The 224,412-nt window shown below is 46.6% G+C and overlaps 1 protein-coding gene across 1 annotated transcript; it reads right to left on the bottom strand.

Annotated features, from left to right (window-relative positions):
• Positions 1 to 56,152: 56,152 nt before the first annotated feature.
• LOC119169294 (uncharacterized) lies at positions 56,153 to 191,951 on the bottom strand. Its single transcript, XM_075879211.1, has 4 exons — positions 191,832 to 191,951; positions 179,413 to 179,458; positions 144,824 to 144,872; positions 56,153 to 64,813 (listed from the first exon to the last, which is right to left on the bottom strand). The coding sequence occupies exons 2-4, from the start codon at positions 179,419 to 179,421 to the stop codon at positions 63,339 to 63,341; spliced, it is 1,533 nt and encodes a 510-aa protein (XP_075735326.1). The 5' UTR covers positions 179,422 to 179,458; positions 191,832 to 191,951; the 3' UTR covers positions 56,153 to 63,338.
• Between the last annotated feature and the right edge of the window lie 32,461 nt (positions 191,952 to 224,412).

Below are 224,412 nucleotides of genomic sequence, written 5' to 3'. Positions count from 1 at the left end.
GAGTCAGAGGAGTGACTAAGCCAGTCGTAGTAGTAGTAGTACTAGTAGTGGTGGTGGTGGTGGTGGTGGTGGTGGTGGTAGAAGAAGAAGAAGAAGAAGAAGAAGAAGAAGAAGAAGAAGAAGAAGAAGAAGAAGAAGAAGAAGAAGAAGAAGAAGAAGAAGAAGAAGAAGAAGAAGAAGAAGAAGAAGAAGAAGAAGAAGAAGAAGAAGAAGAAGGAGAAGGAGAAGAAGAAGAAGAAGAAGAAGAAGAAGAAGAAGAAGAAGAAGAAGAAGAAGAAGAAGAAGAAGAAGAAGAAGAAGAAGAAGAAGAAGAAGAAGAAGAAGAAGAAGAAGAAGAAGAAGAAGAAGAAGAAGAAGAAGAAGAAGAAGAAGAAGAAGAACCTGGAAACTACACACCCACGCAGGGGGGCTAGCCAAGAATCAGGTGAAATATTTTGTTAGCTTACGTCTTCTGAAATGGTGGGAGGAATCAGGGAAAAAATTAAGTATTAGAAATATATAAATAGAAAATACGGATTTAGGAAATTGGGCATATAAATTCAACAACATAAATAAATAAAAATGAATAAGGTTATCAGGAAACCAGAAATATAGGGATAATGAATAATCTTTTTGAACCTTTATTAAACTTTTGCAAGATGTAATAATCAGAAGACAGAACGACGCTGCCTTCTCCTTAATCTCCCTCATCGCCACCTTAGCTATTCAAAACATTTTGCTTTTGTTGCCTCGTCCTCGCGTCTCGTTCAAACTAAAGTTACTGTATATGCTATCTTTATAGAGTAGTAACATTAGTTGAAACCACCTCCCAGCGCGCAAGACGCTTCGCCATGTTTCCTTATCTGGGTTACATAAATTAGCGCCTCTCCTGACGACGACTTACAAATACTATCACTCGAAAGAAAAGGAAAAGAAACCGTGAGTCTTTTGCTATTCTTACTAAAAGAAAGCGATCGGAGAAAGAACCGGGCACCCACCGGTTTTTCTAATGGCGAAAGTTCCAGATAGGGCACTCGGTGGGGCGGGTAGGGAGAAAATTTTTTTTGTGAAAAATGATAGCGGCACTGCTTTCTAACATAAATTGCATCGTAAATAGCGCAACGGCGTAGCAAAAAGGAAGACTAACGCAAGTGCTTCTGTTCCCTTCCCCTCCCCCTTTCGGTTGTCCCGTTTCGTTGACCTTAATCAAAGCACCAACTCTCCCAACAAGAAGGACATAGGGTCATGTCTAGAGAAATAGCGTATTTTCTGCACCTCAACTTCAATTCACCTCCTCCTCCAAAACATTTAGCATGTGCAGTAAGAAACGTTATTGGCAAGCAAGAACGGCACGGTGGGCGCGTTGCCCTGCTGAGTATTCGAGGATCTACTATAGCTCAAACAAAAACGTTCAGGACAAGTTCTCTCTCTCTCTCTTCTTTTTTTTCTTATCAAACGAAGCTACATCATGTCCTCTTGCTCGAAAAATAGCTGGGTGTCTTGTCTGACATCGTACCACTCTCGCCCTTCTCCTTTTCAAGAAACACGTCATCAATTGTCCCGTGCTTGCTGTGCTCTCTCTTTCTGTTCATGTCGCGGTGTTGCGCCTGTACAACTGATGTTAAATGCGGAGCATTTTATAGTCGCACCTACTCGCAAATGTGGTGTCGGTGGTGTCTTTGATACCCCCATTGCGCATTCTCGCAGGATTTGGTGTTGTGGCAGCGGCCCGTATGTTTCTTTGTTCGATAACTTCGTTTTTGTTTACTCTCGCGTTTTTTTTTTTATCAGGGTGATGCGTGTGACCTTTTCATGATATCAATGTGATGTTGTCCACATAAATCTCACTCATAGAAAGATTTCCGGGCTATTATTTCGAGTAATTTATTGGTACTTGAAAAACAGTTATCCCCACTCTTCATATCGCTACTTCCTTATACCACAGGAGTTTCATGCAATGAATCAAGTTTTTTTTATTTATTATACTTATTTAGCACAGCGGTGCCTCTAGCAGGAGCAATGATAACTATAGGGTATACGTCGCCGACAACGGACAAGGCGCGAGCATAGAGAGAGATAGAGATAGATAAAGATGCAAGGAAAGGCTGGGAGGTTAACCAGACGCACATCCGGTTTGCTACCCTGCACCGGGGAAGGGATAAAGGGGTGAAAAGAGGTTGCAGAGAGATGAGAAGGTAAACACAATCACGAGCACACTCGGGGAGCACACACAGTCTACAGGTGGTCGCTCAGGTTTGTTGACTTTAGGTAAAGTAGCAGTGCTTTAGTTGCTTTCTGCGCAACTGAGGCAGATGCCCAAGGTCCTAGTATCTTCTGCACACAAAATGGTCCGGGGTCAAGTTGATGCGAGCATAAGAAGCTTGACAAGCAAGCTCCTAAAAATGTTGTAACGTTTCTTATGCTAACCCGTCAAGGTAATTTTGTTTTTTGTTTTTTCGTAACGTCAGCTGCAGTCCCCTCGTGCGTAACCGTTAGAGGTACTTCGTTTCTGCTCATTGGAACTCTTAGAAGTGCTTCGGGTGTCAGAGATGTTCGCAAAGGTGGATCAATGGCTACGGCGCTCAGCCTGGGGCGTAGCCAGAATATTTTTTTTTTGGGGGGGGGGGGGGGAGGGGGTGCACCTTTTTGATTTCGGGAGAGCCACTACCTTGGAATGGTCATCATTTTTCGCTCTCTATTCCATGGCGAAAAGAAAAGGGGGGGTGCCACTCTTTGGCTACGCCGCTGTGCTCGGCTGCTGACTTGAAGGTCGCGTGTTCGATCCCGGTCGTGGCGGTCGCCTTTCGATTGAGGTGACATGATATAAGCCCGTGTACTGTGCGACGTCGAAGTTTCCGGAGCCCTCCACTACGGCGTCTCATAATTAAACCATAATTTTGGGACGTGAGACCCTATATGAGATGTCAGTGTTGGTTTTACGGAGTGCACATTGTCTTTTACTGCCTGGATATACGAGTTATACTTGATCTCAACGGGGGACACCTGTGAGTATTAGCCTCCATCAAGAACACAAGGGGGCCTGGACCGCGCCATGATATGCGCCACCGGTGTGAGGAATCATCCATTACGCCATAGATTGACATTCTGTGGAGAAGCGTGGTACCCGCTACGCACCTGTGTAAAGCGTTATATATGAGCACTTTGGCCTGTGGCTGATAGCGATGAAGGACGGGGCTGAGCACTTTGTATAATGGCTTGGGATCATTCAACGAATCACTCGTCGCGTATTTCGCATTATGTGACTTCTGGTCGTTTGTTTATTCTTTTTCCACGCTATATACATGAATACGTTAACGCGATTCCTTGCCAGACATGACGTCGGGAACAGTACGCGCTCTGAAACTGAGCGCAATGTGGCGTTGCGGTGAGTCGGGCTGGGTGCCATTTTTGACGTTGTGACGCAGCAAACAACCCATGCTTACCACTGCGTTTGCTGTGTTCATGTGACGGGTGTTCTGGGGTGTTCTCTGGCCTTGCGTGCCCTCGTGTGTTACATCCACAATACTGTGTCGTTGGAAGTTTCCTCTTCTACCGCGTGCTTCATGCAGTTGTAAAGGTGTACAAGCAGCAGAACGTCGTTGCTCTACGTGTTGATAATGTAACCGATTCTGTCGCACTGCCCTGTTACAGTGAAAGATGATATATCGCAGATTATCTTGTGCGCACGCAGGAGAGCGTGCCGATAACACGTGCGTACACTGCTCGCCATCGCGGATGTTCCGGCTGCCTCGGACAACAGTATCTTCAATAAACATTCGTTCCTGTTCCAGTCATGGAGCCTTGTTATCACTTACTTAAGACATTACAATGGTGACGAAGATGAGATACAGTTAATCGCACTTTGACACTGAGAGCAGAAGATTGGGATCTCGACACCCTGCCTTCGACGACGCTGTAGGTAGCTGGATCACATATCGTGCCCGGTTGGAATATCGGCCCCACTTGTTTCATCGTTTGGGCGACATATTCGTCCGGCTATTGCAAGGGCTCTATAGCCAGCAATTCCCATGAGCTCTCTGACGTACCACAACGCTGGGAAATGCCCGAAAGAATGTTTCAATCCTCAGGGAAAATAAATAGCATCAAGCTATTCTTTCTTCATGCAGAGGGTATGAAGAGCCTCGCGCGCTAAACTTTCTGGTACCCAGAGCTAGACAATAATAATAAGGTGCTTGTGCAACGGTCAGTATTTGCCCATAGCGCAGGTGTCGGCAAATTGGTAAAAGTTTATCGCAAACGTTGGTACCACACATGAATTTCGCCGGTTCCCTGGAAAGTCATATGATCTTCGTCGACACCTAGACTATTTGGATCGAGGCAGTGCCCTTCAGGACAGTGACGGCAGTGGCTACAGCTTACTTAGGGACATCTTCACAAAATTTGGCCCGCGAGGGGCTATCACATCGGACTGTCCGCAGTTCACCAGTGCATAAACAGCACAGTTCTTCAGAGAAAATGATGTCTGCCTCGTAACGACTGCTCCATACTATACCCGCAATCCAACGCTACCGTGGAAGGGGTTGTACCCACCATAAAGGAGGGCCTGAAGAAAAATCGGGGGGGGGGGGGGGGGGGGGACTCTGCAAGGTCAACTTGCCAAGTTTTTGTTGCGTTACAGGACCACGCCGTTCCTATGGGAGCAGTCGCCTGCTGAAAGTATTTTTAGATTCCAGCCACGGACCCGCTTGAGCACCTACTTTATTGTGGACGACGGGACGTGGAGAGGGGCGCTTCCGTCAACGCATGCACTTCACAGCTCCACAAAGAAAGAGTCCACGCCAGGAGTGTGGTCTTGGAGTCTACCATACGGTCAGCTAAGTCAAAGGTATCGCTAACCGGAACAGTAACGACAGTCGGATGCAGGCGATTAATTGTTAAACCGTCAATATGCCAAAGAGGTTGCAGCGCAGGCATGTCGATCAAGTACGACAACTCTATATACTCGTCGGCGCTGGTTAAGAAAGATGACCGCGAAACGCCATTTGCCATGCACCATCCGTGCACTCCTGAAAGGCCATTCGCATCCAGTGGCATCTAATAAATTGCTCTGTGGTGTCCTCACCTCAGAAACAGTTACTGCGTCACTCAATCCTGTTCTTCACATTCTGCCATACCAAGAATCTTTATCCAGTGATAGCAGCGAAGCCCTGCAAGAGCCGGTCAGTCCGTGCCTGGAGAAGAAGCGTGTGCAGATGTCATCGTTCCGGCAAGTCTAAGGTCCACCGTAGAGCCAATCTTGGTCAGATGCTCAACACGTGCTCGTAAACCTCTGAATAGGTTCTATAGCTCAAAGGGGAGGAACTAATGCATCGTGGATTGTCAGGTACACGTGCAGAACACGCCTACAACACGTGCCAGCACCCGTGGCCACGGCGCATGCTCCGGACCTCTAGGCCTGGTATAAAAGACAAGGCGACAGTCTATTCAATAAACATTCGTTCTTCTTCTTACGGTGAAGTGTCTTGTTTTTAGCGCTTACTTAAGATAATGAAGATGCAGCTCAGTGACTACGCGAATTCTCTGACTCCGAGTGTAACTTCATCGAAGTCACCAAATGCAGTGGCATTGACCTATTTGCGTTATCTGAGCCTGGAGACGTCAACTGCTATCTGGAGGCGTCAACTGCTGGAGACAGCCTGGAGACAGCCTGGAGACAGGCACGGTCTTCAGGCTGTCTCCAGGCTGTCCATTTGACGTCTCCAGGCTGGAGACAGCCTGGAGACGTCAACTGCTATCTGATTCATGGGACAAACTTCATGACGCAGGAACAAGTAAAGAGTTACAGATCTTTGGAGGCTCATTATTACGTCACCAGTGGTCTCATGGAGCAACAAAAGGTGAAGTTCGTCATCGCCATCGTTGGAAAGCTATAGGCTGCACATAATGTACTATGTTTCAGTGACTTGGTGGCTTTTTCTATAGACCTTTTCACTCACGGCGTTCTGGGTGCCGCCATAGTCCTCTCTGGTCTGTTAGCGCACGTGGCCCCGCCGCGGTGTTCTAGTGGCTAAGGTACTCGGCTGCTGACCCGCAGGTCGTGGGTTCAAATCCCGGCTGCGGCGGCTGCATTTCCGATGGAGGCGGAAATGTTGTAGGCCCGTGTACTGAGATTTGGGTGCACGTTAAAGAACCCCAGGGGGTCAAAATTTCCGGAGCCCTCCACTACGGCGTCTCTCATAATCATATGGTGGTTTTGGGACGTTAAACCCCACAAATTCATGTTAGCGCACGTGACAGCCCCAACATGCTCTGCCGAGGCTGTGACGTCAGCTTTTGCACTCTCGTGCAACAGCCCAGAAAAAAGGAAACCCTTCTCTCTGTAAAAAAAAAAAAGTCAATACACCCGTAAAGTAAGTGATGGGGCTAGTAATCAATCACCAATGTGTCGCCCTGCCCGTCGCACTGTCTTGCCGCTGTTCACGGTAGATTTATAGCCAATTACATGTTCCTCGTGTTTATCGTGCCCGAAGTCGTGCTCGTATATCTAATCGCGTAAGCAAAACGCCAATTTATCTTACCGTCACTGTGCAGGACCGCCACTCATAGGTATTCAATGAAAAGCCGCTGCTGCCAGGACTACACAATAAGGCTAACGGAGTGTATAGTTTGTGTTCGTTGCATGCGCATAGCTGGCAGCCTTATAAGGCATGCTCACGTGTATATGGAAGCAGTGTGACACGCAATCTTGTCATTGCGCCGCGCCGATTCGTCCAGCTTATCGCGACAAATGCTGCTCAGCCATGGAGTTATGTGCCTTGACGACAGCTGCGATGTCTTCGCACTCTGTCATATGTTTCTGTTTTGGTGCGACATACGAAATTCTACTGTGAACCACTTTGCAACGTTATGGGGCTGTCGAGCCCGCGAAACACCCTTTTGTCTAGCAAAATATGCGAAGATAAAGGTGTAAAGTTGTTTTCCTTCAACAAATATATTATTTGAAGGGAGTCGTTCTAGCTGAAACACCCTTTAGTAGTTCAGAGGGTTTCGGGTCATAGAAACACCTATAGCCCATTAAACACCATGCCAGATGATAAGTGGGACCACGGTTGAAGAAGTGGGACTCACTGAATAAAAAGTGGTTCGACCTTGGGTGAGCTTAGATTAAAAGATATGCCTCTTTTAGGGCTATCTATCATATCATGAATTTACGTGTATACCTTTAATGTTTAGTGCTCATTTATACGAAACAGGAATATACCCAGTGGATTTGAACGGTGGTTTAAGACACTATACATGTCTATGTATACCGCGTGGTCACTGTGCAGTGCGAGCGCTCCGTCCTTGGGCTCCTTTACAGTATACACTTTGTTGTGTGTGCGGCATGACACGTGATGTCATCTCTAAATGGATGTTCCCTAGCTGGTATGTTTTGTTTTCCCGCTTTTTATTAATAAGGGTGTTTAGGTCATTAAAAATACCCAATGATAAGGGCGCTGGCCAGCGGGAACACCCATTGGTATGGGTATTTTGATGTATACGTGAAAACACTTTTCTAGTGTGTAAGAGTTACACTTCGAAACACCCTTAAGAGTACGAACTCCTTTACTGTTGCAAAGTGTAAGCATTTCTAGAAACACCAAGTGTGCAAATTCTTGAGAATAAGAAAAAGGCAACAGGGAAACATACATACTTTGAATAGCGCAAAAATCGGGCGGGGGGGGGGGGTGAATCAAGAAAAGCAGACCGAAGGATGATACGAACAAGTATTGCGGCTTCTGTATACCTCTCGTTTGTGTTCGTTTTTCATGGTGTTTTTTATTGGCACTATACCTCAAATATGCGAGACCAACTAGCCGAACCGTGTTTTCTCTTCCTGAAAACAAAAGCTGCAAAAAGGTAATCGTTATTGTGAAGTCAATTGTGAAGAAGCGTATGGTAGTCTAATAACGGATCAAAATAAAGTCTGAACAAAGAACAAATGCCAGAAACACAAATGAAAGAACGAGACTGAGAGCACCGCGGTCTTTATTATCACCTCGTAAAAATATTTATTTCCCCACGAAACACACATGACGAATAGCTGCAAACACTGAAAAAAAAAACCGACAACACTCGGCTTGGTCTGATCTCCGTGCCATCAATGCCGAACAGCACAGAAGTCTCACACACGGCCTCGTGTTGCCAAGAGCTGAAACGAAAGTCGTCAGTCAAAATTAAATGGCAACAGGCATTGCGCGGCCTTTGCTCCGATGGCCGCAAACATTGTGGTACACAACAGGTAGTACAACATTGGCACTATCATCTAGCAGCGGACACATCGATACTGTGCGGATGTGTGGCAACGTTTTCATATATATATATATATGGGCTTTGCGACGGGCGACACCTCTTTCTGGCGCAGCCTCTGGTTGAAACAGTGGTGCTGTTGAAGCCGGCCGTATGCAATGACTAACGCGAATGAAAATCTCCGTGTCACGATGGGGTCACCGCGTGTTGTCTATCCAACAGTTGCAAGTTGCACCTGCTTCGTTATCCCATGCATGCACTGCTCCGCCACCAGCCTGAGCACTGTGGACCACCACTCGGTAAAGCCCCTCCACTCGGTAGAGGCAGACGTGACGTATAATGGCCGAATTGGCATATGCTACTTCGGTCTGTTTGAAGCCGGCGTGTGGCGACGGTATAAGCGGTGCCAGACGCAGAGACCGAAGAAGGTTCGCTCTGTCGCCGAGGAATTTGCTTGATTCGCTTGATTTGCTTGAATTTGCTTGAATTTGATTGACGCGTGGCCACGCGAGGCTGCTGAACTCGACTCGTTTGAAGGGGCCTTGCAACACTTTTTCAAGTAGCCACGGAATGAATGCACTGAAGGAGCTTATTGCCTTATGAATTCATCACCGCGAAAGAATTCTTAGAATACACAAGTCTATCAGATGGTCGCGCGTACATGTTTCACAAACGAGAATCAAGTTTTTGATGGGGCGGTGTTGTTGCGGTCGTCTGCGGGGACTTCGTTCTCATCGCATTTCAGGGGTATAGTTGGCAAGGCGTCTTATATGTCTGCGTTTCTTTTTCTTTTTTTTTTTTCGTAGATGTGAAGATCAGTGTGTGGCTACCTTTCCTGAAAACGCGAGCTGTTTTGAATGCACTCCAACGTGGCTTAACCTATCGTTTATATATTGTGTTGTTTTGAAACATACTTCCTGTGGATCATAGAGTTTACGGATGGCAAATAATATACATTCGAAAATACGAAATACTCTACCTCAGAAACTCTGTTCAGAGCTGCTAAAGCTGCGTTTCAGGATAGATAAGCTTTAGTGCTGCTTGTTTCATTGCTGGCTGCTACTTTGAACTTGTAGCGCCGGCTGCTTGAATTAATAGTGAAATGATTATAGGCACATATAGGCGAGCTTCGATACTTGTTTTATAAAAGAAAACCAATTTTTCCTCCTCAGATTTTCTTTTCGCTGCTATTCACAAAAGTAAATCTGTCTGAGATGTGTTTGACACTTGATTGCGTTAACCCAGAGCTCTAAATGTTTCTTCCCTCGAATGCAAAGTGATCATTCACAAGAGATTCAACGCAAACATTTCACAACACGCAATCAATGCCCGTGCCGCTTTGATTATGAAAAACAAGGCTTGATGGCGGGGTTGACATTTCACGGTTTGAAAAAAACCACATTCGCCCACCTGCACGATACACATACTCGCACATGACAAACACTTAGAGCACACAGATGACGCACCACATTACGGCATATGCACATCCATGATGAAAGATTTAACATGAGGCCAGCGTTGCTGTGCCGCTAAACAGAACATTATTACTTCCCTGAGTTTGCGGACGCCTTTTTGAAGGCGCGTACGTCGTTACAAGCAAGAGATATACAGTGAGCTATACACACAGAGTGCTTTCTCGTAATTCGTGTGGCAGGAAAATATAGATCACTTTGTTCGAGTCGGACACGTATCTTCTACGTATTGCGGTTCGCGGAGAACAGAAACGCTGTAGAACATATACGCATCAGTATACCTGTGCACCAAATAGAAGAGTCTATACTTGCACTTAAACAGTTCGGTGTCGCGTGACTTAAGAATAAACGTCACCGATGACGTCATACTACTAACGTGTACTTAAATCAAAGGCAAAGTTGTATACCTGGCGTAGTATCGCTATTTTACACGTGTAACCGTAACCGCCATGTTGTCCTTTTAACCTTTGTGTTTTTTTACATCTTTAACAAATAAAGGAACCGTGTTGCAGTAGACGCATACACACGAAAATGGTTGAGTTGGTGCGTACAATTTTTCGTGGCGTATATAATTGGTTCACATCGCAATATACAAAAACAAGAAAACATCGACTTAATAGCCCAATATAAAGGTGCCCATATGTGTCATGGGTAAAATAGTCTATACTACTAGAGCAAAAGCGACGGATGACTGTACCAGTGACGTGACAAGTGACGCTTTGGCTTGGGTCACGTGACCATGAAGTGCAGAAGTAGAAACACTGTTCCGCTTCATATGTATGTTAACCTTACCAGAATGGCAACAATTCTTTTTTTTATTCTATTTTCAGTTCACGGGAACTATATACATAGTTAATCGTTATTACGTTGCTACCATTGAGTTCTCGCCAACAGATATGGGTATTAGGTTAGGTTAGTTTAGGTTGCGTGCTACAATTTTTTCCGCATTTGCGGTAGTATTCAGCACCACGAGATGGCGCCACTTGTGTTGGCGCTTGCGTTTGAGTCGCAAGCATTGGTAGTATTCGAACATAAATGATAATACGTACATACGAATGCACTGCACCCCAATGCATATTGTATTAGTCAGCTCAAAGTGGACAGAACAAAGTAAACCTAAAGGATAGCGCACTGGGAATGGCTATTGTATGTAATTTTAACGCAGTGATTCTGAAACAAATCTCACATTTGAAACAGACTCAGTGACGCCGTTAACCATATTTACACTGCAGGTAACAAATTGCCAACATACATTTTTGAGGTTGCGAAACATTTTTTTCTTTAGAATGCAAAATGCAGGATTACGACACCTTACAAGACAAATTTAAAAAGTTGTGACGTCTGTTCTCACATCTCGTGTAGCCAAAAGATGTACAGTGGTACGGATTTTTTTTTTAATAAATATAATCTAAGCGCTACCTCTTTTTCCGATTGCTGCATTTCTCAGTGGGGAAATATAATGTATCTCGTGATGTCATGACCCAGTCAGCTATTATTGGCTTATGCTTCGCTTCTCACAGCATGATGTTCAGGTTTCAATGGTGTTCATCAGTATTCTTTCTTGACGGTTTAGAAAATTTAGTCATTTACTTAATCAACAGAGGTAATTACAAGTCGAAAGTGTCATGTCAGTATTCCTTCAACGTTTTCTGGATCGCAGAAATTTTTCAGATACACCGTGACATCTCCTTCCAAAGAGAAAAGAAAAAAAAAAACTATGTCTGAAATTTTCCGCCGGAACTATACGACTCTTGGGGGTATGCACTTGACGTCATCCACGAGGATCGCATAGAGTCGGGGCCGCTATTTCGGTGGTCCGTGTGCTCGCCACACGTGCGAAAACCTTTCTGCACGTGCTGTGTCCGAGATCCGTACGACAACTTGGATGTTTAGTGACCTCTGGAATACCTCTTGAACGCCGAAGCATGGACAGCTGGACGGGCGTAGGAACGGACCTTCAAAATGGCGGGCAATACTATTGCCGCCTTGCGGACCAAGGCTGAGTGCATTCCCCTTATACGGACTCTTTTGAATTCCATATTCAGTGTAGAAGGAGAGACAAAATTGAGGCTTTCTTTCTTTCTTTCTTTCTTTCTTTCTTTCTTTCTTTCTTTCTTTCTTTCTTTCTTTCTTTCTTTCTTTCTTTCTTTCTTTCTTTCTTTCTTTCTTTCCTTCTTTCTTTCTTTCTTTCTTTCTTTCCTTCGTTCTTTCTTTCTTTATTTATTTCTTTCTTTCTTTTCATAAACTGTGAGCTCAAAAAAAAAAAAAAACAACCTTCGCGATCACTTCGGTCTCACAAATGCAAGAAAGAAGCAAGAACAATGCCAAAGAATATATTTCCATATTTTAATCTCTAAACGCGTGACTTTGAAGGGGAAAGCTCGTATTTTTTCCTGCATTTTTTTAGCAGAATATCAAGGAATGAGCAAAAAAAAAGAAGATTGCTCCTTTTTTTCATTGAAGTCGTCTTTTTTTTTTTTTTTTGTAACGGGCTCTATAAGAGAATTGTCTGCGCTCCATGACACACGGGACTATAATATACGCTGAAAATCGTGTGGCACATTTGAAGAGGAAAAAGACGTATGCGATACAATAGACGTATACACAGGCAGCACACGGCCAGCAAAGCACGCGAAGCACCACCGAACTTCGTTTCATATCGCAAAATAACAACAAACGAAACGAGCAAAATGGACACATCATTAAAAGTGAGTAACTGAAATCTCATTGCGACGCTTTCTAACGAAGCAGCAGCCGTTCCTTCTTATGCATGAATTTCCCCCTCTCGCGTTCATTGCAAGCGAAGAACTGTACATCGATAGCCGGTATTTTATGCTAAAGACTCTGATTGATTGATATGTGGGGTTTAACGTCCCAAAACCACCATATGATTATGAGAGACGCCGTAGTGGATGGCTCCAGAAATTTCGACCACCTGAGGTATTTTAACGTGTGTCCAAATCTGAGCACATGGGCCTACAGCATTTCCGCCTTCATCGGAAATGCAGCCACCACAGCCGGGATTCGATCCCGCGACCTGCGGGTCAGCGGCCGACTGCCTTAGCCAATGGACCACCGCGGCGGGCCTTATGCTAATCTAAAACGCGGTTCTGCGCTCACCGTTGCTTGGTTTCTCAATGAAAGTTTCTTGTCGAGACTAAACATTTCCACACTAAACGTTCAACGAAACACTGCATCTATGTTCATGTGGCTTAGTTTTTGCAGACAGACAAAGCAGCAGCCCGCATCACTGTATACTCCAGTCAGGTCCCCGCTAACCTGCTCGTTATAGTCGAGAAACTAAACGAAAAAAGGTCTGATGCCCAGGCTATATCGAGCACTTCACGCAGGACATGATTAACAGCGTATAGCGGCTCACTTCACTGACTTCGATTTTCAACGCTCGGCTGAGTGTTTTCTATTCGTACAAAATAAAGGCAAACTTTTCAAGTGCTTTGTTTAACGGTACACTCTAAGGCGAATTAAAAAAAATGCGTGCTTGTTGCGTAATAGTCACGTATCTAACGTGTACTTTTTCTTGCGTTTCGCCACGTGCCCGTGATATCTCGCAAGCTACGAACGTCATGTTTGCAATCAGCGTAACATAGCATTAGTTGGGGGAAAGAGGTGATTTTGATAATAATAATAATAATAATAATAATAATAATAATAATAATAATAATAATAATAATAATAATAATAATAATAATAATAATAATAATAATAATAATAATAATAATAATAATAATAATAGTTCGTATTTTACGTCCCTAAATCATGATATGATTTTGAAAGATTGATTGATTGATTTGTGGGGTTTAACGTCCCAAAACCACCATATGATTATGAGAGACGCCGTAGTGGAGGGCTCCGGAAATTTTGACCACCTGGGGTTCTTTAACGTGCACCCAAATCTGAGCACACGGGCCTCGACATTTCCGCCTCCATCGGAAATGTAGCCGCCGCAGTTGATTTTGAAAGAGAAACTTAAGCAAGCTAGATGACGATTATTGTCGTGGTGCAAAAAAGGCTTCTGAGGAGTTCGAAGGGGTCTTCAATCATGTGAATCAAAGTGAATGCTGTGCCATTACGTTACACTGGCGGAGAAAATTTTGCTCGAAAGCAAAATGCGAGCAGCCAACATTTTTATGCAACAGAGATTGACAGGTGGAAGCGGATACAGGAAGATGACGTAATGACGCGCCATATACAGATATATAGAAACAACCGGAAATGCGCGTATATACAAAATAATGAGCGCGCCGCCAAGGGAAGGCAAACTAAACTAGGGGCGGTGGAAAGTTAGATGGATGCAGCGTGGACGGTTCGGAAAATTTCAAGGACTTTCTTTCTTGGCTCGTGTCACGGAGGTCAGGGTGAACTGTGCGCCTCTGCCGGGGGCCTTTGACCTGCAGATGATGATTGATTAATGCTATGGTGTAACGCGTGCCCAAAACACCAGCGATACCGAACCAATCAGTCAAGAAATATCTTGCTTTAAATATATGCGCGTTGTTGTGCGCGTGTTCGTTGGTTGACTGCATGCCAGCCTGTTATCTTCGTGAAATGGAACGCATACAGCGTTCGTGAGGCTCCGGGGATGCAGATGCTTGGGATTCAAGATCTTATAGCGATCGACCTAAAGTATACGTTGATTTTAATCAAAATATATTTTAAAAAGTTCCGATTTTTTCATAGGTGGTAACGCGTAATAAAATAGGGCAGACTGATTTATAGACCAACCTGCATTGGCGAACTATAATGGTGCTTACGGCGGATATCTGTATCACGAGTTCACTAAAGTGTGTGGGCTGTAACGTGTTTGATTTAGATAGTATAGTCGTGAGATAATTAGCGAAAATTGATACGCCTGAAACATGCACGTGAGTGAAAAACAGACCTTCGGGTTACGTTTGTAAATTTGAGAAAATTAATGTGCCTAGCTAAATCTGATCAAGTGGACGTCTTTGATTTCCTTCATCAGATATAGGTGCACGCTGCTGCGAACGTGTAAATCTGGTTGCGGAATCGAATCGTATAGTAGTCACTGTCGCTCGTGGCCATCATGGCTTGCAAAGTAACAGCAGTGCAGGCTGATATCTTCTTCAACAGCTCAAAGGCACACATTACATAAGAAAGATGATAATATACTATGACACGATTTGAGGGACGCCTTACGGTCGAAGGCCCCTGAAGTTTCGACCATGCAGTGTTCTTTAACGAGTGTTAGACATTGCGCTGAACATGGGCCTCCAGCGCTTCTTTTCAATTCTGCAGCCTGCCACAGAATAGAAAAGAAGCGCGAAATGTGGGCGCTGATGGTTCTGCACGCAAGATGGAACAAAAAGGAGCACGTTCTGTTCGTATTAAGTCTTGCCGGTCAGACAGAAAAGGAGGGAGTTGAGTAAGGCATCGTTCAAAGCGTGGGAACGCAAGTGACCACGCCCTTCAAGCGCAAGAACAGGGCCGTCAACGTGCAGCCCATCTCGCAGGCGAAATCGGGCAAGCCTCTGACCCGCTGAAGTATACCTCCGAGACGTGTGATCCACCAACGGGATAAGCGTTTTGTATAAGCAGCTCGCCCTTTGTACTCCGAGGGATGTATTCTGAGGGGAAGAACGATTTAACTTTACCGCGCCCAGAGGCGGATGGTCGCAGGTTCGAATCTCTAGTTGCCCACTTCGCGAAATTTTCTATTAAAATATTTTGTGTGTGTGTGTTTGAATATGTGTAACCCACCAAGAGTGCTCATAAAATTGGATTGTCTTCTCTTCCAACTGGTTCTTTCGGTAACGTGACGGGCGTCGTCAGAGATAGATTTTCGTGCACTCCGAAAGAAATGCATATCTTATTTGGAGTCGTACAATCTCCTTACATGCCTTAAAGAAAAGTAAGTGGTGCAGTCGCTCGACTGCGCTTTAGGGACTCGAGCTTTACTCATAGACGACCCCTGCGCCACTAGAAAAGGATGACCTCGCCACGTGATTCATTTTTTCATGAACTCATAAGCAGGCTCAAGCGGAGACGTCTGCACAAACTATTATCTCGTTATCACGTGAGGGGGAGATTACGTTAGGATTTCAATGTACAGGATGTTTTTCAAGGCAAAAATTTATAATATCAGCATTCCAAGATGTCAATACCGGATACACAAACTGGATATGCACAAACTGGATATGATACAAAACGTGGACAATTAAAGGTATGTCGCTCGGCTTTCGATGCCATTGTCAGTTTTTGTAGCATCTTAGCGTATACCTCGTGTAAAACTTTAAGCCTTTAGAATTGCCCGTGCATGGCAAAGTAGGAATGTTTCATTGAGCTTTCACGCATTCATGCCTAAATGGCGCCTTTTTAAATATATTTATCGGCCACAAGAAAAAAAAAGAAAAATGGTGCCTATACTAAGTTAGTTTGGATGTAATGCAGTGTGAATTACAAATATGTTGTCGACAAAACAATAGTGATAATACATACGTGTGTATTAAACGCGTTGAGTCTCGTATACTCTGAATTTCCACACGCATCTTTATGCCATTTCCGCCGTCAGGGGAGTGATTCGAGTGTACAAGCAGTACACAGGAACTACGTTCAAGGGGAAAGTATTGGTACAGCCACACTCAGCGGCGACGTGCTATACCACGCTGATGTCGTAAACAGTGAGATAGCCGTAACACGCTCATTTGAAGTGTTACGTGCGAAGGCGACAACGGACAAATAGACTTCAAGTATATGCTAAATCAACACGCCCAATCTGCCTTTTACCACGCGCACCATTGTCGACAAACCACACCCGTATAGACCGAAACTGTAGTGGATACGCAACCGGAAGTTATCGAAACAGACGGTGTTCCTCTTGCAACCAAAACCACGCGTCCAACTACAAGCCAGAAGCCGTATAGAGTTAAGTGACCCACTCGTTTTGTTGCTATACATCCATCGATCGTCCTGATCGCGGCTGTTGTTGCGGTAAGGGACTAAATCCCGAGCCAGCTTCCCGTTTTTTCCCGTATCCGCTTAGCGGTGCTCGACTCCCAAATGAGCCCAGTTAAGAGTTGTTGTCGAAGCCAACGGTGACCACTGGACCGTGGCTTACTCCGGACGCGCGGGGGCACGAGCCAACGGCCGAACGCTGGCTCGCCGCTACGGAGTCCCCGTACACGGCGCGCCTTTGCACCCCCTCCCACCATCCGCACCCAACGCGCGATTCCCGAAAAAAAAAAAAAACGTCAACCACGCGTTTCACCCCGTTCTTTCTTTCCCTCTTATCCTTTATTTCCTCCCGGTCAGCGTGCATGCAAATGGCCTTCTACCGCCATCACTAAAGTGTCTCTCCTCCGGAAGTGGCAGCTCGTGGTTGTCCACGTGCGCCCTGTGTTTGTGGGCAACCGCAGCATTTCCGCAACCGCCCTGCGGCCGTGGCGCAACAGCCTTTCCATTCATCGTTGACTCGCGCGGCGAAAGGGGTGAAGGACGGGTGATTTATGGCATATTCAGTGTCGCCGTCGACGAATCCCCTTCTGACCGACACGCATCTGGACGCACTGCCATCGTCATCAGCGACGAGGGGTAGAAAGAAGGCCAACCCAGCGCGAACACCACCGCAGAAATTCGGCCGGTGACAGCCTCTTTTCTTTCTTACCCTTTCATATTTCTTTGTCGACGCCACGACATGAAAGAAGAGTAAGTAAGGGTACCCCCTTCCCTCCTACCATACCATACCTTCTATTTTTTTTCCATATTTGCCGGCCGTATCCTCATTTTTTTCCCTACTCTTCGGAAAGGGTCGCAGAGAAAGAAAAAAGAGCTAGTTGTGGATGGCGGGGGTGGAATACCTTATTGTACTCAGCTTTCATTTTGTTGTTTTTGTTATTTCTTTTGGTAACTCCCCAAACTACGTTTTTCTGTGCTTTCGGTATCCCGGTGTGGAGGCGAAACAGAAGGGAAAAAATGGAGAGAATGGGGAAAAAAGGTCATGCGTTACGTAGGGAGGAAAAAAAAAAGTCCACCCCCGCAATGAGCGAAGCGGCAACCCGTCGCTAGCCACCAAGCCGTCGTTTCCACTACGCCTTGCTGTGCCATCGCTTATTTCCCCAGTCTCCGTCCGTGACGGAACTGCCTGCGCAACACCGCGCGAGGGCTTCACCCACGTACACGTCTGTCCAGTAAAAAAGCGCGCGACCCAGGAAGCGTTTCTTTTCCCGCGCGACTCCGCGACCATTCTTTTCCGCCCACGCCCGAGGCCGTGTATTTATTTTCCCGCGCTTTTACCTGTTTTTGTTCTCGCTCTTTTAGTCTATTCTTCGTTTCCTCTTTGCATCGATGATGAATCGCGTAGCGTAAGGAAAAAAAAGGGAGCGGGGGAATGGGGGCGATGTGACGAAAGAGAAGAAGCCTTTCGCGCGCGTGTGTACAACACACGCACACACAACATGCGATGAGCGACGCAACAACTTACCAGCTCTTCTGCCCGATTTACGCATGCGCGAGGGATGCGACGCGGTTAGGCAACGGACGTTTCATGCATCCTGCTTGCTTGCTTCGGGGACGTTGCTCATTGTTGTGTCGAGACCGCACGCGAGGACAGGGAAGAGCATCGTCCCTGCACTATCCGGTGACAGCAGGAAGCGAAGCCGCTTCGCTGCGCCTATTTGGCAGGAATTTCGGGACCGCGCAGGAGTGGTTGCTTAAACACGTAATCGAGTCGTCGTGTACAAGGGTTGCCGAACGATTCACGGGTCTTCAGAACGCAATGAAGACACCTGCTGTCGCTTTTCATGGTCGACTAAGATCGAATGGGATGCTTCGGACCATGTTTTTTAAAAAGGACGTTATATTACGAATGTCTGTGGGAATTCCACCCGCGGTAAGTTTTTACTGTCGGTGATAGGTGGCTGTACATAATGCGAGGCTATGTGGGTAAGGTAATAGGACGCGCAATTATTCAAGCGCACCTTCACGCGTAACCAATGCATTATATGCAATTAATTTGCCTAGTTGAGCAATTGATGTTTCAACAGCGGGTAAATGTTTTAAATCAAACACGATGATCATCTGCACAAACTTTTTACCAGTTTTGTTTCTCAAGCTGAGTGGTATAAAATGAACGAATGAACGAACGAATGAATGAATGAATCAATGAATGAATGAATGAATGAATGAATGAATGAATGAATGAATGAATGAATCAATGAATGAATGAATGAATGAATGATAGTACTTTTTCTTATTTTTAGAAAAAAATGCCTAGTGAACTTTAAGCTGATTACGTATCATTCAGGTGACACTGTACTTTGATGTCAAGTTGAATATGTGGGCACACTGCTAAAAACGATAGTTTGATTTTGCTTACGGTTCGATGTGCCCCACTTATATGATATTCAAACGAAATAATTGTAAGCTTTCTGATAACGAATGCGTATGAATCAGCGCGTGTCAATCAGATGCATCCCACGCAACTCATTGATTTGATTGATATGTGGGGTTTAACGTCCCAAAACCACCAAAGTATTATGAAAGACGCTGTGAGCTCCCCCCCCCCCCCCACGCAACTGATACAGTGTGATGAAGTTGCACCCTCTGCCATTTATTTACACTTCTGACAATATTCAGTGTACCCGTGGGCATCATTGGTGACTGAAGTAATTTGTTGCACTGTCGAAGTAACACTGGCAGACTAATGAAAGTAATTCTATATTTGCCTCAAAAGACTCAACTACAACATTAAAGGAGGTGTCCCTTTAGCTTTTATCGATGTTTCGTTATAGAAAACCTCATCTCCTTCGACCCTCTCTTTTTTTTCTGAAGATATACCATCGAAGAAACTAAAACTTTATCGTAATTAGTATACTGCTGCCACGAGTTAGTTATCGCAGTATACGTGGGGCACTTGGCCTGTATGATAGGCACGACTTCCGACAGCCGCTAGTATCTCGTCTTCAAACCTAGCCGACTTCCCGCCGTCATTCTCGGCATATGGACTCTGCATATGGGATGCTTGATGAACCACATTCGCGCCCCCGTAACTATAACAAACAAAAACAATGTAGACCACAAAAAGAACTAACCAAGCGAACGTGCATTTCAAACAACAATCTACGCAAGATATCTAGGCGCCCCTTACAGCAGTTTCAACGCCTGAAACTACATACACGCAAGAGGTGCCTTGCTCCCGAAGCAGTATAGAGGTTATAGTAGCAGCGTAGTAGGAAGCAGATGAAGCGGGGGGGGGGGGGGAAGGGGGGGTATATGTGAGCCTACAACTTCGATGGCGAGTTTATCGTCGCTCTGGGTGCAGATCAAGTATAAAATAAGCGTTTTTTTCCCGACTGCTACGTTGACAGCTCTCATGGCGACTGAGGCGAGGATATCAATCAAACACCGTACGTCGCTATAGTCCACACATATACTCGCGTCGCAGAAACAAAACGAGTTTATTATTATTATTATTATTTCTCCTCCACAGCATTTGCGACTTCAGTCGACGAAACTTCCGCCTCCGTCGCTTCCTGAAATTCGAGTGCAGTGCACGCTATTTCCCGTACCACCAAAAACGAAAAAAAAGAGATTGAAATAATAAAGTCTTTCTTTAGAGAGAGACTGCTGCGAAGGGCGATGAGGAGGACGTTGGCATTGGTCGTATATGACGCGCAGGAGAAATGCGGGCCATCTGCCAAAATTAGAAGGAGGAAGGAAGAGACTCGGCTGTACCGTTGCTCGAATCGCGCGCTCACTTCCGCGGCCGGCGTCTTTTCTTTTCACTTCGTTTTGATTTGTCAGTGAGACCGTTTAGGTGTTCATCTTTGTACGACTGCTTTCTCGCAACACGACTGTTATGGGGAAAAGAGCGCCTGACGACGCTACTTTGGTGTTGCGTAAAAAGAAGGCGGTCTTTCTTTCTCGCGAGGGGAAGAGAGCCAGCTAGAATGAAGGAAGGTACTGCGAGGCATACTAGAGTGGAGGTATGTTTACGGAGATCCGAGTGGCGTATGAGGTAACGCGATTTTAGTAGAATAAAAAAAAAAACTTGGGATATTTTATGATTTCAAGTTGAATTGCCAACTAAGATGTTTAACGCGTAGGTTCATTTCATTCATAAAACCATTTCTTCATTCATTTTTTTCATGTAATAAATAATTGCTTCATAATTTCCTTTTTTGTTGTTGTTTATGTTTAGTGGATCTGCGGTGAGTAGTGGTATTTCGCCAATGTTCATGGCACATATGTGCAAAGATTTTCTGTTCAGTGTGTAATTTTTGGATAAGCAACCAACTGTTTGAGAAGTTGCGATATTGAACGCGCACTCAATATGGTACAAATAATGGCTGCGCAAACATTTTTTTTTCTCATTAACCGGATCTGCTACGTCTCTCTGTTCTTTGTTCTTCGGACAGCGGCTGACAACGGACAGCGAAGGCTTAATGAGCATATTTGTACTTATATGTACAATAACGTAGCAGCAAATATAATAAATTCGCAAGCATTTATGTGCCGTTTCAAGAAAAAAAAAGCCAGCCGTCTTTTTATCGCGTAAAACGGATCGCTGTAAACAAACGTTTAAAACTAAACGCATTTTCTTGACTATTCTCGCTTTCCAAAAACACAAGAGTCCCACGTTCAGATTGAGAGCACTTTACCGAGTGAGCCATACACCCTTAATAACAGAAAAAATATTACTGTACTGCGCACACACACAGGTTTAGTATGGGAATACATCCGAACCACTAAATGATTTACCATGGCGTTACAAAAGAAAAATTATAACGAGAGACAAAAACAAAAAACAAAAAAATTATAACAAAAAAAGAGGAGGCTTTCTGGTAGTCGCTGATGAAATATTTCGTGATTGTGGAATAGAAGCTCTTTGGGACGGCAAGTGAACTAGCGTATGCTGCCTCTCCGCTCACTTAAAGTGCGCAGCACCGCCAAGTGCCGACCGTTCGGGACCTTCGGAAGTGCGTCGGTTCGCCGCATGTGCGGGAAAGCCAACGACTCGTCGACGCAGACGATGGGAAAAAGGAGAGGTACGCGGAGCAGCGCCGCCGACTGCATAACCGTGGCGCAACAAACTGTCACCGTCGCATCTCGGCGCACTCCTTGCGCAGCCTTTCGTCTCCCTCCCTTCTTTCGTATTCCTCCTTCTTCGTCCCGAAGGCAGCAGTGGTCGTTAAGCGAGGGAAAGAAAGGAGGCCCGACGGTGAGATGGCCGCCAGGGCGACGGGTCGTGGGAAAAAACCCCTTGCCGGAAGCGGCTCCCATTTCGGAATGCCACCAGGAAATGCACTTTCGTGGCCCTGCGACCTTCCGTCCGTCGGAGCACCCTCTGGACCCACGGCTGGTGTTTCGGGCCACTGTATTTCGGGTGACGGGGCATGCTCGCAAGGCCAGTTGACACTGCCCGCGATGGACTATTCCCCTTTCCCACCCCCTTTTTCTTTTCGTTATCGTTCGGCCTTCTGCGGGCACACATGGCGCACACAGCAGCCCAACTAGCCGCGAAAGGGTACAAGAAAGTCGTTATAGAACCGAAACTGCCCCAATGCAAGTTCTTCAACAGGACTTTTTTTTTTTTTTTGTCACTCAGGACGCGGTGGTTGCTTGGGAGGGCGTGCAGATAATGAAACTAAACAGTTAACTTTCGGTGAAGTTTGCTGCGGCTCTACCAACAAAAGCTACAAAAAAATGCCGCGCAACTGTTTACAGGAGTCGTTTGAACAAAAAAATGGAACACATAATTAGTAATCACACTGAAACTGCTAGATTCTACCTATAAGATTTGTAGACGCTAGAAGGCTTTTAGAGTTAACATGCCACTCAGATCTTTAGAGTAAACGCTTATGCTACTTAGGAAAGTGCCACGTGTTAGCTTTTACTGAACTGTCAAACAAAACAAGAATCTCGAGCGCTGAAACGCGAAACGTACGTTCTGGCTCATATTTGTCAACATCGTAAACACGTCAGGCATGCTCACGTGCTGATGCGCGTTTTCAACAATCTTCATGTCATGCGTTTCACGTACCACGTTTCATGTGGAAGTTCACGCAATTTTCTTATTCGCACGCCATTTTTCTTTTCAACGTACGCTGGCAAGGCAGCGCAAATTGAAAGGCTTCGATCTACCGATCACCTTCCTATAACCATAGTCATTTTGCCTTCGTACACTCTAAACAACAAAAAAAAAGTCATTTGACTTTATTTTGTGAGTCCTGACTTGCAAGTGGCCACGTATGACTCTTCCTAAAGATTAACTAAACTCTCGTTGTAGACTATCATATACTCTCTTTGGAGAGTATAATGTTCTACAACGATAGTATAATAATTATTTAAATATATTCTGTGTACTGATATTTTTGTTTGAAGAGTATCAGTACCCAGAAGAGAGTTAATGCGTCTCTTTAAAGAGAGTCATATGCGCGGCAAGTCAGGAAAAAAGTATACCACATGCTGTTTTTTTTTTTTTTAATCTTAAAGTGTATGCGTCTAAACCTGCTTGCATTAAACTTGCGATCGGCTGTGATCTCTCTGGAATTATGTCGAGTCTTGTTTCCACACTCTGCCAGACAATGGCCAGTGGAGTGATTGAACAAAAAAAGTTGTAAGAAGAAACAACGACAAGAAAGACACAGTAGCGGCGCCGTATAGGAAAAAAAAAAAGGCAGGTAAACGGAATAAACTCAGCAAGACGATGCGCGTTACGCTCGACTAAATTCCCTGCCGCTCAATTTTTCATCATTGATCCCGACGCACGTACGGCACGCCTACAGAAGTTTGCGGACGTGCTAAGGCAAATCGGAAGTGGATTCGGCCGAGGACCGTATAGGACAACGATCGATTATAAGAAGGCTCTAAACGCCGAGTACCGCACGTCTTTGCAGCTACATGTATACGGTTTTTTTTTTTTTTTTTGTCGCAGACACGCACGTTTTCTTCACGATACAGGAGCTGGTGCGCAAGCTTGCGGATCTCTTGCAACGCGAAGAACGCGGCTCACGAAAGGCGCGATCCGGGGTTTATATAGCCGCTTCCAACACACACAAACACGCCAAGCGAGAAAGATCAACGGGAGAGTTGGAAGAGCGTGATTTTTTTTTTTTACACTTCTCGGTATTCGAAGGGACGAGAAAGAGTATATAGCTGTTGCGTAGAGTTATAGCTTCATTGCGGGAGCACCTTTTTTATCGCCTTCCCTCTTCTTGGGCGCGCACGGCCAATTAGCGGCTTGAACGGTTAATGCATTCCGAGAATAATGCAAGGATTTGGCTGGGCCCACCACGAACCGTTGCGTGCCTCCATTAAAAGCTCATCAGGTGCCTAAGAGGCGATCCGTGTTTCGGCAGGAGCCCCCGGATTCCCTCCGTACTCGAGCCCTTCCTGGCCGCCTGGGACGAAGGACGCGAACCGTTACCTGCTTCGGCGAGCAGCTCGTATTTTGTTTTTTCTTTCTTTCGTTTGGCCTGTTATTGTTATCTCTTTTTCACTCTAATTTCTTGCTCGCCGCAGTACGCTAATCTGTGCGTACCTATAGGATAAGGCTGGCGGCGGATTCACGGGTTACAAGCGCCATTTGGCCAGGTTCAAACGATAGCATAATGCGCGAAAGGATTTGAGGGATATATCAACTGTGGCGGTCTATACGGTATGTGTGGTTGTGTAATCTCGCGACACAGATTCGATGAGCCCCCGTGTGCGTTATCGTCTCCTAGCCTTATTTTTGAAGGAAGTTGAAAAAGAAATTAGGGTGGAGCAGGGAGGGGGGGGGGGTCAAGGTATTTCGGAGACTAAGGAGAACGGTGGGGACAAGTCCTTCGACACATTCGAGCGTTTTGGTTATCTTGTCTTGAATAAAATGCATTTTGATGTTACATTTTTTTAGTTGCGAAGCTGTGTTTCGTGCAATCGAAAGGCAAATGCATCGCGCAAAATCGTGCCTCTTGTATTTTTTTTTACTTTACACTTTGAAGGTGTTGGACTGGACCTCAGGAAGGGATATATTTTTTTCTGACAAGGAAAAAAGAACAACAAAAAAAAGAAACACGAACGTGTTAAAAAAGCACGTGCAGGAACGATCAGGAAGCCGTGTTAATAATTTTCGACTTTTTTACCACGTAAGGATTGCGTGTTCGGTATGTAACGAAAATTCCACGAAGAATAAAAACCTTTCGATGATAATCACCCGCATGAGAAAGATGTTTGTCGAGGAACAAGCGAGCAAGTGTTGCCTGTTTTCGTTTCCATCAGTGATGAGGCTATGACAAATCCATGCGCTAGATAATCTCGCAATCCCATGATTAATTGCTTACATATTGTTGCGTGAAGGCACAAGGGAAACTAGGCGTTTTAAAATATATTTACACAGCGCCAACGCGCAAGCCAAGATGGCGAACAAGAGAGAGCGCGCGCACACACAAAATCACCTCGTCTTCCTCAGCGCCTATCTCACTGTTTAAGTGGGGCATTGTCTCGTAACATAACCCCCGGGTGCTGAAGCACCGTCTCGGTGCTTTCTATTGTGTTGCCGAGTGGTAAAGCTTAAGGCGGGATACGTGGACAATGTCTGTAGACAGCGAAGCGGAGGCGGAGGAAGACTCGAGCGGGGCTATCTCGTATGTCACATCTGTCACCTGGCGCAATACGCGGTAGGGTCCCGAGTACCGGGAAAGCAGTTTTTCAGAAAGTCCGACGCGTCTAGTCGGAGTCCACAATAGCACAAGAGAACCTGGTGTAAAGGAAATTTGGCGGTGATGTGAGTCGTAACGATGCCGCTGGTGATCTTGCGATACTAAAAGGCGCTGACGAGCAACTTCTCGTGCTTTGCGAGCCCTGGTGATAGCATCACGGGTGTATTCAGTCGTGAAGTCGACGGCTGTCGGAAAGATGGTGTCGAAAGGTAAAGTTGGATGACGGCCAAACACCAGATAGAAAGGTGAAAAACCAGCTGCATCATGGCGTGAAGAATTATAGGCAAACGTAACGAAGGGCAATGCAACGTCCCAGTCCTGGTGGTCGGACGATACGTACATAGCGAGCATATCAGTTAAAGTCCGGTTGAATCGTTCAGTGAGTCCGTTAGTTTGCGGGTGGTAAGCTGTCGTAAATTTATGTTTCGTCTCGCAGGAGCGAAGCAGGTCGTCGATAACTCGGGAAAGGAAATAGCGCCCACGATCTGTTAGGAGTTGGCGTGGGGCGCCATGGTGAAGTATGACGTCGTGCAGGAGAAAATCGGCAACGTCTGTGGCGCAGCTGGTTGGCAAAGCCCGCGTGATAGCGTACCGGGTTGTATGATCCGTCGCGACAGCTATCCACTTATTCCCCAAAGTGGATGCAGGGAAAGGGCCTAGGAGGTCAAGACCAAGTCGGAAGAAGGGATCAAAGGGAACGTCAAGTGGTTGAAGGAACCCGGCAGGACTCATAGAAGGTTTTTTGCGGCGTTGACACTGATCGCATGAGGCGACGTAGCTGCGGACCGAGCGATAAAGACTGGGCCAGTAAAATCGACGCTGTACGCGGTCATACGTCCGAGACAGTCCGAGGTGACCGGCAGTGGGAGCGTCATGAAGCTGGCCGATCACGCTCGCACGTAAGTGGGAAGGTACTACAAGGAGCAGTTCGTGTCCATCAGGGCGGACGTTGCAACGGTACAATGTGTCATCCTTAAGCACGAACAATCGAGTAGAAGGATCGGGTGCCGCAGAATGAAGCTTCTCGATGATGTTACGCAAGGTAGGATCTCGGCGCTGTTCCTCACGGATGTTGCTTAAAGCGGAGAGAGACAGCACACATGGCGATTCATCGAACGCTTCAGGTGGGTCCACTGGATTCCGAGATAAGCAGTCAGCGTCATGGTGTAAACGGCCAGATTTGTAGGACACCGAGTAGTTATACTCTTGAAGCCGTAGTGCCCATCGACCAAGGCGCCCAGTGGGGTCCTTCAAGGACGAGAGCCAGCAAAGTGCGTGGTGATCGGTTATGACAGTGAAATGTCGACCATGTAAATAAGGCCGAAATTTTGCTACTGCCCAAACGAGAGCAAGGCATTCCCTTTCGGTGATGGAGTAGTTCCTTTCCGCCTGCGAGAGGAGACGGCTGGCATAGGCGATAACGCGGGCGCAGCCGCTTTGATGCTGAACCAAAACAGCACCGATTCCGTAACCGCTGGCATCTGTGTGTACTTCTGTAGGGGCAGAAACGTCGAAATGGGCCAGAACAGGTGGTTTTGTTAGCGATTCAATAAGTGTAGAGAACGCCGTAGCCTGCGCAGCGCCCCATGTGAATGAGACATCTTTTCTCAATAAGTCTGTGAGAGGACGGGCGACTTCCGCAAAGTTGTTCACAAAACGTCGAAAGTACGAGCACAGACCGAGAAAGCTGCGTACTTCTTTAGTGCAGGTCGGAACAGGGAAGTTACGCACGGCTCGCACTTTATCGGGATCAGGACGTACACCAGAGGAGTCGACAAGGTGGCCCAACATTGTTAGTTGCTGGCGTCCGAAGTGACACTTTGACGAGTTCAGTTGGAGACCGGCATTGCGAAATACGGCCAGTATTGAGGAAACGCGGTCGAGGTGGGTTTCAAAGGTCGGGGAAAAGACGATAACGTCGTCAAGGTAGCATAGACAAATTGACCATTTGAACCCACGCAAAAGAGAGTCCATCATCCGCTCGAAGGTGGCTGGAGCGTTGCATAATCCGAAGGGCATGACCTTAAATTGGTAAAGACCATCGGGGGTGACAAAAGCGGTCTTCTCGCGGTCCATGTCATCGACAGCAATTTGCCAGTAACCTGCTCTTAGATCAATAGAAGAAAAATACTTAGCGCCGTGAAGACAATCTAGGGCGTCGTCTATGCGCGGTAGCGGGTAGACGTCTTTTTTAGTGATCTTGTTCAGATGTCGGTAGTCAACACAGAATCGCCAAGTGTTGTCCTTCTTTTTGACAAGAACAACAGGGGAAGCCCATGGACTACATGATGGTTCAATTATGTCTTTGGCGAGCATGTTGTCGACTTCTGCTTGAATTATGTGACGCTCGGTCGAAGATACGCGGTATGGCCGTCGATGGACAGGGGAGGCATCGCCGGTGTCAATGCGGTGCTTTACCGCACTGGTTTGACCTAGTGGACGATCACAAAAGTCAAATACGTCCCAGTATGACTCAAGAACGCGAAGGAGTTCGTCAGCTTGATGCGGCAAAAGGTCTGACGCGATCATTTTTTTAACATCAGGAGACGGGCTTCCTTGCGAAGATCGAGCATGTGTGAAGTTGGAGTGTCGAGCCTCGTTCGAAGACAGAGCTGATATGACGCATTCTTCAGAAGGAGTCAGCATGGCGAGGGCGATTCCGCGCGGAAGCACTTGCGGACACAGAGCAAAGTTGAGCACAGGAATGCAGGCGCGGTTTGCACGTAACTGAATAACAGTGTGTGGTAAGGTAACACTGTGGGTCAAGAGAAGGGATGTGATGGGCGCGAGCACATAGTCACCATCGGATACAGGTGGCGAGGGCGTAACGGTGATGCAGGTCACAGTTTGCGGTAACAAACGGACATGTTCAGCAGAGCACATACGGGCTTGCGGTCGACTGGGCGGATCAATCGGACACGGTAGGTCAAGTTGCACAGTACCGGCTGAACAGTCGATGAGAGCGGAATGAGTGGACAAAAAGTCAAGGCCGAGGATCACGTCATTGGTGCAATGAGAAAGAACAGTGAAGAGAACTGAAGTTTGACGGCCGGCAATAGTAACGCGTGCAGTACAGACGCCAATAACAGCAGCCGTACTACCATCAGCAACGCGAACGCTGCGTGAAGGGGCTGGAGTAAGTACTTTCTTTAAGCGGTCTCGAATGTGCAGGCTCATCACAGAAATATGGGCGCCAGTGTCTACTAAGGCTTTAACAGATAAACCGTCCACTTCAACGTCGATCAAGTTCTGATTGGTCGGGAGCGTCAACAGAGGAATTGGAGAGCAAGTCGTATCAGCAGCGTCACCTCCAGGAGCTGCAGCCGTTAGTTTTCCGAAGAAAACCGCCGGGCAGAGGACGGGGACGGGGAACGAGGTGGTGGTGGAGATCGGGAAAATCTACGTCGAGGTGAAGGTGAGCGACTGTACTGGGCAGTGGTCGTAGTGGTCGGGTCGTAATTAGCTGAGCCATCACGCCGTGGTGGTTCCTGGTCATAGAGGTGGGCCGGTGAATGGGGGTTGGAGAAGTTTGGGTTTGCCCGATACGGTGAGGTCCACGTGCTTCGGCAATGACGGGAAATGTGTCCCACTCGTTCACATCGGAAGCAAATCGGCCTGTCATCAGGCGTTCTCCACGCATTTGGGTCACGATTACGTGGAGCAGGGCGGCGATACTGCTGTGGGTGGCTCGGGGTAGACGAACTGACAGCGCCGGGACGGTGCACAGAACAGACTGTGTGAACACCCGCGTTGGCTAGTTCCTGGCGAACAACGGTCTGTATTAGCGATATGGTCGGCTGAGGATCACTCGGTGCCAGTGCTCTCAAGGGGGCGGGTGAGATGGCTTCGATTTCACGGCGTACAATTCTCGTGATGTCACTGGAGTGTGAATTGGGCAGGGTCGGTACACAGAGATCCGCACATGTTGACGTCGCAGCAGTGTTGGGAAGGCGCGTAAAGTGGTAAGCAATGCGACGGCTTTTAGCCTCTTGAAACTGTTGGCACTCCAAGATAACATCTTGCACGGTGGAACAGCCTTTGCACACAATGAGGTTAAATGCATCGTCTGCGATGCCCTTGAGCACGTGCGCTACCTTGTCGGCTTCAGCCATGGTTCGGTCAACTTTACGGCAAAGGGTCAGCACATCTTGAATATACGCCAGGTAGGACTCCGTGGACGTCTGAACACGTGTGCCAAGTTCTTTCCTAGCGGCCTGCTTGCAGCCGGCAGATTGACCAAACAACTCGCGTAATTTGGTCTTGCATACGTCCCAGCTTGTGATACCGTCCACATTGTTATTAAACCACGCCTTGGCCGTTCCTTGTAAATAAAAGATGATGTTTGCCAGCATTAAGGTTGGGTCCCACCTGTGATTTGTGCTGAAGAGTTCGTAGAGTTTAAGCCACTCATCCACGTCCTCGCCGTCCGTTCCCGAAAAGTTGCCGGGATCGCGGGGTGGAGCGGCCACGAGATAAACAGGAGAGGTCGGCGCCATTGATGCATTGGGCGTAGCAGTTGAGGAAGCGTCGCTGCCGGTGGACATGTTGGGAGCAGAGACTAGGCGTCCGCTGCGTAACTCCGTCGTGCGTTGTAACCCAGCACCTTCCACCAAAATGTTGCGTGAAGGCACAAGGGAAACTAGGCGTTTTAAAATATATTTACACAGCGCCAACGCGCAAGCCAAGATGGCGAACAAGAGAGAGCGCGCGCACACACAAAATCACCTCGTCTTCCTCAGCGCCTATCTCACTGTTTAAGTGGGGCATTGTCTCGTAACAATATGATAAGATTCTTATAAGAAATCGTGTTCCCCTTTGTCCTGATAAAGCCTTCCCCCCCATTTTTCTTTTTTGCGAAAGCAGTTCAATCCATGATTTAAATGGATCGCGTACTGCCTGAAACTTAAGGCGGTACTTTGTTAAAACGGAATGTTCTGCTTACTTAAATGAATGTTCATTCAAAACTGATTCAGGGTACTTTTTTTTTCTAGGCTAGAATATTGAATTTTTGTGTGGGGGCGATTATCCGCCTATTTCATTACCGATATTTTAATATATTTATGTGTTCATAACATCAATCACCCATATATTTATAGTCGGTTGAGTGCTTCGGCCTTGCCGCAATACTAATCGGATGCAACTCAGGCCCTGAAAGCAGGCTCTATGTTTTGTGTATGACACTAAGTTTACCAGAGAAGCTACCTTGCCGTACTTTCTAGTGAATCAATTTCTGATGAACTGAATTCGTGTAATGTATTATATTGACATTATTAGTGCATCATAATGTGTTCGGGACTGTTGGACGTCTCATTCGCTACATTTGTTTTCTCACGATATAGATAGTAAAACTTTCAAGGATTTAATTCTTCAGCATTCTTCGGCAGACAAGGAAGAACTCAACGTGGGCTCGAGTATGAATCTTAACTGCTTCTTTTTTTTTCTCACTTCCAGGAAACATCTTTTCAGAGCAAATTAAAACTGCCTCCTACACGTCTCTTTCAAAGAAAAAGTGTGTTATAAGAGGCACTAATTAGGAAATTGGTACGAGAGCATCACACACCCACGGACACCAGTCAATGTAGGATTAACCGTATCAAATATTACATCTACGTTGCGTATGCTTCAGGAACCGAATTCGTACGATGTAACAATATTGGTTGCTTGTTGAAAGGTCGTGGAACCACGGCCTGCTTCAACTGTGCTCATGCACACCTTACTCGTTATAGTTTTATTTTGATCGTAACCTGCATAATAGTATTGCTCGCTCTATGGACAGATTATTCAAGAACATTAGTGTTTTACAAACGACTAAGCTGCGAATGCGCATACTTGTAAAACTAATGTACTTAAATCGACCACCACCAATGCCATTGTTCCCGCATTTTTAAATTATAAAAATGAGGCCCATATGTCTGTTTTTACTGGTAATCAGTTTTGTGATGTCGGGAAAAAAAAAGCAGGTTTGTCGATGAATCCCGAATCATAAGAGAGGACAAGCATGTTTACAATCTTCTCCTAGCCACAGTGATTAGCGATATGATCAATATTTTTCCTTGCAACACAATGAATGACGAATGAGAAGTGCATGTTTTGAAGAACAACACAAAGTAGCTTTGGAAATTAAAAGAAAGAAAAAACGAGTGCAGAAACGAGCTGCGGGAGATGTGTTTTGCATGCGATGCTTGCGGGTGCCACAAATTCTACGAACTGCTTTAGGCACAGGATGCCTCGTAAAGCCACAATACAGGGTAACGTAGCGTTCGTTCTTATTATTCGAGAAACTTGTCGAACAAGGGAGAGCTAGCGGTTTCCGCTCGAAGACGGGACGGGGCGGTGCCCCTCTGGTCTATACACGCGTCACGAGCATAGAAATCGTCGACGCTGGATGCAAATTTACAAGTCCTTTGCCAACTGCCGCAAAGACCGTACGGCGAAACCCCTGGCAGACAGTATACGCGTGTCAGCCAATATTTCTAAGTCCGTGCTTCCTGCTCGAACGAGAAAAATAAAGGAGATAACTACGAGAGAGAGAGAGAGATCGGAGAAACTAAAAAAAAATATGATTCAAAGACGAAGTTTATAGCCTGTGGTGTTTGCTCAACAGGCCGAGAGGCGAGGATGCGATGGGAGAGAGGGAAAGAAGGAGGGAGGTCGCATTCCCGAAAACGTGGTTTACGCGCGGCGGCCTTCTGCGCGGGGTCGAAAACTTTTCAACTATGTTCACTAGCGGCGGCTGCGGGGTAAAGCCGAATATCCGCGGGAGGCCAAGTAAAAAAAAAAAAAAAGAGGACGAGAGAGAGAGGGGGGAGCGTTAGGCTTTCCGAGGTCGACTGTGGGAGAGAGGGATGGCAAGGGAGGACAGGAATCACGTAACTGCGACGCAAGTAGTAGAGAGGTAGCGTAGAATTTAAAAAAAAAAATGTAAGATGTAGCTTAACAAGATGGCGCCGCGCGGCAACCAGGGAGTGGATCGGTGGAGAGTGGGAGACGATGCTGCGTTAGTTGAGGTGAACAGGAGGGGGGGGGGGTGGCAGAGTGGAAGTTGAGTATTTCCACCGACACACGCGCATAGAGAAAGGGAGGTACCACCGGAGTTCGGATGCTTGCGTCATGAGGTCGTTGGCCCTTGCTGCCCTACGATGATGATTTCTGTTCGCGCATGAGTGTATGTATGTATGCGTCTCGTTTTTCCTTTGCGTTTATCTATCAGTTTACCTCCCCTGTTTCTTTGAAGCGGTGGATTTTTGTTGAACACAGCGTCCTTGTTTTGTTTCCCAAATGGGCAGCGCGCTCGGCAGCCCTTGAGGCTTAAAAACAGGAAAGGGACGCCGAGGGGATAGCGGACAGCTGAAGAGGAAGGTTGTTCGGCCGAGATGGGGGGCGGGGGAGATTGGTGGGACCAGGGCGCTGTTACGTACGTATCTACGGCGCTCGGTGCGACGCCGCATTGTGGTATAGTATATGTGTGCATGCGTGCTTGCGTGTGTTACGTTGTTTCGCGACGGTTGCAACTGGCTTGCTTTTCTTATACGCGTAAGGAAAAGAAGGATGTTTCGTTGTAGGCGAGGGAAAGCGGCCATTGCGGCCCTTTCCCTCCTACCTCTTGCTCCCCTCGTCCTGCTGTAAATGCGTTCGGCTCAGAGGCACGGCACGTATCACCGGTTGCGGTAGAGGAGTTTTGGTCGTTCTCGTGCGGGACAAATAATAGCAATAAAAAGAAGCGGGACTTAAAAAAGAGAGGACGGCTCGAAAGCTGTCCCGTCGAGTAGCACCACATAGCGGATCGGCGCGCGTTAAAGGAAGACAGATAAGGGGTCAGGCTATTATCTCTCTCTCAATTTTCCTAGCCGTGGCGCGACCTGGGACGATCGAAGCCCGGTATAGGCGCGTGACGTAGCAACAAGTTGGCTGCGTCTGGGGCTCCCAGGTATGCGGGGAATACAAACTTGCTGCTTATACTTCGGGGTCTGACATACCTCAGAAGCGACGTGGCTTACGCACCGTATAAGGTAACCGACTGTCTGTGACAGAATGTACTGTTCCGTGCACGAACCACCGCTCCGGTACAGCGTCGCGAGAAGTTTAGCCACTAAGAAACGTAAGCGCTATAACTTCGCAAGCCTGATCTGGTTATATGGTATGCGCAGCGGTTTCTGAACATTCTGAACTAACGCCAGGGCGCCACAAGAGTGTGTTGAAAGCCCACTACGGCATCTCTCATTGCTTGAGTGCACTTTTTTTTAACCTCACGAATGTACTTTATTATACAAAAGTACAGTACACAAATTACAGTAGACAGAAGTAAGGGGCAGGGTTGGCAAAAAGGCAAATTAATGCCTGACAAGGTGCCATTACCCGTCCCAGACTATAAAGCGCAAAAAAGCAGTAGTGTACACATAATTTAAATGCTTTAACAAAGAAGCAGCCGCATTTGCAAATTTTTATAAGAACTTATAGAAAAAACGTTACATGAACATTCTATTAAGTGCAGACCTGTCTGGAACGTTAAGCCGCATAAATCGACAACCTATGTGTGGGAAAAGTGTCGCATAACGCCCTCGATACCAACACTTCCCTTTTTGCGCACTCAATATCATCTGTACGCAACAAACTGCATTCTTGCAAGCGTGCGAGCACCAAGTCTAACAACATGTCGCTCCTACTGCGTTTTCGACTAACGGAATCTCGCTGCAGAACCCCAGCCTGCCGCCGTTGCACCCAGGAAATGAACCAACGATGCATTCCCACCTCCCTTAGCGCGCCATCATTTACGCCCACCACCTATACTGGAGGGTGCGAGCTCTACTCCGCCGAACTCAGAAGGGGCTAACGAAAACGCGAAAGCAAAGCACGGCTGAACACCGTAGGGCGAAACCCGTGGAGCACACTCCTTCTGGTGCTACCAACCTTCCCATGTGTTTTGCGCGCACTGGCTAGCGCTAAAAGAAAGAAGAACTATAGCAGCAACAGGAGGGGGGATGAGCACCCATTACACGGGAAGGCGTCCCCGTGGGGCCGCGGTGCATATGTGCGGTCAGGGTGACCACGGTCGGCCCGAAGCGAGTCGGCATGCACCGGCAGGGCCAGCGGCTTCCGTTAAGGGGCCGCGCAGAGGCCGTTCACCGCGCGGCGGTGAAAAATACGGAGCAGCAGGAAGCCCTTCCTCCGGGAGTCGATGCCAGTTTCCCGGAACGGGATCTGGGCTCCGGGTTCACCGCATCCGCTTTCGACGGCGATGCGCGGGCGCGCCATAGATTTACAAACGTCACGTTCGTCGATGCTTTTACGCTCGTCGAAATGTGAAATGTAACAGCGCACGAAGATGCCAGATGGTGTTCCGTCTCCCAACGTAACATTTACACGCGCTGCGGTGGTCATGCACGTATGCATTCAAGACTGCCCAGCACCCTACCTTTTGGGTGTGATTATCGGCCACGGAATGCAGCCTAATTTTGACGGCGTGGTCTGTAGAAAGCGCTTTTTTAGTTGGACTGAGTGATGCAAAATTGTAGAGCTGGATTACGCTCATGGTTCAACAGCGCAAAAGGACACGAAGAAAATAGACAAGATGAACTGTGTGTTGGACCATATAACCTGCGCTAAAAGTTTACCCGGAATTCTCTACGGCGCACGACACTCTTATAACGCTCACTGCACTGCTTTGAAACAATAACCACCATATAAGCTAGGTAAGTAACACTAAACATGATACAAGAAACGTCCACAATGCTTGCTCAGGCTCTAGTCTTATATAAATCAGCGAATGCTATAACAACACGTTTAGATTTGATAAATTATAGTTCTTAATGTACAAGTCGAGCCCAGCATCTGAAAGGTGTCTGCGGGTCTTCCCGCCACTGTCTTTTTGGGTACTCTGTTTCCCACAGCGAATTGAGAAACGCTATCCTCGTTTATTAAAGACGCCACGCTATGGTGGCCTATAGTAGTTATGGCACTCGACTGCCGACCCAAAGGTCACGGGGTCGGATCTCGGCCGCAGCGGCTGCATTTTTGATGGCAGAGGAAATGCTTGGCGCCCGTGTACTCAGATTTGGCTGCACGTTAAAGAACACCAGGGGGTCGAAATTTCTTGAGCCCTCCAGTCCGGCGTCTCTCATAATCATACGGTGGTTTTGAGACTTTGAACCTCACATATTAGACTATTAGTTTATTAAACACACACGTGCACGCGCAGAGTAGTGGCACCTCACACGTATCTTGCGATGTTTTGAGATTTATTAACTTGTGTACCCATGTAACTATTGAACGTGAGGACAGCGTGTCTGGTTATATAAGCTCGCCTCGCAGAACGCAGGAGTTTAGGAATCGTACGCTTTCCTTTCCGAAGCTTGTACCGAGAACGAGCAGCCCGGCCAAACGCTGAGTCACCAGCGGCGATTTTGCAAAACGGTCGATCTAGTATATACAGTGCATCCGACACTAACGAATGACACACAACTCCGAGGGCGATCTCCCTCCCCGATCACACGGTTGGTCCAGTGAAAAATGCGCCTAGACTGGAGAACGTTTTGGAATCAGAGGCAAATAAAAAAAAAACGGTGGCCAGGAAAACGTGACGAAGTGAGGCATCAAAGAGAACCACTGATCGACGCCGCAGTCTTGGAAAAGCGAGGGCTTCTGCGCGCATTTAAGTTTCGGCCATAACGACAGGATGAAGAGAAGAAAGCAAACACACGCAAGCGTGTACAGGGAAAGAAAAGAAAAAAACGCATAAGGACAACGCGAGTGCAGTGTAGGACGTTGGGCGAGGAGGGTTGGCGCATCGGGTGCTCTCGGATTCAGTGGGCGATGCTTTTCCTCGAAATCGCGGAGGCTGCAGCAGGCACAGAGAGGACCGGCAGATTGCCTGATTTATCCCTGTTTCGCCCTGCTATACATTGCTCTTTCTCCATTTTTCGAGCATTTCTTTATCGGGCGCCTGTTTGTGCGTCGTCATCGCCGGTGCAGTTCAGCGCTGCCACGCCAGAGTTGAATCGAAACAGCGGCGGCATGGCGCGCAGTACCGAAGTTGTAAGCGCGGGGCGGTGGCAGGAGTTCAGTGAGAGGGTGAGGGGGAGGGGGAGGCATAGGCGCGGCATGCAACGCGAGACTCTCACCGCCTCTTCTTCGTAACTTCTTTTTTTTTTTCGAACCCGCGGTTCACAAAGTCCCGCGAGGGGTATGACGCGGCACAAAGCCTTAAAAAATAAGGCGGAAACATTTATTTTTCCTTACCCCACAAAAGGAACGAACGAGCGAGCGATTTGAGAGAGAAAGGAGGGCGAAAAGGGGGGGAGGGACTTCGGTTGTACGAATACTGGAAATGGGGAGGGCGAAATCGGTGGTTATGGCAAACAACGCCCGGCACACGATCGGCACGAGCCCAGGGTGGGGCGCCTCGGGGGCTCTTCTTTTGGGGCAAAAAATAAAATGCCGGCATCCACTACCAAAGTAGGGTGCGTTGAAGCAGCGCGGCAAAAACGCCGGCGGCCTTGCACAATGCCTCGCGCTATGCGGCGCAGATGGGCGAGCGAATCGAGGAAGAACCGCGGCCGTCTTGCGCGTGAAACCTTTCCTTCTTTTTTTACGAAGGTTACGAGACGACGACGTAAGCGTTGCTATACGGGAAAAAGGAGTTCGTTCATCCCTGTGTGCCGTAATGCACCCGAAGGGGGAGCGATATATCCTTTAGGCATACACACGGCAGTGTTCCCGGACGAACACGCTGTCTCACTGACGGTGGAATGCAGCATATAAGCTAACTTCATTGTTCTCACCTTCTCTACGCCTAGTCATTCAGGGTGGATCATATTTGCAAATGAGTGCTGACGATCAGCTTTTTTATGATGTGAACAAGAATAAATCACCGACACCCTTCCAACTCGACGGCGAACAATATATCATTCTCTGTGAATATCTTAATAGCGCTGTGGAACTATTACCTCATGGAGATCTGGAAATATTACTATGTGTAGCGATTACTGCCCACCTCAATATCAGATTGAAGGTGCACTTGGACTACGGAAAAAGTGTGAATACACAAAACAAAATGGTATAGGGTCTGCGAACCAATAGGAACAGACACGAGAATTACACGAGTTGTCGGCTGCCTCATTCCTTACATGAGTAATTCTGCCGTCTATACTATTAGTCAGACGTCTGGGCGCCTCCACCTTGGGCTTTGAGGCGATGTTTTCTTGTTTTTGTTTTTGTATATCGCGGCCATGAAACATCGCATGCACCGACCCAACCATTTCAATGCGTAAGCGCCTACGGTAACACTGTTCGTTTAGCTGTTAAAGACTAAACACACAAAGGTCCACACATGGCCTAATATGACGGCACTCAAACCCATTCGTGAAGTAGTTTAGTTCATTTGTTGCAGCGTATACGTACGCTGCAACAACATACGCTGCAACATTTGTATACGCTGCAACATTTGTTCCAGCGTATACGTACGAATACCGAGGTCACCTTTAATCGCTGGGAAGATAATCAGAAACCCGAAGACAAGGGTCACACGCAAGTCGTCCTGGACGTGCGTGGAACGAGAGCGCATTCCTTCGTCGCGCTTGGCGGGACACCCAGTCTGATTATCGTCGGAACACGCGTCGTCCGGCCCTGCCTGTCTTTGCATTATTGGGAAGCCTATAGGCAGATATAGAGACGAAGCACGTGAGGCGCTGGCATTCCGTTATTCGGGAGATGCCTGACCATGCCGCCGACACCTCGCTTGAGCGCCATGCAATCCTGTTCCTCTGGATTCCTTCACGGTGAAGAAGCGGGGCGCGTAAGACGGGAGAAAGAGGAGACAGTCCCGCCGAATTTTGAGCCACTCCATGTCCTCCCTCTCTCTCTCTCTCGCAAGCACTCTTTCCACGAGGTGAATGTGCCTCCCCCTTTTCTCCTCCCCGAGGAGAGAGCCCGACCGCTTGGTCTCGGCGTGTCTTGCCCCGGGTGGGCATGCAGACGAGATGCGATAATCGCGTTTTTTTTTTTTCTTTTTCGGAGCGGGCAAATTCATTCTGTCGCACCCGCAGCACCTTTGACGTTACCTTTTCCTCACGAAGAAAAGTAGTTAGTCCCGTTAGGCCCGTTTCTCTTTTCAAGCTCATTTGTTTTTACTCTCATCAGAGCCCGCATTCCTTCAGGAGTGTGGGTACAGGACGCGATCATGAACTTGAGCACTTCGAATAGGTCCCAAGAAAACAGGCGGAAATGAACCCGATATGAACAAAACTGTAGCTAACTTTGAAAATGCCTATCCCAGGGTGACCACTGAAAGACAGGCCGTTATGTGGTGCATTGCATGATTTCAGGCTGAAGCTTTCCTTGTTCTTCCTGTAAAATATCAAGTTGCTCGGACATTTATCACATCCCATCAAACGACCCTGTGGGCTTCTCCTGTTGGTGCGTGCTTCGGTTAACGGAACGAGAGTTAAACCCTCAAAACAGGCTACATGAACCATTAATCTTACTTCATGCCGAGATCTTTCCTATATCGCATTCCTGACAGCCAGCGGTTGGAACTTGCATCATACGAACGTGGATGTGAATGTGTCGCTCTGCATTCCCTTCGGGGATTACGCAGCGTGGTAACTTCTCGGCAGTGTCAAGAATTTCATTTGCACTCTTATATCTTTATCGGATCCAGGAACAAACTTGTCTCCTAATGATAGGAAAATGACCGGGATGCTATGACCTTGACTCACTTGATAATCTAACGAAAGTTTTTTTAACGACCAGAAAACAGCACAAGCTCAGTTAAACTAACATTTTGACTGCTGACCCAATGGTTACGTGATCGAATCCCGCCGCCGCATTTCCATGGAGGCGAAATTCCAGAGGTACGCGCACTTACGTATAAGTGCACGTTAAAGAACCCCATGTAGCCGAAACTTCCGGAGCCCTTACTAACGGCATCTCGCATAATCATATCGTGATTTTGGGATGTAAAACTCCGACAGCTGCAATCTGTTTAACTAAAGTTCGCGTTTGCTAACTAAAGTACAAATGTGTAACGATGTCAACAGTAAAGAACGAATGTTTCGAAAACGGCGAGGAGTTTTGTGACGTCACAGGGGCCGCGCCGCACTGACCCACGCAACTTGCACTGGGAGGGCAGCTGCGATGTGGACAGCGGTGCTACCGTCGCAGGCCGGGGCGGTCAGGTAAGTACGTGGGGACGCAGATGTTGCGTCGCTTGACCCTGTTTGTTCCACAGGTGAGGCAGCTATAAATCAGGATGGCGAAGACCTGACCCACGGTCAGCATCACCAGGCACCGAAGAGGAGGCAAAAAAAGGGGGGGGGGGGGGGAGGCGGCTGGCAGGAGTGAATCAGCGGGAGCCTTATACACATGGCCGCACTTGGCTTCGCACACTGGCGATTGCAGAACGGGCCTGTTCCCATTCGGGACACAAAGAATCGGGAGGCTCGGTGAGAGGGAAGGGGTTGCTTGACGGGGCTGACCCCTAACCCTTCTTGTATAGGAAGTCGTGAACTGGTTACAGCATCGCGGGGTCAAAGAGTTGCAGCCATTGTGCAAGGCTCGGTCAACTTCTGCGCGGTGACCTCTCGCCTTTGTTGTCGCGGCCCGCATTATACTCGACCTGCGGCTGTTCGTCTCCCGGCCCGGGCTTTTATGCGCGCAGTCTTGTAAAGGGTGCAGCTCTGGCGTCCTCGCCGGTATTGTGGTGAAACCCTTGTTGCGCATATACCGCGGTCAAGGATGAACTTGCAAGACGCTCAAGTCGCCAAACTAAACAGAAGAAATAGACAAGTGAAGCGGGAATGGGTTGAAGCGAGTACTTGGCTTTTGAAGGCCATTTCAGTGGGCGCATGCGTAAAACGGCCGTTCTTTTCTACACTCGAAAACCGGTACTGACGTCGCGGAAGCTACCGCAGCTATATTGTGGACACGTCATGAGGAGTCATGCAGACGCAGCGAAAGTGTCTTTATTTAAAAGTAACAATATCCACTATTCAGAAAATGGTGGACTTAAGTAGAAAAATAAGAAAACTTAAGTAAGAAAATGTTATCAGTGGCACAACTACAACGCCTAGCTCCTCTTCTTAGAATGCGTCGAATGAAAGTGCTACAACAACTTGCATTGCTTGCAGCCGTATCTAAAGTTCGAATGTTCCGCAATTTCGACCAGCATGATGCCGCCATGCTGCAGTTCAGTGGCACAGCATAGGAAAATATACACTTATTCGAACATATATCAACCGCTTCGCAAGTTTGTGTCTTCACAAGGCTAAAACTCCTTCCGTAAAAAAAAAAAAATCGGTATCGCGGTTGTCGGTAACAGGATGTCGGCTTACCCGCACGGAAAGTTTGTAAGCACAACCACCCTATAGAGTTAGAGTTGGTGGCGTTCGGGAAAACCTGGCTGTGGTGTCTTGTCGATCGTCTAATAAAATTTCTGATGCCGATTGACATTGGGATAAATGAAAATTTGAAACACGAAATGAAACACGAAACTGAGCATTACTGTCCTCGTTGTCACGAATATTTCACAGCAAATGTTCAGTAATACTACTAAACCTACTAAACTGAAGATATTGTGTAACGAAAATGTTCCAGCGGAGCAGCTTGTTGACCATAGTTATATATATGTAATTACATATATATGTAATGTCATGTGTGGCCTGAGTCATACAATGTAATACGTGTTACGACTATCCACGCCCAACAAGCCTACGAAAGTATGGTTGCTGTAATATATGGTGCTTTGAAATGTCTTAAACTGAGAACTGAGTGTGTGCGTACAGCTTCTGCTCTCTGCTATAGTATATATATATATATATATATATATATATATATATATATATATATATATATATATATATATATATATATATATATATATATATATATATATATATGTGTGGGTTCATTTTATTGCTACGTCAATTTCTTTTCGAATACGCATAATACCGTTGACTGACCGAGAGAAGAAAGTGTAAACATTGGTGATCAGTGGCACAACAAAAGCTCAATGTGTGCAAGACGCAATTTTGAAATAACCTATCAGACAAAACAGTCATGAGCATTTAAAAAAAAAGAAATTGAGGAAGCCTTGGGGCGTTGCGGCTGTAAAGCTACGTATAATATATGATCATACATAAACATGAAAACAGCTGAAGTTTCGAAATGGTTAAACATGAGCTCGTTTAAGACGATCGCCGCACGTTGCGGAAGTAACTGCCTAAACATGACAGGCAATTTGCTCAGGGTTTATCCGGTTATTTGCGAGGATGCTTATAAGCGGCGTCAAGCTGTTATCCAGCCGCACAGCAGCTGCTCTGGTGTCGTAAAAGGGAACCTCGCAATCTGGTTTCGAGCACGTTAGAGGCGGTGCAGAAGGAAGGCGGGATCGTCTTGTCGTCTCGTTTCTGATACCTATTTCATTTTTTTTTTTGTCGGCACTGGCTAACACTGTAGCTTGACCTGCAAACAGAAAAGAAAGTGGGAGGCGTGGTGTAGCGAGTTGGCGTTGTTACAACGAATGAACTGCACACACGGAATTGTGGGGAGGTCACCGCAACATGTTGCGGTGACCGCGTCTCGTTAAGGCAAACAGTTCTGTTTCCCCGCTGGGTCCGGCGATCTCTCCTGGCAAATGCCATCAAAGTGCCGCGCGCCAACAGCGTGTTTACGGCTAGTTGGCTGCGGCAAGGGACAGTGCAGGGCAAACGACAAGCGAAACGATATGAAAGTCTCCTCACTGCGACTGCGGAAACCACCCGTACGCTTCAGCTTTAGAAGATACGCGAAAGCAGTCGTAAACAGCGAGATGGAGTGCATGCATGTGGCTCGACCTGGAGTCGTTGGCCGTGGAGGCGCGTCGCCTGCGAACGGGCCATCGCGAGCACGCGGAAGGCGGGCGACGGCCCAGCAGGGCGCTTCGGGACCCGCAATCATGTCCCCATCTCGACCGGACCTCTCCCCTCGAGAGAGAACCTGCTGGAGTTCCCGCTTATGCATTGGCGAGGGCACCTGTCTGCCCAGAATCCGCGCCAGGTCAGTCCACGCACCGGAGAGATCCCTGCACCGGTGGCGACGTTAGCTCGTAGAGTCACAAAAGTTGAACGACGACTGCGGCAAACATCGGAAGGTGCCAGGAATCGATTTCGACGATGGCGGACCGCAAACTGCCGACGTTAGGCGCAGCGGGAAAAACAGACAATGGCGTAATGTTTAACCGACGGGTATTTCCGGAAGACTGTGGGATAGTAACTGCGATAGGTTAGGCTCGCTTGGCCAAACTTCCCATCGCGTAGAGGATAGTGTTAGTACGTTTAGCCCTACTGCACTTAACTGTTGGCCGCCACGTACAGTGGTGCGACCGACCTCTGAGTGCAGACCGAGAAAGGCAGAGACAAGGGGAACGTAGAAAAGGACAGCAGCTCGAGAAGCGACCGAGCGGCGCAAATACTCGCCTCGGGCGGATGTGTTCCTTACACGGAGGACGTGACGGCGGCCATGGGGAAAAGATGTTTACGCGGCGGCTGGTGCTCAGGGGGCAAGGAGGTTGTTACATGGCGGCCGGAAAGGCATCCCGCGCTCTGGGTGGATGACCGGGGCAGCCGTGGCTGCATCTATTACGTCCTCGCCCTTGGCCTCCAGCGGCGGCTGTTTTGTCTTGCGACGAAGGGAGAGGTTGGTTACGAAGAAAAAACCGGTCCGGTTAGGGGTGGTTTCGTCTGGGCCGAGACGGGAGAAGAAACAGCCCAGGCACGTGCAAGTGTACGAAGGGCAAGGCGCTGCCTTTTTCCGCCATAGGGAAAGGGAGGAAGTGAAAGGGCCCCCCTGTTTTGTTTTCAACGGCTGGTTCAACGGCTCACCAGAGATGCGTTGTTGCGCAGCACTCGCTAAAGAGAAGCTTGGTCTGCGCACTCACGTCTTTGACGCTTCGCGAGGCAATCGGCTTATCTTTCTGCCCGGAATCAGTAGTATCACCGGAGGGGCTCAGAGTGCAGTTGACACGGCAAGGGTCATGCCCTCGCTGAGAACGCAGTTGTGATGTAACACTGAGGGAGCAAATAGGCGCAGCTGGACAGGAATGGCTGGGAAACGTGCGAACCAAAGCGAACTGAGTCGAAAAATACCGTCGACTTCCATGCGCGCCTTTTACGGTTGATGAAGAACGATGCACAACTTTTCACTGTGTTCTGAACGCATTCCCAATGGGAGAAAAGAAAAAAAAAAGATCACTGAGGTGGAAACAATGTTGAATGACAGTCTAGGAGTGTGCACAGTCGTGGTTTTTCATCGAATGACGTCACACCTTTCCGCCGATTGTTGAGAGGGGCGGCTGCCGATACGCATCCCACGGCTACGCATACATCTGGGCATGACATGAAGCATACACACATTAACGCTGCCTTTCTTTAACGTTATTCTTGAAAGGTATGAACAAGTGAAGAGTATACTGGATGCTTGCCTGATATTCCATGCGCTTCGAAAGATTTTGGACAACGAGTGAGCTATGTCTGGGATAGGGGAGTACTGAAAAAACCACGCGTTCTGGAGGTGTACGAATCCTTCCTCACGCGGAGGCCTCACACGCACTAGCTGATGATGATACCTGTCTTATGCAGTCGGGACACGCACATGCAGGTCACGCACACGGGCTTTCAGTTTGGGTAGTATACACGCTATAGTTTGACCGAGTGGCATAGCCCATATACATTCTGCGAACTGCTGGTGGAAATACTGGCAAAGAAATTTTCGTAAAAAAAAAAACACATGTGTACCTCAGCGCAGCATATTATTTTTGTTTGAATGGTAGCATCTGTTCGCGAAGGACAAGATATATGAAACCGAATCAACGATGTGTCTGATCACGAGGTATGCGCATGGTTAAGAAGACGTTAGTATACATGCTACTCCGTGGTATTGGCCACGAATATCTACGACTCGTAAGGGTGCCTTTTCCGTACAGCTGCTCCTAATTTATGTGGTTGTCGAAGCCTTATTTGTATATTTGTATATAGCTTTTGCCATAGTAAACAAACAAGCAGTATCGAAACAAATGCCCCGCCGTGGTGGACTAGTGGCTAAGGTACTCGGCTGCTGACCCGCAGGTCGCGGGATGGAATCCCGGCTGCGACGGTTGCATTTTCGATGGAGGCGTAAACGCTGTAGTCCCGTGTGCTTAGATTTGGGTGCACGTTAAAGAACCCCGTGTGGTCGAAACTTCCGGGGACCTCCACTACGGCGTCTCTTATAATCGGTCGATACAAATGTGACAAAATAGTTAACTCATTATGGTTTGGGTAAGCTAAGCTCTGGATCATGAGGTCAATCGCATGGTGTACTATTCAGTGAAATGTAACAGAGGGGACTTTCATACACAAGCCCTTCACATATAACGTATAGACTGCAGCCTCGTTTGTTTCGAATATGGCTGCTTGCATGCTTACTGCGGTGAACCACGTTTCCAAAAGCGATGCTCACCGCATACCTTATGCCGCGTCTTTAGTGCAATCTCATTGTGTGTGTGTGCGTGTGTGTGTGTATGTGTGTGTGTGAGTGCGTGTGTGCGTGCGTGCGTGCGTGTGTGTGTGTGTGTGTGTGTGTGTGTGTGTGTGTGTGTTTAAAGTGACGTAGAAGAAATCAGAATACCTAAAGAAGCACAACTCCAAATCACAGCTACAGCGAGAATAATAACGAGAACGAAGACGGAATCGACCTTCTGTTCCTGTCAAACGAATGTCGGAACTCAAACGTGGAGACCGATTGCAAAGGCGGTGGCCTTCAGCAATTCCACAAAGTGCCCTTCTAAACAAGAGAATGAATGTCTTTCCTTCGAATATTACACGAAAAAAAAAAGGACCAATATGAATAACTAAGAGAATAAAACGAAAATTAAAGAAACAAAGTTTCATTAATCAGCGTATTATTAAGCAAAACACGAGTGGACATCTCATAAAGCCTGTTTTCAGCCACGTTACGACTTCATTCGCGCAACTCCTCAAACTTGAGGATGAGGGGGTATTTAATAACGGCAAAAAGAACTAACGACATGAGCGAGATTATGTTTTGGAACCCAGTAATTTCGAGCGCCGGGTGCGCGCTCCAAGAGCATTTCAATTGCGCGGTACAAATGCGAGATTACAGAGTATCATTGATTTCGACAAGCCCTCCACTTCTCCTTGCACGTTCAGCGAAGGATAAAAAAGGGGACTTCTGTACACGTCCTCAAAGTACCCGTGCCAGGGCAAATGCACTAAGCCTTATTACTGGTTTCTCGGCAAACCCCTTCCTCCTTAATAAAAAAAAAGAAGAAATAAGATGAAGAGGAACGGGCGGCTGTGCTGATCGACTCTCTAATTACTCCTTCGTTCGCCTCTTCCCTCTTTTTCCCCTCGTTTCACCCTTTCCTTATTACTCCAAATTTCTTTCATGTTTTGCCTTATACGTTCCCTGCTCTTAACGAATTCTGTCCCGTGTTTGCTGCCACTTAATTTTGCGTAATTTTTTTTGTGCTTGTCTTCATCAGTTCAGCCTAAAATGAGAGACGATTTTTTCATTCGTTTTTTTTTCTTTTTTTTCGTTCTTTTTCATGCTCTACTTTCTGTACGTTGTGCCTTCTTCGCAACGACTTGATGCTCGACATTAAGAAGCATGGCCTCACAGAACCATGGACACGAGTAAAAAAAAAACAAAAAACTTCGAGACGTGTGCATAAAATCAACCTTACTCAACGCCATCCACATAACGGGTATTGCACAGCAAAGTACAGTGTCACATTTATATATACAACGCTAAATGAAAAAAAAAGCTTTCAACTTAAGCTGCCGCACACTGCCTGCAGCGCCTGCCTGCATTAACTTCTTTGGTTTTATTATTTGCGCGTCCGCCTCGCCTTTGTAATTAGCCCCGAGACGGAAAGAGTCCCCGACGCTCGAGGGACATGTCAAGCTGGCGTTGTCATTATCCGGTTTACGCATTTGTGTGCGTGCTTTCGTTGTCACATTAAAAAAGAGTTCCCGCCGTCTCTATAAAGTGATGAGACAGACAGCCTCGTCGTATTATACGCACGTTGATGTAGTACAAAGAACGACGACGTTATAATAGAGACTTCATATTCCGGCCCAAACGAAACCATGTATGTATGTATACACACACACACACACACACACACACACACACACGTATATATATATATATATATATATATATATATATATATATATATATATATATATATATATATGGTGCTTGCCTCTCGCTTCCACTAACCAACTCCTCCCTCTAGATGTGTATTTGTGTGTGTATGTGTGTTCGTATATATACATGTTTTTTTTTCAATTGGGGCGTGTAGAGGGGATGAGACAAATAAATGTAAAAGCATTCGCAGGTAGGAAATAAAAAGCTAGAGCTAAGTAAGACACTGATGTAAATTAAATGAGAAGAATGAAAACGCACAAGGGAACAGAGGTGTGTATATATAAAGAAATACTCGGGTAAGACATCGGGGGGGGGGGGGGGGAGAGAACAAAAAAAAAGTAGATTACGAGGGAGTCGGGGCGAAAATACGCCGAAGCGAAGCACAAACAAGAAGCGTATAGATATATACATACGCCGGGACGTAAAGAGGCCCCCTCACGGCAAAAATCGATAGTCAAGCGCTGTGCAATTTGTATGTTTTGCGTGGCCCACTGTTTTAATGAGTGAACTATGGAAGCGGAAGGAATCGCGCGTTTGAAGCACCGACGGGGAGAGGGCGTTCGAGCAGTGCACTGGGAGGCTGGATCGACGCAGCAAGTGTGCGAGGACTTCCGAAGGAGCTCGCTTGTGCGCGCGTGCGCATATTGAAGGAGGGGGGGGGGGGACTGTAAAGGTAGCCAAGGATGATATAAGTGAAATGGGCTTACGTAACGGGCAGGAAGTGGCCCGCGCGTATACACACACGTTTCAGAAAGTGTACACGACGCTCTATAGAAGGGACAGGTGAAATAGAGAGTTATAAAAGAACGCGTAGTACAAAGCCAGGCGTCCTGTTCGGAACTTGAACCATGCATCATTCAGGCTTTCGGCGGGTTGCCATGTAAGGCACGTCGTATACTCTAGGTTACGCTACAACGCGGACATACATGTCTATGGGTGTTGTGCAGAATATATATATAGAAACATGTTGATGTAGAAGACGGCACAAGAGCGCTTAGCCTGACGGTGAGTGCAAGTATATTCTATTCCTGGCAGTGCGTGTACCGAACTCCTCGTAATAGTGCTGCGAGATTCTGCTTCATGCTATACTCTAATTTGTTTCAAAACAGCCGGTCATGTATGCGGACTGTTTAGAAGGAGAGATCGAAGTCATGTAAATGTTTTATATGCACGGTCACGACATGTGTTGTAGCCGCCAATGGTTTCTGCTATAGAGTATGGGGAGTGTACAAGTTTGCCGTGTGAATACATGTACTCTGCGTTTGTTAGGTCTTTTGAGAAACTTGAGTCATTACCTCGGAAAAGATTGACACCTCGATAAGGGACATGTGATGACCGATTGCACCATCTCACCGTCAACGCGCATTACCTGTTCACTGATTCACTAGTGAAAGTTTGCTATATACTTGAGAGATATCCGTCAAACATCCACGACTCGTGTTCTTCAAGCGGACAGGAAAGCAATGCTTAACTTCGACTCTGAGCGGTGCGTATACTGTGGTTTCATCTCGATGACAACGATGGTGGTTGTAGCAGATGGCGTGGATGGTGTTGTCTTAGTTGTGCTTTTGTGTGTTACATTAACAGATGAGCTGTATGCGATCAACTGTACACTGGTTGTTTGAGCCCGTATACGCTAAAACCAGGATGTCAGCAAGCGTGTACACGTCACGTATATTGACACCATACACCGATACACACTACACGCGGAAAAGGAACGAGGAATCGCACGCGAGGGAGCTATCACTGTACATATACATAACACCTTCTTCACACAATGATTGATACAGCCCTTATTTTGCGGAAAAAACAGTGCAATGGCAGACAATTGCGTGTGTCAGAACGAGTTATACTACTATTTCGAAAGCTATATAGGGCTCATGGCCTTTTCGCTGCACGAAACACCTGTTGCACTCTGCGAGCTTTACGAGTGATCACACACCTATTGACAAAAACATGATACGTTATTGGAATGGCGGCTGCGTCAGCGCAATAAGGAACCAAATCAGAACACTTTTTTTTCCCTGAGCCAGCCTTGCACTTCTCCCATTTCTCCTCCATTCACTTCATCTTCGCTCAGTGTCATCCTCACATTATGTGCACACCTGTACAAAGGTATATATGCGACGACAGACTCGCCCATAAGTGTCTATCTCGATGATTCTCATATAGTTACATCGAGACAACAAGCTATGTATGCTCTATTGAGAGGTGTCCCACAACTTCCTCTCTATGGACTTCTGCTATACAAATACTGGCAAATAGTGAATATATTGTCTATTGTACAGGCTCGCCCTTATTATTAGTATTTTTGCTGTTAGTGTCATCAGCCACAGGTATTCTTGTAGAAATATATAGAGATTACCAGCTCTGAATGCTCTACACAGTGATGCCCCCCAACTTTCTGTGTATGTAATCCTATTTCAAGCATATATACTGGCAAATAGTGACTGTTGTCTAAAAGCTGCACAAACTCGTCACTACAGCCATTGTTTATGTGGTCAGTGCAATAAATCTGGAGGATTCTTGTAGATTTGTATTCAGACAACACGCTCTGCATGCTTTGTTGGGTGATGTCTCCGATATGTATACTCCTATTTCAAGTACTGGCAAATAGTGAACGGTGTGAAGCTGCATAAATTTGTTTCTATATAGATGAGCGTTTATACGGCTGACGGGATCAGTATTAAGACTTCTTATAGAACTATATTCAGACAATAACTCTCCAAGCTCTAATGAGGGATAACTTCCACTATATATTAAAACAAAACGTTGGGCGAGGTGCTATTGCACTGTGAATGGCTTATGCGAAAGAAAAAAAAAACAGGAATACGAAGGGGCTACACCTATTCGAGTTGTTGGGTAATAGTTATTATTCCAAGAAACTGTAGCACCTGATGCTTGTTTCTACAGAACGTCACTTTAATTATGTACGGAGGTTAGAGTAAGTTTATCATACGAGTGGTTTAATCGCTGAATTGTCTCTCCAATTATCTTCACGCATTGCAATTGCCGTGAGAGTATTATACGGGCTGGCAGAAATTACGTCTCATTTCGTTGTTATTTTACGACACGAGCCTGAATCGCCAGCACACAGATACCCCAACGGTGGTATCGCTTTTCAGCAACATATCATTCAACCTCTAGTCCGATCAACCTATAGGTTCTTTTAAGACCTTGGCTTCGCCTTCGTCGCCCGTGAGATCATCTTGTGAAAGCTCACTAGAAATTCCTCCTATGAGTGGCCAATATATATGCAGGATGCGAGCTTCACTCTCCTGTCCGAATAGATTTCCCTGTTCATGTTGGTCCAAATCACCATGTGCTTCATACTTCATCATCAACTGACTTTTGCTCTCTCTTCGAACCCGGAATCCTCCTTCTTTATTCTGTGCGATAGATATCCAGTCATAGATATTTCTCTACACTTTAAGAAAAAAAATAATATCTGTAACCCTTACTTTAAGAAGCTATATTTGTCACGTATGTGATCTTTTTTTTTTTTTTTAGAGAGACATGAGATAGCTCTGTTTTGGGTTCCGCCACTCTCCGACTGCCGTATATAATGATCTTCAATGAGAGCGCGTGTGTCTCTTTAAAGATATGGTCATATATGTGGCAAAAGGTGACTCTAAAAAAAATTGTGTCAAAGTACTTGCTATTTCTTAAAGCATACACGACGGCTGTGAGCCGGCTGAGTTACATCTTAGATCAAATGGTTATAAACTTGGTTGTCAACGGAAATGTTGCGCACTGTCATCCCGGTACCTTGTCTCATTCGTTTCTTCCTATTTGTTTATTATTATTCTCTCTCTCTCTCTCTTTCTCTCTCTCTTTGCATGACTATAGTTTCCGGCGGCCCATTAGAGGTACACATTCCCGCACTATGCATCATGTCGGCGCACTGAGACGTCCGTTCCCATCGCGGCTATGCTTCAAAAAAAAGAAAGGGGGAACGCCATTTTTCATGGCATGCTAGTGAAACTGCAACAGACGCGTATCTCGTTTCTTATTATGTTCCTCTCAGTTCACGTAGGTCGCCGTTGAGTGAGAGTCAGACGAAAACTATATACGTGTACACTGTCCACGCTGGCTGGCCGGTGTTGCGTGAGTCTCTAAGCTGCCGTGGCGACCAAAGAGGAAAGCCGTGTTCGCGTCCGCGCGCATTTCAACTGGCACACACGCCGACAACACAGGCACACCTATACAAAGCGACAGCCTGCGTATGTACGCGAGCTCGCGAGAAAGGAGCCTGCAAGAAGTTGCCGAGAGCAACGTGAACGAGGCTGTAGTATCGGAAGCAGCAGGAGCCAAGACGGGGGTGGAAGGGATGCGGAGACGGGCGTTTTCAGGGCACTACGGCTGGCGGCGCGGCAAACGACAAGAAAATGCGCGCCGGGCTCGCTTCTGGCCGGCTGTGGGCGGCCGGTTTCAGTGGCGAGGGTGGGAGGGCGGAAGGGTCGGCTGGCCATGGGGAAAAAAAATGTTCAAGAAAACGCAAACGCTCCGCGCGGGGTTCGCACACGGGCAGAGATCTGGCACTGACTGGGCATCGGGATGCGTCTTCAGCGCGCCCTCGGCAGTCCCTGTCCTTTTTACTCGGCCACGCACCAACAAAGCAAAAAAAAAAAGAGAAGAAAAAAATAGACGCAAATGAAAAACAGCAAACATGAAAAAAAAAAAAGAATCCCTACAGTTGTCTCGTGAGCTAAACAAGGGGGGGGGGGGGGGAATCGGCCGTCTGAGAGGAGTGGAGTAGGAAAAAAAAATCATAACGTGTGTTAGGAAAGCCTACACACCGGCAGTGAGCTTCAGCAAGGATGAAGGGGGACGGATGTCTCGAGGATCGGACTCGCGCCGGCAGAAATGCCCAAAGCCCGTTCTCCTTCTCGCCATTTGCAGGAAATAGTGGTGGTGGCAGTGGTGGTGGTGGTAGTAGCTGAGCCAGTGCTACGGTACTATATGCTATACGTTTTTTTTTTCTTTGCGTCCGTTTTAGCCATTGCGATGCTTTGGCCCCCTTTTATCACTTTCTTTTATAACTCACCCATCGCCCTCTCCCACACTCTCTCTCTCTCTCTCCAGCCATGCCCATCAAGCGTCCACAAGGGTTGCATTCCCGAACCCCAACAACAGTCTGGTCAGGGATGAAGACGAGGATGGAGAGAGAGAGAGCGCGCTACGCGGGAGAAGAGGAAGGAAGAACAAGCAAACGCCCAGAAACGCGAAAGCGAGAAGATGCAAGAGCGCAGCGTCGGGGACCGTCTCAAAAAAACCGGCGGGAGTGCTTCGCCCGATTTTTTTAGCCGCCGAAGGAGGGAAGGAGGCGAACGCAGCCACCATCCTGCTTTCGGAAAGGGGAATCCGCGCGGCACTCTCTGGCAAGCCGAACGGGGCAGAGAAAGAAAATAGGCTCAATGACAAGGGGACGAGGGTTAGTGGGAGAAGGGGAGCATGGAAAAAACGCGCAGGACGGGATGCGTCTGCAGTTCCCTTGGAGATTTTTTTTTGTGTGTCCCCCTCGATGTGCGTTAGTGCGTGCGTGCATACTTAGAGGGGAGATGCTGGAAGCGTCCTACTTTGTTCTTATTCTGCGTTCTTTACGTGTTTCTGTTCCGGGATTGTTTCTACTATGTCCCTCTGTCGGGGAGGAAACGCTCGCCAGACGAAAGGGAGGAAGTTCATCCACTGGGCGAAGCGGCGCGTCGAAGGAGAGCGTGTGAGGCTATCGCGTACATAGACCAAGTGTGCGTATATATTCTCTGAACCATTCACTTGGCGAGTGGACGACGATCTGCGTGTGTTTGAGCACCGCCAGAGATCGCTTTGCGGCCCACCGAGCGAATTGTTCGACACAATCGTAATGAAAGTGACATCTACAAAGCCATTCTCTGTGAGAAAGAACACAAATAAACAAAACATAAAAAAAGTGGTTGAGATTTAAAAAGAAGTGTGCTGGTATACAGATGAACCCAAATAATACCGGCTCCTTTCATTTCTTACGCGTATTCTGGCAACCGTTAATGTGCCACCCTTGCTTTCAGCCACACGAAGGTGCGTGAGTGGTGATACCGTACGCTAGTTCAGTCGAAAAAGAAACACTGAACTCTGCGAAAGCAACCTGCTCAAGAGCATAATGTATTGTTGGGGAGAAGCTTATACGGTAGCATTGCACGCGTTTCAGTTCAGGTTTGCTTCACGGATTCTTCGTGAATGTTTCCGCATGCGGAACCAGTACAACAAAAGTGTCATACTGGTACTGTCACTGGGCTTAACCAGTGTTTCCTTTTCGACAGAAATGACTTCGAGACACAAGTTCAAAAGGCAATCGTTCAAGACAAGAAATACTTCAATTTATTTTTTTACGGAGTACGCGACAAAAGTGAAACAGGCGCATGTGCTTAGAGATTGTGTGCCAAGTACTTAAGAGTGCTTACAGCCGATACTCTCAGTGGTCATGAAGAGTGATTTGAAAACGTTACGCGAGCATTCATTGGTGAGCTTTTATTTATCAATAGTGGGTGTTTCTAAGGTCGTGAATGGGCGTGATGAATACAGGTGAAGTTGAAGTTGTTAGTTGAGACACCCAAACTTGACGAAGTATAATTGCCTCGAAAAGCAAAATAGAACGAGAGAGAAAGTATACAATACGCGTCGTTTTTTTTTTTTTTTGTGGCTCTTTGAAACCCGAGACAATGTATAGATTGTTTTTAAAACGCGCAACATGAATGCATGCATGACCGTGGTTGGGATACTGAATAGGTCCTTGTTAGTATTTCAATACTAAAAAAAAACATGACCTCAATATAAATTTTCTCTGCCTTCTAATAAATTCTCTCTTGTTTTCTCTCTCTGCGAAATCATCATGTGACCCGTGTGGGTAACACTAACTTGCAAACCAGTCGAACACATGTAACACCATGCATGCTGTACATATATAGAGAGTATGTGCAGCAGGGCCATAAGCAGAATTTTTTTAGGGGGTTGCGGAAGGCACCCCCTTGAATTGGCTATCTTTTGCTTCGCATGCCATGGTGAAAAAAATTTTGGAAGGGGGGGGGGGGGCACGGAGCCGGTGTGCCCACGCAGGGGTCCGTGCTATTCATGTACAGTATTCATGTACAGGATCAGGGTGAAAGAGTACCATGTCGCTCAGTGCCGGCGAGAAACTTCTCAGATACCGCATTCTGTAAACAGGAGTGAACGCGTACTATCAATATAATCGCAAGATCCGGGCCTTATCGGATCCATGGGACCGCTCTTTAGAGCAATAGCAGTTGCCTTCCTTTTTTTTTTATCATATGAGCATGTGAGGCCCAAGTGCTGTGACATGTTGATTTTTGTATTCCGAGTGTAAAGGATTAAAATTTCGAAAGAAAACCGAGATCTGCAAGGGGTTTGTGCGCGTGCATAATGAAGAACAGAGCTCACTTCGGGCATGATCACGAATAAGCATTAACGAAGGGAGACAAAAAAATAAAAAAATAAAGAAAAGCAACGAAGCCGCACAAGACACGCTAGCCCCGTCGTTCCAAGTATTGACTCTGCAATAACGGCCTACATTACAGGGTTCTCGTTCGGGCTACGAGGGAAGAACGGCAAGGCGGCGAGCAAGAGTTGTTCGCTGGAGCAAGAGAAAATGGCGCTCGAACCGAAATGCTAATGGCGTGGCTAATCCATCCGGAGGCCTTGCGGGAGGGAAAGCTGAATAAAAAGAACAATAATGAAATAGGAGAAAAAAAAACACGGGTGGAAGAGGAAAAAAACGCTGAGAGCAGCACACTTTGGTACCATATTAGCGTAATGAGCTGGGGATCAAATTAAGCTTTCACAGCCTTAATTAGCTGTTTATATTGGAAGCCCCGGGTTATAAGCATGAATTTTGAAAGCACACGCGTTTCTCTGCTTGTTAATTTTTTTCTGTTCAATGTACATGCATGTATACAGAAAAGTATGTTCATGAGAGAGTTCAGGAAATATTGCAGAAAAAAAAAAGAAGACTCCAATTTCACATCGACATCAATTCATGCATAGTCGCATGATTCCCTGCGACGTTGTATTTGTATTTGTACAGCAACTGAACCTAATATTTTTTTTTGTCCTCATTGCAATCTCCATCAGCCGCTGTTATCGTAACACCACTTCTCTCGCGATTGGTAATTTAATATTCTTGGCGTCGCAGGAACTGCACGACAGAAGCAGGAACCCGTGCTGCCAAGTGACGTGTACCGTACTGCGAAAAAAAAGATAAATAAAAATGCAGTAATATGCGTACGTATCATATTCGGGTAAGCAAAGTCACTGCGCATGCGCCTTACGTGAGGCGTTGTCCGACTTTCACCTTTTTAGTTTCGTATGGATTGATTCACTGAAAACGGAAAGCGGCTATAGAATAGCTATGAAAAAACATGGTTCTGAGATCGAAGGGCACATGCGCGTATTTAGATGTGACCGTATTGCAAAATCGCAGCACAACAATATGGAGTGCACAACGCGAAAGTGTTAAAATTAGGCAGTGAAATGTAAATAGAAAATTAATTTTCCAAGACACGCACGTGAGAATAGAAGTACCGAAGTGACTCGCGCAGCTTCGAAAGCATGTTTAAGAAGAGCAAAACTGAAGAACCAGAAGACCCGTGTAGATAAGGTCCGCATTTATCTGCGAGCCCAAGCACACAAGCACAAAACATTCGCCAGATATATAGTTGGAGTAATAACCAACAGTACCGAACACTGTGACATGCCGATCACTTAAGCATTCGGGCTTCAGCGTATACCCCTATTTTTTGCGGGCAAGTGTAGGCAAAGTTGAGGTTTCTGTGGTGCTGTCAAAGTGAGAAATTTCCTTCAAAACGTTCGTGAAAGTTCGATTTGGTGTCACACCATATTGTAATTTCGACTCGTTAGTACGCTCAATCGATAACACATGGACTGGAAACCCGCCCGGGTGGTTGTGGCGTTCTGCGGCTGAAAACGATGTCGCCGGTTCGATTCCCAACAGCGGCAGCAACATTATACTGCGGTGGTGGTATATGTATACGAACACAGGTGTCCTGTGCGCAGGCACAGGGCGCGTGATAAGTTTTAGGCTAAATTCACCTAAAAACCTTCATTATCACAACCATACTTTTATAATATAAATAAGTTGCTGGGGAGCAAATGAAACAGTGTATACACGTACTAATTTCGTTTTTCTCTCTGCTATTTAGATAAAAAGAAACAAAAGAAAACAAAACACACAACAGAAAGGCTACATTGCTACGACCACTCAACAGCAGAGCCTGAATATATTCTGCCCGCACAAGAACATCAATGAGCATGTTCGACGCTTTTCAAAAAAAAAAAATTGCAGTGCTTGAACTGCAATCTTAAGAAAAAAAGCAAGCAAACAAAAATCGATGACTAGAAAATAATAAACACTTGTTATGATCGGCGCACTGAAAGCAGTGACAGTGTGGGCTCGTCCAACAGACATGTCTGTTGGACGAGGCTCGTCCAACTATACGGAGGTGCCTTTAGTATATACCTGCATTAAAATATGTGTCTGAAACATGCAATCGAAAAAAAATGAAGAAAACACAAAGCCATGAGTAGAAAATATTACTCGGTCTTTATTTCCGATAAGAAGAAAAGAGGGAAAGACGGGGGAGAAAATAAGAGGTAAAAACAACGGTCACAGACAAACTCAGTCCAGGCGCGTCTCTTATTCACTGGTTTATTGAAAACAACCAACCAACCAAACAATGAAATCTAGGAACCCAAAGAAAAAGGACACAATACCTTTAGATCAATAAAATCAAAAGAAATAAAGATGACAGCGCTGTGGCTGAAAGAAAAAAAAAAGAGAACAGAATCTTGCCCTCTTACACCAAAACAGGATAATCACACCGGCATACAAAAAAATATAACCAATACCACGTCTAAAGGCGATTAAGTACATAAAACTTTAAATTCGTATATTAATCCTCCCCTTTCTAATGTACAAGCAATGCGAATAAATTATTTCTTGTATTTTATGGTTATTTATTTATTTTCTTCCACTTTATTCCCGCGTGTATGTCACGGTGGGGTTGCATGGCGCCTCGTGTTGGCGACGGCTACTGACAAGATTGGCTCGAAAAACTGGAAAACCGCGCATGAGCACAAGTGAAAAGAAAATGACTATGCGCGTAATGCATATGCACCAAACTAACATGACAAAATAATAATAAAGAACACGTAGCCAACAGTGCCCTTTAGAACTTCGTTTTAGCTTTGGCAATGACTTCGTGAAGGACGCACAGTCCTCGTCAAAAGTTCCCAGACCACGCTTCCATAAAAATATATGGGATGATGGTCTGGGAAACTTTGACACCCCCTCCCCCCCCCCCTCTGTAAATTGTGGTACACGTGCTTTGCGGAGGAGTTGATTACTAATCTTTTGAAACAACGCCGTGGTGGCTTACTTACTTTGTAATGGTCAAGAGTTCGACTGAAACCTCCCAGCCAGCCCTCTGTGGACGTTCATTACATTAATAGCAACCTAATATTAATCGTTCAATACGCTTCAGTGCCAACTTGTTTGCTAAAAACCATGTGTTAGTTAAATTAATATATATCCTGGCTGGAAACAGTGAATTTATATTTGATTTGATTTATATGTGGGGTTTGACATCCCTAAACCACCATATGATTACGAGAGACGCCGTAGTGGAGGGCTCCGCAAATTTCGACCACCTGGGGTTCCTTAAAGTGCACCCAAATCTGAGGCCACGGGCCTACAGCATATGCGCCTCCATCGGAAATGCGGCCGCCGCAGCCGGGATTGGATCCCGTGACCTGCGGGTCAGCAGCCGAGTATCTTAGCCACTAGGCCACCACGGCGGGAGGTATTACAATTTGACGTGGGTTTAAAGGCATAGTTACCGGATATTTTGTTAATATTGCGTGACCGGGTTATGGTAATGTGTTCTGCTCACGTTTCTCACACTACCGTGCAAACTTTGCCACAGATTGCTCACAGGTTTCTCCCTCTTTAAGCCGTAACAAGGCGTACGGACTCTTCACGACAGGCGTCCAAAGGGCACTGAAAATTGGCTGCATGCTGTTTGGCTCGGCGAGTTGTACTTCTCCCCAAGCCATGTATGACACCGTATTGCAAATAGCCGGCGCCTTCACCGCTCAACACAAAAGAATTGCGGCGCAGCACGTAAAAGTCACGTTCACGCTTGTTCATGTTGCGAGGGGTATGCCTGCTGAATAACAAATACGGCGCTACATAGACGAACTTGAAGTTTGTTAAACGTATTTAGCAAACAGCCTGATGATCCCATGCGAGGCATTACTTTACAGTTATATCACGAACGAATCTAGGGGATTGACAGAGTTATAATTTGGAACGAGTGAGTTCCTACGTCGATAGAGTGTATCGCTCAGCCTTGCATTTGCGATGGCGCCAAGTACTTGCGAATATTCGCAATGTTCGACGACACAGTTTTGCCCTGGAAACGAGCTGTTAACGTCAGTATTGCTTTTCACGTCTTTACCAAGCGTCGAAAGCCGGCAGATCGATGCGAGCAGACTTATTCTAGCAGTTACATCGGGTGCTAGATCGCTCAAACATTTCTAATCGTTTCGCCCGGCAATACGTTCGCCGTCATTAGGGACGAAATGACGACCCTACAAGGCAGGTTAAGCTTGCTCGATAGCGCTATGGATCGAACTCTCATGACTTCGAAACAGCTTGCGCGAGAGATTTGGCGTGTGGGTGGTCGTGATCGACCACGACAATCGCAGACCATTACTACCACGTGTTGACGATGCAATGCTATGTTATACAGGGAAACTGGCTTAGAGACACACGTTTGAAAAGTAGAGCCTGCGACCCGCTCGGAGCCGCTATCATTCGCGACCGATGTTAATATCTGGGGCGGCGAGTGATTTAGGGGATATGCGCAACTGATATAAGGAAAAAAATAGTAATAGCAGAGCTCATGAAGCTAGCCCGATATTGACAACTTGTTTTTTTTTTTCTTCATGTCTCGTATCTCCCCCTCCACCTGGCTTGTACTCGGGGCAGGGAAGTATATCGCTAAAAAAAGAAAAACGGCATATCAGGCTCATTATGCTCCGATGAAGAACCTATACGCTACCACATTGGCAACCTGACTGGCTGGTGCAACGTTGAACGCACAAATGGGAATTCGCGAGTGTGTTCGCGAATCCCGTTAGAACTTCCGCGTCGTGAATCGTTGTCGCTGCGTTTCGGTTCATCTCGTTCAGCTTTCCGCGACTCCTCGCCACTGCAAGTCTAAGCGACACACTCCCGACAGCTCGTTTATGTGGGACGTGGCCTACAATAGCTGCATCGAATTCGTGGCTTCTACTGCGACGCCGCAATATACGTAGTCGTTTTGTTTTCTAGCGGACACGCTGGGAGGCGCGGCGCACCCGCAACCTTTCCAGCCGCAAAGAACTGTGTGCGGATTTCTAGGCGCCGGCTGTGTACTACAGGCGCCGCACGTGGCGGTCGCGTTTGGCAATGAGCAACAAAGATTTGGCGGGAGACGGAGAGAGAGAGAACGGGCAAAGAAAGGGCGAGGGGAGACGCTCTTACACGCATGCGTGCCGACGAGACCCGATTAAACATAAGAAAAAAAAGTAAAGTCATTGCAATGCAACATAACGACAAAGACGCGGGAGCAAAACAAACAACAACAAGCACACGCACAGAGGAAAAAGGGTGGTGCGGCTTCAGAGGGTCGCTGCAGGTACGCATGGCGGGCTGCTCGCCGGCTACGCACCTCCCCGTCGCCCCTAGGAACTGGGCCCCACGGTGGGGCCAGGTGCGCTGTCTACCGCCACCTGTGCGCTTCGCCGCCGCCGAACGGCGCTGGCTGCAGTCGCGGCGGTGCGACCGCTCACTGGAGCGGCACTGCGCCCCTCACCCTCGAGATCTCCGTCGCGTCGACGGTTCCGCCGTGTAGACCAACCACGCCACGCACAAAACAACTGCGCTGCGCCAGCACCGAACCCGGCCGCAACAAACGCGCGCAGCAGTAATAGTTAGCAGTGAAGCTATACCCGTATCATAAACGCGACTGCAGTGGCAACACGGCGGCCATTTAACACGACAGAAAACGGAGAGGGTGGGGGGAGTTGCGCGAAACGGAGTGGCTGTGCCTAAGGTGATCACTTATGAGAGACTTACACAAGCTTTACTTGGGATAATGCGGTTTTTATCTGTAACGATTGCGAATCGAATGTCACGTGTCGTGAGCTTTACACCAAAACAAGCGATTACGGTAACTCACGTGTTTCAGTTACGGACGCCATCGCTGGCTTGCTCAGAATTACAATGCGTTGCTCGTGTATCTTGTTTTCTCACCAATGGCTGCAACAAGTGCTTCGAAGCGTCCGTCAACTCGCCCAACCGGGTGAGCTATTCACTAACACACATGTGGCCACAACTACTATAGAGAACAGGAAGACTAGGATGAATGATGTCAACGGTTAACTATAAGTGAATGCATAAGCTTAGAGCTTTGGTTGAAAGAAAATGTGTAGTCTTACTGCGCGCTCTTCAAGAGAACCGGTACTTTCTTTTGAACGATTGAAAAAAAAGTGAAATTTATTCTCTGCGTCGCGTCAACAGTTAAACGGGAGAGATAATGTTTAAGAATAACTGTAAGAACGTGTTAAGTTCTTACCCGACGAGAAAACAAGGGACTAGAGAATGAAAACACCCAGCTGGCGTGTGTACACTCTGCAGGAGATCAGAGCAGCAATAAGTGTACGAGGAAACTACCCATTAATCTTTGCATTGCTCTCTATTTGCCGTTATAAAATGGCGCGTTTGAAACTGAACGCTTAGTACGAGAACTGTGCAATGATCACCTTGGGGGCAGCCACTCACGTGAGCACGTGAGCAGCAGCAGTCGTTGGCACGCCGTCACATTGCATGCGCAGGGCTGCTGCTCCGCAGAAGCTGCTGAGGATGTACGTAAGCTGTTACGAAAATGGGCGGCAACTAAGCACCATGGGGAAACACACACTCTCTCTCTCTCCTCTCCACGCGCTGAGATCACTGACGTTTACAACGGCCTCATGAACACACTTGGACTCGCTGGCCGCGCGGTTGAGCAATGTTGCCAGACTTTATCGAGTGTAGGCGGCAACCGAGAGAAGCGTTTGGCCATGTAGAACATGATATCTGGCGTCTCTCTTCTTTAGCAAAGTCGCCTGAATGACGGTCGACTGTAGTTACAGGAAACAATTCAATATATGCGTGCTCCGTCCCATCAACTTCGTGCAGTGCGGTGAAAGCCACAGCGGTCACGTGAGGCAGCTACTCGTCGACCTTTAACCATTAATTTTCCCATGTTCAACGCGATGTTAGTAAATGAATCGCCAGTTGATTAGTGCCAAGAGAAATGCAAAGCCGACATTTAGCGAAATGCAAAGCCGACTGTTCCTGTTTAGTGGCTGATCACACTCGTAGCGATCTTCGCTGCACTGCACGCAGTTGTTGTGCCGAAGTCTACAAAATCAATTCCTACGACACTTGGCAGGAGTGTCGGTGCAATGAAATACTGGTCGCTTACACCTCTGTCTGACACGCAGACAGAAAAAAAAAAAAAGACGACCGTCGTAAGCCTCTTTCGGCATGTTAAACGACATGAATTAACCGTTGGCTGCTGCTTCGCCCTTTCAAACTCGTATATCCCGTATAGACACCAGATCGGTGCGGGCTTGAGAGTGTCGAAAAAAATAAAATATAATAATGGCATGTAATCTCGGAGGGCTAAAAAATGACTAAGTTGTTTCTCTACTGACTTCTCCTAGGTCACAAAGCGATGCCTTCGTGCAACAACAAACAAGGCGACCTATATTTCTACGAGAAAATGGCACTTCCAAAGTTTCAATGATTTAGTTTCGTAACCACCCGAACGAGGATCTTAAATAAACATTTGGCTTATTCAGGTAAAAAGTGCCATAGGCTCCATTTTTTTCTCACACTAGCACGTTACAACACGAGAGGCATGAAATATGGCATAATGGTATTTTTAAAGTCACACAGAAAAGTTCTGAGAGACGAATGACTACACGGGTCGCTTTTCCGCATTTAGTTTTGGCAGCTCTTTTTTTATTGCTCATTGGCTCAGCCAGCTATAGGCAGTGTACTCTTTCTCTGACGGACGTAAGTTCATTAACGTTATCCAAAACCAACAAACGCAATTCGCCAAGCGTCGCAATTCAAACCCTTCTCGTCATCTTCGTTTCCAATCCGCACAGCGGCTTTCGACTACACATTTGGCTGCCACGGTGGCCGCCTTACAGGCAACTTGGCACGGGTTCTCACGCAGCGAATTCGGAAATCTACACTCAAACTCACTGAGCTAAGGAACCATACAGCACATAACCAGACGCATGCAACCACAGCGTGTATTCACGACTGTTCAAACTGCCCACAGTTTCTTTCAACAGGAAAAAAAAAAAAACGACATACCGAGCAGCTACGCTAAACACTGCAAAGCCATACCAACGAAAGAGAAGGAGAAACTGCGCAAGAAACGGCTGCCGACCTGTTTGTATACATATATCGTGGGGGAGAGTGTATTTCACTCCCTATATAATAGAGCCGGGAGCGCGCCATAACGCTGTTGCCAAACGGAGAGATCATACGGAGCTGAAAGCGGCTAGCAAAGTGCGCCGCACTTCATTGCACGGGGCCGCCTCTCATCTTGAACACGCTCCCACACGACATGGCGAACGTGCAAACGCCGAGCGCCAACCGAACACACCCATGCCACACACGCGTCGCCCGCATCCTGCACACACAGAGGAAACGCATTCAAAACATCACGTCAACGATGTCACGCCGCCGCGCCACCAAAACGTATAAATACACTTAGTATAAAGGTGGCAACGAGCGTCGTGGTTATGTATACCCGTATTACCGTGAACAACGCGCCTTGGTGTGGTATGCAGTCGCGCGTCTTATTACCGTTTTTTTTCCCTTCAGGTTTTGATATTTCGCAAAAAAAAAAAAAAAGCCTTTGATTTCTGGATCCTTTGGAACGTGAAGCGAACGCTTTGCAGAACAGAATGGGGGTTTAGCGGTTTTGATGTATCGCAGAAAGGGACATATACACTACACAGACGTGAAAGTTTTCCGATAACGTAAAGGGAAGAACAGGAGAATCATTCGATTCGCGCGCAGAGCTCGAGGAGCGGAAAGTGCAGTTCTGAACAGCGACAGAAGCCTTTCCCTTTTGATGGGGCACCCGCATAATGGACACGCAAAGGGCGTGGAGCCTTGCCGCCGCGTGCTGCCTCGCATGTATACGTCGCCTAACTCTCTCCATCTTTCTTTACAATATGCACACTGTCAATATCTCTGTCTATGTATATATATTTATATAATATATTTATGTACGCGTAATATCCTATACGTTCACAAACACCTTCGCAAAATACATACAAGGAAAATAAAGAGCGCGTCACTTCCTTTCTTTTTGATATTCAACCGTCAAAAAACGTTTGATTTCCTCTGTTTTTTTTTTAAACCTGGCTCGATACCCGTTGGCAGGCACACTCACACAATCGTCGAGTGCCAAAATGGAGTCCGCACAAGTCCGCTACAACACAGGCGGGGGTGTTAGCCCTCGCTTATACTACAGCACAGTCCCCACACTGGACTGCACCTCGGGGAACAACGGGGGGAGGGGGTTTAACAACGGGTGACGCCGACATGGGAGTCCGTGCGAGGAAGTGCAAAGATACTTCCTCTGCTCCGCTAGGACGAGGCGGCCAGCGCGAAGGAACCGTTGCTCGTGCTGTCGCCGTCGTGGTCCGGTGACAGCCCTCGCGCCAGGCCGGGCGGCAGCACGTGCGGCAGTGCCAAGCCGTGAGCGAGGCCCCGGCGCCGCACCAGGTCTAGCTGGAAGCCAGCTGCCAGCCGGTCCTCGAGCCGCTCTCCGAGCCGGTGATGGTCGACGCTGAGCCGGTGGTCGATGCCGAGCCGGTGGTCGACCGCCGTCAGCCGGTGGTCCACGGCCGAGAGTCGGTGGTGGTCGACGACGACGCCCTGCAGCCGCTCGGCGAGCAGCTCCTTGCGGCGATGGTCGTTGTTGATGCGCAGGTCTTGCTCTTCTTCCTCGGGTTCCTCCATGATGTCGTCCTCGCCGTCGTCCATGTCCTCCTCTTCGGGAGCCTCGGAGTCGGACCGCGAGCTGGACAGGTCGAGCACGCCGGGAGTCGGGTAGCGGTACGGCGTCGACGGCAGCAGCAGCGGCGTCGGCGACATGGACATGTCCAGCGGCTCGGTCTGCTCCGTCTCGAGGAACAGGTCGCGCTGCTGAGGCGTCAGGATGCGTATCGTGTGGCGCGGCTTGCGCCGGCTCTTGGGCGGCTCCCCCAGGGGTCCGCCGGTGGCCGAGTGGGCCACGGGCGGGATTCCGGCGCCCACCACGGCGGTGGGTGAAAGGGCGGCGGCCAGGCTGTTGTTGACCACGACGGGCACCCCGGTGGTCGTGGCGGCCAGGGAGGACGGCGACGAGGCCTCGTAGGCGCGAGGCCTCCGGCCGCGGCGCGGCTTGCCAGCGTTCGCCTCGTCCTTGGGGCACTTGTGGTGCATGAGGTGGTGGCGGCGCCTGAAGCGGCCCATGCAGAGCTGGCACTCGAACGGCTTCTCGCCCTTGTGGATGAGCATGTGCGCCTTGAGCTGGTTCGAGTCGGAGAACTTGGAGTCGCACAGCTCGCAGGCGTACGGCCGCTCGCCGGTGTGCACCCGCAGGTGTCGGCGCAGGTTGGCCACCTGCACGAACTGGCGGTCGCAGTGCGTGCAGTGGTACGGCTTCTCGCCCGTGTGCAGCCGCATGTGCGTCTTGAGGTGGTGGTCGCGCGTGAAGCGCTTGTGGCACTCGCGGCACTCGAAGGGCTTCTCTCCCGTGTGCGTGCGCTCGTGGTTCTGCAGCACATGCTTGTAGCCGAAGCATCGCCTACAGACAGTGCACGTGAAGACCTTGTCGCGCGGCGCCTCGCGTCGTCCCAGCAGGTTCGAGAGGAAGGCCAGCTCGCCCGTCGTCGAAGACGCGGCGCCCGAGAGCGGCGGACTACGCGAGCCGCCGGCGCCTCCCGCGCTCGACGGCGCCGAAGAAGAGCCCGCTGCGCCGTTGCCGCCGCTCGTGGTGCTCGCCGCGCTGCCGGGGCTGCCGCCGTTGCTGCGACATTCCTCGGCCTCACTGGCCTCTTTCATCGCACTCCGGTGACCTGCGCGGCAACACACTGAAATTAGGTATCCGATTGGCTGGGCGCCGAAGCATGGGTTAGTTTGCCGTCCTTATAGTCACCAAACAATGAAAAATAAGGGAGAAGGGGGGACACGAAGTCCATCCCAAACATTGACCCTATAGAAACGTATACGGGGCGCTGCCAAAACCCTCCCCCCCCCCCCCCCCGAACTTTGAAGGGGAACCCTGCACGCGCTTATGACCCCAACAGCGCTATATATAATGCGAAACATACTCACATTCAAAGAGGCAAGGGCCGACCGAGAAATAATTGTAGTCGTATACAGTGCACTTTACTGCCTAACATATATGTGACGCACCGCATGAACTAAAAGAAACAATAAAACATAGTTTTTTTTAACTACAGTTTGCTATGTACGATACGCAGGAATCGGATATTCGTGGACCCAAACTGGCTTCTGACAGCAGCTTTCAGCCATGGTGGAAGTTTAGGGTTTGTACATAAAATAACAGAGCTGAAGTACAGCTTGATGGTCGCGATTTGCTGCATACACTACAAGACTCTTTCAAAACGCAGCAAAGGCAAAAAAAAAATCAATATAAACGTGGGCCGCTTACATAGTGGTGCAATGCTGAACTGACAGCCGAGTCTTTCACAAATCTACATTATTAGTAATGTAATAATTAACAATGTCACAATTAGTGCAGCATTATATAGCAAGTCCTCGCTTTCTCTGCTATCATCTGTTGTTTCCCCTCCCTGTCTCTTTCTCTTCAGATCTGTGTTTAGAACAAATGTTCTACGACTTCGAGTACGACGTATACTATACTATATGAGAATGCCTTGAGCTGTCCCAGTCTACACAACGACTCTTTGCAAAATTGCGACTGTTCTGTGTGTTTAGAAAAAGTGCCTAATGATTTAGAGGACTTGGTGCTGAAAGCTGTCCCAGGGGCTTCACATTTCATGAGGCTGCATAAAAAAAAAAAAAAACGCCGTTTAAGCAGCATGGCATACGGAGCTTTTTGCGGCGTACTGCGGACATGATATGCTATATAACGGGTATGTTTATAAAGAAAGTTGTAAGCGATTTAGAGTACTTGGTACTCCATTATGGGGGAACATAAAGCCGTGTGTTTAGAGCAAACGTTCGACGATTTAGAGTACGATGTATGCTCTACTATGGGATAGATTTGAACAGTCTCGTTGTTAAGCAAATCTAAAGGGCAATAGTACGTCTTATCATATTTCGAATTTTGCTACACTTTCCTCAGAGGGCACACGCGCCGATCAAAAGCCGACATTGCATATTCCTCGTGTAGACAGACCTCAGTGGAGGTGCTGGCCACTGATCTTACCCGCCATCGATAACAGAAAAATGCACTATAAATATCCTGATTAATCGAATGTACATCGACAAGAGAAAGCTACCTTCATTTATAATCAATCCTAAGATGAAGAGGATTGATGAAGAAAACACACGCTAGTCGAGTCTTTGCGTTGCACACGCAGTAGCGCAATATACATATTATATATATATATATATATATATATATATATATATATATATATATATATATATATATATATATATATATATATATATATATATATATATATATATATATATATATATATATATATATATATATATATATATATATATATATATATTCTGGTAACGCGAAACGGCTGAACGATAAGCTTGAACAGCTCCACCGTTGAAAGAAAAACGAGCACACGCAATTATTATCTGCTTAATCGGCACGAAAAGACTCAAACTTAAAGGAACAATGAATCTTGTCACATATACCATCGCGTAAATAAGAGAGGCACGCGAAGACAAGACTTGGGAATACGCTATACACTGATGGAATAACCTAAATCAACGCTACACATTGGCCTCTGGACATTGACCACTAGACGTGAGTAATCGCTTGACGAGTTTGAATTTTTACGCCCCTCAGACGCTATTTACCAAGCGTCTTGCACTCACTGAGACACATTTGCGTGGATACATTGTGAACGGTCACGTCTGGGTTCGTTGGAACGAAAAGCCCGACAGACCACGCGCTATTGAACCACAAGGTCACATAGCCGAATTAAGAGAACATGCCCGCATTTCACCTTGTTGACATTCAAGTTTCATGCTAAGAAACTAAGCAAGTTATAATCTATGATATAATACATTTCCCGCCCATAAATATGCGACTGCCATTAATAGCAGTGGAGCTTATGTCCTCGAGCTTAGCAGCGCACGCACCTCAGATACTATACCACAACATATCCTTCCAGCTTATCAATTCTTATTTATGCGAGTATTCTAAGGGTACCACATAGAAGATGGAGGTAATGCACATGTGAGTGCAAAGAGAGGGTGGGGTGAACAGGTAAGAATCAACACAGAAACCAAAAAAAAAAAAAAAAAAGCCAGGTCTGCGCAGTCGCGCAGCACAGTCACAGCGAAAGCTGAAAAAGCGGACATTCAGAGCCTTTCAAAACACTCATTGGGTAACTATTGCAAGCACACTTGCTAGCTTGGTACCAACCAGGGCATTAATAATACATTTTTGTGTAGTACTAGGCCGGCATTCGCTATGCTATTTTTCGTCATACTTCTGAGAAGCGTGATATCTAAACACTTGCCACAGGAAATTTTTGCCAATTGTCCATGCAGTGGCTGACAACGATGAGGAATTATGGCTGAAGTGGGTATGCGGCACAGTTAATAGGGGAACAAGTACAAGCTTTTGTGATGATTTGGAGCATTGGACGTCCTACTCGTTACGCTATTCCCATTGTGCGACGACTGCTTGTTCTTTCGCTATGTTGTAAAACACTTTATAAGTCGTATTAACGCGATTGCTTTCCCGACATTACGCCTGCCTAAGACAAGTTTGACAACAACTTACAAGCACCGGTGTAAACTCAGTGGTAGACTATTGGGCTGGAGAGCAGCGGACCCGGGTTCAAGCCCCACTGTGTCATTGATGCAAGTTTTTTTTTTTTTTTAAGTTTCGCATGATGTAGTTGCGGACACCGGCGGACAACTGCGCGTGACCCGAAAAGCGATCTCATAACAGCTTTCGCTGTAAAATAATATATAGTATCTTTATAGAGTTACACAATTCCTATTATCATCGTACTCGTGAAGTAATTAACACAATGACACATAAGGAGTTCTTTCAAGGGATGAAGCAATCCAGAGGAGGCAATGAAAATGCCCGAAAAGGTACAGGAGGCAAAAAACCACTGTAATGATGATGAGGCCTTGCACTACAATGTTAGGTTGGAAGATTGGTTTCGATAAAGTACTCATATTCTGCTATGCATGGAATGTTTCCTTCCAAAAGAGCGTTGTTATTCGAGCATCTCGAGACTCACGTGGTTGCATGAGGCACACGAATCTTCCAAGTATCCGACAAAAACGCGTCCACCAGAAGAGCGTACGTGAAGCGACGCGAATCCATCCAAGTGAGCGGCATCCCAGAAGAGCGGTCACCGAGTGCATACCCCATGGAAGCCCTTCTCGGAGCAGCTGTCGGCCCTCGCCGCAGGAGGAGTACGCAGTAGAAGGGGTGGCAAGGCGGCGGCACGGAAGCGAAGTGCGGCGACTGCGTAACCGCCGGACGATGGTGTACGCCGCCACCACACACACAAGACGGTCGACCTTGAAGCCAGCCTCCCTCAGCGGGAAGTGACGCGAAAGGAGGCCTGCAATGCCGCGCAATACCCCCCGCCCTCTTACCACCGCGCTCCTTTTATTCCATGTAGAGAGAGGAGCGAGCGCGAAAAAAGAAGACATGTCAGAAAGCCACAGCCCGGGTCAGACTGTGGAGCGAAATAAAGAAACGCGGAGACGTCATTGTAGCCGAGGCGCCTCGCTCTCGGAAAGGAAAGAGAGCGGTAGAAGAAATATGGTCGTGGCTCGAGGCGGAAGGGGTGCACTATAGCGAGGGAGAGAGTGGTGCGAAATAAAAATAGACACTACCCGCCCGCGCAACCTCTGTCATCCAGGCTAACCGGGAGACGCCAACAAGCGAACGAACAAACAACCAACCAACCAAACAAACAAACAAACAAACAAACAAACAAACAAACGATGGAACTGCTCCCCTCCATGCAACGGGTCAGAGTTGCCGGCCAATTCAGCTTGCGCCTACACCAACCGAACCAAGCCCATTTCACCTTTTACATGAAAGTACACAGATAGATAAATAGAAAAAAAGAGATATATAAGGAAAGGATCGCCAGCATGCACACGAAAGGGTCAAGTTGTGAAAGAGAGTTTAAAATAATTCAGAAAGAAATAAAAAGCTAGAGCTAGCGAAAGCTATACACAGGAGTTGGGCCTCTCCCCTTTTGCCTCCTCGTCGGGAGAGAAGGGATGCGGTGGTTCCTTCTTTTAGGGGCCATTTAATTAGAGGTGCCAAGCAAACGGAACTCGGAGAGAACGAGAAAAAAAAAAAAAAGAGGCCACTTGTCGTGCTTGCTTCCATTGTGCGGTCCAGCATGTCGCTCGCTATGAACACTCGAGAGAGGCGCGAGGGGCTCAAAGAAGCGGCATGGGTGTTCTTCGCCATGTAACTCGCTAGTTTTTTTTAGGCGCGCGATGGGCGCCTTTCGGTTTTTTGTTCGGAGGAAAAAAAAAAACTGAAAAAAAAAAACGGCAGTGCTAGCGGGCTCGGCTTGACTTGACTACAACGAGCCCTTCTTCTCCTGCCGAATAAAGGGTTCTCTTCCAATTGGGGAGAGAAAAAAAAAACAGCAGTCGGCACAGATACGCCAGAATAGGATAGATGTGGGGGGGGCAGCTCGCTGTTAAGAGCGCGCCGAGAAGTGCTTCAGAAGGGAGGTTTGTTCCGTCTCGTTGTTCCCTTTCGGCTTGGCCCCCAGGAAGTACAATTAGCCGCGTTAGTTGGCACACTGCCCTAACACCGCCTTTCAGACGTTGGTCTGGGTCTCGTTGACGCCCGTGCAGCCGCAGGGGAATGCACGGCGCGTGGCACGTCTCGTCAAACAGAAGACGGAAAAGGAACGCGAGCGCCTCGAGTGTTGGTTGTCGGCGGTTCGTCTTTCAACTTCTCCTTGTCTTCGCTACGCGTTGCATCTCACTCTGCGGCCTCCCTATACTCTCGCCGTGACCTTGTCTACTTGTCCCCGATCTGTGGCGCCTTCCTTTCCCCGCGAGCCGTTCTTCTTTTGTGTCGAGCTGACCTTTTTCTTTCCTCCGCTTTCGTTTGTCTTCGAGTCGCTTTTGATCTTCTCCTCTAAGCCGATCTTCCCTCGGGCGTCGAGAGATAAGAAAGAAAAGCGAAAGAAGTGTACCGGAGACGTGGCTGATTCTTCCCCGCACTTAAGCCATTTGTATACGTGTCAACAGACAAAGCGTATACGTCAGTGCAAACGTCGAAGTACGTGTCGGGAGCTGCGAAGCAGCGCTTGTACATAAACGCTGCTCCGGAAGACGCAACCGAATGACCCAGACAGCTTGACAACTATGCATCATCGCACAACTTATTAGGAAACGAAAGTGAAGAAAGAAAAAAAAAGAAGCTGGCTATACTAGCAAACTACACCACTGCGACACCAAGTAAAAGCGCAATAAGCGAGCAGTGAGAGTATATGAACGAGAGATGGAATCGACGATGTTGCCTTGAAGGTATACTATTATGCCGCGACGTCATTATTTTTGTTGTTAAGTTATGCAATTTCGGCATGCCTGTTCCGGCCTGGTAAAGCATGCGCTCCGCAGCTGGCAGTTAATAATAATAATAATAATAATAATAATAATAATAATAATAATAATAATAATAATAATAATAATAATAATAATAATAATAATAATAATAATAATATAATAATATAATAATTTACCTCAATAAGTTTTAACTGTTAGTAAATCCCAAAGGAACTCAGTTTAGGAGCAATACTATAAAAAATAAATATAAATGCATAAGTAAAGCGCTATCACGTGAATGTGTTCAGCATGGCATGCCTGTATATATTACTGCTGCTTGTAGATCTTTATACGTAACAACAAGCCTTGTTCGTTATAGTGGGTGTTCATATACATCCTGCAATAATATCATATTTTTTATTTTAACAACTGAGTTTGCTTCTAACTATGCCAGTAGGTGGCTTAAATTCTTTTGCAAATTATGTAACGATGTTACTAATACTTTGTCTCATGTGTTCACCGAAAGGCGTTCATTTTTTTTTTTTTGTATATGTCCGATTTATTGTATAATGTGCGCGTGTCAAAAAAGTTTTCTGTAATGGCTTTCACGAAAAAGTTGAATTTCCGTTTAATTTAACCTCGGAAGCAATAACACACTGCGGCTTTCGTTTTCGCGTGCATTATGCTGCGTTATATACAAGCTGAAAACTATGACAAGTTTTAAGATTTGCTTCCCATCATTCATGGCTGAGCTGCGCTTTGTCTAACTATTTGCTCGTTTGTTTTTCGTGATTGAAAACGGGCGTCGAACATTGCGAACAATAACTCAATATGTTCCACATATCCGGTCCATGATTTATTTCGTTTTTTACAGATGAACACATTTCATGTAAACGACCTTGATGCCATGACACGCGTGTGCAAAAAGAAAGCAGTGCTAGGTTTATAGCTGAATCGACTTCTTAACTGATTCATGTTACGACGTTGCACGTATACGTATACTGGTTTCCGTGCATCGACCAAAGCGCCCAGAAAACCTCAATTTTAGGCGAAATATTTCCGAAGTGGCTACCCTGCCTTTGTATTCTTATGTTGCTAACTAATATCAAATGAAGGAAAGTGCACATTTAAAAGCTAGTTTTCTTTGTTAGACACAATATTTATGAGAACTAACCGACAATAATGCCAAGGAAAGTATAGGGGATGTTTTTAGAAGTAACTGAAATGTACACGTAAAGAAAAAAAAAGTGGACGAAAAGTTAGCTTGCCACCGGCCGGATCCGAACCGGTGACCTTCGAATAACGCGTCCGATGTTCTCTGTTTGGCGTCTCGTACTATACGCGACGCCAAACAAGGAATAAAAAAAGAGTGTCCCTACACTCGCCGTAATGGCAACAGGTGGCGCTGGCTTGGCCGCCACCGTAGAGTTACTGTATATGCTATTTTTTTAGCTACCTAAAGGTTGCATATAAAGTAACTCTATGCCACCGTAGCCCAGAGGTATAGAGCAACGGGCGCGTTATTCGGGGGTCGCACGTTCGGATCCTGTCGGTTCAAAGTTATCTTTGCGTTCGCTTTTCATTTCTTCACATTTACATTACAATTACTTCTAATGACGTCGCTTATACCATCCTTGGCATTAATGTCTGTCAGTTTACATTCTAATGAAGTTGCGTATACCTTCTTTGGCATTAATGTCTGTCAGTTCACATTAACTAGTAGAGGCTATTATGAAAGTGGTTGGTCAGCAAGACTTACAGCCATTGAGGGTTTGCCTTTGAGGCAGGATAACTGCGGACAAGGTCTGACGCAACCCCAATATGCCACACACAGCGATTCTGTGGCCATTACGACGCTCTACAAAGCGATGACAGAAAGACATGCGAGTGAATGGACTATAAATACGAAGAAGTAGAAGAGAGATTACCCGGCTGCATGATGTTATAAGAGAACACGAAGACAAGGTCTGCGGATATTGTCAGCACTTGGCCAACAAACGTGGAATATGTGAGGGTTCATACATTAAAATTGTCACTCAGTGGCGCCATGCGTAGCTCTAGCGGCAGGTATTTATGCAACGTAACTGCAACTTTACGTTGGCAGGTCCTATAAGACCAGCGTGAGGCAACGATATATAGAGATATCGTACTTGCAGTGGACGAGGGGCGAAAAAACCGGTATGCGGCGGAAATCGCCCGGAATCGAAGCAACCTAGCACGGCAACTTCAGAGCGGACGTCTATAGGCTACGCGCTCGCGATGCAAGGAGGGTCAAATGCTTCGGGATAAAGACAAAACAAAAGCGACCGAACATGCATGCAACTGCAGGTTAATGCCTCTCCACTCTTTTACCGTGCTCATCTTGGCGAAACGCCACAGGGCCGGCTGGCGTGCACCCTTGCATGCGTCGTCGATCCTGTACACACACTCCCAGAGTCGGAAACCCCGAGACGGCGGGTCGCTGCGGCGCGAAGTCTGATTTGTTAACGAGGACGCAGCGAGCTAGCGTATATACACTGCGACCTCACTGTCACCGAGATAGCAAACAGTCGAGCGGAGAAACAAAGAAAGAAAGGAAGGAAGAGAGGATTGTAGAGAGAGAGAGAGAGGGGGGGATGAGAGGAAGGAACGAAACGGAGAGAGCGCAGCGCCAGATGGTTTGTAACACAAGAGTCGTCCAAAGATGGCGCCTCGGTGTTTTTTGCGGGTAAAGTCTTTGCGGGGGTGGGTTGAATGAAACGCTGTTCCAGCCTTTGTTCGAGAGCGCATAGTCTACTATCTCTTTGGCGATTCTTTGTACTGAACACTGCCCTCGAAAGCTCAACACTCAGATTAATACAGAGGGGAAAAGGGGGGATAGACGGAGGGGGGGACAAACAGCAGCCGTCCAATGCGAGCGGCCGTGCGCGGCGTTCCAGCTCCACAAGTGCGACCTGACGCACGGCGGCTCCGCCCCTCGCGTCGTGCTGGAGGGTGGAGCAACCCTTTCATTGGGAGCCGAGCGTCGACAGCAATCGTGGAAGGGGGGAGCGAGCTGTTTCCCGCGCTCGGCAACCCCATCAGGCCAACCGGGCGGCCAACCCTCTCGCTACAAGAGCGCAGCAATCTCCCGGACCCAGCCCCGCCGCTCAGCCAGCCCCAGCGGGGAGCGTCGCGACCCCTTTCCTACCAGCGACGCTGTAGATACGTGCAGGGCAACGGCGGCGACGTATAGGAAGCGGGTTGCGGAGTGGACAGGATCGGGGAGGGAATAGAACGGGGGAGAAGGGCCCAGATATCCGGCGAATGCGAGACCCCGTTTATCACGCGAGAGCTGTAATATCGGCGGGGCTGCGCCATTAGAGAAAGGGTGAAGGATGCCTCGCCGCGCCCGAAAGCGGCCTTGGCGATGCGGAAGGGTTTTTTTTACGCGAGGCAAAGGAGACCGGCCGGTTGAGCAGGAAGGAGGGGGTTGATGCGCCCAGGCGACCTGTTGCGCCTTGCCGCGACTTCCGCATTCGTGGCGATCTCTTCGCCGCCCGCATTGCCCAATCGGCAAGAACCAACGGGGGGAGTATTATACATACATATATATATAAATGAGCAAAACTCGCCAGCAGATGGTGCCGCGCAATTACTGGTAATAACTCGAGGGCCCTAGAGCGGTGTGCGTATAATACCATACACGTAGGCTCGCCGGTCTGCAACGGGCTGCGTGTATAATCCGTTGGTGTATAACGAAGCGTGTCGAAGACCGCAAAAAGTCGACGTCCTCCTATAAGTGCCGCAGCAGCGCTACGGGCGCTAGGCGGCATGGCCTCTCCCGTTTCGCATGCCGAAATGTGCGCATCCACGGCATTGCACACAGAGACTCGCTCTGCGTGCGATTTGTTCTACCAATCGAGGAACCGCGTTTGACATTGAATCAGAATCCACGCAAACGTTAGGGCCCCTTTCCATCGGGCTAGGGCGATTCCGGAAGCCATATAGTTCCGAAAGTCCGAACAATGGTTTTGAATGAGAAATGCTCCGTAGACGGGCAGATGCGGTTAAACAAGCGTAACACACTGGTTTCGCGACTACCACCTTCGATCCTATCAATATACCCTTTTCATGCAAAGCTAGCGCATCTTACCTGTACTGTATCCGATGCAGGTTAACGAACTATATATGGGCGGTTGCAGTCACTCCTGCAAACAGCCTATTCGAGCACACTTCGAGTGCTCTCTCTCTCTCTCTCTGTCTCTCTCTCTCTCTCTCTCTCTCTCTCTCTATATATATATATATATATATATATATATATATATATATATATATATATATATATATATATATATATATATATATATATGTGTGTGTGTGTGTGTGTGTGTGTGTGTGTGTGTGTGTGTGTGTGTGTGTGTGTGTGTGCGTGTGTGTGTGTGTGTGTGCGCAATATAGGTGTCGCTTTTAGCTGGACGAATCTGCATGGCAGGGAAGCAAACTTGCAGATTATAAAAATAAGAACCCATTGAACCGTTTAGACTCGAGAAAAAGAAAACGTGAATCGAATTTCTACCTTTCTTGCGGAATTGTATGTAGTCCACTTATAACATCACGATTGAAGCAGGCTACTTCTTTCAATAACAGTCTATTGTTCCTCTTTCGCAGCCCTCTTCGACTAGCAAGGATGCATCCTTCAAGCTTCGACGATGGCGACGCCCTCAGCGGATAAGCGCGGAAACACGTGACGGCTGCACAGAGCCGCGTGCCGTTCCTTGGGCATTCTCTGCCCGCCGACAAGGTCTCTTTTACCGCCGCCTCTAAAAATACTTGAGCCGTCCACCGCCCACCCACAAGTGTCGTTTAACCCGAGGCTCTGCCTCCACGGCAAACACGACTCGGTCACGTGGAGTGTCATTCAGACCTTTGAGTCTCGGGTAAACAGCGTTCCGCAAAGCCCTTCTGCGGCGACGCTGATACGGCGAAGCGCCCGATTTTGCTACAAGGTGACGCGGAAACAAGAGCCCCCCCCCCCCCCTCCTCCCCCTTTTCCTCGAAGCGACAGACACACATACAAACATGCTTGCGCACAAACGCGTCCTACTTTCCGCGTCCGATACCGACGGGAATGGTTACGAGGACTGTGTGACATATGCCACGCGTGCATGCATGCACTGCTGTGGGCCCCGTCAATGCAGGATGCTGAATATAAAACTCCCATATTGCGCCGTTTTTATTTTTTTGTCAACTAAACACTCGAGGACGTGTATAAGCGTGTCAAGCCCCGAATAGGTGATACCAACATGTACCATTCATTTGTAATGATATATATACATATAAATGCACAACTAACAGACTAACTAATGCATATACTTAAGCATGGGAAAAGTGTCACGCCTGCCATGCGTCAAGATGGCGTCGCTGAACACTCCTATTGGGCGTGATCGGTAAGCGTGCACGGATAAGCATCACGCATACCTTAAGCGTGTAAAAATACTAGATTGCATACTTAGGTAAGCGTGGGATCTTTTGGAGTGATATACGCATGCTATTTTTATTCTCACACCGTTTCCGTACGTGGTAGTGAGTATATACTTCGAACATACTTAATATACTTCAATATATATATATATATATATATATATATATATATATATATATATATATATATATATATATATATATATATATATATATATATATATATATATATAGTGTTCACCTGACTGAAGTTCATTGACAGTAAGCAGAATGATCGACGCTCTGAGTATCCGCTTTAAGACACTACCTTTTTACAATTTTTTTATTCGGAAGCACGAAAGAAAAAGACCTATATAGACTTCCGCAAACTCCTCGGTCACCTTCAGTATTGATCATTGATTGATTGATTTGTGGGGTTTAACGTCCCAAAACCACCATATGATTATGGGAGACGCCGTAGTGGATGACTCCGGAAATTTCGACCACCTGGGGTTCTTTAACGTGCGCCCAAATCTGAGCACACGGGCCTACAACATTTCCGCCTCCACCGGAAATGCAGCCGCCGCAGCCGGGAATTGAACCCGCGACCTGCGGGTCAGCAGCCGAGTACCTTAGCCACTAGACCACCGCGGCGGGGCCACTTCAGTATAAGGACACATTGCGGGAAATGGAATTTTCCGATGCCACCAATCGCGACCGGAATGCACGCACAACAGCCCCGTCGGGTCGCAAGCGTATATCGTAAACAAGCTGTTACCATGCGCAGCACACAGGAACGCGGGCTTTATTTGCGCGTGCTCCGGAAACCAATCGAGAGGGAGGTGAATCGGTGCGTGGACAATGAACCGTCCTTCCAACTCGGTGCCGCCCAACGGTAGATAGGCGGTATCTCAAGGCAAACCTGACTCACCGCTGTCACCGCGAAGTCGCCATCGCACTATATACGCGCGTCATTCCTCGGTTCCCATAGACCTATCACCGTATTCTAGAACCTCCCTTCACAAAACGCTTCGCCTTCACTTGAGAAAGCCGATGGGAGCGCCATCTCTAGGTACAGCAAGTCACTGCATATCATCAATAGTCTGGTGCAGTTTTTGAGTAGCGCAGCTTCATTTTCAGCCGAGCGGTGGCGCAGTGCTCAACTCAGTCAAGTGAAGGGTGAAATTCGAGTCGAGGAGTGTTTGCGAATACGGGGGCTATATATGGACTGATTGCGGGGCACACTGCTCGGCGACGTTCCCTGTCGTTTCGGGATGCTTCGCCACATAGCATGGCGTCACTGCCGCCAATTATGAAACAATATGGTAAAGAAATATTTATCACTGGAACAATACAGAGCTATTTCGAACAAAGAGAAACATCGTATTATAGTGCAGAAAGGGGAGAGAGTATACGACTGTGTTTGCTCGCTCCTCTATTCCACCCACGGGAGGAACTGGAGTAGAGTGCACCCATGTCCATGATCTACAAGTGACGCATATATGGCCCTGCATCACATGCCCATATATGGCCCTGTGATAGTCGTCGCCTCGTAATAGCACTGATCATTGATATATATATATATATATATATATATATATATATATATATATATATATATATATATATATATATATATATATATATATATGATCAGTGCTACAACGAGGCGCCTATTAGGACACGCGGCGACGCACAGCAAAGGATATGTGCATATACCTCTCACCGAAGACAAATATCTCGCGAGAACACAGAATGTCTATAGTTTATAAGTCTACTTATTAGAATGACTCACGTATAGACAAAGAACATCGGATACATCCATGCAAACAAATAAACTATAAGGACTATCTTGGTGTGAGTATATATACGTATTTTTAAGAAGCGTATACACTCCAGGTGCATTGAAAATATATTCACTGCATAGTTTTGCGATGAAGCACTGAAGCCAGAATATTTTTTTCGAGAAGAAGGGGGGGGTAATTATGCTTTATGTATGTTCGTGCGCGCGTTCATATGTGTACGTGTATATAAAATACGCAACCAAAACTGCCAAAAAATTGGGAAAGTTTGCGCCCCCCCCCACCCCCTCCCCCCCCCCGCCTTGGCTATGCTACTACGGCTTGGTATTACGACGTAAAGATGTTCAGAGCAGCGCGCGGGGCCGAGTGACCAGTGGTTTTTGCAGTGAGCGAGGTCGTCGCATGTTTGTCGGGAGAGAGATGGGGATGGCCGGTCCTGCGATACACACACGCTCACAGGCCAACAAGCGATAACGACTCTCACAGCGCAACCAATCATCACTCAGCAAGTGCGATGCTCGCTCATCTGCAGATTTACTCCCCCCTCTCCCCTGCCACTGACGATACATTATCTGTCGCTAAAGTTCCCCGTGCGTGCATATAAGACAGATTGGACACAAGTTCGCCATTGCGAGCCGTTGTCGTCGATGCAGTGCTCCTTCCAGAGTCTATGAGAAATCAATACACGAATATTCTAACGTCCTTCCGGCCTTCTGTCCGTCCATCATGCATGTATTTTGCCGTCAACATGTGTTGTGCCGTCATTAAATCAATTGATGTACACGCACAAAGTCACTTTTTTCCATACATGTTCTATAGTTTTTCGTTGTGTGGTTGTTCAATTTCGGTTTCGGTTTTATAGAGCGTGACGGACGCGGACAACAAGGCTTAAGTGACACGAGGGGCTTACTCGTGGCAATTAGCAGTGGATTCGCATGCGCAGAAACAAATGTAATTGCATTTCTGCATAATAATACATAATTGTTGGGGTCTAACATTCCGAAACCACCATGTGATCATATATGAGAAACGTACGCCGTATAGAGGAGGGCTGCGGAAATTTCGACATATTGGGGTTCTTTAACGTGCACCCAAATCTGAGCACATGGGCCTGAAGCCTTTTCTTCTTCATCGAAGGTGCGGCCACCGCGGAAGGAATTCGATCTCGCGGCCTGCGGGTCTGCAACTATCTATCTATCTATCTATCTATCTATCTATCTATCTATCTATCTATCTATCTATCTATCTATCTATCTATCTATCTATCTATCTATCTATCTATCTGTCTATCTATCTATCTATCTATCTATCTATCTATCTATCTATCTATCTGTCTATCTGTCTATCTGTCTATCTATCTGTCTATCTATCTGTCTATCTATCTGTCTATCTATCTGTCTATCTATCTGTCTATCTGTCTGTCTGTCTGTCTGTCTGTCTGTCTGTCTGTCTGTCTGTCTGTCTGTCTGTCTGTCTGTCTGTCTGTCTGTCTGTCTGTCTGTCTGTCTGTCTGTCTGTCTGTCTGTCTGTCTGTCTGTCTGTCTGTCTGTCTGTCTGTCTGTCTGTCTGTCTGTCTGTCTGTCTGTCTGTCTATCTATCTATCTATCTATCTATCTATCTATCTATCTATCTATCTATCTATCTATCTATCTATCTATCTATCTATCTATCTATCTATCTATCTATCTATCTATCTATGTCTTTGTCTATGCTTAATTATTTAATTATATCATACATATAAATAAAGTACCATCCCAATAACCCCCTGCAGAACTCTATATATATAGACCACTTAATCGATAACTTATCTTGAACAGCGTTTTCAGAAGTATAGACGTATGCATTGATGCGGAGTCAAGTATAGCCCAAATACGGGACATCGTCTCCTTTGCACATTGTTCACCATGCGCTTATGGAGGTATACGCCTGCGATCATTAATCGGGATATCCATGGCCTGGTTTGCAGGCTTGCCGAAACCGGCTGTTCCCGAGAATCAGGTGTTTTATACGGTGCCGCGTACAAGCAGGTCATCGACGAGCACATGCGCCATCTCGCATATACAGCAGCCCTCTTCCGCTCCGATTGCATATAGGCGGTCGTGCGCGGCTGCATTCCCGGCGATCGGAAACCCGATGACGCCACACGCAACACATAATCGACGCGCCCGGCCGGGATCATGCGGCCGACTATTGCGCGTAATAACGAACGATTCGGAGAAAGGAACACCGGGCGTGTTAAAATCTAGTTACGGGAGTAGCTAGATTTTAATATACATGTATCTTCGCGTCAATGGGTGCCCACTGCCGGCGAAAAGGTCCGAACGATGATAATTGATATTTAGATTAGTACGCCTAACAATGAACCACAACTATATAGACGAAAGAAGTATTCACTTATCCCTTAAATCAGAAAACAAAAAAAAATGAGTCATTACATTTGTACCCTTAAGCAGATCATTTCTTGCAAGCAATGGCGTGTAATAATAAATAAATAAATAAATAAATAAACAAATAAAGAAAGAAATAAAGAAAGAAAGAAAGAAAGAAAGAAAGAAAGATCGGGTTTAAAGAAGAAAATATGACATATGCCACGACTATGTTTGAGTGTTTTGTCGCTAAGTCACGTGGCTTCTTCATATACGCTTCTTTGTCAGAACTCGGTTCTCACTTTCCACTTCACTTCCACTTCACTACGGGGCAGTTAACTCGAGATCTTCTTTCAAGGCGCAGAGCCGTGTTGCCAGCAAGGGTGAAAGAAGATATATCGCCACGTACGTGTCCCTCCAAGAACAACTTCATCTTCATTGACCCACTCTTTTGAATGGCATCTCGCCATTGAAGCGATCGAAACACGTGAGCGTGGATACGTGTAGGAAAATGTGCGGCATAAAAGGCTCACCTGAACGTATACTCTCCACTGACCGCAGCTATCACAGAGTATACCATTTAAATGCTATAATTACATAACTATATGGCGTTACGATTGTTAGCGGTATACAAGGAAAACGATCGACACACGCGCACGGGCGCACCTGGTCAACATACATTACAATAAATATTTTTTACTGCAAACGCTTCATTCACCTTTGAATCTGCGTCCAGATGACTTCGACTTCAATGCCACAATATTGATTACCTAAATTCGTTTTCTTTTTTTTTAATTTACTTTCATAAACTTTTTTTTTGTTATAACTACTGCAAATATAACTTGTTTCACGCGCTGGATAAAAAACTTAAGGTTGTATAACGGATGTGACAAGGTAGGTGATCAATAAAGATTGAAACGAAAAATGAAAGAAAAAAAGCAAACCGGGTAGTTCACCCTCATAACCCTCTGCCGCGTTGCCCTCCGTTTCAACTTCAAACACCTGCGCATTAGCCGGAGACGTTTGACAAGCGTCTCTGTGCTACGTGTATACATTATACCACAGAGGGGCCAGCATTCGTTTGCTCCGGGTGTGCGGTGGGCGCCGCTGCGGAACCAACTGAATGAAACCGCACATCAGAGGAAGCTGAGAGAAATGTGGAGTATAAGCCAGCAAAAAAAAAAAAAAACGACACACTCTTTGCCGCTCAAAATAAGGCTGGCGACAGTACTCCGTACCAGAGTTGCATAGAGAAGTATTTTTCGGGGCGGAGTGCAGTTAGTCACCTTTTTCATCTAAACTGGGGACTGGACAGGCAAATGGTGATTTAACGCTATGTATGCATGTCGAAAAAAAAAAATGTCAGTGAGGGGGGAAGGGGGGAGGGCACGGGCCCGGAGTGCTAGCCTCTGGAAGTTCTCAGGAAAGGCTGCCATTGCACATGAGATAGTGGCTTGGGAACTTGAGACCCCCCCCGAGTACATATCATCATCAGCGTGGGCCAACTCGAGCTCGACTTGAATAAATTGGTTCCTCACAAGTGGTGGAGGCGCTGAGTAAATAAAGGATACAGTATACTATAATACGTGCACTGAAGCAAAAACAAATACGCCAGACACCAAAAAACGAAAGCACAGGTCAGTGTGTATGGCTTTCCGCTCCAGTACACCCAGTATAAGGAACATGTACTGAGATTGCGCACCAGTGTGATTATATAGCTCGCGATCCATACAGCAGGAAGCGTGGCTTATAAGGGGTATGCCCTTGACGTGCATCTGCGAAGAGCGCTATTTACATACAGCGGCTGGGTCGCCATTCTTTACGCAAAGGCAAAGAGCTCGCTGTACGCGCTGTGTATACATTAGATCCTTAAAACGACTTGGATTGCTTGGATGACTATAGAGTCCGGAACGCTTTCCAATCACACCGACACACGGACAGCAGCCTCAGGACGGAGCTGTGTACGAACAGACTTTCAAAATGGCGAGGGGATGGTGTTGTCGCCTTGCGTATCAAGGCTCAATGCACATAAAAAGGCTATAGCCGTGATGCGAGCCGATTGAGTCGAGCGGCTGCAATCCGTTCATGGCTGCAGCGCATGCAGCTGCCACAGCTGTGCGACTTGCCACGCGCTGCACGACGCCTGAGGCGAGGCCAACACCAACACATTGATGACACATTCGCAGCCGAGTATATCACATACATACTAGACATAGCTGTGGCGCTGCGATCGTTAGCGATACGAGAAAAACTATCAATTTGTCTTATATTTTCCTGTATTAAAGAACCCCAGGTGGTTGAAATGTGAAATCTCATAATCATGGTGGTTTTGGGACGTTAAAACCCACAAATCAATCATAATATGTTCCTGTAGTACGCCTGTGTGGGTGGAGAGCACCGGAGACCTTGCAGTGGTTTTTTTTTTGTTTATATACCACTTCTATGTTAGTTAAAATTTCGAAGCAGTTGTGCTTATAAAACAACGCAGGAGGCAAAAAAAAAAAAAGGACTGCGTACGTGAACAGACCTGCTTGTATGTAGGCGGAATCCGCGGTTTATTTTGGAGCGATATATATTGCTGTCGAAAAACGATACAATGACAAACACACTATAAAGCCGTTTGAACAAATTTTGAAGCAGTAGAGAGCGGATATATGGGCGTATTCGCGTACTGTATGTACAATTGTCATGCTGATTTAATCTCCACTCATGCTGGCTGCAGCTGCCGTATACGCCATACATCAGCATCCGTATGCATGTACGTCGTGGTGTGGGCGTGTGCTGTTATTGCGCGTGGACATGCACACACAGACGTCACGCGTGCTCTGAAATTGGGCCAAAGGTGAAAACGCCTGTACGGCGCATGTGTGTACAACAAAGTGGGTCGCTTAAGATAAGCTGAAAGCGCTACTGTGCAAAAAAGAAAAAAAAGAAGAACAGAGAAATGCGTCCGATAGGAGCTCGTGTGCCTTTCATGTGTCCTTATGTCCTCCTTTTGCGCGCCATGGAAAGTGAGGACACGAACAGAAACGGTATGCGTACACAACGCAGCGTATAACTGTTTCACCTGAGGCTGACACCACGAACCATAATCGCGTGCCAGAAACGTGTGGCTCTGTCAACGACCTCCGTTGGTGGTCTCTCGTGCACTTCGAGAAGTGAAAGACGGTGCTCGCAGGTTCGTGCGTTTACCCGACGAGGACCACAAAATCTGGCCACCACGCAAAGCACGACAAACGAGTTTCAGCCATATGCAGGACAACACACTCCTACACATGTTGTGACCCTTACTGCAAGCTCCTCATCTGATTGATTGATTGTTATGTGAGGTTTAACGTCCCAAAACCACAATATGATTATGAGAGACGCCGTAGTGGAGGGCTCCGGAAATTTAGACCACCTGGGGTTCTTTAACGAAGCTCCTCATCTATGTAATATGACACCGCGTATACCAAAAAGAAAGGCGCATCAGAGCGGAAAACAGAAAACGAGCAGAACGGTGGGAAGAGAGAGGAGGAGAGAATTGTGGAAGAGGGGAGACGGCGGTGGTCGATGGAGAAAGTGGAGTCGCCCGTGCTGCTTTCGCGAGCCAGCAGGCATGTCGGGCGCGCAACAAGATGGCGGCTGCCATGCAGGCACGCGATGGAAGAGGCAGCCATGCAGAGCGCACTGCAACTGGTCCGCGCTGGCGCCGGCCGGCGTCGGCTGCCTGCGCTTAGCTGCATGCATGGTGGTGGGGCCCTGCGGTCTCTGTGGCGCGCACTCGAACTTTGGCCGACATTCTCACGTAAGGGGAGAGCGCTGCCAAAATGCGCGATAAGCATGGTGTCCAGGACCCGGAAGATAAGGGATACTGTCCTTATCGGTGGCCCCGCAGCCTTCCAGGGCTTCGGGGAGTGAGGGGGGGTGGAAGCGTCGTCCGAGGGTGCAACGAACCCGGGCGCCGATCCGCTTGGCGCGCTCCACTCTTTCGCGATGTCGCATACGCGTCCTGTTCAAGTGCGCATGCGCCGCCGAGCCTCGTGTGGCGCATGATTCGAGACCTCGCTTATATATATACCTTCTGTGCTTTGACCGCTTATTGGGACAAAGCGCAAAAACAGCTGCGGCAGGATGACAGACATTGATCCGCAAAATAAAGGATTCGCTGTACACCAGCTGTCCATGTATAAACGAAAAAAGTTGTTCAACGAGTTCGCTGTTTGTTCCCATGACGCAGCACAGACCGTGCGATTTCGTGGTTAGATGTAATTTTACCACCCGCTTTTACCGCGCTATGTGAGCTATTCCTCAACCGAGAAAGGACCTCGTTTCCAGTGTCCACGTATACACATGCATGACTTTGTGGAAGGAAACAGTTTATATTTACCCACGCAAAAGAAATACACGTATCGACTTTCACATCTGAAGAACGAAAGATTACACCCTTGATCAAGTCATGGTTAAATGCTGGCTATATTCAGGAAACTCGACGAAAAATGTCCGTTTTTATGGCCTCTTTAAGCGGTATCCGCTTAACGGTGTAAGCTCATGGTGCGGGGAGAAAGTCAGAAGATAGGCAAAATCTCGTTGCCCAAAGAGGCCGCGCGGTTTCATGGCGAACAAATTATCAGCTTGAAATTGAGGGACAGCATTTTATTTCATTGCATGCATACATAATTAGCCTACGTTTTTGACAATTAGCAAAACTGGTAGTCGCTTTGTTATTACGAAGAGAGAGAGAGAGAAACGCAGGGGACACGTGCACGTGGGGTGGGAGGAAGGGCGAATAATAGACAATAAGGAAGAAGAGAGGCAGGAAGAAGAAATGAACGGTCCATGATAACACACACAACACGAAATCGTGGTGGTATGGTTCACCGATGCTCGCGAAGTCCGGTCGCCTTATTTCAGGTAGCTCAGCGGCCTTGCACGAAACCGCGGGCCAAGGTCTCATGATCTTCTTTTCTGACAGCCATCTTACATCCAGACGACCTATAATTGGCTCATATAGAGCGCGTCATCGAGTCTGGTACGACGGGCATGCCATGACATACTGAATGCGCTCAGTTGTCTTCTCACAGCAACAGCTCTTGCAAAACATCTATGCGGCCTTATACTGATACATTTCGTCATCATATTGACCTAATTTAACCTATTAGGAAAACAAGGCATCGCAAAACTTGTTTGTCTTCAGCGGGCCTATAGCCTTACGAAAGCGGTGAGTGCCGTTCAGCCGCATGTCAGCTAATAAAAGTATGTTAAAAAGAAAAAGTCATGCTACAATAACAACAAAATACACGTCAAAATAATTGCGCACACTTATAAAGGTAGTAGTAATCGCAGTCCCTATAGAAGACACTACAGAAGCAGAACAGTGTATATAAAATCGGCAGTATATAGAAAGCAGTGAGCCGTATATACGTGTTTCACTTGTTCCACATTTCTATGCTGCAGACGTGATACGCAAGTAACGACCTAGAAAGCAAGGCGATTAACTGTAAACATTAAGCTTCGCAAATGGAGACGTATCGGAAAACAGAAAAAAAAAGAACATTTCAGCTGGTGACGTCAGCTGTATACGCATGAACGCTGCTTATCTGCTGTATGCACGAAGGCTATAGGTGAGCAAGGCAAATGAGAGCATCGCGAAGGATTTCTGCTTTTAGCCTTCGCGAGCTCCCAGAGCGACAGATAAGTCCATGGACCGGTGTGAACGTTGAAAGGGCCGCGAGAAAGCGAGCGGTCATTGGCTGCACGACGCGAAAAGCGATACAAAAGAAAGTCATATGTTTGCGCACAGCACCGTAGAAAAGAGAGTCATATGTTTGCGCACAGCACCGTGCAAAGGAGAGTCATGTGCGTGCAGCACCGTACAAAAGAGAGTCATGTTCGCGCACAGCACCATGCAAAAGAGAGTCATGTGCGTGCAGCACCGTACAAAAGAGAGTCATGTTTGCGCACAGCACCGTGCAAAAGAGAGTCATGTGCGTGCAGCACCGTACATAAGAGAGTCATGTTTGCGCACAGCACCGTGCAAAAGAGAGTCATGTGCGTGCAGCACCGTACAAAAGAGAGTCATGTTTGCGCACAGCACCGTGCAAAGGAGAGTCATGTGCGTGCAGCACCGTACATAAGAGAGTCATGTTTGCGCACAGCACCGTGCAAAAGAGAGTCATGTGCGTGCAGCACCGTACAAAAGAGAGTCATGTTTGCGCACAGCACCGTGCAAAAGAGAGTCATGTGCGTGCAGCACCGTACAAAAGAGAGTCATGTTTGCGCACAGCACCGTGCAAAAGAGAGTCATGTGCGTGCAGCACCGTACAAAAAAGAGTCATGTGCGCGTGGCACCGTCACGCGCTTCTGGAAAGACGAGAGATTTCTGTGAGAGACAAAGGACGGAAACAACGTGGTCGACAGCCAGTACGAGGGCACACTGATTATGTACAAACGGCGGCCAGTAAGATAATTTGTTCATGTTGCGCATGTGGCAGCCTGAATGTGTACAGCGATGACCTGGGGTCGGCACGGGACTCGCCTATCGGCTCCCAGCGTAAGCGCATGCAGGTCGCTCTCAAACCGTATCGTGCAAAGACACCAAGGCAGGCAAACATGGTCTAAAAGCACACGTCACCTGTGTGCCCGTTCCTGGCTGTCCAATAGAGTGACTAAATTTCGATGAAGACGAAATGGTTGAGGAGTAAATTTCGATGAAGACGAATTGGTTGAGGCCGGTGCGATGTAAGTCCATGTCAAAGAACACCAGGTGGTAAAAATTTCCAGAGCCCTCCACTACGGCGTCTCTCCTAACCATGTTGTGGTGTTGGGAAGCAAAAACTCCAATATTATTATTATTAGTATTAGAAAGAGTAAAGCAGTTCGTTAAAACTAGCAGACAACGAAGCCAAGAAAAACATAGAGGATGTTATTTGTTTTTTTTTTTTTTTACTGTGTGTGTAATAACTATAAGCTGAATTTGCAGTTTGTGGATTCGGATCCCATCGACAGAAAGGGTGCCTTTTCATACCCTTTAATCCCTTTCGATTTAGGTCATATCCACCGTACTACACTAAAACATACAACAAATAGTGCGTTCTATTTCATTGACCGCGTATGACAAAGAAACGAGCCACTCGAACGATTCCCGTCTTTCAATAGCTGTTCATAGATGTCAACATAGATTATGGTCTATTCAATCCTTCGCCACGCAGCTCAACCCATTGGGAATAGTTTCACGCAATGTCACTGTCTAGCAACACTGTCTTGACGCTATGTGACACGTCTCAATAATACGAGCGTTAGCAGATTACATTGCAAGATAAATCCTATGGGAACCAATGAGATGAACACGTTTGCAGCAGCACTCACTCGTGTTGCGTTGCACACGCTCTAGCAGTGGAGCTAAGAGAGTTCTTCATGCAACCGGAACCTCACTCGGCGGCAATGGCTTGCCAAGCCCGCTGTGAGCTCGAGAGACAAGGGGCACTCCTTTTCATTTCTTTTACTTCTTTTTTTTTCTCCACATAACAAGAACCCCAAGGTATATTCCCTTTTGTGAAGCTCGCGTTCCATCTTATTCTCCTGTTCTCCAGGAGTACAGATAACACCGTCCCTACTGCTATCTGCACGACTAGGCCCGCTCTCTCCAAGGGAAAAAAAAAAGAAGAAAAAAAGGAAAAGAAAAGAAAGCATCCGCCTATGTGCTGCCCACCCCTTTTGCCCGTGACACAAATACCCTTTCTGGCTTCCTTCACGCGTGCCACTTAAGAGTGCGCTCGCAAGTGTTGAGTAACCTGTCGCCGAGTGCTCGACGCGCCCTGTGCAGCACCTCCATAAATCCTCGCCGCCATTGTGTCGCTGACATCTTTGAGACGGGCCTGAAAGAAAAAGAGAGACGCCACGGCCGCCATCCGCGTGTCAGGGAAGCCGCGGGAGAGGAGATGAATGAAACCCCGACGAAGAAAAGAGATCCGCGGGGATGAAGACGAAGGAAGGCGGCGAGGAGTTTGTTGGCGCGCGTGGCGGCCGCCTCGCGTCATGAGCGCACAAACAGCAGCCGTGACAGAGCGGTCCGCCGACTCGGCCCAGGAGTGAGTCAAGGTCGGGGGAAGCCCCCCCGGCGGCCCCAACGCCGCCGACGCAGACGCCCGCCTCGCTCGGCGACGCCGATCGATGGCGGGTGCACGTCGTTCTAGTCGAAACCCCCCCACTTCCCCATCCCGCTAGTCGTGTGCGCATCGGCTGGCTCTCGGCCATCGATGGGCTGCAAGGCAGCGCCACGACGAGAGGAGACCACCACCGACGAGCGAACGAGCCGCTCTCGTGCGCCACATCCACCGCGTATTGTGTGTGTGTGTTCGGCACGCACGAAGCTCCTTCCTGCTGTTACCGGTGTATCTCCATCTCAAACCCGCGGGCCGCTCTCCCGAATCTCAAGACATGCAGGGCGGGCAATGTGCCTTCTTTGTGCTGGCTAGTAAGACGAGCGCACCTTGAGCACGTGCAGTGATCGATATGTTTATGCATAGGCCATGACCGCGGCTCAAAGTATATATGTATGCATGATTATTGCTCTTCGCACACTTTCACTAGTCAAAAATTTTCTAAGTGGAGGGGGTGGTGGGTATAGCTATATTTCATAAAATGTCATGTATGCGCTCGCACGTGGGCATGTTTTGAAAATGATCAGCATTAAAAATTATTGGGGGGGGGGGGGGGTGAACAACCATCCCTGGCTGCGCTATATAGTGCACACGGGTATTACTACAAAACTGTGACAAGAAATTCTGTCGTGCTTCAAATCTTACACGCACTGCTGCGTGAACAGCCAACACACTCCCGGCGCGACTTTAATGCGATGCAGTTATGACAAAGCGACGATGTTAGCACCATGAATAAGTCGTAACAGAACGAGAACACACCAAGCAGGCAGCGCGTTTCCAATAATTTGCTTGTCGAAGAGTATTGTTCAAAGACGCGCCCGGCGAATAAATGAAAGAAGAATTAACGATGCGTTGCTGAATGAATGCACTTTTGACCTCTTTGCCGTCTTCGCACGTTGCATATATAAGCAGTATACCTTGGACGAAGATAAGCTCACCTATAGCAACGTCGGCCGTCACGTCCGAGTCACTCGTTCCCGTTAAGACAATCTGTATATCAGACGCATTTGTTCACAAACACATGCGCTTTTAGACAGGTCAGTGCAGATATGTATAAGACGCGAGCTTTGCGTATGCTGTTGTGCAGAAGCTCGGTGGGTATTGTATTACGTATATGCTGTCGTATAAAATCAACAAGGAAAAGATTACATGCGAGGTTCCACCACTCTTGCTCTGTATGAAGTGCACAGCACTTCGTGCGCAGCCGGTGTTTTGATGAGAAGAAAGAAGTTTAATAAAAATGACGTGAAGAAGACTGACAGCGTATTGCATGTATGCTTTCTCGAGAACTGCTTCTTTGAACATTATAGATATTTAATTCGAGGAAGTTAAGGTGTAATCTCGCATCGAGCTATACGTTGTGTTTTGAAATTGGCAGGCATCGTGTGGTGCGCTACGAATAGTGTGCAATATATCGTTGGATATATATAAACGACAATGAGTATATACCGTATTGCATTGCTTGAATGCGTATACCACATAGATTTTGCAGCAAATAAATGAATAAGCAGAGCCCCTTGGTTATTTTGAACAACATGGCTGTATAATTCTTGGCAAGACTCAACCAACATGAAATATGCATCACAGTGAGAATGCATTAGTGGTTTGGAACATTCATTGCAGGCGTTATTTCTGAAAAATCTGGATGTCTGTGAAAAACACCTCGTGGGATATAGAGGCCACGTATACATATTATTAATGAGGAAAGCAAAGTTCAATTATTTGAATGTATTTATAAAAAATAAGTTAGTTTAATGTGCATTCTTTTCATAGACCAGTACTTCGTAAAACATTGCAACTGCTTGTTAATATGCAGCCTACCACAAAATGTTGCTGAAACGTTGTATTAGAAAAATATGAAGCTTCCGGGCACTCAGGGAATGAGAATAATTCTACATAAACAGCCCATGTCACCCTCGGAATCGCCACCATGCATGCATACCTCCCACTTATGTAACTGACATTAGACATGACGCATTCAATCTTGTGTTCGTGTTATATAATGCATGACTTTGGCAGCCAATGGTTCAACCGTGTCCATGACAACCACCGTTTCAGTGCAAAACATTAATGAAAGAAGGAAGCATAAAAGCCCCAAGTGAGAAAATGATAATTTGACACGCAACTTCCAAGTGGAATTATAAACCGTTGTAACGGACGCAATAATTAGAAAACAATCCCTTCTTCTTTCTTTTTCTTGATGAGAATACACACAGCAACCTGTAGCTAACCGTGTACCATGCCTATTTAGGTGCATAAACGTTTAGATGCTATAGACAGGGGCTTTATTTAAAGAAAGTCATTCCACTGACACGACTACACGCACATAAGCACGACACTGCGACTGTATGTATGCACACGGTTAACGGCGGAAAATAGGGCATACATGTAGCAAACAGAGGCACGAGACGGGACCTGAAGTGAATCAGCTGGACCAATCGGAAGAGCATTACGCCACACGTGGTATGACCAGTGGAAATACTCAATAACACGTCTCGCCACACTGTTATATTATCGGATGTTACATTATGTTCTGGGATTATTACGCTGTTATAATATTCAATAATGAAGAGTCACAAGGGCTCCGCCCAGCCAGTGAACGGCCGAGAGTGAGGCGCGAGCGGACGGGAGCGAAGGGCGGAGAAAGAGCGAACGGCAAGAGAAGGAACGGCGTAGAACTGCACGTACGCGTTAAGCATTCACTGCAGCATGCGGCAGTCGTAGCTGTGCACAGGCTTACCGACCGACGGGGCGACGGTGGCTCGCGACGAGGCGGAAACACGAATGGGTTACGCGGCGCGAAATGTGCAACGATATCTCGACTCCTTATCACGTGTTTATATTGCGCACTTGATATCAGGCTCGGCACGCTTTCCTGGCGGAAGCCCCCGGCATCGCTGCCAAAACAGGGCGCTATAGCTCCTTTTGATGATACCGTTATCTCAGACGGACAAGCACGCACACACATTAATACGCTGAAAATAAACGAACGAGTCACTCAACCTCGAAAGGATTGAGAGAACGTATAAGTGGTCGACTTGCGATCAGCGGGAACTATATAGTTATGCATATATATCTGATATTAACCTTTTATTTGCAGGTCTTTTGACCACGAAGCAGGCACCTTCAATATTGATAGAATATTGTACTTCTTAGGCATTATGTCAAATACGCTCCGAGAAGTGGCATGCCGTTCAAGCAGTGCACAGTGTATGGTGATAATAGACAAGTGTAAGCCAGAGGGGCTGCAAACCATGTGCTCTAATAATTGCGTATAGCGAATGCCTATCAAATCATGACAATAGTGCGAGAAATGTCAAATGACTAAAAACAACTGCTACGAAAAAGCATTGAGGCTAGTTCACGTACTCTATTTAAAAGCTATGAACGGACAAATGCCCCCACATCTCCGATGGGAATCGTGAGGAAATGCGAAGGCATTTCTTGCATCGAGAGAGGGTACCGTTGCCGTCAGACATTCGCCTTCATCAACTTCTGCGATCGCCTTGAAAGGCGCCCAGCCAGCGAACGGTCGAGAGTGAAGAGAGAGCGGACGGGAGAGTGGGGCGCCAGCATTCTGGGCGTTGGCGTTTCACAGCGGCGTCTCGAGCCCACATTTCCGGATGTTCTTGAGTGGCGCCCAGCCAGCGAACGGTCGAGAGTGAGGCGCGAGCGGACGGGAGAGGGGGCCGAAAAGAGGAAAAAGAGCGAACGGCAAGAGAAGGAACGCGGAGAACTGCACATATCTCTCCACACACACACACACACACACACACACACACACACACACACACACACACACACACACACGCACACACACACACACACACACGCACACACACGCACACACACACACACACACACACACGCACACACACACACACACACACACACACACACTAAAGGCCGCGTATTCGCGTGCTTTGCTGCAAGTGTCGTCGAACGACAGTGGTCTTCTGCCAGAGCTTGTGCAGAAAAAATGCATGTTGTTGGGATAGTTCACTAATAAATTTTGAAGACATATTTTAAACTGCGCAAGGAAGAAAACATGTTAGACAGACAGAATGACTACAAACGAAGCGCACGAAGCGCAGTTTGTGCAGGACCCACGCAGGGCCACTGCCTAGGTGACAGTACCTATATATCGTCGGCAGAGGGCTTTTTCGCGCACAGCGACGCATTTTCAGCGCAGCGTAAGAAACACTATAGCGTCCATAGAATTACATGTCTATGTATGTTTATTAAAGGAATACACCACCAAACACAACTTACGTATTGATGTTGCGCCTCAGATATGCGTAATATTTGCTTTTGATTGATAACGTTCACAAGTATGAACGCGGCCACCATGCAGTAAAATATTTAAACTTTGGCCGAGAGGCTGAACAGACAGACAGACAGACAGACAGACAGACAGACAGACAGACAGACAGACAGACAGACAGACACAAATTATACTGCGTTCAAATATGCCATGAAAAACTATAGTCTTTGTGAGAAAAAAAGTCTACATCTACATATGCATGGCAGCTGGGACCATGTGGATTTTCCCACATATATATATATATATATATATATATATATATATATATATATATATATATATATATATATATATATATATATATATATATATATATATATATATATATATATATTTCAATAATCGACTATGTTCGCTATTCGCTAATGCCTACACTGTAACGATTTTGCCAACTCTTACGCTTATATTACACATCATAAAAACATCTTGTGTATAGCGCCCTTATTTCTTGTTTAAAAGAGGCCAGTCTGACTATATGCTATTCGTTATTTGCAAGTTTTTTCTTCTGGAACATTGCTCTTTGTCAGAAGAATAGACAGTATACATTGAATAATAACTTTCCTCGCCAAGAGATCATAAAAGCCGATACAATTTAGTAATCCAAAACATGTGTTACAGGAAGTGCAAAACGTACAATACGAACGCTGTACTCCGCTCTAGAACTATACGTATAAGTTACCAACTTTTGTGGAGTTACACATTTGCAATTGAAAACGAAGGAGACAGGCTATTTAATGAATTTCTGAGAGGTTTGTTTGGCAGCACGCCCACAATGAGTTCTATGTACACGGCGGAAAAATGAAATGCTATGCACACTGTGTATACGCGGCAAACTGAACATATGTAGACAATCGCGCCACGACACTAAAGTATTTCTTATGAGACCACATGTGTCCCGACAAAGAAGCAAGGCCAAACGTTTTTTTTTTTTTTCTGAGGCGTGCACGAACGAGGGAGTCATGAGCGAGGTACACCTTTTTTCATTGATCACTGCATCACTACACTGCACAAAGTGAAGCGTGAAAAAACTTTTACAAACTCATGCACTAGTGGTTTCATGCACTTTTTTAACTATATAATATGCATGCATGGTTTGTATACGCGATAGCGAGAGACGGAGAAATGTGATAGCGGGTTTTTACCTCTGTTGGTGTGGCGGAAGAAGAAAAATTGCACAGAAGTTTTCAATTCCTGTAATTGTCGCTTTCATTTTTCTCGGATTTCAGTCGAAAGTCTAAATATAAAAAAATAAGCTACATAGACCTAAATAAGAAGAAACTGTGACTATAGTTTGAGATATAACGCAATTTTGTTTTCATCGCAAAGAATTTTGATCAAGCTTTTATTTAAAGTTCATTATTGCATGTATACAAACGATGATTGTAACTGCGCTGAGTCGATAAGCGTTGATAGACTATATGCAATCAATATACACAACTAAACGCTGACATCGCAAGCTGCACCGATTCAACACAAGGCGTGCGGCGAACGGCTGTGCCTCTTAATTTTTCCCCGTTGCCTTTTCTTCGTGACGATCTATATATGTGCCAGATTTTACATGATGTTATCATTTTAGATTGGTGAAAAAATTTCATTCGAGAAAAATATCCTGTGCTCAAAGTTACGTTCTTTTTTCATTCCGCACATAATTGACTGCCGACAATCGATCATTTTGCTTGTTAACTGTTTTGCCTGTATGCTTAAGTAACCGTCCCTTCTGATTTCCGACAAAAAGTTTCAAGATGGTGTTTCCCGTTCCAAAGTACAGGCTCGGCCTACCACCTATTCTGGTTTGTAAAGCCTTAGCTCCCTGGCAACAGAAGTTCCAGCATGGTATTCCGGAAGTCTAACCTTCCCACTGAACTGAATGTTCTATATACTTCCAAAGTGCCTTTAAATAAAATACACTGCCTTAACTATAAAGTATAACCCATTAAATCCGCGCAGCTGCATTAGCACTGCAATAGAAACGACAGTCACCTTTCGACGGATAGAAATACTAAACAGAAGCTGCGCAGAGATGCATTCATTACAGGGCTTCCAACGATACATCAATTCTACGCGCATGCACGTCTGCCTTAAAGAAAAAGAAACAAACGACGTCACCAGTTCGGTGAAAACAGCCCGAGACAAGCGTGAGCTGGTCGAACGCCTTTGCGATGGACTTCACGCAGTCTATATACGCCCCACCCCTATCGAATAGTCAGTGCTCGAGGTGGTGGTCGTTCCGAAATCGAGAATCAAGCGTCGCGCGACTCTCTGTATGCAACGCCTTGGCCGTGCCGCAACTGCAATCTCGCGTCGTACATGCGTATATATATACTACGTGTGAGCGTATTTCTCGCCCTTGGTGTTGCTTAGGGCCAGTCGGCATTCCGTGGCATGCTCGGCCGCGTCAACTGTATATATACACACCGTTGACGGGGCTGCGACAGCGCCAAAGCACGCTTCGAGTCCGGCTATTTCGCAAACGCGCTATAACGTCCCACAGGCTCTTCCAAATGGAGCTCGGAATCCGCTCGACAGCCCGGGCAGCGATCAGTTTGTTCGTCTTCCCAGCGAATGAGTTCGCGTGCTTCTTCTCTCTCTATTCTATTCGTGCGTGTCGAGCCACGAATGCGTGTAAAAGAAGGTGTGGACGTTATGGCGATGGGTGATCAGACTTGGCAATGTATAAGGCGTATAGTGCACATGTAAATAGGGTGGTGACACGTCGTTTTACGGATATGCACGTAAAAATAATGGCGGATCGACGAGCTGTGCGGGAAAACGACAGTTCTCTGAAACGATATAGGCACAGCTCTTGTCGTATTCGAAGGTTAGTATATATACTCATACAGACCAGTAAACAAACAAGCAATATCTCCTTTCCTTTGTCTTGTGCTTCTGCCTGTTTCGACGTCTACATTAATAAGAGAGCTAATAAAAAACGAGAGAAAGGCAAGGACGTCAAGCAAAATTGTATCATAATAATGCTGAGGCTTGAGTATGTCATACCGTTTCCTTTTCAGAGGCGCACCATAATTATCTCTTTTTTTTCTGTTGTATATAATCTTTTCACATTCATGTAAATTATTGCTTCGTAAAAATTAGTAAGAATATTTTACAAAGTAGTCAATTCCGTATAGGCTCATCAACAAACCATGTATGGACAGGCAAACAGCTCATTCGAACAATCAGAGCGAAGAGCCTTACATAATGTAAATATACAAGCGATTTCTCTAGTCGCCATGCTATATCATACAAATTAATAGAAAAGCCAGCAATGCTGCATCTCTGAGCACACAACTACATGAGAAAACGACTGCTTGGAGTACGCATAGCTGCAGGCCGTGTTGCCCCAAATATCTGTCTCGATAAGATATTTTGTGTAGCACATGATTACAGCTCAGGCTTCACGTTGCATAGCTGTGTAACACTGCTCTCCGGCAACACTTGTCGCTTATGTGATGTCTTAAAACGAGGATAGCACTTGTTTAAAAATACTGATCATTGGATGCATTTTAGAGTGTTCCTCAAGTGCGAATTTTCCCGCAAGTTTGTGACAAATAATGATTTAAGTGTCAACAAGGACGTTTGTTCAACATTTTGAATATTATAGTCTGACATTACACAGCATAAAAAAAGGGTATTCCTCATTTCTCCCTGCATGGCTGCTTATAACGAGACATTATGTTTTTGCCCTGGTGATGCCAAGAGAGAGAAAAGCATTTCAAAATCTTATCCAAGCAGTGTACGATAACACAAAAACCGCAAACACTTGTATGTGCGATGAAAAAGTTGCCTTTTCCTGTATACTTTGTCGGTATACTGCATACTATAGATTTTCGTGACTTCCCACGCTATTCATATAATATTGACTATCAAATGAAGAACAAAAAGCTCCTCGGGTGCTTTTATTCTTTTCACTCTTCAGAGTGTTGTAACAATAACTTATGGGATCTTACGGCATAAAACCATGACTTGACTACATGGCACGACATAATGGGAGACTTGGGATGAGCTTATTTGACTGCGGGTACTAAACTTCCATGCAGTTTACGAAATGCTACATCATGCGTTGGCTGCAGAAACATGTGTAAACAGTCAGTATTTTTAGGCTATCAATTTTCTTAACAGCTAACTGCGCAAAACCAGTATGCATTATTTGCACACACTTCCACATGATGGCTTCTAAGTCTGCGTATCATATTTCTTGAGATAAAATTGCGGAAACGTTCGACTTCACGAACCTATATAGACAGATCATTTTGCGAGATCCTTAATACCTTACGTATTGAACCAAGCAGATAAGTACCAGAAAACAGCTATCATTTAAACATTGATTACACATACAGGATTATAACCCATCAGCAGTTTTACCAGACGTTTCGCTACATTGCAGGTATCGATTCAGAGAAAAGTGGTAACTGAAAATGTTGGAACACTTCGTTGCCATCTTGCACATTTGATTTGTTTTTGTTTCTTCAACGAACAACTGGTGCGAAGGAAATGAATCGCCCGAGAATGACAGAAGCGCAGCGTGTTAGTATAATGTTTACACTATCCGATACAGACTCTCAAAAAGAGGACACAGCGTGCAGTATATAGCGTTGGAGAGCGGAGCCCAAAAGAGGACACAGCGTGCAGTATAGCGATGGAGAGCGGAGTCGCGCACCGCGCAATCGTTTCTCCGTTATGCACGTGCGGCGCGCGCACCTTGCAAGAGAGTTCTTTTTCTCGTCTCCTTCTTCCCAGGAAGGAAGCGAAAGGGGAGGAGCACGTTGCAGACTTCGCGGCATGCCCGAGAGCTCGGTGTGAGGGCCGGTCGCGGGCGCCCTCGAAAGGGGGCCTCGGGATAGTCTGTCTCGGTTACGCAACAACTTGGCAGAAGGAGTCGTTCTCGGAATGGATGTTCCGCGAAAGGCCGCTTCATTTTTCCAGCCTTGGGAAAGGAAGCCGCACTTACGATGCCCCAGCCGTGATCCTTCCTTGCCGCCGCAGACTCCCGAAGGGCGACCATTATGGCGAAGCACGCCGTTACAGCGGTGGCGACGCTGTTGTCGTTGGTGTATACGCTCGGAAGGAACCATGACGCCGCCCCCGAGCGGTCGCAGTACATACCAACAGTCCGTGCACACCGTCTTACGTATACGCGGTAAACGCCCGAAATGTTTGCACTTCTCTCGGAACACAGGCGAATGCATGCAGTCAGTTGCATGCATGTGCAGTGCAGCTGAGGCTAAACTCAGCGTCCGATAATCAGGAACGGGAACCGCACCCAAAGGCTGATTCGGCGCTTGCCACGAATTTTAGTTCACCTCAACCCCGCAGAGAAATAAGCCGAACACGGTGGACAGACCCGAAGTGTAATTAAAAACACGGAACTCAAAAGCACTGTGTCCGGTAACGTTGGTTTGGTTTGCACTACTCAATGTCCTTTCTCACTACACAGTTTTCCACTGTACAATGGAACACCACAGACTTCCTGGCCAGTAAGTAGCCTTCGCCGCACTGCACCGAGTTACTGGGACGAAGTGCGTGGGTACTTCTTGACCACAGCCACTTAACCGCCTCCCGCTGCGAGTCCGTCTTTTCTTGAGGGGCCCGTTCTTTTTCCTTTCGAAAACCGAAAACGAGACGGCGAAGGCTCCGAGCAGTTCCGCGGAAGCGAGGGGGAAGTCATTCAGAAGGCGCCGCCAAGAATGGCCCCACCGCTGTTTTACGGGTCCCCAAATTGCAGCGTCTCCGGCGTCCAGAGTGAGCGTGTTTCCCTTCAAGTCGGCATCTATACACACACACACTGCGCGCAAAGTGAATTTGAAAACAATGCAACCTGCCGAGCGCTGCATGCGACGTGTTTGCGCAACACAGCCGCGAGTTATAATAGCGGGTTTTGCAGTTGCGAGCTGAGCAATATACTACAGTGTAAGATTCAACCGTGGATATGCTGGCATGGAACAAGTTCTGCGTGTTTCCATCGACAGGAAAAGCTTGGCTTCCATAACACATTTTATGAACAACACATGATGATCTTTTCTCATTATGTATAAGAACTCGACACCATGGCCTTGGTCAGGCAGATCACAACTGTAACGAGTCATGCGCATAAACAATGTTACGATTCTCTAAATATGCGACCGGACTGAGCAACCAATTGTGTCCCGACAGTGCTGCGAGTTTCAGTTATTACGTGACAGCTGCAATGCGTGTTGACTCCTTTAAAAGATTTCATGTATTTCTCTTGAGATTCTTCATTTAATTTTTCACATATCTTGCGAGGCATACCTGATTTATAACACCTTTTACATTCATTTACTAAATTAACTTTCTCGTCTGAGGATTTCTTTTGTTATTTTTTATAAAATATTAGCACAGTATATGGACAATATGCGTTTTGACGGGGTGAACTAATCATGAAACAGGGAAACAATAATGTTTGTGAGAGTAGATAATGGATAAAAGAGGAAGAAAACAGTGACGTGTATAGCACGGAAGCAATCCTTCATCGTGAAATGACGTTCGCACTCTTCAGTCACGCGTTTCGGTCACCAGAGTGCGTGATAGTTAGGCTGTATAGTTCAGAAAAGAATTAACTGCCTTGTAATGGAATAATGCTGCTCGGCACCTCCCACGAAATCAAGCCGCAGGCTTTGGATTACCAGGGTTACGTTTCAGTTAATAAGCAGATGAACACATCCTTCGCTGACAACACACCAATAAGATAAGTATGGGCGATAATTTCCCGCGATGATTGAACAACGCGCATCATAACCACGTTCTCATTGCTTACGAGCTGATGCATTTCGCACGATATTGCACAGCGAACTGTGGCATCTTATGTCATTTAACTTGAAGATCATGTCCGTTGTTCTTGTAATGCGGCACGAAAGAATAGTGTACTCCCGTGCACTTTAGAGTGAAGAACTGCTATGAGCAGCTCGTAGGTGAAGCCAGCTTAGAAAGCTATATCACCCATTATGACTGATATTACAACGAAACATGCTTAATATTTAGTCACGCCCGAAGTATACAACGAAATAATTTCTTTCGTAGCATTAACGAGCCCCCAACCTGATCTCGTCAACAACATTTTTTGTTTGTTTTCACGACTTACAAACAACAAGTGAACGCACTCAGTACGTATATATAACGTTAAAACTTTTATCACAAGATTTCCTCGAACGCGTTAACGAACGATGACAATCGTATATATTAATTCGTCCCCAATGAAAGACCATCGATTAAGACACCCTCAGCCCGCAGAAACAGCCAAACTTTGCAGTAGAACTCGTGTTTGGAATACTGGACGGCTTTCTGCGGTCGAGACAACGCATATAGCCTCTTCAATGGCCGACCTTCATCTTAATGGCCACCAGGCACGTTGGTCACTCTATTGCTGGCCCGAAGGTCAGGAAACTGAATCCCGGCGGTAATTTGGTGAAGTATAAATTCAATAGCGGCAAGTGTGCTCGGATTTTGGTGCATGCGCGTAAAAAAAAAACACACACACACACGAGATGGTCAAACCTCTCCAACACGGCGTTTCTCATAATCATATTGTGGTTTGAGAGATAGAGCCACAGCAATCATTATTATTATCATCGCTAATATCTGCTTATAAAGAACGCAGCCGACAGTGTCAATATAGAACTCGTGACGTTGCGTCAAAAAAAAAAAAAAAAACGTCACACGTCACTTTTGTACGAAGCTGCATTCACTGGCGCTTCGACAGGTGATCCATTCACAACAACCCAGCCACAGTATACGAGCGCCAATATACGGGCAGTTCTCGTATGGCGTTGAAGTCTGTACGGCACGCATATACGCTGAACTGAGCGACTCACAAGGAGCCGGCCCGGCGGTGTCCACGTGGTCCTCCCTCCATCGAAGCCGGCGTCAGGCGCGTGGCTCGAAGAGGATCGAATGTTTCACATTTTCGGGGATGCGGATGACGTCACACCGACGCCCAACGCGCAGCGCTGCGCCGCCCGTTCATAGGCGGCCAACGGCAACGTGGCATCGTCATCACCATCTCCGCGCTATCGAGCGCTATACAGTCTGTTTGTTTGGGGACGCTCTGGAACGGGCTTGTTGGCGCGAAGCCAGAAGAGAAGCTGCAGTCTTGAACGCGGTTAAAACGCGTCCGCGTTCCAGACATATTGTGCTCTGCCTATATGCAGTATGTCTCCTGACATGGCACATAATAGCGTCGTTAGTAAGTGCGAATCTACGACTCCTAACACTATTACCGGTTGTGAATTAGGAAAAAAAAGTGTCGCACCCATCGACACCTCTTGCAGTGGTTCATTCACTTAAATTGTAATTTTCAAAATGGCCGCTTTAAACTCACCGGTCGGGGTAAAGGCATAACCACGTGACGAAGCGATTTATATACGCTTCGAACAAAATGGAACGAACGACATGAGAGGTTGACGTACGAGGAGAATGAAAGTCCGGAAGTGAGCCGACTGCTCCGAAGAGACCAACTCTATCACACAGGACACGTGGAGAGGGGGGCGCCGAAGGACTTGCCTTGGTGGAGTCGACGCTACGCGTAACAGCAGGAAGCGCGATAAGCTCGCCGAAATCGCCGAGGGTCGTCGGCCGGCGCCGCGACAGCGGTGCTTCAGATAGCGCGTACTGACGCGGCGACTTGGAGGTGCACATGTGGAGGCGATGCACGCCGAACGCGCGAGACTCTCACCTGCAGCAGAAGTAGCGCAGCAGCTCGCATGCCGGCGGCGTCCAGTGCGGTGAATCCTGCGCGTGCTTCCTCCTCACGGCGGCCCGGTGGCACGTCGCGGCGGTATCCGCCGCCTGGGCCGGGCCCACATCCGACGAGAGAAGAACAGAACGCGCGGCCAGCGTGACGCGCGCGCCCGCAGCCCTGCAGCGAGTGCCGTCAAGGCCGGTCCTCCCGCGTCGGGGGGACACGCGGGAAGGCCGCCGCCGAACGACGAGCCAATGGGGACGCGCCGCCCGCGCCCCGCCGACCAATCGGAGGCGCCAGCCACGCGTTTCCGCCAATGGGACGCCGCGACGCTCCGATCGCGAGCGGCGGTCGACCGTTGAGAACGGGCACGTCGTCGTTTGCATACTGATGGGGCGTCAATTAGCACCGCGGCTTGTTTTGAGAGGAAACCGAGGAGCGCGCGCGCGCGTTGCCGCTTCTCTGCGTCGCCCACGTGGAGGTGCCCCCTCCCCCCCCCCCCCTCCAAAAAAACGTCAAGTAAATAAAGACACCGCTGCACACCGAAAGCGAGGGCAAACGCCGAAGCTTCCCAAGTTTGGGCGCCAAGAAAGTAAAAGGGGGGAGTGACACCGGAGCCGAGTGGTCAAGCGACGCTCAGTCGCCGAGACAAGCGCGCACTTTCTTTCTGCGAGCATGTCGTGAGCCCTGTGGTCATTTCAATATAAGGATGCGGCCTGCCCCTTGGGGCAACAGCTCCTGTTTTTATTCGCCTTCTAGAAGAAACCGGTGCCAGGTAAAACCGTCGCTGTTTTAAATATTTAGGAAACACGGCCACTCCTGAAGATGCGAGGGATCTCGAGTAAACACAATGCTCCTTTCGATAAACACGTTGCCGTGCGCTTATGCGCGTAGTTGGAGAAAATCTGATTTAGTCGATGTCATCCAATTAGTGCGCTGATTAAAGAAATATAAGCACGCTGCTCGAGTTTCGCCGCAGTGCAGCTACCGAAAGTGCTCTTCGCCCACGGGCACATACCGTGTCCGAAATGTTTGCCCGCTAAACTGGGTAAAAAAGAGCGTGTTTTTTGTTTGTTTGTTTATATGCCCGCGTTATTTGCTGCCATGTCTCTGCATCAACAATAACACGGTGTCGGTGCACTATTAATCATGATTAATCAAAGTCAAAATATATTTTACGGGATAGTAACGTGCCAACCACTCAAGAAATAAAAATATATTGTGCTAAAGAGGTGAACATGAAGGAAAAGGTGTGTTAGTGCAATGCCTATTGGGAGCCATAGGTTCCTAAAGCTATACAAGTTCTGACAGAGCCATGTTACATACTCTCAAAAAGGATAAAAGAGAAAGACAGACGTAAAACTTAAGGATATTCACCTACGTCAAGAAAACCAAAGAAAAATTTCACATTACCTACACGTGAAATCGATTGAAATCGCCCATAAGCTAAAAGTTGGACTACATATTTGTTGAGCTATTTGATGAGAAAACTTCAAGTGTATACGCTACATATCACGTAGTTCGCATGGACTGTACTCCAATTTCGGCAAATTTATTGAAATCTACCAACTGAGAACACACATTTAGAGATTGAAATAGGATTAAAAAATTATTCACACAATGAAAATTTGTCGTGTCCCAGAAAGCATACAGTAAATGTTATCAATAAATGTTGACAAACATATGAGATAAATCGGCGATCATAATGTGCTCAGTCGTTGACCATATGCTTCTCTATTTTTCTCTCTCTCACCAATTTAGACAAATATGAAAAGCGTACGAGAAAAGAGAATGAAAGTGCAAATGATTAATCCTTAAGTCCCTTTCCCACCCAACACAAGTGTAGGGTAGCAGACCGAGACAACCTCCGTGCCTTTCCTCTCCATTTCTCTATCTCCCGAAGTGTGCCCCATATTTTACTGCAGAGCTGGGCAGAAGCCAGTGCTTCCATATGTCTGTAATTGCTCCTACGTGCATTTAATAATAATAATAATAATAATAATAATAATAATAATAATAATAATAATAATAATAATAATAATAATAATAATAATAATAATAATAATAATAATAATAATAATAATAATAATAATAAACATTTTCCCCTATAATGTCGAGAAAGTGTGGACGGTATGAATGTCAGCGACCACAGATAAGAGAAATATCATGAACCAGAAACACACAAGAAAGCTCCATATTTAAATTCCTTAAAGTCAAGCAACACTATCAGTCGTCCCTCAGACGTACAAGTTGGACATGACGCAATTGGGAAACGCGATGTTATATCACTCGTAATCACACGTACAGCTTGTGTCACAATTGTTGAAGTCGCTTACGGAACCAGTGAAGCGATGTGACGTCATATCAGCCACATGTTTCCCGCTCAGTTCATCGGTTCTTGCGCCGCACCACTTGCGGCGTTTCGCAGTGGCTATGAGCTGCTATATAATGATCAACGTAACATGAAGCTGAAGGCGCGCGTTAGAAAATAGCGCAGCTGGCACGAGGAGCTGCACGTCATCATATGTGCCTCTTATCAGTTGAGCTGTACACCACACCACCATTTTCACATCATGTACACCCCTATTTGGTATGTATGTATGTATGTATGTATGTATGTATGTATGTATGTATGTATGTATGTATGTATGTATGTATGTATGTATGTATGTATGTATGTATGTATGTATGTATGTATGTATGTATGTATGTATGTATGTATGCATACATGCATGTATGTATGTATGTATGTATACATGCGTGTATGTATGTATGTATGTATACATGCGTGTATGTATGTATGTATGCGTGTATGTATAGATGTATGCGTGTATGTATAGATGTATGCGTGTATGTATAGATGTATGCGTGTATGTATGCGTGTATGTATGCGTGTATGTATGTATGTATGTATGCGTGTATGTATGTATGTATGTATGTATGTATGTATGTATGTATGTATGTATGTATGTATGTATGTATGTATGTATGTATGTATGTATGTATGTACGTATGTATGTATGTATGTATGTATGTATGATGTATACGTGCATGTATGTATGTATACATGCATGTATGTATGCATACATGCATGTATGTATGTATGTATATATGCGTGTATGTATGTATGTATGTATGTATACATGCGTGTATGTATGTATGTATGCGTGTATGTATAGATGTATGCGTGTATGTATAGATGTATGCGTGTATGTATGTATGTATGCGTGTATGTATGTATGTATGTATGTATGTATGTATGTATGTATGTATGTATGTATGTATGTATGTATGTATGTATGTATGTATGTATGTATGTATGTATGTATGTATGTATGTATGTATGTATGTATGTATGTATGTATGTATGTATGTACGTATGTATGTATGTATGTATGATGTATACGTGCATGTATGTATGTATACATGCATGTATGTATGCATACATGCATGTATGTATGTATGTATATATGCGTGTATGTATGTATGTATGTATGTATACATGCGTGTATGTATGTATGTATGTATGTATACATGCGTGTATGTATGTATGTATGCGTGTATGTATAGATGTATGCGTGTATGTATAGATGTATGCGTGTATGTATGTATGTATGTATGTATGTATGTATGTATGTATGTATGTATGTATGTATGTATGTATGTATGTATGTATGTATGTATGTATGTATGTATGTATGTATGTATGTATGTATGTATGTATGTATGTATGTATGTATGTATGTATGTATGTATGTATGTGGGCTGTCTAACTTCCCTACTCCCTACTCATGACCAAATCCAACATCCCTACTCATGACCATAGCGGATAATATTTAAAATGGCCTGCATAGTAAAGTGTATACACACGTGAACTTCGTCAGGTGTAGCACATATCCGAAAGTACAGGCATGATTACTTCTAGTATAGCTGGCAACTTTCGTGGTCGAAATACAGCCGAAGGGTTTATTCATGTCGCTGAAGTCCAGACCAACGTCGTGTTAAACGAGATGAACGGGGAAACGAGGAGCTTTCCAGCATACTTGAGGGAATACTGATTGGCGACTGCAGCCGTGCCACCCACTTCAGGAGTATATTGACGTGACGTCAGCCCCCTTCCCGCATTCAGTTGCTCCAGGAAATTGACCAGCAGCCCTATAGACGTACTCACACGGCCATTTGCAGGTCATGACTGTTGTAGATAGACGAATAACCACCACATTCAGCTACACAGGTCTACTTCTAGGCCTAAATTCGATATCAACACATGAGAACAATTGAACTATGCATATAATACATGCAAGCACGAACATGAGAAACAAACCAAAACCGCAGGACAAGTGACCAAAACAAAAAAAAGTTAAAGTTCATGTAAAAGCTTAGTATAACACCGTCCCCAGACGAATGCAGGAATCCATGCGTGGTCACGCGCCCAGATAATTTCTGCAGTCAGCTACATTTAGGATATTCAAGCTATAACTTTAGCTAAGCTGTTCGCTGACTTTTTAAAATTATTATTATGGCGCTAGCACTATATGTTAGATTATGTTCGTTGCGAATCACGCTGCAAGGATTCACTGTCATTCAAAATAAGGAAAAGCCTGGAAAAATACTAAGATTGGCCAATGAGGTTACGAATGCATGACCAACACGAATGACAGATAATAACATCAATAACATTTTACATTTCCTTCCACTGCCCACCTAATTACATACCTATCACGCACAAGGTTAATAACTGCACTATATCGAATGTTGATCCGTTAGACACTTAGTTCTTCACCTCACTAAAGATATGTCTTGGTCGAATCATGTGACGCACATTATCAATTCAGCTAACAAAGTGCTGGATCATCATCACCACAAACTCTTCATGGCGAAGTCACGCGTGACAATTGCTTTCCCACAAAACGCTTGATTGATTGATTGATTGATTGATACGTGGGGTTTAACGTCCCAAAACCACCGTATGATCATGAGAGACGCCGTATTGGAGGGCTCCGGAAATTTCGAACACCTGGGGTTCTTTAACGCGCACCCAAATCTGAACACACGGGCCTACAACATTTCCGCCTCCATCGGAAAATGTCCGCACAAAACGCTTGTGCGACCTGAATTTGAACAAATTTGTCCTCTCTTTGACCCCTGCCAATTTAATTATACTGAAAGTCCGCCTTGGTGGAACAGTGACTAGAGTAGTACTCGGCTGCTGACCCGAAGGTAATGGGTTCGATCCCCGTTATGGCGGTCGCCTTTTGATGGAGGCGAAATGGTATACACTGCACGTCAAAGAGCACCACATGGTGAAAATTTTCTGGAGCCCTCCAATATATACGGCATCTCTCATAATTATATGGTGGTTTTTGGACTTAAAACCGCAGTTATTATTATTATTATTATTATTATTATTATTATTATTATTATTATTATTATTATTATTATTATTATTATTCATTTAACTGAAACTCTCGTATCACTCCTGAATCATTTTGCTAGATTTATTCTTCCCGACAAGAGATATCACACCATAGCGTTTGGTCACTATAAAAACTAAATTGGAACTATGTAGCACTTCTTGCCTATCTCCATCGCATCTCCTGCATATGCATCTGTCACTGTTTGTTTTTTACTCCATACCTTATGACAGCCAGCTAATTCAACTGCTTCCTCGAACCCGCCACTCTCAATACAGTAATACCTCCACGAGCCCGACCACTTTCGTGGAGTCGTTGCTCGCCTGAACTGATAGCATATTCGCATGGTGTAACACGTGCTTCATGATGCCTAATATATCTAAATGCAAGAGCATGAAAGTTTCAAGCCGCACTGGATACCACCCGCTGTCCGCGTACTTATTCCCTCTATAACATTTCATTACCATCTTTTGACAATTATAAACACCTTGGGGTTCACATATCTTCTCATCTTTCCTGGAATAAACACACAAAATATGTGATCAACAACGCTATAGATAACCACATGCTTGGTTATCCGCACCGTAACTTTTCCACTGCTCCATTGTCACTCCAGTTAACATTGTATAAAACATTGGTCAGATCAAAATTATAGAGTACACATGCGCCATATGGGACCCAACTCATGCCATTATTATTCGATCTCTCGCAGCCACTCAGAATCTCGCAGCACCTTTCATCTTATCGTCTTATCGAATTAGTCACGCCATCCTACATACATTAGGAACACCTTAAACGTGCCTGATCTTTCATTGCGCCGCGAATCGTCTCGCCTTAACCTTTTTCACAATGTCTATCATTATAACGGCCATTTGAAGGACGCCCTCTTTCATTGGTTTCGCTTCATATCACCAAGGACCGATCATCGCTTTAAAGTTGGGTCTATAACCTCCGGTCGCACCAGACTGTATAATGATTCATTTGTGCCAAGGACAAGCGCCGCCTGGCACCACCTTCCCGCTTCGATCGTCTGCATAACGGACCAAGACGATTTCAAGCTCGCTGTGCATGATGCCCTGTAGATATTTATTTTTTCTTGTCAGTTTTATTTCTTTTCCTTTTCTTTTACACTGCACTCCTTTCTGTATTTTGCCTTCGGGTCTTGAAAGTACCTTTAATAAATAAATAAATAAATAAATAAATAAATAAATAAATAAATAAATAAATAAATAAATAAGCTGACCGAGACAGGAATGGCCTTCCGGGAGAAACTGCACTCACTGCACGATGCAACGAAGGATTGATGCACCGCTCTTTCGATATGCTTTTTTTTAACTGTAGTTTCTTGTCTTGTCCTGTAAGCTATTTTGTAAGTTCGTCACCATCGCCATCTTCATTTGTTCTCGTTTCCTTGAGTTTTCTTTTTATGTTTTCGTGCGCACCTCTCATGTGATGTCATATATATTGGAACGCTTGAGGTATAAAAAAAGATACATGACATACTCATTAGTGACGACCCAATTAACGACAACAACCGCTTTGGATATGCCAATATGAAACATACGGGGGAATAAATAGTTATGATGATTGTTAGGGTTTTACTTCCCGAATTCACGACCGTTTCATGATGGACGCCGGCTGGAAATTTCGACCATCTTGGGTCCCTTAACGTACACCTGAATAAGTAGCTACACGGGCATCTGGCATTTCACCTTAATGAATTTAAATAAATAAATAAATAAATAAATAAATTATGCGCTCGTGGCTGGGGCCTTTAGGTACACCTAAATAGAACAATAAGCGATGACCGGAAACCATAAGTACCATAAGTACAGCTAGAAAGACAAAGCCAACTGGTTTTTATTCACAATGTAAAGATCCTTCCCTGCCCCTTTCCGAAAGTTTTTTGCACCTAATATTGTTTTGTTTGCATGGCATCCGTGATTCGATCACTTTTGACCAACCGAAGATGAGATGGGATGACGTCACGATGATGTCATGACGTAATTATGGTTTTGGCATCATTTATGTTGATGCCAATGACGCGGAAAGCAAACGGTAAATTTTCGCCTTATTGCAGGTATTATGACAGCATCCCGTGGAATACACAAGCGTTGACGTTATTAGCAGAAAGATATACTGTCTGCCGCCTTGGGACACCAGCTTACGGAGCGCGCAGTGATACCATGTCTATACGTCTTCCTCTGCGCTGGCCAACCCGACCATGAGAGTCCGCCATGGGACGCGACCAAGGGAAGATGGAACACCATTCCGTCTTTGACCGCTCGGCATGAGACGATGAAATGTTGCCGTATACGTGACGGCAGCCATTATACTCGCGGTGCACATATCCAAGGTTACATCTTTAGCAGTTCTCTTACGACGTTTTCTCCAATGATCGCGATAAGTCTGCAAATGGGGGCATGCTCGCTTTGAGACTTCAAAAATTAACATAGTTTAGCTTCAAGTCACCTGTTAACTGTTAAAATTCGCCGGAACATTTCTTGCACGCACCCGAACTTCATGTAGTAAATTTATGTTAGCTTACCATCAGATTTCGGTATTTGCACTCATTTAATAGCAATGGTGGCATAAGCTTACACAATCCAATTCAACGCGTTTTAAGCATCTACTACTGGTTATGTTATTCTCAGTGTCTCAGTCGAAGTACAGAGCGCGCTTATGAATCGTCCAGACCACAATGCAGAGTATATACCGCGACACGGAGATGACTACACCGCCATCGAGATTATGAGTGGCCTTTGCTGCAACACACAGTGTGGGAAAACCAACTTGCAAAGATGAAGCTTATGCCCAACGCCTAAATGGCAGCTTCACTTGCAAACAAATGCGCATTTCTGAGAAGACAATTTTTCATGCAAAACATGAAGACCATCGGAAATTTTCTTCGCTATTTTATTATTTGTCTTCTCCAGATCAAGAGTGCGCGTAGAGTGTGGGATATTCTTGTTGCGTTTCATTTTGCTTTCTCTTGTAGGCGTGCTGTTCTTGGCAAGCGCGGTTGTTTAGCCTTGTTTGTGACTTTTAGGCGTGCAGCACCGTGCTCAAACCCCTAGACAAAGAGCGTCCGCTGAACTTTTTTCTAAGGGTAGGGTGGAGGAGGGGGGTGGACGCTAAGGTGGGTGGGGGGAGTGTAGTCTAGAACAGGCGGCATTTCTTTCACTGCCGTGATGATGACAGGCAAGATTATTAAGTGTTACGCAATGTGCAGAGTTGGCTGGCAGTCATGGCGGCCGTTCTGCACAGATGTGCGGGACCTGAGTGTGCTAATCAAGCCGTGTAGCTTATCGCTATGTCGCACGGAAAAATATACAAAATCCCAGTGAGAGAGAAAAGCCCCACAACTATTTCCGTCCTGACACCCGTGTCCAGCACCGGTAACAAAAGTTTTTACCCTTTAGTGCATTGGTTTATAACCCCACTCCGTTGAGAACGTCAGGGGGTCTCCCTTTAACGCTTTAAATTCTACAATACTCGTTAGTTTGAAAATTCTAGAATTAAAGACACCTGTGTACCGAACCTTCTCAAATGTTATCAGTGAACTTGCCAGTGGTCAGCGCTAATTGTTACAGGGATTCGCCCGCGACAGCCATACATTGTAGATTACTTATTTTCCCCCGAAGTGCGACGTTTTACTTTAACATTCCTGTGTATGTATACATATAAGTGATCGCCTGCGCATGTTGTTTGGACATTTATGTCATGTCTTCGTGCAATAATTCATGCACGTACAAGGTGTCTGGCACGTTTTATTTGAAGCGTTATAGTGTCATGCACGGTGTTCTTCAAGTTTTATAGTTTCAAGCTGTGGGTCTGCCATGTTCCGAAATTTTGTACACTTATGTTCGACGCCTCGAAGAGGCCAGCAATGGCCGGCGCTTTCCTTGTCCATCAACATATCCTTATATCAAGTAAGTAAAAAAAAAGAACGTGCGTTCCGACACCGAGCACTCTTTTTTTTTTTAATAGCATTTTACCGAAATGGGGGTGCACGCCTATTCTGTTTCCGCAAACAGTATTGTGCCCGGCGTAACTGTTAATGCTTCACGTAAAACACCCAATAGGAGCTATTGCTGTTCGGAGCTGTCGAAACACCCAGACTAGAAGATAGAGTGCCAGCCGATAATCAGTACCCGAAAATTAAAACTGTGTCGAATATTAGGTCTGCATAGATTAACAGCTGTTCTGCTTTAAGGCTGTCTGCAGGCATATTACGAGTTTTCCCGTGTTCTGTCAAACTTTATTAATTATGCAGAAAGGAAATATTCTCACTTGCACTGAATGGTGTACTAATATGCACTAATATGTATTATGGTATTTGCACTATTATGTATTCGCACTATTATGTATGTAATGCACTAATATGTACCATGCAGTTAGTCGGTGTGTGAATAGTGCGAGTGGTCTGTACTTGTGGTGTGTTACCTTGTGTGTTTGTTCGTATCGTGCATGTATTTTTGGCATTCTATGTTTGGACGCTGGCGTAAATGAGTGTTCCTCAATTGGTAGTTCTAATTTTTCTTCTTTCGCTGTTTTTTTTTTCTTCGAGGGTGCTGGTGGGACGACTGAAAATCCCCATAAAGTGGTTTGGTTCGCAAAAGTGCCCTTGGTGTTTTTTGTTCTTTTTTTCTGAATTATTCATAGGAAAGAATAAAAAAAAATATCGAAAGCCGTCTCGCGCAGAAGAGTCCATCTCGTCAAATCCAGGTCAAATTAAGAAAAAAATGCGCTGATTACACGTCAGCGATGCAAGGCACAAGCCACCCGTTCGTATGGGGAACTTTACTTAAAAAGCGGGCAATAGCAAGCAGCATCGAACATACAAATCTATAACCGTCAGCGGAAGCAGTTTTCCTGATAGCAGATAGATTGCACACGAGCCCACTCCAGCTGCACCGTGCAAGTCTTCCCGTGAAAGCCTTCCTGCACCGTGAAAGCCTTCCTCGAGTTCCCATATAAATATAATATCAAGTGCAGACATACATACAACGCATACGGGATTTATGGAGTATGCATAACCAACACGGGATGAAAAATAAGTAAAGCACGACAGTGTTTGAGCATCCCGGGCTTCAGGTGGGCCTCACACGCTTCGTAAACCCCCCCCCCCCTCTTCCATAGTTCGGTCTTGACGTTTATTGATGTTCCTGGACGGCCAAGGTTCCTATACAGAGAAGGAAGGGCGCCCTCCTGTACTCAGGGTCATGGTCGCTCGTTCAGCCGGCGAAGCGCTTCTTTTCTTCGGCGCGACCATTAAAGAGAGGCCGAGGCCATCCGCGTGGCCTCTTTACGCAACGCGAGTCTTCTTGCTCCGTATATGCGCGCCGTATGTACACTTTCACTTCCGGCCGTGTCACGACCACGCACGCGCAAGCTTCGAAACGCGCGTTTATGGAAGTGAAGGCAGTGAAAGGTGCCGTGTAAGCGTTCTTTGTCGAGCCGAAGAAAGAGCGGGTAAACGCCGTGTCGGTGCTGGGACAACAATTAGGCGGCTACCACGAGCCACTCTTACTCTTGCACTGCGTATATACTGAGATATCATACGTCTATATACGGCATTTTGCCTTTGTGGAGCAGTCATCAACTAGCAGCAAAAAGTAAATAAATAAATAATAATAATATTGACAGGGAAAGCAGCCAAATAAATAAATAAATACTAATAATAACACTTGCTTCGCAAGATAATCATTCATTCCTAAACCGAGAAAAAGAAGGAAGGAAGCAACAGACGGGAAATGACAAAAAAAAAAACGATTAAAATGTCCCACGGTTCCTTATGAACTCGCTTAAAATCACTCGAAGGGGAAAGCCAACGAATAATTCCGAAATATTCTTAATCTTTTGCTTCTTCTACTTCTAGCTTAGTCGACTGCAGTGCACCATACACCTTATCCGAGATCTTTCTGCACTAAACACGGTTTTCCGATGCTCCCGAGATCGGCAGCGTCGCAGCTTTCTATATAAACTTCACGTGGCTTTGCTGCAACGCCTCCGCAGATCGACCTACGTTTGACGCAAGCGACTATGTCGTGTAATGACGTGATATCGTCAAGTCTAGTTATCTGACATCATAATGATGTCACACACTTTGGCGACCTGCGACGACAGGATATATTTGTTGAATCACTTCGTGCTGCTTTCGACGGCACCAACGACCAGTTTTTGCAACATTGTCGTCCAGTTAGGCGCGTATAGGCATATTTTTTTTTTAGGGGGGGGGGGGAGAAAACCTCTTTTAAAATGGTCATTTTTCACTCTGCACGCCATGGCGAAAGAATGTTTCGGGGGAGGGGGCGCGGGCCCAGTGTGCCACACCCTAGCTACGCTACTGGGTGCAGCTGGTGCCAGTGGCTGAGTCTCGGTTAAAGTATCGAGAGGTTAAAGTATAGGGTCTTGGTTAAAGTATAGCGATATAACACGAAGACAAAGGTCAAACTTCCTGGTTAGGCTTGGACCACTTTTCGCCAGACTTGCTTTAAAGTGCGTTGAATAGTCAGGGATATATGAAGACGAGCGCTGGAATCGTATATAGCTGCCTCGTCGGCGTATCTCATAGAATAAGTTCGCTAATAAAAAAAGGAGGCGCTCATCGGCGTATACATGCGTGGTGAGGAAGCGACCAAAACGAACTTTCTCGGAGACTTGGACGTGTGTCATAGTCTACGCACCCGTTGACGATATGAAACGACATTTCAAGTCTCATGGAACACCGTCTGAAAGAAGGGGAATTAGTCGAGAGTTTATTGTTTTCTTTGTTTGGCAAGTATGGAAACCAATAGAGATTTAAGCTTTGAAAAGCGAAGGGAAGAATATTGCTCGTTTGGTAAGTGTAGAATTATTCTAATCTCAATTAACAGAAAGTTGAACGAAAAAGCACCTTTTCCGTCGCTGGGAGCGCGGAACCCACAACCACGGAATAGAAGTACAAGCCGTCTGTCCCAGTGATAATGCCGTTTAGCGAGATCTTCCTCTGCTGTGTAATATAATTTAGATGAAAGGCTATTGAATGGACGCAGGCTTGTGCTCGCACTGGGAACCTTTCTTTAGAAAATGTTTCTCAACAAAACTGCGGGAAGGGTCAGTGTCGTTGGTGCTGCTGCCGCACTCACCATCCAAAAAGAAAACAACGCCATTGTTTCTTTCTTGTTTTTTTTTGCGCTGCCAACAGCATATTTCTATCCACAAAAGCCCTCCGAAGTGTTTCTTGCTTCTACTGGTGTGCTGTATTAACATGTAATCATTTTAAACCATTTTAAACACGGAGTGAATAAAGTAAATAATTATTATGGGCCTTAACGCAAAAAAGAGGACAACTGTTGAATAGAATATATATATATATATATATATATATATATATATATATATATATATATATATATATATATATATATATATATATATATCGTGCTGTTATGCATGCGTCTAAGAATTAATGACGCGTGTTGTGCGTCTAAATCATAAGTGGTTGCACAAAAAGCAAAACAAGTGATGTAATTGATAGGTTACTTACACATCAACCACCATTCTTCTTTATAAAGAAGACAATGCAATCAAATAGAAGAGTTGAGCTATCAGCGTCACCGTATACTTGACTCAAAGGTCTTCTGTTAGCATACTGCATGCGCAACTGTCACAACATCGAGGCTTTACACGCAGGATAATTTATTGAAATTAAACAATGGTGAGTAATGCTTGTCTCTGCTTCCTTTGATTATGCATGTTCACTTTATATTGTCACTATAATTTATATCTTTCATAATGGCTAACCAAACATCTCAACGATTATTCTACTATACTAGAATATAAACGGCTGCGTTGGCACAGTGATTATTTTTTGCGACATAACGAAGGTTTTTCTGACTTCAACAAAATTTGCTAAACAATATCCGACCACTGCACGCGGAACCATTGCGTCTTCGGTGTAAACTGAGCCCTGTGAACTGAGCTACTTGCACTATGCCAAATGCAAAAGCAGATTTTAACGTGTTTGACTTATAGTCTTTGCCGGAATTCCATACGCTATGCCACAAACAACTGCCTTGTATTAAAATTTACAAGCGCATGAGTTCTGTATGCGCGTGGTTATATGTGCACAATGTTTTAAAATTCGCAGTGGTTAACTACAGTGGCCTGAAAAAAATTGTTGCGACAGAAACCGTTGGAGCTTTCTATATATTAACGTTGCAAGAATTACCGAAATATGATCCAATATACATATAACGTCAAATTATTAACACCACATAAGAAACAAATGTTACAAAGCTGTAAATCACATTTATAATAACGTATGGATAACTATAGTTAAACTTAAAATTGTGGCAGTTTGGGCTATAGTTGGTATGACATGACGATAGTTAGAGCGCGAGAACAGAACGACGACAAATGGACGTGTCCTTCTTGTCCATTTGTCGTCGTTTTGTTCTTGCGCTATAACTATCGTCTATAAGAGTTTAACATTCTTTCCGTGAAGCCACCTTTCCTGCAAGCGCGATTTTTACAGAAGCCTTATGCATGCTCTGTCAGCCTATTTTGACGGCGTTTTGTACCCACAGGGTGCTTTATTTGGTTGTAAGAAGAATTAAAAAATAAATTGCAGTGTTTGGCACAGGTTTACTTGATAAGCTGTATTGACAAGCTGAACCTTGCCTACATCATAAATGAAAATGCACAATCAAATAATTCATACAATTTCACCAGTCGGCTTTTAAACTGATTGCTCTATGCAGAGTGTACGCATTACAGTGAGCGAAATGAAGCCGTATAGTTTCAGAAGGCACGCACACTTGAAACAAATACTGACACGAGTTTTGACTACTTGCCGGAAAAATGCGCACTTGTTCCATAAACTTGTTCAAGAAGAAAACTTGATTGATTGATTTGTTGGGTTTAACGTCCCAAAACCACCATATGATTATGAGAGACGCCGTAGTGGATGGCTCCGGAAATTTTGACCACCTGGGGTTCTTTAACGTGCGCCCAAATCTGAGCACACGGGCCTACAACATTTCCGCCTCCATCGGAAATGCAGCCGCCGCAGCCGGGAATCGAACCCGCGACCTGCGGGTCAGCAGCCGAGTACCTTAGCCACTAGACCACCGCGGCGGGGCAAGAAGAAAACTTGTCATGTCTTCGAGCTGCAAAGTTACTGGGACAGCAATGAGTTTCGTCGCAAAGTTGAAGAGCGCACATGTCATTTCAGTTCGCGATTAAAAACGTTGATACTTTGGAAGCTATCCCCACTAAATTTCATATACGCTGCAATATGTCTCATCAATAAACTAAATAAAGTTTAATTAATATTCGTTAATTATAAGAAAAATTCATTCAACTTCTCGTGATATTCATGGGGGCTCCTGTGAGTAAAACAGCAGAAGAAGTGGAATTGTGCTGTATGTACGCCATGGCATATTTTCACGATTTGTCTCAGCGAGAAAATGAAACGCATCGGATTTGTTTATCCGCGTGTATGAAGTGACACCACTGAGCCCCATATATTACTTCTTATATTTACTAAATTTGTATACGGCTATAACTGATATAACATAGAGTTTCCCATTTATACAATATGGGAATGGTTGCACTGCGACCGTTCAGCCACCGTAAGAATGAGGGATACTACAAGAATTTTCCTTTGTCTTTGGGCTTGCGGCCAAAAGTGGCTTTGCTTATTGTAGTGTATTGACGTTTTCTACGAAAAAAGAAAATTGTTCATTAAGAAAAATCTGAGCCAATTAAAATTGTTGAGTATAAAACTGAGGTGAAGTGGAACTGAGAGAACTTGTTTTAGTGATTACCAATTTTAAAAACGAAAAAAATAAATCCACGCAAAGTAAAAAAAAAGTGAAGCTTAGGCAAATTCATGTTACCATGCTGCCTGAATCGCAATCTGTGGCGGTTTCCATAGACTAGCACTGAATTTCCTCTTAGCGAGTTATGAAATGAAACTCTATGCTATATATAAGAATGATTTGGACGGATGAAATGCACCGATTCATTTAGCCACTGCCTCATACTGTTTTTACACTACCTAATCGCGAAAAAAATAGTATAGATGCAAATATGGGGCTCATACCGCTGTTCTCTTAGTATCCTTAGGTTACTCCAAATAGAATCCTTAGTAGTTCAAAAATTCACTGCCAATCAGAAGTTTTTGGCAAGCAACAAATGTAGACATGCTGGCGCCTTACAGTCCACGCGCCAGGCGACCATAGCATAATGAATTTTGACGCCTACTGAGAGTGATTAAGTGATTGCTTATCCGTGAAGAACTGTAGGCCCCACCTAAATTGCAAACGTGTACATTTGAAACTTAAACAGGGCCATTGACTCAACAAGTAATATATGAAACACTTATTGCGCCACAACTAAATATGTAAATTATGAAGGATAGCATGTAAGTAAATTAATAGGAATGCTTTCAAAGTCAAGCTGTGAGAAATAAATAAATAAATAAATAAGCTTACCTATAATTTCCAAAAAACATTTCCCGTCAAACATGCAAATGTGATGCTCCAGGAGACCGCTTCATGGCAGTAAAAACTTACGAACGAGAAGCAGCTTTATAACTGCACGACTAATGTGCCTTATATATATATATATATATATATATATATATATATATATATATATATATATATATATATATATATATATATAACTTCCCCTGTACATTCCTTGGCATTACTGTCTGTTAGATCTCATCATTATTGTGTCAAAACACGGAAAAACGAGCCCTTAGACACTTCTTTCCCTTATTTCATTAAACGCGGGTCTCGTACTGGCAGACTTGGTGTCATTAGGTTGTATACGAGGGACTATTAATCAGCTGCCCGCTCGTAATAAGTTCACGTGCTACGTGACGCCAAACATGCGCATAAAAGAGTGTTTCACACTCGTCACTTGGTTTATAGATGGCGCTCACTGACACTCCTACTTCTAAATTCACATATAAACCCAAAAAAGTGAATGGAGGGAAGACCGCTGTGGTAGCTCAGTGGTTGGAGCATCGAACGCGTTATTCGGAGGTCGTAGGTTCGAATCCTGCTCACGGCTGGTTAACTTTTCACCCACTTTTTTTTCTTCTTATTTACATTCCATTGGTTCTAATAACTTCCCCTGTACATTCCTTGGCATCACTGTCTGTTAGATCTCATTGATATTGTGTCAAAACACGGAAAAACGAGCCCTTAGGTATACACTTCTTTCCTTATATATATATATATATATATATATATATATATATATATATATATATATATATATATATATATATATATATATATATATATATATATATATATATATATATATATATATATATATATATATAATGAGAACCAGCAGACAATAATGCCAAGGAAAGTATAGGGCAAGTTATTAGGCCGAATTTTAATGTATAGATGTGAAGAAAGAAAAGTGGGTGAAAAGATCATTTGCCGTGAGCAGAAACCGAACCTGCAACCTTCAAATAACGCGTTCGATGTTCCACCACTAAGCTACCACGGCGGCTATCCCCCAAGCCACTTTATTGGGTTTGTATGTGAACTTAAACGTAGGAGTATCAGTCAGCGCCATCTGTAGCCAAGGCGGCGAGTGTGGCACACTCTTAAGGAGGCTGTTTGGTGACACGTAGCACGTGAACCTATTACGAGTGGGCAGCTGAACAATAGTCCATCGTATACAACCTAGGGCACCAAGTCTGCCAGTACGAGACTCTCGTTAATGAATAAGGGAAAGAAGTGTATACCTAAGGGCTCGTCTTTTTCATGTTTTGACACAATATCAATGAGATCTAACAGACAATAATGCCAAAGTAAATATAGGGGAAGTTATTAAAACGAATTGTGAAGTAAATGTGAAGAAAGAAAAGTGGGTGAAAAGATAGCTTGCCGTGGGGAGGAGCCGAACCTGCTACCTTCGTATAACGCGTTCGATGCTCTATACCACAGAGCAGGTTCGGTTCCTAATCACAGCAAGTTATTTTTTCCCCCAATTTTCTTTCTTCCCATTTTCATTACAATTCGGTTTAATAACTGTCGCTATACTTTCTTTGGCTATATTGTCTGTTAGATCTCATTATTATTGTGTCAAAACACGGAAAAGAACAAGCCCTTAAGTATACACTTCTTCACACACACACACGCACGCGCAAATATATATATATATATATATATATATATATATATATATATATATATATATATATATATATATATATATATATATATATATATATATATATATATATATATAGTGACAGTTACAGCCCGCGGTGACCAGACAATGCCATTTGTTTTGTTATTGCAATGCTATAGTGATCATGCTTGACGTACAACTACCGTATATATGCTGCTTTTGGTTTTGCATTCTTTTCCGACACAGATATGTGCTATTTTCACAGCTGAATTACCACGAGAAGGACTTGCTATGCCTCAATCGGGCATATATGCATAACATTACACGCAATGTTTATTTGTTTTTTGGCGAGTTTGACGTACGAACGCAGCTGCACGACAACGAAGTGTCACGATTCGCGGAATGTAGATATATTTCGCGAAATGATTGATATGCACTGAGGCACACAGGGGACACATCCGTAAGCAAGCGGTCTGGGCGAGACCAATCTGTTCCAATGTCCGCACGTGGTGTTCTACTATAGCAAAAAAAAAAAAAAAGAAAGAGAGAAAAAGCGTGCCATAGAACAGAAAAAATGACGTGAACCAAGTGCGAAAGTAAATCAATTGCTCATTGTGTGATGATGCGTTGATGCGTGCTGACGCTGACATGCTCGCACGATGAGCGTTCTGGCTGCGAAATATATGCACGCGTACGCGGGTAGATATCGAACACAGCCTTTCAAATAAAAAATAAAAAACATTCCGTTTGTTCTGCAGAGGCTTTTTTTTTCGTTGCTGTTGTATCACGGTTGTTCGATCACGTGTACCATCGAAGCCGGTGTCTCTGAAACCACTATCTTTTGGTTGTCATAGAAAATTGACAGACAGCCGATCGCTTAATAACGGCCAGGACTCTGAAGGAGTTTTCGGTTGGAGCCAGTTGGTTCATTTCAGTGGGCTGAACTATACAACAGACTATTGCTCAGTTGAACGACCAAACGGTCTTGAACCTGGAATAGCGTGCCGCTTCAGAGTGTTCACTCTATTTACACCAAAAAGCATAAATTTACTGCTTAATAACTTCTCATTTTCATTCTACGCCTGACAACAGCAACCGCACTTCGGCTGAAAGTGAAATTAAAACACTCGTCTAGTATTGGAATATAGTTGCATGTAAAGAACCCCTCGATAGCGATGTTATTGAGACGCTCCACATTACACGTACAAGGTATACCTCGAGTGCTGCAGTTTAGTAAGTCCAACAAAATTACTCATTCCAATAATGTTTTTTTAATGTTGCTTCAAAATTTTCCGTGGAAAGTGAGTAACTTGACATTTTCACGTCACCTGCACACGCGAATTTTGTTAAAGTGTAATCAAAATTATGTCTTGCGTTTACACATTTGGGAACTATGGCTATTTTTACTCATCTTCAACTCTAAAAATTGTTTTTTTATAAGAACTATTTCTGGAAAGACTGCGATACGTGAATCGAAGATTTTAGTTGCGCCCTGTTTGTCCTGTTCACTTGCTGAATTTTCGTATACGTGTATACATAATATCTGGCTACTCAGCTGTCAGTCAAAGGAGACCTTCGCTACACGAATGGGATATCGAAACGGGCTATTAAGTACAGGGTTATACCTGCTACAGATTATTGAACATACAGTTCGATATGTTCAATCACATAACAAGCACAGAACAAACTTAAACGAGTTTTTTGTGATGCCTGCACTGTACAGGGACTTACCTACAGGTCCAATCGAGAAAGGGAATGTATGCATTGAAAATGGCCCTACGTTCAAGTGTTTTCATTGTTTCACCAAGTGATTTCTTGCGTAGGAATATATATCAGCGTTACCAGAAATTTCATTCTCAATATTGTTGTAGCTTAAGAAAACTAAATAACTGGAACGCCGACTTCACTGCATGTAAGAGATTCGTATGCTCCGGTGGCTCTATATATGCATGTTGAATTCATTTTGAAGGATGTTCTTGGTAAAGGTCTTGATCGGTCAACAGGTTAGCTACAAATGAAACATGTTACATATAACACGCGTTTCATCAGCAGAGCCTGCATGTTTACAATTAGCGCATCCTCACCGACTCTCGTGGTGCCCTTAGCAGACTCACCAGCAAGGAGACCGACAGCCCTATTCTGAGCAGCATCATGGAATCCATTAACAATATTCTGTCACGTGGGGTATGCCTAGCTGCACAGTGGGTACCTTCGCACGTGGGTATCGCGGGCAATGAAGAAGCGGATCGCCTTGCTTCGTCATGCAACCATGATGGCTGCGACTGTCCGGGAATTCTATCTACGATGGACAACGCTCGTCTGCTTATACGCCGACACCTCCTAAAGCAGCACCCAGACCAGCGTGTGGCGAATGGATCGTTCCCTCCCCGTGTTCGTGGCCGTGGCTTGCCTCGCAGTTCCCGAGCGCTGTTGTACAAACTAAGAAAGGGCTCTGTGCTGGTGCGTGAACGATTACACCGTCAAGGGCGTGTGGACAGCCCGTTGTGCGCAGCTTGTGGCTCCTGCGAAACACTTGAGCATCTCGTAGCGCACTGTCCCACATTTTCTACGCAGCGGTCTTTGCTGATTAAGGAATATAAATTCCTAGGACTCAAGTGCGCGACCCTATAGACGACTATATACCTGTTTCCGAGTGGTAGTGCTTCCCGACGCGACCAGGCCCACCGAGCTCTCCTTACATTTATCAACCAAACGAACCTGGTCACCCGTTTATAGACGGTCTTTTTTATTATTTTTATTAATGTTTTTTTACTGATACTCGACGAAGTCTCCGTCATTTTTTTCCCTTTCCTCATCTTCTTTCCTCTTTCTCCCCTCTAATCTTTGTTTTCCTCTGTTTCTTCCCTCCTCCCAAAAGAGTGAGCAAGCGTTGTGCAGGTGGCAGTTGCCAGCTTGCTCTCTCCCTCTTTCCTCGGTGTGCTAGTGTATGCAAATCAAATAATAATAATAATAATAATAATAATAATAATTGAGGTAAACAGGCATTTGGCCAGGATACTACGGCGGGGGGGGGGGGGACACCAAGGCTTGAGTGTTCGAAATGAATTCTTCCGATAGCAAAAAAAAAAAAAGAAATGGCCCGAAATATGGCCGACTGGATGAACTAATTTTGGAGGGGGGGGGGGGAAGAACGGGTTCACCTGGGCTTCCGCTTACCTATACAAGCCTATAGCGGTGAACACACACGTATATAACATCTTAAGTTCACATAATCATATGTTACGCCTATCAGAAAACCCAGAAAAATGCGTTAGGTTAATTTCTCACAAGAAGCGCATGTGCAAATTTGCTTACAGTGCTGGCATGAAATTTGCGATGAGAAATGGAATGGATATGAACTGAACAGCATGTTAAAAGGTCACATTTATGCGCAACGATTGAGTCGCCAACATTCAGATATTCCAACATTGACGAAACACACCACGAACATGTTCAGAAGCAGACACAAACCTTTACTCGTGAGGATAACTTCTACCCTGACAGCCCTTCCCCAATATGTCTGCGTTTTTAAACGTTTTATCTGGGTTAGGTAAACCTGTATACGGCACGGACCAAGGGTACGGACAAATGCTGCCAGCACGGAGTCTCTCGTAAGTGGGCCACACCGGCGGCTGAATCGCCCTTGATCAAACTTGCGCCCCTTCCCAGCGATCCAAGGCCACGTCAGAATTTGTGCTGGCCTGAGCAGCCATGCGGAACGAAAGTGCAAGCCGTCGGAAAAAGGGACGAGCGCATTGCGCGAATAAAAAAAAAATGGTGATGAAAATGAAAACCAGGACCTGTACTTTATCGAGGGGATGCAGAAATGTGCCCACGCATTTCCACGTCTCTTCCCTCCTTCCGACATACGGGAAGCAGCTGTCCAGGACTGCAGCCAGCGGGCAGACTTACTTTTCCCGTGGGTTTCAGCAGCCGCTGGTCATCATCCACAACTCAGCGGGCAGAGAAAGGCCGCTCCTCTTGGCGAGCAGGGAAACGCAGCGGGGTCCTAAAAAGTGCACTCCCGTGAACAGGTTGCGTCTGACCCAGTTCCCCCCTTTTGTCCTGCTACCTGGGCCCCGCTGGTCAGCCAGCATAACGCTTTCGCATCGTCTAGAGGACCCTGTGACCTCAACACCGCGATACCCGACCGGTGGGGGCAGTGGGAAGGGAAGTGGCAACAAAGGCGTCCCGCGCGAGTCCGAAGCAGGAAGGGGGCTCGCGGGGTCACTCTTTCTTCTGACCCCCTCCCTCAACCATCCCGCGTTGAAGCAGAACAGAAGAAAGAGCTGGCGGCAGCTACGCAAGCACAGGTAACTCGGAGCGCAACTTTTCCTGCCACCCGCAGGCATCAGCGGAGGAGAGGGGGGGGGGCGACAATGGGACCGGACCCACCCCTTCGCGGCCTTGAGACGTCGGCGGACCCAGTGGCCGTGGCACAAAAGGGGATGTTTGCACGCGGCGGCCTTCCTGGGCCCCAGACGGACCGCCGTTCTCTCGCCGGACCTTGGCGAGGTCGAGACGAAGAAATAACCCAGGCTCTTTTTTCTTGTTTGTCTCGGTTTGGACTCTGCTCGCTTCCTCGGCCCTTGGTTTCCTGCAAGCTTATCCCCTCGTCCCCGCTCTCACTTTTTATACGACGAAGCGCCTATAAAAAAATACGGCCGGAGGAAGTGGATTGCGAAGCATTGCGTGAGAGAGCGTACCTATACATTCGACCCAACCCTATATACGAAAGCAAAGGGCCGATCCAATTTCGCTGACCCAAGGGATACCCTCCCGCTCTTTAGCATCGAAGAGCAGAGCCGGAAAAGCCGCATTACGAGCTCTGCTCCTTCTCTTGCGTATGTATATACACGGACGCGTTTCTTTTTTCTTGTACCCATTTCTGTTACTCATTTCTCTCTCGCCCTGCGACAGATTTCGTGTGATCGCCGAGCCTTGTATAGGCAGGAGGTCCGATCAAAGCCTCCCTCACTATTTCTTTTTCAGTTTGATTTTGCACAACAAGACCCACGTCTTCGAGTCTCCGGCTTCCGTTGTCATCTAGCTCTTCGTTGTGCGTTAGCTATAAACACTCTCGCTGTATATACGCTTTCCTTCGCAACGGTTGTACTCTTCGTCTGTATGAATATATATCGGCGCTATGGCGACAACTGCAACACTTTGTCATGCTCTTCCTCTCCACAAGGTGAAGAGTGAGGCAAGTTGTTCAGCCGGACAACTCTGTTGCATACATAATTTACAAGCAGCGCCAGAAACGAGCGTGAAAGAAAAGCGGACTCGAATCGTCAGCACTCCTTCGGGGAAGAATAGTGCCCCGCGCGTTCAGCGCTGCTCGATTCTGTGCACGTGTGCGAGATGCGCGCACGGGTGGTTTACGATGCATGGTCGCATTAGTCGCCACCTATGTTCCTATACGTCCGAGACAAACGAACCAGCACTGTCACTGAGCAGACTATTTCAATGTCGAACACCTCCAGTAAACATATATGAGCCGTTGCACAATGGTTCCCAGGGCACCGCGACCTACACTCCTTGACTTTGGTGCCTGCTAGCGGAACTCTGACGTTAGGTGTCAGTGTGCCATGCATGTAATTCTTAGTTTAGAGGATAGGGTATGAACGCGTCATTTTAGTTTGAGCTCGATATCTCAGAAAATTTTTTCAAAAATTTATTCCGAAGTTTTGCTGGCTGATTAAGAATGATACTGACCTTCACCATGTCCGAATTTGAACCGTTATGATTTGCTACAATATTGTATTCAAATACTACATTTTGTGCTGAATGTAAACTTGAATGTACTTTTTTCAGAAACGAAAAACAGTGTATATATATATATATATATATATATATATATATATATATATATATATATATATATATATAGAGAGAGAGAGAGAGAGAGAGAGAGAGAGAGAAATTCGGCATACTAATTCCACGTGGTAGTGGCATTAACCCTTGGCTCTAAAAAACGGGTCCGTACATTTATCAGTGATGAAATTTTAAATTGGATTGGCGCCTAAACGCAAGCAAGCAGTGAGGATTGATGGTTCTTTTTCAGCTACGCTAGATGTGTTTTCAGGTGTGCCTCAAGGGTCCGTGCTTGGCCCGCTGTTGTTTTTGTTGTACATAAATGATATAAGTACTATTGTAAAGCCACCTGTTAAGATGAAACTTTATGCTGATGATTGTTTGATTTATATGCCTGTAAGCTGTACTGATGATCAACTCGAGTTGAATAAGTGCCTTGAAGATTTGGAATTGTGGTGTTGCGATTGGGATATGCAAATTACCTTTAAAAAACAACGTATGTACACATTACCAACAAGAAAAATGTTCTCAATTTCCAGTACAACATCGGGAGCAACAAACTCAGTAAAACGTCCCATTTTAAATACTTAGGTGTGACAATTACGAACAACCTAACTTGGCACCGTCACATTGAATCGGTTTGTTCTGAGTCATTTAAAAAACTGTTTTCTACGAGCAAAGATGCATAAAACACCGAAACACGTAAAGCTGCTTGCATACAACACATATATTAGACCTAGACTGGAATACGCCTCTGTGGTTTGGAGCCCTCACCAGAAACACTTGGTCACCAAGTTAGAACGTATTCAGAGGCGTGCACCTCGGTTTGTGTGCTCTAGATATAGAAGGCGGGATTCAGTAACTGATATGCTAAATTCATGCAATTTAGAATCACTGGAAATTCGAAGACGGAAACAAAAACTTAAAACATTATTTCGTATAATCCAAGGGATATTCAAAATACCTAAAGACGAATACATACGCCTTCCCGGAAAACGTAGCACTAGATTGAATCATGATGCCCCCATTGAACCTTTTAGCACTCGCACTGACATCTTTCGGTGGTCATTTTTCCCGGATGCTATAGAACAATGGAATTCTTTACCCCAACATGTTATTAATAGTACCGATGTGCAAACTTTTGACAGAGAAATTGATGCTTATTTTGGTAATGGTTGAAGTACTGCCCATTCTGTTTTCCTGTGTTTATTGCTTAGTGGTTTTTTTAGGTGTTCTGTTTGTACTCATATTGTACTCCCTCCCTGTTATGACCCTCAAGCGAGGGTTGACAGTATTAATAAATAAATAAATAAATAAATAAATAAATAAATAAATAAATAAATAAATAAATAAATAAATATCTTACAATAAAGGGATATTGTCCTCACATGTCACACACAGTAAAAAAGACTTTCACATTGGGATTTTTTTTCTTAGTTTATAATTCGCATAGACTTTGAAAGTACTAGGTTCAGGCTATTTGTAAAGGATTTCAGTGCATTGAGTGAATGTTGCAAGCAATATTGGTCGGAGAGTTTTGAACGATCCGAACAGCTCACAAAGAAAGCGTATATGCTCTTGCAATGAACTCAGTCAATTAATATTCAATAACTGTCCTGCCAGCTGATTGTCCTTCGTTTTTAATCAAACGTATCTTTTCATATCATATGTATCCTAAATAACTATTTGACTTGAACAAGAAACATTGATTTCGTACCAGTTTTGTTGCCAAAACACATTATCGGCACATTTGAAAAAACGAAAGTGCCCAATCGAAAATGCTCAAAAAAAAAAAAAAAGACTGTCACTCGTTGGTCGCGCCACCAATATTTGCCCCCGAAAAGTGCTACTAATTCAGCCGGGCCTGCCCATGTAACGACCATAACAAACAGCCCAGAAAGGAGGTGCTTCCTTTATCCGATAGAAAAGCCTACATTTTTTTTTAACTGATTCGAGATCCGAATGAAGGAATATACTTCTATAGTCTCGTATATAGCTATAAAAGCACCAGTTTTCCGTGTTACTTAGAGTTACAAGCAATAAAAGTATAAACATATAAGGCACACAAGAAGATCGAACTTAGAGTTACAAGCAATAAAAGTATAAACATATAAAGCACACAAGCAGAAGAAGAAGAAGAAGAAGAAGAAGAAGAAGAAGAAGAAGAAGAAGAAGAAGAAGAAGAAGAAGAAGAAGAAGAAGAAGAAGAAGAAGAAGAAGAAGAAGAAGAAGAAGAAGAAGAAGAAGAAGAAGAAGAAGAAGAAGAAGAAGAAGAAGAAGAAGAAGAAGAAGAAGAAGAAGAAGAAGAAGAAGAAGAAGAAGAAGAAGAAGAAGAAGAAGAAGAATAGTCGGATTTATTGAATTGGATGATTCGCTTAACAATGATGATCACATATACGCTGCGTTTTATGGTTAGTTTTCTGCGTTTTACATACTAAAAACAAGTTCTGATTATAATTCACGCTGTAGAATGGAGTATCTCGCAGCACCTTAGCTTTTTGTAGTTGTCGAGCAACCCCCCCCCCCACCCCACACACAAAAAATTATTATTTATTATTTGCTTTGTTATTTGCTTTGTTATTTGCTGTGTAATATTATTAAATTTTTTACTTTATATGCTCCCGTATCATATGATTAAAATACTTCGGGAGCAAATCAAGCAAAAATCTTGCCATGCTATTGTGGCGAAGTCGGGAAAAAGAGCATGTTGACTGACATTGCGACTTAATCTTCGCAAAGTAGCGGTGCCAAGTAAAAATATGGTTTTCATGTTGTTGCACACTACATTTTATAATTAAAATAAACAGAAAGTTTCAGAAGAGTAGTTTCTGTTTCAAGGGAGCAAAAAAAAAAAATTCGCAGTGAACAACCACAAGGGTAGCAAGCCTGCCTTTGCCTCACTTTCACTGCATAGCAAGTAAGCGCGAGGTTCCAGCGGGGGCTTTTCGCTAGCGAATATGCATGTCATACAGTTCCTTGTCACTTGTATTACTAATACTGCTCTATGTAACGTCAAAACGGGGCAGTAGTGTTTTCTTTATGAAACCATACCTTCCCCCTTGAACCATCAAAGGACAGGTTGTATTGAACGGCTTCTTAGTCCCAATGAAGCAGAATTATAATGCAGTCGATGACATGCAATACAGTATTGAGGCATCGTGTTCAGTTTCTGATGTATCGTACATACGACTTTAATAATAATTAACGTTAATTAAGGTATATTTAACCTCAGCTGTTTTTATGTTGTTTCAGACATAGGCCGATGCGATCGCTGACCGCTGACGTCATATACTACTCGCGAAAGGTGACTATCTGCCTCATCAGACATCTTTGTATATCCTTGTTTTCATCACTGGTAGGCAGCCGAGGTGTTGGTGCCGGAGTGCTGAGACAGAATCGCATAACAGAATCGGCCTTAGTTAAAGCATATCCCTGCTTTTCTCCTACATTTCTCATTCAACTCTGTTGTCGGGTCGGTACACGGTGACCTGTGCGATGGTCACAGTCGATATGATAGTCGTTGTTTATCACAACTGTTGTCACGAAAAAAAAATAAACAAAAATGCTTATGGTTTATGTGGTCGGTCTATCTCCGTGAAAACATGGTCAATGAGTAAAGCAAGTTTCCCCTCAGAAATTGCCTTAATGCGGAAAAAGCTGCTTTGGCGAGTAACTTTCACGCAAAATGTCTTCGAAAGCACGAAAAGGTCCACGTCAATCGACGGTTTAGAGAAATGCAATTAAAAGTAATTCCCCGTAAATAAACGTAACGCTCAACTGCGGACAAACAGCAAGAGTCGAAGTCAAGTGAACAGCGATCCACACACAACGCGCGAGCCAATATCGGCTTATAGTTGCACAAGACCATCTCGACGAAAACTGCAGCGACTTCAGATTTATTCGTTAGGAAACACGACTCCTTTACATGCCTGACCCGAAGCAATGGTCATCCATATATCCAAACCAAGCTACATACGGGCACCCGAACATAGGCGCGCGTTCTTCGGTTTTTTCTTTAAAGAGCACGCTTAAGCCTCGTTTTGTGCCCCCCCTCCCCCCTTTCGTTCCTTTCTTCCCACCTTAATATTTTCGGCCCCTCTTTTTTCCCCCCGCCGCCATCAACCTTTCCTGTTTCACCCGATCGTGCTTTTTATCCCCATTGCGCACCGTTCTCGCGCTTCAATGAAAATTCCACGTCTTCAATTCCCCTGCCTGCCTGCCTTGGCCGGCCCGGCTCACTTTTAATCTTGGTTCCTAATTATTTTCGCTACCCTTTCGGCAACGCGAAAAAAAATTTTTTTTTTGTGCACGCGCCTTTGCCTGCCCTATTTTTTATACAACTTTTTTTTTCTGCTCGCGCTCCTCCGAAGGCTCGCGCGCCTTTCCTCCCAAGGCACCCCATTTTCTTACAGCGCTCCTCTTCTTGTTCGTGCGCTATAAAAAAGAACAAGAAAAAACACCCTGTCGTAATTATTAATATTACATTTTTTTTAAATCTTCTCTAAGCGCACGCGCGAAATGCGCGCTTTTGCTGTGTGATTCTTTCCCATCAAAAAACGTTCCTGACTTTTGTAATGGCGTCACTTTTTTTTTTTTGGATTCTTTCCTGTCCCAAGCAATTTCGGCCATCTTCTTTGTCTTCGCTTCTTCCTTCCCATAGAGTTTCTTTCCGTTGCGCCTCCGTCTTTGCTCCGTACGATTTCCCCTCGTACGCGTTTTGTTGTGCTCGGTGTTTTTTTTTTTTTCGCTTACTTTCTTGATTCTCTTCAATTTCCTTTTTTTTCCCCTCTGGCATGTCTTTTTTGTCTCCCCCCCCCCCCCTTTTTCTTTCTTCCTGTATCGTCTTCCGCGTTCTCCTTTGCCTCCAGATTTTTTTCCCCCTCGATTCCTTTTCCTCGTCAAGAAGATCTTCTTAACTACCGTTTTCTTCTAATTTTCACCCTTAGTTCACGAGCTCGAAGAAGAGGTAAAACATTTTTGAAGCGAATAAAAAGCAAACACTAAGGTAGCGAAGAGGTAACAAGAGAGAAAAAAAGGGAAAAGGGGGTGTTCAAGTTATTTGCGTAACGCTCCTCCACTATACTATAGCATGGAAAGCCGACGTGCTGGGGAGGGGTGGGGTGGGGGGCTGCGTTAAGGGGGACGAGGGGGGTAAGTGGAGGGGGGGGGGGTTTGCCGCGGTGCTGTTCTTCCTTGTCTCAGAGAGAGCGCGCTTTTTATTCAAATTGCGAAGACGCTGGCGCAGCGGCGGCGCTTTGCCCGGTGCCCATTAGAAGATCTCGAATAATTACGGATCTTCTCTCGCCGTCTTTTCTTTTCCTCCCCGCTGGAGCTCGGCCCGAATGAAAAATCAAGTCCTTGTGCTCGGCCCGAAGACTGGCTCTCCCCTTAACCCTCTCCCGCTATACTTCCAAGCCCAATCTCCCTATACCTTTCTCTCGGCTTCCCTCGGCGCCGCGGTAGCCAAGTCTTGAGTCGAGGAGGACGCGGAAAATGTGAGGGCTAACACTCTCGCGCGCCTGATATTGTCTTTGAAAGCCGGCTTTCTCATTAACAGCGTTTTGTTTTACCTTTTTTTTCCCCGCTTTGCCGGCGCTAAGAGCTGCTCAACGGGCAAATGAAAAATAAAAAAAAATAAAAATAAGCTAAGCACCACGGCGCATGGACGAAACGCGCTCGTGGAGAGCTCGCTCGGTCCTGCGCTTATACGTGACGTGCGGAAGGGAATTAGCAAAAAGTAAACGCCTTTAGAAACAAAAGTGGGAGCCGCCGGGGTTCGGAGTTTTAAAAAAAAGAAAAAAAGAGAGTGGTGCGAAATGGAGGGGGTAAGGCCAGAAGAAACAAAAGAGTGATTAAAACAATAATAATGATAAAAAACGAACACTCCCTTTATATACTTTCCTTTTCTTTTTTTTTTCTGGCCACTTTCTTTTTTTTTTCTGTCTCTTCTAACGAAATGTTTTACGTCTTCGTTTTTTTTTATTCTTCATTTTCGCGCGCGAACCCTTCCCAACAGCCTCATTGCTTTCCGAACGCGCCTCCTCTTTTTTTTTACCCTTTAATTCCGAGACCAGTGATTATTATTGCCACTTGTATTATTACTACAACGTCTTTTCCTTCCTGTCCTTTTTTTTTTCGTTTATTTTCAGTTCTCCTCTTTCTATCACTTCCCCGCTCATTTTCATTAGCAACCGGGCTTCCTGTGCTACCCTTTTACGGTGATTTTTCTTATTCTTTTTTTATTTTTTATTTCACGCCTTTTTTCTTTTTTTCTTTTTTTTTTTTACTATTTCGCTTATTCAGCACACCCTTTCGGAACATCCCGCTTCCTCGCGATGTGGCCGGGCACGAAAGCGAGGGAAGGCGCGCACGTGTACATACACGGCTGGGAGTGGTTTTCCAAACCAACAGCAACAAGCGAATAAAAAAATAAATACGTTCAATACATACGCGCATTGCCTCCTTCCAGGTTAATTTTGTTCATCAATCGTTTCCTGATTTTTTTTTCTCTGTTTCATATCGTTACTTTTTTGTTTGAGACCCTTTCTTTGGCATTTTGTCTTTTTCTATTTATCTTTGTTTTCCTATTTCATTTTTTTTAGTTGCCTCCCTCAAGCTCTTGGCCATTCGTATGAAAAGCTAATGAACGGTCTGATTCGCTTTGCTCGCTTTAAAAAATTAAAGAAAAGGTAAAGAAAGAGCGAGAACAAGGAACGAGGTACAAATAGTTCCGAGTTTTTGAAATGGAGAGAGAAGCAAAATAAAATAAAATAAAGTAACGGGGGACACGAAGAGCTCTTGCGGAACGCTAAGAGGAACGGACTGTGCGTTGCGTGGAGAGACGGGGGAAAACCCGCGAAAAGCGCCAAGTCCATCCTGCTCGGCTCGCGAAGAGAACGGGGAAAAGAGCGCACACGGCATGCACATCGAAGCGAAATGCGTCGAGGGAGCGCTGAGCCAAAGCGCAGTGCAGTGGTCAGAATGAATGGGCTGCCGTCGTTGTTCCGTTCGTCGAGCGTAAATAAAGAGCGACAAGCCATGGTACTGTATATATGCACGATGCAGACGCACGGTGATCGAATGCGTTCCCGCAGTTTATTTTCTCGCGAACGCAAGACTAATCAGTTTTGGGTACCAAGCGTTATATAGTTAGGCGTTTGGGCAATGTTATTTATAAAAACGCGAAACATGCATCACATCTCGCACAGCAGCGTCGCAGGCATTGTTGGTTAGCACATTTCATTTGTTGTGCCCTGCCACCGCTGCGGCAGTGAAGGTGTAAAACATGTGGTCAACTGAAGAGACGACACAGACTCCAGAAATCACACAGACGTGTTTATTCGCGTCCGGATGAGCCTACAAAGCAAAGAGATAGTCTCACGTTTCTCCCTCGAACAAGCTCACGAACTCCTCGCTCACATCGAGTTTTGTTTTCTTGTATGGTGAGCGCAAGAAATTTCACGAAACGTCTAACTCTATATCAAACTTACCTTTTCCCTTTCTTTCTTTCTCTCTCTCTTTCTTTCTTTCTTTCTTTCTTCTTGTCGTTGTATTATATACAGCTAATCTATAGGCGGTCAACGTATACTAACGACGACAGCAGACCCTCTTTAAGGGTTGATTTACCGTTCTCGAAGCCGGCAGTCCGAAATTGTTGTCATCGTCACACACACGCACAAAAAAAAAAACAATTATCAAGGCGCTATTCAGCGTGTTACGCAAACCGATTAAAACACTCATACTTCATACTACCGGATGTTCCTTATCCTCATATTACATTATTTTGGCGCTTTGAATGTTTTATTTTGTTTTTTTTTTACGTTTTCGGCTCTACCCTGACTGTCCAAGTAGGGTAGGAAACCAGTGGTTTCTGTCGATGAATTTCTGTGTCTTACTAGCATTAATGTTCTCTCCTTCGTTTTCATATGACTTTTGCTGTGGTGATATTGATATAACTAATCGCTAGTTGACTGACATCTAAACACTTCACAGCTGAGCAATCAACTGTTAATATTTCTATAAAGATCATGTATAGCAGCTCGCTCATTTGGGCACTCACTAACTCACTCACTCGCCGACTCACTCACTGCAATGGCGCGTCTCAGCAACTGTTACAGTAACGCCGATGTCACATAACAGTCGGCAGCATAGTTACGATATGCATTATGAATTCTTGCTTGTTAGACGGCGAGCACAATGTGCGGTACTATAATTGGCTGGCAGAAATTATCTTGTGAGCTGACAACATAAAAGTACCTATATTAGCAGATAACAATCTGTTTTTATCCACAATTGGTCGTCCTCCCAGTTTTTTATCGGTGTGCACGCCCAACAACGTGCGAATGATACAAATATCGTTTATTTATGAGCACTATATACTTTATCAACCACCCTACCCCCCAACACCCAGCTCAAAATTACACAAGCCAGCGAAAGACGATCAACTCATCGTGATAAACGTTGTGTGCCTGTTTCTGCCAAGACACGAACAAAGCTGTGAACAGCCCTGTATCAAACAAAGCAACAAAATATGCGACAGGACCATCAGCAGACATAAGCAAGTGCAAATGTCGTTACAGGCCCATGGTGAAATTCCTGTGTGCCCACAAATATGGGGTCACCGGATGTGACATACATGAACACATGCCCTGACGTATACGGCGCGCAATTTCAGCTGCGGCCAGGGGTTGCAATGCCACCCCCGCCGAAATCGAAAAAAAAGAAAAAAAAGAAAGGCTTCTGAAAACCAGGGGCAAAAAAAAAATATCCAGGTGAAGGGATCAGCTTTTTTCCGGCGCACGTATATACATAACCACGTATAAGACTCGCGCATCGCGTGACCAAAGGAGCGGATGCACTGCTCGCACGGCCCCATGCACCCTCACCCATTCACCGGGAGAAGGCTTCGCGAGCTATACAGCCACAAAGCACCCACGGGCCAGCCACAACACTCCGTTCCTGCCACTCACAGTTTCTCTCTGCGTAGACTCCCCATTATTATTACTATTTTGCCCTTTCCCGTCCATTTCAGTGGGGCAAGCATCGCCCCGTGCAGCCGCCGGACACGCTGACCCAGAATCAAACGCCGGATGGGCAGCTGACTGCGGCGGGACGGGTAACGTGATCCGTTCTTGCGCGACGGATCACGCGCAACTCCCCGAAAGACCGCTTGGTCACATCCCCCGATCCCCTTTCGACAACGAACCCCCTCAACGCAGCTCTCGGAGCAAAACTAAGTCAAACGGTGACCGGACCACGGGGTCGTATATTGGCTATCTGTGCTGGCCGCCCTGCTCCCTCGGCCTCTTGACCACGACGGCGTTGTTCGCTTGTTTTACTTAGGGCGGGACTTGTGTACTCAGTTCGGCTCCAACGGGCTCGGACCACGAACAGTGGTTTCATCTAACGTTTCCTTTGTGCCACCGGGCTCACATCGAAACGCCCCTCGCGACTGTCCCCGTATGCGCACAAAGGAACAGGGCAGAGCGTGGTGCGCTGATTGGACATCTCATTTGTTACCCGTACAGCCCAAGGTTCTGGAAACTTCGTACGGAATGATTTGATTGACATGTGGGGTTTAAACGTCCCAAAACCACTATATGATTATGAGAGACGCCGTAGTGGAGGGCTCCGGAAATTTAGACCACCTGGGGTATCTTTAAAGTGCACCCAAATCTGAGCACACGGGCCTACAACATTTCCTACACCGGCGGCTGCACTTCCTACACCATCGGAAATGCAGCCGCCGCAGCCGGGATTTGAAACCGCGACCGGCGGATCAGCAGCCGAGTACCTTAGCCGCTAGACCACCGCGGCGGGGCTGGAAACTTCGTACGAAAACCTTTCAGCGAAGACCTACGTCTGGTCATTGGAATGTTCTATGTGGTACTCGCAAAACGTAAGGCGTAATTTAGCCTATTTGTGTGGTATCAAGTTGAGCTAAAAATGGCGAGTTTAGCTCCCGCGTAGATACTTGAATGCATCAGTTCCGATTCTGCTTTTACTCGTTGATATATCCGGTCGTTTGAGTTGTAGCCTTGATGTCATAACATGAGATTTCATAGCGCCGAAGCACAGCTCTACTGTTTAGCTCAGAAACGCAACGAGACAGAGAGAGAAATAGAGAACGAGGAGATGTTTGAACCCATCCGTACGTATTGCTTGAGTTTAGATAATAACATCGATCTAAGGTATTTCAAATACCGTCAGTGCTCGTAACGCGATACATACATGCACTTAACATAGTATGCGTGATCTGCTGTGGTTTTTGGATGGTAGCATGTGAGAACTTGACAAAAGATAAAAAAAAAAGAAACAAACAACGATTCGCGAACACTTTCGAAGCTGCCCGGAAAATACCACCTTCCCGCATCCAAAGATATGGTCTCCCCCAGAAAGACACGCGGAACGATGTTTTGCTGCAAACAACAGTGTACCGTTTGAGCTTCTGTGGCTTTGCTAAAGTTTTCGCTTCAAGCCTGATACTCTTCGTGACGCCACGGGAGATGTGCACACGTGATCCCTCACTCCAGGTCACGCCAGCAGCTGCGCTCATCTCTCCAGTAGTTGTGCTTGCCCTCAATACCTATAACAGCTATAGTGTAATGCAGGTAAGACCTCATGCAGGCAAGAAGTGAAGTCACTCCGAGGGCGATGCGACGTTGAGTTGATCGACGGACTTCTATTGTCTAGCCACCCCGCGGAACAGTATACCGCCACACGAAAACTCCATAAAATGGATTCGAACCCTTCTCGTCGTTCGCACGTAGCAACGAGAACTCCACGGTGGTGATCACGCCTGAGCTAAGGAAAGGAATATCCTTACTTCCAGTACCTTCTTGTTGTTTTTTTTCTAACGAAAGAGACATAGTACAAAAAAAAGCTATACTTCGGAACTGCCTGCGACAAAGACGGTGTAGTTTGTTGGCTCTGCTAATTATCCGCCGCCCAGAATTCAGGTTCCGATGCATGGGCTCGTGTACACTTGCCGAATGATGCCCTCGGGACAGGGACGCGTGGGCTTCAGCACAAACAACGCAGGCTATCTTAACGAGCCCCACACGGGACCTTACGTAGTCCCGATCTCAGTGCAGGTGCAGCACGCATCAAAACGCAGAAACAAAGGCGCCCCTCCCCCCTGAAAAAAACACATTGTTTTACAGTGAGTCTCGGGAGTGTGTGTAAGAAAGTAATTAGGATCCATTGTCACGGGCGCAATCTCGGAAGAGCGAACAAAACGTGTCAGAAGACCTTGCGGCCACGCTTGTTTTAAAAAAAGAGAAGAACGCGAATTAAGAAGGTCGTGATTACCTAAGCAACAAAACAAACACCACACGGGAATCACTGTACCGAGCGCCTCTCCCAGGGGACGTGCGACGCGTCAGAGCGAGAGTTTCCTAATGAAGTCGTCGCGTGCTGACATGGCTCATGACGAGCACAAAGAGAGAAAAGAAAGAATGGACGGATATCATGGTAGTGAACGTTGAAAAAAAAAATTATGTTCAAACTTTAACAAAAGCCTGCCCGAAGCTCATAATCGCGCACCGGACCAAGCGGGAGGACACCTGAACGTGACAGCCTCAACCTGCGGGGCGTTTGTTACGGCGGTGTGTCCCTCGAGGAGCTACATAGAGCGCCACCGCGTGCTATAGTTTAATCACACCATCGCGCGTTGGAAACAACGGACTATATTAAACCGCCACTCCTGAGTCATCTTTTCTTCTTTTTGACATCCTAACATGATCCCACGTTTTATGTACGCGTGAATGGTTGCGTTTATGAAGTCAAACTGCACCACATATTTTTTTTTGTTCTTTTTTTATGCTCCAAGTTAGTTCGGATACAAGTTTCGAAGAACCTGAAGTATGATTAGTATGATGAGAAAACTCTCCGGATAGGCATGCTTGCTTTGTAACCATTCCCTTCTTACATAGCTCTGTCCATTTTCTCTCTCCCTCTCTTAAAAGCACGCACGCACACGTGCACTTTCCCGACTTCGCCAACATATCTTGACGCGCTCAGACCCAAGACAAATTTCTTTGCCCTTAACTTTCTTTCAGCACCTGCGTCACCGGTGCCACGGCTTTGACACGCCCAGCACACCTGCAGGGTAACGCGGTTATATCGCCGCACACACGCGCCTATACCCTGCCAAAGTTTGTGCCGTCTTCATCTCGGTCACAGGTTTCCTTCGACAGAGTGCGGGCTCTTCGAAACTCGCTGTGCACGGCACGCTCTCTCAACACTTGATTACACCCTTAGAGCCATTGTCTCTCGCAAGCCGGAGATGGCGGTAGCGAGTGTATAACGTGATGTGGCCAGGCGGAGAGCTCGGCGGCTGAGAGGAGAGCCGACTCGGCCGCCCTGTTTTGACCGGGCAAATATTGGGAGCCGCGTCAACCGCACGCACTATATAGTAGAAGCGCCTCACCACGGCTTCCGTTCGCAGTCTGATCGACACTCGGCCGTAGGCTTTGGATCGCTTAATTGGAGTCCAAAGTCAAGGCGCTCACGCTGGCGTATCTCGCAGGTATATATATATATATATAAATAACCACACACACAAAAAAAAAACCCTAAGCGAAAGTGAGCGCGAGGGCTTCAGCGAGTCTGCTTTCACCGATGTATCGTGCCCTCCCATCCCCTCCCTCTTTTCTCGTATCCATTGCAAGTACGTGTGCGAGCAGATATACGACGACAGGACGCGTTTTGTTGACACAAATACAAAAGAGGTGTCGCGCCTCTTTCGACGAAACTCGCTGCCGAGCAAACTCGACTCGACTGCGATGGGATGACCCGTGGGAGAGCTCGACGTGTTGACAGATATAGGTTTCATCAACGTCAAAGCGCGCGTGAAAGGCGTTCTTCTAATCAAACAGATGACGCGTCGAAGCAGGCGTTTGAGGAGAACCATTCCCTGAAATTCTCAAGCCTATACCTGGCACAGAGGTTGGTTTTTTTGTATTCCTTCAAAGTCAAGTCTTCGAGCAAGGCAAGGAGAATGTCTAATGAGGCGATATCAAATAACCCTAAATGAAATTTCCCGTGTATACGCGCGCTATACCACGAAGTATACCTTGCTCTGTTTGAAGATCTGCTCAACATATGAAAGCGAGTGACGATGTATAGTAGGACGGTTAGCGAGAGGGACTTCACATTTCACCAGCGAAATATAAGAAAGGTTATGAAGAGGGACTTGACATTTCACCAGCGAGACATCAGAAATGTGATAAGCTTAATATAACCTGTTTTCATCTTATGTTGTCAAATAGTCCTTTCCTGTTCAAAAAGATGAGATATAACGAGAGATCGGTGTTTGACGCTGTAAGTACATGTTAATCTTTCCATACATATATAAAAAAAGAGAATATAAACGATTTAAATGACGACACGTCTATGAGCATGCTATCGAAGAACAAAACGCACACGAAGCAGCTCAAAAAGTGTCGTGGTGTTCCTTGAAGGTTTTGACTGATGTGAACGCACGTAACGTGAAGCTGCATACATTGTTATCGGCTATTCTAGTCATTTTGGCAAGGGTGCGTTGGCTACCCGCTACACGCGCTAAATTTTTATCCAGGCAGCAAGCTTCGGGAATACAATTGTTTAATTAACCACGATTAGGCCAATTTTGTCAGACTTGCCTTAATCGTGCACGTCTTCACTCAAGCCAGCTGACACGGCAAGACAAATTCTGCATCATTAACGCAGAGTCAACAATTTTCTCTAAGTGTGCCGCTGAAATACACTTTTTTAAACAAGCGAAATGTATATTCTGACAATACCTGTGGAGCGTTATCTATTTGTTCAACAATAATAAAATAAAAAGAATGTCACCATCCATACAGGACAGCATACAAGAAATATTACGCTTTTCCTTTCTTTTACATTGTTATTTACAAACTCAACTTAATTATTTTGCGAACTGTTTCAACGCAAATCGAGCATGATGTGTGGAAGTGACATGGTGTTCATAAACTGTCGAATTAGCGTCATCGACAATCGAATTCCGAAAAAAAAAACAATACAACGAAACTTTGACGGTAACTCTTGTTTCATTTCCATCCCGGCTGCGGCGGCTGCATTTCCGATGGAGGCGGAAATGTTGTAGGCCCGTATTTGCTCAGATTTGGGTGCACGTTAAAGAACCCCAGGTGGTCGAAATTTTCGGAGCCCTCCAGTACGGCGTCTCTCATAATTATATGGTGGTTTTGGGACGTTCAACCCCACATATCAATCAATGTTTCATTCGCCCTAGATGCCTAGTTAGTTCGCGCCCGAATCAAATTGGCACTGCGACAAACGTACGAGAACACTCAAAATGGTTAGTAGCGAATACTTGAGTATATATATACGCCCATTTGACTGACATGTCACCACCCCGAAACATTTCGGTGATGTTGAAGTAAACTTGATGTGAATGATGCGAACGCAACCACACTAAACGCGGTAGGTTTTACGTTCAGCTTTAATAAAGATAATCTCGCGTGGGTTATTTCTTCGAATGTCGGAGGGAGCGTCGATTACATGTCATCAGGAACAAGCGGCGACCATTCACCATGCTTACACTCGGAAATATTCCCCGCATCACCCAGCCACGGAGGAGCTTTCCGAACACGGCCGACACAGTAAACGGCAGCTACGCGTAAAACATAAGTAAGTAATATAAAACGACCCGCGTAACTCGGCAGACCGAATTCGCTGTCAGAGCTCCCTCTCCGCAGTGAAGTGCACCGGAGAGGAGGCGTGCTGCGCCTTGGGGTTCGTGAGCTCTGCGGAGAAGCGGCGGCAGCAGGGCTGGCCGATCAAAGGGGCGCGCTCTGCGGGCCATAGCAGTAATCGGGCTTTAATATCTTAAAGTTGGCCATCATTATCAGCGTCCTTCTTGGACTGCCGGACACTTTGCCATGCAAATGTCGGCTCCTTTGGGCCCCGGGCCCGAGCTCTTTCCTTTGTCGTATTCAGATGAAGCGGAGGCGTGTAATTAAGGCTCTTTGAAATGCTCCTGCTAAGGCCGCCGCCGCCCACGCCAAGAAGAGAAGAGGAGCCGGCAGCAGCAGTGGCTTCGTTAGTGCGCGCCCGAATTGCAAATGTCGCTCGGCTTTCATTAGCCATTCATTAGCGCTGTCCGACTCGCTCTTAATTAAGATTTGTTTTTCGGTAATGAGCCTCAGGAAGAGAACGGGGTGGAGAGCGCGGCCGCACGTGATCGGCCCCGGGTCGCAGCTCCTTTCTCCTTGCGAGGAGAGAGCCCAAGCAGCACGGCGCTGACGCGGCATGGCCAACCCCCTTTCGCCCCACTCCTTCCTTTTCCATATCCGTGTACGCCGCCCCCCGCTTCCCCTTGTACACTGCAGTAGCAGCTATGCAAGGGGTCACCGGTGCGGACCGCCCCTTTCTTCGCCCCGGGCTCGTCACCGGTGGCCGAAGAAGTCAGCGCTCACTTGTACCCCTCTCTTAACCCCTCCCTCCCCCACGTGACCTGCGCCAGGCGTCGCGTGGTGTCATCCTTGGTCACCCTACAGATGTCTTCTAGTTACGGCTGAGGTAGATAAGTCTGAGAGGGACGTATGTGATGTGTTGACACGGCGTGGAGGAGGTATAAAATACATGTTTTAATGATGGTACCACAGCTATGAGGCGTATTATATACCGCAACACACGACAGCGCAGTCGCACGGACGACCCATCCTTTAATAAACAGCTTACGATTTTCCGCCGATGTCTCATGCCGCGGAAGCTATACGCGGCAGTATGCATATACCTAATCACTGGCCATGACGCCTTATCAACATCGATGATCTCACATAAGCAATTCAGACCATACAGTGGCCCTCGACAAACTATCTGTGCTCCACCTACGAGCTCGTTTCGGAGGTCCATTGTTTGCACATCTTATAATAACCTGCCATGAACTCGATGCAAAAAATAAACAATTGCTCATCGCTATAGGCATGCTTGAAAGTACGCGATCCTTCGAATATTAAATGACGCGCCATTTCGTCAATTCCACCGTGTACGTTTGCTATAGCCTGTTCCAGGAGTGGTAAGTTTCGAAGAGCTCCCTTGACGCATGCTTATACTTATAGTGACGGACAGTACCAGGTTGGGTAAATACGACAGTCGTTTCCATTTTCTTTTATATCTACTTTTCAGCGGACACAGGAGTTGTCTGCGATGCATATGCATAGCCCCATCACCTTCGGCATCCTATGCACAATGAGCGATGGAATATAGCCAAGAAAACTAGATAATATGACCAAGTATTAGGCCACAGTCATTACACTCCAACTTCTCCGTTTTTCTGTCACTGAGCATTGTTTTTCCGTGAACAATAACGAAATATAGCTGCAGTTAAAATAGAGTACACTCTCAGTCAGGTGTCGTATAACGAACGGCATAGAGTTGGCGTGCTCTTACGTACTGACTAAAATCCTGTTTGTGGGAAGCCCAGTGAAATAAAATATCCATGACAGCTGCTCGGCGCGGAAGTACTGCCTATCGACGTGTAAGAGTGGCTGCAAGCTTGGGAAAAGGGAAAGAAAGGGAGGAAGCCGCCACCGCCGTCTCGCCAGGTCCGGCGCCCGGAGCCGGCATCAGCTGACGCACACGGATTCACCGTGGCTTTTATGCGTCGCCGTTACGTCCCTACCGCAGTCTTGTGATGATCGTTTCCGAATCGCTCGGTGGTGTCAACTACGTGAGCGTGTTTCGTGCTGGCAGCTTGACAACGTTCTAGAGTGGACGTCAACTGCGCTTTGCGCTGCGTATACAACAAGCGCGTTTGTTTCGCAAAGGTCTCGGGCCTTAGCCAGCCTGCCGTGGCGACTATACCAAGCGAGATGATACGTATACGCTACGTGCTCGGCGCAGTTCGGAAATTGAACGGTAAGTAATGCTTCTGTGTTCTGTTCGCTCGGATGCTTGTGGGTGTAGTTCTGCACAGTGTGTCGCGGTGAAAGTTCAATGAAAAGCCAAAGGAATAAAAAAAGGCATTAGGGGCACATGTATAGCAACGATGCAGATGCCTGATGAGTGTGGAAAGACTGTACTGTCACGGGCTCTGGATAAAAAAAATCTAGCGGACTTGCTATACTGTGAAGGCAGTTACCAACATGCTTCGAACGGCCATCGACGTGGCGTGCGACTCACATGAAGGTTGTAAGTACGCCTTTCTAGGTTTTTCCAGGAGGGAGTGAAGCACCGATAAGAATAGTTGAGTTCTGTTATGGCATTCGCAGAGTTTGATTTAAATGCACAGTAACAAATAAAGAATGTCCACCTTGGTATGCCTCATATGTTATATAAACATCTCTTGTGTATCATCTAGCCCCAGATTTAATAAGCTACTCGGCAGAACATGCAGTAGGTTTCGAGAATGAATGAATAATCTTTTTTAATAAAATCACCTTTTATAAAACAATGATTAGCCACGCATACCAGCTTTCATTTATTATTCATTTGGCTTGTGTTCAGACAGGGTAAAAACCATGAACTAGCTAAACTGGGCCGTTTTTTTTCTTTGTTTATCTATACATATCACAAGAACAACAGAGCACTCTACGCTTTGCTCACTCAGTGCAAAAATCAAACAACTCAATTTTTAATTTATCTCTTGTTTTTTTTTTCAAAAAAGAAATATACATTTAAAAATTCGAGTGACCGTTTGCAGTGAAACATTCAATCTCATGAATGCTGGAAGCCTAATGAACTTCTTTGCTTGATATCCTTTTTCGGGAAGACTCTTTTGGCGAAACAGCAAGGGTTATTGGCCCACCCGTTTTTGTATACAAGACGGTATACGACGGCAACACTTTCCAGTGCCTCACGGCAGACTATGTGCGGGATTTCATACACCTGCCCGCATTTGGGCGAACATTGGGACTATAGCACAGTCCCAGTAGCTGTTTGAGTCCGATAAAATACTATACGAACAAAATTCATTTTATCATTTGTCGAGGTATGACATTTGCTATGCATTAAATAAAAAATAGTACTTGGGCATGCAAAACAGCTAACCGATACACTGGCATGTGGATTGTTATGCTCGTGTTCTACAAAACAAGTTGAACAGACGATGTTTGGAAAGTACTGCTCTAAAGAAATGAACGGAGGGCAGCGGGCAGCGAGACAGAAAATGATGAACAGTAAGAATTTGTGAGTTGGTGTTTTGATAATGATTGTGGAACTGCAAGATGAACTTGAACAAGAAGTACCAGTGCAGGACAGCACGGGAGGGCGTATAGGCGACCGAAACTTTCCCACTCTTGCATATCTGGTATACACTTCTCGTATTTCAGCACGGTATTTCTAGCATTGACCTTCACTCAAGCCAACCTGTGTACTGCTGTGGAAATAACGTACCAGCTATAAAAAATACTCATTTTCTAAAGAGAACCTCTTTCTTATTGAGGCATGAATTAACAGTAAAGACGTACAGGTTTGTTCTGCGCCATATCTTGACCACAACTGCACGCAGACGTTCGCTAAAAAGTTGTGCAAAAGCAACAACTATTTATTTGGAGGGAGACCTAACCATTGCTAATTTGGTGGACGTCATACTTGACCTGCACATTTCAGCATTCACTTGAACAGCGGTGGGATGCTGAAAAAAGGTAAGCGTAGCTATAGTCCCCATAAATAACGTCAGTTAAAGACAAAAAAACCACCGCCGATATCGTGAAATAGCACGCATAAATGATGTTGGAAACAAATGATCGCTGAAATACTAAAGCGGTGCTGCAGGCCAAGCGTGTATAGTCAGTGCACACGAAATGCAAATGCTAGTGTAGGCACGCCATAATACCCATGTAATGTTAACGTGCGAGAGAAGATGAGAATGGGATGTCGTCATTGACACGCGCGCAGGCTCGCGAAACGAGTTGCTCGCAGCACACGCACATGAGAGAAACATACGTGGGTTTTGAGAACTGAAGATACCCTCGTCGCCCTAGAATCCGCGAATTTTCGGTGAGCGAAACACCAACGATTTACAGAGAAGCACTAAAACGACGCACAAGCACACGTTAGTCGTTCTTGCGTCACGGCGCACCACGAACCGAAGTCGGAGCCGAAGGCGCTTATAACATGGTTGTTTCAATTTAATGAAGTCCTGTAAACTGTTCGCTGACCTAATACACACTCAAACACATCCGTGTGGCACAAAAATAGAAGGTCGATGTTCCGCCGGTTGTTTGCAAACCTTTTGGTAGAAATATTCCCCCCCCCCCCCAAAAAAAAAGTACGAGAATTCATGCCGTGCAGCGCTGTGGTGCAATGGGTAACGTATTTTCTTCGAATGCATGGTCCCTAGTTCGACTCCAGTGATGGGTGTAATTTGTATGGTCGAACTACTAGTTCAAATAATTAATACTGGCAAATTGGCCAGGCAAGCCCTGAAAGCGTAAAAATTATTTTCCCCCCCGTAACCTCGTTGGGGCCGCCTATAGAGACTGGCCGCCTATACGTGCTGTAACGCGTTACGGCTAGCTGGCCGCACTTAGCCAGGAAAAATATGACCTAAAATTCCGGCTAATCTTTCTCACGGCTATTTTGAAAGGCATTTAGAACAGCGACGTTTCCCCTGAGGAACGGCTCTTCATAGCCACGTAGCGAATCGAGTATACTAGCAGCCATAATTTGACCGGATTTTCTCCCTTGCGGGCGTGTATTCTAGCTGGGATATGACTAAGGGTGTGTACTAACACGAAATTTAAATATTTTCGGCTTGTTGCTCAAACAAACACGGCTGTTCAGAACCCTATACAAACAAGGTCGTTTTGCTTGGGAATGCAATAAATATATCTTAATATACATCATCCTTAAAAAGGCACTTTCAATTTCATTGTCGAGGGGGCGCCTTCGCAGGGACGTGTCAACAAAGTCTGACGTCACGGGAACACTACAACTCACGAATTACCGGGAACCAGCTCTGTAATTTGCTATCAATCGAACGTGGTTCACGTGAAGAACGATGACTGGATTGTCGTCCAGTGACTCCGGCAATGATTTCTGCGATTCAGGCTGCATCAGGACACAGACTTCGCAAGCACAGTGAATGCGTTTACTCGTCGTAATACTGTCTATTGTGCTTGAGCTGACTTGCAGATGCCGGGTAACGAAAACATTAAGAAAGAAGTAAAATATTTTATACGTCTTGTCAGCATCCGTTGTGTAAAAGCATTATGTGAAGGCGTTTTGTCTGGTGTGCCATACTCACATGTTGTCGGTGACGCCGGGCGCTGTTCGCCAAGATGGGTTCGGTTCTCCTGAAACAATGTGAAAGACAATACACGTTCAGTCAGGTGCCGGATAACGAACGGCATATAGGCGGCGCTCTCCTACGTACTGACTCAAATCCTGTCAATGCGGAGCCCAGCAATCAAAAAATGCCCGTGACAGCCGCACGGCGTGGAAGTACCGCCTATAGCTGGTAGGAGCGGGCGCAAGGAGGAAAAAAAAGAAAAAAAGGAGAGAGTCACCGCCTCTATCGCGCCAGCCTGGCGCCCGGAGGCCGGCATCAGCTTACGCAGACCCGTTCAGCGATGGGCGCCAGCGTGAAAAAAAAAAGAAACAGAAAAAAAAGACCCCCCCCCCCCGCCGGTCCGCCAGCTCGGCGCTGGCATCACCTGACGCACACGCGTTCACCATCGTCTGTGGTGGCATTTGTGCGCTGCCTTTTCTATTTTCCAGAGCTTTACGGCACACTTTATTCAAGCAATCATACATCTCCCTGCATTTGAGCAAACCATAGGATGTGCAGTCCCAGTGTTACTCGTTTGATTTCAATGAAAGAGTACCAAAAACTTTTCGTTTACCAGTTGTTGAGGTACGACATTGTGGCATGCACTAAACAAAAGAGGACTAGTACATGCGCGACAGCTCACTGAAACACTGGCCTATGCACGTTGATGCTCGTGTTCTACGAAACAAGTTGAACTGATGATTTTAGGAAAGCATGGCAAAAAAGCAATAAACGGAAGACAGCGAGACCGAGAAAGATCGAAATTGAAAATCGGTTGGTTGATGGTTGATTAGTGGTTGCGTAATTTCAGGATGAACTTGTACATCAAGTACGGAAGTCAGATGTACAGAAGTACAGTATCTCAGCCCAACCTTACAGAATACGGCGTCTTTTCAGAACCCAAATCAACAACCATTTATACTGCAATAGCAAGTGGGGATGGTGGCATCGTTGTATATCGATGCAGCGGTGTCACAGAAAAAAAAAAAAAACATGCATATATCATCGCGATCCTAAGCATGTAAAACCTATATATCGCGACACCACTCACGTGACAAAGTTTCGCATTAACGCAAATTTAATACTCCAGTCATCCATAAACGAACTGCTTGCTACGCCTGCTTCGTCTTTCGGTGCTATTTCACCACAAAGAACGAATCCAAGCAGCGCACAGAACTCGCCGTACACGCTTTGCAGTCTATCCAGGTGATTAAATTCACATTTAGTATATACGTTGTGTCTTTTTTCTGTGTAGTCCTTTTTTTTATATAACGTTAGCCCTCCACAAGTGAAGCGCTAATAGACCCTGCTGCAACGCCTTTGACGTCCCACCTGTTAGTATACTGAGAATTTTCCGCTTTTTTTGAACACGTACTACTAAAGAGAGAGAAGGAAGGGGAGACAGAAGCGGCGGGACTGGTCATTTACTTGGCCTGCATCAGTCCGCACGCACACAGATCATCCGCAGAAAGCGAAAGGGGTAGTTACCGTGGTTAGGGAGAACGTTGGGGGGGGGGGGGGGGGGAGTGCATGGCGGGCGAGAGAAACGGACGCGCCGCGGCGGCTCATCTTCAATCAATGAAGCACGGGCAACACAGGAGCTGGTGTGCGTATGCCTCCACCGGTCGCGTGCAGACCCCCCTCCCCCCCCCCCCTTAAATATAGCTCGGTGGGGGCGGCGTGCCGGAAGGGTTTCCCCGCTTTGCGGGGAAACCCCGCGTGGTGGCGCCGCTGCTCGGGCTGTTGAGCAGGCAGACCGTCTCTATCGGCTCGCGGCAGCTGTTCCATACGACCATCACCGGCCGGCCCGGAAGGGGTTACCACCCAAAAAGTCAGCTCGATGAAGCGAGGAAAAAAAAGAAAAGGAAAAGAAGCCTTTGTCAGACCCATTGTGGAAACTCCGACCCAAAACATGGCCGCAAACAAGCGCCATTGAACGCGGGCGTGGATTAAACGTGGCTGCAATGTATACCGGCAGTATAAGGGACGTTGAACGGCCATGGAGGTATTCAGTAGAGAAGAGGTCCTCGATCGAGTGCTCTTGTCAACAGCGAGCGTGAACAACTGGTGGAGGCCACGTTTTCAGCAGTGCTCGACGCGACGCGATAGGGTTGTGTCCTGCCGATCGTCCTTTTCCCGGAAGAGCTCTCGTCCGATTGTGCGCAGACAATCGTTTCAGAACACTGTTTTGAGGCTCGGATTACAGTCTCCAATTTTTTTTTCTCGATAAGAGCCTCAGTTAATCGGCGCCTGATGTTAGTGAGAAAACACGTTACATGTATGGTGCCGACACACAGCAGCCTTTGGTCTTGAAGGGGGGGGGGGGGAGGAACCGTGTTGCGTCACGGAGCTGGAGGGGAGCTTTGGTGGTGCTTCAGAGCTTGCTGGCACAGTTCGAGGTAGGCAAGTGGCCCCTCGGTATGCCCCTGCCGACGTCCATGTTGGGCAAGTAGAGTAGCTTGCGACCACACTATATACACGACGAATAAACCAGTTGTTCAACGAAGGAGCTTAAGAATAGGAATCTACCAAATAGCATGCATATAGAACTAGACAAATGGCATAAATTTATCTTACGTTTATTTCAAATACTGCCGACAAAGATGCATGTTATATGGGTCTTGTCGTGTATAGGCCAACACGTCATTACTTGATGCGAAACAAAAGTGAAACATTTACCACGCATTCGTTACCCATTGCGATGGTTGTATCATTGCGGTGAATATTAACATGAAATACATTTCTCTTAATAAATATATCTATTTATAATAGAAGAGACGCTCTCCAAGTTCTTATATATAGAAGCAAGTGTTAGCGACGCTTTAAGGTCCCGATATATGAGTCAAACATGAATTTACATAAACTGAGTAATACAATATAAGTAATATACAATACAATGTGCAACGTAAGTAATGCAATATAATTCAATTACGTATATACTGTAGAGCTCTGAACACGTGTTATAACGTCTAGAAGGACTATAACTGTTATTACATGAGGGAGTATATGCATGGCGCATATACTTGTATTTGTTGAGTTTCCTGTATGCTGGTGCGCACGAACGGATATAGACAAAGCTTCTCACCGTGTTGGATTTACAAAATTATGGCGACATTGATGACGTGCACCATCCCGTGTGCCAAGCTGAAGTAGGCCCCACCAACCTCAATGAGCTGACCCACTCCGCAAGGCGCAAGGTCCTCCATTCCGCGCCCACGGAAGCTCTCCCCAGCCCACGATGTTGGGCGATGCATGCAGATCAGCCCACCACATACAAAAAGACTTCACATTACTTCTACCTATAGGCAGGAGGGTCTAGGAGGCACTCCACAAAGAAAGCTATACACAGAGCTTATCAATGACGCTGAAACCACAACAGGCGGATTCGTGTAAAAATTCGGCTTTATTTTATAAAATTTATTCGGACGCTTACATTACGACACTTTGTGCCACCGTTGTGGAGAAGTGGCTAATTTAGTGCACATGCTCTGGCGATGCCCCTCGTTACTGCAGGCAGCGATCAAGGCGACCCAGCCAAGCGTTGTTTCGCCATCAGAAGCCCCAAGGGGGGGCGGGTCATGAAGCTTTGGGCTGTCGAGAGAGCCCAAGATGCGGCAGCCAGGCTTAGCCTGGCCTGCCCCAAAATGGTAAAGCACACTATACGCGCCATTCACGTCTCTCAGGACACGAAATAACGCTTCACCATCTATTGATGACGTTATGTGCATAGACAAGGTTGAGTCGTACAAAGAATTCGGAGGACGCGTAGTGGATAAAGAAAAGAGACGCGTGTACAATTATTATTATTATTATTATTATTATTATTATTATTATTATTATTATTATTATTATTATTATTATTATTATTATTTCTTTTTGCCCTCCTTTGTCTACGGCCCCGCCGCGGTGGTCTAGTGGCTAAGGTACTCGGCTGCTGACCCGCAAGTCGCGGGTTCATATCCCGGCTGCGGCGGCTGCATTTCCGATGGAGGCGGAAATGTTGTAGGCCCGTGTGCTCAGATTTGGGTGCACGTTAAAGAACCCCAGGTGGTCGAAATTTCCGGAGCCCTCCACTACGGCGTCTCTCATAATCATATGGTGGTTTTGGGACGTTAAACCCCACAAATCAATCAAATCCTTTGTCTACGGCCTTTTTTTGCTACTATATATACCTATCTTTTGAAGAGCAACATGCAGTATACTTATAGTACACAGACAATATTAAGACATGGGAACAGGTTACAATAACTATATAGATCGCAGATAAATCCGTCTAATGTCATTTCCCTTCTCAGCTGGGTCGGCGAATTCGCGCACATAACACCGTACGTCACTCATCGCATTCTCTTTGGCGCCGCTTTCCTCGAGTAGGCATTGTCGACACATCTGCTTTGCCACGAGTCAGCTGCGGGGCGAGCGCCGACGAGCCGAGGAATGCGACCGCTGCGTTTCCTCCTCGTTTCCGTGAAGGCGAGCACTCGGCGAAAGGCGTTCCGTCCGCTAGCGCCCTCTTTCGCGACGCGCAACTATAGTCTTCTCGCCGCCGACGTCGTCGCCTTCGGACAGCACCGACGTAAAGGAGGACTCCGGATAGCGCGCGACTCGGGAGGGCTGGCGCGACGCCAGACGCCTGCGCGCGCCGTCGCTAGGCGGCGTCAAGGCCTTGGCGGGTACGGCATTTGTTGACGGCGCGTTGTTTACAGGAGAGCGCTGCGCAACCCTTTGACGCACGTCCAACCCCCTTCACTGGTGGCGACCCCTTTCCTCTCCCTGCGCGCGGCGTCCATCGGAGGCCCTGCGTTGGGGGCGGCGTCGGCGCACGCTACGGCTCCTCCCAAGCAGCGCGCCTTGTTTATCCTCGAGCGGATTAGCGACGCGTGACCGCCACGACGCCTCCTTCCGAGATGCGCTCTGCGCCAGAGGTCGCCGCTGTCGAGGTGCGCCGCTGCCGCCGCGCCACGAAGAATCGATGTCCCGGTTAGTATACAAATCTCTCGAGGTGCGAAAGGTGTCTACAAAGGGGGCGCACTCTCCGAAAAAAGCGCATCGCAATTTATCAATTGCCGAGATCGACCAGATACATAAAAAAAAATGAGCGTCCCACCTATATCACCCCTTGTGCTTAAAGGCGCATCGTGAAAGGATATTGGTAAATGAAACAAAAAAGAAAAAAAGAGAGAGGGAATAGTTGCGGCACGACAAACAGAAATAAAGAGACAATAAACAGAAAAAACTTAAACAGAGGAAATAAGGAAGAACACCTAAGAGTATCAAAGCAGGCTGCCCATCAGCGCGCCTCCTTCAAGCTTCACACCTGCGGAGTAGCCTGATTTTTATTTTTATTTTAACTCTCGCGTTCGCCTCAGTATTCCTCGCTCAACCTGTATATAAGGTAGCAAACAATACATGTCTAGATTAAATTACTGCCTTCCCTCCTGTACTTCTCTCTCTGTATGAATTGTCTTTTTGTTTTGTATTGGTCATAGCCTTTTATTCGGATTCTCTCCTTTGCTCTACTCCATCTTTTAAAAGTTGTTATTCGAAAAAGTGCTGCAGAAATCAGGAAGGCTAAGAATGTCTCGCACACTTGTAAAATTAATTCCACAGTTTATATCATTCAATAAAGATAGTATCGGGCACTGTAGTGCCATCTTAACCGGTGCCAAAAAGCCTTATATAAACTTGACTCACGCGAATTATTTGAGTCACCAAGCTCCGAGACGAACATATGCTTCGCACAATAGCCACGTACCAAACGTATAGAGATGTATGCGCTCTCGGCGATTCGTCACACCGTTGTCTTCTCGATAATGTGTTCCATCTCCTTCTTCTTAATACCGATTAGCTTGGCCTCGAGAACGATGTGTCCTGCAATTTGATGTTCGCTCAATTTTGCAGACTGACCCCGATCGTCAAGATCGTGCACGTATATACGAACTCTGAGGGCGAGGCATTCCCCAGATATCGATTTCAAAATGCGCGCGTGTGTTATACGGGACGCACGTCAGCACCACACCATAAGAGGCATCTGACGGGATTCTAAACACCATTTTATTTTTGTTTATTTATTTAGCTTTACGCGCATTTTTCTTTGTTATAAAATGTTGGCAACGCTTTCATGCGAGCCCCGCTTCAAGCTGATCAAGCATTTCTCCGCTGATGTGTGCGTATGCGGCACCCGCGATTGGATCGCGCGTTCTTTTCCGCAACATCTAAGAAGCAAGAAAAGGGAAAAATATATAAGAAAGGAAAACCGGGCCACAAGAACGCAGCGGAGATTCGAGGAGGGTGTGCATCTCACTGTGTATAGGGTCCGCGTGAATTGACCGGAAGGAAGCCCGACCGGAAGTGCCCAGAGAAACCAAGTAGCCTTTGTCCCCGTCGCAAGTTTTGCGAACGCTATACGGAGGCGGCGCATCATCCACTTCTTTTTACCACTATGATCCCATGAAATTATATATATATATATATATAGCGAGCTCATGGAAGAGTTGTTGTAAATAAGAGTCCCCAGCATGCACATGCTTCGATTATACTATACGCATCGAGGATACAAAAAAGCGTGCACCAAGCCACGCCTATATCACCTTGCCGCGTATACACCGCCTTATTTCTCTATTCTGCCTTGAAGTTTACAGAGAACGCTGTTCCCATAACCTCCTGAGAGTGAGTCATTGGAGCACTACGTGAGGCTGCATGCTACGATAAAAGCCGACAGATGTCGTGGCTTCACCAACTTTTGTCCGCAGGCCTCCGACCAAATCGCAGAAATCTCTTGTCATTGTAAATTATACAATGCGAAAATCGTTGACACCGTTAGCAGAATTATAGAATTATGTTTAGAGCAGATTAACTGAGCAGAATTAGGCTTAGATAGTATTATACTCTGAAGCTATATCGTTTTCCACACTGCACTCAACTAACACGTATACTTCGTCCTATTTATATCAGCCACACAGCGCCCTTTGTGACCACTAATGAACTTCACATGCGCAATATTTATTTTTCGGCATGACCTCCCTCTATTTGGCGTTCTGCAATCATGCTCAGAGTCTTTGTTTCTTATTTGTGTTTGTTTTACGAGTCAGCGCCGCGTCCTTATTATAATACCTATATGGACTCTCACAAGCGGTAGGAAGATATATCGAGGTATATACGGAAGAAAACAACAAAACGTGATTACCAGCGGCATTTGTACGCTGCTTGGCTTTTAACATTAAATCGGGATCGTTTGTCAGGTGCGTGCTTTCGCGATGCGATGCGTGTTGAGTGCGTCGTACAAAACCTCAGCGATAGCGGGTGACCCGAAAAGGTTAAATATAATGACGCTTGTTCTGCGAAAGGTTAGCGGCTGTACAAGAAGTTCGAAAAGGCGTCTTTTCGCAAGAGATACACGAAGCTCGAGAACACCGGAGGTATACGCCTATACGACTACGACGACATATGTATAACCCTCAGCGCTTTCGCAACTGCCGAAGTGCAAGTCAATTGCGAAAGTCATAATGAGCCGGCCACGTCACACAAATGCATATGTAAACAATGTGGACTTGTAAATGTATACTGGCTGCATATATCTTTTGAAAAAAATATAGTTCGAAAAAAAAACAATTCAAACCACAGGAGGAAAGGGATAAAGGATGATAAGGAAGCGCGGAGTAAAAATCGAAGTTCATGAGAGACTGTTCATGTGACGTCATGTGCCTCTTCCTATCTGCCTCTCATATAATCAGCGTGAGAGACGGAAGTGCAATGCGAGGGAAAGAGAGGGATGGTAAGGGGTGTGAGACATGTGGTTTGTTACCCTACACTTGGTGGAAGGGGGAAAGGATAAGGTGCAAATTTTCGATATGCATCCGCAACTCGAATAATCAAGTTGGTTCTGTTCAAGGTGAATTAATGTGCCAGTAAAAAAGTCTGCGTGAAGCGATTGGTGGACGAGTAAAAAATGACGAAACTGCGCGGCACTTTCGCAGTGAATTCCTTAACGAGCGGTGAGCGTACAGTGAATAGAAGTCAATCGTTGTTCTTCGACTGCTCATAAACATAAGTTGTATGACCCGACAGTGTAAGGTATAGATATTCGCTGCAGATGTCGAGGTCGCGTCACACTTCGTCTTCACAGCGTGAACGGAAAGAAAGCTTGCCTCGTTCGAGTAGGAACACTGGTGCTCTTCAAAGATTGCACCTTCCAATTTGAGAAAGCCGTCTACAACGCTCGCCCCCGGTAGAAAGAAAAACAATCGAGGTTCCGTTGTATATTATCGCATGCCGATTCAAGAAAGAGAGAAAAAAAGGAAGCCTGCCTTGAAACACCGATTCCAGCGCACACTTCATAGATAATATTAAGTGTCGTGGTCTTAGGACCCAAAATAACGACATTAAGGAAAGACTTTGTAGTGGAGGCTTCCGGAAATATCGACCCCCCAGGTTTCTTTAACGTGCACCTAAAACAGACCACCGTGAAGGGTGTCTTTTCACGCATGGAAAAATGTACCAAACTCTCGCGTGCAAGCAAGCGGACAGACAGCCTAGTAACGAAGAAACTGTACTCGATCGTCTCGATCCACAAACGCAATCCGTGTCTTGAGCCCTAACCGGAGCAATGCCCCTCAAGGAGGAAGTCGGCCGTCGCTCCTCACCTGGTGCCTCCAAGAAGGTCGCTCTTCCTCCGCGGTAGCCGCTGGAGCGGTACGGTGGCGATGATGGGGAGCAGCAGCGACGCCGATGAGGAGCCGCCGGCGGCCGGGCCCGGCGGCCAGGCATGCCGACGAACGACTGGCGCGCCGCTTCTCCCGCACAACCCTTTCCCGGGGCCCCCCACCACCGACGCCCCCACCAGCCGGAGCGGGTATTTTCGGGGGAGCCGCCAACCCTTCCGCCGGCTCCTCGTCTCAACCGAAAGGGGGGGAGTCCCGCCGCCAAATTTGGGTCAACTACCTGAAGGAGAAGCTCGCACAACTCGCGCCTCCATATGCCCCGCGTCCTCCGGGGGCCCCTTACTGACGGGGTCACCACGGTACAATTACTGCAGCCCTTCGGTTCCCACAACCACCGAGGCTGCGTCCGCGGAAAGCGCGAGACGCCGTGCTCTGTCGAAGCCGCACACACCCTCCTCCTGGAGCGGGCCGGAATACCGCGTTTTTTCTCGGAAAATGCGTGCTCGACACCGGCCGAACTGGAGGAGGCGATGCTGTTCCGTTGCGCCAGAAATGCGGGTGCTAGGCCGTCAACTTCCGGCCTAAGTATATAGAGGGCTTCGTTTACTTCTCTGTTTAGCCGTCGCCTCCTTTTTTTTTTTTGCTTTGTTGACTCGGGCGTCATTTTCGGTCATCAGGACAGTAAAGGGCTGTGAAGATAACCGGGCTCGGCTTCGGGAACGAGGTTCAACGCGCGCCGCGTCTGAGAGGGCGTCTCGGACGAGACGTTGTCTGGGTCCGGCGATAAGCGAAGTGGACGTTGCAACGCCGCCGCCACTCCGCTCTGTTTCTCCGCTTTCACCTCGAGCACTTACCGCCCCTTTAACATTCTCGTGCTGCATACGCGGGGAGGAAAGTGGCGTCGTGGTTGCTTTTCACTGAATGACCTTGAGACACGGAACTCGCCCGGAGCTGTAAATATGATGCAAGGACGGTCCACCTGGACGCAAAGTCAACATTAAATGCCCGAGACGCATGGCAGCACGCCATGTGTGTTGCATCGGCTAAGTGCCTTTTGGATTTCGAACCTTCCTTTGTATGACCGATAACATCCCATATTTCTACAATGTGTCTGCATGCTATATATCAGTGCGCCATCGGTGCATTCATTTCAATAACATTCTATTCAGTAGCTTCCAAAAGCCCCAGTGCAAGTGAAATTAGCACAACGCAGTGTTTTTTGAAACCATTCTTGAATAACGAAACATTAACTATCAAGTGAGCGGAACGTGTCACCTTTTACTGTCTCGCAAGTACACAGCAACGCTGAATAGTTCTTGTGAAAGTGAACTTATATATATATATATATATATATATATATATATATATATATATATATATATATATATATACACTGCACGACACGCGTTAAAAAGTTACGTGGACCTCTCGAACGAAAGCCTTCAGTGCCACATAGAGGTGGTCTGATAACACAACCCGTGATAGCAGTGTTGGCTCCCAAGTGGTGCAGTCGGTGCTAGTTACTGAAATTGGATTTACAGAATAAGGGTAGATACATTCGTTTGTTCGTAATGGACCATCTCTTTAGTGGGCCTGGTTTTGAGAGTTCACTTGCAGATAATTGCTTCAAAAAACTCTGACAATTATGCAGCAAGCCCCAATGGTTTATATACATTGCACGCATGCAGCAGCATACCTTCAACAGATATCGGAGTGTTCACCACCTACATGTACACATCGGACACGACAGTGCATGCGCTGGAGGAACGCAACAGCGCAGCGAAAAGCCACTGGGCGCGCTCTCTCACTACAGAGTGGCCGACAGTGCATGTGTACATGTTCTCCTGCACCGACCGGGGCAAGGGGGGCAAACAGAAGAGACGGAAGTGTCGACGTTGCCCGGAGTGCCGCAGCGAAGGCTATTTCCGGGGCAGCAAGAGTTGAGGCCTCGGCGGGGACGTCCCCAGCACGGGGCCCCATGCTCGCGGGCTATTTCTGGGCGCCCCCTCCGAGCCAAGGGTCTTCGCGGCCAGACTCTCTTTCCCCAAGCATCGTGGCCCCGACAAGCATGCTGCTGCCACTTCCTCGCTCTCCGGAGCGATGGCTGCAGTTTGCTTGCCCCTCATTCCGGAGATCGCAGGAGACCTGGTCACCCGCTCGCGGCTGTTTCCGTGGCCGGCCATCACCGCAGCTGGCCCTCCGTAAGCATGGAACACCGTGTTGTAGCAAAGGGGCACGAACCCTCCTCCCTTCTGAATCGGTGCCCCTCTTTCGGAACATCCTATGCGGGCTTCGTGAGCAGCGTCTCCATGCCCACCTGGTGCTTTGCAGCATGCAGTGCGAGCACGGGTTAAAGTGGCATGCCATGCGGTCACGCAATTTTTGCCTCTGTCTTCGGTCCTGCTTTCGTCGGTGCGGCGTGGAGGTATCCAGCCCTATTTTCATACATAGCGGCTTGTCCATGCAAGGCGTGGTGAGCGCCACTGCAGCTGCTCTGGTGCGTCGCTGGCGAAGAAGGAAGTCCGGACCATCTCACACTGAAAGCGCACGTCATCAGTATATATAGCAAAGATCTGTAGCATTCTGTGCGACCACATTTATGTTGTGTCCACGATTAAACTAGAGCATATCGTCTCACATCAACTTAGCACGTTGTTTTGCGCGTTGTTACACGACGTAGAATCGTCTTCAACTGTATCAGTCACCTCACGAGCCTACTGCTGTGCCTCACACAGCTCTGTAGTGTACAAGCTTTACAGCAAAACGCCACATCTCTTGACAAACGCTATCCACGGTGTAGACACCAGAAATTGCTCTCCAGAGATCACTCGTTGTTATACGGCAGCAAGTATAATTACTTTGCGCACGCTGACGTTTTGATCTAACCACACTACCTTCTCGGCACGAACCTAGAAAGACGAAGCGCTTATCCCAGACACCCCTGAGACCATTGGCGGCGGTGGTTTTTTCCACACCCTGAACAAAGGGCCACCCGAAAAGGCACACTCACCTATACAGAGGCGATTTCTCGTTCAAAAAGAAAAGCATAAAAGACAAGTAAATAAAACGATACATCAACCCTCGCCCACAAAATGGTTCGGCCAGTCTCAGACTCCGCGCCCGCTTCGCTTGGACGCTGCCAGCCAGTGTCATAGGGTTCCCGCGGTGGGCCACCAGCCCCGTGACCTAGAAGGAACGCGTATTCTTTCCTATTCATCAACGCTGTTTTTTTTTTTTCTTCTTTGTCCATGGCGGCACAAGGGACACCTGGAGTCCAGACTTCCGTAAACAGGGTCGGGGGCCCGCAGCCAGACAAGCAAGCAGCCCTGTCTGTCCTGCAGAGAAAGGGGGAAGCCGCCTTCGGAGAAAAGAAAGGATTCCGAGCTCCAGACGGAGGGGGTGCGAAGGAGAGGTCCGACAATAAAGGAGGTGCGGTGGGGAGTCCCGGAACTAGGTCATCCTTTCAGCATCTCTGCAATCCCCCCATATTCCGGGATGAAAGGGGGGGTGCAACGTGCTTGAACCCTCACCCCGTCTGGGAATTTCTTCTCAAAGAGTTGGCTAAAAAACAGTGACCCCCGCCCCCCCCCTCCGTCTTCGCACCGCCACGAAAGAAGAGTTCCTGTTCCGAGCTTTCTTAACCCGAGCCGAACCCTTCGCCTCTCGGATATCCCATCGGCGTCCTCCCCTTCGGGTCCCCGGAGTGTGCGCGGCTGCGGCATGCAGACTCGTCTGCGAAGCCTTCTCCTTCTCCGGTGGATAGTCGCGGTCAGCGGCGGCTTGGAACGCGATGACAAGAGCCCACTCGCCTTCCCCGCCGTCTTCAGCAACACCCGCATTTCCTTTAGCTTTTGCTTTTGTCTCAGCCCGAAGGAAAAACAGGTTTTGAGAGAAAAAAAAAAGGGGAACAGTTTCGCCGAGAGAAAGCCACCGATAGCCCGACGCTCTCCCTTGTCTGCCCCAGTTGCCGACGCCATGACGGCTGACCCGTTGTGTTGCCATGCGCAACAAGATTGTCTGGGTCTGCTGGACCATCAGCATATACGCCATGAGTTCTCATGCGGATTGCCGAAAGCCTCATAACTCTGCATTTTCTAGTGTAGTGTTCTAAGCTCTGTGTTCGCTTTTCTTTTACTTTTTGAATTTCAAACGCACATATTTGACTGACACCTTACTTGCGGAATATTTGCAGAAGTGCGTGTCTCTAAGCTTCCCTCCCTTTTCCAGCACACCCTATAGCCTTGTATGCAATATCTAGAGGTTGTACATGACCACCGGTTGAGTTCGTTTTATAGGAATGCCCTTAATCTCCATTACAGTGAAAGCCAGAGCGCTAGAGTTGTCGAGTAACTGAAGCCTTGTCACGGCAAGTAATATAACCTAGATCTTATATCACACACCATGACACTGATCAGTTCAAAACTCTAGCCCGTTTGTCCTAGGGTATAGTCTGTTATCAGCAAGCACTCTGCGAATGTCGATAAGACAGTAATAAATATATAAACTTGCCTTGAATTTGCTTCGTCGCGGGCTGCATCACGCCACACCAAAGCTGGGCCATGGAAACTGATTCGGGCCAAGATGAACAGTCAGTGAATCAAGGGCTTTGAGGCGTCAGTCTTTAGAGACACATCCAAAAGACGCGAAAACGTCCATTCCGACCAAAGCACTGAAAGCACGACCGGAAAGAACCGACTTTATTCTCGCCACTAGGAACCTTGAAAACGTGTGTCGTTGTAGCAAGCCGTCTGCGGCGCTGAACATTTTCTCTTTGCATAGCAGACACACTTCGGAGACAGAGATAAGACTGCAAGAGATAAACGCAAGAGATAAAAAAAAACAAGGTTGCGTGCTTTCCGGTAACTTTCGACCCGTTCAGTTTACAACAGGGCCAAGGGGTTATCCCTTGCGGCACTCACTGAGCCGATAAGACAGGCCCTAAGTGCAACTGGCGGATGACCAGCCGCCAGTTTTGGAGTTTCACCACGAGCCGTTGAAAGCACGCTGGGTAGTGCCATGAGTTGCGTCATAAGCGCTGCTAACGAAGTGAATTTTACGTTACAACGCATATACCCTTAGGCCGTGAGAAATGACCGGATGCGGCCGTGCTGACCACATCATCTACACAGCCTGGTTGGGGGTGGGAGACCACTCTGGATTCCAACAGGCCCGGCTTAACGCATTAAAATTTAGTCTCTCTCGGACCGCTCCAGAGGGCACAGTGACTGCGCGTGTTCCCACCCCACTGCTACTCCAGGCCGTCGCAGCAACGTATACATCTATCTCACCGAATGCATGACATTGCCCCCCCCCCCCCAACGCCCCTTCCACTTTCCAATGCCGGTTGACTCGGGCGACGCAAGGCCAATGCCCCTGCGAACTGCGACACCACCGCAGTGCAACGAATTCTCTTAACCGTTTCTCTAGCTAACCATATCATTCGGGTCACTCGTGTTGCGCAAGTGGGCCGTGTGCCGTGCGACAGTGACTGATCGAGATATGGCAGGAACAAGCGGCGCGCGTGAGAGGCGAATCATGGAAATATTAATAAAAAAAAAACCAGAGCCCCAAAGAATGCCGCGATCAACAGCAGAGTCGAGGCAGAAAAAATAAACGAGGGGACAAGGTCTATGTCGCGTCGATCTCTCTGGGCCGAAAACCCAGCGACTCGATGCCATTCAGGCGACGCTGCTCCCCCATTATAAAGGCGGCCAGATCGGAATTGTCCGTATACATATTGGCCGCGGGATGGCCGCATCCACTATTAATCATATCGGTCAAGAACGCCGCCAGGATCGCGTGCGCCACGCTGCCCGTCGAGCGCGCGCCGGCGGCGGCCCAATCAGCGGCAGATGTCTGCTGTGTGTCTACCCCCGGCCACCGACGACGCCTTTGTGACCTTACACAACGCGTCGCTGGGCGTCTCCCCGCTGTCTAGCCCCGGTCTCGTGTGTTTTTTTTGTATCCCCCCCCCCCCCCCCCCCTCTTCCAGCAACCACCGTCGCCGCCACTTTTTCTTTCGACCTCGCAGGGCCAAGGGCCGCCGTTCGAACCCTGCCGACCGGGGATCGCAACGGCGGCGGCTGCACCTCGCAGGCTTGCGTCTCTTCCCTCTTTCTTTTTCAAGCGACTGCTGTTGCGCCGAACGGCTTCCCGTGACGCAAGAGTGGTCGACCCCGTTGAGGAGGTTTCGCGGGAGGACGACCTTGAATCGGAGACCGAAAGGAAAGGTCGACGAACTGCAGCCCCTCCCGAAAGGCTCGACGGGCAAGGGGGGACACCCCCCCCCCCCTTGCAGTCTCTTCCTTCTTGCCGGTCCTGTTGTTGCGTAGAGGGGGAAAAAGAAAGGAAGAAAGGGGGGCCGCAGCCACTCACCCTCCCCACTAACCCTCCTACCCTCTCGATTCTTGGGCTCCTCGGGGTAGCTAGCCACCGCCGCCCAGAGAACCGAGAGCTCCTGCAGAGCTGACACTGCTCAGGACTTCTCCATCGCTCACGTTTCTTTTTCTTTTCTCTCCCTATTTTTTTGCGTCGTTACATATTTCTTTCTGTGGCAGCCGACAACACCCCTCCCCTTTTCCAGACCCCCCCCCTTTTTTTTCTTTGCTTCGTTTTCGTTCCGGAATGGGGCGTGGGGTCTGCAGCCGAGCAACACACCACGTCCGTTTCTACAGCAGACCCCAGCGTCTGTAGAAGAAAGCAAAATCAAGCAAAAACAAGTGCCCTCTCACTTTTTTTAGGCGCACACCCCTAAAAAAGGGAAAAATACTTTTTTTATTTTTCAGTATAAAAATCGACACAAAGAATCGTTGAATAAAAATTGCCAGTAGCGCCCGACAAGCGAGACAGCGACATTTTTCCCCGAAAAGTGAGTGAACCCTGTGGGTCACCAGTTCGCCCAGAGCCGCGACGCGCCGTGGCAGGCTTCACTGGTGCCTATACAAATCGAAACATTTTTTTTTAAACTAAAAAAAATGCCTACAAGAACGAACACGAGCTCAGCCTGCACACGTCATATACCTGCGCCTTGATAAATTCGGGCAACCTACCAACGGAGGATGTCGATCGGCGCGTTCCTGGAAATCAAGCGGGTGTGGAATACAATGATGCGAGCATTTGTGGCAGCACGCCCAAGGCGTTGTCGCTGGCTCATCTGCGTGGGGATGCCCAACGGGCACCACACACAAGGGCTGCAACGCGCAAACTGAGGGCAGTGAACTTCTTTTTGCGAGACTCGGTAAAAATCCAGCCACGGGGTCAAAGGTCACTCTGAGTTCGAACAGCAGAAACAGTGGGCATTGTGCGTCAAATCTAGCTGCGTGCGGTTTTCCTGTGCCTTGCCGCCGCTGTACTCCCCAAATCAGCATATAACGGCCGGAAAAACTTAACATCCACACACGCCGTTGTCCCCAAAAGTGGCTGCGTCGCGAAAACTTCTCTGAGAGAGCGTGAATTATCGAAAGGAAACCCGCTGCTGCGTCGATTCGAGACGGTGGTTATTGTTACCAGACCTTTCTTTTTTTTTAAAGAACGGAAATAGTCACGGATGATTCACAAGTGGGAAGCCGGCTCGTGCTGACCCCGAGCAGTGTATGCATGGCTTTTCCCCTTTCCTTTTTGCTATCAACTTATTGTATGCGATAAGTGGATACCAAGAGGGAAAAGGGAAAAAAGGAACGGTTGGGCGAGAAGATTCTCCGCCTTGTGTGCGAATACCAAACGTTGCACAGATGGCATCATACCATGCATACGATGCTGATGTGTGTACTAGCGTGTCTGTTACACCTTCACTGCCTCGCACACCCATGCATGCACAGGCAGTTAGGATCTTGCTTGAATGCAGTGTAGCCGATCACATGGAACGTGATCGCATGAAGGGTGAGCGACGTAGGTGCACCAATGTAAAATATGAAACGGAAAGCCGAATTGGAGAGCGCCCAATCAGGGTAATCTTAGATGACTTACGGTGAATGCACGCCTGAAGAAAAAAAATGTACATAGATGTTACTCAGCCCTTAAGTGGGACTTTATTGATGCAAGTCTGGAGTTTGTATTGACGCAGTCTTTAGAGCTACATATCTGATTTATATATCGCACGATGTAGACTACTCGATATTTAAAGACTGGGCACGTATTCGTTGTGCGTCATTCTCGGACTACAGGTGTTCTTTCTACACCTCACTCAGCGCGAACTGCTTTACTACGCATGGCTCCGGAGACTATATCATCCAAGAGCACCTTGTTTCGATGACCACGAATTAATTATAGCGTTAGGCTTTGCATGCACTTTTATGTGTAGTTTTTTATTCACTCAACGTTACTAGAATAATTTATTGAGTCATTCGCTGCTCCGTCTACGTCAAGACGACTAAGACCAGTTACGTTATACTTGTGCTTGTGCGCATGTAAGGAGAAGATTGCCATAGGTGAAAATATTTCTTGTTTTTTCACGAAACTTTCAATACCTTGAGAACATTCGTGTGACTCAATCGCCAATCTAGAACCATAATTGTATGTCCTACTAAAAACATAATATGCGAACAAGGGGTGGTAATCTGTCTGCTCTTTGGGTATAAACCGATAAGAAACTTACTGTTGAACTTCTGTCCTGTTGCAGCCACGTAATCAGGCCGTTGCGAGTGGACAAGATGCCACTAAAGCCACTCGGCCTTGGCGTTCTTTTCCAGCTGCGACAAAGCCGCAAAGTAAATGAACAGGAAGTTCCCCCACTCGAGTGCACAAAAGCTCTCATTTTCCAGACGTCCACACGTTACTGCGGTTACAAGGACCTACCGAATCGCGCCACTCACTCCTGCAACTTGAACGTCGGCCCTCGCTGGCAGACCGCACGCAGCGGACAACCAGTCGCTCAGTTTATTACTCCCGGCTTTTTGTGAGGCGATGTTCAGCCCCGCTGTGCCTAACCGCCAGGCTTCTATTGTGGACAAGACGCCTCGCTGCGTGACAAGCAGGTCGAGACGCAAGGCTGTGGCGGGAGGGCAGCCCTGCCGGCCGCCATGTTCAGCCCGCGGGAATGGCAGCATACCAAGGGCCGCGTTCCAAGCCGAGACAAGTGCATTCGTCGGGTCACGGCTTCACGCCGAGCGCGCGCAGGTCGCGAGAAAATGGAGTTTCCCTTTCTTCCCGCCATCATGGCCGACCGATGCCAAGACCTGCACCCGGGCGGCACTACTCTCACAGCGCTTTCTCTGCGCTGTTCATCTTCTACTGAAAACGCTACTTCTTCTTTGATAGCTTGTTACACTTGTGGTCTTTCCCACCCCCACAACATTTCGAAGGGGCGAGAGGCTTGTCTCGGGGGAAACCACGTTTGCTGCAGAGTTCGTCGAACCCTCCACGGCCGCAAGTGACCTTCTCATCGCAGGGCTCTGCTTTTCAAGCACCGCTCTTTCTTTTGCTCTGTACGGCATGTTGTACTATATATTTCTCTATCGCTCTCTCTCATTACTTTTTTTTGCGTGCCGACGCAAGTGTCTCACTCATTCCCCAAGAGGAAACTGGTTTTCGCTTCCTGGCACCCCTCTCACCCCCGTCTCGACTCCCCCTTTCTGCATGAGCGAAACACCCTTTCCAGACTACCCGCACACCCTTTCCGAGCTGTTCCGGCGTGCCTTCTATTCCCTTGCTCCCCTTTCCTTCGAACTTATCTCATTTCTTCTGAGACGCCTCGAACGTCTCTCCCACCTCTTCCCACCACCCTCTTGTGTTTTGTCTGTCTCGGAGCCATTTCCTTATTTATTTAGTATTGCGTATATGACTGTCCCCTTTTCAGAGGAGGTGGCTTGGCGGGAACGGCAAGGAGGATAATGCGAGAATCTGGAAAGTGTTTGCGGCGGCTTCAGCGACTGCGGTAGGCCCCAGGCAGAACGGATGCCGTTGCCGCCGGTCCAGAGGTGGCGCTAGTGTCTGTCAGCAGCGGAACGTGGTGGGATTTGAACCCGGCAAGTTGCGGAGGGAGAGCGAACGCAGTCGCCATCTTACGGCAGCGCCGAGAAACGGCCATACTGGTCAAGAGTCGGGCTGAGTTAGGCGGTTTAGGCTGAGCTCGTGGTTATGCGACGATGACGTTTGAAAAATGTTTTGCAGAGTATTTGTCTCGTCAGCAAGCAGTAGCACGGCATTCAAAGCAACGCTACTAGAACCAGGACCTGGTTCTAGTAACGTTGATTCAAAGGTCAACTCTGCGCTGTATTACGGTGCGACTTGCGTTGTTCACGCATACCAGAGGCGCAGATAATTTATTCAGAGGCTTCAGGTGTTTGGGGCACTGTATATACATTCGCCCCGATCGCTAGCAAAGTTATGCTTTTCTGCAGCAACAAAAAAGGAAAATGGTCATGACTGCATTGAAGGGTAAGATTTCATGAGACGGAGGGCCCTCTTGCTACGAGAAGATATGCCAGAAGGAGGGAGAAAGATCAGGCAGGGGTAGAGAAAGAACGGCATAGAACATCATATTAAGGGTATCCGTAGTGCTCCTTTAGCTACACCAAAAGACAGGACAAAGGGCTTTGTCCTGTCTGCAGTCTTGTGGTGTAGTTTTTGCGCTGAAAAAGCTCACCAACTACTGCGCGATTTTTGGCGCTGATTCATTCCAGCTACCCCATCAGCGCATTTTGTTGAACATCAACCGCCGTGGCCGAGTGGTTGCTGTACTCGACTGCTTACCAGAAAGTCGCAGGATCGAATTCCGGCAGCAAAGGCCGCGCTTTCGAAAAAGGCGAGAACGCTTGAGACCCGTGTACCTTAATCTAGGGGCAGGTTAAAGAACCGTATGTGTTCGAAATCTCCGGAGCCCCTCCCTACGTCACCCCTCATAATCGTATCGTGATTTAGGGACGTTAAACCCAAACAATCGTCGTATTATTGTTGTCATGAGCAATAAGAGAACACACTCAACGCAGTTAGGACGTCGCAGCTTTGAGCGCATTCTTGTTGTTTTTTAGGGATGCGAGGCACAAATGAAAATGTTCCATCTTAAGCATGCAAATGTAAGGTGAACTTTCTGAAAAAAAAAAAGAAAGCATTCGTAACCACCGTTATGATCGTCCTTACAACTATATTTTGTTTAAGTTGAAGTTTTTCACAGGACCACGGCCTCCTTCTTCATGCTTTTGTGAATAAAGACGTTTCTCTCTCTCTATCTCGCAGGACTGCTCAATTTTCTTGTTTGTTTTTCATTGATTCACAGTAATAAAAACGCTGCTATCTATAGGAATTCGCTGTACATACGCTATCACGTTCATGAATTCTTGTCACAATGTAAAATAACTAGTACAAACTTCAAGCATGTCAGTGGTTATTATTATTATCATCATCATCATCATGTTATTATTAGTATTATTAATATCATTATTACCTGATTTGAATACAAAAAAAAAACAGGAATACAGAGGAAATAGGAAGGGAACAGGCTGACAAGTGCCACTCCGAGGAGCACAACGCCTGCCTGCTCCTTCGTGAAGCGGTAACACAGAGGAAAGGAAGATAGAAGGAAAGAAAATGAGCGAAAACAGTACAGAAAAAAAACAAACCACACCGACGTAAACACAAATAGGCAGCCGCATGAAAAAAAAATGCACCGAGGAGAGGCAAATTCGGGTTCGTTTAAAGAAGTTAACATGGCTCAATGGTTCGGGTCATGCCGAGCATCCCATGTTCCAGGCAGTCACTAACCAGGGTCGTGCTTTGAAGTCCATTAAGTCCACGCTCCTCGATGGTCAGTGCTCGCTGCAGAACAAATGCAGGACAATCTAGATAGTTCAAATGATGTGTCTCAAAGGTGCTACACGACGTACATAACGGACTGAAGTCCCCGCCCGTCCTTGGCAACATAATCGTTCGCACATTGATACAGAGTCAACTCTAAGCTTATACAAGAGGGCTGTGTTACGACGGGACAGTGTTGTCAGTCCCAAAAAAGCCCCCCCCCCCACCCCCCACTCCAAAAAATTGGCGCGAGTTTCGGAAAGGAGCCCGAATGAAGTTGATATTCCCATTTTTCCCATTTTTGAAAATATATTTTAATTATAACAAGAAATGTCCCTCAAACACGAAGGCAAGCTGAAAAATCACTTTAATTGATGATGCAGAGAGAAAACATGTGCAGCTACGAATGGAAGCGCATGCTTACTTTTTAACATTGCCTCCAGAGTAGTAAGACAACTTTACCTGCTGGTTCGAGATCTCACACGCACGTTCTGGTCGTCTACCAGCTTCCAAAGGTGTCAATTTTATGAACTGGATCCTTCGCTCAAGCTAAAGCTACCATCACAACTTTCCCGCTCCGATGCGACACTGATATGCCGCCTTTGGTTGGGTGTTGCATTCACAAAGGTGTACTCCTTTCGCATTGGTATGGCAGACACTCCTACATGCGACTACTGCGGAGCTGAAGAGACCATCGAACACGTCCTGTGCAGTTGCGCTTGCTACGACACACAGCGATGCCAGCTCCGGATGGTTTTGAATCAGCTTGACCCCGGACCATTTTGTGTGCAGAAGATACTAGGACCTTGGGCATCTGCCTCAGTTGCGCAGAAAGCAACTAAAGCACTGCTAATTTACCTAAAATCAACAAACCTGACCGACCGCCTGTAGACTGTGTGTGCTCCCCGAGTGTGCTCGTGATTGTGTGTACCTTCTCATCTCTCTGCAACCTCTTTTCTCCCTTTTATCCCTTCCCCAGTGCAGGGTAGCAAACCGGATGTGCGTCTGGTTAACCTCCCTGCCTTTCCTTGCATCTTTATCTCTCTCTCTCTCCAAGGTAGTCCTCGCCCAGTTGAACATATGTGCACGTTTGACAGTGAATGATTAACGTTACTTGTCCATTCCCCCAAAGTATGTCTAGCTACAACACCAGACTACTCAAAGTGATCTTCAAACACCGTGTTGGTGAATGTGAACATACTAAAGAAAAAACTATTTGCTAAAGAAATGAAAGCAACCGTAAAACACGAAGAGTGACTGGAAAATCCCACAAGTGACTTGGCGAGAAAAGAAGCCAAAAAGCAACAAATCTGCAACTAGGGCATCCGCCACCACGAATACCAACGTGCAGTCTTACTGAGATCCTGGGTGAAGTCCTGGATATAGCCAGGAAAACAGGCGAGAACAGTCTATAGTTTCTGGGCTATATCTATCACGTCAAGTAGGACATGATTGAGAGTGTGTACAAGCTGAAGACGAGAGAACTTTTAATGCTTAAATCAGGAAACTCGATTTAGTTTACGACGTAGAATGCAATTTCGAAGCTTCCTTGCAGACTGTATCGTATCAACAACTGCTAGCGAAACTTTCACACCAGTGCGAGCCTCCAGAAACACACGATTGTGTAAACTAATGAAAAAAAAATTATGTTAGTAAGGACGTGAACGTGCTTGATGTCTAGAAGCATTCGATAGCATTGTCATGACCACGTCTATAATCCTGTTTTCCTCGGTGCTATGACAATAAATTGATAAAAAGATAAACTAAGAGTTCAGAGCTAACCCTCTGCAAAGGTTTATTGAACTTTAAGCAACTTAGTTGAAGGACCAATATCTTTACACAGTGCCGTACTCTTCCCAAGCTTCCAAAGATTCGGTTGGGCTGCCAAATTAAGGTTGCAATTGCCAATTACGACTGAAATACTACAAATAATGACCCTATATTTAATTTGCATTCACTGCGATGCGGTCTTGATTAGGTTGTTCGTAACGAATTTTTGATCAACTTCCCTTCCCCTGTTCAAGACTACACATGTGTGTTAAGCGCACAGACTTGAAGGAGGACAGTACAAGAAGAAAAACAAAAGTGGAATGCACTTGAATATCTGAAAGTTTAACACAGGGAAATCTGTTGAGCACTTGCAAGTCCTTGAAACAAAATGCCACTATGAGCGACGGCTATAAAGCTTGAGTTTGAGAACTGTTTAAGAGGCCGATGATCCGCAGTTACATAGTTCAGCAAACTATCTTTCAGTTCTAGCATCAAGGTTGAAGGTATGAAGATCAAGTTAATAATTAGAACATACCTAAGAGACGTGTCTGCCAAGCGGAGAGTTCAGTGAGGGATAATTCGTCGAGCAACGATCTCCTTTATTTGTTAGCTTTTCTTTAAACTCAAGCATAACGCCATACACAAGTATATTTTAGAAAAATTGCTACAGATTATGATAACATGTTCGATATGTCTATGCAGCTTGTACAAAGGCATCAACTACCACGTAGTACTTATTAACTGGTTGATAATGACAACCACACCGGATTTGACAGTATACGTTTGTATTTGTCAAATAAAAATGAAATATTGATGGTAGTGTAATTTACAGAACTACTTCGCGTCACTTTATATACTAAGTAATGCACTAGTTTAAGCAACTTCTGGCGATAGACTTTCCTTTATACTTGTATGATTACCATGCTTGTTACTTATGTATAGCCATTGTCATTTCCAGGATTTGCGGACATTTGTGTGTGGCACCATCTCTCCGCGGCAGCAACGGCGTCCTACCATAACTGAATTGGAAGTGAAAAAAAAACATATCTGACGAAAAAGACTTGTTACCGAAAATTAATCCCGGTTATATGCATCAGAGACCAACTGGAACATTCTGTCAAAACTGCAGTATCTCACTATACGAATCATGTAGCTACCAGGACAATTGAAGATCGCCCATCGGAAATACATGGCATCCTATTGTAAAATTTTAAACACTCTGGGAAGCCACGTGGTTTGTAGTGCGACATTGTAATTTCCTAAGAACGTTCTAGTGGGCCTCTACTGCATATAACGGGGAGTCGTATTCGGTAACTTGTTTTAGGAGCGAAGCTCTTTAAGGCGTTGGTCTGTCCATGCTCCGTTGTTGTCGTACGTAGCCACCAGGATGCGAGATGGGAGATGGCGGTACTTGGAGTGTTCACTAGATGAATGCACGGACGGACGCATGGGCGAACAGACTAGCAGATGGACGGACGGATGGATAGACGCGTGAAGTGGGTATGTGCCACAGCGTATGCGAGATGGCAATACTTGGAGTGTTCACTAGATAGACGCACGGACGGACGGACAGAAGGACTAGAAGACGGACGGACAGATGGACGGACACGTTGACGTATGGATGGATGGACACATGGACAGACGGATGGACGCATGGATGGATGGACGCACGGATGGCCGCGGGGGCGGACTGAAGCAAGAACGAACGGACGCACGGAAGCACGGACGGGCGCGCTTCGCCCCACTCATCATTCACTTCAAGGATATGCTGTGATTTTTTCGTCAGATATGACCCTTTTATCCTATTTGTTATTGGCACAGTAACGGTAGTAATGGTAGGTCACCGCTGTCACTGACCAGTCATGGCGCTACGTGCAAATGTGCTCGAATCCTGGTCATTTACAAATCCTGGACACGATTTGATTCAATTCATTATGTTAGGTTTACGCTTCACGAACGATGACTTGAACATGAAGCTCAGCTCTAGAATTTATATGCTAAAAGGAATGGCCATACGATGATTATTTAGGCGGACGTGGATCACCTATAATCAAGGACTCGACGCAGTGAAAGCGTACAGTTTTATGAAATAAAATTCATAAGCTGAATTAGGAGTCTAATTTACTACACCAAAAACATTCATCATAGAGGTGAACACATGCATATGAACACTTCGTTAAAGAAGACAACGAAATGTGACTCGAAGTATATAGCAGCCAATATAAGTCAGTCAGGAACTTTACTGAGAGGTCTCCAGCTAAGAGTTTCCTTTGCGAGAGTTTATATTATTATTATTATTATTATTATTATTATTATTATTATTATTATTATTATTATTGTTATTATTATTATTATTATTATTATTATTAACATTTGAAATTATTATCATTATTATTATTTGAAATGCGCGCATTGATAATGATCGAAACCCTAGAAGCTGCTATACCGTATACGTACTGTCGAATTTTAGCCGCAAAATATGCGAAAACTTCGTGCAGAAGGTTAGCCCAAACGATTCAATCGATTTTGATTGATAAAAATAAAGATGTTATCATACTCCAGTACAGTTTCTTCTCAGTTCACAGGATAAACATGAAAGGCGTTTTTAGGGGAGGGATGTTGGAGAGAGGGGGATGAGCAGGTGAAACAGACACCGACACTTCTCTTAATTCGTCGTACAGGCAAACATTTGTAAGTTCCAGCTCCGTTGTTTGCAATAAAAGCAAGATTTCAAAAAAATCCCGCTGTTAAACAAAGCAAAGAGAAAATAAATGAACCATGTACACACAACAACGTGCCGAAAGAAATGCCTTGGTGCACCCAAATCTCTTGCATGCACAAGTAGACAGTGATGCCAGCATGCATGCGAAAGCAATGATGCCCACGGCTTTAATCCAGTTACTGCTTGGCTCTTCGCGGACCGAGGCTTACTTAAGTCCCAGGTCCGGGGTGCATTTTTTACGCCGCTTATTAGCCAGGCCGAGTGTGGAGACACTCCACCGATACCTCTCCGAGGCTGCCTTGCGTTTGTTTATGAAAGACTGCTCTCAGATGTTTGCTTATGAGAGACGCTGCGGCTGACAACGAGAACACCGCAGGCATGCCTATAGAATGCGAAGACAGAAATTGAACGACTCTGTTTTTAAGCACTGGACTTTGCATGCGGCGTGGCTCTGTGCATTTCTGTTCAAACTGAAGCACCCCGAAAGTTGCCCCGTTTCTCAAGTATACATCATTCTAGTCATTTTTTGGCGCGCCAAGATTTAAACTAACTGGCGCTTTTGTGCTTTCATGAGGAAGCAGTATCCTTGCCAAGACGTTGCACACCGGGCCCGTACCCCCCCCCCCCCCCCCTTAAAAATTATTTTCTTCGCTAAGGCACACAGAGCGAAAAATGACCGTATTGAGGTGATCCCTCCCACATAATAAAAAAAGTGCCCACTCCCCCCACAGAAAAAAAAACGTCTGCTTACACCTCTGTGTGGGAGGAGATAAGTACACGCAGAATGAACAGTTCTGCGTCGTCCAAAACATGCGATTAAAACTTAATTGTGCTCAGCCATCGACGCCCCGCATGCTTCAAACACAGAAATATTTTAAGGTAGCTTTTCTTAACATCATCAATCCCGAAGCCTTCGACTCATTCAACCCGGACTGCGAGGTCAGCAATAAAGATCGCATGCGTTGGTGGTGCCTCTCGTCATAGGGTCGCAATCGAATCGCCAAGAAAAGTGATGTTCCAATTTTAAGGCACTCGGACCAACCGCCTCAATTCTTGCCCGTTCTGAGAGCTCTGGACGCGACTGTTAGGTTTGGCCTATTCTTGCGCACGTGTGACGGGCCCGACATGCTGCTTTAGTGTGCCCTGGCTAATCTCTGAAACTCTTGTCAGTAAACTTCAATGTACAACCTTTGAAACTAGCACTCTGCTAGTGAACGTTATATTAGGCGTTGAAAACGTGTGACGCGCAAACATCACCCCCACGGGAATCATTACCAGTGCAAGCTGTTGCTCAAGATTATACAACTCGGTGTCCCAAAAGATGACAAATTGTCCATGTCTATTTATGCGTCTTTGTTAGCAGTATTTATTCATTAAAATTTATACCACCATTATTATTATTATTCACATTATAGTGATGCAAACGCACCGAACACTAGAACACTGTCGTCAAAAATGGGCTTCTCCGCATAAACACCCTTCGTGCAGAAAAGCCAGCTTTAAAAGACAGTCTTTTCAAACGAAAGTTATACGCACGCGCAGACACCTACTGAAGCGCCAAGACGGACGCGTATTCAAACTGGCCATTCATTGGCTGCAAAGTAGGTACACGCATGCGTGGAGTAGAACTATCCCGCGCATTTTGTTTCACCGCACCGTGACAAGCGAACTTCAACTGGAAGCCACTCGTAAAGCTCCCGATCGCAGAACCGTACGGTACAGCTGCGGCACGCCGTATTCTTGCCTTGACGAGGTCCCTGGGCCTTTTCTTTTCCTCTTTAATGCAAGCGGCACGGTCAGTACAGTTTCTTTGTCACCACGTAGACTAATTGCATCTTTGTCAGCCACGAGCTGTAATCGCGCACTCCGAACAACACTGCCTTCGGGCCCCTAGAATTATTGAGTCGCTTGAGCATCAGCGCACCCGTTTCCTGATGAGCACGTACACAATGCATACTTGTACCTCGAGTTATTATTTCATCAAGCTGCCTCTAACCACCGGAGGCACGATACTTTTGTTTATTTTCTCGTTTCTTCTCGCCCTCCTTCAGAACAACACGCAAAGATAAAAAAAAACTGCACTTGCTTACGCTTCTCAGTCCTTTCATGTTTGCCTCCTTTATATTTCATTATCTTTAGGGATGCTTTTTTTGGGATGGCTTCCTGCCACAACAAAAAGGTAAGCTTAACTTGCCACCATTGGCCTCTGTTGGAAATATAATATTTTCTTTCTTGAAGCTGGGTCAGTCAATCTTGAGTGAGGCGCGAGATGAGTTGTTTTGAACGCCGCAGTAATCAAATTACGCCGAAAAAAAGGCACCCCACAAAAGACGCACCAAGCAAAACAAAGCACCGCGTGGTCCGCGCTCCGCTGATATGCGAGCAGATTTGTGCTCCCCCTTTTTGTCTTCAGGAAGCAAATATGAAGCAATGCGAACAGAAGGGTTGGTGTTCTTCGTAACAAAAAAAAAAATTTGAAGAGGACAAGTATTTGCCGAACATTAGCGAACAATAAGGATTGCAACAACACTTAAAAACACACAAAATAAAAGAAAAAAGCCCCCCGGGGCTTCCTATTCCGGAGCCTTCTTTCCCTTACTAAAATATTTTTCTTGTTCTCCGTGTATCTATTTGTTTTGTTTTAGAGTTTCTCGTCATACCCGAGCACCCTTATCAAGCATCTTCCTTTCCTTTAGTTTTTTTCACGTCCATGAAAGCACACTGACTTATAGCCCGCCACTTTCTTTTTATGTTAAAGCATGGAAACATTCCCTATTTATTACTACAAGTTCCATGTATATTTATGCTCCTTCATTAGCTGTATTTCTTCACAGGAGTTTATGCCATTATTATTATTCATATTTGAAATGCGCCTATTCATAGTGATGAAAACACACCGAGCATTAGAGCACCGTCGTCGAAATAGGCTTCTCCGCATAAACATACCACATGCAGGAAAGCCAGCTTTAGAGGACAGTGTTTTTTAAACGAAAATTACGCACGCGCAGACACCTACTGAAAAACTCATCATTTGAAATAATTGATCATTGACTAGGGAACACAAGATAATATAAAAAGTAAGAAAACAACTTTTACTAATCTTTTTTTTTTTTTGCGAGTCCCGATTTGCCACGTACCTGACTCTCTTTAGGGAAACACATGAACCCTCTATGGAGAGTCCGCCTCGGTGGATCAGTGGCTCAGGTGCTCAGCTGCTGACATGAAGGTCGCGGGTTCGAACCCGTCCGCAGCTGTCGCATTTCGATGCAGGATAAATTTGTAGAGGCCCGTGTTCTGTGTGATGTGAGTGCACGTTAAAAAAACACACTTGATGGTCGAAATTTCAGGAGCCCTCCACTGCGGCGTCTCTCGTAATCATATCGGGCTTTTTGAACGTTAAATCCAACATATAATAATAATAATAATTCATATTATCTCTTAGGTCATCCCTGTACTCCAGCCCAGGAGTCATGGGGCGCGAAATCTTCTTACAGAGAGTCATATGCGTGGCAAGTCAGGAGTTACCGAAAAGAGAATCCCATACTCATTTCTTTTTTAAAGACGATATAGTCTTTGTTGGGGTACTTCGATGCAAAAATTTTGATCTGTCTGCATGGCTGTCTGTACAATTGTCTGTTTGTCCGCCATAACGATACCCCGAAAGACACTAAGCGATAAAAAAGCAATTATTGCGGATATCTGAGGCACCATATTAACACGTCATTATTTTGTTGGTTTGTCTTTATACTAGAGAAGGTAGAGATATATAATGCTAAAGACCATAGTGTTTATCACGCTGCGCTGACGGTGCAACGCGATGCTAAAAAAATTGGCAGATCCCGGCGTACAGTGCGATTCGATGATTTGCGAAGCACGAATGAAAAATGTTGTTATGTCACTTTAAAATCAGCACAATGTCACGAGGTGGAGGTAAATGATGCCGTACATGTCTTCCGTGTCATGATTGTCATGTTTGGATGTGTCCTTTACCTTCGTCATCTATTCACGTCACGTGATACCAAATTTCGTATATGTGGAGCTAGCGAAACGGCCGCGAGCGTGTTATGAGCGTGGTATGTTGTCAGGTTCTTACATGACGCGCGTGTCAGGATTATCATGTTTGTACCAGTCATATATTTCGTCATCCATTGACGTCAAGTACACCGAATTCGGTATATGTGGAGCTAGCAAAACAGCCGCGAGCGCATCATGAAGGGCTCAATATACTCCAATGTAGCGTTGACGCGCGCGCATGCTGGGCACAGCGAAGCTACGTTAGTAAAACGCGAGCACTCTACAGTCTGACGCCAGGCGCGACCCAGCGTCGGTCGGCGCGGCCCGACGGCAACCGGCAGAAAATGCTACATGCTGCACTTCGCGCCGATGCGTTACCAAGACAAAACTCCGTCTCTCTCTTTTCGTGACAGAGGGACGCCGGACGCGCTGAAACGCACATGCGTCAAAGCAACGCAGCGCGGTGCGCGCCTGCAAGTATATGGCAAGACCGGTGCCTGGCGTAGCAACACCGGCGTGACGTGACGAAATGAGAGCCGGCGAGCATGCACACCGCGTCACGTCGAAATGTATTGGCGCCTTGACTGTGGTAGGTAGTCATGTTCTCACGTGACACGCATCTCATGATTATCATGTTTGGACCAGTCAAATACCTTCGTCATCAATTGGTGTCACGTAATACCAAATTTGGCATATGTGAACCGAGCGAAACAGCCGTGAGCACATCATCAGTGTGGCATGTAGTCATGTTGTTACATGACACGCATGTCATTATTATCATGTTTGGATGGGTCATTTACCTATGTTGTCCGTTTGCGTCGCGTAATGACGAGTTTGGTACATGTAAAGCTACCGAAACGCTACGAAATGCTTCGTATATCGTAAATGCTACGTATATCGCTACGAAATGCTTCACACTTAAAATGCAAGTGTTTCCAACGCTTTGCTAAGACGATACGGCGGTGCCGCCTGCCCGTCGCTTTGCGTTCTACACCTTATCGCCGAACGAAATAGACTTTATAATGAGTGCACACCCTGGAATCGTTAAGGATGTGGAAGTGATTGGCAAGGTACGATGCAGTGACCATAGAATGGTACGGTCTCGAATTCGCCTAGACTTGAAGAAGGAACGACAGAAACTGATACGCAAGAAGCCAATCAATCAGCTAGCACTGAGAGGGAAAGTACAGGAATTCAGAGTGTCGCTGCAGAACAGGTACTCGGCTCTTAGTGAGGAAACCAACCTTAGCGTAGATACAATGAATGATAATCTGACGAGTATCATTACGGAGTGTGCAGTGGAAGTTGGAGGCCGGGTAGTTAGACAGGACACTGGCAAGCTTTCCCAAGAAACGAAGAACCTAATTAAGAAGCGTCAAATCATGAAAGTGTCAAGTACAACAGATAAAATAGAACTGGCAGAGCTTTCGAAGTTGATTAATAGACGTAAGGTATGCGATGTAAGAAGGTATAACATGGAGAGAATTGAACACGCTCTGAAAAACGGTGGAAGTGTCAAAGCATTGAAGAGGAAACTTGAGATAGGCAAAAGTCGGATGTATGCACTAAGGGACAAAGAAGGCAAAATAACTACCAATATGGATAGGATAGTTAAAATAGCGGAGGAGTTTTACAGAGATCTGTACAGTAGCCGAGACAACCACGACCTTAATACTATAAGAACTAGCAGTAACCCAGATTACACCCCACCAGTAATGATAGAAGAAGTCAGAAAAGCTTTGGAGGGCATGCAAAGGGGCAAAGCTGCTGGTGAGGATCAGGTAACATCAGATTTGCTGAAAGATGGAGGACAGATTGTGTTAGAAAAACTAGCCACCCTGTTTACGAGGTGTCTCCTGACGGGAAGAGTACCAGAGTCTTGGAAGAACGCTAACATCATCTTAATACATAAGAAAGGAGATGACAAGGACTTGAAGAATTACAGGCCGATCAGCTTGCTCTCTGTAGTATACAAGCTATTTACAAAGGTAATTGCTAACAGAGTAAAGAAAACATTAGAATTCAATCAACCAAAGGAACAAGCAGGATTTCGAACAGGCTACTCAACAATTGACCACATTCATACTATCAATCAGGTAATAGAGAAATGCTCAGAGTATAACCAATCACTATACATAGCCTTCATAGATTACGAGAAGGCGTTTGATTCAGTAGAAATATCAGCCGTCATGCAAACACTGCGGAATCAGGGCGTAGATGAAGTATATATAAACATTCTGGAAGAAATCTACAGGGGATCAACTGCTACCATAGTGCTTCATAAAGAAAGCAACAGAATACCAATCAAGAAGGGTGTAAGGCAGGGGGACACAATTTCCCCAATGCTATTTACCGCGTGCTTACAGGAGGTTTTCAGAAGCCTAGAATGGGAGCAGTTAGGGATAAGAGTCAATGGAGAATACCTTAGTAACCTGCGCTTCGCCGATGACATTGCATTGCTGAGTAACTCGGGGGACAAATTGCAACTCATGATTACGGAGTTAGACAAGGAGAGCAGAAAGGTGGGTCTTAAAATTAATCTGCAGAAAACGAAAGTAATGTACAACAACCTCGGCAAGGAGCAGCGCTTCGAGATAGGTAATAGTGCACTTGAAGTTGTAAAAGACTATGTCTACTTAGGGCAGGTAATAACCGCAGAGCCGAACCACGAGATTGAAGTAACTAGAAGAATAAGAATGGGGTGGAGCACATTCGGCAAGAACTCTCAAATTATGACAGGTAGATTGCCACTATCCCTCAAGAGAAAGGTATATAACAGCTGTATCTTGCCGGTACTTAGCTACGGAGCAGAAACCTGGAGACTTACAAAGAGGGTTCAGCCTAAATTGAGGACGACGCAGCGAGCAATGGAAAGAAAAATGGTAGGTGTAACCTTAAGAGACAAGAAGAGAGCAGAGTGGATTAGGGAACAAACGGGGGTTAAGGATATCATAGCTGAAATCAAGATGAAGAAATGGACATGGGCAGGGCATTTAGCGCGTAGACAGGATAACCGCTGGTCATTAAGGGTAACTGACTGGATTCCCAGAGAAGGGAAGCGGGTTAGGGGGAGACAGAAGGTTAGGTGGGCAGATGAGATTAAGAAGTTTGCGGGTATAAATTGGCAGCAGCAAGCACAGGACCGGGTTAACTGGCGGAACATGGGAGAGGCCTTTGTCCTGCAGTGGACGTAGTCAGGCTGATGATGATGATGATGATGATGATGACCTTATCGCCTCCGAGACAGGTGCGCATCTTTCTCTGTGGGCACGCTCGTCTTCCTTCGTGTTGGAAGATAACTTCCAGCTAGCACTCGTGTCTAACGTGCCTCGATGCGCTCGTTCGCCTTCCCTGCACTGATCGAGACTGTCTAACGCAGTGCTTCCAGCATACAAGTCACCAATTTTCTCGCGCAAAACACCAAATTAACGTTGTGTTAAATCTTTCCACATGCAAGACTATCGTCTTTCGACGACATTTGCAGTGAAACGTGCAAATGCGGTGACAATATTTTTTAAAATGCAAATGCATTTCCTGAAAGGGGCTATGTCAGGCGTCCATCGGGACCCGTCCACCACCCTCTCCCATAGCAACAGCTGCGGGCGCGCGCGTCCCTAGCAACCAGAGCCCCCATCGTGTCACACTTCGGCGTCGTCAGCTCTCAGCAACAGCTGCAGGCAGGCTTGCTTCTCCTCGCCCCTAGCAAACGGAGGCCCCACCTCCTTGACTTGAACGTGACTTGCCACCGCCTCAATGCCGAGCGTTTGAAACGTTTTTGTACCGTTTGCACTGCCAGCGTTTTTCAAGTGTTTGTGTTGATAAGACGCTGACATTATGGCTGTGAGGTACAATGACAAATGCAGTGCTTCAACGCTCCTTCTCTCGCCGTTCACTCTCTCTGCTCCCTGCGCCCCACTCTCCCATCCGAAAAAGTGAAGCGCGCGCCTCACTGTCGACCATTCGCTGGTTGCGCGCCTCTCAAGGCGATGGCAGAAGTCGGTGAAGGCGAATGTCCGACGGCAACCGTACCCTTGCTCGGCGCAAAAAATGCATTCGCATTTCCTCGTAATTTTCTTTGGGGAGGGGGGAGCGTTTTTTTTTCTTTTTAGGGGCGAAGCTTCTTATGCCGTGCGTCGTGCGTCCACGACGTATGCAGTATACATATAGTAGTAGTAGTCGTCATAGTAGTAGGTAGCCACCTCTCGTTTAGTCCTTGACACTTCCGCTGGATGACGGTACTTCTATATGATGAATATATGGTGAAAAAACTCGAGATAGCCGTATTTAGAGTGTTCACTAGATGGACGGACGAATGGACGCACGGACGGGCGGATGGACGCACGGACGGGCGGATGGACGCACGGACGGGCGGATGGACGCACAGACGGGCGGATGGACGCACAGACGGGCGGATGGACTGACGTACGCTTCGCACCACTCGTCATTCAGTCCGTGGATATGCTGCGATTTTTTTAGGGGGGAAGATCCCTTTTAGTCTAGCCTTGTCCTTTGTCAGGCGTAACTGGCAGTGTCTCCCGAACTAAATAATAGATGGCGCTGTCTCATCACCACTTTTCGTCTCATTTCCTAGGTTGCGCTGGTCCAATAGAAGTGTGTGAAATAAGAATGGACTTACGGACGGACGGGTGCACGCACAGAGGGACGGAAGCATGGATGGATGGACGGAAGCATGGAAGGATGCACGAACGAACGCTTCGCACCACTCATCATCATTCCCTCCATGGGTATGCTATGATTTGTTAGAGTAAATGATAACTTCCGTTCTGCGCTAAATGTTTATATCGACAGGTAAGAAAAGGGGGTGGGGAGAGGCCGGAAAGATAGGATAAAGGTAAATGAAATCTAAAAAACAATGAATTGGCATTGGTAAACTCACTGTTTCTCTCATACGAACAGCTAAACTTTGCCATAACTTCTCCATGAACATTGTCTTATAGATACATCACAAAACAAATGCATACGCATAAAACAATACTACCGAAGTACGCAGAATAATTAAAGGAGTGCTGGCACAAAAATTTTCAGTTTTCGTTTCCCTGCGTGAAATGAAAAGCGAAGCCTTCAAGAGCCTAAAATATTTATTGCTATGTGAGTGCCCCCTGAAAAAGTAATGACGCTGTATTTTTATAGGCTAGTTTTTGTTCCTACCATACCCTGACGTCACAACACGATGTGAGCTTTTCGTCATGTGCCCGCGCAAGATACTGTGGCGTTTCCAAGGCCGCTCCACAGTGTGGCTTACACTGGTGACGCACAATCGGTTATTTAGAAATTTTTTGACCTCATCACAACTAGACAGGCTGCCGCGTGAATTCACCAGAATTCGTACTGTAGTCGACGTCAAGCTTCTGCCAATGTCGGTAGGGGGGTGCCTCGGCGAAATTGACATTAACATCAAAGTAAAATATCTTACCAGAATTTGCTGAACCTCAAACTTGCTGAATATATGCATACAGAAGATTCGCATATCCGCGTAAACACAACTCCGAAAGAAAGGTGTCGTGCCCCTTTATTACAGGGTTATAGCAGACAAGATTGAAGCGGCCCACTTCGCCTTTTTGAGCACTGTCACATCTGTATGAGATTCTTAGAAGCAGTTGGTAGACTCCACAAAACAAAACGATAAAGGGTGTACATGTCGCCTCACTCACCAGCAGCATAGCACGTCCCTCGGAGGTTGGCGTAGCGTACTTTCACCTGGTGGAGTAAAAAGTACGTTCATTAATGTGTACGCCGAAAAATACAAAAGTACTGTAAAAAGTTAATACACCAAGCCAAATAATAATAAATTATATTATATTGGGTTTTTCATGCCAAAACCAGGATATGATTCCGAGGCACGTTGTATAGTGGAGGGCTCCCGAAATTTTGACCATCTGGTGTTCTTTGACGTGTACTGACATTGCAAAGTACACGGGCCTCTAGCATTACGCGTTCATCGAAATGCGACCGCCACGGCCGGTATCGAACCTGCGACCTTCGTTCGGGTCAGCAACCGAGAACCGTAACCATACCACAAACGAGGTGGACTGCAAAAGAAATATTCATTGCTGTCCGCTCCAGAGAAGCGCACACAATGTTCCAACGAATATTCCACCTATCTCGTGTATACAGCGAAAAAAAAAAAATGTCTTCGTGAAGAAGTGATCCAAGCGGTTCGTAAACCGCAGTGATTGTCTGCGTCTGTTTTTTTTTTTTTTTCGATACATCCCTTTGAGGCGCAGTGTCCACATATGCGAACGCAACTCGTTTATTGTACCTGCATGGTCCTCGGACTAGGGGGAAAGAAAGGAGCATATACATTGTACATAGGATCGATTGAACCTTCAGCACACTCGACGCGCCTTGAGATTACAGCAATGTGCTGCATATGACTGCCACCCATCATCTTGATGATGGCACTTAGAACTCCGACGAGTTAATCAACGCGCCGCGTTCCCTGCAGGACCAACTTCATAATTACTATTTTTCTTTGGATGAACACAGTCAAAAACGAACTGTGTGTGTTTTGAGCCCAACATTTCTTTCTCTTTGCGCAAAAGTCGAACGTGACGGTTAGCAATATAATTAAACATTTAATTACACACAAATTAAGATTAATTAGCAAAGCTGGCAAAACGATGTATTTATTAATTTTCATTCGTGGAATGTAAGAAAGAGTACCTTATAAATGTGTTGTATGAAATTTAGACATTTATGGACAGTGCAGCATAGTTCGCGCCTGAAGGAGTGGCTATTATGGCTAACATACCTGGCTTTTTTTGTCGATTTCCTGAAGGCACACTGCGTGATTGCCACCGCCGTTGCCGTAATGTTCCGTGTAAAGCCGAAATGATACCATTGCCCGGTTCGTTTCTTGTTCTATGTGCGTATAAAAGCGTGAAAAGGCTGCAGATGGGCGTGGCTCAAGGAGTGATTAAACGCGCCGGCTGGCTACGCTGGCCGAAGGGTCATGAAGAGTTGGCGGAAGGGGATGGGGGATATATCGCGTGAGTAGCAACTGCGAACTTTGATCAGACGGGCAGGGGCGGCTCATATTTTTCTACGTGCTCTGTTCTCGAAACTTGCTCGCTTTGAAGTGAGAAAGAGGCTACACCACGAAAACCACTTCACTCCCGGTACCGTATGTAATGCCTTACGGCAGCGCTTTTAAAAAAAAAATAGGACAGATCGAATGCTAGATAAGTGTTCTGCTAACTTCGTGTGACGTCTTTCCATTTTGTTCCTATCGAATTCATTCGTTTGCTTTGTAGTGAAACGTGGATTTCTTTTCTGAATTAAGCGAAAGAAAGAAAGAAACAAAGAAGCAAATAAAGAAAGAAAGAGAGAAAGAAAGAAAGGAAGAAATTCAGCAGATCACATTCACTGTGGGAATTGATGCAGTGCGAAGCAGCCAGAAAAGAGCTGCATGCATATTTTTGCTTGTCATTGAGGCGAATGAGATCAATTCATGTCATGACATCTATATTTCAATACTTATAGCACGTTTTCATTGCATGCATGCATGTACAATCTGGTATATACCACGCTAATAAAACGTATTTCAGATATACATAAAAACACATTACCTGCAACATATGTTCGTCACGCACTCATGTCATATATCATATACCAAGTTTGGTATCATTGCGAAAGTTGTTATGGGATCAGCTCACGGGTCACGCGCGGCGCCGTAGTTGTCCGCCGCCGCCATCACCATTGTCCGTAACCAGTACTGAACAAACAAAAAAATCTCAGTAAATAAAAACGTCAATGGTGCGATGGGATTCAAACCGAGTGCGCTGCGTGCCAGCCCAGTATTCTACCACTGAGCTACGCCAATGCTTGGAACTTGTTTGTAAAATGACCCGCAGGCTTGATGTCTGGAACGGAATCGCGTTAGGCCATCACCAACTAGAAAAAACTAGGTGCACGTGTTGGCCTAAGGCAAGTTTGCCAACAAGTCTCAAGCACCTGCGTCGCTCAGTGGCAGAATACTGAACTGGCACTCAGCGGACCCGGGTTTGAGCCTCACTGTGTCATTGATACTAGTTTTTTTTTTCTCATTTCGTGCGATGTGGTTACGGACACTGACGGCGGTGGCGGACCACTTAGACGCCGCGCGTGGCCCGAATTTCGATCTCGTAACAGCTTTCGATGTGATAGAAACGCAGCAAGCTGAAAGCTGCCCCGCTAAGGGACGCAACGCTTGCGCTAGACAGCGCACATCACAACCCATTCCGGAGGTTACATCTAAGTGAAGGTCCCAGATGAGTAAACAACAAACATACCGAAGGTACAGAAGCGACCAACTCGCCCGCAACACTTGCCGTCGACCGTTGGCGAAGTGTACTACTATAGGAAGAGAAGGAACGGGTGCAGGTGGACACCGTCTTGCTTTGACGTTAAGCGTGAATTTGATTTAAGCCACAGACGAAGCGCCACGCTTGACTTGATCCCACGCGGTCACAAGGCATTCTGCCAGCCACAGATCGCGTAACCGCGCGAGTGACCTTATGCGGTCCGAGCCAGTGGCCACAGCTGCGCCTGAAGTGGACAACCCGTTTGTTTCAAAGGGTTCGAAATGTCAGAGGTCTGCCCGCGAGCCTCTGACCGTCCATCCACGTTTGACAATGGACAGCCGCCGCGTTTGAGACGGCAGAATGAAACGACCGCGCGGACCGAGGTGACGCTACGAATATCCGAGTATACGGACGTCGGCAGCATCCATTGTTTGTTCACCTCAGACGCTGTAGGTTTACTGAAAGGCCTTTAGTTAAAACCATATAGAAACCGTAAAACAAATTAGTTCCATAGAGATGGATGTGTTGAATTTTCCGGCTAGCCAGTAAATGAATGCCGACATCAGGACGAAAAGCGGGCATGTAATGCGTAGGGTGGAGAACCGCGATGGTCATTAGATAACTATGTGATTACCAAGGAATGAGAAACACTATAGGAGCCGGCAGAGAGTTAGGGGGGGATGCCGAAATTAAGATTTTCGCTAAAACAAAATCGAATTGGAGATAATTGGTAGCATATATAGGCGTATCAGCCGGGGGGATGGGGACAAGGGGGGCCCGAGTGGGGGGGGGGGGGGGGGGCTGAGCCGCCCTAGTTTTGACAGTGGCCCCATTCAGCTGCACGCTGGGGAAACCAACAACTAAGGTGAAGTTTTGCTCCTCCATAGTAATCACTCAATTATATTGTACGAGGAAATGAACACGTTGCCAGAGAATGTTTTAAAAACGTAATTTTTTTTAATAAATTTCTGCTGTGACGATTGTCCTTGGATATTCCTTGCGGTGCGAGCCACCTATGCGACTCTTTCGCGCCTTGTATACTGTATAGCATTGCAAAGCGCGCTACAGTATAGACGGCGCGAAAGCGTCTTGTGCTTGCTTTGTTATGAATGGGAACAAGCAATCACTTTATGGACCAGTCAGAGCGTTTGCTGCTTCAGTAAAATTGTTTTTTTTTTTCATCAAAAATGAATAGCATCATCGCTGATTTATCGAAGCTACTGTGAGCCGATGCTTGAGACCAATCTTTTTAAATGCCTTAGTTCTGCCGTATACTAGAAACGTCTCAAAAATGCCGCCATATCCACGAAGTGAATGATGATGAGTGGGCGAAGCTCCGGAGGTAAACCTAGTAAACCATGAATCCTCCGTACATTTTGCCCACTCGATTTTATTGCAACGCTCCCCCTAGCGTACGTCGCCGCACTATATCGAACGATGACACGCGCCATATGTGGCATCATTCCTATTTTATAACACCTCGCATCTTTCATAATCAACTACACGTACCGCCGTCTAGTTTATAACATCTTGCATCTTTTGGACGGACGGACGGGCGGACGGACGGATGGATATGGCTGTACCCTTTAGATCGGGCGGTGGCTAGCGTAATACTTAGAACTGAACGAGAGGTGGCTACATACAGGGGACGCACAGCCCACGCCTTAAGGAGCTTCGCCCCTAAAAGGTTTGCGCTTTAGCCTCTGATAAATCTGATCAGCCTTGCTTACGGTAACTATAGGAGCGATGACAGCAGTTTGCAAAGTGGCGAAGAAGAAAGCACTGGACTCGAGTACAGTGGGAAGCTCAGCTTCTATAAGCTTACTCCGCAGCTTGACCCACCGGATCCTGGACAAGGTGAAAGACCGTGGTTTTTTTTGCACGATGAAGGCCTAATTAGGAGTCGGGCTAGTTAGTCTTCATTCAACTTGCATTATCTTTTACAGGTCAAAATACGACTCCGACAGAAAAGAAGCACACACGCGCGCAGCTGCAGCTTATTTCTCTCTCTCTCTCTCAACAAGGATGAGCTCACAGAGATGTTCACGCGTACATACACTCTTAAATTAAAAGTTTTCCGGAGCAACTGTGAAGTTACCACAAAAAGGGCTCTTGGATCCTTCAAAAGACGAAACCTTCGCCAAATATTGCACGAAGCACCACAAGGAGGGGCACTTTCCTCTTTGTGGAGTAAAGCACTCGTTCTTTCGCATAACTGCAGAAATTTTCGCACCATGCGCGAACGACTCATCGGCGCATGCCTACACAAGTCTGTTTCATTTCAGACGGTTCTGTAGCGTGGTGTATAGTGCAGTCGCTATTGTGTACGCGTATGCTGGCTGAATGGTGGCCAGTTGATTGATTGATATGTGGGGCTTACCATTCCAAAACCAGCATATGACTATATATGAGAGATGCCGTATAGTGAATGGCTCCGGAAATGTCGACCACCTGGACCCGGTTCTTTAACGTGCACCGAAATCTAATCTGAGCACACAGGCCTACAGCATTTTCGCCTCCATCGAAAATGCAACCATCGCAAAGCTGACTGACGATTATGTTGATGAACATTCTTGGCGGTAGTTTAACCGGAGAAGTCATTCATCAAGGAATGGTTACCTGTCCTCAGTGCATACACTATAAGCTGCTCAAGCAAGCAATCGAGTTCTATACAGCCGGCTTCTCTCAGACGATAAACGTGTCGTTGTTTGATTGAAACCATAAACCAAGCTGAACTGGCGTGTTGCTTAGTTTGTATTATTACTGAACGTTCGAAGGTAACTTCTGCAGATGCCCCCGTGCGGTGGAAAAAGGTACAAAAAGGAACAAAATATTGTCAGCTATTCATTCGTAACACGAAACTGTACTCACAAAGCGATCCATGCGAGATTTTCAGAAAGATAGCTTATTGGCTCTTGGGAAAAAATCCAACTTAGAGCTTTTTCGGAGTTAACTGGGTCCCTTACAGATAGCAAGGGCCCATGCAATTGTTGAGTAATGCTCTGTTGTGCACATTACATGTACGTGTATTACAGTGCTTTCTGGATCATATACCCAATGGCAAAAACAACAACAAACGCAAAGTTTTTATCTCGTTTGTACATAAAAACGAGTGAAGCTATCTAGGATCAGCTACATTGACCGCCATGTTAACAGTGACAGGCAGGGGCATGGGCTTCAGCAGGGGGTCGCAAAAGGGGCACCTGCTTCCTTAGGCCCCACCAGTGCCTTCCCCCTGCCTTCACCCACCACTGTGCACCACAAGTTCTTCCTCCTCCTCCCTCCTACCCACCAAAGAAAAATGTATTGCCGACACCCATGGGCAGGGGCTATCTCTGAAACACCCCGCAGATGACCAACACTGACGCTCGTGACCAACGTTGCGTGCAAGCGTTTGCACTCGAAGCTGGCGCCGATACCTAAACCCTTTTCTCTTCTTATAGGTCTACTCTTCTTAGGCTGACGTTACCTAGTTGGTGTGTGGCTGCCGGCGGTTCCACGTTGTCGTTTTGTAGCGACGATTTCACGACCCCTTTAAATTTTTGGATTAAAATACAGCAAGACTGTTCTCTTGGGGTAAACTCTGATCCATATAGGCCTTCGGGCGAGCCACTCACAAAACGCATCTAGCGGTAAGACTGAAGTGCATAGCTGTCTACAAACAAGTATGCATACTGCAAAAAAAAAAAAAAATCACGAAGAATTTTTTTTGTACATAGTGTGATTGTAGAGGACAAATCAAGCACTGTCCTAGAACAGCCGGTTGGGCGCGGGGAACATTCTCCCGCACGTCGGTAACGAACATCAACAAAGTTGCTCTCTCTCTCGCTCCTGTCGTTGAAAAACGCCAGGCGTGGGCGGAACGCGCAGCACAGTCCCAGTGAAATCTAGAAGAGCGGCCTTTCAGAGCCTTTTCTAAACACTCTTTGGGATGCTACAAGAACACTGCTGGGTACCTACTGCCCCATAAATAAACAAAAATTGTGTGTAGTAGGCGAGCATTCACTACGCTATCCTTCGTCATTCTTTGCAGAAGCGTGGTATCCGCTACACACTTGCTGGAAATGCTGTGTATTTTTTTTTATGCAGTGGCTGACGGCGATAAAGAAATATTCCGGAAATGGGTACGTGCCACACTTATTATGTGATTAAGAACAAGTTTTCTAATGAGTAGGAGCATCGCACGACCCAGTCGTTACGCAATTCGCATTTTGTGACGCCTGGCTCTTATTTTCATGCTCTAAAACGCTTTGATTGATTGATATGTGGGGTTTAACGTCCCAAAACCACTATATGATTATGAGAGACGCCGTAGTGGAGGGCTCCGGAAATTTAGACCACCTGGGGTTCTTTAACGTGCACCCAAATCTGAGCACACGGGCCTACAACATTTCCGCCTCCATCGGAAATGCAGCCGCCGCAGCCGGGATTCGAACCCGCGCCCTGCGGGTCAGCAGCCGAGTACCTTAGCCACTAGGCCACCGCGGCGGGGCTGCTCTAAAACGCTTTAATATTCATATTAACGCGAATACTTTCCCGACATCAAGTCTGCCAGTTTGGAACCGAGTTTAAAGCACTGACTGGCATGGCTCAGTGGTGAAATGAGTGCCACGGAAAGATGGGAATTATTTAAGCAAAAGATAAAAATGAACGCAATAGAGTGTGGTTGCTACATGCAGTATCAAGCTCGAAAACAGGAACGTGAGCTACGGGCAGAGCAAAATGATTTGGTGAATATTGAAGCAGAAAACCCGGGCTTATTCACACATCAACTGCAGGTTGTCAAAACAAAATTGAATGTCTTGAAGAAGATAAATATAAAGGCGCAATTATACGAGCAAGAGCTGAGAGATACCTCGTGGGTGAAGCCCCGACAAAGCGAGCCTTGTCAGATGAAAAGGCATATGCGCGAGCTCACGACATACTAGAGATAGAATGGAATGATAAAATATTGAGAGAACATAAAGATATTATGAAAGCTTTTGAAAACTATTATCAGGACTTGTTTGCTTATCGCGAACCAAAGGAGCCGGGTTTTGAAGATGAGTTCTTGATAGAAATGCCGACATTTAATGCTGAGGACACAAATTTATTGGAAATGTCTATTAGTATAGGGGAAATTGAGAAGGCTATCGATTATCTTGGCATGGGCAAATCACCTGGTCCAGATGGCATTAATTCCGCCTTTTACAAGGCGTTCTAGGAGGATATGGCCGCCGCGTTGCATGAGGTTTTTTCAGAGTCTTTAGATCGCGGAACTCTGCCTGCATCGTTTAATCGGGCACACACCGTGCTGATTCCTAAAGGGAAAGAGCAACATGTTTTACGCAAAGTGACAGGATAGAGGCCAATCACGCTAACAAACGTAGATTATAAGGTGTTTATGAAAGTTCTGGCTAGGAGGTTGCAAGGAGTTATATACAAGTTGGTCGGGTCACATCAGACTTGCGGCATCAAGCGTAGGAGCATATTCACGAATATTCATGTTGCCAGGAGAATTTTGTAGTATTGTGACGCTGCGCTTCTAAAAGTAGCTATGTTGCAAATTGATCTAGCCAGGGCTTTCGACATGGTTCCACACAATATACTCTTCATGCTAGCTGAGTACGTTGGTCTTGGTGCGATCATATGTGAAGGTATTAAATTGGCATACAAAAGTTCAACCACAAATTTAATTGTAAATGGAGAACTCTCACAGCGCATACAAGTACTTTCCTCCGTGCGCCAGGGGTGTCCTTTAAGTCCTTTGCTCTTCGCTCTATTTTTGGAACCATTGTGTCAGAAAGTGATTTACCATGCAGAGATTAATGGTTTCAGGTTGCAGTCGTGTGAAGTGCGTGTTTTGGCATACGCCGACGATATTGCCTTTTTTGCGGTTGATAGAGAGAGTGTCACTTCGTTATTAAAGATCACTCAAAGGTTTTGTGACACGAGTGGAAGTTTAATGAACAAAGATAAAAGCATTGGTTTATGGCATGGTAATTGGGACCTCACGCCCAGTTCCTTTGGAAATATTCAGTGGCTCACGACGCCTAGTCGTTACCTAGGGGTGCCATTGGACAGGTATCAAGACAGTGAAGCATTTTGGCTTGGAAAGGCTGAAGAACTGCGCGCGACCGCCGAAGGATGGGGCGGTCGTGGCTTATCAATTTTCTCTCGGTCAGCTGTATGCAACGTGGTTCTGGCTGCTAAAATTATGTACCTTTTACAAGTACTTAGTTGTACGTGTAAAAGCATCCACAAAGTCCACAGGATATTCGCCACGTTCATCTGGAGCTCTACGTGGGAGAGAACATCTAGAACGAACTTGTTTCGGCGAGTTAAGCAAGGAGGGCTGTCTCAGTGCCATCTGTTTCTTAACCAAGTAATATCACGTTTCTTGCTCATTAGAGACCAGAGAGACTCTTTTTTCCGTTCTTTATTTCAAACAACGCTGTTACACCACATGCCTGACTTCCTTGTATCTTCAGATAGGCGAGAACGACACACCTTGTCACCGTTCTTGCGCGAAGTTGTGTTCTCATATCGTTTCTTAAGGGCGAGGTTTTCGATAGATTACCTAACTAATGTGAAAAGAAAGTGCCTTATGAAAGACCTAATACAGAATGTTTTTCCTGTGCCTCTGTACCGTTCAAAGTATGAAAAATCATATGGTCATGACGTACTAAAGCGAGTGAAAAACATGTGTATACCACCCAATGTGAAAACCGTCTTTTTTAAACTTCATACGGGAACCTTGCCAGTTAAAACGTGGCTTGAAGAGAGAGGGATGTATGTACCATGGGGAAGCAGCTGTCTCCTGTGTAACAAACCTGAGACCATTGAACATGTGTTTATTGATTGTAAGAACGCTATTTTCTTTTGGGACATTTTACAGAGGACTTTAAAAAAGATTTACCTCTTACTTCATATGGAATTCGTTTTTTGCCTTGTGATAGTTCTGTGCAAAATTTGGATGTTATATTTTTACTTGGTCTTCATTCGGTTTGGCGTAGTATGCTATCGTACAGACACTGTGATGTGAGAGTTCTATCCGTTAATGAGTGTTTCGTGGAAGCTGTTATAAAAGTGCGAGATGTGTATGAGACTACCGACTGTGTTGAAGATGTAATATCTTTGTTTGACGCGTTATCACGCATGAAACACGTGTGATAGTGATTGTCATATTAGCTTGACCTGTAGTCAAGAAGGCAATAAAGACATGGTTAGAAAGAAAAGGTATTTTCATTCCGTCTGTTAACTGCCGTCTATGTGATGTGCCGGAAACGATTGAACATTGCTTTGTTAGCTGCAAAGATGTCATACTATTTTGGGATGTCCTTCAGCGAGCACTGAAAAAACGTTTCGTCATTAATTCTCACACAATACGTTATCTTCTACCAGCAACGCTTGATGAAGTACCATATGATATGTTTTCCCTCATGGGTTTGCACAGCTTGTGGAAGACACGAATGCAAGACCACAATGCAGAGCCCACCACCTTTGAAGCGCACACTTCATTCAAATGGCTATCCACCTAAAAAACATTTACGACGAGCTAGACTTTCGACCGGACTGGTACTCCGTCTTAGAGAACTGTTTGACCTCACCCCTTTTTGGGTTGTATAACACGATGTGAAAAACTCTTCATGTGAGGAACTCACGCCGTGTTAGCCATTTAGTGTTTATGAGTAACGCTTGAACGCTTACTTTCGCGATTTGATTGTACTTTTGTTCGCTTGATTTTGTCTTTATTGCCCAAGTACTTTAATAAATACCATGAAAAAAAAGAAAAAAAATGGCTCAGTGGTAGAATACTGGGCTGGCACGCAGCGGGCCCGGGCTAGAATCCCATTGTGCCATTATTGTTTTTTTGTTTAATTAGTTTAATAATACTGGACAGGCACGCTATTGTGTCATTCGAGCTTTTTTATTTACCGAGCTTCTTTCGTTCGATACTGGTTACGGACACCGGCGGCGGCGGACTACGGCGGCGCGCGTAACCCGTGTTCTGATCCCATAACAGCTTTCGCTGTAAAACACACACGCAACGACAAAGACGCCTCGGTCCCGCTACGTGGGTCTTGGTGACAATGCTTTTTGTTTTCAGAACTCTCAGAACACTCCGGCATCTCAGACCAAAAAGATCGTACTTCAAAGAAAATAGTTAAGATAATAGGCCAATTCCTGCAAATTAATTAAATAATGAAGTTCCCATTGTAGTTAAGTTTGCCAACACTGCTCTTTTTTTTAAGCCGTTCTGCTGGTTAGGTGGAGTATTTGCTCAAACTGTTTTAGACGATTTGTCAATATGGCAAAACTTTATATTCCTTATACGTGCTGCCCACCCCAGTCAACACAATTGTTCCGGCACTTGGCCGCTGACTTGAAAGCCGCAGGTTCGATGCCAGTCGCTTGTAGTAATATACAATAAGATGTCATCCCTTGATGGCTTCTTATTTCAAGTATATGACTAATCATTGACGTTTAGAGCATTTTGTTATTATCTTTTACGCATTGTATATTTACCCACTTCTGCGATGCTCTTTTGTGTATTGTTTCTGCCAACTCCTGCGATAACCATTCGGGGATGCAGTGTGTTGAAATAAATGAATTTTAAAAAAGGCGAAATATGGGTCGGGTACTGTGCGATGTGAGTGGTCAAAATTATTCTGAGCCCCCCCTCTCTCTATCTCTCTCTAAGTGGTTCCAAGTGAGAAAGGAAAAGAAAATCGAGCCCCGTAACTGTCTGCTTCAGCGAGCGACACCTCAACAGTAGCTCACAAGGGATGGGGGTGAGGAGGGATTAAAAGGGTAGGAATAAAGGTATAGAGAAAGAGGCGTGAGAGCGACGACATATCGAGGGGATAGGAGAGATAGGAAAGATACTCTACTATACGACATGTCTCATAATCACACCATGGATTTAGCTCACAAGACCCCAAATATTATTCTCTGTGTGTGCGTTATTGTCCGACTTCGCAGATCCTTCAGTATTACTAGTAACCAGAGCTATTTCTGAAGTAAAGACCCGCACAAAGTAGACGGATAGCAAGGAAAAAAAGCTCCGTAAGTTTAGACGTAAAATAACCAGTGAGAAATTATACAGTTATATATGTCACTGCGCTAGATTACCCCAAATGGCCGATGTTGCATCCTCGGGAAAGCCGTACATAATTAGTTAATTAATTAGCAGTTCCCCAACTAAATTATCAAGTGAATATTTCACAGCACATATCGCAATTTACAAAATGGACCCTGTGGATGAGCAATGTGTAAACATTTCGAACAGTTTTTCCAGCTGAGACCAGTAGTTCCAATATAAGCACGTTCAAAAAAAAAAGTAAACGTATTTGAGTGGTCTGATTACATATGTGCTTCACTGCAAAAAAAAAAAAGAAAGACACGCTTTGCTTTTATTAAAGTAAGTATATGCTTATACCACGGTGCATCTATACCGCATGTTTGATCTAAAGAATCTCGCAATTCTAAAAAACGTTTTATTGCAAGTTAAAAACGTTTTATTGCAAGTGGATAAGTCTCGTAAACTGAGCGACCACAATGAGACAATTGATGTGTGTACCATGACATCACTAAATGGAAAGTAGAAGGCCAGAGAAGCTTATTTTACGAAATAATTACATATTTCAATTTCTCGTGTGAGCAATGTCTTCCGCGTATGGTAATCAAGCTGAGGTACTTCACTACGGCCGTCTCTCACTGATATATGTATATCTAAAAGAAGAAAATGTGTTGTCTAAGAATAAGAAAAAAAAAACACCCGGTGTATGACTCCTCGGAAGACTTACCGTGCAAGACAGTCAAGGAAGGTACTCTTAGAAGAAGTCAATCGTCGTTGTCGGCACCGAGTCGAAGAAGGAGGGGGGAAGAAGAAGACAGTCGAGTATCGTCTTGGTCGTGACGGGGCGCGCGACGAATACGCGGCATCGGGAAAGGAGCCGCGGTTTAAACCCCATTTGGCGGGGAGGCGGTGGCTACAACGTGCGCCACTAGCGACGAGGGGGAGTGGGTAGGTCGATACAGCGAAGGAGTCCTCCTCAGCTGTTGTGCTACTGCGACCTCGCAAACGTCGTCGCAGCTGCGGGCAACGCGACTCTCGCGTCGACGACCTTCGCACGGAGCTTTCGAGGAGAACGACGACCATCGCCGTCGCCGAGGCATGGCTCCGTTGTGCGACGGGGAACGACGCCGAGCTAGACGCTCGAGTCAGTGTGGGGCAGCCGCTTCGACTGGCCCCACGCTCCGCACGGATACGGCCGCGCGCCGCCAAGCGCGGACCTCCGTTAATGGAAAGAAAGAAACGAACGAGAAGTACGAAAACTAAAGAAAAAAGATAGACCCGGGGCTCAGCGCGAGGGAGAGTGCCCCGCGGTGATCGTAAAAAAATTTAAATGAGCGGGAGTGAAAAAGAAAAAAAAATGAAAAAGGGTTAAAAAAAAGCCGAGTGATCAAAGCGCACTATCGGCTGCATTTAACGACGTTAATTTTTTTTTTCTGAATAAAGTTTCTTCCTCTGTTTCTTCTTTTGGTTTTTTCCTCTTTCACTCGGACACTCTAGAAATGAACGCGTGCTTAATTTTTGCATGGAGCAGGAAATGGAATGAAGGAAGCAACCCCGTCTTTGATAACACTTTAATTTATTCTTAACTCCGTTTTTTTTTTACTACGGTATATATACTAAGACATCGCTATTAAGTTGGAACGACTTGACATGCTTGACGTGCTGCTTGATTGTGCTTCTTATCGTTCTATGCATGTACACCACGAAGCGTCGCTTTTGTGCATAAAAGCGCGTTGAGGAGTCATAAGCGCGCTTACAAGCAAGAAAACGTTCTAAAGGAGCCGATCAGAACGTTATCGGCGATATTGTGGTTTGTTTAAATGATCATGTATAGCGGTATGAACCTCAAGCTTGCTAATAAGGTATATACTGGGGCTCATCGATAAATGTAGCCACGACGATCCAATAAGCAAACACGCAAGGGCTAGCCTAAGAACACTGGTGTTAGCGCTCGCTTAATGATCACTATTTTGTTTGGTACAGCGTAGCGCCAAAGCTACATGACCAAAAAAAAAAATGACGCCATATTCACAAAGCGAATGATGATCAAGGAGCTTGCTCCGGAGGTTAAATCTGGTAAAACGTGAATCCTCCATACATCCACTCGACCATCATACAAAGATGTGCCCTACCAGGGGCAGCGAAGGTTTTAGGACGTTAAACTGCAACAATTATTACAACAACAACAACAACAACAACAACAGCAACAACAACAACAACAACAACAACAATAATAATTCACAAGGACTTGTGCAACTAGGCCCGGCAGAGCCGGTTGCAGCGATGTGGATACAAGAAAAACAAAAACTATTGTTGCTTCTTTGCCAACGAAAAGACTAATGACTGACACCATTGCTTTTTTACAGGCAGTAAATAAAAAAAAACAAAGGAGGGACGCAGAGCATACGTGACATACAAGTAGACCATGTGATTTTACAGCTCAGCGAGTAATTTCTATAATTGCTCTTTTGAACTCGCAGAAAAAAATTCTTCAGGTAGTGAATTAAAAAGTATTATTATTATTATTATTATTATTATTATTATTATTATTATTATTATTATTATTATTATAGCGAAGGTTCGTGGCAGCTTCCCTCCCCCCCCACCACAAAAAAAAAGATACGCGGACCCGGAGGAGCCCGGGCCACAGCCGCATTGCGCTCTCCACTCTACCCTCTTAGCTTCTTCGACGTTCGTAGTGGTTAGCAGTATCGAAGCGCACTGAGTAATGTCCGGCGAAAGAGAGAGGAAGCGAACTAGCGAGCGTTTTATATATATAGACATGGTCCCATAAAACCAGAGCATGCACCAAGATAACCGAGAGTCGAGCGAGCGGCAGCGCGACGTCTAGCGATGTGTTCTTGAAACGAAGAGCAAGGCTGCGCCTCTAGCGGGAGCAATGCGTACTAGCGTACAGACCGGCGCAATGACGAGAGACACCACCCAGCGAAAGGAGCAAACTCCTAAAAAATGAATCGAGCGCGGTACGTCGTGGCACAGTCCGACCATGCATCCGTGTTGTGTCGTCGCTTTTTCAGCCAAGTGCAGTGCTCTCATCGTTCAGCATATTAAATAAACGTCTACGCACGCACGCCACCGTGCCCGGTACAGTATATATACTTGGCTGCTGGCCCGTGTTATGACCGGCACAGCAAGGAGGTGGCTTGCAAGGGACGCTCATCGGCGTAACGGTCAAACGCTGTCCGCGTCCTGCAGGAACGCGGGAGGCGTCTGTGTGCGCCGCAGGAAACGCACATCAGCGTCGCTGGGGCACACAGCCAGCGTCTGAGAAGATGCACGTGAACGGACGAGAATATAAAAAGCGCGTCGCGTGTGCGGTCGGAGCTCTCTCTCTCTGGACTTCGCTGGCCCGCTCATCTCGAGTGCGCTCTGGGCCCTTGTGATGGAAAGGCGCGTCTGTACGCTCTCGTTGCAATGTACTTCTCTTGCAAATATGTAAATTAAACGCATCTTCTACTTGTTGCTTCCGTCGCAAGAGTCGTCCTTCGCCGGATCCCGGGTGGCAGCCTCAACCCCTCCCCGGGCATATTACCCGAAGGTCACGGGTTCGATTCCGGCCGCCGCCTTCGCAATTTTTAGGAGCGAAGCTCCTTAAGGCGTGGGCTGTGCGTCCCCTGTATGTAGCCACCTCTCGTTCAGTTCTTGCAGTGTTCACTAGATGGCGGTACTTGTAGCTGACGGCATTAAGTATTACGCTAGCCACCGCCCGATCTAAAGGGTACAGCCATATCCATCCGTCCATCCGTCCGCATCCATCCGTCCATCCACCCGTCCGTCCGTCCGTCCGTCCGTCAATCCATCTGTCCGTCCGTCCGTCCGTCCGTCCGTCCATCCATCCAAAAGATGCAAGATGTTATAAACTAGACGGCGGTACGTGTAGTTGATTATGAAAGATGCGAGGTGTTATAAAATAGGAATGATGCCACATATGGCGCGTGTCATCGTTCGATATAATGCGGCGACGTACGCTAGGGGGAGCGTTGCAATAAAATCGAGTGGACAAAATGTACGGAGGATTCATGGTTTACCAGGTTTACCTCCGGAGCTTCGCCCACTCATCATCATTCACTTCGTGGATGTGGCGGCACTTTTTTTACAAAAGCAAAATGCTACACGCTCCTCTGGTTGTACGCTCACTCTGTAAAATGACAATTTCAGATCAAGAAGCTGTCAGCATAATCCCCCTCGTAGCCGTTTGTTTGAGCAGGAGTGCTCAAGTCCACGACACGTAATTTAAGGTAATAGAAAATTGCGAAAAAGCCTTAGCGTAGTACGTGGAACGAAGTGTTGCGGTAACATGCATATGCTTACGAGTAAATACTCCGTCCCTGTGTTGGCTGCTCCTCGTAGTTCGCGATTGCCGCAAAAACATCTCTTATTAGAATAGGCAGACAGTAAGAGTACCCATAAAGGCTGCGCGGTATGGCATATTATTTAGTAGGAACGAAAGCACACTCCCAGATTATAATCGCTTCTTGCTTGTGCACGTGGTGGGCGTTTTTTTTTTCAATGACATTATGTAGCAGCCAGGTGTCCGTTTTCGAATATCGATCGTCGCTTTTTCTTAGTGGGATGGCTCAGTGATATCCCCTTGTTGAGTACGAAGTACTCGAAATCGTTAAACATTTTTTCTAAACAAGTTTACTAAAACATGTAGTACTCTGAAGCGTTAACCACTTTTTCTATACAAACATGTAGATTTGTCGATTTGTTTCCTCTGGCTGCGCGCGGGACGGCTTTGTGCTCTCCCTTAGTAGAGTTCCTATTATTCAAAATCATTGACCACTTTTTCTAAACACACACTCACAAAATTTATTCCCACGGGACTGCTTTATGCTCTCCCATAGTAGAGTACCTAATAGTAGAGTACAATGGGACTCTCAATCATTACCCGCTTTTTCTAAACACATGTGCTTTTTGTTTGTGATGCTCAAAAGACGGCTTTCAGCTCTCCTATAGTCGAGTACCAAGTACTCTAAATCGTTAAAGTACTCTAAATTGTTAAACACTTTTTCTAAACACACATAGGGTCCCATTCACGGGACGGATTTGTGCTCTCTCATAGCAGAGTACCAAGTTCTCTGAATTGTTACCCCCTTTTTCTAAACATCCAATCAACGTTGTTCCCACGATGACCCTCCTTTACCTTTGTGCTGCTTTAAATCGGTGCAGTACTTTTTATCGACATGGCCTCATGAAATATGAGTCCCCCGGGACGGATTTTTGCTTTTCCATAGTAGAGTACCAAGCACTCTAAATTATTAACAACTTTTTTTAACGCACTTCCGTAGAGTAACAGGTACACTGAATCGTTCACCACTTTTTTTTTACGCACGCCCAACCGGGAATGATTAATGCCCTCTCGTGTAAAGTGAGTACATCGTACTCTGAATAATCAAACATATTTTCTAAACATGCCTTATCCTGTTGGGATGGCTTTCTGCTCTCCCATAGTACAATACCAAGTACTGTAAGGCGTAAAACACTCCTAATAAACACACATAACGCAATAAACATAACAGATTTGAAGGCGACACTTTGTATTAACTGAAAATAGCTTCAAACTACACCTTACACTTTGTTATTTGGTAAAACCGAATTGGTCATGTGTTTAAGTCTTCTAAACACCTCTATTTCTTTCGGCTCATAGAGACCGCAAATATCTGCTCTTCCAACAGTATCGTATATACAGTTCTCTCAATTGTTTCTTTAGGGGCGACGGGCCATGCCCGATGTGACTGAGTGGGGATCTTGGATTTTCAGACCTTTGGCAAAACTCTGGCGAGGATCAGCCAGCTAGTTGTGGTCAGGAAGGAAAATAGCATCGCGGTCACGTGTGGGGAGAACCCGAGACGACCCGAAGCTGTCCGAAGATTGCAAAATCGAATGCTGGGACAGTCAGCGTAAACGTAAACAAACGTTACCGTCGTGGCAGCAATTGAAACAATGCATGTGTCACATACGAATTGTTTTTTTTCTTTTTCTGAATTGTCCGCTTGGAAATACGTAGCTACGTTTGCCGAAGAGCTGAAATAATATCCTCGAGCGTGTGCATTCGGGGTACGACTTCATGCGCTCGCAAGATCACTCGCAACTTGCCGCATGCGCTAACGAAACATCCAGCTGGCGTACGTCACCTCGAGAACGATACAAGGTGAAATGTCGCGCCGCTCACAGCTTAACGAGCTCACGTTTTCTTAGTACATGTAACGCTCACTGCACAGCGCGACGCGAAATCCCGAGAAAGTGATCACGTCCCAAAAAAAAGTTACAGCATATACACGGAGTGAATGACGATGAGTGGGGCGGAGCGTGCGTCGGCGCTCCTGTTCGTCTGTCCATGTGTCCGTCCGTACACATTCTAATAGAGGGCGCCCCAGGACCAACACAGCTTTAAACACAGCTGGAGTGATTAGAGTACTCTATAAGAGTGATTAGTATCACGAGCCCTCTACACCACCCCCTCGATCGGAGCTCGTGCGCATGCAGGGCTGGCACGTGCACTGTCACTGGCTTCGCTTGTCGTGACGGGACTGCAGGCCACCATTTAGGTAGTGATTCGCGACGCCTGCAGTGCAGAGCGATGTGCGTAGCGCTCGAGCACTGGTACAGTTTCCGTGGCAATGTGTAACGAATGTCACATTGCTACAACTGCGGGTACATCAAAACTTCAAACACAGCGTTGGCCCAACAGAAGCTGAGCTCAGAATTCGCATTACCCTAATCGTCAGTTATTTCTTTCTTTAGAACACATCTGATTGAGTGTTAGGAGACAGCTGCATACACACCTCGGCAATTTTCTGAAGTTAAGTAATGTACCCCGGCATTATAGCGAGACTGGCGGTGCCTCAGAAGGCTGCTCTCCCAACGTTACAAGGACAAATACCTCAGGGTTGTCAACCACGGTGATGTAGTAGTTACAGTGCTCGGCTGCTGACGCGAATGTCATTGGGTTCAATCCCAGCCGTGGCAGTCGTCTTTAGATGGAGGCTAAATGGTTGAGGCCCGTGCCTATACTCGTCCCGTTAGCGCACACTAAAGAACACCAGATGATCGAAATTTACGGAGCCCTCCACTACGGCGTCCCTCATAATCATACAGTGGTGTTGAGACGGAAAATCCCAGATATCATCCTCATTATTATTATTATTATCATCATTATTATTATTATTACAGTATATATAATATAATTAACGCAAAAGCGTTTTATGCCGGGGTCCACAACGGCTCCACTGACGTATTTCCGCTACGGATATGACGTTGGAAATTATAAACAGATTGCAAATGAAACAAAAAAAAACGAGAAGAAAAAGTTCCGTCGCTGGGCGTTGAACATACGACCTCTTGCTCCCCAGCACGCCGTGCACGAAATCATCAAGTCCCAAACGCACGTTATTTGGCTTGCTAACAGCGACACCATATACCGTTACACCATATACCGTTATCGGTCCTAGAGCTAAGCAACGTCAGAACGTTCTCGCCATCAGAAATGAGATGGCACGAAGGGCGCCAGTTGGGCGCACTCTAAAGCGACAAAGGTCGTCGCCCTGCGCGTCGCGATGCGCGCGTGCCTCCAGAGGGCGTGGTTGCTCGTGCGCCTACTCTCATCTCAGGAGTGCTTTGCTCGTCTTGCGCTCCCAGCGCAAATTCGCTTTGAAGTTACACTCGTTCATGCGAGCACCAATTTCACTTCCCTCGCTGCCGTGGCCGCGTTCACAAAGGGAGCACACTGATCACGCGAAGTGAGGTCCCTATATTTGGTAAAGCCTCCGTAGAGTGACTTCGTCATATGAATAAGAAAAAATTAGGACAGTTATTCGCGCTCATCCTGTCTATATACTTGCGCGTTCGTTTCGTGCGTCTTGCTTTGTGTTTGAACAGCGCGCTTCAAGTGCCAAGCTAGTTACAGTACGCGCTCGCCCTACGTATACGCATTTCGTGCGTACTGTTGCGTGACAGCAAGTTCACAGACTCTGTCCAAGATTTGTCGGTGTTGTTGCCCTGAATGCCTCCAGGCCATTTCGTCGCACCCCGCAAGCCGCAGAGCCCCACATCAGTCGTTAAACTGATGGTGAACAGACCGCAGCTCTTCTCTCGAATCGTTACGGGATGCGAGAGGTATTTGCCTGTCATCGCAATTCTTCTTTTTGAACCGGGCGTCGCTATGTTTCGACCTTCGACACCGGTGGCTGGCGTCTGGCAAGCCGCGGCCGGTTCACGTGATCGCCTCGGAGGCGAGAAAGCGTCATAGGAGAGACGGGAGTCTACCGGCAGCCAGCGAGACAAGCTGCTCGGAAAAACCGCTGGTATCCTCAAGCGGCCTTGGGGCCCTTTGTTTAAGGTCGCGTAGTAAAATGAAGACCCTTAGTAAAATAGACCCTTAGTAAAATAAAGACCCTTCAATAACCAATTCACCGAGTCCGAAGTCTTATACATCCGCTACGGTACTTTCTGCTTGAGCTACGTGCTGCAAGTTCCATGCTGCTTGTCATTACTCGCGGGACAATACAATTTGTTCCTATAGCATTCAGACCTTCAGCCTTTTGGTGAAACAATGCACAATAAACCTTCAAGTGCCTCTGTTAAGGCACGCCTCACTTTCACGTTATGCCGATTCCTACACAGAGGTATCAGCCATTATTATTATTATTATTATTATTATTGTTATTATTATTATTATTATTATCATTATTTTTATGATTTTTATTTTTATTATTCAGGATTGCGAATTTGCAGCACCAAGTGTCTGTGTCTCGGCTTTGAACGTGCAGTACAATCATTAAAGACATCAACAAAGCGGTGTTTTGGCGTAAAAGCACGCATGACGCACTTGTCATCAAGACGAAGGCTTCAGAAGCCCCACCACAGGAGAAAAATGACTGCCAGCGGCATTGGCCTGCTTCAGCACGAGTTATGCAAAAAAATCATCACGCGATGACGTCATGACCATGACGTCACGGTCCGCCAGAGCTTGTGACGTCATCACGATGTCCCGTGACAGAACATGATGACGTCATCACATGGCACGGTCGCTTTGTCAAATATATAGGCCGATACCGGAGGCAGCGCAAATTCAGGTTAACCTGGATGCGGTGGAGAAAGTTTGCAATGCCCGCGATTCTATCTATAGTGGCAGTGCAGAATGACGTAAGCAGCAGGGGGATATCATCGAGGAGGTTATTAGTACATCGACTGAGAATAAAAAGCGCACTTTAGGTTTCGAGTCGTATCTGGCAAATACGTATGAAGACCCTATGAGGGTTTACTTCTGTGACAATGCAATCTTAAAAACGATTTTTCGCTTGTTAGCGAAGTGCGATTTCACAATCTTGAAAACAACACTGTTACCGTGACACGACACTTGGTAAGCGAAAAAAAAAAACGCGCGAAAACAAAATGCAGGTGGAGACGCCACCTTGAGATTCCCGCACCAAACACCGTGACGTCATGAATTTGAAGGCGTCTACTGGGCTCTACGTGGCTTCTAAACGATAAAATCAAAATTCATTGTCATCTGCGGGTGCCGTGAACCTAGCACACTAAGCTTAAGAAAGTTTCGAGCCAATGTGACGAAAGTACGAAAAATACATTTTGAAATTTAAGCGTCACGCGCGTAGATTTCGGCGCGAAATTCAAAAATGAAGCTTCCACCTTGATTTTCTCCGCTAATAATGAATGTATGACAATGAAACTTGTGCTATTAGAGTTCTCAGAACAGTTTATCAACCTAAACCAAGTCATCGTTTCTGTTTAGTGCCAATTAAAAAAAAAGCGGCAACTGGTCAGTGCTTATGATTACATGCTGTTGAAAATGAGAAGACCATGAATTAAAGCAACAGACTTCGGCATCCCTTTCGCGATATATAAGTGATGTGAATAGGATTTATATTGTGAAAATCGAGTTTAAAACTTCCGGAAAACTAGAATGTCGCGAAGCCCAGCGAATATCTTTTCGAGATTATAGATACTCGTAGTCTGATACTATCATGCGCCCCAGAATGAGGGCTCTAGTAACACTACATACTATGATGGCCTCTATTCTGTGCTGCTTACTATAGATGAAAGGGAGTTGACGTTGAGAAGTGGCGCTGCATTCGCGGCAAGTAGTGGGACATCTCGAGCCGCACATGCGTGCCTGCAAACCGCAGCTGCAGAAACGCGAGTCGCTGCCGTGCTCACCACCCACTGTTTGTAGCATGTGTTGTGTGCACCATAGAGTTTTCTAATATATACTAGAGGGAACTCTGGCGCTAGTGTCTATGGGAGCTGCAACGCACGGCGCTTCAGTGAACTTGGGAATGATGGGTAGTACACACATTTGTCTAAACTTCATACGTCTGGCCTGCGTTTGGCCCCGAGTGTGTTCGTGTGACTTGAAGCAGTTTTCTCACGAAAAAAAAAAAGCAAATGTTCAGCGATTGCGCTTCACCACCCTATTTTTTCGACTTACCTTTCCAAATTGGGTCACGAAGTTCAAAAGGGTTGAATATTTCTTTCAAAACAAAACCAAAACACACCAGTAAACTAAGCCGCAAGTACGATTCGCCACCCGCAAGTACGAAGACTAGGCAAATGTGCTTACTACCCATCATCCCCATGGACGCTGAACGATCGCAGCGCCAGAGTCCCCTCTAGTTAATTTTAGAAAACTATATGGTGTGCACGACTTCACGGTATTGCTCGTTGCGCTCCGTCGCCATGGTGTCTGCGAGCTGCGACACAGAGGGACCTCCTCTTCCCTGCATGGCACCACACCCAGGTCTTCAAGGCGGTTCTTCGCTTTCTTGGGAACCAAGGAGGTTATAGACAAATTCCACCGGACTTACGTCACGAAAATGCGGTGGCACTGTCTTGGTAGGCAAAAGACGCTCTGCCTACCACAGTTTCTGCTGTGTTTTTTAATGGTACATGTGGTGTTCTCAGTCAAGCAGCGGAACGCTCGATGGTGAAGGACGCCCTCCACATCGCCTCCGTAGATTTTCTGCTATTTCTGCGGACATCCACCTTGGTACCCCTGAAACTTGGGTTTATCGTCAACGTCAAGTTCTCCGCTTCGCCTAGACAACGCCTTCGTCCAGGTGGGTCCAGTTTTGACAACTTGAGGGACGTCCTTCACTCCCGGCTACAACGCCGCCTCGCTAAGGGCTCTAAGCCCGGCGATGGCGGCCGCTAACGTGGTTACGGGCTATGATCCTACCTCCAGCCAAGTACTGTCCATGGAGATTTCATCCCCCGTAAACACTATGCCATCAGAAGACGAATACCTCGACGACATGGTGAGACTGTGGCAACGCAAGCAAGCGAAATCGAAGTCTGCGTCTCAACAACAACGAGACGCCACAGCGGGCCGCCATTCCCCAGCCTTGCAAGGAACGCCGGCGCGCCATCCCTCCGGTGGTGTGCCTACCTCTGCTCCGTCCTCGCAGCCAGCGAAGCAACGCAAGTGGCGTCCGCGTCAGACTCCTCGCCTCTCTCGCGACGACTACATCGTAGTAGTGAAACCTCGCGTTCCCTGCGAGCTACGCACATTCGTCCCGGCCGATCACGTGGGCGACGCCATCCGCAGCTACCTCGGCGACCGGACTACCACGCAAATTCAAGTGTGGCCGATCTGGGAACAAAACATCTTGATCTGTAGCACCACCATTTTGCCTATGGCACAGCGACTCCTCGGGGACTTCCAGCTGCAAGTGGGGGATCAGCAGCTACCCGTTCGGGGCCACGCCAAGGCACCAGGGGATACATGCAAGGGCGTCATCAACATAAACCCCGCTGAAAGCCCGGAGAAGGTAAAGTCATAACTGCATTGGCCTCGAGGTACTATCCTCGCGGTCCGCAAACTCGGAGATTCAGTGGCGGCGGTGGTGACTTTCGAGGGCACGAAGTTACCTCGCTTCCTCTTCTACCACTGCATGGCGACGTATATCCGCGCCTACAAGAAAACGGTCCCTGTTTGCACCAAGTGCGGTACCATCGGTCATCGACCACCTCAGTGTCCTCACCCCGCTCCAACCCAGTGTGCCAAATGTGCAACCCCCGCACCTGCAGGTCTCAATGCCCACGACTGCCACCCCAAGTGCCTCCTCTGCCACGGCGCCCATGAGACTGGGACCAGTGGCTGCACGGCAAAATATCGGAAACGCAAGCAGCCCTCAACATCTCCTCGAGGGACCACCTCATGTTCGTCACAGCCAGACAGCGGCACCAACCTGCATCATTCGGCTCCACCACTCCACGCCGACACTCAGGCATTCCCACCGCTCGAAGCACCAGCGGCGGTACCTCAGGTGAGCAGTTGGGCAGGGAATGCTGCTTCTAAGCCTCTCTCACCCCCTACTGTCGATCCTCCTCCCGAACTTGCGACCCTTCGCCAGCAAGTTGCGGCACTTCAAAAGCAAAATTCTCTTTTAACTAAACAACTCGAACTCTTAAATAAGCGACTTCAACCCCAACAACAGTGTACTGCAAGGCCATCCGGTATGGCCTCCTCTGTCCAGGCGGCTGCGCCAGCTACGTCCAAGCTTAGTCCTCGCGCTACGTCCACTCCCAATAAACCGCCGGTCCAAGCAGCCATGTGTACTCCAGCACTCGGAACCGGTGCCGCATCTACTCCAGAAGCTCTTGAGGCTCCTGCGGCACCTCGGGTTCTCTTGCCCGCTAACCAAACTCTCCCTAGCGAGGAGCGCGCCCCGCGCATAGAGGAACGCCTTACGCGCGTCGAAGCTTCGATTAATCACCTCCTCACCAGCTTCTTTGTCCAATGCATAGTAGTAGAGGTTACCCAGGCTACTCAAGCCTGGGCAATCACCCAGTTTCAACCCAAGGCATCGCGTTCCCGCTCCTGCTCGGTGAGCAGTGAGGGTACAGCTCCACGGCGTCGTCGTAAGGTGGCTACCACCACCCTGCCATCGGACAATCCTGCCTCCGTGCCCCTCCCTGCCTCTGAGGATTCCGAGCGGGACATGAGGGACCAAATATAAAACCTAAGACAGTCACGATGGCTACCAATCGTACGTCCCGTTCAAACATTGCGTCTAAATTCGAGATCATACAGTGGAACCCTGGAGGCTTCGGGAACAGGCGAAAGCGTTCACATCTTTCCATTTTCCTCAGCTCCCTTGGCTCTCAGCCGGCCGTCTTGGCGCTCCAAGAATCTGGCCCTGCTCCATCCCTTTCTGGATACTGCTCCTATGTAGGCGGCACCACCACATGCCTCCTCGTGCATAAAGCTTACACGGCGATACAGATTGACCTCGATCTGGATCTTCCTTACGACTACTGCATGATATCAGTGCTGTCTCAGCGGAGGGGCCAACCATCAATACATATCTTAAACGTGCACTGTCCCCCTCGCCTTGCGAGGGCTTCGTTTGCGCATCTCTTCCATCGGGCGCTGCGTATAGCGGCCCGACAACCACTGGTGATTGTCGGGGACTTTAATGCCCCCAGCCCTCACTGGGGTTACCACTACGAGAAGGCCCGGGGCAGAGAGCTCAAGGAGCTCATTTCCTCGCTGAGCCTCACGCTTCTTACCGATCCGGCACAACCCACACGTTCCGGCAACTCGGTCACGCGAGACACATGCCCCGACCTCTCCCTCACCCGTCACATCCGCGATGCTACATGGGAAAATTTAGGCGAAACCCTAGGCAGCGATCACTTTTTACTCCGCATTTCGTTCACACCACGGCAGAAAATGCGCCAACACTGGGGCCAAGCCCGTCTCACCGATTGGACTCAGTTCAGAATGCAACCATTCCCCGCCGTCCTCTCCTAGACCAAATATGCAGCGTGGGCATCATACGCCCTCCATATGAAACAAGCGAACACTCGCACCCTTGCAACCTCTAATTTGACTCCTGCAATCGATCCACACCTCCTACATCTTTGGCACGCTCGCCGCGGGTTCGTAAGGCGCTGCAAACGCAACAAACTTAATCGGAAACTTCGCGCTCGCATTGAGGCGCTCACTGCAGAGGCGGCCGCATACTCTGCACAACTTTCCGATGCTAACTGGGCAGACACCTGTTCGAAGGCTACAAACCAGATGAGCTCTAAGAGTGCGTGGCGACTCTTTAGAATCCTTCTCGATCCTTCCACCACCAGGGGAGAAACGCAACGCCAGCTCCACCGTGCTCTGCATGCCTTTCAGGGCACTACGGATGAACTCGCGCGAGAACTTTGTGACCGCTACATCTGCCGCACAATTGATCCCGCAGGCCCAGCATATACGTATTCCGGCGCCCCTAACACCGACCTCGACGCCCCATACACGCTTTCCGATTTACGATTTGCACTCACGAAAATGCGACGGGGCACGGCCCCTGGACGCGACGGGGCACGGCCCCTGGACGCGACGGGGCACGGCCCCTGGACGCGACGGAATCACAGTATCGCTCCTGGCAAATATTCCCGACCAAGCACACCACTCGCTACTCCACCTTATAAATTCGATATGGGACGGCTCTCCGCTTCCAACGGAATGGACCACATCGGTCGTGACATTCATACCCAAATCGGCAAAGTCCGTTAGTATCGAGGCACTGAGACCCATCTCACTTAAGTCTTGCGCAGGCAAACTCATGGAAACCATGGTTCGCGAACGCCTTTCCGCCTACTTGGAGGCCAGGAGGACCTTTGCCGACACGATGTTTGGCTTTCGCCCACATCTGTCGGCGCAGGACGTCCTGCTCCAGCTTCAACACGATATCATAGAGCCGACTACTATGCGCCATAACGATAAAGCCGTGCTCGCTCTCGATCTCCGCGCGGCGTTCGACAACGTCAAACACAGCACTATACTCACTAACCTGTCTACCACAAACTGCGGGCAGAAGACTTTTAACTACATTCGCGCCTTTCTATCACATCGCACCGCCTTCATTCGCCTTAATTCTACCGAACACGGCCCGTACTTATTAGGCACGTGGGGTACACCTCAAGGGGCAGTCCTGTCTCCTCTGCTTTTTAACCTGGCGATGATGAACCTCCCCTCTCTTCTAAGCGAGGTCGAGGGAATACAACACGCACCATATGCGGACGATATCACAATCTGAACCAACACTGGCTCCTTAGCGCAAATCGAAGAACGCCTGCAAAAGGCTGCCCTTCTGGTGGACACCTACGCTTGTTCATGCTGCCTGGAGTGCTCTCCAGCTAAATCGGCTCTTCTTTCAGTCTCTCCGCTACCGCCGCCTCAAATTTTTCTTCCGTCCGGGCCCGTCCCGTCAGTGCAAAATATTCGGGTTCTTGGCCTTTACCTCACATCGTCCTTGGATCCAAAGGGCACAATAGCAGGCCTCAGACACACCAGCGAACAGGTGAGCCGCATGATACGGCGAGTTTCTACCAAGCGCGGCGGCCTCCGCGGGTCTCAGTCCCTCCGATTGGCCCACGCGTTTGTGACCAGTCGCGTCTTCTACGCCTTGCCTTACCTTCGCCTGCGTCGTCGACACGAGCACCAGCTGGACGTCCTTCTTCGTTCAGTATACAAACGCGCTCTGGACCCATCTATTGCAACTTCCGACAGCCGATTCGCGGCTCTGGGGGTACAAACACCTTTGCAGAGATGCGCGAAGCTCATCGCGTTAACCAAATCAATCGACTGTCGCAGACGCCTTCAGGGCGCCGTCTTCTACACAGACTTGGCCTTAACCTGATATCTGACCAGGACCCTCTGCAGCCGGTACCAGAGCTCTGGCGTCAAAAGCTATGGGTGGAACCTCTACCCCGTAATATGAACCCCAACCTCCATCCTGGCCGTAGACTAGCACGCGCCGCGGCCCTTCATACGCGACACTCCGATAGTCCTGGTGTTCTCTACGTGGACGTCTCGGGTCCCTCCCCCTCGGGTCACTTCACGGCTGCCGTGATTACAGAGGGCAAACACGTCGATGGCCTCTCCTTTCGAGCAGACACAGTAACGCACGCTGAAGAGGTTACCATAGCTTTGGCCGCCTCTCACCCTGCCTCGCGCACCATCCTGACGGACTCGCGCTCAGCCTGTTTGTTCTCAGTACCTTCAAGGTTCCATTGCCCCGCTGGCGGCTAGCCTACTACAGGCAGCTTCTTGGCGCTTTAACACTCATCCCATTCGTATAGTCGGGACCCCAGGCCACTCGGGCCTGCCCGGCAACGAGGCGGCAAATGCCGCTGCCCGCGCTTCTCCTGTCCAGGCCGTTGCCCCTCCATGTCCCGAGACGGAATCTGGCAATACCAACCTGACGCGCTTTCGCGAAATTTTGGCTTATTACCGGGCTTCGCACCGCCTCTATTCGGACCCCGCACGCGGTTTGGAGAAGGCGGACGAACGACTGCTACGCCGCCTGCAGACGAACACCTTTATCAGTCCGGCGGTCGCCAGGCACTTTTTGCCGGAAATCAATGGCACCTGCTCGACCTGTCATGTCCTCGCTGACACATATCACGTCGTAGCATCGTGCCCAGTTAATCCCGTCCTTTTCTCAACCCCTTTTCCTATCCCAACTAGAGAGGCTTGGGAGGAGCACCTGCTCGGCTGCTCTACCTTGGCTGCACAACGCTCCTTGGTGGAGCGCGCACGGGCAGCTTCCAGCTCCACTGGCGTCCCGGAATAGGGTCTTGCCGCTCTAGCACGCCGATGGGCCACGTCGGCACTCTCTAGTAGACTTTTTCTGAAATAAATGTTTTTTACCACCACAGTCAAGCAGCGAGGAAAAAAAACGGTATGCCGAAGAGCTACAACGCGGTTTTGTTTTGTTTGATGGCGCACATCGCAGCCCTCAGCGCTTATGGCTTTCACATCGCTTATGGCGTCTCACAACGTCGTTTTGTTGGCGAACATCGCAGCCCTCAGCTCTTAAGGCAGAAAATACGTGCGGACGTCGCTATAATTTTACCCATAATGCCGACGTCGGTCTACCTGTGTTTACAAACATGGAACTTAACCTCCTTGTTGGTCACACTAGACTGGGCGACCGGCAATTGGCCTCGAGGACATAGCGTGGCGCCACCTACGTGATGACGTCACTCGCAGGATGCTCGGTAGTGTTGTCTGCTAGAACAACGCATTTTCTCCGCTTCTGCTGTGGACGCCGTGTGTTCTTCCCTTTGTTTTGAAGCCCAGAGCTTAAAGAAGCGGTACGATCCCCATGCATGAGATCTTACCGCTTCTTTAAGATTTAAGTGCCGCGAACGCGCTGCCCTCTGATTTTACCCTCCTCCTCCGGTATAGGGAGCCTACATGAACGGCCGTTTTTAGTGTGATGTCAGCCTTTGACCCACCACTACATGCCGCCAACGCACCGCCGCCCACCAAAACACAATGTTGCCAGACAGCAACGCCACGCTGTCGCCCCATCTTGGTGCCCGCACTGCGTCTACGCCCGGTTGCGTTTAGTTCTCAATAATACGGCGTCGAACGTTGCGGTAGCGTGTTAAACGCTGCCGGTGAAGCCTTAGAATGTCTGGATGCTGCGTACCGCTCTGCACTAACCACAACAGAAAAGGGGTGCGAATGTTCCGCTTCCCAGCGAGCCCTGGCCGACGACAACTATGGCTGGCTCAAGTGAAGCGAGACGGCTGGGAGCCCACCAGTGCGTCTCGTATTTGCTCTGTGAGTACTGCGTATTTCGTTCACTGCTTTTTCCTGCGGCACACGTATATGTGTTTCGCGGTGTTCGCGAATGAGTAGATAACCGAAGTTGTCGTTGCTGCGTCCACGCATTGCGAGTAGGAAGCCCACAAACGGGACGCGTCCGCGCGTTCGTACGGAGACGCGCTCGCTAGTCTGAGCTGTTGCCAGGCTTGCGTTCGTGTCAGCGTAACCTCAGTATTATGTCGCAAGTGTTTGTGTGTGGGCTGCGAATTTCTTCGTGCGCTCACTTTGAGAACTGGGTCGCTTACACGACCCTGAGAACCGCCGCTGTCATGTCATGCTCTCTGACTTCATGATGACGTCACACGGTCGGCTCCTTTTTGTTGCGCCGTACTTCGCGTAGCTGGAGGGAGCGGCGGCTGGCTCCAAAATGGCGGCGCACAGAAAACTATGCTGAATTTGGTGGAAGCTGGCAACAGCGTGCCCCGTTGCCCGCTGGTTTTGGCTGAGTTTCTTGAAGGCACTTATTAAGATGTCTCCACCCTAAAAACGGCCGTTCATGTAGGCTCCCTACTCCGGTACGAACGCGAGTGTCTCTGACGGCCACCCCCTGCGAACAAAGGAATGCTCTCACAGTTGCCTCCGAGCAGCCGTGATGTCACGTGACTGAGCAGTACGGAGGCACGCGGTCTCACGCGGCGACCGGTCGCAACACAAGGCAGGAGGCATGGCCTCCGAGATTGCGCGCTGGCAAGAGGCTTCCAACTTAAAAGAGAGCGACGTTCCAGGCATTGTTTTAGGGGCGAAACTTTTTGTAGCAGCACCCGTTCGTCCCACGTAGTCGTAGTGTGTAACATTGTTACATTTTGACCTCCAAGGTGGTGCCGGTGGGAGATTTCTTCTGTGCGTTGTTGAACAATAAAAACTAATGCTCAATGCACATGCCAATGGCTGCTAATGGGGAATGAGACACAGGAGCATTTGGCTTTTAGTTAACGCGCACGCTGCGATCCCCATTAGCAGCCATTGGCACGTACATTGAGCACTATCTGACAAGAAAGGGTTGCTACGTTATACTCGCTGGGTGTAACCTCCTTAGTTTTAGGAAGGTTTAGGGAGCGTTGAGCCGCAGTGCCATGAATACAATGAACTAGTATATACGAATAACGCGTTCGATGCTCTAACCACTGAGCTACCACAGCGGCCTGAACTAGTATATACCATGAACTCGAGGTGGTTAAAGGTGGGAAGTATAGTTACGAAGTGCAAGCCGTAAGAAAGTAAAAGTCGAATTCTCCTGTCTCTCAGTTCACATTATCAGCCATTGGCATGTACATTGAGCACTATCTGACAGGAAAAGGTTGCTACGTTATACTCGCTGGGCTCGCTGGGCATAACCTCCTTGGTTTTAGAAAGGTTTAGCGAGCGTTGGGCCGCAGTGCCATGACTATACAGCGAACTAGTATATATCATGAACTCGAGGTGGTTAAAGGTGGGAAGTAGACCCGAAGCGCAAGCCGTAGGAAAGTGTGCGTGTGCCACCTCTTGTTTAGTCCTTGGAATGACCACTAGATGGCCATGCTTCTATATGGGGATTATTTGATGAAAAGATGCGAGATGGTGGTACTTGGAGTGTGAATAGATGGACGAACGGACACACATAGAGATGCATGGAGTGACGCATGAACAGACGCAGGAGCGGATGCATGAACGAACGCAGGGACGGACGCACGAACAGACGCACGCACGGACGGGCGGATGGACGCATGGACGGTCACACAGACGGACGCATGGACGGACGGAAGCAAGAGCGAATGGACGGACGAATGCTTCGCCCCACTCTCCATCATTCACTCCGTGGATATGCTGCCAATTTTTTTCTAGGAGGCGTTGGATCTAATAAAACGGGCAAGCAAACTATGAATCGGTGCCCATAGTGGCACTCTCGTGTCTAATTTGCATCGCAAAATTGCGACTAAGGACCAGTGCAGCCACGGGGGATGATGCAAGTGGTGTCGCGAAAGCAAAGCTGCCGTATTTCACAACTACTACCGTATCTGTGACGTCAAAACGATCGCACAAAATTTTCTTAACGCGCTGGCCTTTGCAGTGGAGGCCCTCGCGGTCAATAAAAGCCGCCCGACGCGTCCTCGGTCATGGGCGCCATTTCTCTTCTTCTATCGACTCCACAACTTTAATACTCTCACCCCATTCCTTCTACAGACGCTGACTCGTGCTCCCAATGCTCCCAACTATATACTCCGTTGCATACATCTGCTGCAACGCTGTGGAGGCTATGCAAAAAGTTCGGTCAGCAAGGTGCGTGACTACACGCGTCTCGTGCTTGGCTTTCATCGATGCAAACGCTGGCGCGAGACAAGCACGGACGCGTTCGCACAACGTCGCGAAAGGCGACAAATCGGGAACATCAAGAGGTGAGAACAAAGAAACGCTAAGTGATCCAGAACAACTTATAGACGGCCGTATAACGGGCCATTAAGCGTATACGTCGCGGGCGGTTGGAGTGCATGAAAATCACACGCGAAAAGTTCCTAACTGCCACAGAATAGACGGGCGCTACCTTTAAGGCTGTATCCTATTTTGTTAGCGTCTTGGAGTAATAACTGAAATTGGAGGAGTATGGAAGTAGACAGTGACCCTCAGCCGGGAGTTACATGTATACGTACTAGTAATTGCATCAATTATTTCCAGTTCTAGAAAGCTGCGAAAGGCAATAAACGTCGCACGAAAGTAATGACTTGTTTGCATCACTTACCGCCAAGGGTTGGCTTGAATTGCAGTACACCCGGACGACTCTCGGCCCACACTCACAACAACGATGCGTCCACGAGACACGTTCAAACTGGTAAGTACACTGTGACACGTTCGGATCGCTAGCGTTTTCAGGTATTGTCTTACGTTTGGGCAACACAACTGGTGCTCGTGAGCGCCTACGGTTTAGGATGGATATTTTATAATTTTCTGCTTTTTTTAGTCAATGTACTACTATATTGAGGGCTAGATGTAACGTAGCGTAGGACTTTTAGACAAATGTTATTAGAAAAAATATCTTTTGTCTACTTAGCGTAATACCATATCGTTAAAGATGTGCGTGGCAAAAAGTTGAGAACAGTGCGCAAAATATTCGTCACGCCTTTAAGTGTCTGAAAGCTCCTGTTACTAAATCTATGCCTGTGGTTACAAGCTTTCTACTATTTTAAATGCGAAGCATTTCTTAGCCGAACTTCGGTGACTTTTAAGCGTGTCTATCTATAGATCTAGCCGCCAACGACTTATAGCTCTCCTGGTTGTTTCGGTAATGGTATCGATACGAAACTTGGTATGGCATAACATGACTGTATGAAGAACATATTTCAGTAGTCACAGCATAAAAATCATGACACGTATGTCATGAATGTCTTGATTTACAAGTTCATGGTACAGCAGCTCTTGCAGTGGTTTCGTTCACATAGAATGTTGCAAAAATGGTATGGTATGACATAATTTCATGGCGAACACATGCGACAGACCATAACATGAACATAATGGCATGCGTGTCATGTAACAACATGACTACATGCTACGCTCATGATGCGCTCGCGACCGTTTCGCTAGCTGCGCATGTACCAAACTCGGTACTACGCGACGCGAATGGACGACATAGGTAAATGACACATCCTAACATGATAATCATGACATGCGTGTCATGTAACAACATGACTACATGCCACACTGATGATGTGCTCACGGCCGTTTCGCTAGGTTCACACATGCCAAATTTGGTATTACGTGACGCCAATGGATTACGAAGGTATGTGACTGATGCAACCATGATAATCATGAGATGCATGTCATGAGATAACATGGCTACATGCCACCGTCAAGGCGCCAATACATTTCGACGTGACACGGTGCGGGTGCTCGGCGGCGTTCATTTCATCGCGTCACGCCGGCGTTGTCATGCCAGGCGCCGGTCCTGCATATACTCGCAGGCGCGTTCCGCGCTGCGTTCCTTTGACACAAGCGCGTTTCAGCGCGTCCGGCGTCCCTCCGTCACGAAAAGAGGGAGAAGCTGTGTTCTCTGGGTAACGCATCGGCGCGAAATGCAGCATGTCGAATTTTGCACCGATTGGCGTCGGGCCGCGCCGACAGACGCTGGTCCCGCCCAGCTGGCGTCAGATTATAGAGGGTTCGCGTTTCGCAAACGTAGCGTTACTGTGCCCAGCGTGCGTGTGCGTCAACTCTACATTGGAGTATATTGGGCCCTTCATGATGCACTAATGGCCGTTTTGCTAGCTTCACATGTACCAAATTTGGTGTTACGTGATGTCAATAAATGACGAAATATATGACTGGTGCAAACAGGATAATCCTGACACGCGTGTCATGTAAGAACATGACAACATACCACGCTCATAGCGTGCTCGCAGCCGTTCGGCTAGCTCCACATATTCTAAATTTGGTATCACGTGACGTGAACAGATGACGAAGGTAAACGACACATCCAAAGATAATAATCATGACACGGAAGTCATGTACGGCATCATTTACCTCCACCTCGTAACGTTGTGCTGATTTTAAAGTGACATATGAACATTGCTCATTCGTGCTTCGCATATCATCGATACGTGGGATCTGGCAATTTTTTTTAGATTGGTTTTAGATTGGTTATTTAGATTGGAACTTAAGGTTACTTAAGGTTACTTAAGGAACTGAAGGTTGCTTAAGGCCGTGAACAGGCAGACGATTTGCCTCAAAATGGGAGTATGCGGGCCGCATAACTCAACCTATGTTGCCGCTGAATTAAAACGCCAGCTGGAGTATCATGCAGCGGGCTGCATGAACACCTTCGCGTAAATTCAAACTTTGCGAGCGTTACGTAAGACAAACCAACATGCTGCAGCACTCAACTCGAGTATCACGATATATAGTTGAAAGATGCGTACCGTCTCAAATGCGTACACCGGTGCACGTTTGGTCAGCCGCAAAGAAAACACGACTAATAGTAGTCATAACATATAATGAGGAGGTTTCAGAGGCCTGGAATGGGAACAGTTAGGGATAATAGTCAATGGCGAGTACCTTAGTAACCTGCGCTTCGCCGATGACATTGCATTGCTGAGTAACTCAGTGGACGAATTGCAACTCGTGATTACGGAGTTAGACAAGGAGAGCAGAAAGGTGGGTCTTAAAATTAATCTGCAGAAAGCGAAAGTAATGTACAACAGCCTCAGAAAAGAGCAGCGCTTCGAGATAGGTTATAGCGCACTTCAAGTTGTAAAAGAATGTCTACTTAGGGCAGGTAATAACCGCGGAGCCGAACCACGAGATTGAACTAGAAGAATAATAATGGAGCACATTTGGCAAGCACTCTCAAATCATGACAGGTAGATTGCCACTATCCCTCAAGAGGAAGGTATACAACAGCTGCATCTTGCCGGTACTTAGCTGTGGAGCAGAAACCAGGAGACTTGCAAAGAGGGTTCAGCCTAAATTGAGGACGACACAGCGAGCAATGGAAAGAAAAAAATGGCAGCATATCCACGGAGTGAATGGTGGAGAGTGGGGCGAAGCATTCGTCTGTCCATTCGTTCTTGCTTCCGTCCTTCCATGCGTCCGTCTGTGTGACCGTCCATGCGTCCATCCGCCCGTCCGTGCGTGCGTCCGTCCGTGCGTTCGTCCGTGCGTTCGTCCATGCATCCGCCCCTGCGTCCATTCATGCGTCCATCCATGCATCTGTCTGCGTGTCCGTTCGGCCATCTATTCAACAGTCCAAGTACAACTATAATATCTCTCATGTTTTCGCCATATATTCCCCATATAGAAGCACCGCCATCCAGCGGACATTCCAAAGACTAAACTAGAGGTGGCACACGCACACTTTCTTACGGCTTGCGCTTCGGGTCTACTTCCCACCTTTAACCACCTCGAGTTCATGGTATATACTAGTTCACTGTATTCATGGCTATGCGGCCCAACGCTCGTTAAACCTTTCTAAAACCAAAGAGGTTACAGCCAGCGAGTATAACGCAGCAACCCTTTCTTGTCAGATAGTGCTCAATGTACATGGCAATGGCTGTTAATGAGAAATGAGAGACAGGGGAATTCGGCTTTTACTTTCTTACGGCTTGCGCTTCGTATCTACTTCCCCCCTTTAACCATCTCGAGTTCATTCATGGTATATATTAGTTCATTGTATTCATGGCACTGCGGCCCAACGCTCGTTAAACCTTTCTAAAACCAAAGAGGTTACACCCAGCGATTATAACGTAGCAACCCTTTCTTGTCAGATAGTGCTCAATGTACATGCCAATGGCTGTTAATGAGAAATGAGAGACAGGGGAATTCGGCTTTTACTTTCTTACGGCTTGCGCTTCGTATCTACTTCCCCCCTTTAACCATCTCGAGTTCATTCATGGTATATATTAGTTCATTGTATTCATGGCTATGCGGCCCAACGCTCGTTAAACCTTTCTAAAACCAAAGAGGTTACACCCAGCGAGTATAACGCAGCAACCCTTTCTTGTCAGATAGTGCTCAATGTACATGCCAATGGCTGTTAATGAGAAATGAGAGACAGGGGAATTCGGCTTTTACTTTCTTACGGCTTGCGCTTCGTATCTACTTCCCCCCTTTAACCATCTCGAGTTCATTCATGGTATATATTAGTTCATTGTATTCATGGCACTGCGGCTCGACGCTCGCTAAACCTTTCTAAAACTAAGGAGGTTACACCCAGCGATTATAACGTAGCAACCCTTTCTTGTCAGATAGTGCTCAATGTACATGCCAATGGCTGTTAATGAGAAATGAGAGACAGGGGAATTCGGCTTTTACTTTCTTACGGCTTGCGCTTCGTATCTACTTCCCCCCTTTAACCATCTCGAGTTCATTCATGGTATATATTAGTTCATTGTATTCATGGCTATGCGGCCCAACGCTCGTTAAACCTTTCTAAAACCAAAGAGGTTACACCCAGCGAGTATAACGCAGCAACCCTTTCTTGTCAGATAGGGCTCAATGTACATGCCAATGGCTGTTAATGAGAAATGAGAGACAGGGGAATTCGGCTTTTACTTTCTTACGGCTTGCGCTTCGTATCTACTTCCCCCCTTTAACCATCTCGAGTTCATTCATGGTATATATTAGTTCATTGTATTCATGGCTATGCGGCCCAACGCTCGTTAAACCTTTCTAAAACCAAAGAGGTTACACCCAGCGAGTATAACGCAGCAACCCTTTGTTGTCAGATAGGGCTCAATGTACATGCCAATGGCTGTTAATGAGAAATGAGAGACAGGGGAATTCGGCTTTTACTTTCTTACGGCTTGCGCTTCGTATCTACTTCCCCCCTTTAACCATCTCGAGTTCATTCATGGTATATATTAGTTCATTGTATTCATGGCACTGTAGCCCAACGCTCGTTAAACCTTTCTAAAACCAAAGAGGTTACACCCAGCGATTATAACGTAGCAACGCTTTCTTGTCAGATAGTGCTCAATGTACATGCCAATGGCTGTTAATGAGAAATGAGAGACAGGGGAATTCGGCTTTTACTTTCTTACGGCTTGCGCTTCGTATCTACTTCCCCCCTTTAACCATCTCGAGTTCATTCATGGTATATATTAGTTCATTGTATTCATGGCACTGCGGCCCAACGCTCGTTAAACCTTTCTAAAACCAAAGAGGTTACACCCAGCGATTATAACGTAGCAACCCTTTCTTGTCAGATAGTGCTCAATGTACATGCCAATGGCTGTTAATGAGAAATGAGAGACAGGGGATTTCGGCTTTTACTTTCTCACGGCTTGCGCTTCATATCTACTTCCCCCCTTTAACCATCTCGAGTTCATTCATGGTATATATTAGTTCATTGTATTCATGGCACTGCGGCTCGACGCTCGCTAAACCTTTCTAAAACTAAGGAGGTTACACCCAGCGATTATAACGTAGCAACCCTTTCTTGTCAGATAGTGCTCAATGTACATGCCAATGGCTGCTAATGGGGATCGCAGCGTGCACGTTAACTAAAAGCCGAATGTTCGTGTCTCTCATTACCCCTTAGCAGTCATTAACATGTACATGTATCACTATCTTTCATTGTTCAACAACGCGCAGAAGAAATCTCTCAGCGGCACCACCTTGGAGGTCAAGATGTTATACTCGTTGCACACTACAGCGGCTACAAGGGACGAACAAGTGCCGCTATAAGGAGCTTCGCCCCTAAATGGTAGGTGTAACCTTAGGAGACAAGAAGAGAGCGGAGTGGATTAGGAAACAAACGGGGGTTAAGGATATCATAGCTAAAATCAAGGAGAGGAAATGGACATGGGCTGGGCATGTAGCGCGTAGACAGGATAGCCGCTGGTCATTAAGGGTAACTAACTGGATTCCCAGAGGAGGCAAGCTGGTTAGGGGGAAACAGAAGGTTAGGTGGGCAGATGAGATTAAGAAGTTTGCGGGTATAAATTGGCAGCAGCAAGCACAGGACCGGGTTAACTAGCGGAAAACGGGAGAGGCATCTGTCTTGCAGTGGACGTAGTCATGATGGTGATGATGATGATGATACCGTAGCTGTTGAAATCGAAACGTACCGCGAATGAAACTGTCTTAGACAAGTTTATACTCTTTAGCGCACATTGAAACCGTGCTGAAACAACCCAAGCTAGCAACAGGTGCCATCTTACGCGCCTTATAGGCACGATCAACGTTTACAGCTATAGAAACGTTGTCTTCGCGTAACACTTATTAAACCAAAATGTATTGGAGGTGGGGCCCCCTTCCAACATCACCGACGTAAGAGGCGGGTGCCACAACTCAGTTCAACTCCTCCGGCGAATTTAAGCTCCACATGCGCTTCACACTCCGAACAAAAGGAGAAGATGTTTATAACACTAATTGTTTGCACTTGCACAACGATGTCAACTGGGACTTGCGTATCAGCAACCAGAAGCCGATATGAAGCACTGACGCTGGCCCTGGGCACTGCTATATAAATCAACTTCAGCGCATGGCACCTTACCACAATTGACGTTAGCCCGACATGACGGCTATATCAAAGCAGTACATATGCAATGTTTATAAAGTTAGGTACGCAGTACTATTGATGTTTCACGAAGATGAGCGTCTATTTGAAAAGTAGTTCCGAGACCCGGCGTAGCTCTGTGGTAGAATGCTCGACTGCCACGCAGAATGCTTAGGTTCGATTCTTGCTAGGACCCTAAAGTTCATTATTTGCATTCGTCGGATCAGTGTTGCCAATGTCAGGCTTTTCTCAACACTGACATTTATTCTATGCTTTAGGTGGGTCGACGCCACTGATGTCTGGTATTGCTTAACACTTACGCGTTAGAATCGCCCTTGTGTGTTCTCGTCGTTACTGAAATATTAAGTGTCAATCACCTGTGGCACATACCCGCATACCAGCGGCCCATACCCACCCGTGTGTATGTGCCACTGTCTGACGGGAAGTCGTTGACGACGTACACGACCGACGGGATTATGACATTATTCATGTCTTGACCAGCGCGTCATATTTGTCAAATCATTTTACCCCCCCCCCCCCCCATGCAAATTTTGGTTCACGCCAAGTTAAGGGTATGATCACGAGAGCACCTAAACGTAAGCGGCTAGATAGATAGATAGATAGATAGATAGATAGATAGATAGATAGATAGATAGATAGATAGATAGATAGACAGACAGACAGATAAGTACGCCTCAATGTCACCGAAGTTCACTAAGAAATGCTTAGCATTGAAAAATAAAGCTCTAGGAAGGCTGCTCTTCTAGTTTTCCCTGTCTGTGCTGCATGCGCCGCCCAGACCCGGCGGTTTTTTCATTTAACCAAGGGCCATTTGAATATTCTGCTAATAAACGTTTTTATATCTCGTTATGTTTATCTGTTTTACTGTGGTTATGAAAGTGTAGAATGCACATCACAAAGTGACGTGCATAACGAAGATTCATTGCGGTCACACAAGGTTCATTTTAAAGGCGTTTCACGGCATGAATATATATATATATATATATATATATATATATATATATATATATATATATGGCTCCAACGCCTGACTCGACACTTGACGATCCCTTCTATTCGAAAGTCAACTTTAGAACGAGTCAACGACGAACACAGTCTCCCCGCCCACATGTTCAGCGAAATACCGCGTTAGTCAGACGGCGAATAGAAATCATGTTCGTTTTTTTTCTTTCCCATATTCCATTTGCCAGTGCCGCGAAGTGACGACCTTATATCTCGACGAGGGCGTGTCCACTTGCTATACATCATTCCCGAAGGGCGAATTGTCGCCGTGCCTCCACGGTTCACCTCTTCCATTTTATAGGACGCACTAAAAGATTCGCATGTCGCGCTATAAACATAACCTTTTTCGCTCACTTTCGATATGCCGTTCGCGAAGAGGATGCGAGACATTTAGATAATGAGGAAGGCCTTTAGCAAGCGAGTCTCTTCGGAACGATTGCCGCTGGTTTGTTGACTCGGTTCCGGTACGGGAAATGTAAACAGCTGCGATCGCGTCAGTGCCATACAGCGGAGCTAATTACGGAGCGGTGACTTGATTCGAATGCCTCCGAGACCGAAAGTTCACGCCGCGTTGGTGTGGAAAGGAAGCAGTACGGTATTCAAAAGGTTCCCGTAGCTCGCGATCTGCGCGGATGCACACGCATGCACTGACGCACACACAAGAAGATGGTTTCTTTGAACTTTCCATGAAACATGTATTGGAAATGCCGCGAGTGATGACACACATCGTAGCATTAATCTTGCTCGACGATTATAGATGGTTTTGTGTAGACGTCGCTCTGAGTGGTATGACATAAAAAAAAAAGAAAGCTGGTAAGGTGGATCACAGCTACATGTTTGTGCCTGACGTTGAAATGGTGCTCCGTGGCCGTCACTTAGAGATAAGCGCCTGGAATCGGTTCCCCAACAAGACGTTTACCAATTAAAGGGCCCCTAAACCAATCCGAGTTCAATGACGACAGAGTTGTTTCTTTGCATACTTTCACTATCCATCTACAGACACTGTTGCCCCTTATCTCTACCTGAAACACGTGAACAAAGTCAGTTCTTTGTGTTGAGCTTATCATTTTGGCAATACTCTTATCTCCACTTGCGCAGTCGAAAATTCTCAAAGCGAAATGACATCAGCTGATCGTTGATCGCGCTTGGCACTCATGCGAAACAAGGCAAAACGTGCCTGCGACTGCGTGGCAAACTGATATCCCTCGTATATGGACCAATCAAGAGGCTATTTTCTCATGACGTCACGTGAACAGGCTGATGACGTCGAGAATTGTGTCGGAAATACGGAAATCAGCAGGACAGTATAACGCGCTCGTTCTTCGCACTTTCAGAGGTTGTTTAGGGGCTCTTCCAATTTTCAATGAAACCGGTTTTGGAAGGCTAAAATCAATAGACAGATTCAGAATAGGGGTCCCCGCACGAATGAGTTAGTACAAATTACGACGGGTTGGAACTCGTTCGCAGTAAAGACGCACATAATAAAGCTAGTTTGAACAAAGACTCTGCGTGAATAAAAAGAAGTGATCGTATCAAGAGAACCGACACCTGCACCTCGAAATGCTGACACGGAACGTTGGAACAGGTCTGGAAAAGCTGACCAATATAATACAACGTATTTGAATGTGTAAGCACCGCTCATCTCTGTCCCTACTGTTTATCTTATAGTAACCTTCGCCGCTTTTTCTTCAAATTTGCCTAGATTAAGTGGTTGACACGGCATCATGAAGTGTGAGACCCATGGCACAGGACGGCTTTCCACTCTCCCATAGTATACAATACAAAGCACTCTAAATAGTTATCCACTTTTAGGGGCGAAGCTTCTTATGCCGTGCGTCATGCGTCCGCGTTGCATGTAGTGTATAGTAGTAGTAGTAGTAGCAGTAGTATTAGTAGGTAGCCAGCTTTCATGTAGTCCTTGGAATGGCCGCTTGACGTCGGTACTTGTATATGGTGAATATATGATGAAAATATGCGAGATGGCGTTACTTGGAGTGTTCACTATATGGACGCATGGAAAGACGTACAGACTGACTCATAGGCAGACAGACAGACGGGCGGACAGACAGACTGATGGATGGACGGATTTATGAACAGACACAAACCGACAGACAGACTCACGGACTGATGGACGGATGGGTGTATGGACAGACACAAACAGACAGACAGACTCATGGACATACGGACGGACAAACAGACAGACAGACTCACGGACGGACAAACAGACAGACAGACTCACGGACGGACGGACGGACAAACAGACAGACAGACTCACGGACGGACGGACGGACAAACAGACAGACAGACTCACGGACGGACGGACGGACAAACAGACAGACGGACAAACAGACAGACGGACTCAGGGACAGACAGACAAACAGACAGACGGACTCAGGGACAGACAGACAGACAGACAGACAGACAGACAGACAAACAGACAGACGGACTCAGGGACAGACAGACAGACAGACAGACAGACAGACAGACAGACAGACAGACAGACAGACAGACAGACAGACAGACAGACGTTGGGACGTCAAACGCCACATATCAATCGACTCACTCAGACTCAAACTCGCGGCTTGATCTGAGTGAGTCCAAATGAGTCAACTGATGAGCAAATTCATCGACCCACCCACGGAATGGCTTTCAGCTTTCCTATAGTAGAGTACCAAGCACTATATAATCATTACCTACTTTTTTGAACGCACTTCGTTTGTCAGTCTACCGGGACAGCTCAAAACTCTCCCATATAGAGGAGGACATCGTATTCGAAATCGTCGAACGTTGTTCTAAACGCGGAGTATTTAGTTTGACCTCGATAACCTGGTACTGGGACAGCGTATTGCTCTCCCATGGTAGAGTACGTAATACTCTAAATCGTCGAAGATTTGTTCAAAACACACAGCCTATCTTATGGTATGCAGTTAAGCAAAAAACGTATACACATATAGTACTTAGTATTCCAAACCGTCAAATATGTCTTAAGGAAACATCCTGTATGCAGTCATCCGCTTGTGGACTTTACAATAATAGAGACACCTTTTTTCTTCCCTATCGTACAGACATATAGAGTAGCCTAAAGTCTTCACTAGTTGTTCTAAACATACATGTGTAAGTAGACAACTAGGAGTATAGTCCTGTTTTTTTTTATCTAAGTGAAAATGAGCTCAGCATGGTCAGTGAATTGGAGGAAAAGGTTGTAATCAAGTAAGTTCGAAGCAATCTAAAAAATAGGAAAGAAAACGGCTTTCTTGTTGATGCCAGAGGCGGCTGCTAGAGTACACTAAATAAAAAAAAGATACGTGAGCAAATGCTAGCGACATGGTGAGACGCGCTTCCACTGTTCCAAATATTTGGAGAAGACACAACAAACCGAAGTGCAATCGCTATCCGTCCAGCCAAGAATCTCTGTGGAGCGTAGACTTTCCCAGAATCACTTAAGTGCTCAGAAAGTGGATTTATATACGACCTGACATACAGTCAAGTTTAGTTTACTCAATGTATACACCTTCAGAAGGCTTCGCAGGCTTGTCATGACTGGCAGGGAACAAGGACAAATAAAGCGTGAAAAAATCAGTCAAACTTTCTCTATAAAAGATGCGGGCTCCGTGGGACACGGATACAAGTTCGGGCGATCCATAGTGACACGCACACTTGACTATCGATCGCCGCCGCGTCTTGCATTTGCATTAGCTACGCGTGAGCTGATGGTAATATTTTCCTAAAGGCTGCAGGGTTAATCGGTCACCCAATTTCGTGAACCGGCTGCTCGCAGTGGCACACTCACCACGCGTCTATAGTCGCCCTTCAAGAACGGGGCAAAGGACGCCATCTGCGCCGATTGACTCCTGAAGCCCGCCGTGCTGCTTGCGGCTGGCAATTACCGGGCCCTGACCAGGTGGAGTGTAACAACAGCAAAATAATAACAACAAAAGGCATGGCCAAGTTTCTTTTTCGGCGGGTGGGTATATAGCGTTCGCGGGCGCCGTTTTCTGAAATGCCCGCTTTTTCCCGGAACGGGCGTACGAAACTTGCACCCTCCCCCAACCCAACCTTACCTCCGCCGCAGGTCAGAGGCAGCGCACCTGTGGCGTCGGCGGGGCCCCTTGTTGTGTAAGTGTGAAGTCACAAAAGAAAAAAGGCCGAAACCCCTCCCGGGCGCAGCAGCTTCCCCGGAAATGAGCCTTTCTCGATCATCAAGCGATGCCCCGTTGCGCCTCGCTCACTGCTTCTTTCCTCGCATGCAGCCCCCTTCCCGTTCGAGACGTGAGTGAAACAACGGCCGCTACTTTTCGTATACACTCGACATCGGTCACGCAACATGCCGTCATCCTCAGTCTCCGCCTCCAGCATTCGGCTGCTCTGCTCGACGAAGACCGAGCAGCCTTCTTTGCTTTTGTCTTCTTGGTCATCTCGCGAGCCCCCTTTCCTTTGCCCGCCTTCCGTATACTATTAATTCGCGAACGCTTCTCCTTTCCCGTACGCCCGCGCTGCGTTGCTTCGAAGACCGCTAACTCTCCGTACGGGACTATGCATACAGCCTTTTTGACTTTTTCTTTCATTACGCAGCTGACAACTGTTTACCACTAGGGCGGAAGTGAAAGCAAGGGAGCAAAAGAAAAAGTGACACCAGAACCCCATCGAGCTGGTCACCCTCCGACCACCTTGAAAACTTTTTTTTCGAGACAACTTTGAAAGGCTTGATCTCGCGCGTGTATACTGTACACTGCATGTGCAGTTAGCACACACGCAAGCCTGCGCACATGTATGCAGGCGCAACCAGGAACCATCTGCGTCTCCTTCCGGAGAGGCGTTGGCGGTTAAAGGAGGAAGATGGTAATGGTTGGCGAATCCTCTACATCCTTGCAACGGGTGCTAATTCATTCTCACCCTTCTCCCCAACACTCACTGGCATGTGTATTTAATCTTCCGCAGCTTCATAAAAGCACTGAAAAACTTGACGCAGCCTCACTGACTCAGCGTCGCGATGACCGATCAAAAAAGCCGTGTTTCGCTTCACATTTTGCGTTGCTTGGCCTTACTCTATAGAACCTTAAGGGCACCTGGCGCCGTCTCGCCTTGGGTCATGAACTCATGCTCAAGGCCCGACGGAAGCCGTTCACGTCTAACGTCAGCTCATCTCACTCGAAGCTCTGAATATCCTGACGCCTGCTTGCGGTTGGCTTCGGTATCTCCTGCGCACCCTTCTGGATCACAAACACTTCGACGTGGCCGTTAAGGAATTCAACTTGGCCTATCATGCATTGCTTACTGTGCGTTGTTTTCCCTAGCAGCAAAATGCCATGCGGCACTGACGTCCTCGACGGGTAGTGTCTAAAACGCATGACTGCTTTAGTCGTGCGTTGCCTGATATAGGTACATATAGACCTTCACATTTATCGTACCGGAGGAGAGTAGTAATCGAGGCTTGCCCAAGACCTGTGGCACATAACCGCTACTAGGTGTCCTATATACGCTGAGCAGACATTAGCGTCGACCTTAAACATGCAGCTCCACTGCTAAAGTTCCTCCGGATTATTGCATGGCATGCACCATCCAGTGCGGAACACCGACTTGATTGAGGACGGGATGAAAGGGGAAATGACGTTTTTCCTTGTCTATAGTTCCTCAGTACTCAAATAAAGTTATCATGTCATGTTA

The sequence above is a fragment of the Rhipicephalus microplus genome, chromosome 2 (genome assembly GCF_043290135.1).
Source record: "Rhipicephalus microplus isolate Deutch F79 chromosome 2, USDA_Rmic, whole genome shotgun sequence".
NCBI lineage: Eukaryota > Metazoa > Arthropoda > Arachnida > Ixodida > Ixodidae > Rhipicephalus > Rhipicephalus microplus.
Note: the sequence above shows the minus strand (reverse complement) of the source record. Positions and strands in the feature narration are given on the sequence as shown.

What these genes read in the sequence shown, in the direction of transcription:
- LOC119169294 (XM_075879211.1), bottom strand. An exon ending in CCCGGCGTCACCGACAACAT is followed by an intron (nt 64,814 to 144,823) that starts GTGAGTATGGCA and finishes GTTGCCGCGCAG; the next exon opens with GTCACCGGAGTGCGATGAAA.